This window comes from Falco cherrug, chromosome 15 (assembly GCF_023634085.1).
Source record: "Falco cherrug isolate bFalChe1 chromosome 15, bFalChe1.pri, whole genome shotgun sequence".
NCBI lineage: Eukaryota > Metazoa > Chordata > Aves > Falconiformes > Falconidae > Falco > Falco cherrug.
This window is the reverse complement of record NC_073711.1, coordinates 13365740-13642655: the sequence shown is the minus strand read 5'-3', so window position 1 is coordinate 13642655 and position 276916 is coordinate 13365740. Positions and strand designations below refer to the sequence as shown.

General features: G+C 51.0%; 13 protein-coding genes across 45 annotated transcripts; 5 read left to right on the top strand and 8 right to left on the bottom strand.

Moving 5' to 3' along the window:
- The first annotated feature begins 24442 nt into the window (after positions 1-24442).
- Positions 24443-41920, top strand: GDPD2 (glycerophosphodiester phosphodiesterase domain containing 2). Of its 2 annotated transcripts, none has more exons than XM_055727116.1 (16): positions 24443-24567; positions 33030-33178; positions 34337-34440; positions 34514-34607; positions 34851-34910; positions 35279-35377; positions 35765-35858; positions 36307-36452; positions 36937-37019; positions 37564-37714; positions 38265-38480; positions 39280-39431; positions 39803-39950; positions 40172-40254; positions 40708-40736; positions 41039-41920. In XM_055727116.1, exons 2-16 carry the CDS (start codon positions 33065-33067, stop codon positions 41089-41091), a joined length of 1626 nt encoding a protein of 541 aa, XP_055583091.1. In that variant the 5' UTR covers positions 24443-24567; positions 33030-33064; the 3' UTR covers positions 41092-41920. The 2 variants fall into 2 exon arrangements, with proteins under 2 accessions (XP_055583091.1, XP_055583090.1); XM_055727115.1 differs by lacking the exon at positions 24443-24567 and adding an exon at positions 29919-30459.
- Positions 41921-42173: 253 nt separating this feature from the next.
- On the top strand, positions 42174-121350 carry DLG3 (discs large MAGUK scaffold protein 3). Of its 14 annotated transcripts, none has more exons than XM_055727097.1 (24): positions 42174-42399; positions 44344-44475; positions 52698-52846; positions 54448-54600; positions 82445-82498; positions 90073-90123; positions 93201-93325; positions 93795-93964; positions 94323-94459; positions 94813-94957; positions 95110-95269; positions 99824-99980; positions 100396-100498; positions 106192-106306; positions 110081-110257; positions 110945-111020; positions 111631-111730; positions 114616-114657; positions 115361-115411; positions 116203-116304; positions 116485-116657; positions 117219-117328; positions 118313-118404; positions 120177-121350. In XM_055727097.1, the coding sequence occupies exons 1-24, from the start codon at positions 42384-42386 to the stop codon at positions 120281-120283; spliced, it is 2697 nt and encodes an 898-aa protein (XP_055583072.1). In that variant the 5' UTR covers positions 42174-42383; the 3' UTR covers positions 120284-121350. The 14 variants fall into 14 exon arrangements, with proteins under 14 accessions (XP_055583072.1, XP_055583073.1, XP_055583070.1 ...); XM_055727094.1 differs by lacking the exon at positions 42174-42399 and having other exon boundaries at positions 42459-44475; positions 120177-120306; positions 120397-121350; XM_055727095.1 differs by lacking the exons at positions 42174-42399; positions 111631-111730 and adding an exon at positions 113461-113506 and having other exon boundaries at positions 42456-44475.
- Positions 121351-127903: 6553 nt separating this feature from the next.
- Positions 127904-160941, bottom strand: TEX11 (testis expressed 11). 8 transcript variants are annotated; one of them, XM_055727113.1, is made up of 27 exons: positions 160806-160941; positions 160510-160718; positions 158379-158463; positions 157136-157215; positions 156592-156672; positions 156390-156509; positions 154832-154912; positions 152311-152396; positions 150780-150837; positions 149862-149957; positions 148187-148268; positions 146348-146426; positions 145488-145639; positions 144744-144829; positions 143461-143598; positions 140508-140593; positions 139822-139875; positions 139070-139110; positions 137733-137819; positions 136062-136132; positions 135380-135496; positions 134430-134502; positions 132792-132941; positions 131662-131770; positions 130538-130658; positions 129451-129615; positions 127904-128910 (listed from the first exon to the last, which is right to left on the bottom strand). In XM_055727113.1, the coding sequence occupies exons 1-27, from the start codon at positions 160939-160941 to the stop codon at positions 128821-128823; spliced, it is 2733 nt and encodes a 910-aa protein (XP_055583088.1). In that variant the 3' UTR covers positions 127904-128820. The 8 variants fall into 8 exon arrangements, 7 of the variants coding, with proteins under 7 accessions (XP_055583088.1, XP_055583082.1, XP_055583083.1 ...); XM_055727107.1 differs by having other exon boundaries at positions 127904-128434; XM_055727108.1 differs by having other exon boundaries at positions 135380-135451.
- A 171-nt stretch (positions 160942-161112) lies between these two features.
- On the top strand, positions 161113-164113 carry NCBP2 (nuclear cap binding protein subunit 2). Its single transcript, XM_055727117.1, has 4 exons — positions 161113-161247; positions 161574-161755; positions 162561-162699; positions 163361-164113. Exons 1-4 carry the CDS (start codon positions 161161-161163, stop codon positions 163457-163459), a joined length of 507 nt encoding a protein of 168 aa, XP_055583092.1. The 5' UTR covers positions 161113-161160; the 3' UTR covers positions 163460-164113.
- A 6170-nt stretch (positions 164114-170283) lies between these two features.
- LOC102052530 (serine protease 23-like) lies at positions 170284-171371 on the bottom strand. Its single transcript, XM_055727692.1, is given in 6 exon segments — positions 170284-170520; positions 170522-170598; positions 170601-170885; positions 170888-171073; positions 171076-171109; positions 171111-171371. Coding segments are annotated over 6 exon segments (1080 nt in total).
- A 3178-nt stretch (positions 171372-174549) lies between these two features.
- On the bottom strand, positions 174550-184926 carry SLC7A3 (solute carrier family 7 member 3). Of its 2 annotated transcripts, none has more exons than XM_027798540.2 (12): positions 184816-184926; positions 179711-180116; positions 179348-179506; positions 179081-179261; positions 178872-178984; positions 177752-177974; positions 177421-177560; positions 177239-177341; positions 176729-176940; positions 175897-176063; positions 175502-175610; positions 174550-175396 (listed from the first exon to the last, which is right to left on the bottom strand). In XM_027798540.2, the coding sequence occupies exons 2-12, from the start codon at positions 180078-180080 to the stop codon at positions 175335-175337; spliced, it is 1839 nt and encodes a 612-aa protein (XP_027654341.1). In that variant the 5' UTR covers positions 180081-180116; positions 184816-184926; the 3' UTR covers positions 174550-175334. The 2 variants fall into 2 exon arrangements, with proteins under 2 accessions (XP_027654341.1, XP_055583493.1); XM_055727518.1 differs by lacking the exon at positions 184816-184926 and adding an exon at positions 181996-182211.
- Positions 184927-187234: 2308 nt separating this feature from the next.
- On the bottom strand, positions 187235-191246 carry LOC114014523 (nascent polypeptide-associated complex subunit alpha, muscle-specific form-like). The gene is made up of 7 exons (XM_055727520.1): positions 190443-191246; positions 189928-190059; positions 189536-189589; positions 188747-188847; positions 187883-187955; positions 187608-187679; positions 187235-187427 (listed from the first exon to the last, which is right to left on the bottom strand). The coding sequence occupies exons 1-7, from the start codon at positions 191185-191187 to the stop codon at positions 187372-187374; spliced, it is 1233 nt and encodes a 410-aa protein (XP_055583495.1). The 5' UTR covers positions 191188-191246; the 3' UTR covers positions 187235-187371.
- Positions 191247-191438: 192 nt separating this feature from the next.
- SNX12 (sorting nexin 12) lies at positions 191439-196169 on the bottom strand. Its single transcript, XM_055727274.1, has 4 exons — positions 195945-196169; positions 194036-194131; positions 193695-193819; positions 191439-193238 (listed from the first exon to the last, which is right to left on the bottom strand). The coding sequence occupies exons 1-4, from the start codon at positions 196107-196109 to the stop codon at positions 193136-193138; spliced, it is 489 nt and encodes a 162-aa protein (XP_055583249.1). The 5' UTR covers positions 196110-196169; the 3' UTR covers positions 191439-193135.
- Positions 196170-196975: 806 nt separating this feature from the next.
- On the top strand, positions 196976-220192 carry FOXO4 (forkhead box O4). Of its 2 annotated transcripts, XR_008735208.1 has the most exons (4): positions 196976-197520; positions 207465-208706; positions 210933-211132; positions 214194-220192. XR_008735208.1 is itself a non-coding variant. In XM_055727273.1 (3 exons), exons 1-2 carry the CDS (start codon positions 197122-197124, stop codon positions 208686-208688), a joined length of 1623 nt encoding a protein of 540 aa, XP_055583248.1. In that variant the 5' UTR covers positions 196976-197121; the 3' UTR covers positions 208689-208706; positions 214194-220192. The 2 variants fall into 2 exon arrangements, 1 of the variants encoding a protein (XP_055583248.1); XM_055727273.1 differs by lacking the exon at positions 210933-211132.
- A 4040-nt stretch (positions 220193-224232) lies between these two features.
- On the bottom strand, positions 224233-232106 carry LOC102051859 (sestrin-3-like). 2 transcript variants are annotated; one of them, XM_055727202.1, is made up of 9 exons: positions 231901-232106; positions 228641-228844; positions 228248-228430; positions 227888-228124; positions 227692-227803; positions 227315-227433; positions 226706-226896; positions 226260-226404; positions 224233-225699 (listed from the first exon to the last, which is right to left on the bottom strand). In XM_055727202.1, exons 1-9 carry the CDS (start codon positions 231964-231966, stop codon positions 225610-225612), a joined length of 1347 nt encoding a protein of 448 aa, XP_055583177.1. In that variant the 5' UTR covers positions 231967-232106; the 3' UTR covers positions 224233-225609. The 2 variants fall into 2 exon arrangements, with proteins under 2 accessions (XP_055583177.1, XP_055583178.1); XM_055727203.1 differs by having other exon boundaries at positions 227330-227433.
- Positions 232107-232261: 155 nt separating this feature from the next.
- LOC114014522 (uncharacterized) lies at positions 232262-233908 on the bottom strand. The gene is given in 3 exon segments (XM_055727691.1): positions 232262-232600; positions 233259-233439; positions 233441-233908. Coding segments are annotated over 3 exon segments (813 nt in total). The 5' UTR covers positions 233889-233908; the 3' UTR covers positions 232262-232416.
- A 117-nt stretch (positions 233909-234025) lies between these two features.
- On the bottom strand, positions 234026-238996 carry IL2RG (interleukin 2 receptor subunit gamma). Its single transcript, XM_005434418.4, has 8 exons — positions 238837-238996; positions 236870-236960; positions 236446-236630; positions 236147-236289; positions 235875-236037; positions 235325-235433; positions 235169-235253; positions 234026-235065 (listed from the first exon to the last, which is right to left on the bottom strand). Exons 1-8 carry the CDS (start codon positions 238979-238981, stop codon positions 234862-234864), a joined length of 1125 nt encoding a protein of 374 aa, XP_005434475.2. The 5' UTR covers positions 238982-238996; the 3' UTR covers positions 234026-234861.
- A 634-nt stretch (positions 238997-239630) lies between these two features.
- On the top strand, positions 239631-276230 carry MED12 (mediator complex subunit 12). Of its 9 annotated transcripts, none has more exons than XM_055727201.1 (44): positions 239631-239925; positions 240300-240404; positions 241246-241437; positions 243171-243330; positions 244617-244792; positions 245081-245191; positions 245751-246005; positions 248159-248305; positions 248594-248693; positions 249134-249270; positions 250097-250231; positions 250627-250753; positions 251396-251625; positions 252052-252132; positions 253003-253176; positions 253442-253586; positions 254520-254638; positions 254789-254932; positions 255705-255868; positions 256132-256263; positions 257824-258051; positions 258249-258393; positions 258681-258801; positions 259494-259595; positions 260311-260424; positions 260693-260856; positions 263840-264019; positions 264210-264281; positions 264577-264737; positions 264829-264990; positions 265076-265187; positions 265438-265527; positions 265968-266077; positions 266555-266690; positions 266957-267118; positions 267657-268034; positions 268370-268520; positions 268723-268928; positions 269382-269462; positions 269692-269909; positions 270458-270626; positions 273373-273537; positions 273703-273784; positions 275790-276230. In XM_055727201.1, the coding sequence occupies exons 1-44, from the start codon at positions 239827-239829 to the stop codon at positions 275831-275833; spliced, it is 6486 nt and encodes a 2161-aa protein (XP_055583176.1). In that variant the 5' UTR covers positions 239631-239826; the 3' UTR covers positions 275834-276230. The 9 variants fall into 9 exon arrangements, with proteins under 9 accessions (XP_055583176.1, XP_055583175.1, XP_055583173.1 ...); XM_055727200.1 differs by having other exon boundaries at positions 273370-273537; XM_055727198.1 differs by having other exon boundaries at positions 273352-273537.
- The last annotated feature ends 686 nt before the right edge of the window (positions 276231-276916 follow it).

Genomic DNA, 276916 nt, shown 5'->3' with positions numbered 1-276916 from the left:
TACTTTGTTTATTTTTCAAAAAGCACTAAGTTTTCTGCAAGGCAGATGACAAATGAGTTTCACCTTCTTGTACACCAGCCTCACAAATGCTGACTCAAGGCAGCACTACTAACTACAGGTCTCTTGACATTTCAATTGCTTCCCAGCAGTTAAGAAGAAACCCATAGGCACCAGACACAGCTTTAAGCTGTCTTGCATAAGAACCTACATTATCAATGTCACCAAAACACCAGGTATTTATGACTGGTGACAGCTTCTGTCCCATGAACATAATTATCCAGACACAGCAGTCCAGTGCAGAATCAGTGGGATGTTAACGAGAGGTAATGACACTCACGCACAGCATAAGAGGTGGATTCTGTCCCCCAGAACCTGTGCAATTCCTCTGCACTCAGCAGAGCTCCAAGGAGCAGTGAGAAATCCCACAGCAGCTTCATATAAATAGACAGGACATCCAGAGGCAATGCAGTCTCTCAATGTGTCTGTGGAATTTCATCATTTCAACTTATACAGCACCTTCCCTGACTGAAAACCACAAGATTTCTCTTCCGGGCAAGACTTCTACTAGTTAAAACTGATGATGACTTATTTGCCCAGTTAGGAGCTCAGAATTACGCAGTCCATTTTGGGAGACTTAGATTGTATTAATACAGCATCAGGTTTTCTTACGACAAGCATTGCTTTGATTGCAAAGTGGAGTAAAGCAGGGTTAAAAACACACAGAAAATGAGTGTTTTAGTTTAAAAAAAAAAAAGCAACAGCAAAACGCACAAAAGCATGCCTATTTTTCTACTGTTCTTACAATTCAGGAGATAAGCCACAGATCCATCACATCTCACACTCGTTGCTTTGGGCAGTCATCAACTTACATTTACTTACAACTTACAATTGAGGAACTGTTGGGAGCACAACTGAATGATACACACACACAAGCCCAAAGAACAGAACACACACCAGGGCACACCCTGGCCAAGATGTCACACAGTTCATTATCCACAGGCAAAATTGTCAGAGAGACTAGGAATTTTGCATGATTTTCAATGAGCTCTCACAAGCCACATCACAAACCACACATTTTAAGCAACATTTCCATAGAAGACAAGCTTTTCCCCAGTTCCAGGTCTATATGTTGGAACCATAAAATCCTATAACAGACTATCTTTAATAATTTATGTACTAAACACATGGACTCTAACCATGGGGTGCTGCTCAACCACTCTGCTCACACAAAATCCAAGTTACTCAGAGCAGACCAACATGCACCTATAACCTCGGTTTCCATGTATGTGAAGCAGAAAGATGTAACCATAGAAGAGAAGGTATTGCAAAAAGCACAGTTACATTTCACAGAATAACCAAAAACTTTGTTGATTTTTTTCTAACCAAATAAGTTTTGCAATCCAATCCATTTTCTGAATTTAGCCAAAGGAAATAAAGGTCAAATGACATATGGTCCCACATTGCACAATCCAGATGATTGCCAAGAAGGCAAGTTCTTTTTCACAGTTCTATTTACAAACTACATATTTTTCACTTCATTTGTTGATCCTGTTTCCTTTGATACATGCAACGGTTTTAACTACTACCAGCTATGCTGAAATAGAGTTTCAATTGTGTTCCCATGAAGCTATAGGACTAAATAGAGATGCAATATATGCAAGCTTAGAGTTGAGAACCGCTGTTTTTAAGAGCCCTGTTGTACAGTATCTTAATCTATTTAAGTAATAACAACCCTCCAGTACACTGATCAAAAAGCACCACATTATGCTGCTACTGAAGCTGGTTTACTAAATCAAAGAATATCAAATAAAAGTTGGAAAAAGAACTATCCATTGCCCAAGAGGTATATCATTACTAGGAGCTATTGACAGGGTGCCATATCACAGCAGGATCTTCTACAGCACATACCTGGAAGCTCAAAGCATTAGGATCTATTCAACCAAACGAATCCAGCACTTTGTACAATGGCTTAAAGCTTCTAAAACAGCCTACCTCATACAAACCCTATGAAAATGTTCTTTCCACTTACATTTGACCAGCTAGCTCCTCTATTATACTTTGTCACAACTTTCAGGCTAATAATCACAATTCTTCCACTTACAGGTTTTTCAGATTTTCATTTACATGAGTGGCAACAAACCAAAAGAATCTATCAATTTCTACCTACTGTTCTGTTCACAAATTCTGCAATTGCAGTGCATAATTTTTATTCCCTGTTATTTCATTAATTGTTTCTACCAGATATGTATGAAGTTATTTTGCACAACAGCTGAGGAATTATAATGTTAGGCTCCCACTGCTGATTACTAATTATTTTCTGCTATTCTCAGTGAGAAAGCTAGAATCGTTAGAATGCACAAAAACACACTGTAGCTTCCAAACTGTGATTTCTTTCACACAAAATCCAGTATGAACACACTTCTATTAGAAAAATGTTAGCCACATTTGAAAACAAAACCTGGATGAAGAAAAAATGAAAGCTCATGTCGTTGGCATTGTACACAAATCCTGGCAAAGCATTTTTAGATGTTCTTAACACAAGTGTGTATCTGCCAAGAGGGGAGTGTGTAAGCTCAAGTAGTTCCAGGAGTGAAACAACATTCCTGTTAAATGAAGTATCTTTACTGATACTGCCATAGAGAAGTAAAGACCACAAACAGTAAATAAATCTCTTTTTATTCAATACAATAGAAAAGACCTCACTTGCCAGATCTTGCCAGATCTTGGGGCCCTTCAGAAGTACCTGAAAAAGCCTGCTGTCAGAAAAAAAAGCAACAACCCTTCAGGGAGAAGCAGCACTGTATTGGATAAGCACAGATATTATACATTAAGAAATTATTTTGTGTGGATGAACTGAAATTTTGAGTTAGCAAAATCTTATTTATCAATATATCACCCTTATTGCCTCTGTGTGTGTTTGAGCAGGTTTCAGGATAGTGGTCTGACTGTGAAATCAGGGAGCTGTATGAATATATGCATATATATTCAATTATTATTTTTTTAAAACAGCAGCATCTTTGAGTCTTGAAGACAGGACTGATCATTGTAATCAGAGAACCTCCATGTTTGCAGACAACAAAAACAATTCAGTAGTAAAGCAGAATCTGCAGTCTTTAAACATTTAAATGCAGATTTAGTGCAATTAATGGCCAAGAAGAAATTGAGCTATAAAATCCAGAAATTGTGTCACACATGCCCTTGAAGGGCAGGTACAACTTCATGTCATTTTATTTTTATAGAATTAAGTCACTGAATCAAAAATAAGCCTGTAAGCAGATTTAAAACATTAAAGAGTCCTTCAATAATAAATAATTCTGCTCCTAAAATCAGCAGGGCCAAAAGTAGCTGAAAGACATTCTCCTCTAAGACCGCGTAGCACATTCAGTACAGCCATGTTCTTGGTATCCAGTCTGTGCAGAAGTCACTGCTTGGACCATAGCAATGCTTTTTAGCTTTTTATATTGATTACATCCCTTCCCACTGTAAAACTCCCAGTTTTTAATTAGGAACTAAGCTAACCACAGCCTTTGCATTTGTCTTTTTGACAGAGTAACAGAGAAGCGTGTTAAGCACTGGCACCTCCTAGTCACCTTCTGCTGAATCATCAGTCCTGTGCTCCCCACCACAGCACTCTTCCAACAATCCTACTTTCCCATCAGCATGGAGGTGTCAGTCCAGCCACGGACAAAACTGAACTCAAGCACAGCAAGACACTTTAGGATTAAGCTGTTTCTCCGTTTAAACCCATGGGATCAGGCAAATGGTTTTTGTCATTAGCAGGAAGGATCCTCCACGAGGTTTGCTAGCTTGGAGATCAATCCTTTCACTTCTAAATTACTTCCTGCTTGATGTCTTCAATTACCTTTTGTTACATAAGGAAATTCAGAGATCTGGGCTAGGAGTGAGAATCTGTGTTTTCTGAAGAAGTTGTTAATTAGTAGCAAACAGGGCTAAACGGTGATTGCTGCAGAGCCAACCAGGAAATCCACAACGAAGGACACTCCCAGTCGGTGCTTATCTGTCTAAAAGCCACACACGGATGGGTGGGTAGGGGGTACCCAAAACCATTTTTAAGGAAGCATAATTTCCCTGTCCTGGCTGACATAAGCTGACATCTCCTCAACTCTCCATGCAGAAAGCTGGGTCCTTGGAGAGCACAGCTATGTGGTCAGAAGCTACTGGAGCTTTCACCCTTAACACACTGCTCTGAGAAAACGTTATTAGCCATAGCCAACCCAGAATCAGCCATTTCTAACCCAGAGTTGTTGACACTCTGTTTCCCTTTGCCTTTGTGCATGTTGAACAAATTTCTAACCAGCATAGCATACATGAAGCCTGTGAGTACTTCTTCCCTTAGATCCTGACAGTCCTTTGCTGCATGCGCTATGGCAAATGTTTTTCTCGTGATCATTTCAACATCCAAGATAAAATTTTGGGGGCAACCTCTCACTTACAGGCCAACTTCAACATCATAGCCCCGTAACAGTCAAGGACAGCATGGTTATCCCCAGGCTGCAGGAAGCACACTTTGCCAAGTCACCACGTTCCCCTTTGTCCTCACAGCCCACACAGTGCTGGTGTCAGATGAACAGAGAACACGTGAGTCTGGGGAGCATATCAGAATCCATATTTGTTCTACCAAAACTTCAAAAAGGCCATCCCACAACCTTACTGTCCCCAAAGCAACTCTTCAGCTGGTTCCAGCTGTGCTTAATGAGGGAGGAGTAACACAGCTCCAAGTAGTGTTGTTCTGTGTTGATATTTAATATTTTTTTTTTTAGGAATGAGGAAGATCTTAGCATCTCCCACGGTTGCTGTGGCCAGATGTGGTTGACAATCTTTTACTGCCTCTTTTAGTAGTAAACTGAAGCACTTGCAAGGCACTTAATTCTTCACAGTTTTTCCCCCCAGCCCCCATGAAAAATTTAGTTCAGCTCTGATCCAAAGATCAAGCAATGAGAGAGTGTTTTAGCTTACAGATTTTGTCACAGCAAAGAGCTGCAGGATTTCCGAGACCATGAGAATCAGCCCCCACTATTACAGGCATACCCGTCTTTTTGCGAACTATCCAAATACCATCTCAAAAGCAGATATGATTTGTGTCCCCATTACCTTTAGTAGAAGTCTTTTCCAGACCTTCCTGGGCTAATCTATTTTTAGGCCAATTATTAAGGTAAGAAGATTTAATCATACCTTATTTATTTCTATCCACCTGTAAATGTGGAAATGTTTCTTTTTGACTTTTTGCTTTCTCTGGTACTGAACTCCTTTATGTACCAAAGAAAGCAACTATATTCTTCATCTTTCTTCTTGCTAAGTTTTCCAGTCACTTACGAAACAAACAATCCATTATCTTGGTCATCTTTCTCTGTACCTGTTAAATTTTAGATTTTATCATCCTTGTGTATGGTGTAGTGGAAACATCTCACCTAACGGACTGCAGCTGCTTACTTGCACAGCTACTTCATGCTAAATAAAGAAACCCTGTTCTTGATAAATGCACTCTGACCTCACTGTCCTGTTCAGCATGTCACCTGGGGAATTGTCATAGGTTTAAGGGGCAGTTAAGCAGCCTGTGCTCTCTCTTTTGAAATTTCTCCCTCAGGCACATATCATGCTAAATAAAAATGGAGTTATGCACATGGCTAGTGCAAAGCACACACTCAAGTACTTTGAGGAATAAGAGCTTTAACCAATTTGTCCCTAATTCTACAACATATTTCAAGTAAGCAAAAGATCTACCCATGAAGCTTTTGCTGTGAGGTCACAGCCAATATGATTGCTGCTAACTTAACCACTGAGTAAGCATGTTCACGACCATGTTTTAATTACAAATGAAAACTGACACCAGCTCTGTCCTTGATTATAGCCTAATAAATTTGGTGAATCTTTAACTAGCAAGTTTGCCAGCTGCAATGTTGCTCCACCATATTTGCTGTCACACAGAATGCTATATTCCTACCTAACTACAGGAAATCACATGGGAATCCTTTTCTGAGCCATGCACTGGTTTAAACAAGAGTGTGAAAATGTGCCAAGTAATTCCTGCATTTTAACAAAACTGTTCAGCTGCAGGGGTCCGGCGCGCGGATGAAGTGGCAGGCAGTCATCTGCAGCTGCTTGGTTTCCCCCCCCAACCCCCAGCGGCAGGGGGTTCTGTAAATATCAGGGGCCAAATAGAGGACCCTGGAGGGCTGTATCCAGCCCGCGGGCTGTAGTTTGAGGACACCTGAGCTATTGGGTATTTCTCTCACAAAATGTTCACATAGTAAGACAATATGAAGACAGACTTCAGAGGAGTTTTAACAGAGGTATACAAGCATCCAGGTAGAATGCAAGGTGCATTTACTGTGCTATGAATTTCTTCACAAACATCAGCAAAGGCAAGATTTTCACTTTTACAGGGAACTGGACCACATTCCTAGACAACAAAAACTATTACTTGAACTGTAAGAGAGAATACTACTGAGAATTCACTGTGAGAAATGAAAAAATTCTTGCACTTCAAAACGATGGAAAAGTAGCAACATTGATCTGATGGACACAGATAAGAAAAGTCTCTTAAATCATCTCAGTTGTATAAGATCAGGTGACTTCTATTTGAAGTTTTGGCTAGCCTATTGTTTTTAATATGAGATCTGAAATGTCTTCCAAATTCCTTTCACCTCTATATTCTTAGTATGAAATTCTAGACCCAAAATAATAAAATTTTCCCTTGTAGGGAGAAAATAAGTACCCAAGCCTTTATTCAGACCTTTCTTCAATCACATATGCAGGTTACCTAAAGAATTAAGCACCCTATAAAGCAACTAAATGAAATCAAAAGGAAAAGCCACTTGTGCACAAATCAGCCAACAGAAGTTCTGTGGCTTGGAATTATGATATAGTGGTAGAATTATTAGAAAACTCACATTGTCATTCACTACACTGAATCTGAACATCCGTACAGAACTCCTCTCTATATCCTGTAATAGATGCTTTGTGCAGATTATAGGATATGCATTTTGTATTTAGTGATAAATCAGATTCTCATTTGGTGATATGGGGAGTTTTGGTTGCGACTTAGCCCTGTTACTCAGTTCACTATATATTGTGATTTTGTCTTTTTTGAAATACAGTTTGAGAAGTGTTAGTCATGAAGCTTTTCTAAGTAGACGTATAACCAAAACAAAGTGGAGCTGCAGATTCACTGCACATTTCAGGACCAGAAAGAATCAACCTAAATAACAAATACTGCTAAGAGTTATGTTTGGCTTCACCTAAACAATTAAGCTCAAAGTGGCACAGAAAGTCAAGAGGGAGGAATCAAGGAGACAGGCAGAGGAAGAAAAAGTAGAATGAACCTGAAAAATTGGGGCGGGAGGGGGGCATGTTAAAAAGAGAAAGGTAAAAGGAAGATGAAAAAGGGCACTAACTGGGCCTAGCAGAAGTACCGTAACAAAGAAGAAACTGCAAAGTGGCATTGAGAGATTTCCTATCTGTGCAGAGCCAGCCATCTCCTACTTCTTGTTTTTTCTCACAAATACTTTTTGGTTTTTTGTTCTCACAAATACGGATATATGTTGATTACTGGCACCTTAACATCCTTCAGGTTGCAAACTCTGTGCACACAAACTGAAGAGGACATGTCCACTAGCAGCTGGCCCGCTGGGTCAGAGCATTTTTCCCCAAGAGACCGATGTGAGTCATTTGTATTTTTCTTTTAATTTCCTGATTGGGCTCCACTTCTTTTAATCTTGCTTTTGTGATTTACCAGCTTTGCATGAAAAATTGTAAATGAATTAATCTTTCAGGTGATACACAGTACAAAAATCTAGAGTGAATTAATAGAATGAATTGGATCCCCAAAGAGAAAAGTGTTCCAATCTGTAATTGGCAAAACTGCTGATTATACAAGGCAGATATACCAGCTTTTGTAAGAGATTTATTCTGTTGAAACATACATTAGCCTTAGCTACAGAAAGAGAATGTTTGTTTGTCCCCACTGAATCTACCTGGAACAATGCCCAAACTCTAAGTTTTCCCTTAACTTCCCACTGAAGCCACAGATTAGCTAACTGCTCTCCTCCCTAGCCTTTGCCACTTTTAGACCCCAGTTAATGTGGGTTAGAAATGGCACACTTTTGAACACAGACTAATCAACAGAAACCTATCATCATGTAAAGACACACCTGGACTTAACTTTCTCACTTTACTCCCACATGGTGCATGACAGCAAGGTACTTAAACAGGCTCCTGGACATGGCACTGCATCTTCCACCCCAGTAAGGCACATGTCTACCACAACAACCCAACGCAGTTATTACAAAGACTCCACTTCAACTTGACTGATGTTATTTATGTTCCTTAGGAAGCTATCCTGTTCCTCACCCCACTCTGGGTTCCGCAGATGTGTAGAGTAGCTTAGGGACCCTCAAAGAAGCTAGGAAAGAATCTGCACTGCTCTGTAATATAGCAGTGCAGAGGGGCAAGGGACCAGCCAGGGCTCCAACTCCTAGCTACTCCAGCAGCTGAGAGGACAGATAGCGGTAAGGAGATTTCACAAGAACTGGCTACAGATAGATTACTGCTGGGCAATGGAGACTACCCCACTGGGGGACATAAGAGCACTCATGCCTTAAAGGACAGAAGAGGATTTTTGTTGTTCATTGGGGTTTAGCTATTTTTTTCCCCTTTTGTGTTTGCAAGAAGGATTTTTATAACCTGGTTAATAAAACTTGCTGCCTTCTGTTAGCAGGAAAGACATTGTGCACCAAATAAAGTAACTGAAAAATCTGTCCCAAGAAGTTTATGATTGTTCTTTTTCAGAACCAAGGCTTTGCTCAGTTTGCAGTTTCTCAGTCCTGTTCACCTTTCTCAACCCTCTGCAAAGACTGTGAGAATTATTTGTTTACAGACACTTCTTACAGAAATAGGTATCTGCTCAGTTTCTCTAGGTAGAAAACAAAGCAGACACACAGCAAGAAGCCACTGCTCCTCACAGAGGCAAGATCCCCTGAGACTAAAGTTTCTGCTGAGTTCATATCCAGATGGAGCTGTAAGCCAGAGGCAGGATATTGCTTAATAGGTGATGGTTGGTATTTAACCTTGTAAGCAGCATAGCTTGTTCAGTGGTGCCTGCAAGAATTTGCGGGGGAGCAGCTCTAGCCTACAGCCATGACGTACAGCATGATGTGGCAAACCAAATCTCAGGTGTCCTGGTACAGCCCAGGCATCTGAAGCATTGCTTACAGGTTACAGCAAAGCAGTTGGAAGAAGTAGAGCATAAGCTAATTACTTACAGAGGCCACAAGACAGGCCACAACTGCCCTTGCTTTGACCTCCTCCTACAGCCACCCTTCCCTCCAGTTTTTTCATTAAGTAGAATTTATACAAGTGAAAAAGCTAGAATAAAAAGTATAAAAATGGCCATCTTCCTGTACTCTCCAGGAAGAGCTGTTTCCCTACCGTACCATGTGAGCAGCCATTCCCTCAGGAATCTACACACTTGCAGCACAAAAACATGCTATGCTACACAGTTATGCTATGTTATACTCCACCATCACCAGCTTCTAGGCTCACTTTGGAAGCTCCATATTTTTCATGTGACAATGAGGTGAAATAAATTCTCATTAACAAGTATTATAGAGAAAAGAAGAAAAAGATTAGTGACAGAACTTGTTTATCCTGAGGGGTATCTTGAACCTCTGGAAAACACCTCCTAGACAATAGGAATAAATACAAATAAAATGCACACTTGAAATCCCTCCTTATCCAATCTAATAGCACACAGTAGCTCCTATTTTAGGTCCATCACTATGTTCTTGGGCTAGCTACTCCAAGTTGCATATCACCCTAGGACTAAAATAAAAACCTTCGCAATATTTCAAAATTCCCTGACAAGAAACTTAGTTTTACACAGTACTTATTTCAGACTGAATTTTCCAAAGGTGAGAACAGGTGGCCTGATGCTCAACTGTCATACAGTGCAGTACCATAGGGGACCACCCAGCCAGTGATAAAATGTTTTACAATAGCAACTAGAGTTGAGAAATGTAAAAACAGTTCCATAAAATTAATCACTGGTTGTTGGAAAAGCTGAAGAAAACATCTCCATTTGTTGTTATATGTTTCAAGACAAGAAAAAAAAATCTGGCTTGTAAATTAGCATTACAAGCACTGTGTAATTGTGTAAATTCAGCACCTTTCACCAAGTTTCCACTATTGCATAACTCAGAGCCACTGACCATCTCAGGTGGGAGCAGTCCAGTACCTAATGCAGTAACTCTTCTAGCAAGAGTAGTACATTCTTTTTACTCACTTCAGGATTTTTGAATTAGCAGTGTGATGCAGTACAAACATACGGTAACATACAAAGAAGAATAAGCAAATGCTCCCAAATCTCCTGCTAATCATAATAAAAATATCCAAGTAGCATATAGTTAGGCTTTTTTATTCAATAGTCCAGCAGCACAGTGTAAGAATGCCATTTATTCAGCAATTTACTTGAGACTCCTGCAACACCAGCATATTTGGAAACTTCTGAGACACTCCCACCAGCAATGTCTGCAGATTGTTAGTTTTACAATGGCTTAATAGAACAGAAGTTAAAAATCTACAATTGTGTCTTCTCTGCCTTGCAAATAGGGAAAAACATATTAATACTGCCCTGAATCTGGCTTCCAAGCTGCTCCCTGGCTTGCAATGGAACTGACAAAAACAAAAAAAAACCACACACAGGGTTTTTGCTGAACAATTTCAACCTAATTCAAAACATTTTGCAGAAAATGAGGTAAATTGAGCAGTAGTTTAACAACAGTCCGTAATAGCAGGTGTAAAATGTAAGGTTAAGAGGCAAATCAGCTAAAAGCCAAAAGAAGAGAATGTAACAGTGGGGATCTCAGATGGGCCTGATGTCTCTGGCAAAAAAGTACCAGCCCTGATGCTTCATTACAACCCTGACAGCAGATCCAAGGAGAAACACGTAGGGACTGCTCCTTTTACTGTTTATTACTTTTCCTCTGCTGCCTCTTTACAAGCTTTAGTACATTGCAGGTACTTTTAGCCTTTATACTGTCATCACATTAATACGGTATCTTTTACCACTACGTTCCGACCCAAGTGTAATTGAGCAACTGTTGCACTGCGTTCAGGGCTTCGCTAGTTTCAAGGTAGTTTATGTCATTAATAATCCACTAATGTCATCCTCCTCACAAAAAGTAGACCATGTGCTCCAGGAATGAGGTGTGTGTTGCAAGAAAACTTATGTATCGGTAGTTTATTATACACACTCAAGGAATAGGGATACACAAGGCATATAAGAAGATGGGAGGTATTCTTACCCTCAACACTATCATATCTATACAGAAGGCAATGCTACTTGGTGTGTAAGATACACACATATTAGGTGCATTTTAGTATGAAAGCAACTACACAGTGCTGGCAATTATCTCCACTCTAGCAGACTACATGGATGATTTTAACTACCTTTACTCACCCAAAGGGAAAGAACCCAGCTACAGAGCCCTATTCCTAGGGATATGTTTCTAGGACCATGCTACCCACAGGAACCAGGAAAGTGAAAGAGACAGCTAAGGAGAGAAATGGAGCAAAACAGGAAAAATTCAGCTAATTCCAGGCCGCATACACTTCAGCTTCCATTTCTGGCCCTGGGTCTTCACATTTCCCAGAAACAGTGCAAAATAGCTTCAGTCTTCTGCTGTCTCAGGGTAAGTTTCTACAGGAGGGTCTAGCTCCTAGGTAGTATGGATGGAGATACTCAATGGCAAAACTCTTCCATGCATATGGAAACTAAGCATGGTCATTCTATGGCTCTGGCACATGCATAAGAGGATGCACACTGCTGAGCTACACCAATACTTTCAGAGATGCTATAATGCTATAGCCAGATTGGCACTTCTGCAACATTCAGCTGGTACCCTTGTTCTGGCTCACTCCAAGTTCCCACGCTCACACCATTCTAGTGGGAGAAAAAAAGAATGACAGCCCCTGACAAGAAGAACAGTATCAAAAAGCATCACTTAATTTCAGAGTGATCATGGGAAAGGAGCACAGCACTGTGCTTTTAGCACAGCCTAGTGACTAGACTAAGATACCAAAAGGTACTGGTCTCACTGGTTTCAGCAACTAAGAAATTCACACTGTTCTTAAGTGCTTTTTTTTAAAATCCCATTAGAGAGACTTGATCTTTAGGTATTTAAACAGATTTAAAGATCACATCCTTGGTCATTTGCTGTTACATAAATCCCAGATAATGCCTGTATCCCCAGCAGTTACTTTGAGCTGTGAATTGAATCACCACCATCTGCCCACTGCAGCAGGACACTTGGCTACACCTGCTAGTAGTATCCTTCCCAAAAGCCACTCCCAGCACTGCAGTTCCCATATGGACATACTACCAGCCCTAACTTGGACTCCCAAGCAGGTCCCTGCAGTCCAGGACTCTCTGGATTGCCTTCATACTTGCTTAATTACTGAGACTTATCTCGCCTTAAGTTTTATGCATAGATAACTTTCTAATCACAGGAAAAAGGTAGCTATCAGCTTTTGGTAAAGATCACATGCTGAACCGGTGTTAAGACAACAGACTCTGGAATAGAAACATTGCCTGAGAAGGTCTCCAACACAGCTGTTCCCTACCATAAAATCTATTTCCAGTTTGGGGGTCCTTCCATTAAAATTATCCACATGGAAGGGTCTTAAGGTGCATTTACTGCCATGAATATTTTCAAAAAGTATGAGAGTTAGATCCCCAACATGATGATGATGCTTTGTTGCAGCACAAACTAGTAGGCTGCAACAAGGCTTTACCTTTGGTCAGATTCTTCTGTGTGCTGTACCTCCTTCCTCCAGAGGTCAGACCACACTGCTCCTCCTCCTCCATCTGACCCCTTCTCCCACAACCCTCAGGGCTATTTAACCACTTAGCAGGAACGAGCTACACCTGCACATTGTCCATGTCAGTCAACCCACTGCCGCTGAGGCAAGGCCACAGCTGCATGTTATCAATGCTAATCAACCCACTGCCTCCATCCCTCTACAATTCCCCCTTTTTGTTTTCAACCAAAAAGGCTGTGTCTATCATCTATTGTAGGGCCCTTGGCAGGATATGTGGAAAGGCTGTTCAGGTTGAGTTAAGAAGGCATAAAGCTACATCTGATTCAGCCTCTGCATCAGAATCACCCAGATATTCTGAATCCCCTCTCAAGGGTTCTGTGGAACAGCCAGTATCTGATGTCCTCTTGTTAATTCCAGGATCTAAAACAGGCTTAACACCTAGCTGGAAACCACCACAGCCCTGCACTGCTTCATGAGTCAAAAGAGGTTGCATCTCACAAAGTTGCTAAGAAGTGCTCCGAGTACATAGGAGTATCAAACCCAGCTAGAGGCTGACTGAAGAACCACCCATCTGAGCCTACAGCAAGTGCTCCTCTCTGTTCCGAGTCTGGCTCGGAGCTCCTACTCCCGCCTCCCTGGCCCTGGGATGTCAGCCAAATCATCTCATTTTTACACTTTTCCCCAGGAACCTGCACTTCCCTGCATGAAAGCCACTCCAGCCTTTTGGAGAGTTTCAGTCTCACCCAACTTGTGCTTCTCCAACAGCATCAGCTGGGACACACATGTAACTCTACACAGTGCTGCTTTCCACCAGGCCTGACCTGCCAGCTCCAACGGCACAACACACCCATATGCAGGGATGAGGCAGGAAGGTGTAGGAAGATTGACTTGTGTGAGGAGACTACCAAATACCTCTGCAACTACTCATAATTCTTTCAGAAAAAGCCACACCAACTGAATTCACCAGCCTATCAATCACACTGATAAAAAACATTAATTTTATATGGGATTATTTTTAATATAAAGTAGTCTATTCCCTCAGATTAATAACTGAGCAAGTATCCTCCCTAGCATGTGTAATTTTGAATGGTTTCACCCTATTAATTTCCAGGCAAGTGCAATCAATTGATAATGTAAGCAATAACACAAGCAATAATGCATGCTGCTCCCTGAAGCACAGAACTTTTGAATAAAACAAACTTCATTTCATCATTAAGAGCAAGTGTTCTTTCAAAGTCAGAAGAATCAATATAATCTGCCTTTTGGTGCTGTATGGACACCTAGGGAATAAAGTCTTAGTTCTTTAATTTCTTTAAGGCGCTGGCAGCTTTTCAAAATTACCTACACTTCCTTCTAGTTACACATGTCTGAAACTTTCTATCCATGCTTGTTTAGAGGGCTCCTATTCAAGTTGAGTAGACTGGAGTTACAACTTCCTTCAAATAAAAGCTTGAGTTACTATCCTTATTGCTCAATGATTACTTGAAAAATTAAATAACCAAGGACAAAAGTTTTGTCAAGGCTTGAGATGTTAGCACCTCCATTTGGCAGTGATAGATAGCTTGGAACCTATTATTTGTTTATGAGTATTCTATTACTGTAAGATAATCCATTATAAGTATTTCTGCTTCTTGTGGACTTCCACTGCAAGAAGCGTCATTTCTTTAGCTAGGATTATGCAAATTTGTCTCCTGCCATCTGCCAATCTCATTTGCACGTAACACATTGTATACAGAAGCATCACTAAGTATCTGTTTAAATTTCCCCAGCATGACGCTTGATTTTTATTATCAGAAACTGTTTTCATTCTGATAAGCAACAGCATACCCATATATTTCCCAGCTAAACATTTCACATTCCATTTAATATCAGACAAGTTTCTTCCAATATGTTCAAACAGATTGAAATTTTGTGTGTGGCTGTCATTGATTTTAGAGCCCTGGCCACCAAGCGCACACACAACTTCATACTCATGGAGGTGAAAAACAACCACCTAACAGATTTGAGGTGTCTGGTGCAGGATCCATGCCACACACCTCAAGAGGTAGCAAGAGAAGATTAATGCATTTACTGCCAACACAGGTTGGCAACATCACTCTTAGTCTTGGAACACCACCAGGAATGGCCTGCACTTTACAAAAAAAAAAAAGCACCTCTGCTCTCAACAATCCCATTTGCACTCCTAAGGATTCCCTTCAAGGTCTGTAAAAGGGATAGCCAGGCCCTTCTCCAAAGGGAACAGGAAAGGACAACCCTGATACTTCATTAACACAAGGCACTGAGGTAGGAAGTTAGCAATGAGCCAGAAAGAACCATCTGGGTTACCAGTACCCTGCCATTTAGGAAGCTACTCCAAATGCTTCATCCCTCTGTGACTGAATGCAACTATGTTCTTGAAATGAAAATAATCACCTGATGTAGCATTGGCAGTCAGGCTGTTACCTGCCACCTCTGCTTAGCCTCACAACAGATTTAGAGCAAGAGCCTATGGTAGGAATATTCAATTTTTGGTTGGTTTTTTTTTTTCTATTTTCTTTCCCACATACATGTACAGACACAATATGTTCGCAGAAGCCTCGCTCTTCCTGCAAGAAATTTGATTGCTGATTATAAATGGTTTCATGTGAATAAAAGACTATAATACATCTAATCAATAAGCTGAGGTCATTAACATTACAGCTAATCAACAATATAAATCAATATTACCAGTCTTTCATTGGCAGCAGTGCTATAACAGATTACACAGAAGCTCAGCATGCATTTTGAAATAACTCTAGTTATAAGCAGATGGGAGATGTGTATTGGAAGAAACAGGGTATCTCAAAAGCATAGGTATAAGAATACTGAAATGCAAGATATACCTATTAACATCCATCCAGAGATTATTTTTTAAACAGAAAGTGCAACACAACTATCCAGGCCTCACACAAAGGAAAAAAACCCCAACCAAGTCATTAGAATATTTCACAGAATTAAAGGTCATTTTAGCTTTAACTAGCTCCGTTAACATCCTAGGAGGCTCGTTCAGAATTTAACATAATACACAACACCTACATAATGCACACAGAGTAGTTAAACAGATTACTTGACTAAATCCCCCTAAACAGCTTAAAATATGTGCATTAGCCAAGAGTCTTGATCTGAGAAGTTAGTGTCCCTTGCCAAACACCCCCAACATTAAAACAGTGCCGTCTGCTGGATTCAGACTCCTCTGTGTATTTACAATTAACTTCCATTTCAGAAATGTAGGAGGAAGGAACTCCAGAAGCACAATGGTTAGGGGAGGAGGTGGTTGGATTTTTTTTTAATTTTCAGTCCTTTCATTCTCAGAGGTATTCTAGAGTAGGCAAAGAGGCAGGAATAGATTTACTCCCTCAGTTGGGGGCAATTGTATTCAAGACTGTCCCAGCATATCTTGTCCAAGCATCAAGAGATATTTGGCTGGCAATAACCAACAGAGATGAATTTCCAACAGTTTGCTTCAGTTGAAATAAAGGATTAGGATTCTAGATTTTAATAAGTGAGCTTTCAAAGCATGTTGTAAGGCATACCATAAAGAGTACATATTCAAAATAAATTGCATTGTCCATAAGTTACAATACCTAATTATTTATGACCTTTAACACCTTGAGCATGTCAATCTACAGATCATTACAGATGAGCAAGGCTCCACAGCCTTAAAGATAAATATGATCTGCAATCTCTGGTCTCTGAAATTGAGAGGAGCCCTAGCTATCTTCCCTATCTTCCTCTTAGATGGCATCTCCTACCCTTAAAGGAATCATGGCAGAAATTACCCTAATTGAAGGGAGGTATATAAAATGACCAAAGAGGTTATTTACTGACTACAGTAATTGCTAAATACTGACATTTGCAGGTACTTGAAATCCTGTAACTGATCAGCTGAATAGATTCATGTTGAGTACTAGCTTTACTCCAGGGACATTGGCAATGCAAACTAATTCCATAGTGTACGTACTCACCCCCTAGCATCCAAGAAACATCATAATCTCTCTAGCCACATCAAGAACAGCTTTCCCTGTGAGACATAATACCGTGCATGATCTAGGACGCATGGTTAACACACTGGCTCTGGAAAAGGTATTTCAGTCAAATGTTTACAAAGTTGCCTCAAATGACAAAGCTAATATTTTTTCAAAAATCTGTATATTTAAGTCTGGAACAAGATAAACACCACATGCTTTTGTAAGAATTTCAGTTCTGAAGCTCCTCCTTTGCCTTCAATCAACTATCTCAATCATTTGAATTAACCCAGTCACAGCTGACAAGGTGCTGAATCATTCACAGGTCTTCATTTCCATTTTAAGATAGATTTCATAAGCAAATATGTATAGAATATTTTTCTAATTACAATATTCCAATGTTACCCTTAACACTGAAGTCCTAGTTCCATGTTAGCCATTCCTTTACCAGTTATGTCAACAGCAACTAATCTGAACTTCAGTTTAGGGATTAGAACAAAAGAAAAGAAATCACAGTATGCAAAGCCTGAATGCCCCAACTGATACTACTGCTATGTTTGAGTTAATGGATGACTACCTTCCCCAGCCATGGGACAAAAACTTACACCATCGCTGGAAGTGTTAAAGGCCAGGTTGGATGGGCTTTGAGCAGCCTGGTCTAGCAGAAGGTGTCCCTGCCCATGGCAGGGGGGTGGAACTAGATGATCTTTAAGGTCTCTTCCAACCCAACCCTTTCTATGATTCTCTTGTACTGATGTAGCTACATTTATCAGTGCCACATGTGCCTCTGTACCACAGGATTCAGACTGTTCAGATTGACCAGTTCTGAAGCATGTCATTACTACACTGAAAGTCAGTAAAGTCCACTAAAGATGAGGTTAGCCTAAAAACTTGCTGCATCTGTTCCTGCCTAAATTGGGCTTATCACTTAATTGTTCCAAAACCTTCGACATCAGGAAAGAAAAGGTGAAGGGACAGAATCCTATTTAGCATATGAGTATTACCTGTTTAGATTAATGAGCACTACATTTTGTTTAGCTCAAAAGGAAAATAATTTATCCAGCTACATAACCACTCAACATTTCTAGCCAGAAAGCTTTCACACTGTAATGCCCCCCGCATACAAGCCAATTGGCAACACTAAAACATGAAGTAGGATTTCACCTTGTTGATAGTAGGTTCTGGGAGTATTTGAATGTTGGACTCTTTCCTGTTTTAAATATAGACACTTTCAAATCAAGGCAATAACTAGTTCGCTCACCAGATGAAACATACTTTAGCATTAAAGAGACACTAATTTTTTCTACACAGTTTGGAAAAAATTTGGATCATTTTACAGTAATTATTACCTTGGGTTGTTTTTTTTTTTATTAGGTCATGTGAGACTATTCCCTAGTAAATAACATTCCAGGCTTCCAGCATGATGTGGGAAAGTAAACAACAAGATACATGGTATTCATCAATGTAGTAGAATCAAGCCTTTTTAGATATTCTGGCATATTTTTGCTTCTTAGGCATAAAAGCTACATTAATAATTTTAGGCAGCATTATAAACTACTTCACAGGCATATCAAATGACATGTAAAAACCATATAAAAGGCTGAGAGAAGACTGTCAAGCTCCTCCTTCCATTAAACTATGCACAGAAATTTTCAGCCATACTAAGATGCCAGTGTATCAGCACAATATTTTAATGCAAAATATCTTGCAGCTTGGACTTCAGAAGTACAGGGCTGGATTCACATATCACAGGAACTTCTGCTGAGACATTTTTAGTTTGATGGAGTCCACGAGATGAAAAGCAACACTTTTAGCTTTGTTCCTTATCCAGTCAAAACCACTTTGCAAGTGGCTGGCAGTGTTTGAAAGTGTGTACTTCAGCCATGTTAAAACTCATTTCCCACAGAGGTCACTGAGAAACTAAACTAGATGTCCTCTATCAGAATAGAGAGGAGAGCAAGGAAGAGAACCCAGGAATTCTAGCTTGCAGTCCTCTATTTTTGTACCTTAGGGGTAGGACCAAACCTAGTGGCATCACCTCTGTGCATGAGCAGCTTTGTAGGGTGAGGAAAAGCTCAGGTTAAAGTCTGTGCACATTCACTTTCACTACTATCTCCTGTGTTAGTTAGTATCAGCCTAAAAAGAGTAGAATATCAACAGCTTTTGGACACTACAGATACTCTTAGCTGGGAACTATTCAGTCTAGCTCAATTTCCTACTCAACATGCTCTCCCAAAGCACAAGGGGTACAAGGAAACCTGCATATAACCAGCAAATTGACTTCAGCAAGCTGAAAATTAATGCATCATGCCAGATGGGATGGGACTGCCATTTTTTGCTTAATTCAAGCAAGTGTGCCAAATAATCCTAAAACAAAGAATACGACATGCAGAAACCAAAACATTGCTGCATAGCCCATCGTTCTGGGAAGCCCTTCAAGGTAAACTTTCTCAAGTAAATCAAGTATTTGTTGCAGAAAGGGCTTTGTTTCAAACAGTTTCTTCCTTCCCTATATATGTGTGTGTGAACACACAGGACATGAGAGATCCGGACTTAGTGGAAATTTTTTTTTTAATTACCACTTAAACACATTAGGGATACACAAAAGATGCAACTGGGACAGTTATTTTTGTGCAGTAAAGCTTCATACAGCCTAGCAGTTGTTAGAGCACTTAGTTATTTCTAATATTAGCAATAGAACTTTGCTCTTCACGACTCTTCTTGTATCTTTGGCAATTTCAGTGACAGCAAAGTTGGGGAGGTGAACTGCACAGACAGGCATTAAAGCCAAAATCGATTCATTGCTCCATAGCATATGAAAAGCTTCACTTTGAAACACTACAAATCTGCACAGATGATTTAGAGAAAATCTTTATATAGTTTTCTAAGTACACAGTAGCCTTGCTATGCCCCACTGGGAGTTCAGACACAATGCTTTCAGCTGGAATAGAGACCCGACTATCAGCTATGTGTCAAAGCAAATAACTGAATAAAGTGTGGAATTAGGACAACCAAGATCAGTTACCCAAATCAGCCTATTGACAGACAGCCTAGTCACCCAAGAATGGATTACCCACTGACTCATGGACATTGAGGTTCCTTTCTTACAGCAGCTCAGATAAGTCTAATGCTCTTATCCCTGCATATTTAGTAGAGCCTTTCTTCTGTTTACCAGTTAGCATTGTAAATTATGACGATCTTCCTTATTAAGTTATATCCTCAGTGCATACATTGATTACTGGACAGGCATTTAGCCACTTCCTTGTGACCTTGCTTTAACCTGCTAAATCTGCTGCTGTGTACAGCTAGCCATAATCTAACCAAAGAACCCAAATGTCTTCTTCCAAGAGTTCGGCAATTCCCATTTAACACTGCTATGCAAAGCTAATATCTATACCCTTTATTCCTCCTAAGTGCAGGATGCTAAGATATTTTTTTTGTTGGACAGCATAGCTATTTATGCCAGTTAAATCAATGTTAAAACTTACATACTCCAGAACGATACTCCAAGGTTCCATAATCAAATAAAAAGTAGCTTTCCCCACCAGCAGCTAGGACAGGACAATACTGCTTCCCAAAGAAATGATACATGCAGTCTGGGCAATGAGATGTTGATAAGTCCCCCTCGCTCCTCTGACCTTTTGTTGCAGTGAATTGACTGTTCCTGTGCCAGGTAGTGTTTTTTTGAAAAGCCTCTTCCACCCCTCATTTTTTAATCATTAAATACTTTGACTTGTGCTGTTACAGCAAAATCCATTCTTTCAAATAATGCTGTTGAGTTTTGGAAACATCTATTGGATTTCAACATGGGTTGAATTTCTCACCTGCTACTGTTTTTGCAAAGTCTACATTCTCAGTATTTAGAGCAGGACCAATTTGATAACAAGCTTGTAGTTAGAAAAGGTTTTATTAACAGCATTTAGCAGGCCAGATGTTGATGTCATTAGAGTTATTGAATAACTCAAAAAAATACATTTCTAGTAGCAGTAACCTCAAGTAGTATTCTTAAAGCATTTCTAGTCAGGATACTTGTAATATTTAATTAGGCATCTGAAAGTAGCTTATATATTGCAGAAATGACTGTCAAAGCAGCACAAATTAGCACATGTATTTGCACTACAACAGAGTATACAACTATAACAGGAATAAGTCAGAGGTCGCAGTTAGCACTGCTGGTCATTCTTAGCCATCTGCCTAACACTCCCCAAAGCTGGAACCGTCCAGTTCAAAACACAGCAATTCATGATCACAAAAGTGAAAGAAGATGTTAAGGAGAACCTAGCAAGCACCCCATAGCACCACAGAGCATGGGAGGGACAGTTTGGGCTACACTATAGTAGGAACCACACAGTAGTCTCTGCTACCCACAGACCAGATCACAGCTGCATCTAGTCCTGGGTTTCCAACTCTCTGGGAGGACTCTAAAGTGCCCCAAAATCTTACTGAGAGCTTTCCATAATCTTTGTCAAACCACTGATTACCAATGGTATTCAGGAGAAGAATGTCAGTGTCACACAACTCAGCCTGGACAGAAGGCCCCAGCAATATCCATCTAAGCTTTGCAGTTTTATTCCTAACATTTTTATCACACAACTAGAACTCCCACCTTCAGTTTCAGTCACTGCTGCATCCCTGGTTTGGGCTCGTTCCATTCATATTCATCCTGCAATGCATTCTCCTATATTCTCCTCACCATTTCTTTTCTTTTGCAAAAAAGTATGTTTTGTTTTCTCCCATACTAGCCTTCACTTATGGGGACTGTCTCAAACACGTGCAGTACTCACTCAGCTTCTATATAATTCTGCAGAACCTAGAAACCAAGCTTGACAGTGACAAAACAGCTAGAGTGCCAAGACAAATGTCCTTCATGCTGAGCTATGCATATTCTCAGTTCCTCATAACCATCTGTCTGTAACTGTATCTGACAAGGCAAGCAAATGCAAGTACCTGAAGCAACAATCACCTCCATCCTATAGCTATATGATGCCTAATGCAATGATGATGTACCATCTGTGACAGTAGCTCCAAGTATGACAGCTGCAAACAAAGCAGCATTTTTCATCTCAATATCCATTTCAACCACTGAAGGTCCCTCCCAGGACTTGCTCTGAAAACCTTTTTCCAGGTGTGCTTCTTTTCCTCCCAGGGCTGGAAATAAGGACTTTAGGCAACAAATCCTCCCACATCAGCATCACTCTGCAGCGATCAAGAAGGCAGAGCACCCTCTTCATAAACTTCACAAATTCTAAACCCACCATGCACTTTTAAGCCATGGACCAGCCCAGTTCTGCCAAACAAGAACAGAACCTCTTCCAAGCACTCAAGCTCCTTTTTAAAGTAAAGGTAAGTCCTGTGAATAGTTGTTAGATCTCTGTATAACTATCTTACCTAGTGATCACTTCACAGGAATGCCTAGAATTTCTTAGCATTAGTGCATGTCTGCTGCAACACAGGAGACAAGAATTACAAGTCTGTTTTCATTTCTTAGTGTAAATTACAGTCTGTTCTGGACACAGGTTCAAATTCTTAACAGCAAAAACCAAGAATAACTTCACAAAAAGCATAAGAAGAGATAAACATTTTATCATAAGCTAAGCTGTGAGGGAAAGCAATAGGCACGTCCTTTAACTGCACAAGCTAGTTAACTGCATGAGCTTTTCATTTGAGTGAAATATAAGCAAGCTGGGGAAAAAAGGACCAGGAAAAATAACAACCATCAATCAAGAGGTACAAGTGCCAAACAATGAGTAGTTGTTTGGAAATCACCCAGAAGTTCAACTCCATGCCTGGGTACAAGGTGATCTATGGTAAGCCATCAATTAACACAAACAAAAGAAAGCAGAACCAAATAGGCAAATAAGCACCTAATAGACAGACAGCTAGCCAATGTACAACTGAAAGCTAGCCATACTTCAGAAAGCTCAAAGAGCACCTTAAAGAGATATGCAAATGATAAATTAATTGTTTATAATACTCCAATCTGTTAAAGTAGCTAAGCATAAAAAATTAAGCATGAAGTTCATGATAGGTAGGCATTAAGAGTCATACCTGCCTATATATCCTACCCATCTGAATCCACCAAGTTCCAAAAAAGTACACATGTTGTTTTAATTACCACTACCTCCAAAGTTACTATTTATCTAGTCTTAGTAACATCTGAATCTGATGTTTTTACAAACTCAAAAGCAGAACAACCTTAGAAGTATGACTTCTCATTCTAGCTTTATTTCCAGTCATCGATGGAAACTTAATAGAAACAAGCTGGTGGGCTTCCAGATAACCTGGGAGCTACTAAGCTTAAACAAAAGGATCACATAATGCCTACTTAAAAATCACTTCCTAAGCAGCTAAGAATACAGCTCCAACAGAGATGGCCTATACATACATAGACTCAAGATACTACAAGTTATTTAAGCTGTTAATACATTCCCACAGTACATTCTCTTTGCTCACTGGAAAGGGCATTTAACTCTTCTAAAGATTCAAACAGGCACAAGCACTTCAAGCTGGCAGCAGAGAAACACTGATTCTGGATAATTACCTGCACAAGCTACAAGACCTAGCCCTAATTTGCCAGAACCAGTCATTTGCAGCAGGTCCCTCAAGTAGAAACCAAAGCACTGTTGTGGACGGGGATTTGGCAGCCTGGGGTTTTTACACTTTGAAGTTCCACCTTACAGCTGAGCCTCTCCACCACATTCAGAAATTCAGTTTTCCATTGTCAGAAAACTAACAAAAAATAACCAAACAGCTTTCTACTATGCTTTCTAGTAACAGAAACTCTTCATCAGAACAGGTCAGCCACTCCACACGAAAAAGCAGCAAGTGTCTCTTACAGCCTAGGCTCCAGGAAAAAAAAAGTTTCACAGGAGGCAAGACAACAGGTTATACTTACACTTTCGTAACATCAATGCAAAAAAAGCACCTTTTTTTTCCCCTCTAACCAATACATTATGTCAAGAAAAAGTTACCTTTACAACCACCTTCTGTAGTCTGGAAAGCAGACTTGCTTCCCCCCTCAAAAAAAAACAAACAACCTTTTGTCCATAAATATTGACTATGAGAAGCCACAGGCAGCTAGATACAAAGTCCCAGAGATACTGATTATATAGCAACTCTGAGAAAACATAAAATAAAAAATACAGATATAGACCACTAGCTAGAAATCCCCCACAACCCTTTGTACTAGTTAAAGGCTCAGGAAGCAGATTCAGATGCAAGTTATGAAAATAAAGCCTTTGTACATACTCACAGCAGATACCTATAACTATGAAGTAAGAAAAGAGACAGTATTAAGCTCTTTTTTAATTACTAAAACATTTTAGCTCCATTAAACAACTCAGTAGAGCCTTTAGCCAAGGATACTTATGACTCAAAAGACCTTACATCAGTAAAAAAAAATAATAAACTGTAACTGAACATGGTCAGGGAATTATACTTACAGGGAACAAAAAAACACTAAACTAATTACTCCAGACCCAAAAAATTATCTTTTCAAATAAAAACTATTCCTCAATTACTAATGCTACATACTAGCTTTACTACAACACAGCTATAAGCCCAGCCAGCTATGAACACACAGACACCACCACCCCATCAGATTACTCACTACTCCCTAGCAAGAGCCCTTTATATAAACCTACCCTTAGCACAGTGCTCTGGAGGCTGGTCCTATAAATTTGGCAATGGCAAACAGCTGTTGCTCATATTTACTGAAGAGTTTGAAACAAGAAGCTATTTCTATCTGGTAAGTGTGCAAGTTTTGGGCCTTTTTTGATGGTTGGTGGGGGGTTTTTTAGCATGTAAACTAATAGCTTGTAGTAAATGAAAAAATATGGGACTCAGATAAGTTACATCCATAGGAAGGTTGCTTTTATAGAAGTGCTTGATATAAATGAATTGTCTCCTGTAAGACAGCAGGAAAGATTCTAATAATTCTGCGAAGGTATCTGATAGTAACAGCTTGTAGGTGTTATAAAGTAGGAAAAATGTGGTAGCCCTACAAGTAAAATATAAGTGTTACTGGTTGTAGGGCATCATGATTCTCGGAAGTGTTATCTATCTTCAAATAACCGATTTGAGAGTAAGGCAGTGATACTGAAATAGATATGGAATAGGACTCTGTTTTCTCTTTAGATTTATAGAGGGGATGGAATCCCATGGCTGATAAGGTTAGCGAGGGATTGGAAGTGGTATTCCTTGAGCAAGGGCTGACTTGAACCTCTGTGTTGATACTTGAATAGAAAGCAAGTATTTACAAGTTATGTGCTTAGGAGCTTGGGCTGTATAGGTGCTTGCTATAGTTTGAGAGTCGAGCTTTCCTTTGTCATGTATTTAAGCTCATTTTTGATACAAATGCTGATTCAGAGTCTTACCCTATCTAGACTCCTGTCAGCTCCCCAGTAATACTGTAACAAAGTATGTGGTTTAGCAGTAACATCAGTGAGCAGTAAGGACTTCATGGAAGGCTTCTGAAACAATGAAAGAAAGGCAGCTTAAACAAAAAAAAAAAAAAGTCTCATAGCATATTGATCTTGCAGCTGCTTTTATATCCTGAAAGGGAGCGGAAATACTGTTCTACAGTAACTATAACTCTGAACAGAAATTAGAGATGTATTAGGAGCAAACACTCCATAACAAAGGCTTATCCCAGAGCAAAAATAATGGTGTGTCTTAAAAGCTAGTAAACAAAAGAAGGCTAAATACAAAAGTTTCCGTAGTAGAACAACGGAAGGGAGTGGAAGATAGGATGGTTATAGACCATCTATGCTTATAGACAAGGGAAGTACTTTTTTTTTTTTTTTTTCCTGGAAAAACCACAAATATTGGTCAGAAAATAACATAAACCACTGATACAGCTCAAGTATGTTTTTCAGTGTTGTATAAGTGGAACCAGCTCTGCAGGGTATCAGTGTTGTTGCATTCAGTAAGTTATGCCTACATTTTAACTTCCAGTAAAGCTAATTATCCCTGTAAAGGAAACAGGCCAACTAGAAAAACAGTTCTGCTATAATTAAATTAGTTAGCTTACTTTGTAGATTATATAAAAACCAAAAATATGTGGTTTAAGATGCAAAATTGCATGTGAGTATACCCTGTGAGTATCCCTTCTATCATAGCTTAAATGTAGCACTTAAGATTTGGCTTTAGGTTTGTTATTGTGTGGTTTCAGTTAAGCATGCAATGATAAGACAATTAGGAAACGGCAAATGATAAACATCTTCAGATTCTAAACTAGCTCAAGTTCCAAAAAGAAAAAGCTGTATCTGGACAAAAACAATTCAGTCATTGAAATCATCAATGATATATAGCACGTAAATCTTATAGGATAGATCTCTGATAGAAATATCAGAATCTGGTAACTATTTTTTTTTTTAATGAAAGCAAGATTTTCCTGTTTGAACACTTTTTTTCAGAGAGCCCCAGAAAAGTCTTCTTTGCCTTATTATCAACTTTAGATATGTCATGACACTATGTCTAAAAAATAATTTCTTAACTGTATCTATACAGTTTAATGCTTACTGAACAGATTATTTTCTGCTTTTCTACTGTGCTTTTCTAAAAGTCTGTGTTCTCCGTATGTGAAAAACTGTATCTCCATAAACCCTTGAGGGGTGTTAAGATTCCTATGAAAACAGTGGGGCTAAATGCTGCATTGGTACAGTGCCCGATCTGAGATGTGCTGTTACTATGCAGCTTGAACTCTTAACTCTTTAGCATTTGATCCTCAGAGCTCCTATCATTCATCTCAATTACAACAATGAATGATTAGCACTCCTGAAAATCAGCCCCATGCTGTTTTCAAGTATTCAGGAAATGAAAACTATAAGGACCACCCATGAAAAGTTTGGGTCAAGTGATTTGCCTCGTATCATACAAACGCAGTGGTAAGAGCTGAAATAGATACAGTTCATAGAGGTTTTTCTCATGCTGAACGATAATCTCACAATCAGCATTCCTGATCTCTTTAACTGGCCTGCTTCTGGGGGGAAAAGAATAATCTCTGATCCAAAGTTTGTTCACCACAGATTTTAATTCCTTATAAGCTTTGGGCATTTAGGAAAAGTAAACCTAACCACTGGGACCAGTGTCATGAACAACACCCTCCCTTAAGTAGGCATTTTACCTTTGGAGTAGTTCTTTCTCACAGCTTAACTTCTTAATGTGCCTGTGCAAGATAGCTTCAAATTATAGCAAGTTCTATATTGCTGCAGATTATCAGCAAGGATTTTTAGACTCATGATGGAGAGATCTTTGCCTTGGCCTATCGGTTTACGTAGGTCAGCTACTAGCTGGGCTGGAAGCACAGTCTGTGCCACTGGCTTTTAAAGTGCTGACAGCAGAGGAACAGTGATACGCTGATTTTTGTTGCTGTCCATTACAAGCTGAGAGAGTGTCAAATAATGGTTACAGAAACCTGTGTGACCTTACACTTTTATCCCACGTCGAGTCCTATGGAGGATTGCATAAAGGGAGAACATTCCCTAAAACAGTCAAAATTAAAAGCCATATTTCTTGTCAATTACAGGCGCTATAGTGAAATACAGAAGTAATTGAAACAGTGGCTTAATCTTTTTCTGAAAAGACTGGTTTGTAACCAGTTCAGCTGACAACCTAACATAAAGCCATTAAGTCACTTCCATATGTTGAAAATGCCTTCTCTGCTCCCCAAGTTAAAAATCTAGGGAGGTAACTTCAGCTGAGCTGTAGTACACCAACAGAAGTTTCCCTGCTCACTTAAGACAATTCCTTTGTGCATTTGTTTTTATAATTTTACCGGAATTCAAAAGAACAGATGAGACTGTTCACAAGTGAAGGCAGGGCACAAATCTCACATACGGCAATGCAACACTTGATGTTACGCTTGAACCGATTCAACTGTGCTGACGGGGATGTTATTTTCCATCTTCCCAACTAATTCTGGCACCCCAGAGGCCACGGTGATACAGTTGTAGAGGCAAGCTAGCTTGACAATGCGTTCTGGTTGTTAGCTTTAACTGTTCAACTGCCCTTTGGCTCCTGGAGGTCAGACAAGCACCTGAGCTGGCAGAGTGCCTAGGATGGCCCTGCTCACAGCAGTCTGATGGCCTCGGCTGTGAAGCATCCCTGCGTTCCTTCGTTCGGCTCCTGTGCGGTGACGCTCTGGCCTGTGCTCCTGTGCTGTGGCGGGCTGAGGCAGCCGGGGCCCGTTCCTTGGTGGGGCTCACCGAGCATGGAGGCGGCACAGGGCGGGTCTCCCTCACAAAGCAGCAGCTCGGTGAGCCGCTGATTCCTGTCGTGTGGACATCAGCTACGGGAAGGCCTCACAGTGCCGACAGAAGCAACCTAGATGTCCCCAAATGTCACCTCTATCAGAGTGATCGGAGCTACCTGAGGCGACAGGCAGCTCCCGGTGAGGGCTGTGCTAGCCCCCGGCCGAGGCCCACCTCCGTCGCTGGGGACCCCCAGCCCAGCCGCCCTCCGGCGCCCCCGCAGCTCCCCGGGGCCGGGCCCGCCTGAGGCGACAGCGCGGGGCGGGGCGCGGGGGCGGCGGTGGCAGCGCGGGACAAGGGCGCCCGCTGGCGGCAGCGCGCCCGCACTGACCGGGCACGGCTGCGGCGGCTGCCGCCCGCCCGACGTGCCAGCACTCAAAATGGCTTCCGCCCCTTACGGGCACCGGCCCGACGCCGCTGCCCTCGCTCAATATGGCTGCCTCCTGCCCTCACGCGGCGAGGGGGGGGCGGAAAAATGGCTGATGCTTCCCGCGGTGCTGAAGACGGGGGCTCACACGGGAATAGCGGCCCTGCCGCCGCTTCCTTCTCTGTAGCTGCCCGTGTCCGGCCAGGGCAGGACCACACAGCCTGGCCGTGAGCCGGCGGCGGGACCGTAGAGTGCGGGGTAGTGTTCCGGAGCGGCCGAGCCACAGCGCCGGCTGCAGCGCCCTCTGGTGGGCACAGGCGGCCTCTGCAGGCGGCGAGGGCTGCGCTCCTGCTTTTGGCGGGGCTCCCCTGGGGAGGGCCCGGGGCGGCCCCGGCGGCCTCGCCCCCTGCGCGGCGCCGCCGTTGTCACAGTCGGGCCTTCAGGAGAGAGGGGACCCCGCTGCCAGTGCCCGGGGGGGGTCCCTGGAGGAGCAGTCGGCCCTGCCGCTCCATCTGCCCGTGGTGGAGGGGTGCCTGTCCCACCAGCTTTGCGTTGCACCCTTAAAACCCACAGCACTTGGCTCTCCAATGCCCCCTCTTCGCATATTGCCTTGTCTCTTTATCGATGCTCAGGTTTCCCCTCCCCGCTGCCGAAGCTGTTTCTTGGCTTGAGTGGTCCTTCACCCCTCCTCAGCGCTTTGCTTGTCAATCCCTTTACAACCTGCAGCCCTCTCCCCAGCACTTCACCTGCAATGGCCGGCGGGGCTGTGCTGGGGCTGGCAGAGCTCGCAGGGTGCGGGAGGTGAGCCTTGCTGCCAGCTGCTCACGGCTGACAAAACTTGGGGTGCAGGGCTGCTTGCTTGTCCCAGGGGTGTTCCTGGTCACTGCAATGCTTTCAGTTTACTCCTTCAGGTGTGAAACAATGGGTTACATTACACAATCCCTCCTGCAGAGTTCCAGGCCCTCCACTGAATACGGCCTTACAGATGGACTTGATCAGCACGTTTTATGGAGCTGTTCAGTGATTTGTGCCAAAGCCGTTAATAACGGTGTGGCATTGGATCGGCTGTGCGGTGAGTTCTGGGGTGCCTGCCCAGCCTGGCAGTTGCTGTGCCACTGCAGGATGCCATCAAGTCCCTGTAAATCAGCTTTCTTTGCTCCTTGGCAAGTGGGAGATGACAGGGGTCCCCTGAGATCCCACGCGATGATGGAGCAAGTCGCTGACATGGGAAGGTCCGAGGACCCATCCTAAATCCTGGCTCACCGCGGGCTGCACCACTGCTGAGACCTGGAGCAGAGGGAGCAGGACAGAGCTGTGCCATGCCACAGAGAGCTGGGGCGATGGAGAGCGTTGCCTCATCCATTTCCAGGAGGTATCAGGCCCCTGTCTTAGGGCTTCCTTTCACATGCTGGTGCAGCAAAGTTCAGACGCGTTGGCTCTGAAGTGTTCCTCCTGGCTCAGGATCAGAAACTGCTTTTACCTCTGTGCTTCTGCCTTCGAAGCGTGACCCAGTGAGCCGCAGATGGTGGCCCGGGATGCATCTGTCCCAGGCATCCTCTGCAAGGAGGGGAAAATCCTCCCTTTGACAGAGGGGCTCCCACAGCCCTGGAAGCCCTGGCAACGCACGAAGCCGTGCCTCGCCTCCCGTCCCGCTCCGGGCGCTCTCCCTGGGGCCTTAGCCTGCCCGGAGCGTGGGCTGCCTGCAAACTCGCTGAGCCGCGGGGCGTGACGCCCCCCGGGCCCCTTCTGGGCTCTCCCAGCGGCCGCCAAGCGGCAGCCGCGCCGGGGTCGGTCGGTGGGGCACGAAGCCGCCGGCGGGAGCCCGCCCTGCCCGGCCCTGCCCGGCCCTGCCCGCCTCCGCGGCCTGTGCAGACCTGCGGGCGGGACCGCCAGCACACCCGGCGGGGTGGGAGCGGGGGCGGCGGCGCGGAGCGGGGCCGTGCCGCGCAGGGAGCCCGGCCCAGCGCTACCTGGCCTGCCGGCGGCCCGGCTGCGGGGACCCGAGGTCGGCGGGGAGCAGGTATTGTACCCGCTTGGCTCGCTGCCCTGCGGTGGCAGTCCGTGCCACGGGGACTCTGTCCCCTGCTGCTGGCAGTGGCGGGGGGGGGGATTGTCCCGGTCCTGCGTGCGGGTGGGGGGGCAGGACGGGGGCTGCCCTGCTGTGCCCGTGCTGTGGTGTGCGGGGACAGGGGCTCTAGGGGTGGCTGCATGGGGAGATGGGGGGGGCTGGGCCAGCCTGTGCTGCCTTTGCTGGTTTTGGGTCGCCCTGTTCTGCACGGTGACCCAGGAGCGCTGCCCTCCGTCCTGGGAGCCCAGGGGACAGGTAGCGGGGCTGGGCATCAGCTCCGGCCGGCCTGCCCGGTGGCATGTAGCCCGGGCTGGCTCGGCTCAGTGGGGACATGGGGATCTTGCTGTGCCCATGGCCACCTGGTTGTCCTGTGCCAGCACCCCTGGGGCACAAGGGGCCCTGTGGGGCTGCAGGTTCATGCTGCTGTGTCAGTGACTGTAGCGATGGGTTTGTGGACCCCTTCAAGCCACCGGTGTCTGCCACACTAGGGCTGTTTGGTGGGAGCTGAGGGAGGGCTCCTGCCAGACCCCCCTGCTCCTGCTGTGCAGCTCCCCCCTGGAGCCAGAGCAGAAGCCGAGCAGAGTCTGCTGTGTGTCCCAGAGCTGGGACCTGTGCCCCGTGCAAGGCTGTTGCACGATAGCTACTGGTCCCACCGCTGCAGTCCCGCTCGGAGCTGGGGAGCAGGGTGGCATTTTCCCTCCAGGTAGCACCGCTGGTGTAGATTTGTGGCCAGTCCTGGCAGCAGCAGCCTCTCAGAGCAGCAGAGCGCTGAACTTCAGCTGGTGCCCCGAGCTGTTCCTGCTGTACTTTGTACCCTGTGTGGGAGCCAGATGGGGAGGTGGCGGGGTTTCCCTGAGCAGCTGCTGGCACTGTTGCTCTGCCTGTGTGAGCAGTGATGAGAGGAGAGGGCAAGTCTCAGGGGATGCTGGCTGCTCCCTTGTGGAAATGGTGCCTCTGCTTCTGGTGACAGCAAGGGTGTGAGCCTACAGCCAGAGCCCCTCGGCATCAGGGAAGGAAACTCTGGTCCCACAGCTTCCTGCACTTGTGTTAAGGCTGGCGCCTTCGGTCATAGCTGCTGATCTGGTCCCTAGAAGACAGAGGGAGCAGCAGATGTGGGTACCACTGTACTCCTCGGCATCCTCTGCCTTGGGTGGCTGGACCTGCTGATGGCAGCCCCCAGAGCCTGTAGAAGCTGGCTAGGCAGTTTAGGGGTCTGGCTCTTAGGCTGGTATCTGGCTGTGCATGCCCCAGTAGCCACTGCTCTTTGTGGGTCTTGAGGAGACTCTGTACCCCAGCACTGGAAACCAACATACTGGTGGTGGTTGGGAGCAAGGTGTGTGCTGGGGTGCTGCTCTGTCACAGGGAGGGAGACCATGCTGACCTTGGCCGTAGCCAGGGCATGGCAGAGCCAGTCTGGTGTGGCTGGCTGGGGCTGGAAGGGCCTGGCCTAGCTCTGGTCCCCCTCCCCAGGGCCCAGGTTGGGATGGGGCACAGCCCTGCTAGGCACACCCTTGCCCCCAGCACTGGAGAGGATGTGGCTTGGGAGGATGTGGTCAGCTGGCTCCTGTGCCTGGCTCAGCGATTGCAATGAAATAAGTGTGGCTTAATCTGCCGGGTGATGGTGTTGCATGGAGTGCTTGGCCTGTTGGGGAGGTTGGGATGAGCAGGAGGAGCAGCTTCACAGTACGGCAAGCAGTAATAAACATGGGGTTTCTTGGGGTGGATAAAAGGAGACTTTGTTTGGGGCTCCCCGCTTCCTCCAGTCGAGCAGCAGGAATCTGGGGACCACAGCAGAGCGTTCTGGTCCTCTCCCCTTCCCAGTGCATGGGGAACCCGGTAGTAGCCCTTCAGCCAGCTTGGGTGCCTGTGACTGAAGCAGTGGGTTTCCTCCCCTAACTGCCACTCTCCTCCCTCCCTCCCATAGCACTTGGACCAAAACCCATCTATCGGCTGCTCAGCTGCAGCTCCTCCAGCACCTTTGGGGACCCCGTGCTGTATGAGCCAAGCTGGACGGCTGCCAAGATAGTGCTGCTTAGGGAGGAGGATGGGGACTTCCCAGGCTGTTGCATATACCCCTAGCTACGCAGCAGGAACCCCAGGCTGCGGCACTGGGCTACGTGATCCTTGCAGCTGGGCTGCTTCGAGGGACCCTGGGTGCAAGGTTGCATCGAGCTGGCTGGTGAGGCTGCCAGTCCTTGGAGCTCGAACACAGGCAGAGTGCTGAATGCTGGGCTGAGGAGCAGGTTCTGCTCTCTGCCAGCTCCAGGCTTGCTCTGGCTCGTTAAGTGAAGGGTCCCAGGACAGCCTGCTGAACAGGTTGGGCTGCACCGTGTGTTCCCGCTTTCCCTGGCACTGTGCCTTGCCTGGGGACGTGACCAGAAGCCCTGCTATGACCCTGGGCTCTGGGGCAGCCTCTTGCCAGGGTACTTGGACCCAGGATGCCGCAGTGCACCATCACCATGGGGCAGGGGGTGCTGTGTGTTGGGAGGTCTGTGCCAACACGCAGTGTGCATCCCCTACAGGACGCCTGATCTTTGGCCTGGGACAGCCCGGCGCTATGGCAGACCCCCCTGGTTGCTGCCGCCCCTGTGCCACCTGCCTGCTCTGCCTCTACAGCTGCCAGTGGATCACCGCCAAAAAGGAGAAGAGAAAGGGGCTGAGAACCACCAAGGTGATACCACGGGTGATGCTGAGCTGGGGCTGGCCAGCCCCTGCGTGGGAAGCTCAGTGTGGTGGCTGGGGTGGGAAGGGTCTTGGGCTGGAGGGTTCAGCCCAGACACTGGGCTGCTGACCCCTTGCCGCTGGCCCTGCTCCGCAGGACTGAGCCCCCGGAGAGCTGTGGTGCTACCTGGCACCCTCCCTGTCCAGGGACTGCCCTAGCCTGCAGTGGTGGGAGGGCAAGCTGTCTGATCCCACTGGGTGACAAAAAGGGTAGAGCAGCACGCTGGCAGCAGCGAGGCTGAGCTGTGGCTGTCCCTGCCTGGCTGAGCGTGTGGCTGTGGCAGGGCTCGCACGTGCCTGGAGCAGAGCACTGTGCTCCCTGGGGGCTGAGCGTGGCAGGCAGGTCCTGAGGCACTGAGTGCCTGGCAGGGCACGTGGGAGGCATGGCTCCTGGGCTGGGTGCTGCCCCCGCTGATGGGGTGCTGGAAGGGGGTGTCCCTGGCAATTTGTAACCTGGGAGGGGTGAGGCCCTGAGATTCTCTGAGGTCTCCAACTCCCATGGGAGTGGCTGTGCTGCTGCATGTCCCATCTTGCCTGGAATGTATGAGCTGGGCTGGGCTGCTGGGTGTCCTGCTCAGCACCTGTGGCACCCCTCACCTCCCCACATAGGCAGGGCTAGGGGCTGGAGACCCTGAAGTTGGACTTGGCTTCGGCTGGGTAGGCAGGAGCAACCTGCAAGCTCACCACTGCAATGGCAGCTCTGAGGCACAGCACCCATCGCTGCCCAAACCACAGATCACCCAGCTAGAAGGAAACAGGACCTGGCTCCCTGCCCCTTCCCATGTGCGAAGTCCTAGCCTGCTCCCAGGGGCTGCTGAACGGGAAAGGAGGCAGTCCTGCCTCAGGGGCTGTCCTCCTGCCATAGTTAGCTTTTCAGCTCGTTGTAGGAGCTGCCGGTCCAGCTTCCTGTAGCGTGGGTCCAGCCAAAAGAACCCTCCTGGGGAGCTCCGTTCCCTCCCAGCTCAGTGCCTGGATCCATGAGACCGGTGCCTGCTGTGACTCCCTGTGCACCCTGCTGCAGGCTGGGTGCTCCCCAGCAGTCCCAGCAATGTGGCCAGGGGCTAGGTGCCCTGCAGGTGTGTGCATAGCTGTCATCTCTGGCTTTCAGTGTGACTGCAGCTGGTTCCTTTTCCTCTTCTGTGTCTTCCTCTTCACACTGGTGTGGCTCTACTTCACCGTCATCATCCTCAATGACTTTCACAACTTCAATGAGTGAGTAGGATCCCGCATCCAGTCTTGGTCCCCGTGTCCCGCCTGCCCCTCTGATAGTCTCCTTTGCTGGCAGGTTCATCTTCAAGCAGAGGAAGTTGTGGCTAGACTGGTCCCTGGTCCTGCTCATAGCTACGGCCGTGCTGATCACCTATTCTGCTGTGCTGCTGGTGAGCCCTGCTGATCCTTCCTGGGCTAATGGGGGTACGGAGCTGTGCTGAGCACAGGCTGGCGCTGTGCCCTGTGCAGAGCCAGGTGGAGTCCACAGCATCTGGCCGGCTGGAGCTGTGTCAGCCTAAACATAGCCAGAGACCCTGCCTGTGTCAGTGGGTTGCAGTTCCTGTGGCTGAGTCCTTAGAGGGCTGAGGCGTGAGGTACAGCCCATCTCTGATGCCTCCTTGTTCTTCTCGCAGGTCCTTGCTTTGTGCTTGCAGCTCTGTGGCCAGCCCTTGAAGCTACACTGGCTGCACAAGGTGAGAGACTAGGGGTGCAGGGGGATGGTGCCTACTCTTGCTGTCCTTGCACCTTGGGAAGCTGCGACCAGCCTACTGGGGCTGCGTACAGCTGCTGTGACCCCACAGAGTGGCTATGCATCCTTGCTCAGCTGGGTTGCAGCTGTTAGTACCCCAGCCACACTTCTCTGGGATGGAAATATTCCCCTCGCTCAAAGCATGAGTACAGAGCTCAGCTGCAAACTCAGATGGGCAAAGTGGGGTCCTGAAGCTTGGATGGGCTCAGGAGGACGGGATGAGGACGACTCTGCTGGCCCTGCCAGGGCAGAGCCCAGCTGGCCTGCAGGGTGCTGTGTGCTCCCCTAACTGCACTGTATCCTGCCCCACAGACCCTGCTGATCTTAACTGCCCTGTTGGTGGCTGCAGCCTTCACAGGGCTGGGAATAAAGTGGGCGGAGGAGTGGAGAAGTGCACGTATCTCCCTGCAGGTGAGTCACCTCGATACCAGAGACTCCCCCGCTGTACCCAGTACCTGGCATGTGGGTATGAGCTGAAGGGCGGTGACTGGAGTTCCCAGCGTGGCTGGGTGCCGTGAGGGTTAACTCCCTGCCATTGACTTCTGCTGCCTGGCCAGGCAAGGTGCTTCTCCTGCTCTTGCAGTCCTGCCTGGAGCATCTGCAGTCAAGGTGATGAACGGGGCTGGACCAGAGCAGGGAGTTTGTTCAGTCCCCCCAGGAGCTTGTCCTTCCCTCCCTGGCGCTGTTGCTCTTCCAGCAGTACTGGCTGCAGTGGCAGATCCCTGGCATTGGAGCATGTGGATTTTTGGGACAGGGTCTGGGCTGGCGCCAGCTGACACCCTGCCTTTGCCTCCCCAGGCAACAGGTCCCTTCCTGCACATTGGAATCCTGGGGGGAATGACGCTTCTTGCCTGGCCCCTGGCCAGCTTCATCTACCGTACCCACAACACAGGTAACACCCCTCCAAGGTCTCCACCTCCCTCCTTGGCTGGTACCCTGCTTTCTGCCACCCAGCTGAGCAGCACTGGTGGCGGAGTAGTGTACAGAGAGCACTGGTGCAGTAGGAACAGGTCCCCAGTTCTCAATGTGGTAGTAAAGCCTGCGCTTGGTTGCTGCTTCTCATGCCCAGCCCTTTGTGCAGCTTCAGCCTTCACTGCTTTGCTGCTGAAGGACAGCTATGGATGGCAGACTGAGTCCTGCAGAAGTGCTGGGCTGGGGTGCAAGGACATGTAGTGGGCCAAGAATAAATTTGCAGTGTGTTCCTGAGGCTGGGCATGCAATGCCTGACCGAGGGCAACCATAACTTAATGCCAGGTGAAGCAGCCTTGGCTTATTCCTAACAGTCTGCAAAATACTGCCTCTTTACCTCACCCTTCCATCTTCTCTGTCTCTGCCTGGAGGTCTCAAGGTGTTTCTGCTGCTTGTGTACTGCGCGGTGATGATCGCACTGTATCTGGCTCCCCTGGGAATCACCTCCCCTTGCATCATGGAGGAGAGCCAGCTGCCCCCCAAGCCAGCCCTGGTTGGCCACAGAGGAGCACCCATGGTGAGTGACCAGCACCGGCGGCATCCTGGCACAGTGGTTAGGGTAGATGGAGCAGGCTGCTTTGCCTGGCTGTGCCTGGCCATGGGGCACCAGCATATCAGACTCCTGGTGCTGCAGGCCTGGGTGAGCTCTGGCCAGCCCAGTGGAGAGGGGTCTCCACATCAGCCCGGGCAGCACAGTGCTGGAGGATGGGTGAGGAGGGTGCGCATAGGAGCCGCAAGGCAGAGCTGTTTGCTGAGCGCTGCTGGAGCAGGAGCAGGTGACTCTCAGCAGAAAGCCTGGCTGCGTAGTGTGGGCTGGGGGGCAGGGACTATGCAGGCCCTGGCTGTCCTTTTCCATTCCCCCACCCTACCAGGGTCACCCCAGTCTCATTGTGGTTGCCCTAGAATCTAGCTGGGTTGCTGGGTGCAGCCAGGCAGGGTGGGTGCCTGCCTCCTGCCCCCTCCTGTCCGTGCACTCTGCACTAACACTCTTCCTTTTCCAGCTGGCCCCTGAAAACACCCTTATGTCACTGCGCAAGGCGGTGGACTGTGATGTGCAAGTCTTTGAGACAGACGTCATGGTGAGGTAAATCTGCAGCAGGGACTCGGAGGAAGGGGTCTGTGCATCCTGGGATGTCACCTCCCACATGGGACATCCTGGGAGCACTTGGGGAGGACTCATACAGCCTTCGTTTGAAGGCAGCCCTGTGCAAAGAGCTCTGCCATTCCCACCTTGCCAGTGTGGGACTGGTGCCAGCTTGCTGTTCCAATGATCTGGGAGAGGTACTGGGTTTCTGTCTTCCCATGCAGGTTGTCTTCCAGGGCGTTAGGAGCGAGGCACCATCAGGGAGGGGCACTGCTGGAACACAGACCCTGGCTCTAGTTTCTCTCATGTAATCCTGCTATGGGGGACAGCTGTTGCACTGAGCAAGGAACTGCTTGGTTCCTGGCTTGGTCTCTAGGTGCTCTTTGCTTTCCAGACACTCCCTTTTTTTGTGTAGAGGACCACAAGTAGGCATAAGGCTGGGGGTTACCCTAGCAGGGTGGCTGGGAGGGGGCAGAAATGCAAGGGCAGGGATAGGAGACAAAGAGCTTGCAACACTGGGCTTCCCTCTCTGCTCCTTTGCCAGTGCTGATGGGGTCCCATTCCTCATGCATGACGAGGAACTCACCAGGACCACCAATGTGCAGGCTGTGTTCCCCGAGAGGGCTGCCCTGAACAGCACTGCCTTCAACTGGACAGACCTCCAGCAGTTGGATGCTGGCACCTGGTTCCTAGAGGTCAGGATGCCCCAGGGGGTGGCTGATCAGGCATGGGTGCATTTGTGGGTGAAGCATGAGCCCTGCCCTGGGGAAGGCTCCCTCTGGAGCACTGGTTGTGGCAGACACCTGGACAGGGTGCAGAAGCACTTCCACACCTGCACAAATTCATTGGGTGTGGTTGTGCCCCAAGCTGGGGTTTGTTCTGACTCCTTAGCTGAATCATGAAGGAGGCTGGTTTTGTACGTTTTGTGCATTTGCTCGGAGCTGCACAGCCTGCCTGGGCTTGGAGGCAGCTGTGGCAAGGCTCTTCCCAAGAGGTGACTAACCAACTGCTGAGCTGCTCTGATTGCCCACAGGTGGTGGGTCTGCTTGAACTGTGCTGTTAGTGGGGAGAGGGGGAGAGGTGCCCTGTGGATGTGCAGCAGAAGGATCCCTGTGCTTGTCTACACTGGGGAAGAAGAGGAGAGGCCAGTGTGGGAAACTGAGAGCCAGAGACAGGCACCAGTTTGGGAGGTGGAAGCTTACAGGGAGTCTGCCTACGATGGCTAACAGTCTGTCACCCTTGCAGCGGAGGCCGTTTCCAACTGTGCAGAGTCTTTCTGCTGGCGATCGCAACCAGGTGACTAAACAGAGGATCCCATCCCTGGAACAGGCACTAGAGGCAGCCAAACAGAGCAATATCTCAATCATGTTTGACCTCCGGCCTGAGAACCACAGTGACTACCAGAGCTTCGTCAATGCCACCCTGGATGTGATCTTACAGTCAGGCATCCCACTACAGCAGGTGAGCTGGCCACCACCCCACCGCTGCCAGGCCCTCCTGTCACACCCCTGCCACCCCATATACCATGTTCCCATGTGTGATCCCTGCTGGGGAACCCTATCCGGGTGTAGGGCGCTCTAGGTGGGAGAAGTTGCCAATAATTGGGGGTTAATGCCTGCAGCTTTAGACCCCTCCAAGTAACCTGGTTCCCCAGCATTGGTCACCCTGGTGTGTAAACAGTGACTCAGTCTAGGGAGGGAACCAACAGTGCTAGCAAGAGCAAGAAAACAAACGTTCAGGCTTCACCTCCCCACGCTGTGCCACACCTCTCCCTGCAGCTCTTGGACTCGTGCTGCAACCTCCTGTGTTGCCTTTGCACTTCATCCAACCTCTGCAGCACAGGACACATGCTGCCCTAAGGGGATAAATTAGCACCCAAATCGCTTTCTCTTCTTGGCTTTTTGGGAATGTAGACACAGAAAAGACATACTCTAGTGCTGACCCAAGGTGCATTCTTGCTGCAGAGTTGGAGCCAAAAGGATGCAGTACTTGATCCGTTCAAGGACCCAGAAGGGATGCAACTGCTGCAGCCTGCTTAGGCTGCAACTGCTTTCTCCACTCAGTAGGCTCTGTTGTGTTTGCTGCTTAGCTGGGGCAAGCTCTTAGGAGACTGTCCTAGCTGAGATCCTCATGGAGGAGGGGGGCAGGAAGCAGCTGGCTGAGCAGGCCATGTGTGCCTGGACCTGCAAGGAAATACCAGAAAGAGAGCAAGCTCTCTGGAGCACCTCTCCTCTTCATGTGCTCTCTGGCTCTCGCTTAGGTCCTCTGGCTGCCGGATGGATTCAGGGAACAGGTCAAACAGCAAGCCCCAGGCATTCAGCAAGTTTACGGCCGGAAGAGACTCCAGAATGAGAAGGAGCCACTACTGCATGTTAATCTGCCCTACCAGGACATGAGCTCTGAGGAGATCAGGTGAGAGCCCTGTGCCCAAGAGCCTGGGAGCTGTGGGGCCTGGGCACTGTCCCAGCTCTGTCCCAGGGGGCCGCAGAGGTGAGGGCCAGCTGAGGCTGAGTGCTGGCGCACTGCTGGGAAAGGCAGGGGGTGTGCTACAGCCCTGCAGACAAGCGCGCCTTATCAAGCAGGGCTGGTGCAGGCGATGGAGCTGGCTGCAGTCCTCTGCCTTGCTAGTAAACCTGCCCTGGGTCTGGCTCTCCAGACACTTGCTCCACGTGGCTGCAAGTGCTGGATCACATCCCAGATATATGGTCCTCTCTGGCTGTACGCTGAGTGTGCTGGCACCCTGCTGTCTGCTGCTGGCTCTGACCACAGCTGTCCCCATGCAGGCAGTACCGCCAGGACAACATCTCTGTCAACTTGTATGTGGTGAATGAGCCCTGGCTGTTCTCTGTGCTGTGGTGCTCTGGGGTGAGCTCTGTCACCACCAACGCCTGCCAGGTGCTGAAGGAAATGAATCGCCCTATCTGGCTGCTTGTAAGTGACTGTCCTTCACCCTGTGCCCCAGGCACTTGTGTGTTCCCTTCTGCAGCAGCCCTGGGCAGCCAACTGCCTTGAGGGTGGTTTTGCTCAGTGCTCTGCTGGCATGGGAACATGTGACCCTGCAGAAGGGACTGAGGGCATGGCAGGCTGGGCTGTGCCGTGCCACCAGCATACCACCCTGGCTGGTGTTCATGGCTCATCTTGTTGCCTTGCAGCCCAGCAGCACATACCTCATGATCTGGATTGTTGTAGACTGCGCTTCCTTCCTTGTCATTCTCTGGGCTTTCGTCTTGCTGAAGTAAGTTTGGTCCCTTTCACCCTCCGATGACAGGTCTGTTGGGGGAGGCTGTAGCGTACCCTGGGCGGCTGGTACATACCCAAACCCAGCCATATCTGCTGTCACCCCACCCTGGGCTCAGCAGACAGGAGAGGACCCCCCAGGCTCTAAGTGAGACAGCAGTGTGTGGAGGCAGCTTTTATCACCAGGCTGCAGCTAAAAATCTGGCCTGACCCTTCCTTGAGGTGCTGCATGCCTTAGTTCACGTTTACTAATTTGCTCTGCACCCCAGGGCATGGTGGGCTGGGACTGAGGGACCTTGGCCCGGCTCCTCTACTAGTGCTGCAAGCACCAAGAGCAGATCCCTATGAGACTGTGCCCCCTGTGGGGCCCTGCAGACTCCAGCTGGGAGCTTGGGGGAAGGAAGAGGGAGGCCAGATGCCATGCTAACATTTCTCCTATTCCATCTCCTAGGAAATGCTCCCGGAGAAGATGGCCAGTGGGTGAGTGTGCACAGATGTGAGCTCCCCTCCCTCGGAGCAGGGCTGTACCTGCATGGTGCTCCCTGGCAGGCAGGCAGCTTTCTCCAGCTGAATGTGACAGAGCTGTTTGGGGTGGCTGGGGGAGGGAAGGGAATCCCAGCCCAGGGAGTTCCTGTCCTGCCCTTAGCAAACAGCCCTCTGGGACAGCGCTGGGGAATCCCATGTTCCCCAAGCCTCCTTAAACCTGCTTTTCAGGTTGCTCCACCTGTCACTGCCCGATGGTGGCTGCCTGCAATGACTTTTTTTCCTCTCTGTCTCCCCAGAGTCTGAGACAGATGTGCTGCTCACAAAGATCAACAGCTTGATGCAAGAGTGACCCTCCAGCCTGCATCAGCCATGGGGAGGGGCGGCCAGAGCCCTGCACAGCTCAAGTGGGCAGCACTCCTCAGGCCAGCTTCGAGGCTCCTTTCCTTTGCAGACTCCTTCCTGAGCATCCCATCTCCTGTAGCCTTCCTGGCTCCTCGTGTGGTGCACACCTGCCCCCAGCTGAAAAGACCTGGAACTGGGTTCACAGTTCCTACCGGCAGCGCGGAACTGGAGCCTTTGCAGGGGTTTCCTAGGACTAGTTCACGCCTGAGGGCTGAGTGCTTAGCCAGCGGGTGTGGGGCTAAGACCTTCAGCCCTGGAGTTTGGAGACTTAGTGGGGATTTGAGTTGCTGTTTGGTGCAGGGCAAGGGCAGCCTCTGCCTGTCAGCCGCAGATCTGCAGCCAGTGATGGGAAACCTTGTTTAAATTGCTGCTCCCCTGGGGGCTGCCTTGCCACATGGCTTGAGGGAATAGGAAAGAGGGTGCGAGGTGCAGGGGTGGCTTTTCACGAGATGGAGGGGGAGCTGAGCTCTTTGCATCCCCTATGCTGGATGCAAGTCCTGCCCCTGCTGGCCTCGTGCTTGCAGGCTGGGCTGCTGGTACCCCGTGCAGCAGTGAATGCCTGTTGCTCTGGGGGGCGAGGGGCAGGGGCTGGGGGTGGAGGGGAACAGGGGCTGGTAGGACCACAGTCACAGTCCTGCTGCTGCAAGGCTGTGGAGGGGTGCGAGGGAGGGGTGTGCGGCATCGGTCACTTGCAGCAGGGCCTTGAACGCGGAAGGGGGATTAGGTGAGTTTTACTTGTTCCTACCTATTTATGTCAATAAAGCAGCGGAGCGGTAGACAGACCCCGCGGGGGTGACTCGGCCGTGCCTGCCTGCTGCCCCTCTCCCGCTCCCCCGGCCGCGGGGCCGGCCCGGGCCGGCGGCGGTGCGCGGTGCGTCCGTGCCACCTAGCGGCAGCGCGGGGAAGCGGCGCCGGCGGCCGAGCGGCTCCGCCGGGCCGGGCCCTCCGCAGCGGGGAGGGGGGGGCGGGGGGAGGCCGAGCCGGGCGGGCCCGCGGGGTTCGCGGGGAGGGGACGGGGGGGCGCGGGCCGAGCCGCCCCGGTACCCGGCGGGCCCCCGCAGCCGCGCCCTGGGGTAGAGCGGCCGGGCGCGCTCGGTGGCGAGGCGGCGGCGGAGGCGGTGCCGGCGAGAGGCGGGCGAGGGGCGGCTCCTCGGCCGGTTCCCGCGGGGCGGGGCGGGCGGCGGCTCGGCCGCTCGCGGGCTGGTACCGACCGGAGCGGCCGCCGGCCGCGGCGGAGCGATGATCCGCCGGGAAGGTAAGGAGCGCCCTGCCCTGCCCGCAGCGCCGGGCACCGCGGCCCGCCGCGCTCAACAAGTGGCTGCCCTGCCGGTACCGGCGCCGCGATGGTGCCCGGTGCCCAGCGCTCCGGCCGGGCGGCTCCCTCCCTCCCTCGCTCCCTCCCCGCCGCGGGCGGGGCGGCCCTGCCCGGCGCACCACGGGGGCTGTGACCCGAGGACCGGGTGCCCCCCGGTTGCGCCCCCTCCCCGGGCTGCGGGGCATGACGTCGTGCCCCCGTGGCTCGGAGCGGGTGGCCGTGGGATGCTGTGCTTGCAGCACCCTCGGGTGCTGGCGGGAGGGCAGGTACGGGGGTGTCGGCCCAGCGAGGGAGCACCTCCCGTAAGCGGGACTTGCACCTTGAGGCATGGTGTGATCGGCCGTGGACACCACATGCTCTTTCTTGGGTGCTGCAAGGAGGGTGCTCCAGTCTCTGCCCTGTGCTGGAGGCGCAGCAGGTCCGTGGGTCGGGTGGTCCAGGGCCAGCCGTCTCCTACTCTAGCTGGCTGTCACCCAGGGTTGGTGGCACGGGTGGCACGCTGCTCCTTCTGTGCAGCCTGGGGTGGGGTGTTCGCACCAGGCTCACGGTCTTTGTGTCCTGGTGTGGTGGCCCAGCCCTGGTTCTCCACCTGCTTTAGCTTCTGCTGATAAGGTCAGGAATTGACCAGGCAAAGATGACTCAACCCTGCTTACGGGATGCCTGGGCAGTGTCTGCAGCCACTGTCTGATCTTGCAGAAGGAAGCCCTTAGTGATAACACAGGACTGGGGTGCCCATAAAGCCTAATAAATCTGGAGCTTGGGCAAGTCTCTGCTTTTCCTGGAGCCGGCAGGAGCCCAGCTCTGAGCAGAAGCTAGTTATGCTTTCCCAGGCTCCTTCCTCTGTTCTGCTCCCGAAAATGAGTCAGGGTGGAACGGTGACACCGGCAGAACCCCCTTCCCCTTCTGGTTGAGGAGCTGGGACAGCAGGTGGCATGCATCCTAGCAGACATAGGCCCCCTTGTTCCATGACCTGAATTCCCTGCTGAAAGCCCTGGGATGAGCAGGGTCATCCTTTCTGCATGAGTTCCTGGGTTAAGAGATGAGTCCTCAACAGTGGCGGGACAGCTTCCCCGCCTCCTCACACAGACGCTCTTTGTCTGCCGGCTGCCTGGCTGACAAAGGGAAATATTCACTGATAGGGATGGGATGGGCTCAAGGTCCACAGGAGCTTCCCACCTGCTTGAGAGATGGGTCACATCTGGGGCTGGAGCTGGACTGGCAGCCCTGGGAGTCAGCCCAGAGAAGCATGGAAGTGTCCTGGCACAGAGAGATCACAGCTCCACTATTTTATGTCCAAGGTTGTCTCACGGCTGTGGTGAGCCCAGTCTTTAACCAAAACACTGCTTCATGGCAGCCTCCAGCTCCCCTTCTGGCCAGCATCCCTCCTACCCTGACCCCAAGACATCATGTTCCTTTCCCACTGTGTCTCCTGCTGACCCAAGGCTGCTTGCTGCGTGGAGCAATTCTTACACTTCACCCTATAGAAACCCAGGTTTTGACATACACGTAGCAGAACTGTTGGCAATATCTTGGGCTAGGGGAGTGGGGCCATGCTCAGCTTTGCTGCAGCCGTCTGGCCCTGCATGGGAGACTGCAACCCACAGCCCTCTCCAACCAAGACGTGTCCAGCAGACACAACCACCTCCCATCTAGCCGCTGCCCAGCTCTCTGCCATGGTCCCTCACAGCAAGGTTAGCTCTTCCAGGTATGTGTAAAGAGGCTGCTTTTGTGGCTGTCTGACTCTTAAAAATCCAGAGCTGGAAGGCAACTTGAGTATCCAGATGAACCCTTTGCACCACTCCAAGGCTGTACTCAAGCTTTCCCTGATGATGTCTGTTCACCCTTCAGCGTTAATGCCTTGTTACTCCTGTATCATCTCTGCAGACACTGAACGAGCAGTGGAAATTCTGACCAGATACCAAAGCACCCTGCGGTCCCCAGAGGAGCAGGAGCTAAAAGCCTCCATTGGAAAAGTCTCGCACATCTTCCAAAGTGAACTCTTCCAGGCTCTGCTGGGTAAGCCCCTGCCTTGTGATCCCTGGGGCTTTGTGGTCAGTGGGCTCTCCTGGGGGGCCTGATCCTGCACAGGTGCCTGGTACTGACCAGGCATCCGTATGAACACATGGGTGTCTATAATGCCAGCAAGCTGGGCTGTCTTTCCCTCCAGGGCTTGGGCTGGAGATACTGGGGATCCAGGCTGCAGTAGCTGGGTGGTTGTGTTGTGAACAGGATTCCTCAGTAGAGCAATTGTGGACAAGGGGTAAAGCCACCTTCATCAGGCCATGCCAGATCTACCCAGCACCCGCTAAAGGATCTGCAGTGCTGCGAGCACCCTCTGCGCAGTGCAGGTGTGGGGTGTCTGCAGCCACTACTGGATTTCCAGCTTTGCTGCCGTACCAAGGGCATCCCGCAGCAGGGCCTTGCTCCTCCCTGCAGCCCTCAGCTTCATCATGACCTGTTACTTTCTCTTCTTGCTGCTGACCTGAGGGGAAACTAAATTTTTCTGTCTTTGAGAGAGAATTGATGCATACCCAGCTCCTTTTGGGGTATCCTGGTTTTTCTGGCACTTAGACCTACAAGCACTTGCGAGTAACACACTATGCAAGTGGCTCCATTTCACCCAAGAAACAGACTTGGCAGCGAGGCTCGTCTTGGGGTTGAGCACCAGAAAATGCCATTTTGAATGCATTTGAAAACACACTTTCTTTGCAAAGTATGTTTTTTCAGAAAAATTCAATGGTTTTGGACTCTGAAGTTGCTTGGCTCCATTCCCTGCCAGAGCAGACCAGATCCTGGCTGTGTGGGTTCACTTAGGGCGCTGATTTTGGAGGTAATCCCAGAGAACCATTTGCAGAAGCTGCAGTGTGCTGAGAGGGGCACGAGCTCCTGCTCAGCTCCTCTCCTTTAAGTCCTGTTTGCTGTGGTCCTCGGGGAAGTGTGCATAGCCCTGGCAGTTTCTGTTCCCAGGTCTCATGGGAGAGAAGCTTGAGTTCCTGCTGGGAGGGAAGGGAAAGCACCCCAGAAGCTCTGCACCCCAGGGGAGGACCTCGGCCTTGGAATGCAGAGGTCCATGTGTGGTCTGTGCCTCGTTCTCAGTGCATCTTGACCCAAGGCGCGCGCTCTCTCTCTCTCTTTCCAATACCAGGAAACCCTGGCATTCCCCCTCACCATCACTCTCCACTTGGCAGCTCTTGCCTTTTCCTCACACCCCTACAGCCAGGGACCCATCTCCGTGCCCTCAAGTTGCCAGCAGCTCCTCTGTGCTTCAGGTTATCCATTGAAAATGAAATACAATCATGCCCTGAGCGATTTTATTCTCTCCTTTCCTTGTTCTTGCTGTTGGAGCATCACCTGGAGGCTTTCAGCCCGAGTGCATCTTTGTGCAGGGCTCATGCTAGGACGTCTGTGCCATTGGCAGCAGAGACAGCCAGCAAGGGAGGGCTCCCTGGGGCAGTGGACTCCTCTGTTGAAGAGACCAGCATGCAGCTCCTTTCTCGCCTCTTCATTTATACAACTCTCTCTCAAGATGGACCACACTGGAGGCAGTGGTCCCCAGCAGGGCTGTGATCGCCTTGGCAAACCTGACATGAGCCCAACACCCCTGGCTGCTTTTGTGTGCTCCCCCAGCCCTCCCCAGGGCTGTGTGAAGGCAGCAAAGCAGCTTTCCCAAAGCCCGGGGCTGTTCATATTAGTGCAAAAGTGTTGCAGAGAGTGTAGCTGGAGAGAGCACATCTGCGTGCACGCCAGGCTGGCTGCAGTTTGCACGCTGGCACGCAGATGCTGCACAGACTTCCCAGCTCCCTGCTGTAAGCCGTCTGTCTTGGTGTCCTGTCAATGCTGGCACGAGGGAGTGTCACTTGATTGCTGGTGACCTTTTCAACTGGTTTAACAGGATATTAGGTCCCCGTGCCAGAGCGAGCTTTCTCTAGATGTGTTTACCTAACTAGGAATTTGCATCAATTACTTCCGCCCCCTCCTCCCCCTCCCCGGATAATGGGTTTGTGAATTCCCTGCATGGACACGTGTGATGCTGTGTCCAGCTGCGTGCTCGCTGTGCCCGTACACGGCCAGCACACACCGGGGTCACTTAGTGTCCACAGTCTGGACCCGGTGGAGCACAGTGACAGCTCTGGGAGGGTGGCAGAGCATTTCTATTTTATTTGTTTTTCACCCCCCCATTTTCTCACTGGGCTGCTGTGTCCCTGTCTGAAGTTTGCTCGGAGTCATGATGCTGGCTCAGAGTTTATCCAAGGGAAGAGGATTTGCAGGGGAGCTACTGCAGGTACACCTCCCTGCATAGAAGCTTCCATGCCATGCCAGATGCTTCTAGCTCTGGAGACGTCTCAGTCTGCAGAGGTCCCTCCTCTTGCAGTCTTTCAGCAATATGGGCCTGATTTTCCTGCTTTTTTTCAACCCCTGGGGAACACGAATGTATGAGCATGGTACATCCTTGTCCTCAGATTGCATGTTCCTACGGGTAATGGTCTCCTAAGACACGCATTGGCTGGCTCGAGTTTGAACACCAGAATGCATTATGCTGTAGTAGAGCTACCAGAAGTGCCAAACATGGAGTTTTCCAAGTTGGTGCACATGAAAAATGCCAGGGATATGGCATTTCTGTACCCTTTTTATTAAGAATAAGCTGGTTTGTGGACTCTAGAAGCCCCAGTTTGCCCAGCTCCAGGCGAGGATCTGCTGGGATGTTTGGATAAAACCTGCGTGGTGTCCAGGGCTGGATGTCTCTGTCACCATGAATGTGCCCAGTGTTGCTCTGCACATGCACAACTTTCTGCCAGACTCCTCTGAGCACAGCACAGCCCCTTAAATCCTTGTGGTCATCGTGCCAGACCCAGCTCCCTCTCCCAGGAGCTGCCCGTGCCCCGGGGCACACTGACTCTGCCAGGGTGGCTTCTGCCCCAGCAGGTGCCACAGCAGCTGGCTCGGTGCGGCACAGCGATGCGGGAGCTGCTCTGCGCTGGAATGCGCCAACCCTTGCTCCGCACAAAAGAAATTCCTTGGCTCGAAGAGGGAAAACAGGCTGTGCTGGCTCCCTCTCCCTGGCCCCTCTCCCTGCGACTGAGGCTGTGGAGCCAAGCGCATGACTTGCAGGGAAACGGCCCAGCCAAAGGGCGCTTGAGGAGCCTGGGCTGGGGGATGCTGTGGCTGTGGGGATGGGGCGACTGTGGCCCCGCTTTCCCTCTGATCCCTGGAGCCCCTCAGGGTGACGTCGGCCTCCTCTGGTGCCGCTAGGGAGGACAGGGCTCGCACGCAGAAGCAGCTCCCTGACCTTTCCTTCCTGGAGCCGGGGCTGAAAGGGGCCGTTGTGCCCTTTGCAGCGGGCAGATCTGGGCGGACAGGCAGGGTCTGTGTGCGCTCAGCCATCCCGGCTGCCAGCAGCCCAAAGGGCAGCGCTCCTCCCGAAAGCCCTCTGGGGCTCAGCTCCTCTCCTGTGCCTGAGCAGAGGCTGGCGCAGACCCCAATGAGGTCCTGTCAGCTGCTCGGGCCCCCAGCCTTCCCCTGTGGGTCCTTTTACCCCAAAAAAGGTTCCTCACAGTGCTTCTCTGGGTGCAGAACTCCAGCAGGGAGCTCGGCTCGCCAGCAGCGCTGCTAGATATGGTAGTCATGGCTTCCCTGGGTGGCTGCAGGAGCCAGGATGGAAAACTGGAGGAATCTGGAGGATTCCCAGCCCTGAAGACTCCTCCTTTTGCAAATTAGCCCATAGCCAAGGATGGAAACTCATAGCTGGATTGAAAGCTCTGCTGTGGCAGCCATAGGTGTGGATCCTCCCTACAGTAGTGGGGCCACAGCTGGGAGGCTGGTGCAAGGCTGAAGTTTCTGCTTGGGGTAAATCTGCAGTGATGCAGCTGATGACAGCGCATGTTGACATATCAGAAATATCATCTTCTGGAAGTTCGCGTGCCGGGTGTCATAAGGGCTCTGCATTGCCACTCGGATGCTGGTGCTATAGAAATATTTAATGACGTTTATTTGACATACTGACCCCAGGAGGAAATTGCTAGACAAATTCTAATCTCTGTAAATCTTGAGTTACTCTTCCTTATTAGATCTAGAGTGGATACGCTGTCACCAAACAGAAATCGAGCTGTAAGACAGAACATGCAGCATCATCTTTTGCTACCACAACGTTGTCTTACTGAGGTTTTTCAGGTAGTGCACAGGTGAGGCAGACTTGTGTGCAGCTTGTGATGCCCATAAGAAATGAAGGAAACCAGCATACATGTTAAATTATCTTTAACGCCATGTGCACGTGTGTCTTAAAATGTACTGCTGTCACAGCAGCGCCCTTGACTGCCTGAACCCAGCCCCCTGATCCTGAAATTCGTCTGGTCCCTGGTGCCAGCGGTGATTCCCTCTCCTGGCAAGCATCTAAAATGGGCTGAGGGTTTAAGAGGTGGAGAGTGGCTGCTTCAGAGGACAAGCTTCCCGCTCCACGGGAAGCAGCCAGCTTGGCTGCCCAAGGCTGTGTTCCTGCAGCAGATGGGTGACAAACAGGGACGCCAGCAGTGGTGCACCCCCACGATGGGGCTGTTCAAATCCTGTTTTCATTTTTGCAAAGTTTTGTGCATTCCAAGCATAATCCATGCAGCCAGGAGCCCCTGCTATCCTGTTATGCAATGACTATTTTTGTAACCAGAAGGAGAGATGTTTTTGCATGAAAACAAAGTCCTGTTTGTCTGGCTGTGCAATGACTGCTTGCTGTGACCTCATGTCTGATTTGGGAGGGCTGCAGGGGCTGCCAGCAGCGTGCTCAGCACCCAGGGGCTGCGGAGGGGATTCCCCAGGCACTGTGGGTGGATCTGGGGACTCCCACTCCTCCCGTCATTGCTGGCTGCCCCATGTCTGCTAGGGCACAGGACAGAGCCTGACAAAGATGCAGCACGAAGCAGCAGCTGCAAAAGTGGCATCGAAGCCAGGCAGTGGGATGGTGCTCCCTGGACTGGGGTGGCCACACAGCCTGTTGGGCTCCCCACGAGCCCAAAGCTACTCTGCTGGCAGCTGAGATTTATAGCAGCTTTTTCCCTGAAGCTGGGAGGTCACCAGGCAGCCCCTAGGAGCTGGATGATGAGGGTCAATACTGTTCCCCATCCCATCTGCAACATAGGTGTGCTGCTCTGGTGCATGGGCATGTGGTTAAGCATAGGGAGAGGGTGAGGACTTGCATCTGGGGGTGCAATCCTGCTTTGTGGAAGCATCCCTGGGAAATAACCTCGGACAATGCTCAGCACATCCCTGCTTACACTGCCCCACATTGACCTGATTTCTTTTGAAAATCTTTATAGTGTGCTTTTAATACTCCATGGTGCCTTGGTGTGGCATAGTTTCAGGTGAGAAATTGCACACTGAAGGGGCTGATGGAGCCACTTCATCCCTGAGCTCCCAGGAAGTGCTGGGAGAACGGCTACAGCCTCCTCGAGCTGAGACCCACCGCTTGCCCTTGGAGTCACTCGCAGAAGAGGGACTCTTCAGCCTCTTCTGCAATGGACGCAGATACAGAAAATGATCTCAGGTTCCTGCTGTGCTTTCCCCGCTCTGAGTGCTTATTTATGCTGCCGTGACTCTTCGACCCTGCCAGCTCTACCAGGCTTCCTGTTTCCCAGATGCTTGAAGGGATTTATTACTGTTTTATGCCTTTCGCAAGGCGTTTACCAAACTCTTTTGGCCGACCTTCTGGAGCTTTACCTTTAACCTGGCAGCATTTACCATCCTTTCTGGTTTCCTCATTTGGACACAGCCTCAGCTGATGTCTTCTTCCTTTAACAGCCTCCCTTCCCCTGCAGCCCAGCCTTGTGGTCCTCCCTTTTGCCTTTACGGTATCCTCTGGCCAGGACCTGTGCATTTGCTCTGTCTTGGTGGGTATCTCTAAATAGGCTCAGTGCCTCCCACAAATGTTTTACCCCCTTTGTTACCTCTTTCAGTTTCTTTGTTGTAGTGGGTTTGCATGGAGAGGGTTTGGTAGCGGGGGGGCTGCAGGGGCGGCTCTGTGAGAAGCTGCCAGAAGCTTCGCCCATGTCCGATGGAGCCCGTGCCAGCCGGCTCCGAGATGGACCCACCGCTGGCCCAGGCTGAGCCCAGCAGTGACGGTGGCAGCGCCTCTGGGGTAACACGGTTAAGAAGGGGGAAAAAAAAATCTGCACAACAAAATTGCAGCAGAAGAGTGAGAAGTGAGAGCAGCAGCCCTGCAGCCCCCCAGGCCAGGGCAGGAGGGGGCCGGGGGGCTCCAGGCGCTGAAGCAGAAGCTCCTGGCAGCCCGTGGGGAGCCCACCATGGGGGAGCAGACACCCCCACACACAACCTGCGGGGGGACCCCCCTGGTGCCGGGCAGTGTGAGGGGGAAGGGGCAGCAGGACAGAGTGCGATGAGCAGCCGCAGCCCCCATTCCCCATCCCTGCGCCGCTCAGGGGAGGAGGGAGAGAAATCGGGAATTAAAGTAAGCCTGGAAAGAAGGGAGGGGTGGTGGAAAAGGTGTTTCTAAGTTTTCATTTTAGTTCTCATTGTCCTACTCTGATTTGAATGGTAAGAAATTAAACTGGTTTCCCCAAGTCTGGTCTGCTTTGCTTGTGATGGTAATTGCTAAGTGATCTCCCTGCCCTTATCTCCACCCAGAGCCTCTCTTTACGATTTCTGTCCCTGTCTGGTTCAGTAGGGCAGTGACAGAACGGCTTTGGTGGGCACCTGGCATCCAGACAGGGTCAAACCACCACATTCGTAAAAAAGCTTCTGACTTTTGATGTATTCCTCTTTCTGAAACTAAACACGTCTGCACCGGGTGTATTGGCTTTTGTTGCTCCTACAGGGGTGCTGGATCTGGAGGTCCGTGTCTGACCTGGCTCTGGAGGTGAGCTAGGGGTGCTGTGGGTCAGCAGCTGCCTGACTACACAGCAGTGGGGGCTTCCTTAGGGAGAAGTGAAGCCCAGTGCAGCCGTGCTGCTCCCTACAATCCTCCACATGTGACCAGGAGAGGGTAAGATGCTCCTGGCAGGGATAGGAGAGGATGTGGGCTCCCACAGCCCCTCTGGAGCTACAACTGGGCAGCAGCTGCCATCGGGTTCCTCTGTCACCCCGTAACTGTCTCTGGAGCAGCAAGGGCTGGGATACCCCATTCTCATGCCTCTCTCCGGATTTTATTAAATCACTGTTTAGGCCTCAGCCTTCCTCCATCTCAGTGGAACTTTCTGCTCACTGTTATGTCCAGGACTGATTTCCTTCCCAAAAGCAGAACATTTAAAACGTTCAGGTCATAAATGAAAATCTGTTCCAGAGTCTTTTGGCATGTCTGCTTGGTGTATATTTCTGCCAGTGAACTAACAGTAGTGATAATCACTGGTAATGATTGTCTTGGTCTAGAGACAATTATATTTTGCTTCTTGTAGTCATTTTACGTGTAGTGAATTATTTTTACAAGTTGTACTATTTTAAAATGATTTAGTGTCTCTTCTGAGTTTCCTTTTGTTTTCATTCAAAAAAACATTCTGGAATTTATTATTAAAACAGTATGATTTACAGCAGCAGGTTCAGGTCATTGGAGCCCAGAATGGAGATACCTGGCACCTGCTTGTGGCAGTACGCAGGTAGAATTGTGCCGGGTGGGAAGAGGGAATTTACTGGGGAAGGAGCTGGAGATAACACAGCTGTAGCCGTCAGTATTAGAGCTTGTACACAGTGAGCCTACTGTCCTCATGCTGTGTGCCTTCTCTGCCTGTCCCCATGGGAGGGGAGACCCTCGATGGGCCAGGGTCGCTGGGGAGCAGCAACGGGGAGGGAAAAACCTGGCAACATCAGGGCAGGCAGGCAGGGGCTGGCTGGTACAGGAGGCTTCTCAGGGCAGAAGGGACATGGGACCACACATGGGGCTGGCACAGCCTGGAGGGGAGAGCAGGATGGGGTGGATTTCTGATTGATGTTGCTGAGCGCTGTTTGCTCTTAGTCCCCATGGAGAGTGTGGTCATTGCTCTGTGGAAATGCCCATGCCTTCCAGAGCCAGGCACCCCACTACACCTCTTGCCTTGCAGAGGGGGCACGGTGGGCAGCATGGCAAGGGTGGGGAGCCAGCAGAGCCCTGCTCCAGCCCATCACCCAGGTGCCAGCCTCTCACAGAGGGCTCAGGCTTATGATGCTCTGGAGGCAGAGCGGGTGAGCACAGATGCTGCACCCCATGCAGGATTCTGACATCGGGCTGCCTCCCCGGTCCTGTGGATGTTTCCCATGCTGTTTTGCAGATATCCATGAATTCTACGATTTCACGCTGCGCTCTGCACCCCCGCAGCCTCCCAGCCCAGGCACACATCGTGGCACAGCCAGGCAGCAGCATGCGGCCAGCGAGCCCAGCTCTGCGGTCACACTCGGAGAGCCCCAGAACCTACCTGAGGTAAGGGCTGCCCTGGCACGGTGCTGCGGGGCCAGATCCTGCACACCTTTGTGCTGAGGGGGAGGCAGGGGGGGATGGGAGGCTTCTGGCCGCTGCAGCCCAGCCAGCTCACACCCAGGGTGTTTCCATATCTCCTCTGTCATAGCTTGTCTCATTACTGAGGCAACTTCTCCGGTTCACAAGTGTTAATTGAATTACTCTTAATGCAAAGATCTTCAGCTCCAGCGCTGGTTCCTGCTCAGCTGTTGGAGCTGGATTAGTTGCTCCTGTCTGACGCTGTCTCCCACGGAGGCGTTTTGGCGCTCTGATCCAGCCACCTCGCGGGCTGCTTTTGATAAGTGAAGTAGGTTGAGTCTTTTCAAGTTTCCCTTTTCAGGATTTTCTTCCAGCTCTCAGATAACTTCTGTCTCTCTTATTTGCATTATCTTTAATTTCCAACAGCCTTTTAAAAGATAATGTACCAGGTGGGGAGGCAGGAATTGAGCAGCAGGGTCTCAGTTATCTCAAAGGCACCAAGGTAAATAAAATTGCCTCGTGCTTTTGCAGGCCCTCTTCTCACTCTCACTGCCTTGTGCCCTGTCAAGGGGATGCTGTGGGATCCCCCTGAACTGGGGATGCAGGAACATTTGTGCAAAATGCAAGAATTCAGGGATTCCTCCTTTCCGTGAAATAATCCTATCAGATAAACACCATATTTCTGCCTCACGGACTGAACTGGCTTCCCATCATATACCTGTAGGGACACCAAATCTGAGTGGCACACAGGGACGATGAAGCTGAATGATGTCTCCTAAGGAAGAACACTTTATAGGAGCTTGATGATCAGTAACAGGAGAGACAAACCTACCACAGTCAGGGCAGGAGGTAGCTGTGTCCCTCTGACTCAGGAACAGTTTTAGTCCCTTTTTTTCTTGACCCCTCTCACATTGACAGTCCCTCTAGTTAAAGGCAAACCTGCAGATCTAGTCTGTGTTTATAAGCAATTTTTTAGTGATGTTACCCCATAAGCAGTGGGAACCCCACTTCAGTTTTTGGGCTTCCCGTAGCCTTGATGCACCCCCTGGCAAGCTCTACTGGCAGCAGCCACCATTCTTTGTGGCCAGTCCAGTCCATAGGGCCCTGAGGAGATGTGACAGTCAGTAAGGACATTTACAAATCAATATGGAAACAAGTGGAGAAGCAGCTGCTGGCCTGACGCAGTGGCAGGAGGGGTGCTCCTGCTCCCTGCCCAGTGTCCTGCACGCAGGGGGGATGAGCAAAGCAGCCGATCCCAGGGCTTCCCTGCACCAAACACAGCCCAAGCCCATTGTCACCACCAAATCCCTCCTCCTTTCTCCAAAAAATGTTCTTGAGGCCTCCTATGCTGCTGAAACAGGACAGCCCAGACTCCCCTGCCCGCAAGCCCCCACTGTTGCCTGCAGTGACCCTGCTGCCCATGGGCCCAGTGCCAGGGCAGGCTGTCACAGGTGGTGGCATGCTCACCGAAGGCAGTATGAGCCCCTTGCGTGGGGGAAAGCTCATTTCGGCCCTTCCAGAAGTGATGGGGAGACATGGAGGCAGCTGGCCTGCCCCACCTGCATGAATCCCCTCTCTATTTTCAGGATCCATCCCAGGACGGTGAGCGGAGGCTTCCTGCAGGGGCTGGGGACATGCCAGGGACGCCGCCGCGGCTGGTGAGGGTGACAGCGCGGAGGACGGAGGCACCAGCCAGTGTCTGCAGCCTGGTGCTCAGCTCTCACAGCACACTGCCCCAGGTGAGCCTCCGTGCGCCCCACGCCATGTCCCACCCTGCCAGCCCAGCCAGTGGCTGGCACTGAGGGGACAGCACCGGGGCCGTGTGCCTGTAGCACTGCAGGGACGGTGCTAGGGAGGCAGTTTCCTCCCCTGGGGCTGAAAGTGTTTCCTCATGGCTACTGTGGTGATGCTCAAGCTAGAAAATCTAGCTGTCACCTGTGCCAGGGGCTGGACAACACCAAAATCATCCCCTTGCATTAGCATCTACCATGGCCCAGTGTCAGCCCTCAGGGCTTGGAGGGCAAGTGGATATGATACAGAAATAAAGAGGCTGCGTGGAGCTGGAAATCCTCCCAGCCCCATCCCTCTCACCCCCAGCACTGGCACACTCCCACATTGCAGATTTCAGTATTTTTTTCTCTGAGCTCTTAAATGGCAGGTCCATTCCTCAGCGTACCAGTAGCTTTCTGTGCTGTCTTATTTACTTGGAAACACTGTTTATTTGGATGTGCATTGTAAATCTCAGCTTCCTCCTGGTGCATTGTTTGAGCTACGCATTTGAGGGGAGTTTTAGGGGTGAGCAAATGCCAAAATGCACTTTTGGGGGGGATGAAGTGGCCAGGATGGATGGAGCTCACTGCAGATTTAAAATGATATGGAAGTGTTGTTTTCCTTGGGGTAGTTTAAAATAATGCTTGTTTGCTAAGTCAAGGTCTTCTTCCAAAATATTCTAAATACAAAAATTGCACTGCTTCTTTTCTCCTTTTTAAATGTTTCCCTTCTTATTCTGGACTGCAATAAAATGGGTAACACCCCATTTTTTTTTCCCTTGCTGTTGAATTTCTCCTTGTCCTCTTGCTACTTCTCTACATTTTCATTCACCAAATCTTTACCTGTTTTGGAAGGGCAGGGTGGTGGTTTTCTGAACACAACAGGAGGATGAGCTCGGCTGCCAGTCTCCGCTCACCAGTGGGAGGGAACCACGACCGCAGATGGGGGAGTCATAGGGCAAAACCCACGAGGGGTGAGAGCCTGATCAGTCAGGAACAGCCAGATTTTAAGGGATTTTCTTCCTAACTGTCCCAAGCTGTGGAGTGCAGCTGCTCTTGCATCCAGCCCCAAATGTCTGGCTGAGTTGGATGTCTCCTTTAGCAGCAGCCACCTAGCTTTGATTTTAAGCCTTCATGTGATGGGGAATCTGCTGTCTCCCTATCCTGGCTGGCCTGATGGTTATTTATCCTTCCCATTAAAAATCTGCACTTTACTGTTAGCCTGGATTTCTCTCGCTTTAGCTCCCAGCCCCAGGAAATTTTGCTGGCTTTGTTTGCTAGGATAAAGGACCGTGGCAATCAGAAATGTTCCCAACATGTAGGTATTTATAGATGCGTCTAAGTTCCCTCTTAACTTTCCCTTAGATAAACTAAACAGATTGGCTTCTTCACTCACTCACTGTGAGGCAGGTTGTTCCAGCCCTGAAATAATTCCTGTCATTCTTTTCTGAAGCTTTTTTTACTTTCAGCCTCCTCCTTTCTTAGCCTGTGTTGGTACGGGTCAGGAGACGGTCCTTGGTGCCAGGCACTGGTGCTTTCGGGGTCACCCATCTGTGGGGACTGCAGCTGCCAGCCTGGAGCAAGGGGTCACTGCCCGAGAGAGAGGGGGCAGTGGGGACCTGGGTGGGCAGGACAGGGCTCTAGGGGGGCTGTGCTCTGGCAGGGCTCTCATCTGCAGCCTCTTGCATCCCAGAGGATGGCCACTTCACAGCCTGGCTGCAAGCAGAGCAGGGACCTGGAGGGGAAAAAAAACTGGGATGGTAGTGTTCAGTGCTGAGCTTAGCCATGGCCACTCGGCTTTCTGTGGAGACCCAGCAAGTTTCCTGGAAACTGGGACCAAGCAGTGCTGGAGAGCTGCAGGCTCGAGCGTTGCTCCTCTGTGGCAGCCCCTGTGCTGGGATATGGGGGCCTTGACATGGTGGTAAGCCTCTTCCCCAAGATGCCATATTGATCGCTATGCACAGGCCTTGCCCCGGCAGAGCAGGAGCAATCCCAGCACTCCCCCGTGTCAGCAATCCGGACCATGACACAGGATCAGCTGTGCCTGGGGGCAGGCTGTGCGTGGTACCACAGTGTGGGCCCTTCTTTGCATCCCTCACTTCTGCTTGAAGGCACTGAGGACACCTCAGCACCTGCCCAGCATCACCTCCCATGTTGGCTGTCAACAGCCCCAGCGTGCAGGACAGCGCCGGGGCTGGATAACACCTACATATCCAGCTCCTGCCCACCTCCACAGTGACTTCTTGCTCCCCGGCCTTTGGTGCCTGCTTTTTGTCACGGGCATTTCTGAAGTGGGTTTCAGGAAAACACTTGAGATGGCAAATGGCACTTGGAAGAACTAGGGAAGGTTTTATAATAGGTGATATTTAACGCTAGGGCAGGAGGGCACCAGCTGCAGGGCGGAGCAGCTTCCCCCAGCAACCGGGGCTTTAGCTGACACCGTGCCACTGATAAAGGGCAAGATGATGAACTGGCTTGTCCTGCCTGAAGTAAGTGCAATTCTCTCATCAATCAGCATCCATCAGCGTAAATAAGTTTTCTGTTGTCCTGGCATTGTCCTCTCCCCTACCTGCAGCTCTCCCCAGTGGTGATAGCAGAGCAAAAGCCACCATAACCTGCTTTAGCCAGGAAGACACATGAGAAATAAATTGCCTCTCTGCACAAATGGTTCCAGGAACAGGAAATTTTCTGTCTGCTGGCTAGGATGTGTGCACACTCCAACTAGCCCTGCACTGTGCAAATGGCTGCTGCAACGGAAGTGGGACCGGTAAATACAGCAGCAATATGTGCTTCCTGATGGCAAGGATTAGTGGGCTGAAACCATCCCTCTATGGGAAAGTGGATGTTCAGCCTTCAACAGGGCAAAAGCAAAGGGACTCAGCCAGCTGAAATGCCCTGTTGAGGCAGTCAGAGGCACAATCCTGCCTGAGCTCTGCTGTCTGTGGGGTTATATTTGATGAATCCTCCATTTCAACCTTTCCCCAAGCCCCATGGTTGCATTAGCAGGGCTGCTCAGAGCTTGTGTGCATCTGCAGCACGAAGACCCATGAGGATGCTCCTGTGGCCAGTGCCACTCACCTGCACTCACAGGCTGGCAGGAAGGCTGCTTCTCTCAGGAAACGCTGTTCTCATCCTCCTCGTGGGGAGCAGAGAGCAGCCAGCTGTGAAGACAAATGAAAGAGGAACAATGTCGCTGATGAGGAGAAACTCCGCGTCTGCAAGGGAGCTCTGCTCTTCCCCTGCCATCCTCTCCTGCCTCCCAGTGTGGCTCTGCAGCCACTCTGACTTCATGCCTGTCATCATGCCAGTGCCGTGCCACCCCTCCCACGGTCGCCTACCCGTGCATCCCTCCTGCCTGCCAAGGGTTTCATTGCCCGATGCCAACACCACACCACAGCTCTGTCCTTGCTCAGCCCAACAGCTGACACTGAGCAATGGCAGGTCTTAACACGATGGAGAGAGCGAGTGAGACTGCTTCAGAGGACAGACATTCCGTGCATGCTCCGAAATTACCTGTGAATGGGAAACCTCACTGGTGGGGGTGCTGCCACTCCCACAGGCTGTGGATGCAAGGATGCTACTAAGCATGCCCACCTTGTGCCAGGTGCCAGCTGTGCTTTAGCCCTGCTGGGCTGAGGCCAAAAACGTCCCCTTCCCTCCTTGCATGCCAGGGAGGGGACAGCCTAGCTCTGCAGAAACACCCTGGCAGGGTGTTAGAAGCTCTCCCTGCTGCACCTGCTGCTGAAGAAGATGCATCTGTCTGCCCTATAACCCACAGCTCAAGTGCCAAAAAGGTTTGTGGAGCTCCCCAGGGGATTAGGCTGAGAAAGGCAGGCTGTGCCGCCAGCGTGGCGACCGGCTGTCTGCTTCCTCTGTCCTTCCCTCAAGTGCTTTTTCCTTTTTCCCGATTTGCCTTTGGCCAAAGAGAAGGGCGTTACCGTACTCTGTGCCTTTTCCTGGCAGGAGCAGTTCTGGGCATTCGCAGCAGGTCAGGATGAGACCAGCATGTGGCAGATGCTGTGGCTGCAGAAATGCACACTGTCATCTACCCCCTTCCCCCTGCCCTGGCTGCAGCTCTACCGCTCTTCATTTTTTCTGCAAGGTGTGTGAGAGGGGAAGCACCAAGTAGCTGTTTGCTATCGCAAGGAACATCAGGGAAATTAAGCAGGTCCCTGATGCAGGTGAATGTCTGACAATGCATGCAGCCCCCCCTGAGAAGCCCCCTGTGCTTGGTTGTACTTACCCTGCTGTCCCCACCATCCCGTGTCCTCTCCATAGGCTGGCTGGGCAGGCAGCTGAAGCCATTGCTGCAGGCCAAGCTGGCCACTGCTTTATCTCAGCTCAAGCCCAGCAGCATCAGCCCTGTGACCCCAAAATCCTGGGAAGTGGCTAATGCTCAAGCAATGGGAGCAGAGGAGCAACCATCTCCAGGAGGGGCCCCCCTCCCTATTGCATCCCCATGCATCTTTGAGAGCATGTTTAATTTTAGGGGAAGCAGAGAAGAAAAGCAGCAACCCACAGCCCAGAGGCCCCAGCTGCTGCCCTAGTGTCACTTGAGCCACTTTGTGCCTGGAGGTTACTTCAGAGCTCTGCATTCAGATGCTCTCCAGCAGTTTTGTAATGCGACATTGCAGACACAGGCTCAAAAGCTGAAGTGCTGAAGCCAAGAGGATGTCTGTCTGCAGTAACACGCTCAGACTGAACCATACCTCAGCCCTGCATAGCACAGACACCTGGCCGGGTGGTTGGCTACCTGTGTCCCAAGGATGCTGCTGCTCAAAGGGGGGTCAGCATAGGCTGTGTCAGTAAGAACTGTCACTTCAGTGGACGTTTTGGGGTTGAATGGCCTCAGCTTTACTAGAGGCTTTTGCTATTCCTGCTGCAGACATAAATAAGGAGATGCTTAGACCTCAGTTCTCTCAGCTCAATATACAGCTTCAGCAAAGGACGGAGAAGTCAGTAGAGCCACCAAGCTGTCAAACCAAAGGCTCATGCGTGGGTGACTTTCTGTCTAAAACCAGCAGCAAAAGGAAGATCCTTGGCAGACCGCAAGGCTTTTCTGGCTGTGCAGCATGGAAAACCCTTGCCAGACATAGGGCTGTTGGTCTGTCCATTCATCCAAGTCATTATCATGGTTTTGAGGTTATTTTGTGATAGTGCGAGTGCATGCTGCACTCCCCGTGCAGTGGCGGAATGGGGACAGTGAGGAGGAAGCTTTGGGGAGCATCCCACAGATGGCCATGCTCCAGAGACATCCAGATGAGCCTGGAGTCTATCCATCCTCCCACCAGACTCATGCTGCAGCTTCATTTCCCTCCATCTAGTGCATGTGTCTGCCCGTCCCCAGGGCGGTGAAGCTGCTGGGGCAACTCACACACTGAGATACACGCCGATGGTTTTCATGCATAGCTCTGAGAGCAAGAACCGAGACCATTCACAGGCATCTCAGCAAGACAGGGACTGAACAGGGGCCAGCCCCATCAGTGCCTTGACCAGGAGCTCCATGAGCTGCTGCACTGCCACCACTGGGTCTCTGTCTGCTTTGCTATCAAGTCTCCAAAATGAGCTTGGTGCAGCCTCAGTGCAACAGCTGCACAGCAGCACCCCGGTCCTTCCTTTCCTGCTTTGCCTTGTCAGGTGACAGACCACATTCCTGCTGCAATTGAAGTGGAGCATTGGAGCTCATCTCCCATCACACCAACCAGCCAAAGGCTCTGGAAGTGCACAGCCTCCATGCTCACAGCACAGGATGTGCCACCCAAACCTCCACCCATCCATGTTCCACTCCTTCTTGCAGGGGATGCTAAGGACAATTCTCCTGGGTGCGTTTCTGCAAAACAAACAGGTTCTCCTCACTGTTTTTTAAAGGAACAAACCAAGCTTGAAGGCAGAGCCTGGCAGGCCAGCTGCTTTCTATCTGGAGCGATGGAGCTGGGGTAGCGTTGCTGCATCTTAATGGCATCGGGCTGGACGGAAATCAGGATTCTGGTGGCAAAGGCAATACCGGCACTGTTATAAATAGACCAGCCACAATAACTGCTCATGAAGGTTTTTAGTCTTTAGGATTTGGAGGATTGGTATCAAGCTATGCTGAGAGATCCATTATCCACCGCACTGACAGAAGCTAGGGGAATTGCAGGGGAAGGAGGACAGTGGATGAGTGCAGGTTTGGAAATCGTCCCTCTTGTGAAACTGAGTGTGAGCCCTTTGAAAGGTGTTCTCTGCTGCATGCTGCCTCCTCTTGCTTTGCTGTGCCTGCTCTGGGGGGTTAGACCGTGCATGGCTGTCACAGTGCAAGCGTTTCAAGCTGACCTTGTGCCCTGCTGCAGGAAGCGAGGGTTGGCTCCAGGGCATCACCTGCTGGAGCCCTGCAGCCTGTGGGTACAAAGCACCTTGCAGAAGTCTCGCTGGCATTGCACCTAAAAATTATTCCAAGTGTTGAAACTCAGGCAAAGGCCACCTGCGATTCATGGCCTAGATAGCTCTCAGGGCTGGCACCACTCAGGCACACCAGCATCTGTGCCCAAAGCACTGGCATGAAGAGCATCATGCCTGGCCTGCATCACTTGCACAGCCTCACAACCAGCTTCCCACCTGCACGTGTCCAGGAAACATGGCAATGTCCTATCAGGCTGTCCCCCCTTTTAAAGGCATATTTTTAGCCCAGATCATTTCACAGCCCGTGCCACAGCAGGCTGTGGGAGGAGCTGTGGCAGAGCAAGTGAGGGGGCACTGCTTGCGATGCAGCAGGGAGACCTACCCCGGTCCTGGAGCTGGATTCATTGCTGATGCTGGGCGCAAGCTCTGCCCACTGCTTCGTGGCACGTGCCGCACCGCTAGTTGCCCTCTGTGCAGTGGCATATTTTGCATAGCTGCATCTCATGGGGTGTTTTCACGGGGTGGGGGTTTGGAAGCTGTGGAGCTCTGCTGCTGTGGAAGCACCCCCACGTTACCACTCTGGTTCAGAAGAAGAGTGTGGTGATGAAACAGTGCTCCCAGCTGCCTGCTCTCACCACACCGTGGCTGGGTGGCGGAGCTCATGGCCTGGCTGCCTTTGGGGCAGCACTCAGCCCAGCTCCTCGCCCTGGCTCCTGGGGATGCAAAGTCCCTGGGACCCGACCATCCCACGGCCAAACCAAGTCCTGAAGCCAGGGTGAGGGAAGCAGCATCCCTCAACGTCACCGGTCACCCAGGGCTTGCGTTGCTAGTGTGTCACTCGTGAGGAACACGCGTATGGGCGTGCCTGTGCCTCGGGAGTACCGCCTCACCCCACGGCTGCGACCCAGTTCGATGGTCACCTCGGAGCTGCCCAAACGGTGGCGTCTTCTCCTGGCGTGCTGGCAGCAGAGGGGACGGGCGGGTGGCGACAGGGCGCCTTTAAGAGAGGCCCGTGAGCCGGCTGCGGCCCCGCGGCACGGGCGCTGATTGACCGAGCGGGCGGCAGGCGGGCCGGGGGCGGGGCCAGCCATTCAGAAATTTCCGAGCAGCACTTTCTCCCTTAAAGGGGACAGGGCAGTGGTGGCAGGGAGAGTCGGCGCCAGCCGGGCATTCACTCCCGCCCACCGCGGATGCCTAGGGCTTCCAGAGACAGCAGCGTTCATTTTTCTCCCCGAGGTTGGGCAGGTTCCCACACCGGGAAGTGTGTCCTGGGGCAGCACAGCCCAGACGAGGCACCAGTATCCCCACAAGCTGCTGGCTGGGGGCAGTGGGAGCTGCTGAATGGGCTTTGCTCCGTCTGGAATGGGCAGATTGGAGCAGGGCTGGCCAGGTGAAAGAGAGAAAGTGTGGACCCACAGAGCTCCCCTGCTTGCCCCCCATGCAGGGTGGGAATAATCGGGGAAAGGGCATCTCTGGGTCCTGGATGTGGGGCAAGGTTCCTCTGGGCAGGTCTGTGCTGCCCAGGGCAGCCCCAGATCTGAGCAGAGAGGTGCTGAGCCCTTGCAGCACTTTCAGGGCCACATCTTGGCTCGCTTCAAGGATGGGACTGGTTCCTGCAGGGGTGACTCCCAGTAGGGAGCCCATGAGAGCCAACTCGTGGGACTTTGTGGCCCCAAGGTCATGTCAGCTTAGGCAGAGCCAGCCAGGAGACCTCTGACAGCCTTGTACAGCACAAGGGGGGTGGGGGGTGTTGCTGCTACTAAGTCTGAGTGTGTAAGCAGACCCAGGGACAGCTTGGGACTAGTGAAAGATAGGGGGAAACAGGATGTCTAGTGGGGTCACACTAGGCACAGCAGCTGGAGATCGAGGTACAGGACAAAAAAACATCAACCTATTCTCTTAAAGACATGAGACTTCGAAAAACCTCTCTCTGACTCTGGCTTAGAGCAGTGAAGTTGTGCCCCGGTTACGTTTTCAAACTTTCCCTCTGTTCCATCAGGCTGGAAATGTCCTTTTTCCTAAAGGAAATGAGGTGCACACAAGGACTGGGCACCCATAGACCACAAGACCTGGCAGTGCTGTCATGGCCGTGCCCCCCTTGCGCCCAGGGAGGTGCCGTGGGAAGGCAGCCCACAGCCAGCCCGCACTTCAGGTGTTCCAGCACAAGGCAGAGCTGCTCTGCCGGGTGATGGGGAGAGCGGCTACAGGCATTGTGAGACTGTCAGGAAATCTATAAAGGCTGCTTCCGTTGATTGCTATTAAATAGGGCCTCCAGGCTCTCCTTTACAGACAGACAGGGAGCCTGGGCTCTGCTGTAGGGACCTGCCACAGGTCTCCATCGCTCCTCTCTCCTTGCTAGCACAGCCATGGAAGACATTTAGTTGGCCATAATTTAAATTGCAGAAAGTGGCTGGTGGTGTTTATTGAAGCCCCTCACACTGCTGCTGCCAGAAGTGAGGATATAGGAACTGCGTAGTGGCACTGGGCAACATATCAGGGATCATTAATAGAATGAAAATGGTTTTGCCCTAGAGGAGAATAATTTGTTTGGCAATTGCCCTGAGAGTGCTGAGAGCTATCGGTCCCTTGGTATGCCTGGTTATTATTATCCCAGCTGCACATTTCCCAGTGTGAATCGCTGCTGGTGGCAGGTAGGAACAGTCTCAGCAGGAGGTGTTTGTTATTCTGCCCCTTCCCACTCACCCGTGACTGCGCAAACACTTCAGTGTTCACAGGATCCACGGACCCCGTTTGCCCTCTAGCTGTGCAGCCAGCTCTGCAGAGCATCTGTTCAAGTTCCATTTGACAAGCCACAGCCACAGCAAATTCCAAATCCCTGCTGGATGGGGGTCTGTGGTAGTGCTAAGGAACCAACTGATGGTCTAGAGCCAAGTTCAGTTGGTTCCTTCCCTTTGCTACTCATCTCCCTGTGGCATGCTTCCCACCCACCCCGCCACTTACCTCCTGGTGCTCCTCAGTCCCTGTTCTCAGCTGAGTAGCTGCCGACCCTGCTGCCTCCCCTGCGCTTCAGACCTTGAGTAGCTTTTTTGCAGGTGATTGTGGTCAAGAAAGGTACCTTCCTCACACAACACTGTGTCCCCCTCCTCCTCCTGCAGCACTACAAAGGTGACACCTTCCCCATCTGCACCCAGGCTTAGCGCTAGCGCGTGACTTTGGTTCCCCTGGCAGGACGCAGCTACCACTTTGGCTAAAGGCAAGGAGCAGCATGACAGCACTTATGTGACCATCATCTCTGCAAAGAGCTGCCTTCAGCCTGCCCCATCTTCTGCTCCTAGAAAGGTTTTAGGTGCAACAAACCTCCAGCTCCTGGACCCTCATACTTGCCTTCCTTTTCCCATAGGACTTCATGTGAGAGGAAGAAAGTGACGACAGGGGCTGAAATGCCGGCAATAGCAGATAAAACCTAGCTCTGTGCTGCCTTCATGCCATGTAAATAGCACTGTCTCTGCAGATTTCTGGACGCTTTGCTGAAATTAGGACCTGAAAAAAGAGCAGCTGCAAAAGCTGAACTTAAATAAGACGGGCAGGCTTCTGGTAGGAAGAGGGTAGAGGATGACAGAGCTCTTGGTTTCCTTAAAGCACTTCCCTCCATGAAGGCTCCTGGCTGGAAATCAGTTCCCAAGTCCTATAGTTCTGTTCAATGCCCATGTGGCTGGGGCAAGATGCCCACAGCTGCCTGAAGGTGCTGGGCACTGCACCTGCCCTGCCAGATCCAGGTCTGGGCACCCCAGTGCAGGTGCCTGTGCTGGTTTTGGCTCCAGTAGGGCCACTCCCAGTAGCCAAAACTGCTACTCACTGACGCAAGCTGGAGAAGTGCAGGATGTGGATGCCCCTGGCCAGCCAGCCCTGACCTCCTCTTGGGCTCATTAATGTGTCCCAAGCCCCATGCAGTGTTAGGAAGTGTTGCAAGCAGGTGGCAGCAACCAGGTGGTTTTTTCCTTTTAATTTGGGCTAGCAGGAGGCACATGGAGCTCACTACAAATGAGTAGGAATTAACCAATTCTCGTGGCAGCTAAAATGGGACATGTAGGTTTTGAGGAGGGGAGCTGCAAGTGGGCAGGGAAGAACTTCATCAGAGATACAGTGTCTGAGGTTCAAGGCCCCTCCATTTGCAGGCAGCGATGAGGCACCAACACGTAAGAGAGCCAGGGAAAGCAGCAGCAGCTTTTAGATCGTGGAGCTGTCCCTGAGTTTGCAGGCTGGCAGGCAGAGTGGGACGGAGGCAGCGATGCTGGTGCTCCGGGGCTGGCAGAGAAGGTGTTTTCCATGTGGAGATGCCTGTTGCATGCACGACTGCCCCATCTGTGGGGCTGCTGGAGACTGAGCAGGGAGAGGACCAGACACCTTCCTTGTGGAGGACGCACTCCAGTCTGCCATGGTGGGGAAAAAAAAAATAATCAAATGCTTCTCTTAATTGTTTACTCAGCTCCTTATTAAAGCATTTTTCTCTAACAAGTCTTGTCCTTTGCTTTTGCACTTCCCCCCTAAGTGAATGCCCATGTCCCTGCCTGCCCCCACCACAGGACTGAGTGAAAGGAGATGTCTGCAGCAGGGCAGGTGCAAGCAGTTGGGGTTACAAACTGCATATGCCCTTGCCCAGTGCTCTCCTCCCACCCAAGTCAGCCGCTTCCAGGCACGGGTCTCCTGCCTGATCATGGACTCAAAGATGGCTTTGGCTGGAGGCTCACAGTAGCAGAGGGGGGCTCATTGACTGGGTGGTCAGTGGGGCTCTGCACGCTGCATCGTCCTTGCGGCCAAACCATGCCATGCTGGTAGAACTGCAATGAGAGGGAGGTTTGCAGCTGGGCTGGAGCACTAATTAGTTATGGTTTTGTTACAGGTTCTGGGCACATCTTGTTAATGAAGTGACTCAGATTTCAGAGGTGCTGCAGGGTGGGGAAATGGTGGGTAGCCAAGATGGACTTCGTGTCTTTTTGCTGTCATGCAGGAGACACTGACTGACTGCCTGTTTCTGTAAGGCTTATTGCTCTGCTTTGCTGCAGCAATCCCCTACCTTAGCTTCATCCCTGCCCCGGTCCCTCCCCTCATTCCCACCTCTGCCCCCACTGCTGCAAGATGCCCTCTTTGCCTGGGTGACGTTCCCCCAGCTCCCTGGTCCACTCTGGCTGTTGGAGGAGGTAGAGCACCTCCCCAGAGCACAAGGCTCATCAGCCCAGCATCCTCCTGCAGGGCCAGCACCGTGTGCTCTGGGAGATGGCACAAGGAGCAGCAGAAAATGTGAAGATGAGCCTAATATCTTAAAGCCTGAAGTGTAAAGTTCTCTGTTCGTGCCAGCACTGCATGCTTTCCTTCCATGCACACAAACACAGGTTTTCATTGATTAAAATAACCGAACAAGCTTGCTTTGCATGCAGGCATCCAATCCTTCCTTGCCTTAGCAAGCTCCTGGGGTCTGCAGCATCCTGTAGCACTGAGCTCTGCAGGGTAGAAGTACTTTCTTACGTGCAGCCGTTCGTCTTGCTGTGTCTCTGGGTCTTTGGGTCAGCGCCACAGTGCAGCCGGGTCCCATAACAGTGATCACCATGGGAGCCCCTGGGAGCAGCAGGGTGAGGTTTACCAGCAGAGCTGTTTCCCAGGGCTCAGCAGCAGTGCTGTGCTCAGCCACTCAAGGCCAGCGTGGTGGGGACAGACTTTCTAGACTTGCTTGTCCAGGAACATTATGACTGTCTTAAGCTTGCAGCTGGGGAAATTTCAGTGTAATGTATCTGAGCCACAACACGGCTCCATGGCATTAAGCATGGATTAGCACATGATCATGGCATCTATCCTGTGACCGAGGTAACCTGAGAGCCCAGACGCAATGAAGCGCAGGCAGTGCTGGAGAGGACAGGCTCTGCACCACATGGTGGGGGCCATGGGGCTTGGGGACAACATGGATCCTAATTATGGGGTGTCTTTTGCCCCCTCCTGTTCACCCAGAAGCAACCATTTCACTTGACTGGGAGCAAACACTGCAGGAGCACCTCTGTTTGCAGTGGTCAAGTGCAGAAGTAATTTTGTATTGCAGTTTAAAGAGCTAAAAGAAACAAGGAGTGGAAACAGGCATTGTCTGTCATCATGAGCTTCCTTCTCCTGCAGCCCTGCTTGTGAGCAGAGCCATACTGCACCGGCTGCGCGAGGCCAGTAGGAAGGAGCTTATGGATCTTGTAGCCTGAGCTGTGGTGTTGAATCACCACGTCCTGTGGCTCACCTTGCAGCCCCCTCCTGCTTCTGCCTCATTCCTTTACCTGTATCCCGCAGGAGACGTATTGTGCATCTTTCATTGCTTTTCTACATATTTATGTACCATTTCTTGAAATAATTCTTAACTCGCCCTAGTGTTTATTACAACTCTTAAGCATTAGAAGGCTGGTATCAGGTTCTAATTGGTCAGATGTGGGGCTTTTGTAATGGTTTTTCTTAATGGTTTTTCTTTATGGTTTTTCTTTCTACCCTTCCAGTTTGTCTGGGTGACTCTCTAACGAACTTCTTCCAGCCTGGCACTCCTGTGCGAGAGGTGAAGGGCTGCCTGAGCTGCGCTGTGAGCAGTGCCCTTGCCCTGCCGCACCAGCAGACATTTCTGCTCTGCTTTCACCACCCCTTGAAGGCGGTAGTTGGAAGGCCCAGCAAAGGCCCTTGGGGTTCCGACACCCCCAATGCACCGTGGCTCCCTGGGCAATGGCAGCATCTCCAGGGTGCTGTGACTGGAGTGCGCAGTAACATTTCCAGCAGAGCGGGGTGAGAGCTGATGCTGGGATGCAACAGAGATGTTGCTGCCAGGCTAGTGACCATGGTTCAGGTCTGGAAAAAATATTTCATACTCCAGCATGGACCACGGCTTGAGCAATGCGAACCCGCCTTGGTGTCAACCACAGAGCCGCCAGGGCTGCCCAGCGCTGTGCTGGGGCTGGAGGAACGGAGCTGCACGAGAGCTGCCGGGTGCGTCTGGGGACGGGGAGGGGGCGAGGGCAGCCGCAGGTGATGCCCGGGGCTGCGGAGCAGCCGGGCTGTTCCCTCCGGGGCTGCCGGGGGGCAGCGGGGGCAGCGCGGGCACCCCCCGGGCCCGCTGCTCGCAGGCGGGGTTCGGACGCGCTGCCCGGCCCGGTGGGGGTACGCGGGGCCGCGGAGCGGGGCGAGCCGGGCCCCCCCACCCCCGCGCGCATCGCCGGGGCGGGGCGGGGCGCGGGGGCTCCGCGGGCGCGGATTGGCCGCCGGGGGGGGCGGGGGGAGGCGGGGGATGCCTCGCGCCGCCGCAGGTGCCGCGCTCCGCGCTCCCGAGCCGCGCCGGACCGGGCTGAGCCGCCCCATGCAGCGGAGCGGGGCGGAACCGCGGCCCCGCGCCCCGCGCCGGGAGCGGCCCCGGGACTGAGCGGCGCTGCGGGCGATGCCGCGGCGCGCCCCCGCGGAGGGCACCGCGCTGTAACACCCCCCCCGCCCCTTCCTCCTCCTCCCGCCCCCGCCCGCGGGGCCGGGGGCGCCGAGCGGGCGAGGAGGCGGCAGGCGCGCCTTGCGCGGGGCGGGGGCCGCTGCCGTCCCCCGAGCATCCCTCCCTGCCTCCCTCCCTCCCTCCCTCCCTCCGCGCCGCCTCCCTCCCTCCCTCCCTGCCGGCTCTATGGTGTGAGGGCAGCGATGCACAAGCACCACCACTGCTGCAAGTGCCCCGAGTGCTACGAGGTGACGCGGATGGCGGCCCTGCGGCGCATGGAGCCCCCCTCCTACGGCGAGTGGCAACACGAGCAGTACGGCTACGGCGGGTATGGCTCGCAGACCCTGCCCGCGCCCGGGGGGGCCGCGCCCGCCGCCCGCGGCAAGGCCAAGCTGGGGCCCCCCGCCCGCGACCCCGCCGCGCTGAAGCCGCCGCCGCCGCCGGGGAAGAGCGCGCCCAAGGTGAACGGCAGCGGCCCGGGCTGGTGGCCCGAGTGCACGTGTTCGAGCCGCGACTGGTACGAGCAGGTACGGGCCAGCCCCGGGCAGCCGCTCCCCGGCGCGGACGGGATGGGACGGGGCGGCCGGCCGGTGGGGGGGAACCCGGTAAGAGTGGCGGGGTCGCGGCAGGGTGCGGTGTCACCCCTGGGGTGGCCGGGGTCCGTGCTGGCATTGCTGGGGCTGGCGCCGGTGTTGTTGCAGTTGGTCGTCATCGTTGCTGGCGTTGGCCACCGGCATCCCTTAGGTTGCCATCGTTGTTGCCTGGGCTAGCCGCCACGGTGCTGCCCAGCCTAAGAGCGCTGCATCGGAGCAGCCTGCACGGGGCCAAGCGGGGACAGCTGGGTCTTGCTCAGCACGAGGCGGGCATCGGGTGCGATGTTTTTCGGGCACCCCACCCGAGGTTCTTGCCGCTTATGATGCCGTTGCCTGAAATCCCAGCAGCATCCCATCATACTGTGTTCAGCAAGCGTGGGGAGTGCTGCCCACCGGGCAGCCTCGTGGGCTCGCGGTGCCGCTGCCAGCGCTCCCAAACGAGCACCTGCTCTCCGTTGAGTTGTGGTTTCCTTGCTCTGCTGCTACATCCCTGCTCCCCGAGATTATTACGTAACCCTGCTCTGGTCGCTGGCGTGCTGTGTGCATTCTGCCCCATTTCACTGCCTCCATTTCTTCCCACACATGTTCATTTTAGTAGTGCTCTTCTCCAGGACCCATCCTTGGCTGTGTCTCTCTTTCTCGTCTAAATGGAGGGACCGGTCTTGTTTTGAACCCACAACCCGGCTTAGAAAATGGTTGGATCTGTTTGCAAAGCATTAAAATGGAGGCTAGACCCTGCCTGAAAAACATTTTACCCTGCTTTAGAGAAAGGGATTTCAATTTGCTGCTTCTGCTTCTTTCATTCATTATCCTCAAACCTCACATGATTTCTTATTGATCCTTCTAATTATTATTTCAAGATGCTGTAGCAGGCAGACACACAGGAATCAATGGGAATTCTCTCCTCCTTTCCCCTCGGAAAACACAACCCTCTTCTTCCCTTCCCCTGTTTTTTCTTCATTACTGTCTCAGTCTGTAGCTCTGGTTGAAATAATTAGATTCGAAGCTGATACACCCAGATGATGTTTACAGAAAGCACCCAAAAACCTAGCCACCTTCCTATCAGCCTGGTCCTGTTTTCTGTCTCTTTCTCTGCCACTCTTTGCATCGAAATCAGCCTCAGTGTTTCTCTCGCCTGCTGATTCCTGGCAAGCATTCTTCCATCTTTCCTTCGTTCTTTCCTTCCCTCCATCCACAGCAGCAAGCTCAGGGAGCTGGGTAGGTGCAGGGAATTGAAGCATGTCTGCTCCTTCCTTTCCACTCCTGCTTGCATGAAAGGTCCGGCCCAGGGTTCCTGGTAAGATGATTGCAAGCAGGCTGGGAAGGAAGTGATGCCAGCTGCATTGCTACCGTGGCAGGCTGGGCAGGGGAGCCTTTCATGTTTTTGCAGTGGTGGAAGAGAAATCATTGTCTCTTTGTGGTGCTGCCACGGAGCCCTGGGGCTTGGGCTGCTCTGAAAGTCCATGTTGGGAATCTCAGCTCAGCCTTAGCCTTTCAGAAAAAGGGGGGAAAAAAAAAAAATCAAAAGCTTGTCGTGGCATTGCAAGCAACAGAGGATGCCAGTGTGTGAGGCTACGTGAGCGTAGTGGGGTCTGCATGTAGAATATGACGTGTGTGGTATGTGCACTGCCTGTATCAGAGCAGGCTGATTGCTCCCTGGTGTGTAGCAAATGTATGCAATGAGTAAAGCTTTGCAGCAAATACCTCAGTAATGCTTCCCTTCTGATCCAAGGGTGCAAAGTGCCTGAGCTGTTTGGAATCCATGTTCTCACCAGTCCAGTGGTGGGCAGAGGGACAAAGGGTGGTAAAATGGAAACAGCTGGCCACGGCTTCTGCCCAGGCAGATGGGTTTGGCTCTGGGAGGCTGGGATATGTTGGACTCTGGGGTAGATTTGGCTGGATGCTGTGGGTGCAACGCTGGTCGTCTTTGCAGGAGCTGAGCAGGCAGCCTCTGTGTCCTCAAGAGCCTCGGCTAGAGGCAAAGCTGCCATTTTTCAGGGCTGCCCCTTTAAATGAGCTCCCTGTCCCTGGAAGCACTTCCAGCAGTAGAGGTGGGAAGGGGTGTGCGGGCCAGGAGACTTCCCCAGGAAAGCAGTGATCTGTTCACGTCCTGGGGAGCTTCACCACCTCTCATTTAAGCCTTTTTTTCTCCCTTGTTTCTTCATGCAAGCAGAGGAGAGCACGCACTGCCTGCGCGTACTGGTGCAGCCGCGTGCATGGGTACTCTGACATCGGAAACGTGCTTGGAGTTGCATATGGTCGTGTATGTTCTCTGACATCATGTGTACTCACAGACCCTGCGCGCAGCTCCGTGGCATGTGAGACATGCCCACACGTGCTGCCCAACACACAGCATGGTCCCAAATCAACCTGCATCTCCTCCCACCTCCGGTGCCCTGGCGCTTCTCTCCTCCTGCTTCTTCCCTTCTCTAGGACACAAATTAGCTTGCTCAGGCAGTGCCAGTAACTGAGATCCCCTAATCCTGAGCAGTGGGATGGAGGAAATCTCTGACTGGGTTTCTCATTTCTTTTTGCTTTGCTTTTCTTCTCCCCTCTGAGATATCTTCCATTTCCTCTCCCTTATCTGTCCATGTTCCCTGTTCATTAGTCCCCGCTCCCTGCACTTGCTGTCATTGCTGTCCTCCATTGTTCCCATTGCTGTCCCTCCAGCTGGCCCTGCACCCTCCTCATCCTCCCTCACTTGCTGGTGGGGGACTCTAGTCCTCCCCTGCCAGACTGAGGTGAGAAGAGGACTCCCGGTTTTGGGGGAGGAACGGCAGCACGATCCAGGGACGCATCCCTGATGCACAGCACCAGAAGAGCAGAGCGCTCAAACCCCTCCTCTCCCCCGCACAGTGACGCCCACGGGCTCTCAGGAGAGGAGTGCTGAGCTGCCTGGCTGTGCTGAGCCCCTTCTCCAGCGCTTGTCCCTGCGCTGAGGGTCCAGCAGCAGTCGGCACCTTTTCCTCCGGCAGGGAAATCCAGCCCTGTGGCTTAGTTCACCCCGAGGTCCCTGGTGCTGAGTATGGTGGCCAGAGCAGGGCCCTCTAATGGGACTTGCGAGGGTGTCACCAATGTTTTCGTGTGCATTTGGGGTGGCAGGGGCAGGGGCACCTCGTCTCGATGCCAGGGAAGGGGCCCAGGGCAGTGCAGCTCCCTGGCACGTGGTTGGGAAGTGCCCTCTGCTCCTGGGCTGCTTGACCAGAAATGGGATGTCCTGCTGTCTCCCCCTCCAGCAGCCCACTGCTCCCTCTTGGGGGTCCAGGAGGATGCAGAGGGGGGTTAGAGCAGCATCACAACGAGCCCCTCATCACCTGCAAGTGCCTGGAGCATGCCAGGCTTTTGTGCCCCAACCCTGGGCAGAGGTGTTTCATGGCCAGGCAGGTGGAGGAAGGGGACAGGGTCTCCCTGCCTGTCTTGGGCAGTTTGCGTTTTACTGAAGGCGGTGTTTTTCCACACACAAATACTGCTTGTTATAGTTCCTCCTATGCACTGGGGAGTTACCTGCAATAGGTGGGCACAGGGTGACATGTCTTAGCAAAAGTACCAGCCTTTGCCGAGCCTTGGGATGCTGCTTGATCTGGGGCTCCTGGCTTCTGTGGTGGTGGGGGCAGGAAGGAGCCTTGGAGAGGCCGTGGGGGTCCAGGCTGGGTTTCTGAGTCATGAGCAGGCATGGCTGGAAGGAAGGAGGGAGAGCACCGAGGGGGCAGGCGGGAAGCCAAACGCGGGTTGCTTCGTGGGAAATGGCTGAAGCCCCAGATGTTCCCTGGGGAGGTGCGAGGGAGGGTGAGAGGAACAGGGGACATGGAGGCAGTGGAGGTGGTGAGGTTGGCAGGGTGATGTTGCTATGGCTACTCCTGTGCTATTCATAGAAGAAATTAGCTAAATCTTTGCACTGAAAGGTGGAGGAGGAGAGAGGAGGAAGGCGTTCTCCACGTTTGGAGGGAAGGAGAGAAGCCAAAACAGGAAGGGGGTGAAGTTTTCCTCCTTTGCTCTGTGCCTGTGCTGTGGAGGGGCATTTGGGGGAAGCATCTCTGCCTGACCTGCCCGGTGCTGGCGGGGCATGGGAGGACATGGTCAGAGAGGAGCTGCCCCGTGGGAAATCCCCCTCCCCCCCCCCCCCTCCCCCCTGAGCATCCACACAGAGCCCTGCGTGGCAGGATGAGCTCTGTATCGTGCCAGGAGCACAGGAGACATCCTTTTAATTAAAGACAGCCAATCTGTGAAAGGTATTTTTGGCAACCTAAATGTAGATACAACTGTAGTGAAACTTGCCCTTCATGTCTGGCTCTGTTGCTGAATGCAGTGCTTTCTGTTCCTGACCCCATCCCTCTGCTTGGCCCCTGCTCTGCGGTTGCCGGTGGTCCCCCGCCCTCCCTGCACCTCCAGCATCTCTTCCAGAGTGTCCTCCCACCAGCTGGAGTCCCAGGAGGGTCTTCCCTCTCCACCACTCCTCATCACACTCCACTCCCTAGTTGTGAGAGTTTGATTCCAATCCCACAGACCTGTTTGTCACCTCCTCACTCATGATGTGTAAATCTGCATGTCTGTTCCTAATATATCTCCCTCCATCTGATTTCACCTCTCAGCTTGTTTCTTGGGCATCTCCGTCTGGTGATCCTGCTGTCATCACCCAGTTGAGTTGCTATAACCAGGCACTGAACTGCTCTCCTTCCCCCAAACGCAGCCTCACACCCGCCCTCAGCCCTTTGCCCTGCGGACCTGGAAGGCAGCTGATACTTCTGATGATCTTGACCTTCCTTTCCTGCTGCTTAGGTGGAACCAAGGCACAGTTAATGCTTTATAAGGTTATTCCTCCTCCCTGTGCGTCTCCTGGGAAAATTTACGCCTTAACACCCAGATGCCGGATGAGCTCGTTCCCCTCACCCACCCCGGAGCATCCTATGTCCTATTGTCACCCATCCCCTGGACTGGCTGAGGAGGGTCAGATGTTCTCAGTGCTCCTTCCCAAAACATACAGAGTTCATTCAGGAGCAGGCAGCTGAGGACATTTGTCTCCTTTATTCACCTGTAAGACTTTTCCTGCTTCCCTTGAGCACGAGTCCCTCAAGACAGAGGTTGTGCACTTGTACTTGCTGACCCTTCCGACACATTCCATTTTTACAGTAAGGGATAACGCTGGAATTAGAGAGGGAAGTTGAAGAACTGAGCTTAGCTGCTCTCTGGCTGGATTACCGACTGCTGTCTGCCAGCCAGCCCAGGTGCACAGGCTGCAGGCCCACGGCTGCACCCCGCTGCTGGTTTTGGGGTGTTGAGCTGCCAGAGGGACCCTGGGAGCAGCACAGGGAGAGGCATTGGAGCTGGTGTCCAAACCGGCCATAGCAGGGATTTAGCTGCCGCTGTAAAGGCAGCGTCTGAAGCCACATAGGTAGGAGAGACCCCATCAGTGCTACATGTGGAAGAGGAGGTAAGAACTGCTGAAAACAGGAGGATACAACCCTGCCACATTGCCGGAGGAGGAGGAGGAGAGTGTGTTGGTGAGGCAGCCAGGGCCAAGCACAGGCAGGTTTCAGCAGGGATGTAGCCAATGTGGAGGAGGTAGCTCCTCGTGAAGAACCTGGGGGTGGCAGGAAGACCTTCAGCCTCCACCATGGCAGCACCTGCCCTCGTCCCTGCTGGAGGGATGCTTCCCACGCCCCCATAGCTCTGCTTTCCACCTGACTTTTCCTCTATGGCTTTGCGTGTTATATGGCTGTGACCTGCCTGAGCCCAGTCCTGACCAGTGCCAGAGATTCAGTGGGGATCTGCTGCTGGCTGTCCTCAGTGTGTGCTAAAGGGAGGAGGGTCCCACAGGGAGGTGCGTGAGAGGGAAGCCCAGGGGATGGCCTTATCAGGGGTCCCGTCTGGGTACCCTGAGTGTGGAGGTAGGTGGAAGCGAAGGAGAAGCTGTTGCTGTCCCTGGAGAGCTGCTGGTTTGGATGAGCCTCTTGGTGCGTCGTATGCTGTGATGGGAGGAGAGGAACTTCCACTCCTTCCTTAGCTGCAAATGCTCATTTAGAGGGAGGAAATCATTGAGACTAATCGGGCCGTAATCAGCCACGACCATGGCTATGTGCCAGCTGCCCAGGGCGCACAGCTCCATGCAGGATGCTCTCTGAGGGCACCACGGTCCCTGGGTCCCAGGGGAGAGCAGGTCCAGTACCGGTGTGCGCTGGGGCACAAGGAGCTCAGTGTGGTTGGGGCATGGGGGCTCTGCCTGCCATCCCAGAGCCCACGCGCTGGCAGGAGGGACAATGCATCTCTGGCTCAGCTTTGCAGCTGTGATTCGGGAATGGGCGTAACCCTCCCTGTACGGTCCTGCCAGCGCTGCGGGTGCAATGGGCTGTGCTAATGCTTGCAGCTGGTTTTAACACATGCAAAGACGTGATGATACAGGGATCCCACAAGGGCCCTCATCGCCAATCCAACAATACACTATGAACATATACCAGGGACTTGGAGATGAAAACTTTTAATACAGCATTTAACAAGTTCAGAATACCTGAATTTGAAATGAAGTTCACAATTTAGTCTGCCCAAGCTCACTTGGATAGGGCTTGCTGAAGGAGTGCTCAGAGAGTGTAATTATTTTTGGGGACACGTGGTGCATCAGAGCACCCTGGACCAGACCCTAAATACCCTTTTGTCACCTTTGTATTATCTGAAATTCAGTTTGAGGCTCTGTTGGTGGATCTTGGTTTGCTTTTGTTCCACAGAAACATGTTTCTTAACATTTTGTAACTAAGTGTGTGCTGGAATTTACTGAATAGAAGAAAACAGGGTACTTGAATCCCAGGGACCAAAGAAATCCCTGTCCCTTATTCACTCTTTTTTTCTCCGCCCCCCCCCCCCCCCCCCCCCCCCGGTATGTATGTATTTTTCGGGAGTGGGGGGTGGGAAGCACTTGAGTCTTTCAGATGATAATAACTTTTCCTGTGAAAAAAGGAATTGAGGCAATTTTATTTGGTACTGTCAGGTCAGGAGGAAGCTACCGGAGCCCAGCACCTCTCCAAATTGGGTCACTTATTTTAGTGGCCTGAGCCTGGAACAGGATGTCTGACTTTCAAGTATGAACATGCTGGCCTTAATGGTTTCTAAATGGAAACTTAGACTCCACAGAGCTTCTGTTTGGGGAAGCTTTCTTCTTTCCCCGCTGAGTGAAGGCTTTTTCCAGTCTCTATTTAAGCTTACTCTTAAAAAAAAAAAAAAAAAACAACAAACAAGCACCAAAACAAAGATTAAACCCTCAGTAGCTGCTTGTGTTCACATTACGTTTTGGGCACTTCAGTGGCTCTGCCAAAGATCCTTGTGACCAGGGGCCTTTCAAGTGCTGTGTTCCCTGTTTCCGGATGGCCACGGTGCTTTGAGCCGGTGCTGAGGCACAGCCCTGGGGCAGGGGCTTTGTCACCACAACCTCGGCACCGGCTCACACCACCGAAACAGCCTGGGTCTGATGGCTCCCAGAGGCAGCCTGGAGAGGACGGCTGCTCGCCCATGGGCCACCACACCAGCTGGGAGCCAGGCGTGAGGGCATGGGCAGCAGCTGGTGTGTGGCTATCCAGGACCAACACAGGGGGTCTGGGGCACCCACCAGCTCCATAGTTGGCCCCGGCATCGTTTCCCATGTTGTTTACGCCATATTTCAAGCTGTGTAGAAGGGGTGTGTGGGGTCAGCTCAGCCTGTCACTCCCCTTCATGCAGGCACACTGTTGGGTGGTGTGTGCTCCCCTCTGCCTGAACAGTGTCAGCCAACAGGTCACTTTGCAGTGGGTAAGAAAAAATGCGGAGTTATTTTGTCCAGCCCAGTTAAAGGGAAAAGAGGCTCATTTCTGGCCATGAAATTCTTCAACCTCCAGAAGTTTCCAGCCTCTCTTTTCTTTTGCTCCCCTTCCCTGTCCCAGCCCGTGGGAGCCCTGAGCTTTACAGCTCTTGCTTGGGGCTTTGCAGCCTTCTGATGCTCCCAAGCACCCTCTGCTCTGGGCACTGTAAAGAGCCCGTGAAGGCAAAAAGAGGTGAGCACAGGATGCTATGAGGAGACCAGCCTCTGGCAGCAGCGTGGTACATCTCACCTTGAGAAGGGAAGGGAGAGCAAGGCCAAAGCATGGATTGGCATTGAGATGCAGGAAGAGCCCTACATGTTGTGGGCAAGCTGGAAGTCGGGCTCTGGTCCGGGAAGGGATGTGGCATTTAATGAGAGGTCTGTGAGGTGGCTTGCCTGGGCATGGCTGGGTGAAAGCCGAGGGGGTCTGCAGGCACGCAGGTGTCAGGGCAGGGAGCACTCCAAGCAGCCTGCAGGGAGGGTGCCAGCACCTTTCTGCTCCATGTGCCTGCCCTCCATCGGGGCAGAGCCGAGGCTTGTCACCTCCCTTGCCTTGGGCACGGGGAGCCTCAGGAGCTGGTTTGTGTCCTGCCTCAACCTCAGAAGTGCCCACGGGTTGCTGTGGAGGAACCGTGTCATCTCAGGTACTTTGGGAGGTGATGTTTTTGGCAGCTATGTGTCGGTCTCTGGGTTGGTACAGGAGACAGCCCTGGCATTGGGAAAACCGGTGTCTGTGCGAAGGGCAGGGAAGTCTGGTGAGAAGCAGATGAGCATGTCTGTGCTTATCAGGGTGAGCGGTGTATAGCACAGGCTTGCCGTGTGTGCTGCACCGGCACGACCTGGGCTCACTCCTGTGAAATTGATTCATTAGCTCAGTGCAAACCCGCTCCCCCAAGCAGTAGGACCTTGTCGGTGCCTGGGCATCCCGCTGCCGTGGTGTCCCCAAGCTGATACCTGCATGTTCACAGCTATTCTTGGCACTGTGGTGTCCTGCCACAGAGCAGCTGCTTTCATAGCTGTAAATGCACAGCTTTCTCCATGGTTTAACACCCTTTAAAAAAAAAAAAAAGAATGAAAGCAGATGGAGGCAGGCTGCAAGCAGCCCCGTGTGTCCACCCTGTTTAGGTGCTTCTGTTGGGCATCTCCCCACTTGGCGTATGCCCCTGAGAGCTTCTAAAAGAATGTAAAGACTGAATTTCACTTATCTCTAGAGCCATTTCCTTTTGAGTGTTACTGTTATACCTCAGATGGCATGAAGCAAAGGATATTAAAAGGCAGATTGACTTGGCACTCTGATCCAATTTAGGGAAGTCACAGAAAGAGATAAAAGAGTTAAGTTAGTACTTTGCTTCTCATGCACCAACCCAACATCACAAATAGTCATCCTGTCCTGTGCATCTCTCGGTACGTGACACATGGAGCATGCCAGCTTATGTGTTAAGCCTGGTATTTGTCAGCACTAGAGTCTCCTGTTTGAGTCCTGTGGCTAGTTAAAATGGAAATGGGCTTGTATGTGAGCACAATACAGTTGCCACTGGCCTAGGACAGCTACAGTGCATTTGCTTTGTCTGGAGAAGGTACGTAATTCCTGACCTCTGTGGGCTGGCCCCTGTGCTGGCTCTGTGAGTGATGTGATGCTGTTGCAAAGCTTTGGGATTTCAGCTCTGGAGAGAATATCTTGAACTTTCAGTTCAGAGTCTCCCTGTTCAGCTTCCGTGTGCCAGACCTGAGAGCAGTCCTTGGAGAGATGCCACAGGGCAAGGCTCAGCCCTCAGAAGCAAGCTGATGAACCTCCTCCATTTGCATTTAATTGCAGCTTTTCTTTTGGTTGAAAGTTTTGGAAAATCATCATGTTTTGCAATTTCTACCTTTGCCCCAGCAGCCGACAGCAATGGAAGTGGAGGTGAAGGGTGATACCTATAAACATTTGGGACTTGGCTGCCCCCAGGTGACTGTGTTAGTGCCCCTGGGTTGCTGAGGGCAGTCACCCGTCAGAAATACAGTCCAAACAGCAGCAGTCCCTCAGATGACTGCGCAGAGGTGATATCTGAAGGTGTTTCTGAAAGGCTGCATCCTGCACCTGAGGTGTGTCTGAACACTGCCAGCTGCCTTGCTGCTCCCCACACATGCTGCAGTGGAATCACTCCAGCCCAGGGAAGCTGTGGGCTGTCAGAGAGGAGACGTCCCTCCTGCTCTGTGTGCAGACCTACAGCCTCCTCATGGCTTTAGCCAAGGAGGCAGCTGCCCCCAGATGGGCTGTAGGCTCTCCCAGGGCCTCTGCAGGGAGCCAGCCCCTTGCTGGGGGCTGCATGGAGCAGGTTACTGCTCCCTGTTAGCACGTGGGCTGTGCCTGCCACCAGGACGGTGTAGTGCTTGAGTGCTGGTGCCTTGACACAGGTGAATGCAAGGTTCTGCTTTTCTCAGCCCCCGTGAGACCAGAGAGCTCTTGAATCCTGACCTTCAAACCTCATCCCCTTCACCGCTACTCCTTTTGACTCCTGTTGCTGCTCAGATTTTTCCCAACAGCTGTCCTCTGCCTCGCTGGCTTTCTGCCTCGATCAATCTCTGCATCTGTGCGGTGACCCCCCTCACTCCCCAAGGTCTTCCTTGAGTCCCACCTTCCCTGCAGCCTCCAGCCACTGAGCCCGAGGATCTGTGCAGCCCCTTACACCTCTGCCTGATGGAGGGGGTTGAAGGCACCTCCAGCTTTGCTGGGCTTTGGTGGTCCAGCTGTCATGGGGTGAGCACCATAGGACTTGGACCTCTTCTCTTTCCATTTGTAACCCACCACCCAAGCACAAACAGGGCTTGGTAAATAATAATAGTGTGATGAAGTGGTTTAGATGGAAAAGATCTGACAGCCCCTATTGAATGTGACCTGAATGCACAGTGCTGTTCCCTCTCCTCCCCGCATGCATCAACCCCCTGCTCCTTAGGGCATAAATTACTTACCGTTCCCTATAGAATTGAGGGCATGGTTAATTCACCAGCATGTTCCTGCTGCCCAGCAAAAAATGATGACGTTCTCTCCCCTCCCTTGGCTAGCAGAGGGTCGGTACATGTGCCTGCCTGAGGAGGGAGGCGGAGGCTTTTCATTTTCAGGCCCTCTGCTTATTTCTGAGTCTTGGGTCTTGTCTACTCTGCAGTAGAACAGGCAAGGTGCAAATGTTGGAATATTTGCAAGTGGAAGTCAGAGCTAATGTTCAGACACCTTTCTTGTAGTAGCTGGAATAGCTGGCCACAGGAGGCAAGAGGGGATTTCCTGGTCTGAATTCTCTTGACCATGTGTGACTTTGTTTTAAGCAGCCACTCACATTCAGCATCTCCTGGGTCTCATCTGGAGCCTGAGTGGGAAATTGTGCTCCTAGCAGTATTTTGAGATATAGAAATCACTAGTGTGGAATGGCTGCAAAGGATGCTTAGTGCGCAGTGAGCAGGCTAGACAAAATATGTCCTTAGGGCTCACCACTGTGTGAGCGAGGCAATGTGATGTGTGATTTGTGGGCTATTAGTAATTCAGCAAAGAGACTGCAGTGGGGCTCAGTGGAGGACTCGGGCTGGACCTGCAAAAGCCTCTATAACATTATCATACAGAGCACTTCTCCCTGGGAGGGATCCAAAGCATCATTTGTGGAGTTGAATTCATGTTGTAAATCATGGAGCACGTGATGGGCTACATTCACTTAGGCTGCCTCTTCTGCATCCTTCCTGGAAACCCATCTAATAAGAGCTGGCCTCTGGCACATCAAGGTTCAAATAGCCATTGTTTGTTAATTGCTGGCAGTAGAATTGCTTCTTTTTTGCCTTGAAATGTGGAATCCCTTCCTAGAATTGCACTGGGGACTAATAAAAGCCAGTGCCAGGTTTAATATATGCTATCTCACAAATTATCTGGATTAAATACAAGGACTGTGTACTGCCAGAGAGGGGATATTCCCAGCTTAACATTGCTTCTGGGCCATGGAGATCCCAAGACATTGGACCTGAAAATTGTGATTCTCTTATGTGTGTGGGAGGGGTTTGGCAGAAGCGCTTGGAAGCGGTCATATTTGCCTGAGCTAGGGAATTAATTGCCATAAAAACTATGGGTTTGTAACCAATAGTTACAGCTGCAGGAAAGATCAGAAGGCATCTGAATAAATGAAATCGATAGCTTCTGCTCCATCCATGTAAGAGCAGAACCTTTCAGGGCAAGATTTAAACCACAATCCAGTTGACCCCTAACTCTCCCACCTACAAAATGAGGAGAGTGAAAAGTTCAGAAATACAACCAACTAAAACAGGAGACAGTGGGGACTGCTGTACTGGGTTATTTGAGGAGGTTGGTCTCTGTCAGGGGTGTATAAACGCAGAAGAGGGCAATGAGGAGGTGGCATGGTTTCTGTGAAAATATCACAGGCTCACAGAGGCCGTTGGGCTGTGCAATCCAACCACCCACGTTACTGGCCAGCCAGTGGTCCCTGTTCACTGCCACACTGGCCCACACCTTGACCTGCTTGCTGCTGACCCTGACTCAGATGTTTCTGATGCCCCAAGGCAGAGGGTTCACCTCCCCTTGTAGCTCGTCTCTCAGAGCGTTTCCCCATCTCGCTCTGGCTGTTCTCCACACGAGCCTTGCAATGATGATGTGAATTCCGACTCACCCCGACCTGCCGGATTTTGCACCGCTCGCTATCGCTTGCTGGCGAGGGACCTCGGCCTTGTCCCTTCCGGAGAGTGCTGCGCGGGAAGGGGCCGCGCCGCGGGCCGCGCCTTCAGGAGGTTGCGGTGCTGGACAGCTCCGGCGGCGGGACCCCGCGGGCTCCGTCCGCCCCCGCAGCCCCCGGCGCTGCGGCTTCCCCCGCATCCCTTCCCGGGGGGCTCCCTGCCCTCCCCGGCCTCCCCCTGCCCTCTGCACCCGTGGCCCTCCTATGATGTGCAGCTCGCTAACGGGCGGAGGGCAGCCCGGGAGGAGCGGGACCCAGGAGGAGGCTTATGGGGACCCCTGCAAGAGCGGGGGGGGGGGTGTGTGTGTGGTTGGGGGGGGGGGGGATACCGAGGCTGCCGAGCAGAGGGTTTACCTCAGGGGTGATGAGGATGAGGGACTGAACGCTGCCACCTCTCCCAGGGCTTGGTGGCTCCATGCTTAGGAGGGGCGGCAGCATCTGCTGCTGGAAGGTGTGTGAAGGCTTCAGGGCTGCTCTGCTGGCAATAAATCCCTCCCTCAGAAGGACTTGCTTCCACACTCCTATTTCCTAATCCCTCAGTAATGTGGATTGCAAGTAAATTTTGGTGCTGGTGAGATTCTGGCCCGAGGCTGGGAGAGTTTCCAGGCTTCCCTGTCTCCTGCCCAGCAGCCTGGGTGGGACACACCAGGCCTGAGGAGGGGACCGATGCTCAGAGCCATGCTGTGGCCCTGCTCCTGTCCCAGGGCTGTTGGGCATCTGGAGGAGGGACAAGAGCAGAGCCCTTCCCGAATTGCTCTCTTCTGCCTGGCTTGGAGGGTCTGTGGTAGTATGGCCAGGGGAGAGGCAGTGCACCGTGAAGGGCTGGGTTCTTCGCTCAGCTCGGTGACATCCCACTTTTGTCTCCTCACAGGCCAACCCTGCTCCCATTATCGTGAACACAGACTCGCTGGAACAAGGGCTCTCTGTAAGTCTCCTGGTTTTGTTTCGCTTCCTTTGAACAAGCGGTGTGTTTCCCCTGCTTGGCAGTGCAGGAGAGGCTCCTCCAGCCCAAGGAGGCCCTGTGAGGTGGCAGAGTAGCCTGGTACCCATGCCACCTCCCCACAGCACATCCCACCCCTAAACCTCACTGGGGCTGGGTGACACTGAGCAGAGCCAAGGCTAGCAGCAAGCAATGGTGGGGACTCCAGCGCATGGACGGTGCCTTGCAGGAGGCACTCAGAGGGACATGCTGTGGGGTAATCAGGCATCAGAGGAGCAGTGGGAGCTGGGTTGTCTGTGTTCAGCATTAGCCCCCCAGCCATTTCATCAGCTTCACATGAAGGGTGGCTGTGAGGCTCTGTTGTGGCATCCCTTACCTTCCTGCACTACCTCAGCCCACTTTGGCAGCCCTGCATCCCCAGGAGGGAGGCAGGGCTCTCCAGGCACTCATGGCCATTGCAGCTGTGGGTCCTCAGGGCAGCAGGACCTATCAGATGCTGCTCCTCTCCCAGTGACGGCTGCCAGCAGCTGAGCAGTGCTTGGTGGCTGTGTTTGCAGCCACAGTGCATTTGGCACTCTTGGCGTAGTATAAAGATAATCCTCTCCAGTTTGTTGCAGAGAGGGTTTGCACGCTGCTGCATCCCTTCCCAAAACATCTGCGAATCATTCCTGCTGAGGGAATGGAGGGAGCAGGGTGGCCAGCATGGATTTCTGCAGCACTGGCTCCATGCTCATGGGATGCTCCCTTTTTTTTCACCAAAGGGAGCTCAGCTGACAGCTTGCCAGGGCTGGGTGCTTTGCACCTAGTTTTCTTCTGATGCAGCAGATTTCAGCTGCCTTCCACATTAATGAAGCAGCACCAGGTTTCAGAACTGGGGTTGGTTTGTCTTTGGAGTCATGATGGAGGGCTGCAGGTGACTTTGGTGGTTGAACCTTCCTTGTAAAGAGCTGCAGATCTCAGCCCACAGCCTGTTGGGGTCAGGGAGCATCAGAGCTGTGCTGGCCTGGTTGGCCAGGGCTATGAAAAGGAAGGGAAGCCCAGCTGAGACCTCTGCAACCCTGGCTGTATGGGTTGATTATGCCTTGGGTACTGAACCAAAGCCACCTGGCACTGGGGAGGAAGATGATGGTGCCTCTCAGTGTGATGGTCCTGGGTCCAGCAGCCATGTATGAATGTGGTGGAAGAGAGTTGCTGTCTCCAAAGGTTTCTTCCTCTGAAAGCATTGCCATGGCAGTATGTTTGTGGGGTTGGAGGTTTCTCTCAGCATGCTGGGTACCCTGGCTGCAGGGCCATGTTGCAGCCTGCCTTCTGCGCTTACCTGACTGGTGCCATTCTACAGGGAACTGGGAAAAGGGTGATGTCTCCTGGAGGGGAAGGACATACACAAAGTTGGACTGGGGCAAGTGAAGGGGTGTGCTGTGGGCAGGGCAGGAAGGTATTCCTGGGGATGTCTGCTTTCGTGTCTGTTCTGTACCCTCCCTCCCTTGGAGGAACATGCCTGCTTGCCATTGCAGCCACCAGTGCTACATCCTTTGCCAGGCTCCAGCTGTGCCTGTCCCTCCTCCCTGCCTGTGTGCCCAAGGGCAGCAAGAGGTGAGCCAGAGGCCCAAAGACAGGCTGTGTCATCTCAGACACAGCAGAAGCCCTGCAGAAGCCAGGCTGCATGGGGCCAGCGGCCACCTTCTCCCACCGCAGTGCATTCCACTTTCCTGCCCTCCTGGCTGCTCCCCCTGCTCTGTCTCATGAACTCCATATCCCTCTCACCCCCTCTCCCTCCGCCTCATTAACTCCATATCCCTGTCCATCCTTTCTTCCTGCACCTTGGTCACAGCTCCTTCTTGATGTGCTGGATGGGACCTCCCTTCCTGCAGCCCATGGACTGGGTTTGGATGGGTTTTCGGGGGTGCTCTGCACCCCTGGCCGGTACCAGCATCACTCTGGGGATGGCAGTCACCTACCCCATCCATCCAATCCCAGCAGCACGTGCCAGGGGTGGAGCTCCCCTGCGGTGGTCAAAAAGAAGGGGCAGACTGTGTCATCTGCTGGGTGGAGTGAGGACCACCATCCTCGCACCCAGGCATGTGCTGCCTGCAAGGTGCCTGGAGGAGCCTGTGCCCAGACCAGGGGAGACAGCTCACTTTAATCCCTCTCAACCTCCAGCCTGGAAACTCTTTTGCCTTCTACTTATGTCATATCAACACAGAAATGAGCCCTGCTCCATCCTTTCCTTCGCCAGGGTGCTGGGCTCCTCAGGCTCCAGAGAAAACACACCACCAGACCTCCCGTTTGGCACTGTCCCAGGTCAGCAGGAGCCACACCAGGGGCTTGCTGCAGAAGAGTACACCAAAATGGCAAATCGGGAAGCATATTTTTTACAAACCCAAAAGCTGAAGCCTGTTGGTACAGTGTGTATTTGGAAGGGTTAAAGTCACATCTTCTAGTCTTTAATTACTTAACTATTCAATGCTTTCCTTAATGATAAACAGATGGATGTAGTCTAGTTCCTTCCTGTTCTAGCTCCATTGATTGCATTGGACTAGCTGTTGGGCTGAATTTGGCCCCGGCTGTTTATCAAGAAGTCTGCTCTACATTTCAGTCTCTCTCTCTGTCCACCCACCTCCATCCACAAAAGCATGTGGCACCAGCAGCACCGTAAGGTACGAGCTGCAGCGCTGGGCCCCACTTATCACTGGGGTTCAGCTCTGCTGCCTGTGGCTTGTGCAGAGCCCAGCACCCCCAGGCTGTAAAAATTCTTATACTGTTGCCGCAGTTTTAACAGCATCCCTTGAAGGATCAGGATGGGTGCTGGGGGGGATCACCTGTGCCAGCTCCAGGTCATTGCTCGGTTTCACCCCTTGGTGTATTTTGCCCAGCAGGTCCATAGCGGGGAGATGGACCATCAGAAGCACAGTTCCTGTGGCAGATGGGGTCTCTGCTTTTCAGAGCTGCCTCTCTGAAGCTGAAACAACTTCTTTCTTGCTGCCCAGGGTGCACAGCAACTGCTGCCAGGCAGTCCTGAAGTGAGCAGGGAAGGTTGCTCCAAAGCCCTTGAGGAGTTGAAGGTTTCACAGTCTGGGTCCTTGGAGCCCCGCTTTGGTGCCTCACTGCCCAGAAGTGGGGTGCCACCACCTCCTCAGTCTCTAAAAGTCAGGTCTGAGGAAGCCAAGCGCTTCCCAGGCCTGATCCCAGCTAGCAAGTGCCACGGGAGCCCCAGGCTTTGCCACTGGTGAGTGCAGATGCAACCTCCTTGTGCAGTGCTGACTCTGCTGCCAGGGTCCCCAGTCAGAGTTGCCACTGGGTGGGGGCAGCAGAGATGGCCACCATGGTCCTGTGCCTTTGAGCAGGGAAAAACTTGCTTACAAGCCTGAAAAAAAACAGAAAAAATCAAAACTAAACTGCCCCTCACACTTTGGTCCCAAGTGCTGGTGGTGTCACATCCCACTGCCAGTTCCTCCGGACAGCGTGGCTGGGGAGCCCTCCCAGCTGTGTGCTGGGGCTCTCAGGCTTCACACCCCTTCCCTCTGCCTGAGCTCAGCAGGCTTGTCCCCATGGCCCTCTGGCAAAGGCCGACCAGAAATAAGGCATTTATTTACTTTGTGCACATGGCCAACTCTGTGGGCAATGCACACAAAAGGCTTGAGGCCAGGGGTCAGCTGGAAGCGAGTTGGTGGATCTTGGTGCTGCAGCAGGATGCATAGATGTAGGGATGTGAAGGGAGGGAGTTCTTGACCTATTTTCTCTGGGTCCCCTGCTATGTAGAGGCAAGGAGAGCTCTCCCTCACCAGTGCTGCCAGTACCCATGCCAGTGGGGAGGCGCCCATTGCACCCACTGCCCTGGCATGGGGCTGCTCTCCTTGCTGGGGGGCGTGGGGCATCACCAGGTACCCTCCGCCCCTGTGTCCGGCTGGCACTGCCGGGGGTTGACCCTCCAGCCTTCAGACTCTCTTCGCTGTGTTGGCACATGGCTGCTCCACCACCAGGTCCCACTGCCTGTCCCCATCATGTCCTAACCACAAGAATAAGGGCTAGATCCTGCTCCAAAAGTGGCTGTGGGTGTCTTTATCCTTCCTGTAGGATATCCTCTTCTTGCAGCCTGGTGGGCTATTTAGGTTGGGTTTGAGGAACCCCATCTTAGTCTTCTAAATTTGGCCTCTTTTTATTTAAAAAAAAAAAAAAAAAAACAACAACGAAAACCAAATTCTGACTCTCTAGCAAATTGCAAAGCACATTCCACGTGCGCTGGTGCGGTGTTGGCCGGCAGAGCCTGCAGACAGCTTGCAGTAGCTCTGGAAGGTGTGTGCTCTTCTGTTTATCAAATGAGTGTTAACTCTGCAGCCTTCTGTTGATGATTTAAATGTCATCATAGCTAACTCTTTCTCTCCTGCTCAAAACACGAAAGGGAAGCAAAGGCCAGCAAAGGGACCCTCTTCCTGAGCCCTCAGGTGGGCTTGCTGTGTGGGAAGGGCTTGGAAAATAATACCCTCACTCTTTTCCATGAGAAATCAGAGGGCGCTTAGGATCAGGATATGCTTGGAACAGCTGATTAGCCCCCAGCACCCCCTTCGGTTCTGCAGGCTTTACATGGGGAGACGGGAGCAGGGTGGGGTGCGCTCTCTGTGCCTGGGTGTGATGGGGCCGGGCATCTCCCCACGTAGCCCTTTACGGAGACAGCCCCGGGTGGGAGCTGGGGAGGAGTGCAGGGCACTGGAGCAGGAGAAGGGAGACAGCCGTGGCAGAGCCAGATCGCGGTGGCTCCGGTGGGTGCCGCGGGGAGGTTTTGCCGTCAGTGAGTGACTGGTATTCAGTTTTCCGATGCTGGAACGTTTGCTTTGTTGGCTCGTTCCCTTGGTTACATGGTATATATTAAGTTCTCCGTTTGGCTTCCTTATGCAATTAACTGGCGTTCTGTTGCACGGATTTTGAAAACATAATCAGAGCTAAAACTTCATGGTCAGGCCTGGCTGACCCTGGCGTGCCCAGCTGGAGCAGGCTGCTACCAGCACACGCTGCGCCGGGCGAGCGCCGACACAGCTCGCTTTCAGGGAGGGATGCAAAACACTGCTCAGCACTGGCAGCCCTGAGATTTGGGGAGTGGGGATCCCCCAAACGTACCTGCCTGGCAGCAGGGTGTCTGGCGGGGTTGCATGCTGGGGTGTCTCTGTGCCCCGGGTGCGTGCCAGCAGCAGCCGCTCGCTTGGCGGGGCTCTCGCTGCTGGCTCTCTCTGCGGCTCACAGATTGTCAAAGTTTTCTGCATGTCCCCATCCTGTAGGTATGTATGTGCTGTTCCTCTGCGGCCGTGGGTGTGCATATGGCTGGCTGTGTGGCAACTGTGTTGAATGCCAAAGCAGAGAGGACAATGTGTGTAGTAGCAAAGGGTGCCAGGAATCTGAGTTGCTGGAAAGCCCGGGAGAGGTGGTGCCGCTCCCCACGCACCGGGCTACCAACTGCGGAGACAAGATGAGCCTGGAGGCTGCGGCGAGGGAGGCTGTGAGGGCGGTGCGGGCCGGCGAGCCGGCTCCACTCAGGATTAGTCAGTAAGGTAGGATGCAAGGAGGGAAAGGCAACCCATGGCAGAGGGGGAGCCTGTGGTGAGGGAAGCAATGCCCCCCTGCCAGCGGGAGCACAGCCCAGGGCAGTGCTGTGGCAGGAGGTGGTACTGGCCACATGTCCATGTCCCTCTGAGGCTGTCGGGGATCCTGCTGTGGGTTAATCCCACCAGCCCCGGTGCTTTTCTGCAGAGGGGTTCTGTTAGGGGGTTTGTTCAAGAGCTGACCAAAGCCTTTCCTAAGGGAGCATTCTAATATTGGAGCATCTGGATGTCCTGACCTTGAATTGTGCCCTGTAATCTTCCCACGGCTGAGAGGTACCAGACACAGAGCACATCCTAGGAGGGACAACCCTCTCAGCCTGTGTTCCCTGGAGCCCCTGTCCCATCTCACCCCTCCAGACTCTCCCCAACCTCATCCTTCTTGAAGTGCGGTACCCACAACTGTGTGTGGGATTGCTTTGGCCTCACCACGGCTGAACCAGGCAGGGGATGAGGGTGCATGCATCATAGGTGTCCCAGATCCTGGCATGCAGAACTGCTCTTCCACCTGAGAACCTGATTATTCCCACCTAGAAAAACTCCTGTTTCCTCTTCCTACCTATAAATAGGGCCTCACAGCTGCATTGCTGATTTTTCTTCCACGATGTCAGGCGATGGCTTTAGCATAAATGATGTTTGCTGTCCCCTCCATCTAACGACCCAGCACCGTGGGGTTTTGGAAGACAGTTGGGCTGTGCCTCTGTGGAGGTGGATAGCAGGGAGCTGGGCAAGCAGGGGATAACTGGTGTGCTGGTGCCAGATAAGGGAACCTGTGTCCAAACAAAGGCATGGCAGCTCTGGTTTGGGATATGGAATGCATACAGAAAGTGGCTCCATACAGTCTACAAGCCATCAATTAATTCGGATGTAAAATCCACATGAGGAACCCTGCATGTTGTCCAGGGGCCACAGGCAGAGGGAGGGCTGCATGATGGGAGAGGTGTTTGCCTGCCGAGCCCTGGATCCCGTCACCTCTCCGTGCCACGCAGACCTGCCCGGGTCCCATCCCTTGTTTGCCAGAGTGACTCAAATTGTATGAGGTTGAGTCCAGTCTCCTCCAAAACTGTTGCTGTTGAGTGTGACATCTCTGGATGTTCCAATAGCCAATTGCTTTGCAAATCTTTCTAAATTTTAGACCTCGGCAGCTGTTTATGGCCTCATCCTGATGACCTAGAGTGAAACTTCCACCTTATTTTCCTGTGCATTGTTGCTTATGGAGAAAATGGAAGTTTTTGACTTGTGCATTTACCATTTCTTATTTTAGAGCTTACAGTTGCATCCCTTTTGTTTCAATCCATTGTGTTTCCCAGAGCCCTGCTTTGATACTCTGGATATGGAAGATTTTTAAGTGTGGGGATCAGTGTGGTGTACAGCATTGAGACAGGCTACACCATTTTTTTATATAAGGGCATCACTATGTTTTCCCCTCTTACTGTGCCCCACACTCACACCTCATTTCCTTTGCACCTAACTAATTTGGTAGAATAAATTATTCTGAATTCCCTGTTAACACAATCATGCTACTGAAAGATTTAAAAGATATAAGCTGCTAAAGGTGCTTATTATGTTATTACGTACAGATATTATTCTTTTTTCCTTTAAATGGACCGACCCCCTTTCTTTCCTTCCTGCAGCAGTGAATTCCCGAGGTTAATTACACGCTGCGTAACAAAGGCGTTATTTCTTTTTGTGCCTTCGGTTGTGTTCCTTTTCATGGCTGGAGAAATGAGCTGAGAGAATAAAGGCTTTGCGCTGAAGTGCATTAAAGTCAGTGGGCTTTGGCTCCTGCCCAGAAAGAAAAGCAGCGCATGGTTTAATTCCAGGGCAGGCTTGAGTGATTGCATTTAAGTTTTTTTCAGTGGTGATGGTGCAGCTTTTAGGTTGGATTCTCGATATTCAGCTATCAGAGGGGTAAAGCAAATCCCCCTGGCACCAGCACAGAGCCATAACACACTGTCTTCCTCTCCCCAGGTGAACGGCAGTGATGGGATGTTCAAATATGAGGAGATCGTCTTGGAAAGGGTAAGTGCTCTTTACTCACCCACCAGCAGCCTTTGCTGCCTCTTCCCACTCACCCTCCTACCGGTGCAACCGTCACCCCCCGAATCCCCGCGCCAGCTGATGGGGAGAGGCTGGTCTCTGCTCCCTGCTCTCGACAGGGGCTTTCAGGGGTGTTGCGCTTGCCTTCCCCACACAGCCCCCACGGCACAGGGAGAGGTGGGCTTGCTCCTCCCCACTACAGACCCCGCCAGAAGGGAGGGAGGAGGACTTCTCCCTCGCCTCCCTCATTCACACCGTCGCCCCCACAAACATGCCAGCGTGGAGCCAGCAGGGAGGTTTTGTCACTGCCTTTGATGGAAAATAGAGGTGCAGGGAACTCTGCTCATGCAGGTGTTCAGGCAGGTGCACCCCAGAGCCGGGCACAGGGGACAGAAGCCTCCCTGCCACCGGACTCCCCATTGTTCTCGGCTACACAGCCTGGGGATGCTAAGTTGTAAGGTCAGGATTTCTAGTAAACTGGACCACAATGAGGAGTTTCCGCTGGAGCATTTTCTTGTCTGATGGCAACACAGAGGTGGTGGCATGCAACACACCGGCCGTGGCTAAAATTAGCTCCCCCCACAGATGGGGTTTATCCAGGGGCAAGCTGGCACCACTCAGGGCAGGGAGGGCTTTCCTCTGGCACCCAGGGATCAGCAGGGATGAAGAGGGAGTGGGTAAAGCTGGCCCAAGGTTTGCTCCAAGAGGTGGGCACAGTCTGCCCAGCGGGGACAGCCCGGATGAGAGGCTGCCCACCACGCTCTGTGGCACGCCTGGCCTCCTCCTTGCTGCCACGCCGGGCAGCTTGGCCACGCCACGTGGCCAGCGTCGCAGGGGAAGACGCATCACTCGTTATTCTCTTCCTCCCTGCTTTTAGTCATCTCCCTCCTCCCCTTGTCTCTGCATCACAGAGGTGGGTGGACGGAAGGTTATCTGGGGCTGCCGCCTCACCCACCGCTTCCCCAGCGTGCCTGACGAAACCAGCCCAGGGGATTCTTCCTTTTTGTGCTGAGTGCTTCTTGCTCCAGGCCCGAATCGGAGGCAAAAGCCTTGTTTTCAGGGGTTCTTCAGAGCATCCTCTGTCCTCAGCCCACAGCAGGAGCAGGGAGGGAGCTGGCAGGGTTGAATGGAGAGGCAGCACTCATTGCTGCCCCCACTTCAAAGCCCCAGGCAGTGATTCCCTCTCTGCAGCGAGAAACCATGAGGGAATTTCAGTGCTTAGCAGCCAGGACCAGCATGGACCATTTCCAGGTCCTCCCTCTTCACCCGATGCCCAGTGGGATCCAGCAGCTCCATCTTCCTGCCATAGAAGCACTCTGGTTTTTGCGGGTGAGGCTGTCCCCTTCCTGGGGTGTTCAGCTCCCAGACTGTACCCCAGAATTGCTTGTCTGTCACTGTTATTAATCCTTGTCCTTGTTGTAAAGACAAGGGCAAATACAGCAGCATTTTGGGGGCAATAACTGAGGAAACTTTGTCCACAGAGGGACATGGGTTTGGGTTTACCCACCATACATGTGTTGGCAGCAGGAGCTGCCCCCATGTCTACATCAAATCCAATACCAGCTAAGAAATCCCTAGAACTCCATTTCAACGTTTATCAAAATGAAAATAAACGCCTCCTTAATCGTTTCCAGGTTTTGTAGCTAGCAGCTTCCATAGACAGGCACAACGAATGGCTGGAGACCATTTTGCACAGTCTCACCTGCCTTACTGGGGCCAGGCTGGGTCTGTAGTGACAGTAAGCAGCTTTTTTGATCTGGGAACAGGGTAATCAGAATCCAGGTTAGAGGAAGGAGAGCGGCCTCAGGCCTTTCACTGCCGAGTGCCTCCTTGTCACTGCCTGTCAAATCCCAGCCGGCAGGAGACATCCAGGAGTGCTTGTAGTGAGAGGCAATGGTGGCTCCTGGAGTCGCCATGTGCTATGTCACGGGTGGTGTAAAGTCAGAGCAGAGACCTCTGCGTCCCTGCAAGAGCTGATGCTGAGCCCAGATTGCTGAGGACAAGCACAAACCCCAGCCAGCTGCTGGTGCTAGATGATCCCGCAGAGCTTGAGCTCTGGTGTGACCCTCCTGGCCACAGGTCCCCCAGAAAGGCAGAGCTCCCCATTGCCCCATGCTGAGCACTGGGGCTGTGGGCAGCCAGGAGAGCGCTTGGCCTGAGCCTGTTTGTGTACGAGAGAGGCAGGCACAGTAGGATGTGACTAAGTGTCAGCTCTTCCGCATGAGAAAACAAGGCAACGAGCCATCTGATTTTCAAGGCAGAGCAGAAAAAGCAGGAATTGTCCACTTGCATCAAGCACGGAGCTGGAAGCAGCGCCTGTGAGTGTGTCACTAATGGGGATCCTGCAAGTGGGAGAGGCAGCGCAGGGCCATGGCTGCTTGTCCTGGGATGCTGCCGGGACGGGGCTGGAGACAGAGCATGGCCCCTGCATTCCCCCTGGGCAAACTTCAGCAGCATGAAGCTCAAGTGATGCTCCAAGCGTGTCCAGGAGGAAGAGGAGGCAGAACTGGAGACCCCACGCCATTCTGACAGCCCTCTCCACCCTAACCTGCAAATTTTGGCATCAGCACTGCTGCTCCCTGGGTTGGTTCCATGCCAGGGCTGCATCCCAGGGTGTGGGGGGCAGGGGTGGGATGCTGGTGACTGGCACAAACCCTGTTGCTCCGTGCGGGTTGCAGCATCAGTGTCTCCTCTTGTGGAGCAGCCAGCAAGGGGAGGTTTTCTCCGCCAAGGACCACCCCCTCTTCCCCCAGCTCACTGCCTGCCTCAGAGTCTCTCAGCGGAGATGCGGTGGCGAGGGAGGTCCTTGGCGGCTCCTACTCTCCCGCTCCATCTGTTTGGTGCTCCGCGCTGCTGCGCCGAGTGCCTCAGCTGATGAGCACTGGCCTCCCCTCCGGCCACGCATCCCTCTGCCCCCTGAGCCGGGTACCCTGGGGCTTGACAGATGCTGTAAGGGCTCCTGTGCCCCGGCCAGCTGCAGCTTGGGGGAAACAGCTTCAGGAGGGCCAGCAGCAAGCGGTTGCCCGCCGGGGAAAGACACGGTGTTTGATTTCCCACAGGGTAACTCCGGCCTCGGCTTTAGCATAGCAGGAGGAATCGACAACCCCCATGTTCCAGATGACCCAGGTATCTTCATCACCAAAATCATCCCCGGGGGAGCAGCAGCCATGGACGGCCGTCTGGGGTGAGTACAGGGCCAGGGGAACTGTCCCATCAGTGTCACCCAGGATCTCCCCAGGGATGTTCTAGGCAACTGCTGCCTCCCTCCCCTGCCATGGTCCCCAGCACCTCCCTCTCCCTTCCCCACAGCCAGGTCCCATCAGTGCAGGAATGCCTCCTGTCTGCTGCCTCCCCTTCTCCCCTCCTGTGCCAGGCTGTGGTTCCCATCCTTCCCTGTGTGGCTTGGGGCAGGATCCAGCCTTTCCCCTCGTCTCCCATCTCCACCAGGGTCACACCATGGGGACCAGCCCCACTGCCTCTCCCTTTGGAGAGGACCCCACTGTCACCCTGGCAGGGCAGGAACTGGCCATCCTGAGCAGCTCTCCTCCACAGAAGGGTCCGTGCAGCCAGAGGAGGGTGGTAGAGGTGTCCAGAGGAGGGTAGCATGGGCTGGCGGTTCCCCAGGGGATCTTAGAGTTACTCTGTGCCTGCAGGGTGAATGACTGTGTGCTGCGGGTGAACGACGTGGACGTCTCCGAGGTGGTGCACAGCAAAGCCGTGGAGGCCCTGAAGGAAGCGGGCCCTGTGGTGCGGCTCGTGGTGCGCCGCCGGCAGCCCCCACCAGAGACCATCATGGAGGTCAACCTGATGAAGGGCCCCAAAGGTGAACCCCTCACTCTGTCCACAGGACGAGGGTGCCCCATTGTCCTGTGGGACGGTGTGGGGTGACCCCTCGGTGTGGGATGCTGCAGGGTACAAGGCAGGAGTTGGCACCGCCATGGTACAGGAGGCTGCAGGGTGGCCCAGCAGTGCAGGATGCTATGGGGCACGGGGTGTGGGACAGCCCCACAGTGCAGTGTGCGGTGGCTGTGCTGTCCCCACACAGCAGCAGAGTGGCCCATCGCCTGCCAGGTTTGGGACAGGGTAGGAGCCCAGTGAGGCAGTGGGGCCATGGGGCCAGCCCAGGGCTCTGTCCATCTGTCCCATCTGTCCCTCACTCCTCACCTCTTTCTCCCCCTCAGGCCTGGGGTTCAGCATTGCAGGGGGCATTGGGAACCAGCACATCCCTGGGGACAACAGCATCTACATCACCAAGATCATCGAGGGAGGTGCTGCCCAGAAGGACGGGCGCCTGCAGATCGGGGACCGGCTGCTCGCGGTAAGCCCCATGCCCGCAGCCGGCTGCAGTGCAAAGCCGGGCAGCCTCCGCCATGCCTCAGTGCCAATCCTGAACCCCAGCACCCCTCCTGCCAGCAGCTCCGCGCCTCTGCCCTGGGGTCCCCACTGGGACGGTGGTCTTGGAGGGGCAGGCGCAGCACCGGCTGCAGGCAGGAGGGTCAAACCCACCGAGATGGGACCTTGCCTCTGGAGCTACTATGGCACCTACCCTGTGGGAAACTGCTCCACTCCCACAGGGCTGCATTGGCCCCCCCCTCCTGCCTGCCCTCCTGCCTGCCCTCCTGCCTGCCCTCCTGCCTGCAGCCATGTCATGCAGCCCCTTCCCTCCGGCAGGTGAATAACACGAACCTGCAGGACGTGCGGCACGAGGAGGCGGTGGCCGCCCTGAAGAACACCTCTGACATGGTGTACCTGAAAGTGGCCAAGCCCGGCAACATCCACCTCAACGACATGTACGCGCCCCCCGACTACGCCAGCAGTACGTACGCCTCTGGCCACTGGCGCAGCAGGCCAGGCACCACAGGGCTTGGGGGGACGGAGCGTGCTGGGGCGATGGGCGATGCTGGGCTGGTCTCCATGTCTGCATTGCAGATGGATTTCTGCTCCTGATGCCCTTCTCCTCCCCTGCAGCCTTCTCAGCCTTGGCTGACAACCACATAAGCCATAACTCCAGTCTGGGCTACCTGGGCAGCGTTGAGAGCAAGCCTGCCTACCCTGTCCCTCCCCAGGTGACTCCATCCCGGTACTCGCCCATCCCTCGGCATATGATCGGGGATGAGGACTTCACCAGGTGAGTACCAGGCATGAGCATCCCTAATTCTTGTTCCTTCTCCTTCCCTCTTTCCCTCGCTGCCGGCGCAGAACCTCGGCCAAAAGCCCATTTGTGGGTGCACGGTACAAAGCTTGGGGCCCCTGCACTGAGGTCCGTGCTCACCCCCACTGAGACCAGCCCTGCTGTATCGCTCCCTGGCTCACTGCATCCCCCCTTTTCCCATTCTCCCTTCTACTCCTCCCTGAGCCTTACATGTCTGCATTTCAGCTTTGTTCTTTTACTTGTTTTACAATACCTGGCATACAAGGTGTTCCCTGCCCTTACGGTGCCATCCAGCGCCAGCAGTGCCACAGGCTCCCAGGCTGTGAGCCGCCTGTCCCCGAGTCGAGCTGTGCTGGGAGTGAGGGGCCGAGGGGGGCACAGCTCTGGGTACAGGTAGGGCTTCTCCTCCCATGTTCCCTGAGTCCAGCATCCCAAACCACCTGCACCCAGATGCCATTTCACCAGCTGCCAGCTCCAGGCTTGACAGCCTCCTGCGCAGCCCTGGCATGGCCCCCTTTCCCCTGCTAGCATCATCTATGCTGCACGAGCAGGTTTGTTTCCTGAGCCCAGGAAATAAAGAGGAGCACAAAGAAGACGTTGCTCTGAGCCTAAATGCGGTGTAAAACTTCTCCAAAGCCTTGTGCTGAGGACAGGAGAGCAAGACCTGGCTGGTCCTGCTCTGCTTACCAGGGCTCACAGCTTTCCCTCTACTTGCAACAGCCTCGGGGCCAGTGCTGAGCCTGCTCTGCGTTTGGTATCCCCAGGGCCAGGGCTGTAGGGCTCAGGCTGCATTCTTAGGACTGAAACTCAGGTTAGGCTTAGTGCTGGCTCTGTGGTTAGGAGCAAGGTCACGGGCTGGTTTTGTTGTTACATTTGCAGTGGAAGGTGCAGTAGCCTCGGCTGCGATTGTCCCATTCCGCAGGGCACTGGCAGATGCCGGAGCAGGAGACCCTGACTTGCCATCCAGTGCCAGGGCCACTGTCCTCCTGGAGAGTGGCTACACTCACCTTCATCATGCGGATTTCTGGCTTCTTGGTGCTTGGCCACAGCCAGGTGCCTCTGTGTACCGTGACCTGTGCGGCACTGGCCTCCACCTGTGCCCCGTCTCTCCCCCCTGGTCTTGGCACCAACGGTGCCAGTTCAACAGCCTGTTCCTGGTGCTGCATCCTTGCTGGGTCAGGGCACTCCTGTGCCGTCAGGGCACTGAGGGATGATGCCACATGAGTCCCAGCGCTCGGAAAACAACCATCTGTCTCTCGCCAGGGACCCCGGTCTCACCAGGTTGTCCCTTCCTTCACGCGCTGATGTCCTTATTTGCGGGCCAGAGGGCAGAGCGAGCAGCCCAGCCCAGGCTGGACACGGCCCAGTGGCACTGGCACGGTGATGGCTCGGCAGGGGCTCAGCGGTGGCTTGGCAGTGGCCATGGTGCAGCACTGGCTGGTGGCCGCTAGAGGATGGTGCTGCCTTGTGGAGGGTCCCGCTGCAGACTGGCTGGTACTGCTCGGCCATAGCCCCCTGCTCCCCGACAGATCTGCGGCCAGCAGTGGGCTCAGCCCCTCCCTCATCCACCCCAGCACTGAAAACCTCATGCGCATCACCGACCCTCCCAGGACGGCTTTATTGCTGCGGATGAAGATGTTGGTTTGTGCATCACCAAGGTTGTACAGTAGGACCCATGTGGTCCAAATGCATCTTACTGGTGTGGAGAAAGGCAGTGACTCCCCTGAAAAAGCAGCTGTGTCCCAGGAGGCTTCTGCTAGCCATTCACCAGGAGAAGCAGAGGGACCTAGCCTGGATCCAGTATCAAGCCTTTTCCCTTCTCATGGGCACAAGTGCTGCTGCAGATGTGGACGTGGACGTAGTGACCCTCATGTCCTGCAGTGCTCAGGGCCAAGGAACAGAGCATCTGTTTTCCGGTGAGCTCCACCACTACAACACAGACCTGGCACAGCCCCACCGGATCCCCACAGTCACTCTGTGCTGAAGTCCCAGTGTTAACGCTGCAATGTCTGGCATGGGATCTGCCTGCAGGATCCATGTCCTGCCTCCTGGGATGAGAAAGGAAGCAGAGAGTGCACGTCATGACTGAGACTGGAGATGTACCTGTCTGGGGCTTTATTTCCTCTCCTTGGTTCCTGTAGTGTCTTTCTACCTTTCACCAAACTGTCTGATCCTCATGGGTGCTGAGGATGCTTCCCCCTGGGCTGAGTTGCAGTGGTGGTTCCTGCACTTTGCTTGAGCAGCAACAAAACACAAGAGGCAGAGCAAGTTCGTCAGCCGGTTGGAGGCCAGGTTTGCAGACCCAGAAATCTGACCTGCTTCTTCCCCTGGGAAAGCTCTAGCCCCAGCATAGCTTTGCTGCAGAGAGACTGACGGCTGCAGCCCTCCCCTGCTCCCTTGCAGCCAGGCCTGAGCCAAGCCCTGGTGGCATCCCAAGGACTTGGAGTTAAGCCTGTTTTGACCCAAATGGCATTTCCATGGTGTTTCCCTGGTGTCTTCTTGCCCTACTGCATCCCAGCCTCATGCTATGGTCCAGCTGAGTCTTGAGCCCTGCTTATCTCAGAGGCCATAGAGATAAAGCAGGTATTTTCTGAAGGTCACAAGGTAGATTCATCCTCTGCCCCATCAGAAATGCGTAGTTGGAGTTACAGCTCTGCTGTACCTCTGCGTTTGAAGGCAAGGGGCTGTGGCAATGCATGGTGTAGAGCTGCAGGCATAGGGAGCCAGGCTGCGAATTTGCCCTCACTTGGCTGCTCCCCCCAGTCAGGGCTGTGCTGCCTGTGCCTGCAGGGGCAGGAAGGAGTTAAGTCTGTAGGGTCTAGCAGAGTGAAGGCTGGATCCTTTCTGTGCTTCCATAAACCCCCGTGTGTGGGTCAGGGAAGCCTTGGGCCTTGCAGCCGGTGAGAGGCAGCCAGGCAGTGCAGGGTGGCTGTGGCATGGAGCATTCAGTGCGTTCCGCCCCTCGCACCTCCTGGCTGGTGCCACCAGCAGAGCCTGCCACACTGCAGTGTTCACTGTCAATGTCTCATCATTCATGTCCTACAGGGGACAGCCATCCCTGTCCCCTTCAAGACAGCGGTGAAGCCACAGAAGCAAGTGTGACCAAAGATAGGGGACTGGGATGCTGCTGTGCCTCGTGGGAGGCACAGGGACAGGGAGAGGAGCTGCTGGGAGAGCCAAGACAGTCAGGCTGTGCTGAGCCCGAAGTCCTGGACAGGGCAGGAGCCCACCAAGACCTTCTGGCAAGGTGTCCTGCACTTCTGTCTCCTGCTCCTATTGTTCCTTATAAGCTCATCAGGACTCCCCCACGGGGAAGGATGGGGGGGAGACTTTTCCTGGGGTGCTGGTGTGTGTCCCTGGAGGTAAATCCTGCCACCAGCATCCATGAAAGCATCAAAACCTTTCCTTATCTGCCCAGGTGACAGCAGTGATGCTCCAGCCTGTCCCAGGGGGGCTGAAAAAGATGTTTTCTTGCAAGAGCGGCCTGGGAGCACGCTGCCAGGCTGCAGGGCTTTGTGCTGTCTGCTCAGCCAAATTTTATTCCCCTGGGACCCTGCTCCACTTGTGCTGCCTGAGCCCTGTTCCTTTCTTGGCTGTTGCCGGCAGCCGGGGGGCCAGCTGGGCCAGCCCCCCTGGTGCGCCAGGGTCCCCTTAGCACAAGTCTGCCACCATTTTAGGGTCCGCTGTGGGTGTGCTCAGCCAGTGCCATGCCTGGAGCTCCAGCATCTCTCCTACTGCATCCCAGAAATCTCCCTCTGCTCCCCGGTAGGTGCAGGGTTCATCAGGCTGCTGAAGTCACCGGCCTGTCCTTGGTCCTTGCGGTACCCACCAGAGCTCCTGGGATCCAGGTGGTCACTGCAGCGGATGCACTGATCGTCCCCAGTGTCGTGTTGGCTGACAGTCACTGCCAGCCTGTGCTGGTTGTCTGGTGTCATTTATTCCTTCTTATTTTAATCCAGCACTTGAGCTGGGAGCTGCCATTATTTCCATCAGACTTGGGGTTTTTTTCCCAGATGAAAATTGACACAGGATTTTTGCAATGCCAGGCAGTTTTTCTGCCTTCGCTTGCCTATTGTTTGAGCTGCAACAAAAGGATTGTCATCATTGAAAAATTGAGGACTTCTGTTGAGCGGCGCACAGCCTGTGGCACGGGGGTGTGTGGAGTTGCAGGCACGCTTACTGTGCTGCACGGGTGCCGAGGGGCTAAATCCACCCCCGGCACGGCTGCACCATCCTCAGTGCCCAGGCTGGCGGTACCCAGTGTCACCTCGCAGTCCAATATTTCCTATGTGTGATTTCGCAGCAGATGCTCTGTCTCTGTCCGTGCTGTGTCTCATGTCGCTCGTGCAACTGCCCGCACCTCTGCCAGTTCATCCTCCTCCTTGGTGCCGAGGGCTGAGTCACACCAGGTTGCACCGGGGGTGACTCCAGCCCTGCCGGTGTGTCGGGAAGCCCGGGCACGGCCGATCCTGTCCCCAGCTTTGCTGCTGCTCACCCTAACGTCTCCCTGTCCCATGTCTGCCCTTCCAGGGAGCCCCGGAAAATTATCCTGCACAAAGGCTCCACCGGCCTGGGCTTCAACATTGTTGGAGGGGAAGATGGCGAGGGGATCTTTGTGTCCTTCATCCTGGCTGGAGGCCCTGCAGACCTCAGCGGGGAGCTGCGGAGGGGAGACCGGATCCTCTCGGTGAGTTGTGGGGGATACCCGCTGCTGCTGTACCCCTGTCCCCCGCCACCCAGCGCAGTTCAACAGGGCCCAGCCCCAGCCCTGGTGCGGAGGTGGCCTCTGGGTGCAGAGCCGCGGCCTGCCCGGGCTGTGCCCTGCGGGGGGCGTCCTGGCCGGCCGGCGGGGGTACCCCCAGTGCGGGTACCGGGAGCGGGTACCAGAGAGGCCAGTACTGGAGGTGCCGGTACTGGGGATGCCGGTACCAGGCATGGTCCTGGGGGGCACAGGGGCTGGGTGAGGAGGCAGTGAGAGTGCGGATACCGCGGGTACCGGTACGGGGGCGGGAGGAAGCGGGGCCGGGGGCCGGGGTGCGGGGCAGACCCGGTCGGACCAAGCCTCGGTCGATCCGGTTCAGCGGAGCCGCTCTCTCCGGCAGGTGAACGGCGTGAACCTCCGCAACGCTACCCACGAGCAGGCGGCGGCGGCGCTGAAGCGGGCGGGGCAGACGGTGACCATCATCGCGCAGTACCGGCCCGAAGGTACGGCACCGGCACCGGCACCGGGGCGGGGCGGGGCGTCGCATGGAGATGAAGGGGGCGGGGCGGCGGCTGGCGCGCGGGGCGGGGGACGGCCGGCGAGGCGCCGATTGGGGCGGGGCGGGGCCCGGGGGGAGGTGCGGACGCCGATTGGTCAGCGCGGCGGAGAGGGCGGGGCGGTGGCGTCCCGCCGGCGGTGCCTGCGCGGCTTTGTGTGCGGGCCGGGCGGCTCCGGGGCTGCTGCCGGGGTTGCCGCCGCCCCCCTCCGGCCTGTAGGTGAGCGGGGCTCCGCCGGCGTCGCCCGCGCCTCCCCGGCCCCGCGGCTGGCCCGGCCGCACGGGTCGGGCCGCTCCCTCCGGCTCTGGGCTCGGCGGGGGGCCTCGCCGGGAGGGGGGTGGTCTCCGGGGTGGGGGGTGTCTGTCTGCGGCATGGCGTCGCCGCGAGGCCCCGCTCCGTGGTCCCGTGGACCTTGCTGGGGGGGGGGGCGGGGGGAGCTTCGGAGAGGGGCTTGGCCCAAGGGGATGGCTCCGGGACCGCCCCTGCGACCACGGGGCCGGCGGGCGTTGGAACCGGGGCCTCGGGGCACGTCCCCTACTCCGAGCATCCCCCCGCCGCCCCGCCGGTGCCTTTCGCTGGCCCCGGCCTTTAGTTCCCTCGCAGACGTGCCGGGGGCTGGTGGTCCCGCGTGGGGCGGCCGGTCGCGGCTGCGGGGGGTGCGGGCAGCTCCCTGCCAAACCCCTCCCCGGGCCGGCGGTGCTGGGCTGAGCGGCGCCCGTGGGCCAAGGGGCAGCCCGCGGCGGGCGAGGGGCCGGGGCTGCTGCCGCGCCGTCGCCGTGTCCCCAGCAGCCCCGTGCCGCTGCCAGGATGCAGCAGTTCCCGGCCCCTGGGGAAGGTGGCCTGGGACCCACTGGTTTTCTCCCCCGGGACCTCTGGTCCTCTCCAGTGGGGCCGGCGTGCGGCCCCTCGCTCACCCTTGGCCTGGTGCCACCTCCCGGGTGGTATCGCTGGGCAGTGCCCTGCGGGTCCCTGTCCCCGCTGCCCCTCTGTCCCATGGCAGCGGCCATTGGGGCGTGGAGCCGTTAGTGCCACTCAGGGCTGTGCTGTGGGTGTGGGGTTTGTTTGGTTTGTGTGGGGTTTATTGGAGGTTTTTTGTTGTTGTTGTTTGTTTTGGGATTTTTTTTTCCCTTTCTTTCCAGGAAGCACTTAATGTTCTTGTAGTTCTGGCTCCCATCGCCACTTGAGATTTGGCAAAGATGCCAACCAAGAGTGGTTCCTGAATGTCAAACAGCACAAAATGTTTTGAAACCCCTTTAGACCTAGGCTGAAATGTTAGTGCTTTTCTTGCCGGTGGCTTTCCACGTCTGTGACGGCTCCTGGCCCGTGCGGGCAGCAGCACCTGGCACACAGGCGGCTGCTGTGAAACACAGGCTCTTGTGCCCAGGGAGCTCACCTCAGTGCTGCAGGGCTTGAAGGCCTGGGAGCCAAGGGCAGGGGTCTCCCTGGCGCGAGCCCCAGGTGCTGGTGAGACTGGGTGCCCTCGAGGGGATGCGTGCTTGGAAATGCTTGCCTTTTCTATGTGCATCGTGACTGTGGAAAGAGAGGGAAAGCTGGATCGTAAGATGCTCAAAGGAGGAGATGCTGGTGGAAAGGGGCTTTGAGAAGTTCCTCCCTGCTAGCAGAGGTTGGAGTGTGGCACCGGTCTCTTGTACGTGAGCGTGGGTAGGGCTTGCCTGTGGGGTGCTGGGTGAGTGCACGCGTGCTCTGCATCTGACCTCGCTGCGGCTCCGAGGGAGCAGAGGCTGCTTGCCCCCAGGCCTCAGGGGATGAGGAGCCCTCCCTGCAGGATCCTGCCAGTCACTAGGAGTGGAAAGAAGCAAAGACAAAACCAGGGAAGGATAGAAGGTGGTCCTGCCTTTCTTCTGAGCACCTGCGCCTGGCGCAATGCCTCTGACCACTGCTGCATGCCATCAAGGAGGAGGAGACTGCTCCCTGTGATGGTGCCTCTGAGCTGTTTGTGAGGTCCCTTCCCCTTCAGCACTTCTCCCCCGACCTTTGCCCGCCACTATCACCAACGCTTGGGTTTGGCAATTCACCCTCCTCACGCCCCACGCAACAAAGCCTTGATATTCCTAGCCTAAAAATACAAAAACTGTGACAGCATTTCTCTGAGCTGGTCACTCAAAGGGAAGCGTCAGGCCGCGCAACAACTTCTAAAAGCCTCCAAGCTTTCCCCGTGGGCACTCCTCTGCTCACCTGGGAATGTGGCACGTGCGTGCGTCCTGTGCAGGGAGGTGTCTGTAATCCCGCAGCTGGAAGGTGTGCGGGGTCAAGGTGACAGAATGCTGGGCTGGAGGGGAAGGGTGGAGCTGGGGGTAGTTCTTGCTGATGGCCAGGCTGGAGCCTGTGGCTGAGCATCGCTAGGCTCTGCTGATGGCCTGGTGGAGCCAGCTTGGCCCTGGGTGGGTGAGTTTGCGTGCTAGGGAGAGGGGGGCACGTGCATGAGGCTTTATGCATGCTCAGGGGGTGTTTTCCAATGCAGCTCCCCTCCCTATAAGCACCTTCTCCCCTTGCACTGCTTTCTGGTGCTCAGGAATCACCCCCAGACCTGCTGTCTTGTTGGCTCTGCTGGGTATGTTTGCAGGTGCAACCACTCCAGTGTGTGCCGGTGCTGGGGATCCTTGGTGCGAGCAAGATGATCTCTGCCTGATCGTAATGGTCTGTGACTTGCGTGCACTCAGGCGTGCAGGGCTGTATCCTGCTCCCAGTGCTGAGCTCAGCCTGAGGTGCAGGGTCAGGCCTAGCTCCAGGGGCACCCGCACGCTGGGATGGGAAGAGCGGTGGGAGGGTGGAGCGGTGTTTTTACTGAGCTGCTGAGTGGGAATAGCAAATGTCCTGGCACGTGGCACTCACAGCGAGAGGCGCCAGGTCACCTGTTGCATATTTTTCAGTCTTGGTAAGTGTGTACTGAACAACCTGACACCTGGGTCCCATGGGAATGCTGGGGAGGTGGGGATCAGCTGTGGCTCACCTCCCTGCTGTGCTGTGGACGGGCTTCCCAGACAGATTTTGGCTGTGCAGGAGATCTTGCAGGATGCAGAGGCAAGGTGGCTGTGAGCCAGGGTGCAAAGGCGGGAGCGCTGCTTGCTGGCGGTTATCTGCCAGTAACTGTCTTGGAGGCTGCTCCAGCACACAGATAAAGGGGGGTGGCAACTGGGAGCATCCCATGCTCACTCCCAGGGTAGCATTGCCTCCCCTGCACTGGGGAGGGTGGTGGTGGGTTTGGTTTTGGAGCTGGCTGTTCCTCCACTCTGCACCCTCCCACAGCTGGAGTATGGGTTGGTGGCTCCTTCGGAGACCCCTTCCTAAACTGGGCTGTGTTTTCTTTCTGGGGGATAAAGCCAGAGCAATCCCTGTGTCCTCCTTCGGTTTGCTGCCTCCAGTCTGGCTTGTGCTTCTTGTGCCTGCAGGCTTTTCCAGCCCCTCCAAGCAGCGTGGCTGCTCCAGCAAAACTTGGAAAGCCCGTTTCCATGGAGTGCTTTGGCTGAGGTGGGGGCATTTGAGCTCTGCCCTTGGGTTTCATGCAGTGGACACAGTTTCTGGCAGGGCGGTGGCACCCAAAGGTTGCCCTCCCAGCATCCCCGCCCTGATGCCAGTGGCGGCTGAACCTGCTTTTGCCCTTTGCTGCCTGCCCGATCCTGGGTGGTGTATCCTCCATGCTGGGCTTCTTGTGGGGAAGGATGTTGTGGGAGGGATGCGAGTCCGTGTGGCAGGGAGCAGCGGTCCTCTTAGTGCAGGGTGTGCAGAAGGTCTGTGCCCTTGGTGGGGTTTGGGATGACTTGGCTGGGGCAGGGGTTGTAGTGCCCAGCTCGGCAGCTTTCTAGGGGAAATAGCTCTTCTATATCAAAGAGCCTTTACAGAGAAGCTACCTGCTTCGGACAGGTGCTCCTCTGGGCTATAAGACCTCATGGGCATCCTGGGGCAGAAGAAGCTGCACCACAGATGCTGTGGTCCACCCCGGTGTGGGGCGAGAGGAGCAGAGCAGGATGCAGTTCACCTACCTCTGCTGGGAACTCTGTAAAACCCCGGTGCTGCTTTGGTGTCAGAATTCAATTTTCTTATATTATAAGCTTTGCCCATGCCTGGCTGCAGCTGTGTTTCCCTCTGCGAGCAGAAGGGGCAGTGGGTGCCCCTCAGCGTGTGGCAGTGGGGCTCAGTGGGGTTCTGGTGACCTCCACATCAAGCAGCCAACTCTGCCCTGTGTGTGGCACCTGTTGAGGTCCTGTAGCAGGGGAAGGGGCTTCATGTGGAGTTCCTTGGCAGTTTTTGTGTGTGTATTACCTTGTTTTTTTGGTTTTGTGGTTTTTCTTGGTTTTTTTTTTCTTCGGTCTTTAAGTAAAAATGCATCTTTGCTAGCTGGGTGCAGGAGGGGGATGCCCAGGTGGTTTCAGCTGCAGAGTGAAGGGCTGGAGAGCCAGGAAATGCCGAGCTGTAGCTGCGTAACCCCATAACCCCAGCCCCACGTGCCTCTGCACCGAGTGTCATCTCTCCCCTTCCTTGGTGAGGGGCTGGCTCTCAAACGCAGCCCGCAGTGCATTTGTTAGCAGCACATTGTTCCCGCTGCCCCTGTGCGATGCAGCAGCCTGCACAACCCCCTGCGCTGCTGGGGCTCCGCTTTGCAGTGAGCAGTTTCTTCTGCTGCTGGGGTGCTCTGGTTCACAAAAAAAGCTCCAAACAGCATCTAAACCGCTGGGTTGCGGACAAGGCTTTCTAGGCAAGTCTTGGAGCAGAGATGAGACCAGTCCGCTCTCGCTGGGATGCAGGGATGTAACTGCAGGGTGTGCCCAGGGGACGAAATCCAGGGTACCAGGTGAGAACTGGTGGGGTGCGCTGTGGCAGTGGTGGCATGGCGCTGCTGTTGCTTGCCGCCTGGCGAACCTTCCCTGCTTGGCCCTGGGTAAGCAGGGCCAGCGCCTCCACCCTCTGCTTGCCGGCGCAACCTTTGCACCCGGCTGAAGGTCTGGCTGGCACAGTGGCAGGCGCCAGGGTGGCGGTTGCTCCCTGCCTAGCGCCTGGCAGGGACGTGGCAGTGGCAGCAGCTTCTGGATGGTCCCCCAGCTCCTCCTGCGGGTCTCTGCCACTGGGATGTAGGAGCAAAAGGTGAATTCCTCCTCCTTGCTCCCCTTCCATGGATGGGAGCTGTGCTTTGTCACCCTCTTCCCCGTGCCTGCTGGGGAGAGCAGCTGTGCTGCCGGCAGAGCGGTGGGTGTGGAGACCCCCATGGCTGCAGTCATGCCTTGCTGCTCCGTCTGGTGGGTGAGGGTCTCTTGGAGAGGCTCTGCACATTTTGAACTGTTCTGTAGGTCAGCAGCTTGCTAAGCCCTGCCCAGCCATTCCCTCGCTGAGCTGCAGCTCAGTAGCAGTAGAGATGTCTGCAGCCCTTGCCCAAGCTGCCTGGGGGGACGTTGGAGTGGGCCTGGGAGCAGCCAGTGCCCTGCCAGCTCCAGGTGACCTGCCAGGGCTCCCGCAGGCTGCTGCAGCCTCTTTGGCTTCCCTTGTGTGGGGGGATGGATGGGCTCATGGGCAAGACGCCTCACGGACAGGCTGTCATTGCCTCTCCTGGCACTTACTTGCTCTGTGCTGGGGGGGCATGGCTCAGGGGCAGCTCCTGCCTGCAGTGACCAGCTCTCTCCCCACAGAGTACAGCCGCTTCGAGTCAAAGATCCACGACCTGAGAGAGCAGATGATGAACAGCAGCATGAGCTCTGGCTCCGGCTCGCTCCGGACAAGCGAGAAGAGATCTCTCTATGTCCGGTAAGGCTCACCGCCCCCCCGCCCCCCGCCTGCCCCCTTGCCCCAGGCAGCCAGAGGTGGGTGGGATGGGTATATCCCCACAGGGTGGGATGGTTCAGCCTGGTCCACGCACCTCTGTGAAAAGGTGCTTTGGAGGCCAGGGAAGCGAGTGTGGTAGATGCATCATGAAGCCCAGAGGGTGCAGCAGGGAGAGTGATACTTCTGCAGTGGTTCACTGGGGGTAGATGCTCTGTGCTCCTTTTCTGAGGGCTGCTTCGCTTTGGAAAGCGCTGGTGTCTGTACAGAGCCCTGGGCAGCTGCCAGCCAGGCCGACCTACTGGGGACCACTGGGAAACAGGGAAATGCCAGGCATCCAGTGCCACTTCTGCTCAGGGCAGCATTCAGGGTGCTCTCCTCAAACCACTCCCTGCTAACAGGCTTTTCCTTGTCTCCTCCCACCAGTCCTGTAGCAGGATCTGGCTGGAGGGAAGATGAGCTCTTTGGAGGATTATTGCTCTGAGCCCTCGATGTGCTCTTGGTCTGGAGCCAGGCACAGGGCAGGCAGGGGTTAAGCAGCCATGCAGCAATAGCTGCTGCTAGTCCTGTGTGCCAGGGCAGCCCCTGCCCCTGCCTGCCTCCTGCCCACCGAAGCACGAGTTGGGTGACAGCTAATGAGTAATTTTAACTTGGTAATTAAAATAATCCGGTAAATCCTCATCAAGCACAGCTTGTTGCAGGTGGGAGCTGGCAGGAGCAGGGGATGCTTCTTCCTTGTGGGAAGGATGACAGTGGCTGAGGGTGATGCAGCTTCAGCCTGCATCTCCCACTGCATTGTTGCTCCATGCAGAGGGGCTTCAGGCTGTTGCCAGACCTGGTGCAAGCCCAGCCTGGCCAGAAGGGAGGGAGCTGCAGCTCTGGGTTCCTGCAGTTCACACCTTCCTGTTAGGCTCTGCAGGCATCTTGCATGATTTAGGATCCCAGTGCTTCGTATTGGGGGTGTGCGAGTTGCTGGGTGCTGTGTTGAATAAACATCTTGCTAGTCCTGCCCTTGCTCCCCTGCTGTCCCATGACCACCCTCACAGGTCAAGTAGGCTCCAGCCTGGGTCCAGCTTGAGTTGAGCCTGTGAGTCTCCTGATCCGTGCCTGGAGAAGTGCTGCGTGTATCGGGGTATGCCCGTGAGCCAGAGACCTCCCTGCTGCCTTTGGGCTGCTTGTAGCATCTTACGTCTCAATGCATGCCTCCACTTGGCTTTGGTGGCCTCTGCAGCAGTGTCCCCTCATACGCACCCAGGTGGCTTCAGGTGGTCACTGGGCAGCACCTTGCTGAGCGGGTGATCCCGGAGTCGAGCTTTCTCCAGCATGGCCCTTCCCAACCCTCCCCGGTTCGGCGGCCGCACACCCCACAAATGTGCCTGCACGAGCCACCGTGTGCCTGGGCTGCGCCAGCCCTGCTGGGCGGGGTAGTTTCGAGCAGAGTTTACCCGAAACCAGCTGAGCTGCTGCGCAGCCGACAGGACATCAATTACAGGACTTGCTACCCGACTGCTTGAGTCAGCCCCGTGAGGCTGCACTGCACCCCGCGTGCCATCAGCGGGGCCAGAGCCAGGCACCCGAGCGCCTGCCGGGGCCCACCGGGGCGTGCCGGCCCTCACCGTCTGTTTTGGAGCTGCAGCTGCACAGCACGGGCAGGGGCAAAGCGGATTCATGTGCTGCCTGCGCTGCATTAGGGCAGAGTCCGCCGGGGCCGGGGCTGTGCCGCGTGGGGCCGGGTCTCAGGCGGGCACCATGCCTGGGCACCGGGAGGAGGCCGTGGGAGCCCCTGGCACTGCTCCCCTGCCCTCCAGCCAAACCATCTGCTCTCTTGGCTGCTCCCGCCGTGTGCTGTGAGCTGGCCCGGGGGCAGAACGGAGCGACCACGCTGCTGTCTGGCCCTTGCACCCTGTGCACACCGGGGAGCACCCAGCCACGGTGGGTCCTGGGTGCCGGCACGGCCGGGGACTGGTCTCTGGGAGCATCGTGCCTTGGGGAAGCAAATGTCTCGTGCATCAGATCTCGTGCATCAGCTTCGCAGGTGTCTGGCCCTTGCGCAGATCTTGCTGCGCCTGCCCTGGGATGCCCGTGGCTGCTGTGGGAGGAGGCAGGGAGCCGTGGGGCCAGCGCTGCTCTGCGAGGCAGGGTGCGGGGTGTGGGCAGGGCACCCCACAGCCCGCCTCCGTTCGGGAACCGGCCTGACCAGTTCTTGGCTCATGCTTTGCTCCGGATGGTGCTGGTATCGCAGGAGCTTGCTGGCCATGCGTAGCCTTGTATTTTGGCCAGGAGCTGCCTGTGAGGGTTGCTTACCTCCAGCAAAAGTGCCCTGTTGTGCTTTGCTGCCAGCTCCAGCGTGCCACGCTTGGGTGCAGAGGGACCAAGCACGAGAGCTGCCCCAGCCCTGAGCAAGCTGGGAAAGGGGAAGCAGCCTGGTGGCTGGATGTGCCTGGATGAATAGGGCTGCATTGGGTCTCATCCCAAAGAGCCCTCCCCGAGCCACCGGACAAACCCTCTTCTCCTCCCCATTCAAGACTGGCTGCCTTGACCCAGTCCCAAGTGACCTGAAAGGTTTCATTGCCTGGTGCTCTCCTGGCAGCACTGGAGCAGGAATCTGGCTGAAGAAATGCCTTCGCAGCTCTGCTGCTCCATGGGAAGCTGCTGCTCCACAGGGACCTGCTGCAGGGTCCCTCAGCCTTCCCACTTGCACCACGCGCTCCCCTTGGGAAACGCTGCAGTGGAAGGGGAGGTGATGAGCAGGTCAGAGGGTGTCGCTCCCGGTTGAGGGAAGCTTGTTAGTGCCAGGATTAAATCAGCAGTGAGCCGGTGTTTGTGGTGCTTGGGCTCGTGTTGGGCTAGGGGGTGAGCAGGGCCAATGTCAAAAGGAGTGAACATAGGGGTTGTGCTGGTGACCTTGGTTTGGTTTGTTGCAAAGTGGATATATCAAAGCAGACACTGTTTGAGATAAGACATCAGTAGAATGACTTGCCTGTGAACGTGAAACCACTAAGAGCAGCTTGTGGGTACAGGCTGCAGTGCTGCATGCAATGAAGTGTGTGCAGGAAGGGTTTGGGTTTAAATCTAGTTTTAAAAAATAATTAAAAAATATTTTCTGTAACTGGTTAGTTTAACATTGAAGATAATTTTAAACTAAATGAACTGTTCTCGGGGAAGGTATTCAGGAGTCTGAAAAAGATCAGTTGTGAAAGCAGAGACATACGCCCTCAGATGCGTTCCTGACTCACAGGCTCTGAACTAATGTCCCCCTGTACATAAAAAACGTGCGTGCTCCAAGCACCCCGCGGTCTCTGCCTGGGCAACCACCCACCAGCACTGGGGTCTGATGTTCCCCGTCCCACTCCTTGGCCCCACAGCCACTGGGAAGCGACGGTGGGGAGCAGCCCCCCACCGCAGCTCCCTGCTGCCCTCCCACACACTGCTGCTTTCTTGAGCCTGCGTGAGCTTCACCTGCTCCTAACCACAGCCACCTTCAATGTGTCCGGTTCGCGTGCCTCTCGCAGCTAGGGTTAAGAGTGAATGGGTTTGGTCCAGCACTGTTATTCCCACGTTGCGTGCTCCAGGGCTTGTGCTGAACCCACCAGCAAGGAGGGGCGTGCTGGTGGCTTTGGCGGGGGCCTTCCCCAAAGTTTGGGCTTAAGTCCTTTAAGGTATGAAGGTGGCAGTGCCCCAGGAGATGGGCAGTGCTGCTGCCCTCGCTGCCTGGCCCTGCTCAGGGAAGGCATTGCTCCTCTCTCTGCTCCTCTGCAGAGCCCTGTTTGACTACGACCGGACCCGGGACAGTTGCTTGCCCAGTCAGGGGCTCAGCTTCTCCTATGGGGACATCCTGCATGTCATCAACGCCTCTGATGATGAGTGGTGGCAAGCCAGGCTTGTCACACCCCACGGCGAGAGTGAGCAGATTGGGGTCATTCCCAGCAAGAAAAGGTGAGTGTCCGTCAGCAGGATACCTCCCAGAGCTCCCCAGCCTCCACGAGCCCTGCAGCCCTTGGGGGTCTGCTCAGGGTGGAATCTCCTTGTGGTCCCAGCCCACCTGCCCCTCTGTGGCCATGCAGTACGGAGGGCACTCCGGTTGCGAGCTGGGGCTGCATGCAGGTCTCCCTGGGGAGATGTTCCCCAAAGCTGGGTGAGCCTGCAGGTGAGGAGGGGAGTGCTCAGCCCCATCTGTGGTCCCTGTGGGGATGAATAGCTGGTGTCAGCCAGTCTGGGGCTTCAAGTGAGAGCCGAGTCACAGCAGTGACTGCAAGCTGCTCCTTGTGTCCTCTGACAACCTGCCCAGCTGTGTGAGCCCAGGTCCCCTGAGACTGGAAGTTGCAGGGAGCAGAGGACCAGGCTGCCACTGCTTTCGGGTCTACAGAATGAGCCCCACCTCCGTTCTCCATCCCTCCCCTCCTGGGAAGGCTGACTTGTCCCCCTTGCTGCTCCTGTAGAGGCTGGCCTTGGCCAGACCTCAGGCAGGCAGCCCTACATCTGTCCCTCTTGGGGAACAAGCTGCCCTTTGCCAACGAGGCCACCACCCAAGGGTGCATGGAGCCACCTGGGGAGCCAAGCGGGCGGTACGGAGGGCACATGCACGGGTCTAGCAGCTCTTTTTCCCCTTTAACTTCTGATCAGGGTGGAAAAGAAGGAGAGAGCGCGGTTGAAAACAGTGAAGTTCCACGCCAGGACTGGCATGATCGAGTCCAACAGGGTAAGTGCCAAGCTGGGGCTCAGCGGGGCACCCAGAGCCCATAGCCAGCAGGGGCAGGATGAGTCCCAGCAGCCAGAGCTCCCGGTGTGGGGCAGCTGGAGCATCTCAAAGCAAAGAGCAGTGTGTCTGCATCTGGTCCGGGCCCGCATCTGCTCAGCAGGAATCCTCTGTGACTGTGCAGGGGGTGAGCAGAGGAGCCTGGGATGGTGTGAAAGCGCTGGGGAAGGACCCCAGCCTGGAGTGGTGCGGGAGCAGAGCCTGTCCGGTCATGGCCTGTGGCTGGGAGCTGACTGCAGGCAGCTCATGCAGGTGAAGACAGCTGCCCTCACCCCTCGTGCGGAGCACTTAGTGAGTGGACAAGGAAGGGAGAATGGCCTGGCTACCCCTGCAGAGCTGCTGATTGCCCTGTCAGCTTCCTGGCATCCCTACCACATGTTTTTCTCCACGCTTAATTTTTTTCCTGCATTACAATTTTCATGTAATCTCCATGATTTCATTTGAGGGTAACTGCCCTGACACAGCTCCTCATTGTCTCTTCACTTTAATTTTTCCCACATGCGTTAAAAACCATTGTTTTTTCTGTCCTCCCTTCCATCTCCATGTTCTTCAGTCGATCAAAACGAAACGTAAAAAGAGTTTCCGTCTCTCTCGAAAGTTTCCATTTTACAAGAGCAAAGAGAACCTGGCCCAGGAGAGCAGCGGACAGGAACGTAAGTAGCAGCTGGCCAGAGAGGGCAAGTGTGCGACCTTCTGGTCCCCTGCCCTGCGGGGATAGGTTCGGCACGTTTCCACAGGCAGGGGTCCTGGCATCTGCCCGTGCTCGGGTCTGTGCTCCACAGTCATGCCAGCAGCTAGGAGAAACCGGAGCTTGAAACAAAAGCAACGGTTGCGGGCTGGCACTCTCTTTCTCTCTCATGTTCAATGTCTTCATCCTTTCATCCAACTTTACACCCACCTGACCCCTGCTCTCCCCCCTCTGCTGCGGGCTCTGCTCCCTCCCTCCACCTGCCAAGGGCTTCTCCCCTTCAAGCAAGGGGCTGGCCACCTCCTGCAGAGCTTCTCCTGTCCCTGTCAGGGCTAAGGGGCTGGGGGGGTCCCAGAAGAGCTCCCCATCTCCCCTAGGAGTGACTCGCAGCTCCGTGTTCCCATATGAGAGCCCTTGCCTCGGGTTAAACCCCGTGGGCACTGGGGAGCCGTGCCCTCGCTGGTGGAGGGGCTGCCTGCCTGCAACTTGGGCACATCTTCGGTAGCTGGTTGCAGACACTGGGGGGTCCCCAGCTCTCACCTGGCAGCACCGTGGGGCTCCCAGTGAAGGCAGGGCATTCAGCTTCTTGCCCCAAATCCTGACAAGGGCAGCACTGGAGAGAGTTGCTGAACCCAGCGCCACTTCCTCCCAGGTGCGAAACTGCATCCACTCCTTCAGCAGGCGTCCTCCCACCTTGGGGAAGAGGGTGTGGGCAGGCAGAGCAGTGTCTTTGCCCTGGTGCCAGCCCAGCAAGCACGTTCCCTCCCCTCCGGTAGCTCTCCTGGGCATGATGCAGAGGCAGGAGGTTGAAGCCAGGCTGCTCCCGGGGGCTGCCCACATCCCTCTGCTGCCCGTGCCAGGCTGGCGCCAGCTTCCCGTGAGCTTAGCAGCCAGCACGAGCCCCGGGCCTGTGGTGTAGAAGTCTGTGTCTGGGTATCTCTTAGTGCCTGGATGTGGCTGGGCTCCCGTCAGCTCTGTGCTGGAGCTGGGCGCTCAGTGGGGTGCTGCTGTCAGCCAGTCCTGCAGCGCAGCGGTGTACGAGACAGGGATGAGGCAGGCAATGCTCTTCAGCATCCCATGTCACAGACCCGCAGCCAGCTCCCTCCCTGTGCTCTGCTGCTCTCCATCCCAGCTTGCAGTGGGGGGGTCCTTCCCCCATGTTTCCACGGCCCGTGCAAGCACTGGGGCGCAGGCAGCTAACAAGCAGGGGTGGAAGAACGTGCCCCCCTGCCATGCGTTAGAGGACTGGCTGCGCTGTGCCTGCCCCCAGAGCGGCCAGGCTGTCCTAGGGGAGCACAGAGCCACTGCGCCCTGCCAGGGCACCCCATGGGGCATCACGGAGGAACACCTCGGCCCTGCTTGCTAGCAGCTCGGGGCTGCAACCGCTTGGTCCAGCAGGTGCTGCCGTGGCCACCCTGCCCTCCCCAGACCCAGGGTGGCCCTTGGGGGGCTCTTTGGTAGAGAGAGGGTGAGCTCGGGAGGCGGGGTCCAGCCTCACAAGGCAAGATGTTGGCAGCAGGCTGATGGTGTCAGCTCTGAAAAACATTTAACCTCACTTGCAGTTGCAGCTCTGGGCCGTTCTGCACTCCTGTCACTAATGCTGGTCTGGCTCTGTCTCCCCCGTCCCTCTGACTCCCCTCTCCTGCGCTCTCTTCTCTCCCCCTCTTCCCCCTTCTCGCTGTCTTGTGAAATCAGGACTTCCCTGGGTTAAGTGACGATTATTATGGAGCAAAGAACCTGAGTAAGTCTAATTTTGATGCACATCGTTCACTTTCCGTCGCTGGCATGCCTGGTGGTGCCTGGGGAATGGCCGGGCTCTGGTCGGGGCAGCTGCGCTTCTCTGGGTGTGGGGAAGGAGGAGCCCCGTAGGTGATGCTCTCTGCCGGGATGCGCCACATCTGGGCCACATCTGCCGGCAAGGCTGCTGGGCTTGAGGTGCCGCTGCTGCACGCGGGAGGGGACGGGGCAGTTTGCTTGGGGATGTTGGCCGTGCCCTAAGTGTGCCCAGCTGAGGGCTGCCTGCCACACCGGGGGTGAGCTGTACCTCCTCATCCTCCCCTTCCTCCTGCTCCTGGCTGGGCTGGCTGCTGGTTTAGCTCTCGGAGACTTGAAGCCACTGCCAGTGCGGGTGGGAGGTGGCCGTGACCATGACGGGTCCGTTCTGAGTGGGGCGGGTGACAGTGTTTTGAAGTGTTGCCACCTTCTTCTGGGGCACCGCGTACCCAGAGCTGTAAAACAACCATGGTGGGAGCCTCTCAGCCCTCCCAGCTGGGTGTGGGTCCCCTGCCGAGCTCTGCACCCCCAGTGACTGGTACAGAGCCCGCCTGGGGGCAGGCAGCGGCCAGCAAGCCTCGGTGGGGCAGTTGCAGCACTGGGATCAGCCTGAGCAAGCAAAGCCCCAAACTCTGTCCCATCCTGTCGCTGTCTTGTCTCTGTGAGCCCCAGCCCCAGAGGTAGGTTCCCCCATGCCAGCGTGGAGCTGTGCCCTCCCCTGCCACCTGTGTGCATGCTGCACCCGCCGCCCCCCGTGGGCACCCTGCCTCCCTCGGCCGGGGAAGCCCAGCACCTGCACGTGTCTGCCCGTGCCTGCCAGGCAGCCCCCTCCTGGCATCCCTGCCTTCTCCCAGAGTCGCCCAGCATCCCTGCGCGCTCCCCAGTTTCCCAGCAAAAGGTGAGAGATGCCGCCCTAGCCCATGCAGCGCAGGCTCATCCCAGCGGGTGCTGGGGTGCAGGTTTTTTGGGAGACTGGTGCTGCCCTGCCCTGGGTCAGTAGTGCTGGGTGACAGCCGGGGTGCCCCGTGCCTTCCCCCCGTGCTCCTTCTGAAGGGGGTCTCTCTGGTTGCTTTGCAGAGGGCGTGACATCAAACACCAGTGACAGCGAGAGCAGTTCCAGTAAGTGTGCGTCTTGCCTGCTCTCCTGCCCCTGTGCACGCGTGTGTGTTTGTCTGCGCATGTTTTGGCACTTCCGTCTTGTCTTGTCCTGGTGGAGGTTCTGTTTGGAGGCTGGTCCTTCCTGCTGGTGACGCCAGGATGCTGCAGCCAGCTGCCCCCTTGGGGCTGGGGGGAGCAGGGGCTGGGGGGCAGGAGCAAACCTGCCTGCTTCCCTGCTCTGCTCCAAGGCTGGATGGTGGGTTCCCAGTCCATGGTTGTCCCCCATCCTCTGTGCCTGCTGTGGGAAGCAGTGGCCAGAGGCCGGGTCTGTAGCATAGGTGGCTCCTGGAGCCCAAGCATGTACAAGAGCATGGGGGTCCAGCTGCAGTGAAAGCTCCCCCTCTCCCCGGCGCATCTTCTGAATATCTGCAGCACATCTGCCACCCACCCCACAGGGAGGATGGTGTGTCCCAGTGGGCCCCGAGCCTGCAGCAGCAGGGAGGGAAAGAGGAGGCTTGACCTAGACCTGGGACGTGAATAATTAACGTGGATCACGGGCTGGTAACCACATGCCCATCATGCTCCACGTAAGCTGGCAGCGTGACAGGGCAGTGTCCCCAGAGCTGCGGGAGGCTGGCGGGGGCAGGAGGCAGCCCCTCGCTGGTGCAGAGGGGCTGGAAAGCTGCTGCAAGCACTCACCTGCCTCTCCCTGGCTCTGTTGCAGAAGGACAAGAGGACACCATCCTGTCGTATGAGCCGGTGACGCGGCAAGAAAGTAAGTCCTGGCACTGAGCTGCCCTGTGCCTGCTCCAGTGTGGGTACCTGTGAGCCAAGGTGACCGGTACAACCTCCTCCCCTCCTCTGCCATACCAGTATGACACCCGGTGAACACAAGGTGTATTTCTTGTCTGTTGGGTGCAGCAGGAGAGCCGGGCGTGTACGTCACCTCACGGGGCTTTCCCTGGCCTTGATTGTCCCTTTTTAATCAACAGAGGAGGCTCGTGACCTGGTCTGCAAGACCAAGGGAGAGATCCAGAGCTAAAACTGGGCTGGGCTGTAGTCCCAAGCTGAGGACCAGGATTATCCCTCCCTACCTCAGGCCAGGTGCCTGCTGCAAAGCAACCCTCGCCTCAGCCCACAGCGTTTAATCCTGCTGGATGCTCAGTCCCTGCAGACCCTTTTGCAGGCTGAATGGTCTCAGCCTTGGTGGTCGCTCCTTGCCAAAAGCTGAATCAGATTCCTGGGCTCCTGTCACTCCCCGGGTTCTGTGGCATCCTCACCAAGCTGTCCCTGTTGTCTGGCTCCCGCCCCAAGTGAGGGAGCAGCTTTGCTGATCTGCAACCCCAGAGACCCACAGCATCTTCCCCAGGGCTGCTGAAATGGTTTGGGTAAGATGGGAAGATGATGACTGTGACCAGGAGGAGATAGGTGGAGGCACCTTTGTGTGCCCGTGTGAGCAGGAGCACCCACTGCCAGCAGGGAGAGGGTGGACTGATGCCAGCAGTGGCAGTAGGGTCAGCTGCCCACTGCGCCGGCAGGACCTCAGGCTCTGGCTCTTGTTCACAGTTCACTATGCAAGGCCGGTGATCATCCTGGGGCCGACAAAGGACCGAATTAACGATGACCTCATCTCCGAATTCCCACACAAGTTTGGTTCCTGCGTGCCCCGTAAGTCCCAGCTGGTGCTCGGTGCCCTTGCTGGAGGGTGGGGAGAGCGGTGGCTCTGCTACTTGCAGGGCTCAGCCCACGGCGTGGGGAGGGGGCCAGCAGCGTGGGTGGGGTTTCTCCCTCCCGGGAGGTTTGGTGTGCATCCCTCCTGGTTTGCTCACGATGCCTGCTCTCCTCCAGACACTACCAGGGCTCGGCGTGAGAACGAGGTGGACGGACAAGACTACCACTTCGTTGTATCCCGCGAACAGATGGAGAAAGATATCCAGGACAACAAGTTCATAGAGGCTGGGCAGTTCAATGACAATCTCTATGGGACCAGCATTCAGTCAGTGCGGGCAGTGGCGGAGAGGGTGAGTGCCGGGTGGCATTCTGGGGACCAGCATCCAGCCCGAACCTGGACGTGTCAGCAGTTCCCCTCCGCTCCCCATATTGCTAACAAAGGGCTGTAACCACATTAAACAAGCATGGCACGAGTCTCTCCTCCCTCCGGGGTCCTGCCAAGCCACGTGGCTACTTTTCTTAGCCACGTTACTCCACCTCAGTGTGGTACCTCCGTCATCCAAGCTCCACCCAAAAGCCTGGCACTGGTGGCACCAGCCTTGTGCTCAGGAGCTGGCAGGGCAGGGGTGCCCAGCTGCCCTCCTCGGAGCAGCGGCTCCGCAGGAGCGCTGGACTGTATTGATGGCTTGTAAATTGTGTCACCAGTTCAACGGTTCGGTCCCTTTGCATTGCTGCTGTCCCACCCTAAGTAGATGGGAATGTAAGGCCACTGGGAGCTGGCTTCTGTCTCGGGACTGGGTTTTCCATCTGTGCGGCTCCTTTCCTCTTGTGAGCATCCCTGTATGAACAAGCTGTTTTCTGCACAGAATAGACTGTGTGGGTAGGTCTGATCCTGATTGTCTCCTTTCTAGGGGAAACACTGCATCCTGGATGTCTCTGGCAATGCTATCAAGAGGTTGCAACAAGCACAACTTTATCCCATTGCCATTTTCATCAAACCAAAATCCATTGAAGCTCTCATGTAAGTGCAATACTGTGTTCTGTGCCTCTCCAGGGTGAGCAGCTCTGACACATCAGGGATTTGTGTGTCTGCTGCCTCTGCTTTTTAGAAAGCAGCAGAGATTGCTGCTGGTGCTGAACTTGTCGCTTGTTAAGGGTGGCTGGGCCCTTTGCTGTCTCTGTGGTGTCCGTCCACATTTAATGCCGTGGTGCATCCCAGGCTCCATGGATTGCTCTGGCTTAAAGCCCTTTGTTCACCCCAGAGAGGATTATCCATGGGAAATCTAAAAATGCTCCCAAATGTGCCTGGTATAACCTGCTCACCTGGGCCCCAAGTCCAGCCAGGCGAGCTGCTGACAGCTTGTAGTGGTGGATCGCAGCTGGATGGTTGCTGAGCCGGGACAGCCCTGGGGAGCAGAGGGGAGACCTTCCCTGTATGCCTAAGGGGGAACCTTCTGCTTGTCCTGCTGCTCCTGGCCCTGGGGAGCGCAGGCTGGGAAGGTGTGAGAGACAAGCTTGCAGCTCTTCCAAGCAGCAGCAGAGGATATTACGTGTGAGGAGATTTAGTAGCTGGAGATGGGCTCTCAGATCAGAAGAGACTCCACTGGCACTGAGGGGACTGGGAAAACCCCTTCTCAAGCCAGAAGCAGTCAAATTGCTTATTTGGGTGTTGTATGAAGGCGAGGGAACCTAGGCAAGGGGGATGGTGACAAGCTCTGGAGAAGCAGGGAGACTTCTGCGGTGGTCTTGAAAATTTGGAGGATTGTCTGGATTTGAGTCCACATTTGTGGCGAAAGGGGGGTAGCGATGGTGATGGGAAGAACTGTTGGAAGCTGAGATGAAGTGCCAAGGCAGCAGAGAGCGTATGGGGAAGGGTCCTGAGTCCTGCACAGCTTCCGTCCCTGGTGTGCGGAGGCTTCCCAGGCACCCTGGCTCCATGAGCTATTTTTACTTCTGTTCATTGCTAAGAAAAAGAGCTAAGTTGCTATTTTTTTGTACGTGGCAGGGAGATGAACCGGAGACAGACGTACGAACAGGCCAACAAGGTCTTTGACAAAGCCATGAAACTCGAGCAAGAGTTTGGAGAGTATTTTACAGGTGAGTGTCCTGAACAGGCTTGTATCTGATTTGTTTTATTTTTCTGGCTGGCAGCTGTGACCTCTCTACCAGCACTGTCTCACTGCAGGGTCATGGGAAAATGTCCAGCTTCATCAAAGCAAAAAAGAAATGGCTCTTTGCCAGCAGGGCTCTGCAAAGCGACTGCTCCAAGATCAGTGGATAAGAGTAAACCAGCTCTAGAGAAGGACATAAGTTGTCAGGCAGGATTTTCCAAGTTTGTGAGAGCTTATTGCCAACATTAATAATAATAAAAAAAGAAAAAAATCCCCAGGCAGGAGTAGTGCAGTGTAGATTCAGGGTGCTGCAAGGCTACAGGAAATAAAACTCTCTGAACATGGGCAAGGGGAGTGTTTTCAAGAAGAAAAGAGAGTCATTTTAAAGAGGAGAGAGTAAAAATTAGTGACCTAAATGGCTGAGACTGTCCTGAGTTATTACAAAACATCTCCCAGAAAAAGACTGGAAGTTTGGCTGGCTTCCTAAGTAGTCTTGGCTGAAGAGCTGGTCAGGGACTGCCTGGTGCTTTCTGCCTGCAGACGTGAGCTGCTTGTGACACAGGCATCCTTGTGCATTAAGGAATTCATGTTTCTAACGATTCATTCTGGAAAATCATGGGCAGGTGAAGAGGCAGAGAAACTGGTGTGCCATCTTTCCTGCAGTGCACTGTTTCTTCTAAAGCTGAGGAGTGATAATCCTGCCAGCCCCTGCATTACCCACCTAACAGCTACTGGGAAAAATCCCAAGCAGAATATTTTCCAAAAATGGATCTCAGCTGAGCAAATGTATGGGTACAAACAGTGTAAAAGCTTTCCCCAGACCTCCTGTCCCAGGCAGCAGTTCCAGAGCTGCCATGCGCTCTTCCAAGAAGAGCGCAATGAAAGCGCACGCCGTGGTTTTGCCAGACCCTTGGCATGCTACATCACCAGGCTTGGATGGTGAGTTTGAAGTTGACCGGGGAAAGGATCACTCTTGGCTGAAACCCATCATTGAAAGTGGGTAATGGGCAGAGAGACAGTTGCTGTAGCCAGTTTTATGCCAGAAACTTATAACGAGGGAACCAGAGGTGCTGGAGGATGGTCCTGGCTGGGCTACAGAGGCAGGCTCAATTACCAGAAAGCTTTGGCTCCCCATGCGCATCTTCCTCCTCTGATGTAGGAAGCACAGTGAAGTGCTTCGTCTTGCGTCCATGCTAAGTGACGAGACCGTCCCTGGTCTTTGGGCAAGATTTGCTGCTGGGAGCAACAGCCGTAAGCTGGCCTTTTCCAGCCCAACAGCGCTGTGATTCCCACCCCATGGCAGAGGAACACATACGAGGAGCCCTCAGCAGCCGACCGGAGGGGACGGACAAATCTGGCACTTTGGTGTATGCGCTTGGCACACACCGGCTAACCCAAGAGGCCCTCCAGCTCTCCGCGGTGGAGTAGCTGCGGTGCCGGGGCGCGGTGGTGTGACACAGTTTGCAAAGCTAATTAGCAGCCTGTTGTGGAGAGCCCGGCCAGCACTTCACACGCACGCACGAGGACCTCTGCCAGCGTGGGATCCGCTCTCACTAATCCCCTTGGATACGCTGGGTTAACCCTGTGTCACTGTGTGCCTGTTACAGCTCCTTTGACACAGGTTGTCTCGTTCGTTAGTGGTTGGCCACCCCGCAGCAGCCCCTTTGGCGCAGAGCGAAGGCTTCTCCTGTAGCTCGTGGCAGGGGAAGCACAGTGCTGCCCGATACTCAAGATCTTGCTTGTTCTCTCCTTTTCCAGCCATTGTACAAGGAGACTCTCTTGAAGAGATTTACAGCAAAATCAAACAGATCATCGAGGACCAGTCCGGGCACTACATCTGGGTCCCATCCCCAGAGAAACTCTGAAGATGTCCCCCACCTGCTTCCCTGTGAGCAGAAGATCTCCGAAGTCCCACCCCACCCAAGCCCTCTGCCCTGAGGAGGGGGGATATGAAAACTATTCCTGCCCCCTTTTTTAGATCGTCGCAAAATTGAGTTTTCTAGTCCTGTTTCTTTTGTCGGGATGAACTCATCTCATTCATCACGTGACTGTTCCCACCGTTCCTGCATGGACCTTCCTACTGCTCCATTAGAGACAGATGCGAACCCATTCAAGGTCTTTTTTTATTATTATTATTATTATAATTATTATTATTAACTAAACCAAGAATCACGATGGGAGGAGGCAGCTAAGGACTAATGTAAGAAACAAGTGAAATGTGGACTCTGAGCACATGAGCTAGTATCAGAGCTCCAGGGGCATTTTTTTTCAAGTGTGACTGTCTAGCAGCTCTGAACAGTTCAACAGAAAGGCAGCAGAAAGCATTTTATTTATCTGTATATGTAATTTATATATAATATATAGAGAGATATTATATATATATTATATATATATATGTATGTGGACTAGGAAACCTGAGGGACCTCTCTTAAAAGGTATTGTGTTACTGCAAGGATCTTTCGGTTTCTCTGTCCCAACCACTGGGCATAGGGAGCCCACTTGAGCAGGCAGAGCTCAAAACAGTACCGGGTGCTTCGGAAGTGTCTCCCTTCAGGGCCAGCGTCCCGCCAGCTGCCCCAGGTCTGTGAGGCCACACAGAGACTGGTACGCTGCCTGTGCAGAAGGGACCAGTGGTCCAGAGTAACACAGCAAGGAGCCGCAGCTGATCTGAGTGAGGCTGGGAGATAGAGACTGAGCAGGAGGCTGCAGAGCAAGAGAATGGATGATACTACACATTAAATTGCACATTGTTTTACACACCACCTTACGTGTTTGCATGAGAGGTTTCCTTTTGGTTCTATTTTTTTAAGCTGATTTTAAACCAAAACCATATTGTGTTGCTGTGTTGGCGCCTTTTTTTTTTTTTCATTATTCCATTTTTCTCTTGTTAATAATGAACTGAATGGGTATAAAATCCAGTTTTTTTAACTTATTTTTTAAGCTGGCTCTATTGTAAATAGAATCTAGATCTGCAGTGTTTAGTTAGGAAATACTCTACCAGCCACACGGAACAAAGGTACTCGCTGTCCTGTGTTGCTGTGGAAAACCTGGGACGTTGGGCTGGCCCTGTACCTGTGACCCATTCCAGCTTGTGGCAGCACACTGGCATTCCCTTCTGCGTTAGCCACTGGCAGGAAAAGCCCCCAGCTGTGCCTTGGATGGATGTTCACACTTTTCCAAATCAGTAACAATCCAAAAACTTCCTCCCTCTCTTCCCTGTTCCATGCCAAATTCCCAGCTCTGCTGCGTGCAGGTGGTGGCCTTCCCAGTAGAAGGGCTGTCCTTCCAGCACTGCAGGGACCTGGCCTGCTGCTCTGGGAGCTGGGGCTTGGCAGGTGAAGGTGCAGCCGCCTCGCCTGGTTCTGTGTCTGACATCTCTGCTTAAATCCTCTTTCTGAATTTGGGCTCTGCTTCCTCTCTCAAGGTCACCTTAGAAAATGGAACTGGGTGCCCTGTGCTGGCCAGGCTGTGGGGCAGGGGGATGCAGAGCTGCACCCATGTGCTGTGCACTAAGATTTTTCATGTGAGGCAACCGTTAATGCTGAAATGGTTGGCCCTAAGCTGAGAAATGTCTGTCTTTGGCTCCCATGCTTGAACGGAGCTCTATCATGGGAACGAGCCTTGTGTGAAATTGGGGGGGGGAACTCGCACAGTTTTTGAGCAGGAGCTATGTTGCTGCGTACTCACGTGCTATGAGTAGGTAGAAGAATGCTCCCACCTTACAAAGAACTGGCGAATGCTGTTTCTCAGCCAAGCACCAGAGCAAAGGAGGTCACCGTACACGCAGGTAAGTCTTGGCCCATTCTCCCTTCCCCAGTTTCGTAGAGATAAGTGAACGTGCGGGGTGCCGGGTCACGGTTGGCAGTGTGTCAGTGCATGGTGTGCACAGGCCATAGCGTTTCAGTGTGAACAAGAACTGCTGTAAGACTGTACACGTACTGTCTGGTGAGAAGCTGTCTCTGCTCGTCCTGCATCACAAGGAGCCCTGCAGGGACCGAGCAGCTTCCTGGGACAGAAAGCAGTGCTGCAGGAGAGATGCGGCCACTAGCGTGGTGGAGAGCAGGAAGGATTCTGCCATCATTTGGACTGACCATAAAGGAGGGAACTTTGGCAATGGATTCCTGTTCAGCATCTGGCCCCCTGCCCTGCTGGTCCTGCTCCGGCTGCTATAAATGTTGGTCCCCGGAGATGTGGAGTAAGTGAAACAAAAGTCATTAAGATGCTAGTCACGCTGTTCCTGTCTTCTTTTTTTTTTCTTCTTTTTTTCTTTTTTTTTTTTTCCTAATAGCCTGTCTCCCTCTCATCAAGTCACATGGAGAAAAAGATGATGTACTCCATGGCATAGCTGACAGTATCGAATCGATCATGACATCACTAGTTGGTTACCAGTGTTTCTTCCAAGGAGACATATATTTTTAATAAACAGAGAGTTGCAAAGAACTCTGTCTTTGAGACCTTCTTGTAGAGTCCTTCATTGTGTGCCAGACCTGGCTTTTTGGTGCTGATCTTAGCAACTATTCATATGGTCTCTCCACAGCATACTTAAGTTTTGACAGAGGTTTAAAAAAAAAAAAAAACAAACCCCACAACTAAAAACTTAGCTGGTCACTGAGAACTTGCCGAAAAGGAAATTAACAACAACAAAAAAAAAAAAAAAAGGAAGTGGGCTTACTTACAGCTGTAACTAGGCCACTGAAAAGCTCTTTTGGTTGGGTTGCTGAACACAAGTTGACTCCAGTCTGATGACTTGATGCCATAAATATATTTTGGGTCATGGCTTGAATTGTGGGGACTTTGCTTTACAAATGCAGATCAAATAATAGGGTTTATATACTGCTATGTAATTGTTCCTGTATTGGATATAAAGACAGCAAAGTAAATATGTAATCCAGCTAATATAGAGCATCTTTTCACAGTTTAACATGCTGTTTAGACATCAGAGAGAATATGAAAGAAGTTAGGAAGACAACTAGTATCTTTTTCTAGTACCTTTAAGTGCAGAGAACAAGACTGTGTGCTGGAAGACAAATGTGGTTAACGGGGTATCATTACACATTCCTGCCTGACTCTGCCTTTTCATTTAGCTGAGCTAATTGAAAGGTGAGAGGGTTTTAAAATCTGGGGTTTTTTTCCTTTCAAACTGCACACAAGGGAAGTAAAGTCAGATTTCAGGGGAAGAGGGGTGTTATACCAAGCATGGGCATGCAGTTTGCAGATGATTCACGATGCGTGAAGCTCACTGGACAAATAAAACAGCTCAGAAACTCCTTTAACTGATCAGATCAACAGTCTTGTGGTGGTTGTTGTCCATAAAATACTGGAAGAGTGAACAGTTGCTAAGCAGATCGGATGCTAGCATTGCCACTGCCAAAAATCAAACTGCTTCCTTACATAGTGATGGATTTGGAATGATAAAATTGTTGATGTAGAGCATCACAGGAACATTGTCTGTTAACGGCTGCCATGGTAGCTGCCAGGCTTCTCTGTCCAGTCCACAGGGTTTGTTCCAGTAATTCTGTATGTGCAGTATGTGGATCTGCTGCCACTCCTCCCTAGACAATCCATGGTGTGTACTGAGCTGATGTGCGATCTTGATCTGCTCTGACAGTTCCAGGGGGGAGAGGAAGAGGTTATTTATGTTCTCAAATAAATCATGCCGCTCCTGTTAAGGGGGAGGTGACCACTAGAAGAGTAACACACATGCTAGGAGAATGAGGGTGGCATGTAAGTAAAGAAGAACTTGCTCTTTTAAAACTTCTTAACGAGCAATTTTTCTGGCTAAGGACAAATTGCTGTGCCTATCAGGACCTTAGCAAAGTCCTGGACCATACAATAGCAGAGCATTATCCTGTTAATGGTCCTTTCTCATTGTGCAATGTAAGGGCAGGTTTCTTTTCTCTCCCAAGATGTCCTGCTACAGATGCTTGCAACAGGCATGAAACTAATCTGCCCTAAGACACTTCCAGAAAATTAGGCCATAAGCTGCTTGTGCTAGAGAGAAACATGTCCATGCTTCTGTCTGCAGCTCTGGTTAATTAACTGTCTTGGTCCTTGTTAAGCAGAGGAGCACAGGATCTCTGAGGCTACTGCAAGAGAGGATTTAAAGGAATTTAGTAATAGTTTTCTCAAAAATTTTCTCTCTGTTGGTCCCCAAGATGGAGGCAGGTGGACAGCTCTTAGGTATGGCTTGTCTTGCTAATGATGCTTGGCAGCAAAATTCTCAAGGACTGCTATTCTCTGCTTCCCTCAGGCTGTCACAGCAGGATTCATGGCACCAAAACATCTGCTGTGAAGCAGGTAAAAAGTCATCATCATGTTACAGATGTCTCTTTCCTTAAAGAATCCTTAGGTACCCCCTGGCCTTTAGTGTTTATTTATATCCCTCGCCTCCAAAATGAGGGTTGTGTTGTTTGACTTTAGGGGTTTTTTTAACCCTAAGGAAAAACATTAAGTTGTTTGGGTCAGTCAGTGCAGCACCTGTTAATGGCACAAGCACACACTGTGGGACAAGCAGTACTTTGTTGGGGCCGCATTTGGTTTACCACAGGGGTGATGGTGGTATTTCCTCCCCTGAGTTCCAGTGCACTACTTGACAAAAGGCTTCTGCCCAATCCTCTAATGAGCTTCAGCCCTCTTCCAATTACCTTGATTTCTGACTACTGTGATCACTTCGGTTCTAAGTGCTAGTGACCAGGTCAGCCCCTCTTCTTCCTGCCTCTCCAGAATGCTCAGTGCAGCCACAAAATTCACAGCAGCAAAGCTCTTCCCAAGCTGTGTGGTGGGAGGCAGTCCAAGGTGCACCCCAGGTGGAAAGCTGCTGGAAAGCCAGTGCTCCTACTGCAGGTGCCTCTGGTGGTGACAGGTGGCAGAAGGGGCACCAGGGCTCAGCATCTATGGCTCTGTCTTCCCTGCCCTGCCCCACTCCCACACTCTTCTCAGCAAAAACTTGTTTTTTCTGGGCAGGTCCCCTGCAGCCACGTTCCTAGTGGCTTGGCGGTAAAAATACCCTCTCCCTAGACCTGTTCTCCAAGTGGCACTGCATTTCCCTTGTGCCTCTAGACTGTTGCTGCTCCCCATACTGTTAAGAAATTATCAGATTAGAAAAAAAGACAGGGCATAAAATACAGGCTGGGGAAAGGGGGGAAATTTGTGAACTACTACTCTAGAGGATACAGTTGTGTTCTCGGAGCAAATGTCCAGCACAGCCTGTAGCTTCCCCAATGACGTGTAAATCAGAAACTACTGCTGCAATGCCACCCTCTGGAGCAACCTGCTAACATCTCAGGATGAGCACCCAGACGACTCTCTAAAGCTGAAACGATGCTGCAACAAAACTGATCAATAAAAAGAGCAGACTGGGGGAAGAATAAGCAGCACTAATTTTTTTTTTTTTTTTTCCTCCGGGTCAGCTGTTGCTGGCTTAAAAAGGCTTGTATCCCACAGTCATCCTAGCTAGGCTACTGAACTATAGAGCAACATTTAGCTTAGTAAACACTAGACCAGCCTGCATTTATACTAGCAAATTCAGTGCACAAACACCTGCAAAACAGAGTGACTACACACAAATTACCTATTAGGAATGGCCACTGGAAATCCAGCCAATTAAGGTCTGATTCAACTAGGACAGGAATTTTTTCCCTATTGGAAACCTGTGGCAAATACTAAGCCTAGACTAAAACGTACAATACAAAAAATGTACAGAGAAGAGGTGAAAAGTACTATCAGCAGATTCTGTAACTGATCTGATCTGGACTCCCTAGCAAAGTCTGTAGCATAAAAGAAATCAAATTGTGCATCTCCAAGGAAAAAATTCAAACAATTCTAGCTGTAGGCAAACCCGCATTTAATGCTTGCTGCCTTCTATGGCTGTATATAATTACCTGCTACGCTTACTAGGCAAACATGACCTTTTCATCTGGTACAGTGTGACACCTTTACCTGTTTATGTGTTTGTGCCAGTCAGAACTGAGAACAGTAATTAAAACCAGCCCAGCAGGCACCAAGGAGATACTACAGGCAGCAATGGATACCTTTGACTCTATGGCATCGTTTACAGTCCCTCCATTAATGTGATGCAGCATACATCTCCAAAACTGCGACTCCTAAAGAATTTGCTGTGGCATTTGACACCTGGCTTTTTATGGGTTCAGAGGTGTTTCTTAAACAGACAGAACATTGTGCATTAAAGATCTGAAAGCAGTGGCTCAGAGAGATTCAAATTAGACCTGGTAAACCAAGCACACTAGGTGGAGAATTTAAACAGACCCATCCTCCTATGTGTCTCACAGGAGCCATCTGCACCAGGCAGCCTGGGTGATTTGCCTGGGTACCATAAGCAGAATGCCACTGAAGTTCAGTGGAAGTGGCCTCCTCTGCTTATACAACCTCAGCCTGAAGAATAAAGGCCCTGTAGATGACCTCACAAACAAGAACACGTACATGACCTTCAGCCGAACATAATTATTTTTGCTTTCATCTTTGCATCCTGCTTATTTCCACAAAGTAACCTTGCTGTTCCTACCAATGCGTAGTTCTAGCTAGTTGAGCCTGAAGAGCAACATGACATTTCACGACAAACTAGCAGGGGCACAGCACCGGTCTCAGCTGCAGCATCCAGTATCTTGCTATCAGCAGGCACCAGATCCTATAAACTTCCCAATACTTCTCTGGTTGGCACCTTCAATATAATTCACTCCTTCGGGGAGTCCCATTTTTGCACTATTATCCAGAAGCTGCACTAACCTGTGCAGTACTGCAAAGCATCTAGCACAGTACGTTCCCACCTCATGGTGCTGCCTTCAGGGAATGACAGTGTGCAGCTGCACAACAGACATGAGGATGTGGCAGCTTTGCAAAGGGTGGGTTTTCTAGCTTCAGCTCTAGGATACAAAGTGGTGCCTGGTGCACACAAAAAGCACTAAAATCACTAATATTTGATTTACTCAAACTACGAAAAGAAGAGAGACATGGAGGTTATTGCTTAAGCATACTATATGTATTTTAAATGTTACATGCATGCAAAAAAGGTCACTTACCAACTCATCGATGTCTGGTGTCAGGTAAGGGATCTCTCAGCCTCAAGGGGTAACCTTGAGAGGCGTCCCTACTGAAGGGGAGATCACTGCCGCACAGCCAGGTGCTGTGGAGGGAGAGCTCAGGGCCCTGATGGCTGCAGACATTTATAGCGTGAAGTGACTGATTTGTAGTCAGACCTTCTGCGGTGTTAATGCAGTTTCAGCCATTTACCAGCCCAGTCTCCAGCCAAACCATTCTTTCTTTTTGGTTTGGTGCCGAGTTCTCACTGATAGCCTTACACAACAGGATTAACTTTGATTAGGCCTACTTGCTGAGCACCTGCCTGGACTAAAGTTCAGTTAGTTCAAACAGGAGGAGCACATGTGTCCCAGTAGTCCATAAAGAGCAGTACCTAGTCAAAGCTTTAGCTTTTCTGTGAGCTGTATAGTACCTGCCCTTTTTTATTCTAACTAAATTGTGGAACTGACAAACAGCTTCTGAATTCTTGTCCATACTGAAAGGGACTGAATACTAAACAATCTGATAAATACTTATGTAGCAAGGCAGCTATGGCATCCAGAGGGGATGCCTGGTCTTGGAATACTTTTATTGTTCTCCTTGTCACTTTACTAAAATCAGGTATTTAAACCAACCTGTTACACAACAGCAGACATGTCTCATGAAAAAATTAAGTATTTATTTCTAACTGTTATAATACTCCAGAGAACGAAAACTATTTCCTAGAGGAAAACAGTTACATTTATAAACACTTCCCAAAAAGTACATAACTTAATTGCCAACAAGGAGATCCTGGTCTCTTTTCCACTGCTCCTATGACCCCATGCCTTTGCAGAGCTATCAGCCTCTTTCATTCATCAGAACATGTCCAAGAATGACTGCTTCCTCCTTTTTTGTAGCTGTGGCTGTCATTATTCTTCATTTGGAAGAAACCCTTTTGCTCTGTCCAATTTGTCCAGAACCTCACTATAAAGACCAATCATCTGGAGAATATAAGCACCACAGTTGTCAACGATAGATAAAGTTGTAACATTCAATTAGATAATACAACAAACCAACAGGGAACAAAAGCAAAGGAATAGGTGGAAGTACCACCACCTTCTAAACCTAAAATTTCAGATTGATACAAAGATTCTGGCTCAGATTTACAGTGGTTTAAGAAAAAAATACTAAAATCAGTGCAACCTAACAAAGGTAGTTTTATTTATACTGACATAAAGTATAAGCTCATAGCTGAGTCTTACATCAGTGAATAAACCTATTCCCAGAATTTCAGAATGGTTGAGATTGGAAGGGCGTGATCTCAGTTCTTATTGTCTTAACAAATGTACTTAAAGTGGTATAAAAGTTGCAACCAGCTCTTGATTGCTCAGCTTGTGCATAAGAGAATGAACAATGACTGCATACACCAGCCACACTTGCACTTGTGCTGAATCAAGGTAGGAGCACCAGCTACAAACTGTAGAGAGAAGCTTAGTTGTGACAGAGTAAGAAAAAGTGTCATTGCTTTCTACAGAGATACTAGCCCTGAAATTTCTCCCTCACATGAAGCGGCTAAGCTACACCTCAAAAGATGAGCTACAATGATTTTATTCACATCAGCTTAAACCCTTTTTACAAGACATTAGATTATACTAGAAAAAAAACCAGATCATACAACAGCTGATTTAAGTAAACCGGTACAGCACCTTGACTTCAGTGAAAGAAGGCAAGGTACAAGGGTTCTCCCATGGCCACAAATAGTTTTTTTCAGTAATCCATCTACACGATCCTTCCCGTAAAAGGACGCTACATTACTCTTTCTATTGCCTATCAAATATTTTCTGGCCTCACTTTGAAAAAATGTTTTAGCATCAAGCTCTCCCAAAATACTTAGGTACCACGCTTCTCCTAAAACCCTTTAAAGATCATTTGCAGTGGTTTCTTCACCCAGATGCATATCTCAAATTCAAGCCAGACATCCGATCCCACATCCTCAAATCCATCTGCTTTCACTTACATGGCTTTCATAGCTTTTCTTCAGAGGTCCTAAGTGACTGAGGAAACGCATTCCTAATCCACACCACTGCTCAGCTTCATTATATTTACCAACAGTATACTGAAGTATTCCTGTATTCCAGGCTCTTGTCATCAACCAAAGTATCTCCATCTCTGGGTAAGCATCCTGGTGGAGCAAACAAGAAGCAGCAGCTCATCAGAAAATAGACTCTTCACTTTAAATCTGACATTAGCAAAGTTATAGATGAGAACTTCAGGGAAAGGCAGGCATGGTTGCGGACACATTCTTTTCTGGGGAAGTCAGAAACAGCGTATCTTTATGCCACCTTTACAGAAGGAGAGACATTCAAACCTGACTAAAGAAACAGCCATACAATGGAATGAAGCTATGAAACACAGTATTGGCTTCATTAGTCCTGAACAGGAATACTCCTTAACTGAGTTTTACCTAGGAAATTTTAAGTGGAAATGTCTGATTTCCTCTGTACAACTGCCTTCACTATACAGCATTATGCTTCAGCCCTGAAAGGAGCAGCAAAAATGCTTACTGAAATAAAGATTTTACTCTCCATATACCTGTCTTCACAGAAACAAGACACGTAGTGCCACAAGAATCTAGTTCTAGTTATGTGGAAAAAATAGTAACTTACTAAGTTCCCAAATACATTTAACAAAACAGAGCTGGGAAAAAAAGCAAGACTGGTATCCAAATTTTAGCTGGCTTTAAACTGATCTGGAAAAGCAATCTGCATTTAAAAAAATATATTCAGTGTAAGAATGTAGAAAGCAAGGACGAAAGATGGATGTTCTAGCTCAAGAAGATTCTAAAATAGGCACTGAAAATTTGGCCTTAAATGTCTCTAAGAAAGCCCTTACAAAATCCAAGGAAATTCGTCATTCAGTCATAAATATTCAAGAGGCATTTCTTTTGAGGTAATTTCAGTGTATCTTTTACTGAAGAAGTCTTAGGTGCTCCACATATAACACTATATAATGTTCAGTCTACTAATTAGTCTCAGTCCAATGAGAATTTTTTTAAAATGTGCTCAGCATCACTTCCCAATCTCTTGTTTTCCTGTTCAACTTACTGTGCTGCTCACTACATTCAGAGCATCTTCAAAGTAGTCCCACACCTCCTGCAGTACACAGATATCCAAGTCCGTTAATCCAGCCGGCAATGAAAGATCAATCAAACTATGTAAGCATTTGCTGAGAATCAAAACAGAGCAGAAGAGGAAACATTAAATATGTGCACAAACAGCTACTTTTTAATATCAGCAGCACACTAACTTAGGTCTCTTATGATTGTCAGACAGACATGTCCAACTTGGGGCTTACTACATTCACATCCTTATAGCAGAAACATACATTTTTCTAGTATCAGATCTCATTCTTACAAACTATTCAAAAAAAGAGCCAAAAGCAGCAAGTACTTCATTATTTTCATTGCTGGGCTCCAAAGTAACACAGAAGGAAAGACACAGTGTTTTCTAGGGTGCCACACATGACAGCCAGGAGCAAGTATCTTTTCTAACTTCACCAACAAGAACTAAGTAGGCAGCATCCTCAAGAATATCAGTAACAAATACATTTTCTCTGAAAACAGGTCTTTCTCAGTGTGAAGTGTGAAAGGCAGTATCAGCAGCTGGTTTTGCCCAGTGGTTACTGCAAGGAACTCTGAAAGGAAGCAAAAAATCCTTTATGGGATACAAGTGAGAGACAAGGACACACATCAGGTTGTTTTTTAGATTCCATAAGGTACAGCTGTTAGAGAGACAGTTAGCCAGCAAAATAAATCATACAGGTACTATGGCACCATATCACTAACTTACAACTCATGGCTTTCTTGTCAGCCCTTCGTTTCTCTTCACTTGATTGTCTTTGAAATACCTAGCTCACTACTGCAGGGCAAGATTTGAAATTAACACCTTCCTCACAAGAAACAGCCAGAAAACTTCTGGATCCAATTTTAATTTTCCTTCCTCAACAGATTCATTTATTGGAAATATGACTGTTTCAGAAAACATGCCAAGAAAACAAACTGCACTTAACACATCTGTTAGACAGTCATGCTTGGGAGGTATATTGGTTGGGCAGTGAGAAGTGGAACCTTGCACATAAGCTAAAATCCACTTTTTTCAGACTGAAGGCTTTATCCCCTGTCAGCATTTCCAGCCACAGGCTCATGGCAAAGCGATGTGATATCACTAACCTAAATTTCACAGCATCAATGCCAGTCTGCTTTCTGTGAAGGTTTAGTGCACTCTTGAGAGCTTTCTTGCACAGTACAGGATACCGAGCTGGAGATTCCATTGCTAATGCTTAAAAGCAAAAGAAAATAGAGACGAAGAAAGAAATTACTAGACCCAGGATTTTATTTCATTGGTCATTAAAATACAATGACAGCATACTGCCAGATCCCTGTGATAAACAAATGAAAAGAGATTTGCTTAATGCCTGGGCTGATCACAAGTTAGTGCTTCTCTACTACTTTCTTACTGTGCACATTGTCAGTGAGGACTGACAGTAAGGCAGAAACACAGTAGATTTCATGATTTACAAATAATCTCACTGCTGTTTACTTCTGGTGCAGTAACCCAAAAATAGGGGGTGGGGTGGGGTGGGGAAGATGTCAGGAGGGGTCTAAGGTAAGAGTTTTGTTTGTGTCCTTCAACATGAAAATCTGGATGGAAAAATTAGGTGGGAATGGGATGTCAGTATGGTGTTTCCAAGCCCTGGTGTATCTTCCCTCAAACAAGGGAGGTAAGCAGGGGTTTATGCAATCCTACAGAACCCCCTCCAAATATTTGCCGTGGTAGTTTTAAATGTTACTCATCTTCCTTGGATCCTACTCTAGATTTTCAAGGAGGCGTGACTAGAACATTGTGATGAAAGTATGGTACAATATAGAGAAGTGCTATTTACAAATTAACTACACTAAGTTGAAACTGCATTATCTACTCGAAGTCCACATCCTAAAACTTCTGTATTGGGGCATGAATCAGCTAGGATCATTCTCTGGCCTTTGCCAGTTTGGACCTTGTAAAAATTCATCTTTTCCAGACTCACAACCTACACAAATGTCTGGGAGTCTAGCAATGGAAGGATGCCACAAACTTCTGGTTCATCATCCACGTAATACAGTATTTCAAAACACGGATCTCCTAACGTTGTTGAGATCCTAAGCACTTTTGCTTCAGGACAAAATATATACGGTTAGACTCATTTTATGCATGCTGCACAATACATGATAATCCTGGTCACCCCAAATGAACAGGAAAGAGGAACAAAAGCTGTTTTTCATTACTTGAAGAACTATGAAAATACAAATGCAGTCCTTACACGCAATGATTTCTAGCGTCTTGACCTCTATTTGTGGTTGCTCCCATACTGACTCCATAAGGTCATAGAGCGTTGGATCATTCAGTTTGGATCTTGCTTCAAATTCATAAAGCAGCAACAATGTGTCTGTTGGGTCTTTAGCAAAATCTCCTAGAGAAGAGACAGAATTGCCTATATGTAATGATTCATTTTCTTAAAGTCATATGGCGTACCATAAGGTACAAATTTTGCTTCCAACAGGCAGGAAAACCATTACGGTACACAGATTTAACAGCAGAGTGAGTGGAACTCTAAAGCAGTCTTGGACAGAAACCTCAGATGTCCAAAGCACAACCCCATCGATCACCATGCCTCCCCTGAAAAAAAACAAATCTGGATTGCCTGTAATTGGCTAAATTAATGCAACCCTCCTAGGCAAAGTAATAGCTACTGGTGAAGCCATTTTACCATAGACTGGAAAAAGAGATAACTCAAGGCCACCAGCTCACAGAAGGTCAGCTTATAAAAGAATTTATCATCAGCTTCAAATTTTTCTATAGGACTTGTCCACTTTTTGGTAGAAAAGCTCTCAGGAAACCTTAAACACAGAAGAAGAGTGGGAGAACAGTAGAACTGCTAGGAAGGTGTAAACCTGTAACAAACACCAAACTATCTTTTATTGAAGTACCTACAAAGACCTTTGTTTTTACATCTAAAAGACATTCTCAGCTTCCTCCAGAGCAACAGACTTGCCCACGTGTTGGATAAGGCCTAGTGAAGAAGTGAAGGAAGCACCACGCTACCATTCTACAAACCTCTGCAGGAGAAACTCCAGTATGTCCCCATCCTGAGATATTCAACCCTTTGGGATTTAAAGGATGGAAAATTAAAAGGGAAGAAGTCTTTCTGAGTTATCTTGCCTTCAGTGCAAAAGGGCAAAGAGAATCCCAAATCCAGACCATATACCTTGTACTCTGAAATTTTATGGGGGGAAAAAAACCTCCAGCATGTAAATTTCCTGACAAAAGTTAAATACTAATGCATCTTACAATGAAAATTCCACAGTGTCCCAAACCTATAACTGAAAAGAAACCAGACCATAGGCCAGACAAAGAATGCCTAATGGAATTCTTCTACCAATATACTACCAAAAAAGTGAAGCATGCATCCCCTACGCTAACAGTCACTCTGTATCTCAACTGCTGGCTGACAGCACACCAGTCTCCAGTAATATCTGATCTAAATTGACAGGGAATAGTCAGGGAACAGAGGATGGGGTTTGGCACTTCAAAGCATGGTAGCAAAACTTTCTGTAGTCTTAAATGCCTTATATGTAAAGAGGCTAGTAAAACTATTAAACCAGTGCAAGAGCAACTCCATTGTAGAGCAAAAAGCTTGGAATTTCTTAACAGTTAAGACAGAACAGTCAATCCAGCTTCCCTCTGAAAGACTGTTCCACACTTCACAGCACCTGTACAATAAAAACCCTGCAACAACATATAAAAACCAGCAGTTGGCTTTGCCAAGTTCTCTTATCATATTGCCGTATCATAACATTCTTCAGCTGAGACAGCAATTCCATATGCCTTGTATTTTTCATGAATATAGTGATTAAGTCTAACAGTTACACATGCTAAACAGACACACTTTGTAGCTTACCTGTTAATTTGAGAACTTTCCATATCTCCTTGCATGCCTGGAGATGTTGAAGGGCCTGAGTCAAAAGTTCCATCTATTTCACAAAATTTAAGAAGTTATTTTTGTCATAGTTTTAAAAGACATATACATGTCACAACTTACAGGATCTTTACACCTAACTATAAAATAAATTAAGAATCAGCCTAATTAGTACATCATCTACACAAGTTACTGTTCTGGGGTTTTTAGAGTTTTTTTCCTCTTTTTCAAAGACCTCCACATCTCAGACAAAGCCTCTTCACACTGAACATTCCATTGGTCCGGAAAGAACCATATGGGTTCTTATGGGACATCATTTATTTTAGCTCCCAAGCATAAAATACTGCTATTGAGACTGACAAACCACTAAATCCCACAACACAAATTGCTGTGCATTGCTCTCCACAAAAGTAAGTTTCTACAATAATCGCTGTATAGCAGACTTCCGTACTTCCTCCATAACCACTGTACACTTTCCTTAATCTTATTACCACAGTAAGTAGAACACCACAAAAAAGGATGTAAGCACAAAAAAAACCTGTGAGCTTTATCACCACCATACTGGTAACTACTTTAAGCAACAGCATAAAACAAAAAATGCAGTGATCACCTGTTTGATCAACCACGTTTAGCAACAGACTCCTTACATAATATATAAGGTAGACTGAAATTCCTCTAAGAGAAGGTATTGCTATGACCCTTTGCTGATATAAATCTGTACAAATCCACTGAAATCAACTAATTTACAGAAATCCAACATTTAAAATTGTCTGGAATGTACTAGGTGCATTGATTCTAGTTAACTATGAAAGGTTCCCATGCTTATATTCTTAGTATCCTGTCCTGAGTGAAAAAAATCTGAGACTTCAAGATCAAAAGAAAAAAATGCTGCACTAATACATACAGAATCAGCTAGCAGAGAAATGCCGTACCTGTTCAGAAGGTGTTACTTGCTGTCTCCCCATTTCCAGATCAACTGCAGCTGCCATTAACAGGCATGTCCTCTGAGCAATTAGAACAGCTTTGTCAGAAGGACAAAACTGGGAAAACTGACACCAAAAATAAAAAAAGGTACTGAGAATTCTGCCCATATAAAGCAATTTGCTTGTGAACAGATGATTGCTGAGTCTCCTCTATGACACTTTCAATAATCAGTCATGAATAGTATGTATTCATCTTGTAATTTTACTTGTACAATTACACAAGATTATTTAAATATAAAGTGTAAAACAGTGTTGGAGTCCCCTCTCTACAAACACATACAAAACTGACAGTGTCAGTATAAGTTCTGCATGGAGATTAGGACTCAAGTACTTAACATGTTTGTATTCATTTTCAGATTTTTTATTTCAATTTCCAAACACCAGAATCCATTTATTTTAGAAAGTTCTCATTGAAGTCTAAGTTTCTTATGACATTTTTAAGCAACAGAATGTAAAATATGACAATAATGCTTACACTTTGTATGGCAAGTCAATCTCCTTGTGACAAGTGTTCCATTTTAAGCACATACAAGCATGTCTCCAGAGAGACACAAGGTATATGGGTGTAACTTCTAACAGAACTAGACAGATGACAATATTCCTCAGAGATACTATTAGCAAGAGTACGTACCTTGAAAGAAAGCAGAAAAAAATCTCTCATCTTGTCAGGGCAGTCCTTGAACTGTACAGCTAAGTTCCAAGCTAACAAAAGACACAAAAAAGGAGACCTAGAATAAAAATCTTCAGTATTATGAGTATGCCCATCTAATCTCTAGTAACAGGCAGTTCAGATTCTACAATACATTTTCTTAATCAAATTATCATCAACAGCTCATTTAACAACAGCAAGAAACACCGTTATTAGTGATTTGTTAAAACAGCTTATTCATGCTTGCAAATTTTTTAATTTCTTCATAACCAAATATTCATTCTACCACATACCCTAACCACAAAAGTATGAACTGGAAGAAGCATCTTCTTTTGTTAGTAAACAAAACTAGTATCTGAATAAGTGTTGAACAATATTCCCAAGACAAATAAAAAATATTTAAAAAAAAACCCAAACACAACATTTTGAAATATTCTCTGGTTCTACCCCAGCAGGGTCAAGTACATGGCAATTAAATACACAATTCTGATTAGGAGCTATCTAAAGACATTCAAACCATTTATGTATGAGAATGTGACCCAATTAAATTATTAGATTCTACAGTGACTTTGCAGATTCTAACTTTCACATTAATTTATTCCCTAGGACATGTTTTTGTAGTCTCTGAATTGTTTATTCTATGAATGAGAAAGCTTGGTAAGGTCATAGTCACCCCAGATTCCATACACACTCATGTTACTGTATTTGACTTCTGCCGCTTCTCTCCATCCTTTGTTACTCTTTATTGGAGCATGTCTACATCGTGAGGATGTGTGCACAAGCTCATCATGGCAGACATCTTCTGTTAACTGATTTCAAGTATTTTCTCTCCTGCATGCTCTGGCAGAAGCAAGAATCTGAAAAACTGGTTCAACCCATTACCCTACACTTGTATTTTCATTTATACACAGCAAATGCACTGACTCCTTTACCAAAAAAAGCATAACAAAGACTACTAAATGAGGATCCAGAGACACGCTACAGTTAATGTTTAGGACACCTCCATGGGACCTGCATTTCCCACTAGGAAACAATTTATCTATGATAATATTTGCTGTTTAGATTTCACATAGCGTAGTTCAAAGCAAACTCCAGGACTGTTTAAGGGACTGTATCTGGGTGGCAGAGGTAAGTTCATCCTGCACCAATCACACCAGTATCCACCTGAACTTCCCAATTCTTATTTTGCTTACATGATAACACGCATATTCAGGATCAACAGGAACTTTTTTTATTGTTAGCAGCAGGTTTTTTCAGACATTGAAGAAAAACATTATTCTATTTGCCTGATCTTAAATTTTACTTCTGTAACAGAGTCTTGGTAGTAAAGGGCTAACTAAGAGGAAAATGGTGAACTCTTAAGAGTAGTATCATGGACACACACAACAATTCCTGCGGTGAAAGGAATAATGTATCAGTTATCCCACCAGTCAAATAGGCCTTGTGTAAGTATTTGTCTTGATAACTGACTTAAAACATACCAGATAGTTTCAGAAGACAGAAAATGCAGCAGGATACAGCTTTAAGACTAGTCAAGGCAGTGACTGCCAAAAGTGCTGAGTTTTATAAATCTACTACACATTTAAACACTTCTTTCTTCCTTAAGGTCTGTCTAGATGGAGGGGATTCAGTTTAGCTGAGAGGGCAACCTACCAACTCTTCTAAACCAGTGAGCTTCAAAGATCCTCATGTCTCCTGTAAAACTCTCTTCTGTGAAAGACTCAGAAAGTCTCTTGTGAGCTGCAGAAAATGGGTTGTTCAAAACATAAGTAACATTTTTTGAGCAGAATAAAAACATTTCCAAGTCTAATAACTACACTACAAAACAGAAGTTTCCACAACTCCCATATGATTCCTGATGAATAGTTATTCTCACAACTTAAATCTAATATGCTTGACCAGGAAGGCTTACAAGAAACATCAAAAGGTGCCTCAAACAGCATTTTAGATAAGATACATAAGGCTACCAACAAATACTGCCTCTTCAAAGTTTACTGACACTGAAGTCTAATGCAGAGAAGCTTTACTTAATTTCACAAAAAGCTGAGGGTTTCTAGATCTAATAACACATTTGAGCCCTTTCTTCAAGGAACTTTAATTAATTTAATTCTAGTCTTCATTCTGTTCTCCTAGTTGCACTAAGAATGGCTAGTGTGGAAAAGTTCTACCATTTCATTAACTTTCTTGTCCAAGATAGGAAGAGGGGGGTAAAAAAGCCTTAGTGTAAATAAGTATTTCTTCTGATGGAGAAAAGTCCTCTGTAAAACTCCTGTACCTTTTCTAATGCAAACAAGACAATTCTTTTTCAAAGGACAGCACAACTTACAAGTGGGAACCAATTTTGACATGCCTATCCTGTCTGTCGGCAATTTGCTATTACCCATTGCAGTTTTCTAAACATTCCAGGGAAAAAAAAATAGCATTAACTTAATTTTAAAAAATGCTTCCTTTTAAACAGCTAAAACAGCAAAGACCACCACTGCCATTTAATTAATCAGTAAAAACTCAGACTGTTAATTCAATTTACAAAACCAAACTTCTTCCTTTTGTGGTAGCCCTGCTACTAAAGATACTAACTTTGTCCCTTGCCAATGGAGTCAGAGTCGGAGCCTGTCACTTGAGGCCACCCAGGCTGTGGCTTTTACCCAAGTATCTGTTGTTTGCATACATGGCCTTATGAAGGATTAAAGGGAAACTGCCTAGAAGAAACTGCCCTGTTGTCTGAGAGAAGCCCCCAAGCACAGGCTTTACTAGAAACAGTTTTTCCAATGCTAGCCTGCAAGTTTTCTGTAGCAAAAACCTGTAGCACTGAGATCCAACTTCACGACACTGTTGAATCTTCAGTTCTAATTTCCACTGATTTCAGTGGGAAGATGGGAACCTAAACTGAAATAAGGAGTCTAAACATTTGGTTACTACGGACCTGATCATATCATAACATGTTCACAGATGGAAAAACTACAGAAAATGTAAATAAAACAAAAGCATACCCAAGGTCAAGTAAGTCAGCATTGAGCTGATATCTTCATCTCTAGAATGGAGGAAAAATTAAGTTTTAGAAAATGTTTGTTTAACTGTCTTACAACAGAACACATTATTTATGTTGGAATACAACATCTCCGTAATTACGGATATAATCATTCTTCCCCTGACATCTCCAGCATTATAAACTTCTAGCATTTGAAGATGCTGAAGGAGTACTAAGGCTGCAAAAAGTTTTATTGATCTGCAGCAGTGAAGGTCGTTGCAGAAGGGCAGCAGGAGATTTTCTCAGTGGTTGGGGCTGCAGGTTAAATTTCAAACCCCACTGACACTACACTATTTACTTGACACTCAAAATCCAGCAGTACAGTTCTACTTCTGAGCCAGCATACCATTTGCAAAGTGGCTAGTCTTCAGCAAGGAAGGTCCCACTCTGTAATTCTCACTCAAAACCTCTGAAAGGTATCATATCCTAGTGTCAAAGTTAAAGAGGTTGCTTAGCTCACACTCCCCATCAAAAATACCTGACAGTCTTACGCATTAATAAAAGAGGAAGACAAAGAGCAAATATTTAAAACACAGGAAAGATGTTCCTATGTGATGTCATTAGTAAAGTTGGAATTCATCTGGGTGGACCTTTTACTAGCATAAAAACTAATCTCTTGATTACTCTGCAAGAAAATAAACCCAGCAAAAAAACCAATTACACCATTTGTACCTCAAATTCACCATAAGAAAATGGTTTTGCAAATGCACTCACTTTTTCTCTTCATTTTGTGTCATGACCTTTGACAACGTAAGACGAACCAAACATCTAAATACGAGAAAAACAAGCAATAAAGAAACAAGATTTTTTTTTTTTCCAACAGTGTATAATGTCCTCGTTTTCCAGAAAGGATCCCACTTTTCTTCCCATGCTATCAGCCTGTGGAACTCACAGAAGAATCCAAAACATCAAACTGAGAATAAGATTATACTATTTCCCACCCTATTGCCTTATTTTGTATATCACTTTGCTAAATCATGAAATAGTAAGTAAATAAATGTACTTTAACAAAGGCTTTTGGCAAATACTGGAATAAATACATCTGTCTCACAATATGTGTTTTATAAACATGATGGAATATTTCAATAAGATACCACTGTCAGATTTGTATCAGAGGATACAAACGAACAGGTATTTTCACCAAATTCATTAGTCGCTGTTGGTCATCTGTTCAAATCACAGCTTAATCATAAAATGCAAAGCAACTAACACTATTTGCTTGGGAGTCTTGGAATATCTGTAAATATTAAGAGCTCAGGCTTGAGGTACATCTGCAGCACCAAAAAGACTGCTAACTAATCTTTGATCTACTCTGTTTTCCACCTTCCTCAATATAATAAATTCTTTTTGAAAAAGGAACAAGAAAAATTTCTTCCCCTGTACATATATCAAATCCTCACTTTAAAGCTGCAAATAATTGTCGACAGTCTCGTAAACGTTCTGACAAATACTCCAAAGCTTTTATAGCCACAACTTCTTGTTCATTCTGAAAAGAAATTAAAACACATTTTGTATAAACTGCACTGCCTCCGTTACCCACAAAACAACCAACCCACCCAAAGCAACAGCATATTCCACAAGTCTATGCAGGAAAAAGAACAAAGGACCCTGCACTGAATTGCCTCAGAGTCAAGAGAAAACCATAAGGAGAGAACATACGATTCCATGCACAAAGAGCCTATGGCAAGAACAGGATCAGTACAGGCTGGCAAGGCTTTCATGCCTTACAGAGTCATGAACAAAGTCCTAAAAGGCAACCAAAAGCCTCTTCTAATTATGCCACTGTAATCAGCCAGTTCAGACACCACTCAAGTCTCCAACCAAGAAGCAAAGAGGAGGGACAAGTGACTTTTCAGTCTTTTATCACTGACTTATGTGTATTTTGTACACACATTCCCCCTCGCATGTCAAAGATCAAATCCCAGAGGCAGAAAAAGATGTAACATTTTCCTGAGGAGAATTTTACAGAAATACATCATGTCATTTCCAACATTAATAACTTGAAACCCCTTCTTTTCCTGAAGAAATATTAAAAAATACAACGTATTTATACGTGAAATGAATTTTTCGTTTGCATTACACAACACATTTGAGTGAGACCTTGGTCATAGAAGCACGACATACTTAGAAATGCATAAAATACATATAAATATTGAAAGCAGGCCAGGTTACAAAGGCTATTGCTGTCCCACTTATATCAATAAAGCAAAGTAACCACAACATTATCTGCTCTACCTCTAAAGCAATTTGGGCAACTAAACTCAGGAGGTTAGTGCCTGTATTTTCATCCACTCTCAGCTTGTCTTCATGTTGAGATAGCTTTTCTGCTAGCTTCCCCATTTCAATAACTGCTTCCACAGCTGAAATATACATAGGGAAAAATTATAATTTTTTTTTATAGAAGCAATTGGAAGGTGGAAAGTTCTACTGTTTCAACAACCTATGAAAGATTAAATATAAACTTACTTATTATTTTTTAGCATGAAAAACCAAGACAAGAAAACCTGACCCTACCAGCACTTCTCCAGAATTATGCATTTCTTCCTACAGAGGTGCCAAAAGGCTTTCCAAGCTAATCCAAGGAAACAAGGATGCCATACAAATGAAACTCTATCTCACACTCTTAATTTTGTTCTGCTAAATGTTTGTCACCAAAGACAGAAGACTTTCTCTAATACATTTTCTGGGCATGATTCCAAGCTCCCACATCTTGGCTTACGCTAAGGGTGCTGCTGCTTTTATGTTCACACTCTGCTGTGGTTCCCACTCTACATTATGTGAGCAAATTATGCTGTCATTAAAAAGATGTATAGAGAACAATTAATTGGCACAGAACTCATCAGAAAATAAGCTCTGCATGTTACTCTGTATTCTAAGTAAGTATAGACTGTATTTCTCAATTTTCATTTCTTGAGCTAAGACTATCATCAAAATATGAAATGGCAGAACTCATTATAAAGAAGGAAGAATCTACAGAGAAATGTCAATCTGTAAGTTGTCTCAGTAATTCATGTATTTTCTGGTAACTTCAGGCTCTATTTGTCCAGAGAAATGAAGAACAGCTATAATGGTTCCGTTAAGGTTCATTTAGCTCATTTAACATCATATTTGCATACAAAATATTAGAAACAGTAAGTATACAATGATTCTCACCCTGGGATGCTACTACAGCTTCTGCCCATGAGAAGATTAGAGCCTTCCTAGCCAGAGGCTCCATCCAAACAGCACCAGGTATGGCGATGGCCTCCGCATCTTACATATTGTATGCAAAAAGCATCCCACTCTGACAGTTTACATTTACAGCCTGACAGTTCAATGACTTTATAGATGCCTCTTCTAGCTACCCTCTATTGTGTCTTTCTCAAGATGAACAGGTCCAAATCTGCTTAGTATTTTCTAATATATTCAGCACTTCTGCTTCCTTGTAGTGGACCCTTTTATCTTTCAAGTTCTACCTTTATCAGTATCTTTCTCCATCACTGCAATCTTATAGACACAGAATTTAGTAAAGATGCTGTTTGGATCACACCTCTCTGCTTCTTTAACTGCCTCTTTAGCCTATTCAAAGAAGAGATTCAAGGAAATCAGTACATAACATCTTTAAATCAGTAATATAATTTGCAACAGAAGAGAGCTAAAGAGATACCAAAATGTTAACGGCTACATTGTTGATATTTATATATAATATATATGATATAATATTAAAATATATATATAATAAATATAATTACTCAAGAAGAGTGATTTAGCAACATCTTCCCTGGAAAGAAAAGTGATAAGAGTAGAAGATGGCACCAAAGGCCAACAGTAACCAGACTGAGGAAAAAGCCAGTTCCTCAAAATTAGACCTATAGAACCAGAAAGCAAGAGAAGCCCTGACAATGCTGAAAAAATAAACTCCCCGTCACTTTGAACTGCGAAGTTTAACGCCCCCAAAACAGAAAGCCTAGATAGGTAAAGCAGATGCACTTGTCTGCAGAGGTGAGGGATAACACACTGTTGTGGGAAGTTCTAGTTAAGACACATCAAACACGCTTCCCATCAGGGTTCACCTGTCTTGAAGAGAGGAGGACCTCTAACCTGAGAAGAAACCGGATACACTAAGGCATGGTCACACGGCTTGTGGATGATTTCTCCCATTAGAATGGCAGGTGATACAGAGGCCCCCATAGCAGCTAAGATGACAAACTACGTCTCTTTGCCAGATGATGCATGACAGGCAAAGACACAGCTCCCTCTCTCAAAGCAAAAGAGGTACAGTAACAAAGATGTAAATTAAGTCCCAATGACATAACTACAAAAACAAAACCAATGAAAATAAATAAGTAAATAAATATGTATACATATATATACCTTGTCAACTTGTTTCAGATGAAGATAGCAAGAAGCCATGTTCCTCTGCAGCTTAGCCAAGTTTTGATCTATCTGCCCAGGTGTGTAGAAGCTGACAGAATAACTGTACCAGTGAAGAGCTTCAGAATAGTTTTTTGCCTAAGAAATTAAAAAAAAATCCCAAAACCATCCAAATCACCTAAACTGTCTATGTTTTCCCAAATTTAATTAAAAAAAAAAGTTCATAGGAAATGAATGATTTAGATAACCAAGTATGTTCTAGTGTAACATGTCCCCCAGAAGAGCAATCATTGATCCCACAACACAGGTAACACCCATTAGCAGAACTGACGCTTTACCTATTCCTACTCTTCCCTTATTCTTATGGCCATTATAAAGACAGCACACTGGACTAGATGTGTCATTCATTTGACCCAGAAAAGGCATTCTTATGACTAAATACAGAACAGAAATATTATTTAAAAACCCCTCTCCCTCCATAATACAAAGCAACTGAAACTAAGAGAAAAAGACAAACGTGTTTATCCCATTTAGACTGTGAAACTTGATGGCACTATGCTGAAGATGGTACTCCCAACTATAGTTCCAATTTGGATAGAGAACTTATTTTAAAATTAGGAGGAAGGAAGCTGTGTCATTAGCAAAATTCATTCTTGACCTCACAGATGAGAAGTAATAAAATGGCACATGTTTTTCTTTATGTATTTAAGAAACGTGCATATGACAGAAATATAAGAGTAGAACACGAGCTCATCTTCAAATACTGAAAGAATAAGAAGGTATTTGGATTTGAATAACAGAACTTGTATATTAAGATACAATGTTGGCATCCAAAGCTACTTTATATAGGCTAAAAAGAAAATCAATATACAAATGATAAAAATTCATGCTCCTTAAAGCAACAAGTGACCATCAGAGGGTAGGAACCACAAAATAAGCAGCTCAATGTAAAGAATATTTTCAGGTTTTTGCATGCTTTCCAGCCAAAACCAGGACACCGTTCCAGGACAGAACCAAAACGATGGGCTGCACAGGTTCCTTTGCTGATCAGTTCTGACCATAACTGTTCCCCATGTACAAACCTTGAGATGAGGCTACTCGAAACTTGCTGTTGTAATGGAAAACAGCACCCAGCTGGATGAAAATAAAACTAGTGCAAACTGGAACAGGGATCTTAGTAACAGCTTGCACTCTAACCAATAACAGACATACCAAAGAGGTCAGAAAAAGCCTATCTTCATTTTCACCGACACAAATAACAACACTACTGTTTGGTTCCAGACCTCATAATGTTTGGCAGCTCTGTCCCACAAGATGATGTGCAGCTGGTTCAAGGCTTCAGGCAACAGCTGTTTCCCAGTATAATGACCTGAAAAGATACCGCAAATCATCACTTTACAAAAACTTTAAGCAGCACACTGAGAAGCACCTAAGAACTATCTGAGAAAGACTGTCCCATAGTCTACAACAAACAACACTGACACAGCAATAGTTTCAGCCAGGACCCAGAGTTTCATATCCTGCTGCTGAAAAAAAACCCACAAACCACCCAACATAAATGTGGCTCTTGAACCTAGCTTGATGCTACATATAATATGGTTTGATTTCCAGCAGATCAGACAGTCAAAAATTACTACAGCGCTGCAAGTGCAGCAGACCTGAAAAACAAACCATTATTCAGCTGCTCAAACAAGGATATGCAACCTGCTTTAATACTGACAAAAAAACCCACATTGGGCTGGATGGACAAAGTATTAACATCACAAAGAACTTCTGATAAATGTTCCTAATCAGTCACACACAGTCTACACTAAAAAGGAAGAATTGTTTAGCAAGTTAATTTAACCCTGAGCTTTATCATGACTGTCTTTCATTATGGAAATTGAAAGTTACCATGCAAAAGAAACATAAGGGAAAACAGACACAAATAAAGATGAGAATAAGCAAAAAACATGAAAATCAGAACTCAAGATTTCAGCCAACTAAATTCAGCTTTCAGTAAACAGCAGCAAAAGATGCATACAGACCTATAATAACTTCTTCAACCTTTTGCTTAGCAAGCAGCTCCCTCTTATTCTGCAACAGGAACTCGATGTGGAACAGGGTAATTTTTCCAAAGTCAGGTGAAGATTCAAATCGTTCAGGAACAGATTTCAGAAAATCAAAACCAACTGATTCCCTATTCACACAGATGCATTTTTAAGAGGCTGCATAAGAAGAGCTGTTAATTTTCCATTCTAAAGAATAACATTCACACCATACAGCATGTTTCTAATTAATGCTACTGGCACACAATCACACTGAGTGAGTCAAGGTATGAATTTACTGCAGTTCATCTTTCAGTAGTAACTTCCTATTAGCACATGCTTGTTCCACAGTATTCATAAGAGTTTACTCCTCACAATGAAAGAGTAAGAATTTACTGCAAGATAGAAGCATATACATATATAATCATGACAGAGCATTCAAGAGCGTGAGATTTCATGTCTCAATTTATTTTGCAGTAACTTGTTCAACCTTATACTGTTTTTCACAAGAATGATTCTAGGACTCCAAATTCTCATTCTGAAGATTTATTAGTTAGCATGGAAGAAAGATATCATTCAGATAATTCCAGACATACATTAAAAATACATAGGGAAAACCTTAAAATAAGGCTACAGCATTGCAAATGGCCGCTCAACATTATTTCATACCCTGTTCTGCTGCTGCCATAATCTGTATCCCCTTGCTACAGAAAAGACAGGTTCCCCCTCAAAATTGTTTACCTACCTCTGGGAGTTTTCATTTAAGATAAAGCATCATTGTACAATAGATGTTATTTGCTTACAAAAGAACAACTACAAAACCCAAATAGTGTTCACCCCACTTAGCGATGCTTTCATACCTTCCATGCTCCAGCAGCAGTTTGACAGTATTCAAATAAAAGTCTAGAGACATCTCATGATGCAGCAATTCTGAAACAGCTGAACAGAACACAAAGCAGTTGAGATTGTTTAATCAGCTTAATACACTTAACTGCTCAAATTACCATTCGCCTCTTACAGCTTCTTTGGGGAAAAAAACAAATAAACAAACAATCAATCAAACCAAAATCCCATGCCCGCAGCAAAAACCAACACCAAATCCAAACCAATACATAAGTTCTAAACAAAAGGAAGAATAAAATATGTCTATTGTGCTTTGACTTTCACTGTACAATTACTGTAGTACTACAGAGAGGTGACAGACTGATAGACCTGGAATTCAAGCCCTCTGTCTCGCATTAGTAGCACAAACTTTTGCCTCAAGCTGCTTTCCATCAGTGTCTCATCCTTATCCAGCAGGAACCATTTAAGACTGAGGTCAGTGCTCAGGCTGTGTGGTGGTATCACATTGCAATGGGAACTACTTAAACCTAATGCCTTTAACATCAGCTGTTGAATTAACTGGTACTGATAAGTAGGTATCAGTTTTAGGTCACTCAGATAAAGTTTAAAAATTGCTAGACCATGCTGGATGGTTAATATCAAGATGTATACATTTGTAGCTTGGATGAGATCAGAGAACACACAGGGACATGACTAAGAGTTGTTAAGTATTTATAAGGTAGCTGTGTACAAGTGCACAATACAAGATTTTAGTCAAATGCCTAAAACTTAGCAGGAATCTTTACTCAAAAGACAGAGAATTTGCAGCACATGGACACAACATTCTTTTCTGCCAGCCACGCAAGAAAAGACAGATACCCACTCATTAATTAACTTGCTTGAAAAACTGACTGGAGTCTTAGTGCTACTAGACATGTGCAGAGTTTTTTGATAGGTAACACTATGGCTTCACAATTCAAACTGCAAAACAGAAGCCAACTATTGCAATGTTAAGTTTTGAATACTGTCCACTTGAAAGCCGGCTGAAATTCGGAGCAATCCAAAGTGGACTTTCCATTCCTGCTAGTCTGGCAGCATTCAAACTATTTGTGAGCTCTCTGCAAGTTCCTTGTCTCATCCTACATTTATTTCTCAGAGCATTCGTTACATATCTGATGCTTTCCAACCATGAAGAGTACAAAGCCTCTCTTCCTTAAGATTACATTATTCATGGAAATAAATTTCTCCTGATGCATTACCCTTTCTACACGAAAGTTTCCCTGAAAAAACTTTCTTCTCCTCTCATGTCAACAGAAAAATCAGTTCTCTTCAAATGACAAGTTTGAGGAATAAGGAGAAAAGAGTTTATATGTCCTAGATAAACTAAACAAACTCCGTAACGCACCGACTGGCACTTGATGTCTCTTGGCTAAAATCTGCAAAGTCACACACAGAGAACAGCAGTGTTTCACAAGCCTTTCTTCTATGCTGACTGCATAAGAGACAATCCACCTTCACCCTTTCTGAGTAATCTTAGACATGCGTCTAAAATAAACCACACCTTTACATTGCTAGATTTTCACTGTCCTCAGTCTAACAAGCTTCCAAGTCTTCACCCTTCCCTATTTCCAGCATGTCTATTTAAATTCTCAATAAAGTCATGCTTAATTCAAACTTAAATCAGCACCTGGATAACTCCTCTGTGAACACTGACTACTATGTCTCATAGTCGAAAACCAAAAGGGCATTTCACTAATGAAGATTCCTCTAAAACATACGAGAAAGGGATTTTTTTTTTTCTATCTACAACTCAAGTCCATCTTCATGGATATGGAGTCATATGATCTTACTAAGAAACCTACACAGAACTGTTATACCTGAGTTGATATCTTCATCTGATGCTCCACTTTTAAGAAGAATTTTAACTTTCAAAAAAACCCCCGCTGGATGCATATTCTCCTGCACAATGAAAAACAATACGTTACTTGGACAGCTGTTTGTAGAACACGGATCCTGCGAGAGTCCAGCACATTCATAACACAGACAGATACCAGTACATCACAGACACTCCACTACATTCTTCAGTTTGATTTTAATGACTGAAGCAACAGGTAGCCAACTGGTAATATTTTCTTCTTAAATGCAATGTTCATCTTCATTATTCATTCTTACACTGCCAAAAGGCCATGAGGACAATGAAAGCAAGAGATACAAGATTCTCAATTTGATGTGGCCCATTTTCAATACTTATAAATAGAAGATGAACAATACTGAATGATACAAACATTTCCTGTTTTTCTATGTATGAACTGGCTGGCTTACTCTAGAATTAATGAGCAGAATTCAAAGTAGCTTATAATAATACAAAATTTAGCAGAGAACAACAATGGGAGCAAATGGAAATAATGAAGACTGTATACTACAGCCCTCACTAAAACACTGCACATTTCGGACTCCAGAATATTTTTTTTTCTAGTTTTCCATATCCTCACACAATATCAAAACATACATTACCAAAATGATGATAAAAACACTTTCCACCTCAAAAGCTTTTGTGAAAGTAAATACAATAAAAACTGCAAAGGGCTGAGATACTGTGGTAAGATGTTATTTGAATTATTAAAATACACTGCCTTTTATTCTGATCTCACCAGCACATGCATCATCATCTGTCTGAAAGTTTTAACAGCATGTAGAAAACCGAATCTGAGCTTTCATTTAAAACAGGATTTTATACTTAATTATACTTATTTAAGTAATTGTACTTAAAATTTGTTTTGTATGAAACAGATAATGGAAATTTTAAAATGGTCAACCAAAGACAAATACAAATTTTTCAGATTTAAGTCACTCTAGCTAACCCAAAAAGACAGAAGCACAAAATTAATCCAAGTCTTTATATAAGAAATAGAATTTGTACTAGAGCAAAAGAACTCACTGTAGTGACTGCTTAGAGATACATGAACTTTCTTCAAGTTAGCTGGTATGTGTATACAGCTCATTTTTCAGGTTCCAGAAGAAATACAACCGTGTTCGTAAAGTCCAATAGCTAAATTAATTACTTAAAATAAGACTGATGTAGCATGGCTACACAGCTTTCAAAACTGAACTCTGTTTGGTGCTTGCTCAAGTATTTGTACAGGTAACAAGTCGTGGACTCAAAATGTAGCATGGACATATCCATTATAACTCAAAGTAAGACAAAAGGTCTGGTGCATAAAAAAACAGCTGCTATAAATCTCAGGTGGACCACGCTGTAGTTTATTCTGGACAGTTTTCATGAATACACAACAGAAAAATGTTAGTCATATCATTAACAGAAGACCTCACTGTTAATAGATTTGAGGCAGGAAGACAGCTCTACATCTGCATGCAAAGAAATATTTCTCTATAAAAAAGCTGGGAACACCAAAACGTGAGTATGAAAACCAAAGCAAAGCAAACACACCTCTATCTGATGTCAAGGATAACACACAGTGATCCATATTATTATGTTGATAAATGCCTGAGTTTTGTCTATTGCTCACCACAAATACAGTAAGACGTTACTACCTGATTTGCCAAGGTTATAGCTTTCAATGCCTTGTCAAGATACAGATTGCAATCCCACTCGAAACAGACTGTAGCTAACAATCGCAGCACTTTAGCCTGGAGAGAAAAAAAAACAGGAAGTTTGAATGCCTGAAGAGCAGGGGCTGGGGCCAGGGGGAAGAGCCACAGATGAACATACATACGAATACAAAAGACTTAAAAATTAAGGTCACAAAAAATAAAAGCTCCTTGAGTCAAAAGAATGCCTGCCTGGTATCAGACATATAGAGTGACTGCTCAGTTCTGAAGTATATCCAGTGTTCAGCACTACTATTCACACAGAACATGAATCAACTACAGTTCAGAGGAGAAGCCAAGGGTAGCAAGGAAAAAGAGATCTGGAAAAAACAGAATGAAAGAAGAAACTGAAGGAACAGGAGGTACAAACTTCACTGAGAGAAAAAAAAAACAACAAAAAGATATAAATGATAATAACCTTCAAATACATAAATAATTTATATAAAGAGGAAGAGATTAAAATCTTCTCCATATCCACTGTGGGTAGCAAAAGGAGTAACAGGCTTATGAATGACAAACATCTGTCAAATGACACAGATGCAATTGATGATGCCTTGAAAGAAGAGGAGGAAAGGAAGAAGCAATGGCCTTTCAGGGTCTATCTCAGCCTTACTTTCTATAATTTAATTTCTGTAAAACATTAGATTTGAATGTGATTTAAGGGCACCCATCGGTGACTGAACTCTCAGACTGACACTCATAGCAAATGACCTTGCAACTTTGCCAAATTTCATAGCAGAGAGTCCTAAAGAGCGGGCCAAAGAAATCACTGGTCAGATTTGGCACAGCAGAAGCTGATGATACAACAGTCACACTAACAAAATCCTCCAATTTGTAAACAGCAATTTCTCTATTTCTTACCCGCATTTCCTTGCCAACAGAATACTCCATGTCCATCTTCCCAATGTCATAACTCTGACTATCAATGATAAGCGAAAGTTAGAATTAAATGGGATAACAAATTCAGACAATCTTCTGATACGTGCAACATTCCTGTTCTTTCCCACTTAACCAGTCAGAAACCACATAAATCATACAAACTAATCTCAGTACTCTCTCTGACCACAGAACAGAAAATTTTGTTTTCTTTCTACATCCTCATGTTAAAAATTGGACTCAATCACTTTCTTCAATCTGTTGCACCACCTTCTGTAACATCTTCTATTCAAGCATTTCAGTAGGCTTTATCAGTTTTAACTCTAGGGGGGTTGACGAAGCAAGTGTTCTCATTCTCACCTGACATATAATATAGTCATACACACAGGTTATACGTGACCTGGTCTCAAGATCACAGCAAATCAAGATCAGAGACAGAAACAGAACCTGGGACTCATGATTCCCCATTCTTTTTTGAAAAGTTAAATGACAGCACAAAGGACCACTCAAGAGAAAAGGCAGTGGTAATGCCACAAAACCAGATCTGACTCACAGCAAACGCTGTGAACGAAGAAGTGTTAGAAAAACAGTAACTGGGCATTTGTTCTAATCTATTCTCAGTACAGTGGAATTTTAACCCACTAGATGGAGCTGCATCTCTTTCTCCAAATAATTATTTGCACTTTGCAAAGGTTTATTTCTTCCTCAAATTTTGTCATCGGGACTTGGTATTTCATTTTCCACAAGAATAAAATACAAAGTAATCTCCAAAGCACCAGCTGTAATTAATTTTAAGTATTTCTACAAATCCTCTTTAACAACATATGTGACGATAACTATTTTGAATTTGATAAGTTGAACAGATATTGTGCATTTTTTTCTATTTAAAAGAAAAAAACCCACAATTTTTCTGAGCTAAGGCTGTGACCTTGGCACGAGAATACTCTTCCCAAGAGCCTACGTTTTTTCTTCCTTAGTAGTACCACACTACTTATTTGGATCCTACCCAAACCATCTCTATTTCTTTTTCACCTTGATGTTTGTGTCTTTCATCAGTAAAGGACTTGCTCTCAATGAACATTTCCTTTATGAGAAATTAATGTTTAATATTTAATTTTTAAAACAAATCCATTGAAAACCAATCAGAAGAATCCACCTACTCTTTTCTGAAGTTTTCAGATCCCTTCACTATCACTTATGAATGGCACAAGAACTGGGAGCAGCCTCCTCACAAAAATAATCTCTTTGGAAGAAGTGTTAGGGAGAGAATTAATGAGAACCATGGAAAGACAATTTTCATTCCAATGACAGGAAAACAGATGTGGAAAGCAGGCATAAATGTTAGGCAGCAGAGTAAGACAGTCACCAAGTATCTGCTCAGCTAATTTTGTTCACCTAAAATTTTGTATTCTCACATCTTTAATCAAACCTCTATTTTCCCTTGCTCCCACTCCCCTTCACACATATTTTTAGATCTCAAAAGTAGGCTTTTATTTCGTTTGCTTTTGCACATTACCTGAGCCAGAAGGAGCTCTGTTCATACCTCTTCCATTCATAGGTTTCCACTCCAAAATTGTAGCAGAGGATTGACAGGTAACAGGTCTGCAATAAAAGACTCCTATAACATTCTTGTAGAAACAACATTAGATCTATGACACTCCAGTCTCAAGTTATTTAGAATGCTTTTTACTTTAAAGATATATCCACCATTATCACTTCTGACCTTATACAAGCAGATATTGACCGTGACTAAAATGGAATCATAATTGTGTGGGAAAGGGAAGCATCATTAACCAGTTGAGGTGTGCAAAACAGCAGGATTCTTGACAGACAAGGTAGAATAATTCCTCAAGATACCAAACTGAAAGCACTAGAACTGTGTAAAGTAAACAACAAAAATTAAAACTTGAGAGGAAAACCTGCAATATTACAACTTGATTTTTAAAAAAGACATAAAAGTTTTACACAGTTAAGGTAAGAAGACTATACATCTTCCATGGTAGGTTTCTTCCCGGCATGTCTCTTAGAGGTTAAAAAAGGATCATCCACATACAAGTTTTAGGAGACAACTGTTTTTGAATGCCTGGTTATTCAGAGCACTATTGCTTTCTGCTGTATCAGTCAGCCCTGACAATGTCTGTTCATAACAATTTGTCTTTCCTTTGAAATTATTTGCAGCTGTCATATGTTGTCCAAAGAAGAGACAGAAAAGTCATTTTATATGCTAATATACTGCCAACACTTACAACTATTTTGCCTCTGCAGAAACTTTCTTTTCCAAGCATAAATGATGCTTCCTTCAAGTGACTACAGATTTCAAATCCTCAGGCAAGAATGAGAGAGGTAGCACAACATTTTGCTTCAAATTTATGATTTCATTACAATTCAGAGACAAAAGCACATTCAGTATGCATGAACAGAAATAATGATCACTCTCAGATGTGAAACCCTTATTTTTCATAAGTTCATTTGTGAATGATTTCTTTCCAGAACAGGAAGTTTACTGTATTGAGAGGTTTCATGCAAAGTGTTCAGCGTAATGCTGTAGGCGTACTGTGGCATGCCCCACTCATTTACCTGCATGCTTGGAAAAGAAGTATTTTAAAAGATAATTAAAATATTATTTCAGTGAATGACTGTGTTCCAGGCATCAAGTGTAACACTAAATATCCCAATAAACCTGGCACCTCTCTGAACAACAGGTGTTTGGAACAATTGTGGCAGTTCACCCTGTACGGCAAGAGTTCCCAGTTATGGTTCATAGACCACTGATGATCCACAAGCTGCAAATCCTCTCCAGCTGATCTGTGGTACCATACATGACCATAGCGCAAGCGCTCTGCAAGTGCTCTCTGGTACAGTGGGAGCCTGGAATAGTTAAGGACTGACTGCTACCTAGTAGTCCGAAAACTTAAAAGTCACCCAGCAACCAATAGCTCTTTCCTTTTTTCTCATTGTTTAAATACCACTCTTTAAACCACAAGTAAATTGTACCTCTCATGATCAGAAGCATTTTCCTTGTCTGCATCAGTGCTCCTGGTTTGTGAAGAGCATTCATCGTGAGAAGTTTAATAGAGAAGTTTAAGCAGAAAGTATGGGATTAATTTAAAATTAAATGAGGAACAGTAGTGCCAAGATCCCAGTGAGCATTTTCAACAATGCACAGTGGGAAATTCTGCTCTTATGATTCAAATCAAAGCTAGACCCCTGCAACTGACTTTGTCACTCAGATGCACTCAACAAGGCCTGCAGATCACAAAACCCAGTTTCAGTTTAAAATTTGTTGGAGTTTAATTGGTTAAAAGCCCATTCCCTGTGCCACAAAGAGAGGAACAAAATGTTTCCTAAATATTGGGAAAACATTAAAGTGAGCAAATGAAAATAGACGTGAAGTTTATTCTGATATAAACATATCAGACTTCTATCTCTGCAAACAAAGAACTAGTGTGCATATGCTAGAGTTTGTTTTCTCTAGACATTGTTCTGTGATACAAGAACTACAGAGAACACGGTTTAGTGCAATGGGAAGCCTCTATTCATAGCTTTACAGTTTCATGAAGATTATTACTGAGGGCAGTGATAGACTTGCAAATCAAAACCTTAGTAACTCAGCTCTTCTCTTGTCCCATCTGTCTCCAGACAAAAGTTTACATGGGAACAAATGAGGAAGCAATATATAAGATGCAATATGTAAAATGCAGCTGGCATGCAGCTGGCATATTCAGTTTAGAAATCTTTTTGCCTTGCTTGCTGATTTGTCTTCTCTCATTCTTTAGGAAGAGTTTTATCATTCTATTTTGAATGATGAACTATGAGAAACAAGAAAAAAAATTAAGTTTGAAGAAAAAAACCCTGCTATTTTCATACAACATTTTTAGTAAGAAAATCTCAAAAAGCAACAGAAAAAGACCACAGAAGAGATACACAGTTCACAGTACTTTTCAAAATGTTTTATGGTATATGTCATTCTTTAATATATAAAGAGGAAAGCAGATTTTCAAAGTTTGGAATGATAAAGAAGGGATGATTTCACCTACCTCTCTTGGCAATTTCATCAACATATCTTTGCAGCGCTGCATGCACATAACCGCTTTCTGAAAATCCCCTTGAGCAACTGCCTAAGAAAGCAGTAGAGCACGCCAACAAGCTGTTAGTGAGCAACTTGTCTTTAAAATTCATTAAAAGACTGATTCTCTAAAATAAGACTTTGGTTTTTCACATTCAGTAAAGCTAGGTTTGGGATTAGATATCTGTCCTTAGAGTGCTACAATAATTCTGTATATTGCTATATATTGCCAGATAATAAAGACATCCAGCAAAACACTGCAGTCCTCAGGTAGCGTGAACAGGCTAGATACATGGGACAAGTTCATTCAGATGTTAAGATGACACAACAGTTCAGCAAATCTCAAACCACTTCTTCAATAATTTAAGGTCCCCTTTTGTCTCCACGATCAAATTCAAACTTTTGGCCACTGCTTTTGTCTGTTTAGGGAGGCTCTTGAGAAATTTGGAGACAGTGCTCCCCTTCTAGATAGTGAGGTCAGTGATGCAGGCAACTATTTTTTCTCATATTTACACTTATATGTCTGTAATAGTCTGTAGCACTGATCAAGCACTCAGAAACTTCAGTCAGGCACAACCATGCCTCACAAAACTTTGAATTTCTACATTACATACTTTGAATTATTGTAATTTGTGTTGTTGATCCCCTAGAAAACCTTTGGCAGGGTTTTTTTCAGATTTTTCTCATATTGTGCTAGGTGCTTTTTTTTGTAATTATCACCATGATTCTTACCTCATTGTATGATGCCAGAGACTGAGACTTTAAAGAAAATATCAAATGTCATAGATCTCAGTATTTCCAGATCTTGTAATTTTATACTGATTCTCCCACTGTTTAAAGCCTTTGTATGTGGAAAGCAGCATATATGAGGTCGTGGAAGAGAGGGTATTAATGTATAGAAAGATCTCTGTCTGATGGCATATAATATTAATAGCTGTGACGATGTTCAAGAGTTTGTAGAGTCATGAAAGTTTTAAGTTACAGAAGACTTCGCACATGTGGCTAATAATATCTACTTGCTATATATGAACGTTGGCTATCTGCAGCCATGATGAATACTACCATAATACTTTCAATCAGCCCAGCTGCAAATACTAGTGCAGTATGATGAGTGTTCCAAAGTGACTAGTCTTGCTGTGTGCATTACATGAAAGCAGGGTGACCTGAGCTCTATACCAGCCCTATCCCCCTTCTTCAGTCAGGCACAGGCCACCTGACACGTTTATGATTCAGAAAGGCAGCTGTTTGTTTTATTATCAGCCACACTAGCCAAATCATAAAGCAACAAATCTGAACTAGAAGATATAAACACCACAGCAGAAATGACTGCGATAAATTAGGCAAATTAAAAACCATTAAATGATTGCAACACTGAATGCAAACACAAGATCTGCTATCTTACATCTAAGTGAAGGAAATGTATCCCTCAGCAAGTCTTCAATGCCAAGCATTCATACAACTAATAACTGGGTCAGAGTTTCCCTCTACAACCCCAGTGACTTATAAGGAAAACTGGGAAGAACACATACTGATTCAGCCTGATAAGAGAGTACTTTGAAGAGGTTCTTCTCCACATCAGCTTTGTGCACATGAATATCTGCTTCACCATCGCTCCCCTTAAGTAACTTCGCATACAGTTTTTCTATACTCTGGAAAACAAAGTGTAGGTATCAACCAAGGAACTTACAAATAGGTGTGTTTGTAAGAAATTACAACTGGAAAAGAACTTACATTCATGGCAATCTCTAGAAATTCATCAGCAAGATCTGCTTTTCCGATATCTATCCACCCTTTCCCAGTTTTCATAGACATCTGAAGGAGAAAACAGGTGGCTTTGTGAAAATATAGTCACTTTCAAGAAAAGCAATGTTAGCTCTCTTTGATGTACATATCTAATATAGGAGAGGGGTATATCAGGTCTTCGATTCCTGACATGCGCCTCACATGACTGAATCAAGTCCTTAACACTTAGATGCAGCACAAGGCTTATGGTGCCCTACCAGAAAATAAAATAAGATACTAAAATAAATGAATAGGCTGCTCATACAACATTTTACCATATGACAAAGATGGGATGCTAGCTGCACTGTTCAGAAATTCCTAACTGCACTGGCTCAGCAAGGTGTCCCCTGTGTTTATAAAGGCCCCCTTCAATATACATATTCCCCAGAACTACAGGTATATTTCACTGCCTTTGTAAAGCAACCACAATGGGGTTTTAAGGTTTCCCTTGGTGATCAACTGTACTTCATTACTCACCCACCATTAGCCTTACCAAAATCTGTCTTCGAATAGTTGCCTCTGGAGGATCGCTGCCTTCACAAAAGCACACCAGTCTGCAAGCAACAAACCGTACTGCAAGAAAACAGTGCATTTTTTTTTTGAAAGTCAAGCCCTGCCATATCTGAAAGATTGCTTGCCATTTTAAATTACAAGAGAGAAAAATTTGAAAGCTTCGGGAGTCAAAGCAGTCTGATTTTTAGCCAAGCTGCTTAAAATTGCTTTTTAGGCAGTAAGAAAAAAAATATATTCTCATCAAAACACCTATTAAACACTTTAAGTTAAATACATGGTATTCAAAGACTTAATTACATTGTATGTGCTTACAGTAACATGTCTTCAGAGCCTCAAAACAGCCTTCAGCAAAATAGGGAAATGAAGTTTAATAATCTTGACATTTCCAAAGTAAAAAGCAAAAATATTTTCAGGCCTTCCTTATACATCAGGGATGGAAAAGACACCACTTAATGTATTTAAAATAGCCTCTCCCTGGCCCTTCAGCTGTGATACAAGATCTGAGAACATTACGCTCTACAATTACTACTTATTTTGTGTAAACTTAACCTTCTCCCTGTACCTGATATAATTTATATGATGCAGATTATACATAATTTTGACTATAATCCCTCAAGACAAAAATGTGGGCCAGATACTGCAGTCCTGCAGGACCACATAAAGACCAGGTTGAGGGAAAAGACCAAAAGCTCACTTCTGCTTTCCCCTGGCCCTGCTCCTGGCTCCAAGCAAACCCACCAGCTGTATACCCAGCTAAAACAGGGAAGTAAAAAGAGGATTTTGAGTTTTTCTGTATGTAAACATTGATGGGACAGTTCTATTAAAGAAACATTCTCACTTGATATAAATTAAGATATAGACAACTGTCTAAAATTTACATTTGTGTTATTTCCATACATTTTTAATTAAAACCATAGCATAAGAAGGCAAATTACAGCTTTCTTTGGTTACATCACCTTTTTACTGATGCTCTGGCATGGAAAAGGGGGCGGGGGTCGACTGTCTACGCCAATTCTGTGTCTCAACGAGATCACCATTACACTAGGGTGCTCCTTACTGAACTGTTTATAGAAGAACAGCTGTATATTTTCCTCTGTCTACACCCTATAGCTGCAAAGATCCAAACAAATCTACAGCACTACATATATGCCTGTCAGCAAAATTTTTCCTTTTCATGCTACAGCACACAAACACATTTAAGAAGGTATAGAACACATACATACATTTAGCTCTTTGCTCATCATTGACAATGCAACCCATGTGTTTGGTCACAGTCCAGTTCCACAGGTTTATTGCACTCTCTTCAACCTGAGTAGGAGAATTCCATCAGATTTAACTTTGTCCTGGATTTGTGTCAATATTGAAATTTGCTACTGGAAAAGGAACCTTCTCTCATGGGGATCACAGTAATGATCTGTCTGGATGTTTGCACAACTTCCTTTTACATTGGAGTCAGGGTGTGGGTTTTCCAAAAAACTGTTAACATGATCCCACAGGGAGATTTGGGATAGTGACCTGAAAACAAGCACACTGAATGGACTAGCATTTCTTCAGCTAAAAGTATGCATCATTCTTTTCTACAGATTCATCATTTCAGAAGATATATTCAGTCTTATAAAAGACTATTTCATATCTTCTAAAGACATGAAAGCACTTCCAAGACAAAGCAAGGTAAGAGAACATGACTGTAAATCCAGGGCTGACAAGACCTGGAACTAAAAAAACTTAATTAATCATATGACCAATAGCACATATGTTACATCATCCATCATTGCCTTCAGCTGCAGTGTGAAATTATGCATAACAGTGAATTCTGTAAGTGAAGTGGTGGATTATAGAAACTTTCAAATATGTTCCTAAACAAATCCCATTAATCTGTCATATTACTGCAATGTCCTAACCTATGTTTCTATCAAGTCCTTTCCCAAACTTATCAAAACATGACCTCACTTCATCGCAGATGGACAGGGTTTCTCACAGATACAAAATCTGTGCAACAGCACATCATCATGTCCAAAACACAACTGACTCACTGGCAGCTTTCAGAATACATCACATACATCTTAAACAGGTGCTGAAGAATTTGAAGGAATTGGAAAAGAGCTGTAAGAATTGTTTCAGGTTTGAAAATATATCTATACCAACGCTTCACCTTTTTTGCCTATCAAGAAGAAAACTAAGTAGCTTGAATTACTTTAAATACCTACCTACATCAGGAAACTTCTGATGTTAACAAAGAAAGCACAAGGGCTACTGTATATATACTATGGTTAAAAAGATGATGCAGTTCTATCTAAAGACAAGAAGCTTCTTTAACAACCCACCTTGAAGGGTTGCACTTCCCATCACTTCAAATCCTAGTTTCCAGGATAGATCTTGCCTACAAATATACTCTTGCCTAAGTAGGAGACATTTCACAGGCCCTTTTATTGGACATCAGATTACAAATTAATGATTTCTTTAAAAATAATTTAGCCCAACTTATCCAGGAAGAATTGAAGGATACCAGTTTCATGCTCCTGTATTTCTCTACAGACTGAGCATACTTTCCGCCATGGACACTTGCAAGCCTATCTTGCTTCTTGTCACAAATTTAGGACTTTCAGAATCAGTCTTCCTTAGATGATAATCACTATGAGTTAAATCTCTCTTCAAAATACAAACTGTGGAGGAAAAGGTTGGCCTGTATCTCAACTGGGCCTGTTTTTACGCCAGATGCATATATTACCCATCAGACTTCTTTTTGAAAGGCTTTTTAAAGCAGACATTTATTACAAGTACTGCTCTAGAAGAAATACAGAAGGAAAAAACTCCTAAAATTAGAAACATTACAAACAACCCCCTAGTTCACTTTTATAACATATGAAAACGAGTACTTCTCACGCTGATATTATGTACTGGGTTTATCAGGCAAAGGACATGCTTCCTTGTTTTCTTCTTCCTCAAATATCTGCAATCCTTATCAGAATCCGTGTACAAGATGAGGAATGACCTCTTATCTGGCCCTGTACCCAACTCTTAATGCATCAGCACTCCATGCTTACATTTTTATGTGAAATTACGATTAGAGGCTACTTGAAAATTGAAATAATAAAAACCGTTAACATTACTAAGCCACCAGTAAATTTTCCCATTATGATGCACTTTTATACTTCGGATCATCCTTTCGCATCGACTTTTTAAACGTAACATTTCCCACTTTATTTTGGAATTTCATGCTATGGGGTTAAAAGATGAAAAGCTAAACTGTTTTGTCTACGTCTCCATAGCGCTGCAGTTACAGGTTCAGCTCCACCGCAGCTGATGGGCAGCGGGACCCCCGCCCGCAGAACAGCGCCAGCCGCAGCCACCAACCTGGGCCAACGGCGCCGCCTGGGGCGCAGAAGCGGAAAGCCCCGCTGCCTCCGGCGGGCCCGAGAGGGGCACCGGGCCGGCGGAGCGGGGCTCTGCCCCAGCCGCGCCCCCATCCCCCTCAGAGATGCTCCCCGCCGCCTGGAACAGCTCCTCGGTGAGGGCAGCGATGCGGGACGGGGCCTCCTCCCTCAGCAGCTCCTGCACCAGCCCTGTAACACAGGAGAGGGGAGAGAGTGATAACAGCCACCCCCAGAAACTTATCGGGAAGGCGGCCCTCGCCCCACGGCAGGCGGTACCTCGCACCGCCTCCCGCCGTGCCCCCGCCATGGCGGCCGCCGCCCCGCGCGCGCCCCGTGAGGCGACCTGAGAGGAGGCGGTGCGCGCGCCGCGCATGCGTGCTTCCAGGCCCGCACGCGCGCCGCCGCGGAGCATGCCGGGCCCTACGGCACGGCCGCGCCGAACCCAGCGCTCCCGGTGACACCGCGCGCCGATTGGCCGTCCGGAGCTACCGCCCCGCCTACCGCTCCCGAGCGACAGGCGCCGGGGCCAATCGGACAGCGCGGCGGATCGGCCTCCCCGCTGGCCGTGCGGTGGGCGCCGCGGCCGTTCTGGAAGGATCCCGGGAGCAGGGCCCGGGCGGGCGCAGGCGATATGTCGGGGCTGCTCCACACGACGCTGAGCGGGCTTAACAGCGACTCGTACTGCGAGATCAGCCAGTACCGCGACCAGCACTTCCGGGTGCGCCCGGCGGCCGGGCCTGAGGCGTGGGGGTAGGGGCGGCGGGGCCCGGGCGGGAGCGGGGCCCGGGCGGGAGCGGGGCCCGGGCGGGAGCGGGGCCCGGGCGGGAGCGGGGCCCGGGCGGGAGCGGGGCCCGGGCGGGAGCGGGGCCCGGGCGGGAGCGGGGCCCGGGCGGGAGCGCCGTTGCTGGGCCAAGGCCGTGCGAGCAGCCCGCGAACGGGAGGGCACCGCGTCTGCGGGGCGGCGGCAGGTGCCCGCCGGGGCCTGGCGGCAGAAGTGGGGCGGCAGGCGTGCTCACCCCGCTGCGTGCTCCCCTCTGCCCTCAGGGTAGCAGGCAGCTGCAGGAGAAATCCCTGAAAATTTCCTCTACGCTCTATGTTGGAAACCTGTCCTTCTATACCACCGAGGAGCAGATCCAGGAGCTCTTCTCCAAGTGTGGAGATGTCAAGAGGATTGTCATGGGGCTGGACAAGATCAAGAAAACTCCCTGTGGTTTCTGCTTTGTCGAGTATCCTTTCTGGTGCCCTGTTACCCTCGGGTCCTGGGTGGTTGCCACCTTTAGTTCCTCTTTGTGCAGCAAGGTTAGCTGAGGAGGAGGGACAGTCAGTTGCTTTCTACCAGGCACTTCCCTCCCACCCTTGCTATTTCACCACTGCTTTAACTGAGACAGCAGTGCCATAGGCAGAGAGTGCTACCACTGCTGTATTTCCTGGAGGTGGCAAAGAGCTCCTTTAATTTGTTACTTTCGTTAATGATTTTAGGGCCAAAATCAGAACTGTTACAGTCATCATTCTGAGGTCTTGTATGGCCAGAGCATGGTCACTTTCTTACCTTAACTTTACACCTGAATGAGGCAGCAGAATAAGCCATGGCGGTATTCCCAAGTACAGGGTACACGCTTGTACAAGTTGTACCATGAGCTGTCTTTGCAAAGCTCTTGCGAGGCCTCTCCCTCTTGTTCAAATTCAGTCAAGTTTCAAATAGTACAAAAAGACGTATTACAGCTTTCTTGCCGTTAGCAAGGCTTTAACATGTTTTGTTTCATCTACGTGTGGAATAAGTGCTCCAAAACTACTTCTTGTCTGTGCAGGTACTAACATTAATCCTTTCAGTTTAGAATCCTTTCTGGGTGGGAGCTGGTTTTAGCTTTGATTTATATGAGCACAGTTTCTGATCCCATAGAGGAGAGCAGAAAGAATAGAAAAGGCTGGAAGGCAGGGTTTTTCTGCTTCTCAAATGGAATAGTTGTCTTTTTTTATTTTCCTTGTACCCAACAAAATATCACACTTAGTTCTCCTTATAGTATGCTTCAGATACTACACAAGAGCAGATGCTGAGCACGCAATGCGATTTATCAATGGCACACGACTAGATGACCGCATCATTCGAACTGACTGGGATGCAGGGTTTAAGGAGGGGCGACAGTATGGAAGAGGAAAGACTGGAGGACAGGTGAAGACAATACCACTTCATACCTTGAATTTGATCCCCCTAAGACTCTGTACTGCTTTGCTAGTTTTGTCTTATGCAGACCAATGTGTAAACTGTAAAGACCTGATAATGAGCTTTAGTCACTCCCAGGTTGTTTTGGCGACTGATGCCTGGTTAAAAAGCTAGAAATAGAACTTAAGGCCACATATCCCACCATGTAAGCAGAATGTTCCCTAATCCAAGCTAGTACTCTTAAAGAGATGCCGAGTTTGAATGGAGGGGGACAGCAAAGCTGCTAGGCCAATCTTACAAAGCAGCACTTTGCCCCAGTGCGAAGGTGAGGTTCCTTTGCAGATTTCCAGGGTGGAGGGGAGGAAATGTTTGGGAAGCCAAGCCTGGCAGTTCAGAAAGCTGGACTACAAAGCTGAATGAAAATAGTTTGGGGTCTTACTTGCTTCTTGTCTAAAAAGACCTCAGCCATCAGCTATATGCTAATTTGTCATTTTCACTACCGTTACCACCTTTTTGGGGGATTATTTGAAGAGATTTCAAATGAATCTAAGTTGTTCTAACCTGAATTCCAGTTCCCCAGCAACTGAGCAAGGAGAGGGTGATGATTCTGAAGTCTAGCAGGAGTCAGGCAGTGCAGGGTACTAACATCTGTGTTACTGTTCTGCCTCAGGTGCGAGATGAGTACCGGACAGACTACGATGTGGGAAGAGGTGGCTTTGGCAAGATCATTCAGATGCAGAAGGCAAATCATCAGCCTGCAATCTATTAATTGCCTCGTGGGTCCTAGCTCGTAGAGGGCTTTGTCCTTCCAGAGCTAGCCCTGCTCTTGCATTTTGGATTGGGGTAGGGAGTGATATCCAAGTTCCAGCAAAAGGTGACCCTCCTTAGACTGTGGATATACATGTATTCATTCCCCCTTCCTTCTGGGCTAGAGATGATGTTCTGTGTTGATACAGGGCAACAAGGGAAAAAAAAAAATGGACAGCTCTGCAGGATTCTGGGTAAGAAGAAATGCAGCATGTCACACACACCTTGTGCTATGACACAGCTAAGCAGGTGGCGTCCTCCAAGCTGTGACTGCAGCCATGTTTGCTCTCAAATGGAACTTCTTAAAAACATACCACCATCGGAGCCATCCAGGTGTCTGGGCACCTTATGGGGATGCACAAGATGATTCAGGTTTCTAATTTACAACCTCATCAGCTTCCAAAGCAGTATCGCTGTTTGGATGAGAGAAGTGGAACAAGGTCTTATCATCCTTGGAGGTGCTTGTCTGCACATCTAGCCCTTGGGTTGGTGAGGGCCTGCAGAGCATTTCTCTTAATGATGCCCCCAGTGCTGCCTGGCTTTTTCAGATCCTCACTGTTCAGCGTGATTTTGTTAAAAGTTTCTTTTAATTTTTTAAATAAACAGTTGTATTGGGTCTGGCTGAGATGGAGTTAATTTTCCCCCTAACAGCCCTCATAGTGCTGTGCTTTGTTTTCGTAGTTAGAGGTGTTGATAAACACCAGCGTTTTGGTTAGTGTTGAACAATGCTCACAGCATCAAGGCTGTCTCCAGTGTTTCCCCCTGCCTCACTCAGTAGGCTGGAGGTGGGCAAGATCTTGGGTGGGGACAGAGCCAGGACAGCTGGCCCAAACTGACCAAAGGGATATTGCCATATGACCTCTGCTCAATAATAAAAACTAAGGGAAAGGTGGCAGGGGTTTGGGATGGGGAGGTGTATTCGTTACTACAATATTTGTATTTTGTCTACACCTACTGAAGCTCTGCTTCTCAGCAGCTCAACATTGCCTGCCAATGGGAAATAGAGAATAAATCGTTTGGTTTTCTTTGCTTCCACGCACAACCTTGCTTTTACTTTATTAAACTGCCTTTATCTTGACCCATGAGCTCTTTTCCATCTTATTTTCTCCCCCACTGTCCTGCTGAGGAGGGGAGTGCTAGAGTGGCTTGGTGGGCACCTGGCATCCAGCCAGGGTCAACCCACTGCAGTCCTTTTTCATGTTCAACATGGGGCCTGAGACTGGCAGTTTTGTATTAAGCGTGCTATAGCAGTAGTTGTTACTCAGTAGTAAGCTTCCACATGGGTCATGGAGTTTGTTGGCTGCACTGCTTGTCTTTATTTTGCTGAGCCTGGGCTTTGCCCTGGCATTAATGGCCTTGCTGTGCTGGGGGAGCTGTCTTGTGGAAAGGGTGAGGGAATGCATCTCCTTCTTCCTACCCGGTCTGGGTGGGTTTACGATGCAGGTTCCTGAGGTCCTTGTTCACCCTTGCATGAGCTGTTTAATGCAACTAATTAACGCTGTTGACATATTATGGGTTTTGTGGAATGTGGTGTCATCCTGCTGTAGGAGAAGACAACTTTTGGGTGAGGCGATGCTGAAGCATGCCCTGAGGCGGCTGGTCCCTGGGTGGCAGGGGTCCCTGGGTGGCAGGGTGCATGGAAAGACTTGGGTAGGTGCCTGGGGTGGTTATCACCTCCCGTAGCCTGGGACTTTACACCCGAGCAGGCAAACTGATGTGCCGCTGGATAGAAGGGTGCCTTGCCTACCAGTAAAAACCAGCAGCTTCTAGCACTGCTGGGGCTTGGCCTATGCCTGCCGAGCTGCAGTTCGGTACTGTCAGAGGACTGTGATTAAGGCAGGGACCCACACCACCTCTGAGAACACCTTGACTAAGGCTGGGATGCAAACTACACCTGAGGGCATGATGGTAGAGATAGGGATCCAGACCACATCTGAGGACACCATCGTTGAGGTGGGGACCCAAACAACAACAACTACAGTAATTGTCCCCGTAGTGAAAAAGAAACGGACAAGGAGGTCAGTGGGTCCATATCACCAATGAGTAAGAGAGGAGGAAGAAGAGGAAGGGTTTAATCAAGAAGCTGGTCCTTTGGCAAAGAAATTAAAGGAAGGAGTGAGGGAATTCAGGTAAGAAATAGGAACCTACCTGGTCTCTGTCTCTGACCTCATCAGAACTTTGAGACATGTGGAAGGAGTACAGTCGCCAGCCGGGTGAGTGGATTGCTGCCTGGCGGCTCCGATGCTGGGGCAATGGGGCTGACGGTCAGCAAATGGAATGCAGGGAAGCCCAGCAGCTTCCTGAGAAAGCTTTCCTTCAGAAAGACTGAGGTCACCTCCATTGCTCCTGGTGAGGGGACTTCTGGCCTGGCATTGCAAGGGTCAGACAGTGAATACTCTGACCAGGAACAGGAACAGAGGGTCCCTGCCTTCGGCCAGGGGGATGAAAGGGGTGACTGGGTATACTGGGCTGTGTGGATTCGATGGCCTGAGATTGAGAGAGGAATTGGAAAAGAAGCAGCAATTTGCAGTCTCTGGAGGTAGGCTCCTCTCGAGTTTGAGTGCAAGATACCCATTCAAGGAAAGTCTTGTGAACTCCTCAGGGAAGTGGACTACCACAGCTAAAGGTATCCAGTAGCTGAGAGAATTGGCAGTGCTGGAAGTCATCTACAGTGACCTAGACAGTGATGAGATCTCCAAAGATCCAGAGGATGGCCTGTGCACACAGGCCATGAATCAAAGTGATACTCTTAACAGCTTGGCAGCGATGTATTGTCCAGATATGGATACACCAGCTGTGGAGAGAGTGTCTTCTGGGCTCCAAAACTTTGAAGAAAGTTTCTGTCCCTCTTGACCCCTACAGGCCAGCACCTTGGCTGTCAGGGGCACCCCAAGAGGTCAGTCCCCTCCTGCCCGGGTCAGGGGAAAGGGAGCACCAGGCACATGCCATGAGCTGCACTCTGGTTCTTCCTGTGTGACAAGGGGGAGGACAATGGGGAGTGGGATGGTGAACCCACCTTCAAGCTGGAAGCCCGTGTATGCAAACTGGGAGGGAAGGCAGTTGTTACAAAGGGGCCACGCAAGGAGCCTGTCAGCTTTGTTGCTGTAGAGACACAAGAAGGCAATCAGCGATCTCCCAGACATAGAAAGACTGAGGTCACCTCCATTGCCCCTGGTGAGGGGACTTCTGGCCTGGCATTGCAAGGGTCAGACAGTGAATACTCTGACCAGGAACAGGAACAGAGGGTCCCTGCCTTTGGCCAGGAGGAGGAAAGGGGTGACTGGGTATGCTGGGCTGTGTGGATTCGATGGCCTGGCACATCAGACCCACAGAAGTATAAGGCTGTGGTAGACGCTGGTGCACGGTGTACGCTGGTGCCATCAGGGTGCAGAGGCACAGAACCCATGCGGATCTCTGGAGTGGCGGGGTGCCAAGAATTGTCTGTATCAGAGGCTGCAGTGAGCTTAACAGGGGTCAGGTGGGAAAAGCACCCCATTGCGACCAGCCCAGAGGTCCCTTGTATTCTTGGCATGACTGCCTCAGGAGAGGGTACTTCAGGGACCCAAGAGGTACCAGTGGGCTTTTGGTGTAGCCACTGTGAACACCGAGAAGATCAAACAGCGATCTACCCTGCCTGGCCTCTTGGAAGATCCCTTCATGGTGGGATTGCTGCGAGTTGAAGAACAGCGGGTGCCAGATGCCACCGGGACGGTGCACTGGTCACAGTATCACACGAGCTGTGACTTCCTGGCTCCCATCCATGAGCTGATTCATCAACTGGAGAGCCAAGGAATGATCAGCAAGACTCACTCACCCTTTAACAGTCCCACATGGCCAGTGCAAAAGTCTGACGAAGGGTGGAGGTTAGCAGTAGGCTATCGTGGCCTGAACGAACTCACACCACCACCGAGTGCTGCTGAACTGGACAAGTTAGAGCTCCAACAGGAACTGGAGTCAAAGGCAGCCAAGCAGTATGCTACAGTTGACAATGCCAATGCATTTTTTTCAGTTCCTTTGGCAGCAGAATGCAGGCCACAGTTTGCTTTCACACGGAGGGGTGTCCAAGACACCTGGAACAAACTGTCCCAGGGGTGGAAGCACAGCCCTACCATTTATCATGGACTAGTCCAAACTACACTGGAAAAGAGTGATGCCCTGAACATCTAAAATACATTGATGACATCACCGTGTGGGGCAACAAGGCAGAAGAAGTGTTTGAGAAGGGAAAAGAGTAATCAGATTCTTCTGAAAGCTGGTTTCACTGTAAAAAGAAGTAAGGAAATAGAGAATAAATCTTTTGCTTTTCTTTGCTTCCACATGTGACCTTGCTTTTGCTTTATTAAACTGCCTTTATCTTGACCCACAAGTTCCTATTTCCATCTTATTTTCTCCCCCACTGTCCTGCTGAGGAGAGGAGTAATAGAGCAGCTTGGTGGACACCTGGTGTCCAGCCAAGGTCAACCCACTACAACAGTGAGTCCTGCACTTGGTGCAGTTTGTGTATCAAAACCATTTGCTCTGTGACATGAACTGGGGGGGGGGGGGGGGGGGGGGGGGGCGAGATCTCCTGTTGGTATCTTAAAGCTGCTGTCACTTGCAAACACAAAGATGGACACTAAAACGTGGCACAAGTTTTGCTGTGTTTCTCTTGGCTTTTTTCTTGGTGGGGGCTTTTCCTCCTCTTTGTTTTGCAATAGCTGATGGCTGATGTCAGAAGAAAGTTGCTTATAAAAGTGTATGGCTGCTCTGAATAAAACAAGTCCCTATGTTTCACATCAGCAGGTTCTAGGAGAACTTTCCCTATCCTGTCACCTGTTTCACGGTCACAGTGTGTAAAGCAAAACAAAGGCTCAGTGTGCACTTCAGAGAGAAAGGAACCAGGAACTCCCTTCCCTGCATTGATGAGAGGTTTTCCTCCCATTTTGAGAAGAGCACAGCTAATACTCTCTAATCTGTTCTTAGGGTCCAAACAAGGGACCAAAGGAGATGAAAACCCTTTCTGATCAGTCCCCAAGAACATCTCAGCTAGGGCAAGTAATTCCATTGAACAAGTTAAATTCTGTCTGTAAATTAGGTTTGTATTATGTAAATAATAGCAGCTGCTCCCTGCCCAGTAATGTGTAATCATGATTTTTCATGCATTATCTCATCCAAGATAGAAACTGTTGCACACCCATCTGCAGACCAGGCATACAATTTGAATTACTCTAACACTCACATTACCCCAATGTCTCCATAACTGAGCAGGAGAGGCTGTTACTAGTTTGTTAAAATGTCTCCTACCTGTTTGTTTTGCAAGTCAGGTTGCTGTGCCTGCACAATTGTCACAGGTCTTGAAGGAGCTGCATGTTTAGTCTTCAGCAGGTTTAAGCAATGACAGCACCAGAGAAGCCCGTGATGTGAGCTGCTCCTGAGATGCAGTGACAAGGAGCAAGACATTGACTTAAGAGCAAAAAGTACAAGCAGTCATTTGTCTAGCCTGGCAAAGCAGTGTCAGTGTGAGGTCCCTTGTGGAGAATGTGAATTACAGAGGGAATAATTGCCTGGGCAAACACAGCAGGGAAACAGGAAAAGTTATGGAAGATGAGGAGAGGTATCAGCCATGATACTCTAGGATTAGTAAAGGAATCTCATGTGTATGGAGTAGGGAAACACAAGGCAAGCTTTCAGTCTGCTCCTGGAAGAGCCTGGTGTGGCCTGTTAGACACATCAGTCCTATGTATGTGACAGAACATGCAGAAATCTGTTCAGTCAGGTGCCTATGACTGCAGAAGGCATTAGCCCATATTTTTGCAAGATACTGTGATTTCAGTTCTACAGAGATCTCCCTGTTCCACTCCAGTCTGAAGGAAGAGTGTCTCCTTCAGCCAGTCCCAAACCAGGGCTAGCAATCTATGCACCATTCCTCTTTCAACAAAACATTTGCAAAGAGATTTGTGCTGACTTTTATTCAAATACATGTATTTGCCTAAAAGAATCCACCTCAAATACTACAGCTGCAGTAAATGTCAGGATCCCTTCCTTCTACAGCAATCCCAGACAGAACCAAAGAGAGATGAGAAAGTTTACAAGTCAGTAGGTGCTCCCAGATCTTGGCCCGTGCTGCCACGTGTAGGTACCCACGTGGCACCGTGCTGCATCCATCGGAAGAGGTGTCCTTGCCAAGAGTGTTGCCAAGCATAGCGGCTGCCAAGGTCCTGGAGCAGCCCCTCCTGCCCTGGCTGAGCTCCTGACCGTGGCACACTCTGTGCCCAGAAGGCTCAGGCTCCAGGGCTGCCTTTCAGATGCCTTTCATCAGCACACAAAGGTCCTGTTAGGAGAGGTAACCCTTTGTCCTCATATTGCTGGGGCAGAGCCAAGCTTGGCTGTGCAGCCAACAGACTGAGAAGAGATGAGACCCAAGAGAGCCCAGGCACAGCTTAGCAGCAGGCTGCCTCTCCAAGCCACGAGCAGTTAACACACTGGAAGCAGAGGCAGGCCACTTTCCCTAGCCAACAGCCAAGCTCTTTCTGTGAAGAACTCTGATGCTGAGTCCATGCCAGCACCAACCAAAGGAGCCTAAACCACCCTTCAGGCTTCCTGGGGAATCAGGACTTGGACTCCAGTGAGTTTCTGCTGGATCCCTTGTGATCTGTGGAGACCTTTTTCCTTCACCATAGAGAACAAAGTGCAGCAGTTTTGCCAGAAAGTTATGTTCCTTCTCAAGCTCCTTGGCCGTGCTCTCACTCAGGAGCACCACATTCAAAGCCATCTGCACTGGAGAGGGGAAGAGGCAAGCTGTGGTTCTCATTCAGTGTGACAGCTTTTGAAGTCCCCTCTGAGCCAGTAGCAAATCTGAGCAAACTTTAGAGTGGTCAGGCAAATGGCAAGATTATAGTCGTGGTGCTCCACAGCTACTTCCAGCCACTGGTGCCCTGAGGAAACCCTGATCACCTTCCTCTCCCATTTGTGCCATATGGGATCCCACACTTTGCCATAGACCCCAGAGGCAGACACACCAGGCCCGGCATCACCGTGCTGGGTCGATGAGCTGGACCATTTCACCCTCCACCCCACAGAAGCAGCAGACCAGCTCGCCCAGCCCATCACTGTCAAACCCGAGAAATCAATCTTCTTCCCAGCTGCCTCCTCCACTGCCAGAGCTGCAATTAGCTTCATGTGCAGGTGCTGGTGTGGTCTGCACAGCTTCAAAAGGGTACAGATGTTGTCCATGCTGACCAAGTTGGAGCCCCGGAACCAGCCCATGGGCACCCACATGCACTGTACACAAGCCCAGCGCATCACCAGCCTTCTCGTCCTGTCGCTAGTGCCCTGCATTGGTGTCAGGAAACCCACCTTGATCTTCTTGGCCCGCTTCACGTAGCCTTTGCTGTTGTGAATGCAGTGGGGACAAGGTGCTCAGACACCTGCATGCACGTGCAGCCCATGGAGATCTTAACAGTGGCAGAGGAGGGGTAGTTCATCATCCCACTGATGGAAAACCGCCTGTCTGTGCCATAAATCTGGTACTTGCATTGCGCACACTGTCTCCGCTGTCTCCTCTCCACGCCACTTGCCCGGGAACTCACTTCCACCATGTGAGGGTGCAGGTGCCATTGGGGTACAGTCTCATAAGCATAAGAGAGGTACTCCTGGAAGTCCTGAGGGACCAAGGCAGCCTCCTGATGGGTGCAGGCATGATCACAGCATGTTGCCAGCTCCAGGACAGGCTGTGACAAGAACTGCACTTTGGCTAGTTGCAGCGTGGATGGGGGAACAAAAGCAGCAACCAGATCACCAGATGCAGCACTGGGAAGAAAGGCGAGTAAGAGAAGAGCAACCACCTGGCAGCAAGTCATCATGCCAGACCTGCAAAGGCAAAGTGAGGAGAGCATTAAGCCTGCATGATTAGAGAGCCGGCCACCTGCCGCGGCTCAGGGCTGGGAGGATTATCGTGCCAGCTACTGGGTCTTGCATGCTTAAGCTCTTACCACAGAAAGCAGAAGGGTTGGGACCTGCCTGGAGCCAGGTGAGTAAGGTGTGATAGGAATCTCACCCAGCACTGGCTTTGATCTCCTGGAGCCCTTCTGGAAGCGAGGCCCAGCAGGCACCCCAGCACTGCAGAAATATCACGACCTGAGGAGTTTGCTCTGTCACACCAGTAACCCTGTCTTCCCCAGGGCAGATTCCCTGGATTCCAGGGTTCAGGCGCTGCTGATGGATGCATCCCACCCAGCAGCCCACTGGTCACCTGCAGGAAGGAGGATCTGAAGGGTACCTGCTTGCTGGTCTTACAGGGAAGAAGGTGCATTAGCTCCTCAGGTTGAAGTATTTGGTGTCCCAGAGCAGTGTGGACCAGCCAGCCTATTTTAACTCCCAAATATATCATTGTACCCCATTTAAAATTTAATTTGCTGCTACATCTCTAGTGCCAGGGACACCCTGTTGTGGCAGGGGAGCAGTGCAGGGCTCAGGATCCAAAGTGCCAGCTCTCCTTCCAATGGCTCAGTGGCACAGCACCCCTCCATCCTGCCCCAAGCCTATGTACCCACATAGGCTCCTCTCAGCAGCCCCCCAGGAGGTTCTTCCTCAGCAAGCAGCTGATGTGCAGTGAGCTGCCTTGATGCCTCCGCTGGGAAAGCCCTGTGTCCCCCAAAGGCAGCCAGGGTCTGCACTGGACACGTGGCAGTGCATGCGGTTATTAAAGTATGAAAGCCACAGGGGATGGGTTGGAGCCAGGTGGGGAGGGAGGCAGAGACCCACCAGCTCTTGGCACCCCCTGCACCCTGAGCCACCAGTGCTGCATCCCCAGCATGGCCCACGGCCAGACTATGTCACCGTCAGACGGTGGCCACAGGCAGGTCTCCTCTGCAATGCTTCCCCATCTGCCTGCCCCCTCAGCATGGCTTGGACCAAACACAGCTGGAGCCAACAACCCTCCAGCTCCCCTTTAAATCCAGGGGGGATGGCAACGGGGAGATCATAAACCACGACCTGGCTATAGCTCCCAGGGGGACCTTCCTGAGTGCCTGCCTGGCACTACAGCCAGCAAGATAGCACAGAAACAGGAGCCTGCTCTGCCTCTCCTGCCCATGCACCAGCCCGTGCTTGTGCCCAGTCTGCCTGGCACCCATGCATCGGCAGAGGCACAGGCAGGGGAGCAGCTTTGGGCTTGTTTGGTTCCCTCCAGGGCTCTGCCAGCCGCTCTGTGGGGGCTGGAGCCAACCTGTCGAGGCCCACGGCCAGGCAGCAGACGGGAACACAGCCTGTGCTGCAAATCTGGGTGGTAACTCCCCGCTGACAGGGCAAACGGCAGGCAGCTGTGTGCAGGGCTGGGGACCAGACATCTCAGCAGCAAAGCCAGGCTCTGCTTTTTGCTGCATTTTCTCAGTTTTTAGAATTTTCCCCCTTCCAGACCGGCACAGGAGGGGAAAGCTCACCCTACAGCCCCCAATGCCCGACAGCCTTCACCCAATCCCTGTCTGCACAAGGAGCATCTCAGCAGGCCACATGCAGGCTGGTATGGTGGCAGTTCTGGACAACACGCTGGGGCTCCACTGGGCTTTACTCACCCACCAACTGATGTGCGGAGGTGTACAGCACCAGCGGGGCCTGGGAAAGGCAGGGTTGCTGCCCAGCAGAGGATGCAGTGCCACCCCCGGCAGCTCTGCCAGTGCCGATGGAGTGGAAGGAGGTGGCAGGCAGAGGGAGGCAGGGTCCCCCCAAGAGTGGGCTCCCAGGGCTGGGGTGACCCCTCCAGGCAGGCAGCCAAGAGCAGGGTGCCCAGCACAGGGCCTGTGCCCTGGGATAGGGCTGCTGTGCTCCTGCCAGCACCTGTGCCTGTGGTGGGATGGCACCAACGCACCGCACCGGCACAGGCTGGCAGCTGCCAGATAGCTGCTTCCCTGCCAGGCTGCTGTGGTGGGAGCTGCCCAGAGCTTCCAGTACCCAGCTCCATGTGCAGAGCTCTGCCAGTCCCAATGGGTGCCTGGGATGGGATGCCAGTGCTCAGTGGGATGGCCTGGAGCCAGGTACAGACACGCCTGCGGGCACAGACCCACGTGTGGCCACAGGCATGGATGTGCACCCACGCATGTGGACAGGGGCACAGACAGAGGCACGGGGGGCCGCAGCAGTGCTGAGCCAGAGGGTGAGGGCTGCAGCCACATCGTGGGCCCGTTGCCCGCTAGGCTTGGGCGACAGCACCTGAACCCGTGTGCGTGGGTGCTGGGGGTCTGCCGGCTCAGGGCTCAGCAGGGCCCCATGTGCTGCCCCTGGCCGAAGGTACCCCTGAGGTGGGGTGGTGAGACCCAGCACAGCACACTGAGGCACTGGCATGACCAGGAGAGAGCTGGAAGAACCAGCGAGGAGCCAGTGCCAGGAGTCAGCTGTGCCTGAGGGCTGGAGCCTGAGGCTCTGGCAGGTACCCCCGGCAGGGCTCACAGTTCCAGCCCGGGGGCCAAGCAGAGCTGATGGCATGAGGCCTTTGCTGCTGACCATGCAGTGACCCTGTTCCACTGCCAGTAAACAGGGAGAGATACCAAACCCACACAAGATACATCTGCCCTAAATTAGTTTATTTTGTAAAATAATGTCAGGGCTGATTTAGACCAGACCAGAGTCTGGGAAATCATGATCTCACATGGATGCAGCCCAGCTTCTGGCTGTGCTTCCTCTGCAGGCCATTACTGGAGCCTCCAGGAAATATTTCCAAGGTCTTTATTGCAGCCACTGCCCTGGTGACACACTCCCACGCAGCACAGAGCCTGCAGGGGGGACCGTGGCAGGCTGGAGTCCTGCCCACAGGTGCCAGAAAGGTACCAGCAGTGCTGGGTTGAGCTGGCCTGGAGCACTGCTCCACAGTCCCTGGCTCACTGTCCCAGCGGACAGCGTGAGGGCTGGTGGCTCCAAGCAGCAGGTTTCAGGCAGGGAGCTCCCCCAGCACAGCCAGCTGTGGCCAAGCCCTGCTCTGTGCTGGCACCAGCTTGGCACCCAGCCCAGTAACACGTGGGGTCCTGCCCAGGGGTCTGTCACCACGGGGCGTTAACATGAGATACAGCCGGACCGTAGCCAGACACTTAAAAAATATTTATTTTAATAGGTATAAAAGTTGACATTAAACCACCAATTATACAAAGATACACGAGGTTGGACACTGGTACAGCTACACTATGGACATCTTCACAGACACCCGAGCTGGAAGCTCACACCAAGCAGCATGGCCAGGGCAGTACGGGGCTCAGTGTGGGATGCAGATCCCAGCACAGGGGGTTTTGTCCAGCTGAGCCCCGTGCTGCTGCGGAGTACCGGACTGTTGGCAGCACGAGAACAAGATGCTCCCAGCTTTGTCACACAGCTCCAGCCGTGGCTGTCATGTACGCACCCCGTGCTTGGAAAGCATGGAGAGGAGGTGTGACCACAGCCACATGACAAGGACAAATGGAATGAATACAGCTGCATCATCACATGGGGCCTGTTGTGCGCAGGGAAAGCAGCATTTCCAACAGCAGCTTCCATAGCAGGAGGGCCATACCAGTCGATGGGGCTGAGGGGATGGCAGAGACCAGCCCCGTGCCACAAACGCTCCCACGTGGCCCGGGGACTCATCTTGTGACCTCTGGTCTGTGAAGGTAAAGGGCAGCGCACAACCTGGCTCCGCAGTCCTGACTCTGGAGCTCGCTCCCCATGGGAGAGGGAATGGATATACCATGTAGATCATGACTGTATCATGTAGTTCCTGACCGGGAACACTGGCAGAGGTCCATGGAGTGCTGGTGCCTGATCCCTCAGACCGCAGTAGCCCCAGGGCTGAGGTCCAGTCCAGGGTGGTGCAGAGGCTTTTCTACTGTGGCACAGGGTTACTCTGCATTTTTCCCTTCCACACTGTTCCGAATCCCGTAGCCGAAGTAAATCATAAAACCTGCAGGACAGTTTCCACAATGAAATGTGTGGCAGCAGGCTGCCAGTGTAACAGCCCCCCAGGGGAGACCCTGCAGCACCACACTCTCCTCTGCAGAACACCTACCGAGGGCCATCCAGATGGCAAACCGCACCCAGGTGCCGGCACTCAGCTGTACCATCAACAGGATGTTAATGAAGATGCTGAAGATTGGCAGGAGCGGGAGGAAAGGTACCTGGTGAGGGACAAGAGGTGCTGTGTCAGCTGTAGTGGTTCCTTGAGGCACCCGGCTGGGTTCAAAGGTCCTCATGACTACAGAGGGACCCCCACCCCTGCCACAGCCCAGAGAGCACCCAGGCCCTTCCATGGTGGGACTGCACCTTGGAGAGCTGTGTCTTGGGACCCTGGGCTCTCCTGATGGCGACTGCCTGGCAGTGAGCCCTGGCAGATCCTGCAATGGCCCAGACCCTGCCAGGAGCCTGTGGGGCCACAGACGCCAAGCTGCCGGGGGCTGCACTCACTTTGAAGTTCAACTGCGCGTTGCTCTGCGGCTGCCTCCAAACGATGATGGTGGGAATGAGCAGAGCCACGATGAGCAGCACCAGGGCCACAATGCAGCCCACACTGCCGCTCTTCAATGCAGACACCTTGAGGGTCAGGACCACGCAGATGACCATGATCAGTGTGGCTGCAAAAGAGGGGGCAGTCAGGGAGCTGCATGGCATGTGGTGTCCCTGGGACCCTGAGCCTCACCAGCGGCTGGGCTGAGGCACCCATTCCTCTCAGTTAGGTATGGGTGCAGCACATGCTGTCTCCAACACCCACCCCAAAGCCTCAGAAAAGCACTTTGCCAGGGGAACTCGCCAGCCTGGCAAGCCGAGGGAAGCCTGCACTTGGCTGGGCTCAAACCCAGCTCTGATGTTTACCCAGACCTGGCTAAGCTGCCCCGTTCTAGCTGCACAATCAAGCCATTGATGGACGGATCAAATCTTGCCCGAGTGCTCTCAGGGGGCTGGAGACCACCCTTGCTGGGTGGCCAGCGCGGGCCACGCTTGTCAACAGGGAGCTCCCATGACCACCTGCCCATGCCTGGCTTAGCACCCACGTCCTCCATCAGACATCGTGCGGCTCAGACCCCACCTGTGCCCTGCGCTTGGCACCCTGCTCAGGGCAGAGGAGGCCCAGTGCCTGCTGGCACTGCCAACAGCAGCTGGCAGCCTATGCTGCCCGGCCCCTCTCTGCTGCCCAGCATGCCCACCATCCCTTCCCAGCTCTGCGGAGATGCGCAAAAATGCTCTGGCCCTCTGGCCCCCAACAGGAGGGGACATCGGCCACCGGCTCCCGCTCACTCACCAATGACTGAGACACAAACGTAGACAATGCGCCCTGAGAGTGCAGTGGGGGTGTCTGTGGGTGGGTTGAAGAGTGTCACCAGGGACAGCGTCTCTTTCTGCTGGGCATTGGTGGTGGTGACAGTTGGGTTCATGATCACCCTCTCCTCCTCATTCCCATTCAGCTCCAGCAGTTCCATGGCCTTTGGAGAGTTCAACTGCCCAGACTGGTACCTGAGCAGATGGGACAAGCTGCAGTGAGGCCAGGGAACCTCCCAGCCCATGAGGACAGTGGACAGCACCTTCATACCCCTCCCATTCCCCCAGCCCCATGTGCTGCTCTGGCCCCTGCAACAGCCACTCCATGGATCTGCCCAGAGACATCACACAGGCTCTTGTGAGCAGGCTCCATCCCGAGGGCTCGATGCTTCCCCAAACTGCATCCCCCCGGGAAAAAGCTGTGGCCACAAGCCCCAGGCTCAGTGCAAGGCACATCCACCCCAGGCACTGCCACACAAGAGAAGGCACCCACCGGAGGATGAGCACACACACTGCCACCAGGGAGTAGGCCAGCAGCGTGCCAACCGACATGAGGTCCACCAGGTCCTTCAGGTCAAACAGGAAGGCCATCATCGCTGCAACAAGGACATGCAGCATGAGCGTGGCTCCAAACCATTGTGAGGCCAAGTGCGAGGCAGTGGCCAGGAGCCTTACCTGCAAGAAGCCCAGAGGTGATGGTGGCTAACAGAGGGGTCTTCGTGCGGCTGTTGATGTTGGAGAGGAACTTGAAAAGCAGCCCGTCCTCTGCCATCGCATAGATCACACGGGGCATGGGGAACATGGAGCCCAGCAAGCTGCCGCGGGGAGAGATGGTTCAGGGCCCACCAGGCAAACTGCCCATACCCACCAGCCAGATGGGGATGGGACCAGCCCTGTGCCAGCAGCAGGACAGCAGCCAGACAGGGCAAACCCCTAGCCCAGCCGGGATGAGTGCTGCTGGTCCCCATGCCATGCCAGGCAGCGCCGGAGATGGAGCCAGTCCTACCTGGTGGAAAGGGCACAGAGTGAGCCGACGGCAACGGCGTAGCGCGCAGGCTCCCAGCCCACCACCTTGAAAGCCTCAGGCAGGGGGCTCTCCTTGTTCAGGAGGAAGTAGGGCACCATGAGTGTCAGGGCCGCGGAGACCCCGAAATAAGCCACAAAGCAGATGAGGAGGGACACAATGATGCCAATGGGGATCGAGCGCTGTGGGTTCCTGGCTTCCTCCCCTGTGCAGAGACAAAAGACAACATCCACCCCTGCTCTACACACAGCACAGGGCAGCTGGCCCTGTGGGATGAGCCACAGCAAGGACTTTCCATGGCAGCATGGGGCTGGGCGGCAGCAGCAGGCAAGGGCTGTTGGAGAGGAGGGGTTCCCAGCCATGCTGCTGCACTGGCAGAGGCTTCAGCACTGCCAAGAGCAGAGGCACAAGGCTGCAGCCCCAACTTCCAGGCATGTGGCTGCCCAGGGCTTGCAGCCTCCCAGTTGTGCTGGCCCTCTGCCCCCGCCAGCAGCTCCCGTTCCCTGCAGATCGCACTGAATGCAGATCCTCTGTCTGCATCAGCACAGCAACACAGCCACCCTCTGCCCCCGGCTGTTGCAAAGGCATGCTCTCCAGCTGCACCGCACTCCCTGGCAAGGGGCTTGGCGGCCAGTGGCCAGCGTAGGAGGGAAGGAGGAGGCTGCTGGGCAGCCCCTGGGGCCAGGGAGGCACAGGCAGGGAGGTCAGGCAGAACAGCCTGTACCAGCCACCCACTAAGTAGATTCCTGGGGGAATGAGAGGAAATTAAGAGGGCTCCCTGTGCTCCACAGAGCAGCAGTTCTGCATGAACTCAAGTCATTTAGAAAAATGTTGCTTGAAGCTAGGAAATAACCAGGAGGCAATAGCAATTCCCAGCACTATCACAGCCTGGAGTCGTCAGTAAAAAGGCTCCCTGCTGCCCCGGGAGCATCTCTGCTCCCACCACATGGTGTGGGGAGCCCCTTTGCCTGGGGAAGGGCAGGCTGTGAGCCCTTCTGTTCTGGCCCAGCTGGGGACAGAACCACCATGGGGAAACCTCCCAGGAGTGGTGGGATGGGCATTCGTGGGGAAATGCCCACGCCGCCATTGCCCAAGGCCGTACCTGTGGTGGCAATGCAGTCAAAGCCCACGAAGGCATAGAAACAAGTGGCAGCGCCAGTCAGGATCCCTTCCAGTCCAAAGGGGACAAAGCCACCAGAGCCAAAGGCCTTTTTCCTGGAAAGGAGGGAGGAGGGCAGCTGCCATGGAGTGCATGGACAGCAGGGCCAGTGCCAGCCCTGTGCTAGACCCTGGCCTGCTTGCTCTCCTCACATAGTATCATTCGTCGGCTCCAAGTACGAGAGGTTGCTGTAGTCCTCTTCTGAAAGCTGCCAGTTTCTGACGTCTCCCTTCACAAAGCCAGCAATGATGACAAAGCCCAGCACCACCAGGTTCACCGCCGTGAAAATTTTGTTCACAAGGGCAGATTCACTGACGCCAAAGGCCAGCAGTGCTGCAGGGATGGAAGAGATGAGTGGGGACCCACTGGGCTCCCATGCCACCACCCACAGTCACACAGAGCTGCTCCTACACACTCACCAGTGAGCAACACAATCAGGATCAGGGCAAAGAAGTCCAGGCGCTCGGCCAGCAGCCCTGGAAGGTGCAGTGTGGTCTTGTTCATGAAGAAGGTAGAGATGTGGTTGCCAATGATGTTGTCAAATGCCGCACTCCAGGCTCGAGCCACGCTGGCCGTACCTGGTTGATGGCAAACCTGTCCATCAGTCCAAGCCCAGGGTAAAGCAGCACTGGCCACCCTCAACCCAGCACCCACCTCCCTGATGATGCCACCTCACACCCTGCTTCCACAGCACCAAAGGCTGCCTCCATGAGCCCCTCACAGCCAGTGCGGTGCTGAAAGGAGCCCAGGCACACATGCCAACACCCTGCCTGGTCCCGTACCTATCACATAGGAGAGGATGAGGTTCCAGCCGGTTGTGAAAGCCCAGATTTCACCAACAGTGACATAGCTGTAGAGGTAGGCAGAGCCGGTCTTGGGAACGCGGGCTCCAAACTCTGCATAGCAGAGTCCAGCCAGTACCGATGAGAGAGCAGCCACCAGGAAGCAGAGGACAATGGAGGGACCAGCTGTCTCCTTGGCCACCTCCCCAGCCAGCACGTACACACCGGCCCCAAGCGTGCTGCCCACCCCCAGAGCTATGAGGTCCAGTGTGGAGAGGCAGCGAGCAAAACGTGTGTCCTCAGAGCTCAGATCCACCATGCGCCGGCGGATCAGCTTCTTCCCAATACTGGTCATTTTTCTCCCAAGCATCTTCTCGCGTGGGTGGTGCTCAGCTGCTCAAAACCCCTGCAAGAGAAGGGACTGTAGGAGCGTAAGCCCACACCACAGGGAGCAGAGCTGGCAGCAATGCCCACAGGAGCTGTGCCTGCTCCTGACTGACCCAGCAGCACCAAGCCCCTGCCACACTGGTGGGGCAGAGCCTGTGGTAGCTCCCTCCAAGGCACTGCGGGACTGCACGTACCCCACCTGCGCAGCCCCTGTGTCAGGAGAGTGCACCAGGGATGAACCCAGCAGGTTCATGATAGGAAACAGGGTCATTGCATGAGCCCCGCGTGGTCCCCTCCACCGCGCCCCCAGGCACACCCCAGAGCTTGCACAGTCTCCCAGCAACTCCCCACTGATTTGGCAGCCTAGAGATACCTCAGCCCAAACTTGACTGCTGGCACATCCCTCTGGCCTGGTGTGTGGGCATGCACAGCAGCGATGGCAGGGAGACAAAGCATTCCTCCAGTGGAGGATTTGGCAGGCTGGGCTGACTCACTGGGATACGGCCATTCCTCCTCCCTTGCTCCCAGCATCTGTACCTCACCTCGGCAGGGAGGCTAAACACGCAGCACAGGCCCCTGGAGCACATCCCTCGTGTGCTGATGGCGCTTGCCCAGCAGCCCACATGCTCCGCAGGCTGCAGTTGGCTCTAAATGTGTGACACCCCCATTCCCCTTGCTCACAGCAGCTGCCCATCCCAAAAAAGTTCTGGGAGATGAGCACCCTGTGGAGCAGGCAGCTGGCACAGAGCGAGAGGAGCTGCAAGGAAATCGGCTCCCAGTGCCCATGGCTGGCTCCCCCTGCCCAGCACAGGACTGCCTGCCCACCAGCGCCTTCCCTGCACCAGCTGCTCCCTTAACTGGGAAGTGAAAGACGCTCCAGGCCAGGCAGCTGGGGCAGCACCAACATCACCCTGTATGGGTCAGCGTAAGTACACCCGGGGGTAACTGTGGTGTTTTTCCACTGAGGGGATTACCAGGGTTGCTAGTGGCAGCCACCGGCTTGGCTGCTTCCCCATAACCAGCAAATCAGGCCCGTTTCAGGAGAAACCTCCCCATGAGCTGGCACAGGCCGTGTTCAGCCTTGGCCAAAGGTGCCACCCCAGCGTGGGACTGCCTCTGGGCCAGGCTGCAAGGCAACAAGTGCCCCAGCACTGGTACCCTCGCCAGCCACTGCCCTGACAGCTCCGGCTGCCTTTCCCAGGGCTGTTCGATGGCTCCAGGGATTTCTGACACCCGACACAAGCTCTGCAAAAACTGCAAGCCCGGGGCTGGCAGCAGAAACGCACTCGGCCCTTATTCTCAGAGCAGCGCAGAGAAAAACGTGGTCGGCGCCGAGCACGAGGATGTGGGTTAGCGCCCCCCAGCCCCCGCGGGCCCCGCCGCGCCGGGACTGGCCGTGCCCGGCGGAAGGCACGCACTAAGCACCCAGACCCCCGCCGAGGGCAGGGTGGGCTGGCCCCAGGCCGGAGAGGTGTCTCGCAGAAAGCCACGCTGCCACCCGGGATGGACAGCACGCAGCGAGCTACGGGCGGGGCAGAGGAAAAACAACGTGTCGAGCGACAGCTCCCGCCGGCGGCAGCCTCCCGCCGCATCCCCGTGCCCCCCGCATCCCGCCGCGGCTCGGGGCAGGTGCCGGGGGCCGTCAGCCCCCTCTCGGGACCCTCGCCCCAGCCCCCGCGGGAGCATCTCCAGCTCCGGGGAGCTACCCAGCCAGGCTCCGTGTGGCCGAGGAGCCCGGCGCTGTCCCGGGGACGGCGGGAGCGGGACGGGGCACCGCGGCGCGGCACGTCCCGGCCGCCACCCGCACCGGCCCCACGCGGGGGCGGCGGCTGATGCAAGCGCAGCACCGGTTGCGCCAGACCGCGCCCGGCCCGGCGGCGGTGCCCGCCGCGACTCACCGGCGGCTCGGCTGGATCCGGTGCGGTCCCGGTCAGGTCAGGTCAGGTCAGTTCAGCACCGCTCCGCTCGCACCGGGACTGCCGCCGCCGCTGCCGCCGCCGCGGGTGATGAAGAGCTGCCCGGCCCCGCCCGCCGGATGCCGGAGCGCACCGCCCCCACCTCCAGCGAAGCGCCGTGAACGGGCACCGGTGGCTGGACGCGCCCGGGCGGCTCCTCCCGCTCCCCGCGCCCCGGAGGAAGCGACGGGCGAGCGGGGCAGCCCGTCACCTCCCAGTGCCACCCCTGCCCACTGCCCCGCGCCGTGCCGCTCCCCAGGTGACAGATTTAAAAAAATATAAATTCAAGTTATAAATGGCACCGGGGGGTGGGGCGGGCACAGACACCCCTCCCCCGGACCCCCAGCATCGGGGGGCGGGGCAACGTTACCGCGGGCGGCAATGCCGAGCCCAGGGCAAGGACCATGCGGCCGGCGGCATCCGCCGTGCTCCCCCCAGCAAAGGCCACGGGGGAGGCGGCTGAGGGTCCCCTGAGCCCAGAGGTGCCGGGAGGGCAAAGCCTGCCCCGGGACGGGGAGCAGCGGGGCGGCCGGCCCTGCCACAGGGAGCCCGAGGCACGGAGGGGGGCTCTGCCCCCACCCGCATGTGCTCTGCAGGCAGCGAGCGCCGGCCAGCGCCCACGCTGCTCTGCTACAGTCTCCTCAACTCCGGGAGCAACAGGCAGCTCTAAGTGATGGGAAACACCAGGTTCCGGAGAGCTGTTTGGAGCCGGGCCGGCAGGCAGGAGCCAGCACCTTTCTGCACACGCAATCCGGCCTTCGCAAGTCACCAGCACCCATTCAAACGGGCAGCGATTCAAGCCTGCCCCCCGCCCCCCCCCCCCGCAGCAACCTGGAAGCGCAGCTGGCAGGCAGTGACGTAGGCTCCCCTCCCGCTCTCAGCCCTTGCGAATGAACCATGACGCAGCAACACCCCTTCCCCTCCCTGCCCCCACGCTCCCCACTGGGAAACGGTGAGCTCTCAGGAATCCCCCACAGCCTTGCTCATCGCGCCCAGATGCTCCCAGCCCCGCCGCTGAGGGTGCTGCTGGGCAGGACCCGCAGCACTGCGGGCGCAGCAGGGCTCCATGGGGTGACATCCCAGCCCAGCCAACCAGAGGCTGGGTACCCAGAGCAGCGGGGGCGGGAATAACATCAAGATTTGCCTTTTCCTGGAAACCCTCTCGCGACAGCAGCTCTCAGGAGGCAATTTTGGCGGGGAGGAGTACTGGGGCAGCAACTGTGGCTCCAGCTCCCTGACCTCACACGCAGCTCCACATCCATCTTCCCAGTGCCCCATCCTCACCGCCCAGTCTACCACTCTCCCCCCTACCCAGTTCAGGGCCCTGATCCAGCAGCACAGGCCAAGGGCCTGGAGCAGGCAGAAGCATGGAGCAAGCCGCATCTTGACAGGAACGGCGGGAAAGCAGACAGCAGCAAGGCATGCATAGCCAGCACCAAGGAGGGTAGGAGGTGGCTCCAGCCTGGAAAGGGGGCCAAAAGCCCTGCAGAAGCAGATGTAAATCAGTTCTTGGAGCCCCATCACCTTTTATGACTGCAGCACAGAATATCTCAAGTTGGAAGGGACCCATAAGTATCACTGAGTCCAACTCCCTGCTCCTTGCAGGACTACCTAAAGCTAAAACATATGACTAAAGAGTGTTGTCCAGATGCTCCTTGAACTCTGACAGGCTTGGTGCCATGACCCCTTCCCTGGGAGCCTGTTCCTGTGCTGACCACCCTCTCAGTAAAGAACCTTTTCCTAAGAAAAGAGACCAGCACGTCTCCCCCCGCTGCCCCCCTTGAGGAAGTTGCAGGCTGCGATGAGGTCACCCCTCAGCCTTCTCTTTTCCCAGTTGAACAAACCAAGTGACCTCAGCCGATCCTCCTAAGTCATGCCCTCAAGGCGTCTCCCCATCTTCACCACCCTCCTCTGGACACACTCTAACAGTCCGATGTCCTTCTCGTGGTGGGGTGCCCCAAACCGCACGCAGTGCTCCAGGTGGGGCTGCACCAGCGCGGAGCAGAGAGGAGCAATCCCCTCCCTCGCCTGGCTGTGCCGCGCTCGATGCACCCCAGGACACAGCTGCTGCCAAGGGATGCTGGCGACTCATATTCAACTTGCCACCAACCCAGACCCCAGATCTCTTCCCACAGGGCTGCTCTCCAGCCTCTCGCCCCCCAGTTTGTGTGTATAACCAGGATTACCCTGTCCCAGGTGGAGAATCCGCCTCTTGCTCTTGTTAGATTTCACACAGTTGGTGATTGTCCAGCTCTGGTCTACCCAGGTCTCTCTGTAAGGCCTCTCTATCCTCCAGGGAGTCCGCAGCTCCTCCTAGTTTAGTATCGTTGGCAAAATTACATTTGATTCCTGCATCCAGATCATTTATAAAAACATTAAAGAGCACTGGCCCTAAAACTGAGCCCTGGGGAACCCCACTGGTGACTGGCCACCAACCTGATGTGACCCCATTTACTATAACCCTTTGAGCCTGACCCATGAGCCCACTGCCCACCCAGCATATTATGGACCTGCTGAGTGGTGTGCCGGACAGTTTATCCAGGATACCATGAGAGATGGTGTCAAAAGCTCAGCTAAATCCTAAATCCACCCCATCTACTGGCTTCCCTTGGTCAACCAGATAGGTGACTCTGCCATAAAAAGAAATTAAGCTGGTTAAGCAGGACTTTCCCCTTGTTTATCTGTGCTGTCTCTGACCAATGACTGCACTGTCTCTCAAGTGTTTTTCAGTAACTTCCAGAATAACCTTCTCCATAATCTTACCAAACACTGAAGTGAAACTGACAGGCCTCAGGGTCTTCTTACCCCTCTTGAAAACTGGGACAACATCCACCAGCTTCAAGTTGACTTGGCCCTCTCCAGACTCCCAGGACCACTGAAAAATAATGAAGAGGCCCCACAATGACATCAGCCAGCCCCTTCAGCACCCTAGGCCCCACGGATTTATGTGAATCCAGCTGGAGCAGCAAGTCTCAAACAAGTTCGGGGGCAGCTGCGAGTTTATCATCCCCTCAGCCATGGTCTTCCAACACAGGGCTCCAGAGGTCCCAGGGCCCATCCTTGGTGTTGAAGACAGAGGTGAAGCAGGCATTAAGTGCTCCTGCTTTCCCTACATCCCTGTTCATCAGGTGACTGACCTTGTCAAGCAATGGACCAAAGATACCTCTGATTCTCCTTTTGATATTAACGTATTTTTCAAAGCCCTTTTATTGTTCTTCAGGGTGCTGGCCAGCCTGAATTCTAGTAAAGCTTTGGCCACACTGATTTTCTTCCTACAGTGGTAGACAGCATCTCTGTAGTCCTCCTATGTTGCCTGTCCTTGCTTCCACACACTTTCCTTTTCCACCTAAGTCCTAGAAGATCCCTGCTCAGCCAAGCCAGTCTTCTGTTTCGCTTTCTTGACTTCTGACTTTGGGATTGCCTGCTCCCATGTCTTAAGAGATGGTTCTTAAAAAATGACCAGCATTCATGGACCCAAATACTTCAAAAGCAGATTCCCAGGGGACCTTACTAACTAGCTCTTTCAGCAGCCTGAAGTCTGCTCTCCCAATACTCAGGGTCAAAGTGTTGCTGGAGTTTTTCTCCCATCACCAACGATTTGAAAACTCAACTATTTCATGATCACTGTGACTAAGACAGCCACCAGTCACTGCTTCACCCACAAGTATCTCTGTTTACAAACAACCAGTCTAGCAGGGCACTCTTCCTAGTCAGCTCCCTCAGTACCTGCACCAAGAAGGTATTTTCAACACGCACGTACAGGAACCGCCGCTGCTCACTGTGCTAGAGCACTTTGCTGCAGATGATGCCAGCGCTGCAGCTGCTCGCCTCCGTGGCCAAGTGCCAAGCAGAGGTGGGAGGCAGTGGATGGAGCATCCCTGTGCAGCAGCCGTCCCTGTGCACGGTCAAGGGCAGCTGCCCCAGGAAGGGGTGTGGGCTGCCTGCAGCACTCTGGAGCAGCCAGGAACACCAGCCAGAGAAAACGGGGGAGCGGGAGCAGGCCAGCCTTCCTGGCCCAGCCTCAGGGTGCTGCCAACACCAGATAGCAGGACTCTCTAGGGCCTCACACAGATGTGAGGCAGCATGATAAGGTGCCTGCATGAACCTGTCACAGAAAGGCAGCAGGGCAGGGCTTTCCAGTGCTGGCAGGCACAAACAGTCAGGGACTGAGTCCCACGTGCTGCTTTCCCACCACCTGCTCCCAGACACTGACACATGCCACCAGCTAATAAAATAGCAAATATCAGTGCCATGGTTTAACCCCAGTCAGCAACTAATCCCCACGCAGCCACTCACTCACTCCCCCCACAGTGGGATGGGGGAGAGGATCGGAAGAGTAAAAGCAAGAAAACTCGTGGGTTCAGATAAATACAGTTTAATAGGTATAGCAAAAGCCATGCGTGCAATCAAAGTAAAACAAGGAATTCATTCACTGCTTTCCATCGGCAGGCAGGTGTTCAGCCATCCCCAGGAAAGCAGGGCTCCATCACGTGTAACAGTTACTTGGGAAGACAAACGCCGTAATGCCCAGTACCCCCTCCTTCCTTCTTCTTCCCCCAGCTTATATACTCAACATGATGTCATATGGTACGGAATATCCCTTTGGCTAGTTCAGGTCAGCTGTCCTGGCTGTGTCCCCTCCCAGTTTCCCGTGCCTCTCTAGCCCTCACACTGGCAGGGCCCAAGAAACTGAAAAGTCCTTGACTTAGTATAAACATTACCCTGCAACAACCAAAACCATCAACATTGTTCTCACACCAAATCCAAAACACAGCACTGCACCAGCTACTGAGAAGAAAATCAACTCCACCCCAGCTGAAACCAGGACAGTCAGCTAACAGCTGCAGAAGCCTGACATGCCATCAGCCAGCACTGCCTCTTCCCACATCCAACATGAAGGTAGTTTAAGGCAGAAACCTACTCGTACAGCTGCTTGCCACCACCACACATCCAAGCATCTCATCTGGAAGCACCAGGTTTGTCCAGAAAGGCTTCCCCAGAGCCTTGCTGTGCTTCTACCCACCACCACCCACCTCCTGCACCCAACAGACCTCAAGCCTTTGGCTGAACAGAACCAGCCACAGCTGTACACAGACCTGCTCTTTCTGCCCAGTCCTTTGGAGAACAGCATCAGCAGGCAGCACTAGGCACTGGCCCTATCCCAGCAGACAACAAGCATCACTGAGAAAAGACACCTTTATTTTAAATAGAATGAATTAAAAAACTCAATTCATTCAAGAGCTCTACATACATCACTGGCTCAGCAGCTCAGGCAGCTGGACAACTGGCTGTTTCAAGTCTGTCCCCATGTGCCAGCTGTCAGTCTCTCCCTGAGTCACCACACTCCTCCACTGCTGCGTCTTCCAGACAGATTCCTGGGAAGCAATGGCAGCATCAAAGCACTGCTGTTCGCAACACTCAGCACCTGCCTCATGGGAAAGGCCACGAGCTGTGTCCCTTCCACCTGGCAGCCCTCATTTGTACCAGCAAGGGATCACCAGAGCATTCCTGCAACCTGCCCAGGGGCAAAGGCTCACCCCAGGAAAGGAACATACCCGCTGCTCTGAGCTGAGCCTGCAAGGAGGAGATCGTCCGGCAATAGGCTTCACACTGGGCAGTCTTGTCAGCTGTAGGCAAACAGGTGTGTGCTCAGCCTGTCCTAAACACCTCACCCTCACACCTTCTTGGGCAGTAGGGGATCCTGCTCTACACCCAAACAAGCCATCCCCAACCCCACAATGCTGCAGGCCCTGGGCTCCAGTTAGAAGTGCAGGGGTGTCGTCTGGATTGTGGGTGTCCCACAGCCCCCAAAACAGCCAGTCCGACGTACCAAGCTCACCCTTCACTTGTTCCAACTCATTCTTTACACGCTTCAGCTCCTGGGACAGCTGATCACCTGCAGACTGGCAAGAGCAGGGTGTAAGTGTGATGGTGGGGGCGGTCACCCCCACGCAGTGGCCCACAGCCCAGCCCTTCCTGTGGAGGAGCATCTCTGCAGGCAGCACACATACACCAGCGGTTCTTGGGCTTGGGGAGCCCTGCTCAGCCCCCTCAGCACGTCAGAGCAGGGCATCATTTTGACATTCACCTCTGCTTCACAAGCCTGGAACTGTTGAAGCACAACCCATCCAACACCCTAAGCCTAGCACCCATGGGACCACTGCCAGGGAGCGTTCATTGTAGCAGTGGTGCCTGGCAAAGGAGCCACTGTTCGCTTGTAGGCAAGCAACTGCCAATGTCCAATGTCCAACTGCCAAGGATCCTTTGGCAGGCTACTGCTTCACAGTGAAGAGCCCTAAAAATGCTGGCAAATGCACAAACATATTTTACAGGTAGGAGACTTCACAGCATGGAATCTCACCTTGCTGCAGGCTCTGCTCACCCCATCTTGGGGACATGTCCAACATGTCAGGAAGTATAAAAGTGACACCACAAGACACTGGGGGTGTGCACCTTTCAAAAACCCCTTAAAAAAGATGAACTGGACAGAAGCCTGCAGTCCCCTGAGCACCGGAGAGGTGGTAAACCATGCAGCAAAAGCACAAGGTCTTGTGTAAACCCCAGGGAAAGGCTAAAACAGCTCAGGTGCCAGCCTAGAAACTGACAGCCCCAGGTCCCATCACCTCCCACCTCTGGCATAACTGCCCATCAGCTGAATGGTGTTCTGCAGTGCCAGGACACAGCTGTCTCTTACCTGCTCAGCAGGGACTGCATCTCCACACCCTGGGGTCGGGCCAGGGGCCAATTCACTGAATAAAGAGGACTCCACACACACCCACGTCTGGTCAACCTTACCTATAAAGAGAAGTGTTGCCACCAGAAGCATAACTGCCATCCCCGGCCTCTCTTCAACCAAGCTACAGAGCTGCTCCAGACCAGGGGCAGAACCTGTCCAAGGCAGCCAGAGGTCTTCAAGCCCCTCCAACCCAATGCTGCTGGCCTAGCCTGTACGGGTGCTGCTGGGAGAAGGTGCTTCTGCATGGCCTAGCTCACAGCGACTCTGGGCTCCCGCTTGGAGTCTGCTCGCACAGGGAAGGCAGACAGCTGCACTGGGCAGGGCAGGGCTGTCCCAGCAGAGTGGGGATGGCTTCGTCTTCCTCTGCAGGGCCCAGGACTGCAGGCTGCCCAGCTGCAGTCCTTGGGGAAGGCATCACAGACTGGAGCACCCCGAGGTGCTCAGCAAGGGCCCTGCTGGGGAGTGGCTCTGTCCAACAAGCAGCTGCCCATGTTTCCCTATTCTCACCCCAACACAAGGTGAGACTCCACCAGAGCCCAACACAGAAAAGTAGACTCCCCTCACTGCGGCACACTCAGAGGACACTTGGTTTTCAGCAGGCCTTTGGCAGTCAGGAAAGCTCCAGAGGGGCCCCTCTCTACAGGGGAGCAAGCTCCAGCTCCCCACTCCTGTGTGGGACCACACCTCCACACTGCTCACCTGCTCCCAAGACAGTTCAAACTGCAACCAGCCATTATTTGCTCTCACCGTTTTCCTCCAGCTCTTGGGTCCTATTGCATATGAGCTCCTGGGTAGTTGATCCTGGAGTCCAGGAAATAAAAGCCAAGAGCATCAACCCCTGCTCAGAGAGTGCCCGGACAACATGTGCTGACAAGGGCTGCTCCCTGTCCTACAGATGTCCCACAGCACCAGATCCATTCTGGCTCTCTGCTGGGTGCCAGGGAAAGGGACTTCACCTAGCCTTACAGCTCCACATCACATTTCCCCTCCTCCTCTAAGCCCGAGCACATGCTGCTCCCCTCCCAACCTTTCCCCGTGATCAGCCTTAACTCTGCAGCCAACACCCAGATGTTCTCCCCAGGGCAGCAGCTCCAGGCTCCCACAACACCAGAGCCTCTGGGGCTTCTGCCCAGACTCACCCTTATCAAGGCAAGAGCACTTGGGGGAAGCCTCTTTTCCCAGTGTCCGCAGTCGGGCATGAGAAGCCACAGTAGGAATTGCTGTAGCGAGCCTCTGGGAGGGCTGTCTGCGACCCTCAACCTTGACAGCAGCTATAGCGGACAAACATCAGGACAGAGGCTGCTACCCCGAAGCTGCCACACCGCACAGCTCCTAGGGGCTCAGCCAGGCTGCTCATCCCCGGCCCACGAGCACCAGCACCCTGACAACTCTGTAAGACCACGGGGTGAGGGCTCCAAGCCGACAGGTTGCCAGCCCGCCTTGGTGGGAGGCCTGGCAGTACTAATTAGCACAGCACCTGGGGCACGAGCACATCTCCCAGGCTCCTACCTGCGCCGCTTCCAGGGACTCCCCACTCCCCACGCTCCGTCCCCATCTCACGCCGCAGCCCAGGCCTTCCCCCTTCTCCCTGCAGCATCAACCCCCCTCCCCAGCTTCCCACTCCGTGCCAGACCACTGGCAGGGGCAGAATTACTTTCCGTGTCCGCGGCACAGCGGGCGGCTTTGGGAAGGGCGGCTCGCTGCGCCAGCTGCGAGGCCCAGCCGGGACACCGAAGCCTGGACTTGGCAGCCGACGCCAGCTTCGGCCTGGTACCTGCAGGAGAGAGGGGGGCGCAGCGCGGGGCAGCGGCCGCCCGGGGCAGCCGCCCGCGGCCCGGCTCACCCGAGGGCTGGGGGAGCCGCGTTTCCGGGGCACCGAGCCCCTTGCCGGCCTTCGGGAGCTCCAGAGCTAGAGAGCCCCGGGAGACCGAGACCCTCGCGCCGCCGCGGCCCTGGGAGCGGGCGGGGGGGCGGCCGGCGGGGCGCGGCGCGCAGGGGGACTGCCCGGCCCCGCGCCGTGCTGCTCTGCGGGGCCGGGCCGGGCCGGGCCTGGGCTGCGGGAGGCACGGCGGCTCCTCGCAGGCCGCCCCGGCCTCACTGGCATCCGCGCTCGGGGCGCTGGCCGGGGCCCCCTCATCGAGGGGCGGCGAGGCGCGCAGCGGCGTAGAGGTGGCGGGCGCGGCGGCACCGAGCCCCAGGACGCTGGCCTCCCCCGGGCTCTGCGAAGGCTCTGCCGCGACGGTGGCGCCCACGAGCAGGCGGGTGGCGATGGCGCGGCATTCCTCCTCGAAGAAGCTATAGTACAGCGGCGAGTGCGGGCCGCCTACGTTCCGCAGCAGGTCAGGGCAGCTCGGCGAGCCGCTGCCCGCCGGCGGCACCAGTTCCTCTGACCGCCGCATCCCGCCCGGGCGCCGCCGCGCAGCGGCCCCTGCCTCCCGAGAGGGCCATCCGCCACCACGCAGCGCCCCCTGCTGACGAGGAGGGCCATCCACACACCTCCCGCCGCCGCCGGCTGAGGCCCTTCCCGCCGTCGCGCAGCGCCGCCTGCCGACGGGGAGGGCACCTGCCGCCGCCGCGCAGCGCCCGCCAGACCACGCCCCCTCCCGGTGCCTTCCCCGCCCCGGTAGCCCCCCCAGGACGAGGCAGAGACTTGGCTTCACAGTGGTTTAATGCGAACGGAACCGGGACGTTACACTGGACAGGGTGGAGACAGCTGGGTGGATGGCAGCCCCACGGCAGAACAAGCAGGAGGAAGGGGCCACCCCAAGCAGGGGCCGGCAGCGGTGGGGGGATGCGGGCTGAGCCCTGCTGCGGGCACGGCCGCCTCCACCGGCACCAACCCCCACGCTGCCCCACGGCCCTTCCCGAGCCGAGCCGGTCCCCGGAGCAGTTCCCTCCCGGTTTCAGCAACTTCCCCTCTTCCCCGAGAGCCACCTCTCGCCCAGCAGCACCAGTTCCTCACCAAACACCCAGGAGACTTCAAGGAGACCTTGGGGGACACGCTTGGCAGGAACAGGAGGGCAGCCACTGTAGGCCTATGCTCCAGGAAAGGCTCAACCATGCCACCACAAAGTGACCAAGCACTTATAAACGAGCCGGCCTCGACCAAAGGAGCCCTGGAGCTGAGACCCAACCTTGCTTGTCACAGCTGTGGCAGCTGGAGGAGCCTCCAACAGACAGTTCTGCTGCAGCAAATCACAGCCTAGCAGCCCTCCTCAAGCTCTGAATGCTTTCCTGACCAGTCTTGCGTCCTCACGTCCACAAAAATAACTGCCTAGCTCACTGCAGAACAGGGGAGAACACACAAAAAGCCACTGTTACTTCTCCTGCTTCGTAAGCAAATGTCTAACCCAGGCCTGACCAGCCATTCTCTGCCGTCCCTTTCTGGAGAGGTGACCCCACCCCAGGCCCCTCCTGTGGCAGCCATCACGGCCACACGTCACAACAGCCCCCACTAGCCCTCTCCTGCTCCTCCTCAGCCAGACCCACGTCCTCCCCTCTGCAGCTGGGGCACAGGATAAGGTCACCGCAACTTAGCTGAGCAGGGCGCTGCTGGAAACACCACCACAGCAGCCCATGGCAGAGCAAGCTGTGGCATTTTTTAAACCCCAGACCAAGGCATCACAGCACACGCTGCTATAACCTAGGCCACCCCAGCTTCCACTCTCCAAACTGCCCACACAGAGCATCATGAGAGCACACGTCATGGAAACCCCTCAAGCTGCCAGCAGCACATTAGAAAGGAGGGGGATTAACACGAATACACCAAACGGGTCTGTAATGCAGGAGGCTGAGAGCAGGGGTAGAGTAGGTCTTGGGTCTCAGCACTTCCAGACAGTGAAGAATGAGGGTTTCATGCAGGGTGAATGGGGTGGACGAGAAACCAACACACCCAGGCACCTACTCACTGTTTTGGATAAACCTTACTAAAACGCTAATACCCGATGCGATCACTGACCAACATGACAACTGCTATTCTTCAGAGTCTCGTGCAGAGATGCTTGGGGCTGCACGGACAGGGGAGTGAAGGTCATCTCATACCTTCCTGTACAGGGAGAGAGGCAGCTCCTACACCATAACGCCATAAGCAAGTTCCCGCTCCACACCTATTCACACGTGCCCCTAGGTGCAGGACAACAAGCTCACTTGCATAAATCTTCATACCTTTAGGCCAAGACCACAGCCCAGTAGAACAAGCTGCTGCCAGTTACAAAAGAGGAAAATACTGAACAAACTGGGAGGTTCAAGAGAGGAAAAGCTGGTTCAGAGAAGACAGATTTAGTGTAAAAATAAATGTCATTTTTGCAGGAGGGAGGGTGGAATGGAGGAAGACAGTGCCAGGTGCTCCTACTGACGCACTTTCCCTGGGACGTAATTCCTATCAATAGTCTCCTCTTGCAGGAACATATGTAAGCAGCGCTCGTTCTGTGCCAGCGGGTGTCCAGCAATTCTGGAAGAAAAATCAGATGCAGAGGTTAGCACAGCCACCACCGAGACCCCCACACCTGCACTCTCCATAGGCAGTAAGGCAGACCTCTCCTCACTAACAGGCAGCCAGTTCCAAGTACACCTGCGCTGGGCTCAGGCCAAGGTGATGAGATCAGCGTGCAACAGGGCCAGCAAGAGGTGCTTGAGCACAGGGCGCTCCCTCCTGCAACCAACGCTACCCTGTCAGTGGGTCTCTGCAGCACAGCTATTCTGCCAGTATTTGATTCACTCTCAGAAGAGAGGGCTGAACACAACCCACACTCAAGGCAGGACTTGCTTCAAGAACCACGGCGTCATTACCTGGCTGCAGGCACCATCCTTTAGCAAGGCACCTCTGTGCAGCAGATCAAGACTCCTTCCCACAGCCCTCTTCTACTGGCAGCAGCCAGAAAGGCAGCACATAGGACACCAAACTTACTTGTTAATAAACTGTTCTAGTCCCTGTCTCCGCTCCTCAATGAAGGACTCCTCAAAGATGCCTTCATCTCCTCGGAAAGGAAGCTGTCGTTTCAAAGCTTTTCCAGGCAGCGGTGGCACTACAATCTGAAAGCAGAGAATTGCCCTGTCAGCAGAATGGCCAACTGCAAGCAGATACCCTTGGCCATTTGACACTCGTCTCCAACCCTGTTATGTGGATAGAGATCAAGCCCCAACAGCTGCCCACCACCACAGCCTCTCTTACGGACAGCTCAAGATTATCGCTACAACTATTCCCACATGTCCTGGTTTCAGGAATATGCAGGTAGAGCCAGGCCTCACCTTGCTGTCTCGTTCCAGCTCATTCTTCAGCCATTCAAAGTCACTGTATCGTCTCCTCACACAAGATTCCTTCAGTTTGAAGATTGGGAGGTTTGTCTGTAATGAAGGAGAAGTAGTTAATTTGCAGGTTGCTTTGGAAGCCAGATAGTATTTCAACATGTAGCTGAAACCTGAAGCTGTGTTTAGAAAACCAAGCCCCCTGAGAAGGAGGCATCATGAGAACACCCAGTTTCTTTATTCAGGACAGAGCACAAGTACTGAAGCCCTTCAGAATCAAGCAAGCACTTGCCAGGCTACTCTGAGCCAGCCATTCCCTCCTCCTCAAGTGACTATTTCAGGAACACACCCCCTCCCAGGGGCATGTGCTGGAACAAGGGCTCACAATACAGAGAAGGCTGATCCCCCCCCCCCCCCCCAAGTTCACTCCATTTGGAAGGGATCTACAAGATAGCTTCATAGTAGCCTGCAAAGCAAAAGAACCTCCAACACGACACCAGTGTTTCCAAGGAAGAACTAAGGGAGGAAATGTTGTCCCAGCAACTGTTCAAGGCCAGACCTTGTGCTACAATATTCTCTCAGAACATATCACGTACCCTAACAGGTGAGCAGCTTTTTCATATCTGGCTTGTGCCACCGGAGGAATGTGCAGCAATTCCCCAACCTCCACCCCTGCCACTAAAGACTCACAGCTACAGTAACGTCACCTTTACCCTATCCATGCAGCCTGAAACATTGAAGGAATTGAGGTAGCAAAACCTTCTGACAAGCAGCACCCAGATGAACACAAGTATCGCTGCAACATGTTTTAACTATATTCTTATGAGATCTGCAAAATAAAACCAGCTGCTTTCAAAGCATCTCTGCAAGAGCTAGTTTCAGTGGGACTAAGAGGTTCTCATTGCCACCTGCCAGGCACTCTTTGGCAGGCTGATGGAAACCGAGCATCAGAATAGAAAAAAACTAACACCCAATTCTTCTGAAATGCAGTGGAGACTTAACAGCTAAATCATGCTATGAACAGACGTCAATGCTAGCACATATGCTAAAGGTTGCTTGGTTCAGGGGAAGCATAGTTTTACTGCCTTCAGCTATCAGACACAGAGCTATGAAGAGGTCCCCCATTTGGCTTGGTTAAGGCCCAGTGAAGAGAACCTTGCAAGAAGTGTTCAGCCTGCTACGTGCACTCCCAGATCACAGCGATCAAGCTGACTCAGGAGGAGTAGCTAGACTGCACTGTGATCAGGTCCCAAGATACTGCTGGCTAGCTTTCCTCCCCTGCTCCAGATAAGGAGCTGCATGCAGCCATGCCCTGCTCAGCAACCACCCAACAGTGCCCAAGTGCCAGGCCTGGAGCTCTAGCGAGGGGACAGGAGCAGGAGCCTGCTGAGGCAGCACCTTTCTCGTCCTTGCGCATACCAGCTCTCGCTGGATGCCGAAGGGTCCCGGCAACCCCCCCCACCTGCGAGCACTCTGACCTTGAGCCCTGGCCAGCTGGAAAGCCACGGGCAAGCTGCCAGCCCCAGCCCAGCCCTGCCCGGTTTCCAACGCCGGGGCTCACGCCCTCCGTTCCCCACCATCGCAGACGAAAACAGCCCCTGCCTGGCTACCTCGAGCCCCAGGAGCTGTGCCCGGGCAGCGCGGGGCCTCCCTGGCCGGGCTCCCTACACATTCACCGCAGCTCCTTGTCCCGGCCGCGCAGGCCACGCTCAGCCACGGCGACGAGACCACCCGCCCCTCCCTCGGCCGCCCTCCCCCAGCCACCCCGGCACCGCGCACCAAGCGCCGCTGTCCCTCCCCGGGCCGTACACCCGGCCACCGGGCAGCCCAGCCCCGACCGGACCCACACGGGGCCCCGCGGCCTGCCCCGCCCCGCCCGCCCCGGGCCCCGCAGGCCCCACGGGGGCCGCACCCGCATCCGGAGCTCGTAGCTGGTGTATCTGGCGCGGCCCATGCCCACGGTCTGCGGGTTGAAGATGTCGATCTCGAGGAAGTTGCTGGGCGGCCCGTACGCGTCCGTCAGGTCCTGCGGCTTGGCGTTCAGGCGCCGGGTGTCCGCCACCGCCGCCTCCGACATGATGGTGCCGCCACCGCCCCGCCCGGCCCGGCCCGCCCGCTGCCGCAGCCCGCCCCGCCCCGCGCACGACGCGACGGCGCTCGCCTGCCGCCTGCATAATACGGCGGGTATCCAGGGTTCGGGGCCGCTAAGCAGCTGCCCCGCCCGCGCCCGCCAGCGCCGCCGCCCGGCCGCTGCCTGAATAAGCGGAGCGGGTATTCAGGGCGTGGGGCACGCCACGGCGCAGCCCCGGAACCTGCACGCCGGGCTCCCTGTCGACGCTGCCCCGCGTCACCTGGGCCGCGCCAGCCGGGCACCCGCGGGGCGGCGCGCAGCCCGAGTCCGGGTTGGCTGCGCTGGGCGCTCGAGCTGGGAGCCGAGCCGCTGGGACTCAAAACGTACATAGGGACTGAGCCATACAGCGCCCTGGGCGGGGCCAGCTCCGGGCGCTGCACGGCGCGCCGGAACCTGGTTGTCGCGGTTCCGACGAGCGGACCGGCACCGGGACGCGGGGCGCGTTACACCTCGTGCTGGGCATGTCCCAGAAGCGGGCTCCTGTCCGCGGCGGGACGGCGCGAGGGAGCGGCGGTCCCGGAGCCGCAGGCCCCAGAGCGCTAGGGGGCGCGCTCCCGCGCGGACGGAGAAGCGACTGGGGATGGGGACGCACCGGGCTCGCAGACCGGCGCAGCGGGTTATGTAAGCGCGGCCGCCGCAGTGCCCGCTGGGAGTTGTAGTCGCGCCAGGGCGCCGCCTGCCACGCGCTGCCGGCGGAGGCCGCGGCCCGCCCCGCGGCGCGGGGGCCGCTGGGCACTGCAGTCCGCGCGCGGGGCCGGGCCGCGCGCCGCCGCCTGGCCGGGACTGCGGCTCCCGGCGTGCCCCACGCGCGCAGGCGCAGGGCGCGGCGCTGCTCCCTGGTAAACAGAGCGGCGCGGCGGCGGCGGGGCCTGGGTCTCACAAAGGGGCGGTGGGCCGGGCCGATGCGCCGTGCCGGAGCGACTCAGACCCGGTGGCGGCGGCGCTGAGGCGGGCGCCCATGGCGGAGGCGGGCGGCGCCGCGGTGGCGCCGGACATCGACCCTGACTTCGAGCCACAGAGCCGGCCGCGCTCCTGTACCTGGCCCCTGCCGCGGCCCGAGCTACCGGCGGCGCCGGCGGAGGCGGGCGGCGCGGCGGGCGCGGCGGAGGAGGGTGCGGGCGGCGCGGCGGCAGGGCCCGGGCGGGCCGAGGGGGCGCGGGCGGGCGGCGCGGCGGCGCGGAAGGGCGGCTCCCGGCGCAACGCCTGGGGCAACCAGTCCTATGCGGAGCTTATCAGCCAGGCCATCGAGAGCGCCCCCGAGAAGCGGCTCACGCTGGCGCAGATCTACGAGTGGATGGTCCGCTCCGTCCCCTACTTCAAGGACAAGGGCGACAGCAACAGTTCTGCTGGCTGGAAGGTGCGCGGCGAGCCGGGACGGGGCGGGAGGGACGGGCCTGGCCTCTGCCGGGGCGGGCGGGGGGCGGCTGTTCGGGGCGCCTGCCCGCCGCCAAGCCGGTACCGGTGCAGCCCCGCCGCCAGCCCCACGCTCACCTGTCGCTGTTCGTCCCTGGCCGGGCGGCCCCGCTGCCAGCGCGTGGGCCGCGGCCCTGCCCGCCGCGCTCGGCTGGCGCGGTGTGCCCGGCCGGGAGCGGGGCAGGGGCTGCGCGGGCCCTGCCCAGGCCCCGGCTCGGTGCGGCGGGAGCGGGGAGGAGTGGGCTTGGGGCGGGGGTGGGTGGTGGTGTCATGGGGCTGGGCGGTTACGGCGGGGCCCTGCGGGGCTGGCTCTTGCACCCTTTGGGCTCGGAAAGGTTTCCGGGAGAGGAGCGAGCGGCGGTGTAAGGGCTGTAGCTAAGCGTCTGTGCAAGGCAGAGCGTCAGCTGGAAGGGTTTTTAATACGGGGTCGTTGTTCTTTTTCGCTGGACTGTGCTAAAGCTCAATCGAAATAACAGTTTCGTAGCAGGCGTTCTTGACTTCTAAGAGGTTCTCTTGAAAAAGGGTCCCAGGTGGTGCTAGTGCTGGGTACCTCTGCAGGAGTTGGGAAAAGGGAAAGCGATATGCTGCTCCAGAGTCTTGGTGGTGGCTTCTCCTCTCGCCCTGGAAATAGACACGTGCCAAGCTCTGTGGCAAGAGCTAAACTCTTGTTTCCGTGCTCTGCAGGTGGCAGCCTGCTGTTCCCCTTCTCTACAGTCAGATGAACTCCAGCAAAGAGAAAGGGACATGTGAGTGCTGCCTTGCAAAATAGTACCTGGGGCTGTCCTGATGTGTTGCAGTGGATGCTACAGTGACAAGAGTCTAAAGAGTGTGACCTGTTGCTCTCCTTGCAGACTGGAATTACGCTTAATGCCACGCTCTTGTTTGCAGTGGAGCTCTCCATTTGCGGTGTTGGTTAGCAGTTCGTCCGTGCTGCAGTTCTCTGGCAGCTCGAGCCAGTGTGGTTTGGGGTTTCTGTGATTCCAGCCACAGTTCCTCTGCCTTTGTGACTGAGCAGTAAGTCAGCACAGAGTTAATTTAAAAAAAAAAAAAATAATAGCTTTTTCTGGTAGGTTAGCTTTCAGCTGGCTCAGCTCTCTGAAGTGGCACACCATGTGGTTGCATGAGAGTGGATGTTTGCTTGAGAGGGGGTAGGAGTGCGGTGAGAGGGACACAGCTGTCACAGCTTAGGCTGGCACGGGTTGATAGAAAACTTTTCACCTTTCCCACTTATCTGGCTTATGGACAGTTAGTTCCCTGAGAGTGCATATAGTCTGACTAAAATTGACTGGTTTTTTTTTTCCTCCTTTGTCATTTGAATCCTCCTTACTAAGTTTTGATTTGGGAGAGTATTTGGGTGCATTTTCTTTCTGTTCAGAAGACTTAATGATCTTGCTGGAAGATAGTTCTTGCTTCCTCAGGCTAGGTATGTTGTCCTTGTCCTAGGTATGTTGCTGCTGCTGTCTAGTCATGTTATTTTGCAGACAATCTATGGAAATTGTGCATTTTCTCTTCAGGGATGTGTCTGTATCTCTTTGGCAGTAGTGCCTTAGACTAAAGTTCACTGTGGCTTCCAAAATGCATCCCTGGATATCGTGGGGAAGGTGGAAGAATATAGTGAAGTGTCCTTCACTACATGTAATAGGACCATCAGTCTTTGGTTTTACCCTGTGCTGTAATCATGTATCTCTTTTGGGACACGTACAGTTGGATTTAACTTGCAGAAAGGCAGAGATGAGAATTTGTGCACATACAAGGGTTGCTTGAGGTGCTTGCTCAGAGGCTGTTGCTGTAGCTGTTCTGTGATGACTTTTCAGTGTGAAATTCGTTTGTACTTTTTCAGCCTGGGAATGGACTAACTCAGGCTGGCTTTAGTACAGGGAGAGAACAGAATCTTTCTGCCAGGAAAGATGAGGGACAGCAGAACAACAGCAGCTGTGGTGGGAATCAGCCTGCCGTTATGATTAAAGCAGTTTAAAACCCTTGATTCTAACCAGCAAACAGAAAACCATGGTATAAATACAGTTGAAACTGTTTAAATGCTAGGGGAAACTCATTAAAACTTGTTTTCATTTTTAACAAATATTACCAGCGTTTGGATTGCTATGTAGGAAGTAGGCAGTTAATCTTACGTGGTCAGGAGAGGTAAAAGGGGCTGTGGTATATTCCCTTTGCTCAGTTTTCTTTCCTGCTCGCTCTCTCAAATCCTGTTGGCAGGGCTTGGCAGGATGCGTGCCCTATCACGTGTGACCACAGAGCTCTGACTTCTAGTCTTGCCTTATGTTAACACACATAGATTTGCAAGAGGTTTTGTTTGTTTTACTTTAGTCTATTTGCATCAAGGTGCATTAGATGAAGGGAGGTTAGACATTTACAGTTTTAAAGATGTGGAATCAATCAAATCAGTTTGATTTTGTAGATGTAGTGGAAATTTTACAGGTGCATGTTTTATATTTAAGACAAATGGAATAAGCAAAACATGTTTCTGCAGTTGAGGAATGGACCTGCCTGTTTTTGTTGGTTTTTTTTCACTGTTCCTTGTTATTTTTAGAGCTGTGTAGCTCTGCTTGCTTCTTTTTTTTAATTTGTAAAGTAAAATAAAAACTTCTTGAGTTGTCTTAGCTTTGTTTTCTCAGGTTTTAACAGCACGAGTTTGAATAAAGGAAAATAATGTGGAACTGCTGCTAAATGCTGATGTAGCATTTTGATGCCTGTTAAGGTACAACAGCTCCTAGAGTTCTAGTATTTGGGCAGAACTGTACTGATAATGTCCTATTTGAATGTAGTGTAGTTCTGACAGAGAATTCTAAATGGGGAAATTAAAATAAATGTGTCTTTAAAAACATTTTATTAAAATTACTTTAGTTAATATAAACCCCATAAACTCATTGTTGCTTCATAATTACTTTACGGCTGTCCTACTATACAATTGGGGGAAATACAGCTGTTACAGACTGCCAGGGTGTGGTGTAACCTCTGTGAATTCCGGAAGAATCTGTGTTTTCGAGGAAGGTGGTGTTTGCTGTTCTTGAACTGCTTCAAGCAATTTGTAAAGGACAGATTTGCTGGGTGTGCAGTCTGTCCTTTCCTTGCAATAATTCAGCCAAAGCCAAGAATTAACCAGCCTGAAAGGCAGAAGTGTCCTTCAAGGGGTGTGTCATAGGGCTCCTTTGTAATCCTCCCCTTGGTGCTTTGCAAGCTGCTCAGTGAATAAGAGGATAAATTCCTTCTGGCTTTGAGATTACTTGGGGGAGGAGGGTGTTGAGGTTTTTGAATAAACTAGAAGTGCATAAACCCCGCTGAAGCAGTTTGCACTGGTGGTTGCACTTCTCACATCTACGAGTAAGTTTGACACGTGAGGAGCAAGGTTAAGAACTAGTCTTTTTCAGTGAAACATTGTGTATCCTCCCAAAGCTGTTGTCTTTCCCTTTGTAGGAACAGAATGAACTTTAAACCCATCTTTTTCACCTTCCAAAGGCACTTCACTAAAGCAAAAATCAGGTGTTTCCTATGCGTGCAATGTAAAGGAAAGAATAAATGATTCCACAGTATCACATTAGGTACAGGAGGCTGAAGTCACACCTCTGCGTTCTGGTACTCTGCATTCACTTTGATTCACATGTGTATATGTATATACACAAGCATACGTGCAACAACTCAAGTAGCTCTATTATGAATTTAAAATTACCAAGCACTCTGCTTGTCTGAAACCGAAGGTGTCATCCCTCTAGAAACTCAGGTAGCTCTTAATCTTCATTATATAGCGGGCAGCATTTTACTTTAAACACTTCTATTCCACACTTGTGTTACATCCATATTGCCCATAGTTGATACTGACTGTTGACCAGATTAGGAGACCTGGCTGAGGGCTCTTAGGTGCTTCCTTGCCTGTACCCTGCAATTCAGTTTGTGATGACAGACTTCACTGCCCTGCAGTGCCATAGTGCTGGTTCTGAAGGTCCCTGGGCTCCCCCAGGGCTTAGGGTGTCTGACCTTCTGGCAGGCCTCGTGCAGAGCTCCCTCAGGTTGGAGCAGCTGCTCATCCTGTGTCCCTCTGAAGCCCCTCCATGAAAGAGTAATAAGCCAGCAGACAAAGGCAAACCTGTCCATCTTCTGGACTATATCTTCTGTGCTGCAGCTGGTAGGTTCTGCCAGGTTATCTTCACACCTTGCAAATAAATTCCAGTTCAGTGGATACGAAAGTATGTGAATGCTTGTTTTGGTAAAGATGAAAAGTTTATTGTTTCTTGGCATGTTGACTACTGGACTCTTGCCATTACCTTGTATGCCCCCAAATGCCTTCATGTGGCGTTAGCGATGTGCTTAGTCCTGGCAGTGGGGAGATGTTCTCTGTCCCAGCTGCTGACAGCCTTGCTGGGTTTTCTTAAAGCAGGAGGGGGAAATAACAAACAGAAGCTGAATGATGGTTGTTCAGAGGCTATAGTGAAGAGTCTAGTGTGGAAACTTGAGGAGCATGGATGCTTTTGTCCATCGGTCTTTCTTTGAATAGAATATTTTACCTTTTAATTCTATTAGTCCTTTAAATGGTGGCTGGCCTAAGTGAGGGCTTGGCGAAGAGGGAGGGAAGGAGCTGGGCATGGCAGGGTGTTGATGATGGGAGGATGGTGAAGCGCTGGATGTGAAACATGAGGCCGTGGCAGTGCACAGAAGCAGGACAATGGTGTGCGTGTGGGGTCACCGTGTGTCCTGTTTCTCAGGTGGGATAAAACTGTGACAAGTGGTCAGCTATGGTGAGGGCCTACCATGGCAACGTAGCAGCATATACTTAGCCCTCACTAAAGTGATGTTAACAGCCCCTTCTCCCAAAGAAGGTATAATGCCTTGAATTAATTTTCATTTGAAATCTTAGAGTGTAGCTGTCCCCCTCAGAAGTGGGGGAGAGATTATCTTTTGGCAAAAGTCTGTCTGCCCTGTGCAATGCCAGTAAAAGTACCTGAAGATTTTTGCTGTTACTCTTTCCAGCTCCCTGCCAGTTTGTTCTGGAAAGCTGCTTTGCTGAAAGATTATTCCTTGCAGCATGGCTTAGTTTTCCCGGCAGTCCTCAGAGAAAGCTGCTCCTGGGCTGCTGGTATTACTTGTTCCAACAAGTTTCTTCTGCTCTATCTAATCCTGATCAGCTTTTGTTGTATATGCCTGCCTGTCTTGGTAAACTTGCAAATCGCCTCAGTCTTTGCTTTTTAGAGAGCTAGGACTTTCTTCTGGGCTGCCATTGAAAGATTACAGAAAGGAAAATGTTCTTCCTAAGATACAGCTCCCCATCTGCCAAGCTTGACGTCTGTGCTCACGTGTGCCTTCTGGAAGGGGATTGCTGGGGGAATGTTTCAGCTCCCTGGCTCTGGAGGAGCTGTTTACTTGCTGGAGCGTAACTTTGCAAAATCTCTGCAATGATGATTTTTTTTTTTTTTTTTTTTTTCCCTGAAGCCTTTGGAGCCAAGTGGCTGGGTGAGTGCTGAGACAGGCACTGACAAATGCAGCAGGTGGGGCATTCTCCCCTTGCAGCCTCCCAAGAATGCCATGGCAAATGATAATTCCGCACAATTATAGGCCTGGCTTTGGAACATGGCCCTGTGCTGGGATGTGACCATGTTCTTTGTATGCCTCCGAGGCAAAGTATATTACAAGCAGCTGCAGTGATTGCATAGCTTTTTTTTCCTCCCAGTCGCTCATTCTTGAGAGAGACTTTTTTGTGAAGAAATCTGGTGCCTTTGTGGTTTGTAGTAGCAACTTGATGTTTTCCAGAAGAATGGCTTTGGCACTAGGGAGCAGTGATTGAAAATCCAGGCAAATATGGGCAAGCACAGAATTTCCAAGGATAGCTACTCTTTCTTAGGTCTTTCTCAGCATGACTTGTGCTTGGCCTTGAGCACTCTGCTAGCACAGTCCATGCACCACTGCTGCATGGACGAGTTCTTCTGGGCAGGGCACAAAAGCCTCCTTCTGCTCTTGTCACATCAGTGCTTAGAGGAAAGTACACTGCAGGAGGGTGAACTTAAGCTTGTTTTTAGTGTGAGGAGCCTTAACATCTGAACAAACCAACCAACCTGAGTAAAACTTCAGTTTCATGGTAGATAAGCTCAGCCTTACCTACAAAGCCATATAGTCCCCTGGGAAGGCTGTCACTGGCATTCTGTCTTCTGTATGACCCACTTGTGCATTTTCCATAGAATCTTGCTGTCTATGGCGGTTGTCCAGAAGGCTGCCCAGGTAGGTGACTGCTTGGTTGTGCGGCCAGTTCCCATGGCTAATTCCCCATTCTGAGACTGAGGCACTGTTCGGTGCTGGGCAGCGTGCACAGCAGCCCTGATGCTGGTGGGGCAGGCCTGGCACAATGGTGAGGAATGTTCCTATCCTTTAAATAGGGCTAGGAGATTTTATCAAAGAAGGTGGGTTTATTGTTGTGGTAACTGAGATTTAGGAAATAGTTTTTGTGTGCTGGTAGCCACACTTCTGTGGCAGGCCCATACATCCTAGCTTGTACATGCAGTGGTTGGAACCTAGTGAATGGTCCACCCTTCAGTGTACAATAAATGTTTCTAACCAAATTTTAATTTTTTGTATAATATCTGTGATGATTTTCAGAATGATTTTGTCTGAATGTGGTTTACAGGAATCATCTTTGATCTGTGATGGGTACAGACACACAGACTGGCATTGTTTTCACTATAATACTTAATATATAGCCGTAAGAACTTCTGTAAGGTAGCTGAATAAACAGCAATAACCACCCCTAACTAATTGTTCAAGAGGTCCTTAAGAATTTGAAGGATTCCTGCCTGTACCTCTTCCTTCACGTCATGCTTCCTTATGGTCGAAGATGTTCCAGAGTCAAGACCTTGTGTGGTTTGCAGGTGCTCAGACCAGCTGGGATGCTCCTGCACTGCTGAGGTTGAGCATCTAAAAAGTTTGTCATCTATATGTTTCTGGTTTGAGTTGCTTACCATCAAGAAAGGAAATACGTCAGGGTTGCCTGGGTGACTGAAGTCTGTCATTTCCTTTCCTGTCAGGTTTGACCTGGAGTTCTGTGATTATTTTAGCATAACTCATTTGTCCCTCACTTTCTCAATGAGATTTGAGGGTGCCCTCCATATGTTAGGTATATTAAATCATTCTAGCAGATGCATTCTTGTGCTGGGGAGCGTGTGGTATGCAAGTGTGAATCTCTTGTGCCGTCTTACAGCACCCAGGCTGGTAGGTGTGTTGGTTCAGTTGTATTTTGGGACTCTCTGGACTTGAGTCTCCCATATGCAGGCAAGCTCAGTCATGCTTGTGGGTTATAGTTGTGCATGCTGCAGTGGTGAGCTGCCTTGCAAAGTCTGCAGGAGAGGTGCTAATAATCACTAGAGAAGTGATAACTTGGGTATTGCAGTTCTGACAGCAGTTAACCCTAATGTAAAACGTGTTCCGAGTTTTTTCCTCTGCCTCCAACCACACATGCTGTTCTCTTCCTTAGTTTTCAGTGCTTGACCCCCACAGTGAGGTAGTTCAAAAAGCAGGCAGAGATAAGAGAGGCAGGAACAGTAATTTTAAGGGAAGGATGAGGCTGCTTTTTGGTTGGGTTAGCTCTCTGAACTAGCTCATAGGGTCATAGGTGCTTGTGTTATGAGAGGAGAGGAGGAGAGTTTGAAGATGAGGAAGGAAGGAGTGGTACAGCAATTATCTGTTTCTACAGCTATTAGCTGTTATGTCATTTTAGCAGTAACATGTAAAAGGACTTTGAGACTCTTTCATAAAAGGTACCAGGCTTCACTTATCTGTGTTCATGTGAATCCTAGTCTTATTCCAAGATGTCTTATTTCAAGCTGCTTTTCAGCGAAAAAAACCTAGAAAACTAGTTACTAAAATTGTCACTTATGATACGCAAAGTGGTGCTAATTTTCTTGAGGTTTCAGTGTTGCTGAAATGCTTGCACCCATGCAGTGTGCTTTTGTTGGCACAGGAATTAAAACCTATAGCCGTACATGAGAAAAAAACAGAATATAGTTTGTTGTGAAATTTTGAAATCCTGAGCCTATTGGTTTAAAGTTCCATTTTACGAAGTGGAGCTAAATATGGATGGTTATGAGACTCCAAAAGTGCACTGTGTGTGCAAGTTACTGGGCCACGCCTGATGGGACTGGGTGTCATCATAAGTTCACAGATTATTTTTAGGAGAATAAATGCAGAATTAGTGACAACCTAGTGGTTCTTATTGCTGTAGCAGTATGCATTTGAAAGCATGCACATTGGGAAAAGGGGAGGGGGATTCTTTGGAAATGAAAGCAACAGTCTTTTGGGAGACAGGGTACCAGTCTAAATTACAATTCAAGACAAGATGCCAAGCAGGAGTGTTGTATAGCTATTACTGTGAGCGACTCAAATAATAAAACTATGTAAGAGCATTGACTGACACATGTTCCGTCAGGCCCTGGTTCCGCAGTAACCCTTGGGGTGCTTTCCAAGTAAGAGCATATGTATTCTTTGATGCCAATCACAACAAACAGCCAGTCTTCTCCAAGTCCTTAACGGCCAGAGGTTAAAATGAAAGCTATCACAGAATAAGTCTTGCATCTCCTTCCCTCTGCATGAAAACTTTCCACTTTGCCTGTATTGTTTATCTGCATCTGCTTTGTTCTAGGATAGTACTTTTGGTGAGGTGGCCAAAATTAGCATGATGAGGACTTGTCTGAGAGGAAAAGGGTGGGGAGAGGGAAAGCAGCAGGCAGGAAAGAACTGTGTTCAGAGGTGGTGGGAAAGGATGATAAAAGCACAGTTAACTTGGTTCCGAATTAGGAGAGTACGCATGAAGGCTGAAGGCTGCAGTATACCTTTTAGTTTATATGAAAAAGATGTTGCTCTTGGACCTCTGTTATGCTAGCAGCGTAGCACATTTTAATGATGGCTAATTTGACCATCTGAACAAATTAAATGCAAATATGAAACAAATGCATGACACAGGTCTCAAGGGGAGTTCATGGAGGATCTGCTCAAACAGTGAGATTATTACTTGCTAATTCTAAAATACTGGGGACTTTTATCAGTTGCAGGATGAAAATTCAGTTTGGTGGTGTTACATATATGTTAGCTTGCAATTTCCAGCAAAGCTAAACCAAAATAAGGGACTTGGGAGAGGCAAGGAATGCGTGCCTTGCCAAATGGAAAGATGGGAGAGGCTAAAACTGGCATGTACTGTGTGGGAGTGTACTATCTGCTGAACATCTTACCCCATTAGAAATGTACACAGAGGAAAGTGTACTGCCTCCTTGCAAAGCGAGGCTGGCAGGTTCCAGGATAACTAGGACTCTTGTTCCACAAAGTTTCTCTCATTTCTCTGGTGTTAGGATAAAGATGGTAATAGGTGTACTGAATTAGAAGTGTTTTCTTACTTCCCTTTACCCAGTCTATTTGATTCACTGCTGTGCTGTGCTTGAATCTATCTGAAAGCTAGCCATATAAAAATTAAAACTTCAGCCAGGCTTATGCTGGCTAATAGGATTGGCAGAAGGATGGGAAGCAGCGTTAGCTCAGATTCAGTTAGGCTCATGTTGAAGTTGCAAGCTGTGTTTGGGAATGTGCTTACTTGCTTTGTAGTATACTTAGTTTTCGCAGATTCTGTATGGCCCTGAAAAGCGCTTCTGTGTTAGTATTCAGCTAGTTGGAAGCCGCTAGTTGTCAATGGTAGTTTCACCCTTGGTGCTGCAGTGGGACATGGCACTGCTTGCCAGTGCTGTCAAGCATGTTTGAGCAGAAATAGCAGATTTTTATGGGTAGGTCTTTGTTACATCTTTTTTTCTCTGGATATTGTCTGAATGTGTTCATGCTTGTGAAGTTTCTAGGTGGGAAGTGTGTCAACTGTCAGGTCCTCATATCTTGGTTTTGGCTTGTTTTTTCCAGAACTCTATTAGACATAACCTGTCCCTGCACAGCAAGTTTATTAAAGTCCATAATGAAGCTACAGGGAAGAGCTCTTGGTGGATGCTCAATCCTGAGGGTGGTAAAAGTGGAAAAGCACCAAGAAGAAGAGCTGCCTCCATGGACAACAGCAGCAAACTTGCAAAAGTCAGAAGTAAAGCATCCAAAAAGAAGCCTCCTCTCCAGTCTGCTCCAGAATCTACTGCTGACAGTCCTGGCTCCCAATTCCCTAAGTGGCCTGGGAGCCCATCCTCAAGAAGCAATGAGGACTCTGACATGTGGAACACCTTCCGGCCTCGAACCAGTTCAAATGCAAGCACCATTAGTGCCAGGCTTTCTCCTATCTTGACAGAGCAGGATGACCTTCACGATGAAGAGCTGCTTCCTTCTCTGGTATACTCCAGTGCATCCAGCAATGTTCCACCAACTGTGACTGAGGAGCTTGAACTCATCGATGGGTTAAATTTGATGTCTCCCAGCTCATCTGTGTTACCTACCCAGCAGTCTGCCTCGAGTGGTCAGATCCAGAGAGATTCCAGCTTTTCCTTGAGGAGCCCAAGTGCAGCTGGTCAGACCACTACTTTTGGCAATTCCCTGTTTAACCCTGTTGATATCTCGCTGCAAAGTTCGGTCAGCCATTTCTCTGCCCCTCAGACCTTGGAAGCCCTTCTGACACCCAGCTCTCCGCCTCCGAGGGATGTTATGATGACTCAGGTCGATCCAGTTCTCCCTCAGTCTGGTAACAGGATGAGCAGCCGAACTCTTCTGCTTCTAGGTGGACAAGCTGCCCAGAGTAAGATGAGCTCAGGCAATCCACGAGGAAAGCCTACAGAGCGGCAGGCAGAACCAGTCAGTGCCAGTGTTTTGCCATCAACGCTTCCCATAGTAACATCTCCTCAAAACACTGCCAGCATCACCAGTTTGAAGGCTCCCGTTTCTGCAACAACTACCCAGTCAGTCCAGCTGGGCAGTCCACTGCTTCTTTCTTCTGCGAGCCCTGCTCCCTTGGGATTGAACCAGGACAGGCTGCCCACTGACCTGGACATTGACATGTACATGGAGAACCTCGAATGTGATATGGATTACATAATCAACAGTGAACTCATGGATGGAGAAGGACTGGACTTTAATTTTGAACCCATTTTGTCTACTCCCAGCTATCCCAGCACCTCACAGGCCTCCAACCATACCTGGGTACCAAGTTAACTTCAGGAGCACAAAAAGGTAGGGGCAGTTATGTAAAATGGTACAGCTCTATAGTGGGAACAGCCCTGTCTGGGATGGTTCCTGTGCCCAACTCTGCAGCAGTTACAAGATACCTCTTTGGAAGCACAGGTGGTGTTTCAGTAAAAAGCTTCTGGGAGAGCCACATTCCCTTTTTAGAAGGAGAAAAAGCTGTGTAAAGGTAGGTAGATTTAACTTACTGGGTAGTAAACTCCTCTATGGAGTAAAGCAGTAACCTGAATGAAACTCTTGTTGTCTCTTGTTACCAAAGATGACTGTGTTGCAGGGCGTTAATCTCTGCCATGCAGTGTCTGTGGCTCTGAAGCTGACATGTAAGCGTATGCTCTTCCATAAAGACATGATCCTATATATACAGGATGGTTGGGCTGAGCCGAGCACACACTGTGTTTCTGTTCAGGTTATTACCCTTGCAAAATTTTTCAGTATGTGTAGTTGCAAAGTGTGTCTGTGTCATGACTGCCTGCTTTGCCTGCAGCAGGACACAATCACTCTGTTACCAGACCTTTTGCCCTCTCCTTATCTGGGATAGTGCCTGTAAAGTCTGGTAAGTTGGCTCATCAGCATTTACTGAATTGCCGATGTACCCATTATTGGAATGAGAATGGGAAGGGGAGTTTGCAGTGTGGAGGGAGATGGAAGGAGGAGGGATGTGTTGGTGCTATCCCATTCACAGCAAAGCTGCTTCTTCAGTGATCTTTCATATTTGCACAAAAATTTCTGAAGTCAGCTTGGCAGATAGTGTATATGAGAACAAGAGTTAAAAATGACTTATTCTGAGGGTGTGACACCCTGATTTGAAGTGCTAAAGAGCTGAGGCAGTTGAAGAATTAGAGAAATGGAGCTGAAGGTGTACTTCACACTTGGAGCTCAATTAGCTAATAGAAAATGGTCGGGTTTTTTATGGACTGGAGCATAGGCTGGATGTTGGTTGAAAAGTAGGAAGCCTTGCCAAGAATATTTCCTGTTTAGGAGGTAGATGTGGCACTTGTTAGTGTTGCAAATGCAATGCCTAATACTGGCCAGCTGAGCCGGCAGAAATAAGGGCAAAATGAAGATACTGCTTCGGCTGTGGGAAGCCCTTGAGCTTCAAAATGATGGAGATTGAAATTATCATGTACTTGACCTTAATACTCTTTCCTAGGCACCTGAGTAACCTGGAGGTGGTTTGGACTAGGTGACCTTTGGAGGCCCATTTCAGCCTAATTTTTCTGGTGATCTCTGTTGCTGTTCATGCTGGAGACCACATACTAAGTTAAATATTTTCCTGCACTGTCCCAATATAGCCATTCTAGACAAGTGTCTTGGGTCTAGACGATGTGAAATGCTGTCCTTTGAGCCAGTGGTACTTAAACCCAGTGAACGTTATTGATCCACCACTATATACTGACATTTGAAACACAATTTAACTCCTTTTATTCCAAGTCCCACCACACTGCTTAGGATTTCATTTATTAGTAATGTTCTATCCCTACTTAACAGATCTAACTTCACTGTAGCAAGAAGGAGGAACAATCAAGCTTTTCTGTTCTGTTACAGGGCTTTTTATAGTCTGGTGCATTTGTTAACTGTGCTTTTACTGAGTTACTAAGTGTATGTCTTAAATTGAATATCCTGACTTCAGGTGGAATATGGCAACTCAGTTTTGATTTCAGAGACAAATTTGGTTGACAAAACATTGGCATCCTTCAACCCGTGTTAGGACTGTCTGCAAGTTAGTGACAGAGGCTGTGGCCTTTTGAGCAGTGTTGCCACTAGATATTGCTCTGAGCTTTTGTGGTTGGTTTGTTTTTTTTATTTTTCATGCCATGCTAGGGCAGGCCATCATATTTGGGGAATACATTGACTTTGTAGGGTTGAAGTGTTTTGCACAGGGGTGTTTTCAAAACATAGGCAAACCGTCCTGCAGTCCTGGATGCATTAATTATCTGAGTTGGATAGGCAAGACCTCTGTCCACAGAATACCAGGCATACTGTTTTTTGAGGGTGAAGCAGAGAAGCTGAAGGAATGTTTATCCGAGGGTAAGGTCTAGTACTGCTGAAGATGTGGCTATAATCAAACACTTAGGAGGGAGAACATGAGCTCTTAAGAGCATGGTTGTGTTCCTGTCCCATATTATTCCATACTTAGCATGTGGATTGCTTAATCAAAACAGGGGAGCTATCTGATGTTTAACACCCTGGATTTGCTTTATTCCATGCGTGAAGTTGAAGTGATACTTTCTGGGAAATACGCTGGACACGTGCTCACCAAGAAAGGAGCGAGATCTGGAGCAAGCTCTGAACGGGTATCCTGTTTCAGCAGAAAGTGTAGCTCCTACATGCCTTCCCAGTGAACAATTCTTACCAGCAGTACTGCATTTGGAGAAGTAACGCCCCATTCAGCGTGCTTTGTGTCGAGCCTTTTAGTATGTCCTTAGATTGTTTGCTTTTTCTGAGCTTTGCAAAGCTTTTCAGTTTTGCCTGTATCCTGGAATCCATGGAAGGGGATCAAGGGGCACTTTTTCCCAAAGGAGAGCAAGTATTGTGTAAAATGCTGCCAAGACAGAGGTGGGTCAGGTTTCTAAGAAAGGGGGAACAGGGTGTATATGGAGAGAAATAGGAGGGTTCCTGGAGGCCAGGAAGGACCCTGGGAAAAGAAGGCAGAATGTTTTCACAAATTTACAAATTCCAAAACCACGTGAGCTGCAGACATCAGTGTCTGTGACGAGGTCAAGATTGTGTCATCTCTCCCTTCTCTGAATCTGTTACTGCAGTGAGTTCTCAGGGGTCCCTCCTTGGAAATCACTGTGCAGGGAAAGCATGGCTGTCACTGTATATATTGTTCCAGTGTGCCAGGCTTTTTTCCTTTCACATCCTTCCTATGAATGTGGTTTTTTGTTTTTTTTAATTCACATTGGCAAAAGCTACTTTAATTGATTGCTAGCCTAAAGCTGTCCTGGGTAGTTACTGTGGGTTTAACCTGTAGCTTTTGGGGTCAGTTACAGGTATAACACTGAGCAAAAACTGCTCATCAATAAATGCCAGTAATTACACTCAGCAACTTGAACAGCCAGAACGAAACTGAAGCTGAAGAGATACTTTTTGTAGGCAAGAGAAGATCTTTAGGAATAAGTACGTAGTCTCTCTGTAGCACTTGGGAAGATACAAGCTAGTTGATGTTAGCCATGGTGCTCAAAGCTGACATGACTTCACCCCTTCTTGCAAGTTAAATGCTGAAGAGCTTGTCCACGGCTTCACCAGGAGTCTGTTTGAACCCTGTGTGTCTTTGCTAGGAGATTAGAGATCAAACATTGAAACTTTGCCTTGCCCAGCAGTGATGCAACACCCACTAACCTAGTTATTTAGCCACAGAGGAAGAAAGTCAGCGTGTGAATACTTTCCTTGACCAGGAAAAATATAAATTCTACAATTTCTGCTGCTGTTGTCTGGTAGCTACAGCTCAGTTGTAAACCTGCCATTCACTGGTTAAGGCACTGGTTGTGCAAGCCATACAGTGACTTCCAGGAGCCTTAGCGAGCCAGGTCATGGAAGAAGGGTAGCCACAGCTAGAATTAGACTGTGGCATGCAGGTGCTCAATCACAGGCAACCACTCTTGCCTTCAGCACTTAAATCAAGTGTCCTCCATTCCAGTCATGGGAAGTGTGGGTGGCCACCCGGCTGTCTCTGAGCAGCTCAGGGTCTTGGGGCTTGTTCATCCACCTCTGTTACGTATTTCTGCAAGCCAGTAGGAGGAATACATGGGAATAGAATTGCCTCTTTTGTACAGTGGTACAGTTTGTGCCTCATTGACAAGTGTAAAGTCCATCCACTCTTTTGGTGGACATTAGTTAATGATCTTTAGTCGTTCAGTTAGACTCCCTATAGCTTTATACCTTGGAGAACTCTATCCCTTGCCCAGCTTGGTGTGAAGTCATGGTTTTCTTGCTGTGCTCTATCTAGTTCCCTTTGTTCCAAATGCTGTATTTTGTCTACCAGATCATTAATAAATAAATAAAACCCTCATCAGCTTGCAGTTTCCCAAAGTAGTATGTTGCTCTGGCTTCTGTTTAAAGTTCCTGTCTTGTCTCGTTTAGGGCTCATTCACTCTTGGTGCCTCTTTCCCTTTCTGCGAATTTGTTTCATGCTCACTATTGCTGAATGCAACTGATGGGATGCCCCTCATTTATCTCACTATTCTGCTTTCTAAAGTGAATCACAGACCTGCAATAGAGGTTTTATGTCAGTGTCCTAAGTCTGTTTAGACCTATTCAAAGGCTTGTTTGAGTGAGTTGTGGCAATGTCCTGTTTTCAGCTGGGGTAGAGTTAATTTTCTTCCTAGCAGCTGGTGCAGTGCTGTGTTTTAGATTTAGTATGAGAATAGTGTTGATAGCACACTGATGGTTTCAGTTATAGCTAAGCAGTGTTTATGCGAAGTTAAGGACTCTTCAGTTTCTCATCCCCTAACAGCGAGAAGGCTGGAGGGGTACAAGAAGCTGGGAGGGGGCACAGCCAGGAATGCTGACCCAAACTGGCCAAAGGGATATCCTGTACCATAGGATGTCATGCTTGGTATACAAACTGGGGGGAGTTGGCCGGGGGTGAGGGGAATCACTGCTTGGTGACTGGCTGGGCATCAGTCACTGGGTAGTGAGCAACTGTATTGTGCATCACTTGTTTGTTTTGTGCAGGGTTTTGGGGTTTGTCTTGGTTTGGGTTTTTTCTTGAGTTTTATTTCTCTTTTTGTTATCCATCTTCTCACTGCTATTATTATTGTTATAATAATTTACTTTATTTCAATTATTAAATTGTTCTTATCTTGACTCATGGGGTTTACCTTTTTTCTGATTCTCTTCGCCATCCCACTGGAGGCGGGAGGGAGGTAAGCGAGCAGCTGTGTGGTACTTAGTTGCTGGCTGGGGTTAAACCACGACAGGCAGCTTGGTTGAGGTGAGGCAGAAGACCTGAAAAGGGATCTTTAGACTTGCAGGGGAATGAGATATCTAGAAATGCTTAATTATTCATGGGTAGATACAGGATTTCTTTTAGTGGGTGAGCATAAGCAGTTTAAGTGTACGATCTCTAAAAATCCCTTTTTTAGCCTTTTCCCTGTCAATTGATAGTTGTAGTTTCTTAAAGTGAAGAGTAATTTTCCTCTTCCATGCTGCTTTCCTGCAATAACCAAGTCCTTCTATAAATCTCTTTATCTTGCAGTGCCCTGGGTCTTTCAGCTTACAGAAGTGCTTACTTTTGACCTTTGTGCTTCTGTTTTGTCTTTGTGTCTCAATTATATTCTGAAGCTTGGAGCTGAGCAGTTGCATCCTCCACTTGACTTTCCATTGATCAAGGTCTCTTGTGATCTGTTTGTTCCTTGCTGAAAGTTGGCATCCTTTGAGCAGCAGAGGCTGATTGATAGTAATTTCCTTATGTGTCGAGGATTCCTGCTGAAGCTGAGATCTAACCATTCACTCTATTTTTCTTCTTCCTAGTGTCCTTCAGGTTTTGAACATCGGGTTCTGACTTCACTTCCCACCCCTGGCAGAGAAAAGAATGAAGCATGTTGGATTCGGTTTCCCTGCACACCACACCTTGGGCAGAAGGGGTTGCCCGCCTGGGAAGAAGGGACAACCTGCATCTGGCTGCAACAGGAAGAGTTTAAAAATAATAATCCTGTTACGTGCCATGGCTCTTCCTACAAACCTGACCCCACCTTGGGCCATCTGGAGAAACCCTGGTCTGTACCTGTCCAAAGAGGAGCCCTGGTAAAAACCTCGGCCAGAAGACTCTGTGCCAGGCAATAGCGTTTTCCCATGTGAGGAGCTGGGTTTGCTGGAGGAATCTCTCAACAGCTATTCTCTCTCTGCTATGGCAGAGAGTCTCCCGTGCCTCGGACTGGCTCTGCGCTCACTTGGCTTGCCCTCGAGGGCAAAGTAGTTGGCCATTTTGATTAAACCACCAGATGTGCATTTGGTATCCCACGGACTCGCAGAGGAATTGGAAGGAGCTTGTTGGTGGAAGCCCTGTGGGAAAAGGGTGTGCTGTTTCAGGGGGTTGGTTTCAGTGTGCCCATCTTGGGAGCACCCGTTGTTGTTCTGCAGGGAGGGGTGGTGACTGCAGTGTAGAAGGCTTCCTCTTGTCCACCTGAGTGGAACAGGAGGACATGGAGTTTTTCGCTGTGCCAACTGAGCCCCATTGAATCAGAAGCATGTTTCAAGAAGTCTCTATGCTGTTCTCAGCACTTTCCTGATACACCAGGCTGCTGTAAAATAAGCACAGATGCTAATAGCTGTTTCTGGGACATAAAAACATCATTTTGGGTTTGTTTCTGATCTGTCTTGCTACAGCAGAGAAATGGAAAGCCTGGGTGTGGCCTTAACAGAGCCCTGGATGCTTTTCAGAAGGGCATTTTCTATAGATGAAATATTTTTTTACTAATCTGGGAACTTTCTACAGTGAATATGAAGCCAATGTTAAGTGTGTCCCCATCAGGTGTTTTAGGCATCTCTCCCTCTGAGAAGGTACCAGTGACAGACTTCTTTTTTCAGAGCTGTATTAAGAACAAACGCATTTGATATTTGATGTGTGTGACTGAGGGGAAAGAATTGGCAGGTCCCTGTGGTTTCAAACCACCTTGGGGAAGAGTTGTACACTATTGTAATCTATATGTAAAAGTAGCTGCAAATTACATAGAAGCTTTTCTAAACCTTTTTAAATATATATATTATATATTTTAATTGAAAATGAGATTATTGGATTAAAAAACCCGCATTTGCTGCATCTGTCCCCTTGATACCAGATAACACTACAGTATGGGAGGGGACAGGCCTAAGGCATTTTGGGTCAAGAAGCTGAAAATGTCATTGGAAAAGTGGGAAGGGCACCACAATGTAACTGGGGAATGGCTGCTCTCCCCAGAACAGGCAGAAGGTGCCTGCGTGGCATGGCATTCAGCCACAGCTATGCAGAAAGCTTCTCTTTCCTCAGCTGGGCACTCCCACCAAGCCTAGAGCACAATGTTAAAGAATGCTAATCATTAACAACGTGCTCATTCTCAGCTAATCCCTTAAGTAGCTGGACTGCAGCTGATACATAGGACAGATTCCCACATCTGCTGAGAAGATGGTGTGGACTACATCATGCTAGATATGCTGACACTCTGGTAACCCTTATGGACAACAGTCTGTTGTATTTGATAGCTTGCTTTTTGGTTTCCAAAGGTTTTTGTTTTCCTCCTGAAGCTTCTGCTACTTCTGTGGAACTTGAAACCTGTAGGCACACCCTTGGGGGATATGCCTGGGGTCCTGCCCTGTCTTTTTGTTCTTGCAGGCCAGAAGCTAGGAGTCAAGAGGTTAGTTCAGAGCATTAGCTGGCATGTTCCTGTTACGTTTTTGGTGTTTACAGTGGCAGGGTCTGTGGGAGACATGGTGCTTTCATAGTGTTCTGGTAGGCTTGGTCTGGCAGAAAGCCTCTCCAATGCTTTCTGAAGGTGGCATGGCTTCTGTTCAGAAGGTTTTTGTCATGCAGTGGAATGAGCCATACTGTTATACCACCTTGTCTGCTCTGTTTTCATGGGTGGGTTGACCATGGCTGGACCCCAGGTGCCCACCAAGCCACTCTATAACTCCCCTCCTCAGCAGAAGAGGGAGGAGAATGTAAGGTGGAAAAAATAAACTTGTGGGTCAAGGTAAAGACAGTTTAATGAAGCAAGAGCAAAAGGTGTGTGTGCAGAAGTGAAGGAGAACAAAAGGTGTTATTCTTTACTTCCCATCAGCAGGCCATGTTTGGCCACTTCCTGGGGAGCAGGGCTTCAGTATGTGTAGCGGTTGCTCCAGGAGACAAATATCGTGAATAACAAATGCCACCACATACACACCCCTCCTCCTTTCTCTTAGCTTTTACATCTGAGCCGACATTCTATGGTATGAAATTTCCCTTTGGTCAGTTTGGGTCAGCTGTCCTGGCTATGTCTCCTCCCAAGATCTTGCCCACCCCCAGCCGTGATGCTGTGGGAGTGCTGCTCAGCAGCAGCCAAAGCACTGCTGTGTTACCAGCACCTCTCCAGCCACCAATACAAAGCACAGCACTGAAGGCTGCTATGGGACTCAGCCAGACCCAGTACAACCACCTCGTCTGCTCTGTTTTAATGGGTTTAATTTCATTTTCATTTGAGTGGAGATTGGAACAGGAGTGGTTTGTCTGGTTACCTGCCACAAGGAATCATCAGCAGTTTTATCTTTTCAAAGGCTTTGGTGGCAGACCATGCTATAGTTAGATAACCTTTGCTTTGAAGATTGCCTTCATGGCAGAGACCTCATGGTGACAAGTTTCAAATTTACCCATAATCTGCATGTCTGGCCATACTTCATTGTAACAAACAAATAAAAAGGCAGATCCAAAGCTGGGATCCCAGGTCTTGCAGGCTTGAATTGTGGATGCACATTCTCACTGCAGTTAGCTCATTACACAAATGGATAGATAACCTTTCCACAAACACCTGATGGCATGTGTTGCACATAAGAATCAGCTGTTCAGGGCTTCAGCTAATGGATCTGGAGGGATTTGTGTTATTTGGCAGATAATAGGCCATCTTGTCGGCTTGGGCTCTGAGGGGAAATGAATCCTGTGATTTTCAGAGCAAGTTGACTGGCTACCTGTACTTCATAGCCATGGATCAAAGGACAAGACATCAGTACGTGTGGTCATGCTCTGTGTGAATCTCTAGCTCATTTTGCATGAAAACAGACCCCAAATCAATAGGAAGGACAACATGAGTAACCAGCGCTTCAGACCTGCAGATCCACGATGAGCTGTTTCTGGCTGGATTGGTCTGTGGGGAAGAAGTGCTGTCTTCATACTGTTGCAAGGTGTCCTCTAGGTGTGACAGCACTAGGGACCTGATCTGATCTCTGACTGCAGAGAGGCTGGCCCCGAACACTTGAGTAGTGCCCTGGGAGGTCTGACATGCTCTCGGCTAGTACATGCCCTCAACCTCTTCCAGCTGAAGGAGCTGCAGCCCAAGTACACCAAGGCTCATCGTGGCTGGTGCCCTACAACGTGAGTTCATAAGACACTCTGTCCTTTCATCAAGGAATAGACAACCTATCTTTTTTTTTTTTTCTTTTATACTCCCAGGCCAGACTCCTGGGGAGTCAGCTGTCCTGGGGGCAGCACTGGAGACGGGAGCATCTCTGGCTGGAGTCCTGCTGTACGAGCGCACTGACAGTGATGTCTCTGTCTTGCAGTGGTCCACGCAGGTGCTTACTGTCTCCTCAGCACAACAGGAGCAGACAGTGGCTGGAGAAGCCTGAGAGCACGCTAGTGATGAGGATGGTGTTCAGAGGACTAACAGTGCTCAGGAGTGCTCGGTAAACCATGAATGTAATGTTGCAGGCTCAGGCAGGCACTTGCCTTCTTGTTTGTATGTGTAGCAGGATAGCTTGGATCATGGGCATGGAGGGCTGGGGTGCAGAGAATTCAGGAGTTCTCCAGTCCCTTCACAGATAACTTCTTTTTTGTAAACCTTGAGCTTTTCTAGCCTGGGATATTTCCTTATAGGACACAGGAGACTTTTGAAGTTCCTAAACTGCTGCTTGCTGAAAGGCTGTACCTGGCAGAGGGTCGCCCAATATTTGTCCAGTGTTTTGTATTCTTGCCCAAAGCATTTGCTACTGACTGCTGCTGGATTCAGGGTAGTGTCTTGTTGAATCTTTGTTCTGCTTTAGCACTGCGGGCCCCATACTTGTGGGCTAGTTTTTGCTCTAATGAAGGATTGGGCTGGGATTTTGAGAGTAGCTGTGAGCTGGGTGGGGAGGGAGGGGGCCGGTGACATGGGGAGTGATGCTTCTGGATAAGTGTCTATTGGGAGTGGGCAGGGCACTCTTGGCGTGAAGCCGTATGTTGCGTTGTGTTTTCCTTGTCCTTGCTGAGCTCGGGTAACAACTTTCTTCGTCTCCAGAGGATTAAATGCCATCTTTCACAGCATGAAGCCACCATGCAGCACGGGGCGCAAAGGATTCAGGTTAACTAGGTCCATGGAGCGTAGTAGGAGGCAGACTTGTTGATTTTGTTTACACCTGGGTTTAGCAGATTGCTTGAGCCTTTTTTATAACTTAAGCATACTTTACTACCAGCTTCCTATGAGAGCTTGGAGTACTGAAAGCTTCTTAGAGCCTTTAATTTTCCTCGGTGTGTCTAAAAAACATGTCATCCCCTACCCTGTGCTGCTTTAAAAACAACAGTCAAATCATCCTGGTAAGTGAGAGAAATGAAAGCAGTGGGAGAGTTCCAGAGCCTGGGTGTATTCATAAATGAGGCTCATACTAGAAGCAAGTAGTACTAATCAGCTTTTCCAAAGGAAATGCCTAGAAAGCTTTTATGTAGATCATAATTTTTAAATTTTCTTACTTAGTTGCTTATTTATAGCCACACTCAAATGCTTCAGGGCTAGCCTTGCTCCAGGAATGAGAAACCTGTGTCTGGTGCCAGGGGTCGGAGTGCCTTGAGCGTGGTGTCCTGGACTGTCACCAAAATAATGTGCAAGTTTGTACCCATTGTAAAAAAAAAAAAAGGGGGGGGGGGCAGGGCAAAAACAAAAGAACCCCAAAACCCTACACAACAAATCAATCAACTCTGGGACATAAGCATGAACAGAGATAGCTTAGGGTTTGCCTCACCTGCATGTCTAATGAAAAACGTGTTGTAATTAGTGTGGGAAAAGCAAGCAAGAGATGAGTCTTGAAACCTGAAAGATCTGCCCATGTGAAAGCTCGGTAGCCTGTGGTAACCCATCACCACAGTTGCTTGCCCTGCAAGAAAGGGATCCCCACTCTTCAGTAGCCTTAATTTCTCTCCTCACGCTCTGGATGTGTCTGTAGTCAATGGAAAACAATCTGATGGAATCAAAATTGCATCTAATGTTGTGGGGTAAAGCAGGGAGATGAGGCAGCAGAAGCTGAAGGTGAAAGGGCTGATAGTGTTGCATTTATGGTTCTGTGGCTAAGGCAGCATTACGGTGTGTGGTAGAAGGGGATGTTCGCAGCTGGTGCCGTGGTGCTCTGTGTGGTGCTACCCTGTGGTGCTCCCCAAGGTGCCTTGAGAGGTTTGGCTACATAGAAGACAGGTCACTTCTCCTGAAAGGAGCCTTTTTCATGAGGCAATGGGGATGGTTCTGTGAAATGATGCTTCCAGCACAGTGGAGTGTTCACCTGGTGTGATCCCAGGAAGGGTTTCTGCATTGCTAGCACAGATGTCCGCTGCACACAGGGCAGGCACCACTAGCTGACATAGTTTCCACCCCATCCCCTCTGCACTCTTTCACCCATTTCTCACAATACATTTTTTACATAATAAATCTCTGCTTTTGTTTGCTCTCTGTAGCAGTGTAACTTCTGAATCATTACAGGCTCTTTGTTACCATCTGTGCTAGCAAGACTGTAGAATGTGCTAGACTAGGGGAGAATGTTTGACAAATAAAAACCTGTAATCCTCTGCTCTGTGTCTCATGCGGTTTGTTCTGTTTCACTGGTGAGGACCAGTTATTTTTTCCTGGCCCTTGGCTTCTTTCCTCCCTCCTCCTCACCTATTAGGGCCACCCCTTGGCCAAATACCCCTTAGCTGGCCAGAGGTGGAAGGGTTGCGGTGTGACAGCCCTGAAAGTGTCCAGTATGCTCTGCAGTATGTAGAGCCCCTTGTTACAACTTGCTGGCAGACTCTTCATTTTATGTAGCTACATTAATCTTTTGAGTGTCAGCAACTCTACCAGTTATCTCTAGGAATAGAGATGGATTTGCTGCTACTCTATTCTTTCAGCCACCCCATCCACAAGCAGATGCTGACACTTAATTAGGACAGATGAGCATGTGAGTGAGCTTTTATCCTTGCTTGCATACCCTAAATCCTCCATTAGAAAAGGTTACTACAGCTGAGGAACATTTTTTTTTTTTTTTTATATTAGAAGATAATGGCTTGGAGCTGCCCATCAAAGGTGATACGAATGTCAGAGTGGAAGCCTGGTCATTCCTTGGGACTGCTCAGAGGTATGCAAGTGGGTAAGAGGCCTCCGGGCAGGAGGCAGCTTCAGCTAGGTACCTTAAGGTACCTTGACATAAGGCAAGTAGGAATGCAGGTACAGTCTGAGCCAGTGAAGCAGCTTGTGAGGAACATCATGGAGCCCTTAAAACAGTGTGGCATTCCAGCTGGTCTTGTCTTCTCACAGCTGGGATGAGGCTGAAAATGTGCTGTTGCCCTCTGCCCTCCTGGTGCTCTGTGTACCGCAGCTCAGGAGAGGTCTTGCAGAAGATGAGATCGGTTCTGTGCCTTGGTCACATTGCTTTGGAGTGGGGATGGGTAAGGAGGTCAGAGAGAAAAAAGGGAAGTACAGAGCATGGATTCCCCTGGCCTGGTTAGACACACAGACAGCAAGTTGAGAAAGTCTCGTTCATGAAATTGTGTGGTGTGTACGGCCAGAAAACTTGCATTCAAAGCCTTCAATATTCAGTAATACTCCATCAGTTCTGATGGAACTACTATTTTTCAATGGTATTCTTTAAAACAGTTAATGCAAAAAAAACTCTGGAAAGGATCTTAGGGTTCCTGCTTCATGATTTAAGCCAATCTCCAAAAATGGGGGATTAGGAGGAGACCCTTAAGGGACCTGTCTGTCCTTCACCTGTTCCTCGGGCCCTTAGGGCTTCCTGCAAGCACATAACGGTAGGTGCTGTTGGAGGAACAGTATGCCAAGGGTGGATTTGGCTGCTGTTGATCAGATCAGAGTGGATGCCTTCAAAACCTGACATAGAACAGGGGGCCACGCATTTCTCCCAGTAGCTGTTAACACTTTGTATGCTGATTTGAGCATTATCCTGTGACGCTTAAGCATTGCCAAGGAGAGCAAAGTGCAGAATAGATGCCAGGCTTGGATGCTTTGGCTCAGAGTTGCTTTTGATGCGTGTGATGGTCTGCAGTAGTGACCAGTCACAGTCCTGCTGTGTTCTGTCCTAACAGCTACGTGGGTTCAGTGCACCTTGTTTGTAGTATGTCGGCCTTTCTTGCTGTCTTGGGAGACCTCCTAGCTCTCCAAAGCTTTCACCATAAGCGTTTTGGCCTATGGAGTAGTTGCCTGCTGAGCAGTAGTACCTGAAGCCAGTGCGAAAACTTCACCACCTTTTCTGCTTGGTTTCTGGCCAGAGACCTGCTTTGCCCCAGGTGCTTGCTGGCTGAGGAACACTTCTGTGCCACCAGAGATGGGACCATGTGTGAGAGCACAGCGGGGCGCTCTGTTGCCTTACGTCGTGTGGCTGTTGTGGTGGAGTGGCTGGTGTGGGGGGAAGGCAGACTGGGCAGTCGGGAGATGGTGGGGTGCATGCTGCTGGCTCCAGAGCTGTCCTGGCAGGACAATCTGTCCCCAGCTCCCATGTACGGGTTTTTTTCCACCCTCTGCTGCTATGGTAAGACCAGCAGGCGTAGGCCTGATTTTTAATGGGTGGGTTGTAGGAGCTGTGATGGGAACCATTGCTGCAGTGCAGCTTGCTGGTTTCTGCAGGCTGGGGCACACTGTTCCTCCCACCATGAAGCTTGGGGATGGCTCAACTGTTACAAAAGCAGTCCTGGCTGTGCCTGCCAGCATGCCTTTCTGCTACAGGCTGTTGCAAGAAACTCACTGACTGTTTTGAACATGTGCCTGCATCCTCCCCTGAGTAATTCCAGGTAAGGTCACAGTAACCTGGCTCCCGCATGGGTGTGCTGGACATCCGGAGGGTTCCTACGGAGAGGTACCCCAGGCTCTGGCAGCTCTCCTGCTTCCAGCCTCCAGAGCAATAGCGAGGAATATCCCAGTCTGAGCAGATGAAGGGAGCAGGGGACACCAGGCAGGGTCCCAAGCATTGAAGCTGCCAGATGTATGGCGTGCCACGTGGCTTAGAGTCATCTGCTTACTGCAGTGGCGTACTGCCTGCACTGCCCTTCCTGGGAAGCCTCAAAGCCTGGACCTTGAGTGCAAGAGCTTCACAGCCTGGCTGGGCACAGGAGAAGAGCAGAGGGGCTTGATAAGATGAAGGACCAGCTCATGGGTTTCAAAAGCTAAGCTGTAGTTACTGGCGTGGGTGTAGAACTGCCCTGAAGTGTCTGGTCAACAGGCTCTTACAGGCTCGTCTAGTGACACAATCCCCCATACTTGAGTTACCTGCTACAAGACCTACTTGGGACAAGATAGTAACTTTGCTGGCTCTGCGGGAATGGGAGTAGGTGGTTGCTTCATCTCTTGCTTTCCAGCTCTGAGGTCATGTGGGGATGTTTTCTTCTTGTGGGGGAGCTGAGGCTGACAGTTTCCCCTGGCCTTGCCAGCTGCTATGCTGCTTTCTGGTTAGGGTTGACAGCCCATGGAGCGCTCCATCTAGCTGCTGCGACCAGTGCTTGTTCTGCCAGCACAGCAAGCGGCAGCTGCCCTGGCCCCTGCAAGGCCAGCTCTTGGTGCATAAACAGAGATGGAGGGAAAAAGGGAACCTGTTTCATGGCTCCTGAGGGTGGAAAACCCTCTGCCCTCAGCTAGTGCCGTGCTGTTGCAGCCTTCCCTTCGCCTAGCAGGTGGTGAGGATGTCGCTGGGAGCCAGCCCCGGGCGGCGCGGGGCTGCGGATGTGCTGCTTGCACGGGGAGAGGCAAGCCCTGCGGAGAACAGGCTGCTCAGATCATCCCAGCCCTGCAGGGAACAGAGCTGCTTTCACAGGGGAAAGGCTGGCAAAAGGACTGGCAGGCAGCTGGGCTGCTACGGTTAATTGGAGTGCTGCACCTGACGGTGAGCAGGACACCCAGCTGCTCCGGTCTGTGCCCAGCCTTTGCTGGGGCTAAATGGTGGTACAGCAGTGCCTCTCCCACTACTCTCAAGCCAAGCCTGGTGGCAGCTGTCCCAGCACCAGTCATTCGGGCACTGGTGCCGCTGTCCTGGCACCGGTACTGACTTAGCCAGTACTGCCCAGCACCTGTTGTCCTGGCATTTTACTGCCTGGTCACCAGCTTGGCCCAGTACAAGCTGGTCCAGCCCCAGTGCAGGCTCCCCCAGCCTGTGCTGCAGGCTGGGAAAAGAGCTGGTCCTGGGTTTTGGCATTGCTCACTGAGTGAGTGCAAACAAAATGCTTCTTCCTTAGCTGCAGAAGCAGCACCCACACCTCACCCACCTGTGGCCAGGTACCTGGCAGGGGAAAGGCCTCCAGCACCCTCCTTGCTGGAGCACCACAGCCCCTTGAAAACCTTCTTTCTCCCTCTTCCTGTTGAACATGCAACACTGTGGGCGTTACTCATCTGAGTAGGGGAAGAGGATGTAGCTGAGCTGAACAGGACAGGTCCAGCCTTAGTAACCAGCTGCTGGCCCTGGACCAGAGTTGTCAGCCCAGGACCCTGCCATGGCTGGGAACGTTGGGTTTCCTGGAGCTGGAGCCATGCTGGGGCTGCAGTCAGCCAGGCACCACTGTCCTGCCTTCAGAGCAGCTGTGTAAGTTTGGATCCCTTCCCAACATCTGGCAGAAATAAAGCATGCATCCATGTCAAACGTAATATATTTATAGCAAAAATAGGCTTTTTCTGTAGCTTCCATACACAAGGTTTTCTCCCCGTACATTTACGCAGTAAACAGGTCAACTGAAGCAGCGTGCACTGGGCTGACTCAACAGCTGCTCTTGCTTCAGGCTCCCACTTATCACAGGTGGCCTCATTCCCCTTTTGTGGCTGCTCTGGATCCTGTACTGGATCCCTCGTACCTCCCCAGCCAGGGGCTGCGGCATGGGCTGGGAGCAGCCCTAGGATGGGGGGACCAGTGGTGCATGCTCCTGCCCACCAGGCAGAGGGCAAGGCTGGTGCGTGGGCTGTCCCTGTTCAGAATGGGGACAGCCCAGGGAGTCCCCCCAGCCCAAGATCAAGAGGCTTCCTGTAGCTCACCTGCACTGACCACAGGCTCCTCCACCATGCTGTTAAGCAGCAAGTGACCGGACACAGGACCTTAGCCCTCTCGTGGTGGCAAGAAGATAAGATACAAGCCACGTTAACTCAGGAAGCCTCCCTTGTTCCTCCTGCCCCTTCAGTTTATGGGAGGCAGAGGAGAGGCTTCGGGGCAAGCTCCCTGAGGACTGCCCAAAGTCACCTGCGAAAACCTCCAGAGCCTGAACACTGCCAGAGACCTCCTCGCCCTGCTGTCAGAGAAGGCAGAGCACTAGGGCACCCTGCCAGCAAGAACTTCACAGTTTGGAGTTCACCTGGGTCATCTCTTGTCCAGCCCAGAGGGGTTTGGCACATAGATCTAAAAGGGCAGGACGTGTAGGCAGCCAAGTGCATCCCCTCCTCGTCCCAGGCTGGGGAAGGGCCCTCGCTGGCAACCCACCCCCCTCCCTGCCTGGCCACGCAACTCAGGACATTGCAACGCACCCGCAAGCTGCCCGCAGGATGCATCAGCCCAGCGAGGCCAGGCACCGCGGGGCGGCTGGCGAGCAGGGCAGCTGGCGCAGCCAGGGAAGGAAGCCAGCTCTCCCCTCTGCCCTCCCCGCAGCGGCCGAGACCCCGGCAGCACCCGGGTGAGGAGCTCCTGCTCGGGGGGGGGGGGGGAGCATCCCTCTAAACTGGCCCCGGTCCCCTCCCCCCTCCCTCTCCCTCCGCATCTTTGGCAGTCCTCCTTGGACATGTTCAAGTCTCCAGCATCACACCGACATCTCAGCAGCACGGACTTGCCTCACAGTTTGGTAATTGCACGTAACGGGGCCACTCAGCGAGCCCCACAAGGCGGGGGGAGGGGGGAAAAAGGAACAAGACAGTCAAGTAAACTAAATTGAGTAATCCCTCGCTGTCCATCCCAGCATGACAGGTCACACACAAGTCCAGGGAGAGAGGCTGCTGCCCGGCCCTGCCGCAGCACAGCTCCCCACCGTTTAGGAGATCATGTACTGGGTGATGGCTTGCAATGCATACAGCAGCTCTGCCTGCATTCGGGCTTCCAGGATGAGCAGGTTCACGTGAACCTAAGGGAGAAGTAAGAGAGGTTCAGGCAGCTGCAGTGTGCTGTGGGCAGCAGTGCAAGCAAGTGCTCACCCAGGCTAGCGAGTCTTTTAGCATGGGACAAAAGATCACCAATGTTTCCAGCGCAGGGCAGCTGCCCCTTCTCCCTGCTCCCAGTCCTGCGGGCTGTGGCTGCCTCCCACAGCCACGTGCTGGGGAGTCCCCAGAGCACTTGGCACCAGCACGCTGGGCTGGCACCACACAGTCCCTGCCACCCACAGCAGCTTCTCCTGAGAGTTACAGCTGGACCCAGAGCTCACCTGGAGGCACTCACCGATGAGGTAACGGCCTTGGAGATCCCAGCACTGCCGATGGCCCCTGTGCTCATCACACTGCAGGCAGCCCCATGCCACACTAAGCCCAGCTCCTTACAAACAGCCAGTTTCCAGTCCCCGCCCCCAGCCTTGGACTGGTTTGGTGGCTCAAAGGTTTCCTATGCACCCCCTGAAGCACCCCAGCCTGTAGCTCCTGCCCATTCCCAGCCCCACTGCAGCCTGTCAGGGCCAGGGGCCAGCTGTCCCACCTTTTCACTGTGCTTGAACTGCTTCCAGAACCTGTCAAACATTTCTGGGTTTGTCTTCTCAGGGTAGCAGGTTACAGTTTTAATGTAAACTTTGAGCATTCGCTCCAGGAGCTGATTCACTTCTGCGTAGTCGTAGTCATCGTACCTGCGGGGACAACAAGGACGAGTCACCGGCAGCATCTTGCCTGTAGTCTGCCCAGGACATGGCGCAGGGGCAGGGGTACACCTGGCAGTGGCCACCAGGCACCAAAGTGCCGTCCCCAAAGCACCCTGCCCTGGCCAGAGAAGCTGAGTACCTCTTCCCTGCCTGGCCCAACATCCAGGCAGGCGTTTCACCTCTGTCTCTTTTCCAAGCCCATCTACAAGACAGCCCGAGTGCCCTACCCTCCCCTCCCACCTGGGTCAGCTCAGTTTTCTCCTCTGGACCATGAGGATGGTTTCCCTACCTAATGCCAAACATGCAGTGGATGTAGTTCCAGATGCCCCGCTTGAAGACGGAGGGTTCACAGCCCTGCCGCTTGGCCATGGCGCTGCTTTGCAGACCATCCACCATCCGAAACTTCTCATCCAAGAGATGCCCGATGTCAGAGTAGAGCCGGTTGACCAGTGAGAAGCCATGGTCTTCCCAGGAGTAATCCTGTTGGCACAGCAAGAGGCTTTCGCAACTGCAAAAAGGAGCCCAGGGCATGTTCCTAGGAAGAAGGTCTGGAGACCTCAGGACACAGCAGAACTCGCTCTAGGGGTGGCTCTGCCACAAACCACAACATCCCTCACCAGGCAGCTTCTGAGCGATTTTAACCCTTGCCTCCATGAGGGTAATGTGAAGAAATTAGCAGCCCCTGGGGACAGAAGTCACCAGTCACTTCCCTCTCCCCAACCCTAGTGGGGCAGCTCCCCTCTCTCAGAGCTTCGCTTCGCTGCTCAGGCATTTTGCAAAAGCAGCTGCGCCACATCCCAGCTGCACGGGCACCCCCACAACCGTCCACTCCCCACCAGGAGCAGAGAGGAGAGGTGGCAGCCCGGGCTGCTGCCTGCCGAGAGAGCAGGAACCTCACCTGGACTCTGAATACCTGCGTCTGATCCTCGTCGCGCCGAGCAAAGTCCTGGTATCCAAAGTCAGGGTCCTGCATGTAGCATGCAAGGTTGGTGGCACCGGTGACTTCCCCGTCGGTATCTGCGAGAGGGGAGAGCCCCACAGATGGGTCGGAGTGATGCTCAGCTGCCCTGTTCCCAGCCGCAGCAAGCATCCAAAGCTGGGCCTTGCTGTGTGTCTTTGGGAAGTGCCACTGCCTTCTTCCCCCGTGCCAGCATCCCAGGAGCCCCTCTCCGAACGATACATCATGGAAAATGTAAGGATGGACATGGGGGAGCAACCCAGGGATGCCATATGAATTCCCACCTTGCACACCCACCTCCGCTCCTTGCCCCTCACCTTCCTCTCGGTCCTGCTGCAGCATCCTCGTCTCCTCCCTCCCCTCGGTCTCCACATGGATCCGCTGCATGCGTTCCCGGAGCGAATCCAGCTCCATGCAGGAGTCCAGGGACTGCACAGACACAGGCTCAGGGGTGAGCGCAGTGGTCCCAGCTGTGTCCCACATCCCCCTGTGGACCCACCCTCAGGGGCTCACCCGCTTGCGGTTGATGCGCAGCAGCTCCTGGCTGTAGCCGTTGCCCGCGGTGGTGTCACAGAAGCACTGGTTCCCGGGTGACAAGGGCTTCATTGAGCCTCGGCCCCCCGGCCCTTCATCCTGCTCGCAGCCACAGCCGAAGACAAAGCTGGCAAGTGCATGGCAATGTGCCAGGAGGACGACGGCGTGCACAAGCTCTGCCAGTGACCAGCTCCACTCGCTGATTTTCAGCAGCTTCTGCAGGACATGGACAGACCAGTGATGCCATGCAAGCAGGTGGCCAGGGTGCTGGCAACCCCTGGGGATGCTGCTGTCCTCAGCACCACCCTGGTCTCTGGCTGGTAGCCCCCTCCCCAATACCTCAATGTGCTCCTTGGTGATGAGCCACGGCCGGTGTGCCAGGATCTTGTTGATCTCATTGAGGTTGCGGAGTTTGGGGGGGATGAAGTCGAGGCCGCGCAGCCACTGGGGATCACCCCCTGCCCGCAGGAACTGCAGCACATGCAGGTTCACCAGGTACCGGCACTGGTGCCGGGCAGCAGCCTGCAAAAGCAGCACGTCAGCATCCCCTGCACTGGTGACACAGGTGTCCTGGGACCCCACACCCACCTCTCGCCCAGCCTCCAGGACATCAGGGTTTTGGCCCCTGCAGAGAAGCCCACAGCACAGGCTGGATGCTGGGGCGAGAGCAGGGAGCCCCATGGGGCTGAGCAGAGCTCCCCATTCCCTCCAGCAGCTCCCAGTGGGGCTCACCATGATGGCGATGTAGTGCCGGCAGTCGAAGGGCAGCGGGCCGTCCATGTGCATCAGGTAGTGCTGAGTCTTGAGGAAGCTGTCGAGGTACTGCGGGTGGTAACCCATCTGCTGGGTCACTGCCTCCAGCCGCCCCCGGCTCGCCAGCACCTTCACAAAGAGGAACTGAGGGCGCTCGGGGTCACTGCCAGACATCTTCACTACCTGTGGGGAACATGCTTTGCTTAGCTCTCCCCAGAGCAGCCCCTGCTGCAGCATCCCACCGCAGCCAAGCCCAGGCTTTGCAAAGGGCTGGAATCCCCTCTCCTGGTTTGGTGCTCCCAGAGGGACACCACCAGGTCAGAAGCCACCACAGAGGGCTCGGGCTGGGGAGCTGGGCAGAGCTCAGAGCTCAGCAGGGTCACTGCTAGTGGGAGGACAGGCTACAAGAAACACAGGTTGGTCTCTGCCTCGGAGAGGGCACTGCCTGGTGGGCAGAAGCAAAGGGCAAACTAGGAGGGATGCTTCCTTGCAGCCTTAGGGGCAAATGCAAGGCTGGAGCAGGAGAAACATGACAGACAAAAGACCTCCCCAGAATGGACCAACCCATCAGCCTCAATGCCAGGCCCCTGCACCACCAGCACCCAGCCCACCCATCTAGCAGTGGGACAGGGGGAGAGCCGTTGAGCCAACTGAGCTGATGCTGGGCTCCTGCTGCAGCAGGCCATGGGACAAGCAATGTCCTGCCACCTGCCACACATTTGGGAGCACATGGAGGGGCGCAGAAGTCTCCCCACGTGCTGCTCAAGGAGACAGTGTGGGAGCAGGTTCCACAGCACACGGGTGCGTGGCACAGCTGACACTGAGTGCGCCCACCAGTGAAAACACAGACAGGCAACGCAGCAAGGGGTGTCCATACACCTCCAGCGGCGCCTGCCCCAGCCCTGCACTGGGGCCCCAGTCAAGCACAGCCCCAAGCCATGCCACCCCAGTCTCTCCTAAGAGGGTGGTCGGAGCTGAGGGCAGGGATGTACAAAAGGTGCCCAGGCAGCTGCTGAGTCCCAACGGCCCCGTTGCCACACCTCATACCCAACAGCGGGTCTGCACCTGCAGCCCACCTGCACCAAGGCTTGGGCGCAGCTGGTGCTAACCCTTATCACACAGAAAGTCTCGGCTCCTGCGCAGGAGCCCAGGCAGTGCCCTCGGATGCAGAGGGTGCACATCCCATCCTGAGCTCTAACCAAAATCTCCCCTGGGAGCAACTGGCCACACTGACACTGCTGTCGTCTTCCTCCCACCTGTTTCTCTGGTGCAGTTACCCGAAGGCTGGTGACTGGGGCACAGTGACCACAGTGGCACAACAGCAAACCCGGAACACATCTGCAAACCAGCCCCTGCTCCACCATGACCCTGGGTTGTCACCACTTGCCAGGACACACACACAGCCCTCGGAGCCCTGACCAGGAGCCCTGATGCCCTGTGCCTTGCCTGCAGCTATCTCACTAATCAGAGCCACATCAGGCCTTGACTTCTACAGCAACTCAGTGTGCTGCCATAAAGCAACCCAGAAGGTCGGAGCAGCACCGCACCGGCAGGGATGGCAAAGCCACGGGGACAGAGCAGAGCACACCAGGGTGAGAGGGACAGAGAGGGGGCTGAGCTGCGAAGCAGCACGGAGCAGTTGCACCCACAGAGGCAGCAGAGGAAGCAGCTCAGGCTATTTTCTGCTGTCCTGCACTTCTGAAAAACACACCATCAGTCAGGGTCAAGAGATTTACTTGATGCCATTTGGAGCTTCCTCTTCACTTTTGGCCAAAGTGGTCCAAAAAAGACCCCGAAGCCCAAATTAAAGTGGGGAGGGATGAAGAACACCAGCTTCTCTGTCCCACAGGAGAAGGTGCAAACCAGAAGTGACCTGCAAAAGTACCCCCAAAGTCCCTGTGCTCAGGGAACGAGCTGCCCCGAGGACACCCACAGGCTACAGCCACTGGTCTTCCCCTTCTGGTGGGCAGAGGTGGAGGAGCCGGGGGGCCCTTCGGCTCCCCTGGCGAAGGTAGTTCCCAGCGAGGAGCTGTGTGACTAGCCCATGGCTCAGCCTCTGGGGCCACCAGCTCTCTTTGTTCTGCTTGTCCAGGTGATGATGGAGCAAGCAACCAGGCAGACATAGCTTGGGAGGATGAAAGGCAGGTCCCCGGTCCCCCGGCTAGGCTCTCCTGCCTGCTCCCCACGGCACCAGCTCAGCCCAGGGTCTCTCCTGCTGGCACCACCAGCCGCATCTCCCCGAGCCTTGCTTACCCAGCCTCTTGCATCGCCCCCAGAGTCACCTTCCTCACCCACCCTAGCCATAACCCTCCTCCTCCTCCCCCCCTATGCCCACTTGCAGCCCTGGGTGGTGGGAGCATCACCCCCTCCTACAGCCTCTCTCCCGGGGAGGGGGGGGCTTTCGTGTGTTCAAGCCCCCTGAACCCCAAAAGGTACCCCGAACCCATACCCACCGCCAGCCTCACCCCCTCCCTTGCCGGGCAGGTGCTGCCGGGGGAACGATGCCCGGCGCTGCCCGGGCAGCCAATCGCCGGGCAGCACTTTGCATGTAAAGCAGGCAGGAGGCTGGGGGAGCCCAGCCGGTCCTGCACCCTGCGACCGGGAACAAGCCCGGGCAGCGCCGGGAGCCGCGGGAGAGGGGCTGGGAGACCCCGCCTCGCCCCGCGACCGGCCGGGCAAGACTCTGCAGTGTGAGCCCCGCCAGCCCCCGGGGCTCCAACCCCCCCCGGGGCGAGACCGCGGCTCCGCCGGTACCGGTGACTCCGCCGGTGATGCTCGCCGGGGCCGCGGCCGCGGCGGGGCACTTCTCACCCGATCCCCCGCCCCGTTTCTCGAGGGGACAGCGGAAGTGCTAGTGCCCGCGGCAGGAGTCCCTACAGCGGTACCGGGCCCGGTGCCGGCAGCCGGTAACCGGAGCCCCATTGTGCGGGCGGCGGCGGCGGCAGCGCCCCCGGTGCGCGGCGCGGGCAATGCAGGCGGAGAGAGAAAAACAAGTTTGATTGGCAGTGATGGAGGCACGGCGCCTCCCGCATCCCGCACAAAGGGAACGGGGACGGCGCCGCTGCACCGGCACCAGTGCCGGTACCGGGACGCCGGCCACCGCATCGGGAGAGCGCGGCCCTGCGCACCGCCGGCGGGAATACCCCCGCCTGCTATTGTCGCAGCCGACCCGGTGGCGGTGAGCAGGGCCGGACCCGGTGCTCCGGTACGGGCTCCGGTGGCGGCGGGGCGGGTCCTACCTGCCCCGGCAGCCGCTGGCACCGGCTTCCTCGAGGGTGCTCCACGCTCTGAGGACACACGATCATGGTGAGCCCGCGCCGCGCCGTGCCGTGCAACGCCGTGCCGTGCAGTGCCGGTGACCGGCGCCGGTCCTGCCCGCCCCGTCCTGCCCGCCGGCAACGCTGAGCCGGGCACCGCGGCAGCCCGAGCTGCGGGGGGGCGTGTCCGCGGCTCCGCCTCCGCCAATCACTGCTGCGAGGGGGCGTGGCCTCATTTAACACGCCCCAGCCTGCCGCGAAGGGGCGGGAGCCCAGCGCACCACGTGGCCGGGGGTGAAAAGTTACCCGTCCGTCAAGCTCGTAGGCCCCGCCCACCTGGGGCAGGGGGCGGGGCCGAACCTGCCCGCCACGGGGTGGCGCTGTGGGGCCGGGGGCGGCTGGCTGTCCCCTTGTCGCCGTCCTCGTCCCCTCCCGTGGCTGTCGCCCCTCAGCCGGGCCCTGCCTGGCCCCATCGATGGCCCCAGCCCTTACAGAGCCTCAGCACCGCCTGCCCCACCGGCCCAGCACTGGCCGTGCTCTGGAGGGTGAAGCCACCTTGGGCCGGGTCCCCTCTGTCCCCACTCTGCCTGAGCCTCGCCCTGACACCTTCCTCGGCACCGCGAGGCAGCATGCTGGGGGCTGCGGCGGGAGGCTGAGGGGCTGCGGGGACAACAAGGCACAAGGATGTGGTCATGGGGATGGTGGGATGGAGCTTGGGGGGTGAAGGACAGGGCAGCGGGCCGTGAGGCTGAAGGCGTGTGGGGATGGCAGGCAGTGGGACAGGGAAGTGGGTCATAAGGGTCCTGGCACCTGGCACAGAAGGGCAGGGGGTGTGGGGGTGGCAGACATGGGGGTGGGGCAGCTCCTGCCGTGAGCCACGGGGCTGTGAGATGCTGGATGCTGCAGGGGTGGGAAGGTCCCCTGGGCAGGGCAGGCCTGTGGCTGACAGTGTCCCCCTGTCCCCAGGGCAGAGGTGGCCTCGGTGAAGGTGGGCAAGGCAATGCTGGCCAACCTTGGGGGCCACCAGCAGCCCCTTACCACCACCCCTTGGCCTTGCACCATGCAGGGCGTTGTCTCCCTGTCAGGCACCCCACTCCTCTGACACCTCTGGGCACCTCTGCTTCCTGAACAAGCACTGGCCCTGCAGCAGCTGCAGGGCCTGGGCCACCAGAGGTGGGGCCACAAACTCCGTGGCAGTCCCTGGCCCCAGTGCCAGGCCCCCACACCTGTGCCCGCCCACCCAGCTGCTCCACATCCCTGTCCCCTTGCCCACCTGTCAGCACTGGGCCAGGGTGCTCCAGCAGGGGTGTGAAGGACCAGCACAGTGTGCCCCTCCTCACTCCTGCCCCACCACTCCATGCACTGGCAGGACTCCCAGGGGCTGGGGGCTCCACTTGCCTGAGCACCTACCAGGCACCCCAAACGCCACCCTGCACACACAGTAGGTGGCACGCGCCTGGAGGAACCCACTAGCCTTCTTACCCAGGCTGGTCACCTGGAACAGCACCTCGGGTGTGGGGATGATGACATCTGGAAAAGCCAGGGAGCAGGGGTGTGGGCTGCCAGCATGGCAAGCTGAGGACTCCCCACCTCACCACTGCGTCCATGTCACAGGGAGCCTGTGTGGCATCCCACCGGAGATGGGACAAAGCACCGGTGCTGCTGCCAAGGCTGGGTGGGGGGGAGCTGCAGCCCTGCAGCCAGGGCTCACTGGTGTCAAGGACCTCCACCATCCTTCTCGGGTAGGAGAGCAGCCACAGGATGGTGCAGTTGGTGTTGGCCAGGAAGTTCTGGTCATCTGCAGAGAGCGGTGGTGGCTGAGAGCAGCAGCTGGCCCTGGCAGCGGCCGCACAGCCCAGAAGCTGAGCCCACTGCCTGGTGAGGCCATGGTGTGTCTCCCCCGTGCCCAGGCAGCACGCACCCGGATGGCCAGGAGGGGACTCAGCCCCATCCTTGAAGTAGCTGAACATGCTGCTGCTGTGAGCCCAGGACCATGGGAGTGGGACGGTGGGGCTGGACCCTGCCTCACAGCTTTTGCGAGGTCAGAGGTGAGTGGGGGCTCTGCTGGTGGTACCCCTAGACCCTGCAAGAAAAGCCTGGCCAAGCCCCCAGTGCAGCAGAGTTTTATTGCAGCAGCAAACCTGAAGCACAGGCGAAGGAGAGGCGAGGCGTGACAGTTGGGCTCACCTGGTGCCCCGGGGCAGCAGCCCTCAAGGCCAGGGGTGACATGGTGGCTTGGCCCCTCTGACCCTTCGTGCTCCTCAGCCCTGGCGTCCCCATCAGTTAGCCAGTGGCTCCTGCCTGCTTGGTCACAGCTGCCCCCTCGCCTGCCCCCTCGCTGGGGTACATCCCTGGGTGTGCTTGCAGGCACTTCGGAGCAGGGAGGGTGGCTCGGCAAGCCCCCAGCAGGTCCAACACACTCAGTGTGGCGGCCCACAGGAGAGCAGTGTGGGAGCCCATCAGCCCTCCCACGGCTCTGCTTCACCGCAGCAACCCCGTGAGGGATCCTGCATGCAGGAGGGCTCATGGTGAGATGTCACTCTGCTCTCCTGGACAACCCCAAGGACAGGGCAGGTGCTGGCACACTGTGCAGTGCAGCCAATGCATCACACAGAGCACCCAGTGGAAAAAACAGTGCACCCAGGGGACTACCCACTGCCCCCGATGCACTGCCTCCTGCACCCATTGCGCTGCCCCGCGCACGGAGTGCAGTGGGCAGTGCACCCAGCACACTGCGCTCACCTGGCGCCCTGCAAGTGCACCCAGCACCCTGCAGTGCAGTACAGCTGCTGTGTCATGGGGGTCCAAGTGCGGCCGTGGCAGGGAGCAGGGCTGGGTGTCCCAGGCATTTGGTGGAGACAGGGTGGGAGCAAGAAGCGAGGCATGTAAGGTGGTGAGGTTTCAGGCAGCGGTGGTGCAGAGCATGTGGGGTGCAGGAGTGCATCACACTCCCGTGTAGCTGTTCTTGTAGGGGCTATGCTCATGGGGGGTGGCCACAGCCCCTGACGTCACTGGTGGTGGGTGTTTGCTGCTTTCCCAGAGGGGCTCGTAGCTCTCCTTGGGGGGCAGCTCACTCACATAGCAGATGTTCTCGCTGTAGTTGGGCTTGAAGCTCTCCAAGATATCTTTGGGGACTCCAGCCCATTCCTCCAGAGGGCAAAGCAGGGTGAGAGGAGCCACCACCCAGCCCAGTCCCAACCCTGCAGGGCAGGGGGTGAGCCCAGGGCAGGGCTGCCCACAGCCGCCTTACCTGGAAGTTGCCATTGTGGGTGATGAAGAGCTCATCGAAGTTCTTACTAGGATTGGGGATTCGGGGCATGAGGATGACCCACACCCTGCGCATAAGAGACATGTCAGAGGGGAAAGGCCCCAGTGCTGCTGCCCCACACCAGCCCCCCATGCTCACCTTTCCATGCGCACCAGTAGGATGACAAGGACCAACAAGATCAGGCAGGAGGCAATGGGGATCAGAACCGTATGGATCCAGGACCAGTGTAGCTGGTCCTCCGCCATGCCTGGAAAGAGCCGGGGTGACATGGACCCCTGACCAGTGCACCATGCCAGTGGCCCTTTGTGGGTGGCCATGGGAGCTCGGCATCATCCATGGCAGGGCTCAGCTGGGACTGGAGGATGGAGAAGGGGCCTGTCCTCAAGCCATGTCACTTTGTCACCACAGCTGGCTGGTGACCCTGTCCTGGACCAGCCCCGCCAGAGCAGCTCTCCAGAGCTAAGAAACACTGGCAAAAGCCAGCAGGTCCTGCTGGCAGTGCGTGTTTGCCTTGCAGAAGTGCAAAGGACACAAGGGCTGCTGCCATTGCCTGTGCCCCAGGCACCTGGATGGGTCTCCCCTCTACAGCCGCTGCCTTGGGCCAGTTTTCCGCTTGCTGGCCACCCCTTGCCTGCTGAGCCCCACCATGCCCCAGCCTGTCCCATCCACCACAGCCCACAGGACCTACCCTTGCTGGTGGAGTTGCTGCCCCAGACCACAGGGATGCTCCACTCACTCCAGAGCTTGGTGTTGCCGCAGTAACTGTTGATCTTGCTACGCACATAGAAGGTGTAGTACTTCTCGTAGTCCACACTGGGGAAGGAGAAGATGTCTCCTTTCACGCGGTGCTCCTGCAGAGAGACATGGGCCGTGTGATGAGGGCCAGCACTGCCATGGAGGCTGGCGCACAGCTTGTCCCTGGACACAACCACTGGGGTGCTGCATCCAGGGGACTCTCACCGTCCAGCTGGTGTCCTTGTTGCTCTTGTACTTGACAGCGTGCTCCAGGCACTGGGCTTTGGGGTACAGGGAGGTCCAGCTCAGCTGCAGCTGGTTGCTGCTCATGTTGCGGATTGTCAGGTTGACAGGTGCCTCCGGTTTCACTGCAAGGCACAGGTGATGCCCAGTGAGTGCTGTCCCCCATGCCCTGGTGGCCCTGCTGCCACCTGGGGTGTGATGGAGCAGCCCTAGGGACTGACAGCCCTGCTCCTGCCCCACAGCAGCTCCACAGAGAATGGGTGCCCTGCACCACTCCATACCCAGGTCCTGCAGGTCCATGCGCTCACTTCGGATCTCCAGGGTCCTGCCGCCAAGGCTAGCATTGACAAGGACACGGAAAGGCTGGAACTGGATGATCTCACTCTGGTTGAAGTAGCAGCCAACATTGATGTCCTGGTCCTGCAGGTAGTGCTTGCACTCTACCACAGGGGACCTGTTCTCGTACCTGTGCAGCAGCAGGTTACTGGGGCTCTCCAAGACCCCGCACACCCCAAACCTGCCCCAGGAGCCCTCTCCCCAGAACATCCCTTCCTGCTTGCCCCAGAGACAGAGCCTCCCCCATGCTGAGCTCAGGGAAGAGGAGCAGGCCGATGCTGAGACAGCAATGCTGGCAAGAGCCTCCCGTGCAGGGACCCACTGCTGGACACCCTGCTGTGGGACTGGCTGTAGGGAAGAGGCACCTACCAGTAGTAGAGGGAGTAGTTGGCCGTTAGCGTCTCTCTGCTCCCCCACGTGCAGGTCATGTAGTCCTCATTGAAGAGGACACACTCCACTCCTGCAAGAGACAGACACAGGCATTGTGGTGGTAGGCAGCTGCACCAGGGCCCACGGATGGGCTACACAACACGTGCCAGGAGTCCCTGCACACCCCTGTCAGCTTTCCTTCATGTGAGCCAAACAAGCCCAGCTCTTCCTGGTGGAGCTGCAATGCAGCCTGCCTGCAATGCCAGTCTCCCTCCGCCCCGTTCACACACGCTGTGTCAGTGATGCCTGGGCTGCTGGCAGCCCCACGTCTTCCTCCAAAGGACTGCCAGCCAAGCAGCTGTCTGTCCTGCACCCATACCGTTAGCTCCTCTTACTCCAGATGTGCTGTTTTGCCCTGGTTCCTCCATGTGATCCCCTTAGTCACCCTGTGGCTTCTGTTTGCAGCTCATGGCATTGTGGGACAGGACAGAAACCCCTCCCTGCCAACCCATTTTGCTTATCCCATAAGAAAACTGGGGATTTTCCAGGATTTTTGCCTGATAGACATCCTGGCTAAATTCACCTTGCTGTTACCCTTCTGGGTGCTTGCAGGTGCCCATGTGTCCCCGCGGCTGGGTGATGGGTGCTATGCTGGGCTGTGCTTCCCACTGCAGAGCTCCTCCACCACAGGGCCAGGGGCTGAGCCCAGAGGGTTGATCTCTGCAGGAAACACTGCCAAGCCCCCGGAGGCTGAGCAGCTGCTCCAGGTGCCCATGCTGGCTCCTCTTCCCCCTCCTTCCGCTGTGCTGTGCCAACCCTGATCCTGCCCACACAGTCAGAGGCCACATCCTGGGCTGGCTGGGGGCTGCAGGACCACCGGGGTGGTGCTGGTCCCTGCATCAGTTATCACACGGCCGTGGGCATGGCTCGCTGTGCGACAAACATCTCCGATGGACCAAGATGCCACACAGAGCCCTGGCAAGTGCCAAACCAGCTGCTGGCAGATAACAGCTGCCCTGGAGGCTCCCAGAAAATGGAATTTTTCCCCCTAAAAATCAGACAATGGGACACCTGGTCCCTTCTGAAGTCTAAATGCATCAGCTAGTGCTGCAGAGGCAGGAAAAAGCCAGAGCCAGGCTTTCCTGGCTTGTAGTGTAACAAGATGGAGTGAGCAGGTGCTGTGCTTGAACTGTTTCTGCATGCGAAAATGGAGAGCACCTTCCCAGCAGCCCAGGAAGTCCAGGGATACAGAAGGGCTGCATTTCCATGGAAAGCTGGTATTTTACTGACAGCCAACCAAGAAGTGGATCTTTTCTTGGAAAACAACGGCTGGGGTGAGGGTGCTGGGTGGAAAGAGTATCCGCTGTGCCCTGTCCCATCCCCTGCTTGCGCACGGCACTGCTGACGTGACTGGGATGGAAAGTACAGCTGGTGCAGCTCTGATGCGCAGGGCTGATAGGATCTGTGCATCGCATCCTGCTGCTGCCCCCCGCCCTGGCCCGCCATGGGGGACCCCCGTGGCCAGGGTCCCTCCTGGCAGCACTACCTGCTAGGCTGGCAGCCTCAGGGCCAGCAGAGCTGTGGGGCTGGGAGCTGTGGGGCCAGTACAGCCATCAGGCCAGGAGCCATCGGGCCAGGAGAGCTGCAGGGCTGATAGCCATGGGGGTGGTGGTGCCAGTGATGCTCTAGCGCCGGGGTGGGAGTAGGGGCACCCAACGGGGTTTCCTGACACAGCCCAGCTCTCCCAGAAGCCCCACTGCAAGGGGCCATGTAGTTGCTGGGGGTCCTGGGGTCCACTGGGGGGTCACGGGGTCTCCGGTGCATGCCCCAATGGCTCGCCAGCCCACTGCAGCCCCACGTCCTGTGCTCCTCACCCGCCACCACTGTGGAGCGACATCCCCCGGCCTCACCAGCCACAGGGCACTGTGGGCCTCTTGCCCTCCCCCAGGGCCCACGTGCCCCCTTACCTGGGGGGCTGCGGGCAGCAGCAAGGTAGGGCCCCAGCCTGGAGAGGAGGAGGAGGATGGGCACGACGAAGGTGCCGGGACCTGCCATGGCGGGGTGAGCCGTGGGACGCGTGCAAACAGCCTTAGCGCGCAGCCCACTGCGCATGGCTGCCGGCTTCCGCACCCACGCCGCTTCCTGCCCCGCAGCACCCGCCACCGAGGGACCCACCTACGGCTGCGCCCAGCGAGGTCCCACGGCCCACCCCAGCAGGGCCCCACAGCTCGTCCCACCGGGCCCCACCATCCTTCCTGCCCAGGCCCCATGGCTAACCACTCTGGGGCCCACCGCCTGCCTCACCCGGGCCCACCCCCACAGGGCTGCCCCCCAGCAGCAGGCCCAGCGTGGGGCTCCCAACCCACGGCCCAACCACGGGTGTCCTGGGCTGGGTCCCTGAGAACTGGGCAGGACTGGGCATCACTGGGGCAGCGCCAAGGGCAGCTGAGGGGTCACAAAGGGCCTCACGGGGGCAGTGACGGGAGGTGATTGTGAAGGTTAACGACAGGGGGGATGGCCAGGGCACAGCAGTGGGGGTATGGCCGGGGGGATGGTGGCCGTGGGGCGCACGGGGCGGTATCAGGGGCAGCGGAGGGGGGCGCTGCGGGCCCCCAAGGCTAATGACGAAGCTAGCCGGCGGTGGGGGGCGGTCGTGTGACCTCAGCCCAGCGCAGCTCCTCCGCCAGGGGGCGCCACCCGCCCCTCGGGCCGCCCCGTCCATCTTCGACACTTTCCGCCTCCGCTCGTTTCAGACTCGGGCCCTCCCCGGCGGCACTCGGGATTCTTCGGTGTTCCTCGGCCAGGCTTCGGGACGCTCCGGCTCCCCTCGGCGACGCCCGTGACAGCGGCGCGGCGGTCGGGCCTCTCCGGCAACGCTCGGGCGGCCCCGGCGCAGGGCGCAGGCGCGGGCGGCCCTTGTTGTGGCCCGGCCGCCCCTGTCCGCCGGCTGGCCCGGGATGGCGGCCTTCGGCGTCCTCAGCTACGAGCACCGCCCGCTCAAGCGCCCGCGCCTCGGCCCGCCCGACGTCTACCCGCAGGACCCCAAGCAGAAGGAGGTGCGGGGGCCGAGTGTGTGGGGGCACCTGGGGTGCGGGGCCGCTGTGCCGGGGCTGGCCCTGAGGAGGGCCCGGGGGTGCGCTGGGAGCCCCCGGGGGGCCTGGCGTGGGGGTGGGGAGCCCTGCGCCCCGCGGCGGCTGGGTGAGGGGGCTGGCTCTCCCCAGGACCCTGGGCTGGGGGGCGCTGGCCGAGGGACCCGCGGCTCCTGTGTCCCAGGACCCGCCTGGGCGCTGCCTGGCACCGAGGGCCTGGGGGAGGCCGGCTGGGGCCCGCCGGGCCGCGCCGTGCTCTGGCCCCGCGCTGGCCAAGCGCCTGGCAGGGTCAGGGGCTGCGGGCGTGTAGCCGGGCCCTGTTGATCGTCCTTCCCCTGCAGGATGAGCTGACTGCTCTGAACGTCAAGCAAGGCTTCAATAACCAGCCAGCGGTCTCTGGGGATGAGCATGGCAGTGCCAAAAATGTTAATTTCAACCCAGCGAAGGTGAGAGGCGTCGGGATGGTGTGGGGGTTTGGCAAGGCCTGATGTCTGTACGAGCAGGCTGCCGGGTCCAGGGGCAGTACTGGGTCTCATTCCTTTGCTGTGTACGGAACTCTTCCCTTTAGGATGGGTGTTTTAGGACCTAACCCTCTGTCCTTGTAGAATCAAAGTTCATCATACTTTTGGAACTGTGTCCTACCCCTGAGAGAGCAGTTTCTTGTCTTGCTCTGTACATCTTAGCGGCAGGTTTGTTATCTGCAGTCTGTGTTAAACCAGCATCTAAAACTCCCTGTATTCCATGAATAAAGCAGAAGACTAGGATACCAGAAGCAGGAAACTACTTCTTATTGGTTTGGTTACATCATGGTCGTGGTAGAAGAGAAGTCAGATTTCTTGAAATATCTGGCAGTTTAAACATGGGTCATAACAGGCTTCAACGCCATTTTTCCAGTCTCTAAAATCAAGATGTTAACTTCCTGGCCTCCCTGGCAAGAGGACTAGTAATGACCTGGGATGGAAGGCAATCAATAAGCACAGTATGTTTGTTTTCCTTGGCCGATGTCTGAGAAGCCTTCTGTCTGTTCTGACAAGTATTTATACAGAGTTATGTCTGTCTCAACTTGAGTCCCTGCTTGGCTATTGTTTATGTTGACTAGAAGCATTCCTCTTTCCAAGTATAACAAAGGAAATTATTGGCAGGTTTTTTTGTGTCTCAAAAGTTGATACTGATGAGACTTCTGGTAGGAATGATGAGTGAGATTTTAAGCACATAGAATAGATCTTTGACCTGTGAAATGTAATTCAACTTTTTTTTTTTCTTTTTTTTCTTTTTTTTTTTTTCTAGATCAGTTCAAATTTTAGCAGTATTATTGCAGAAAAGCTGCGGTGTAATACACTGCCCGACACTGGAAGACGGAAGCCCCAGGTGAATCAGAAGGATAACTTCTGGCTGGTGACAGCACGTTCTCAGAGTGCCATAAACAACTGGTTCACAGATCTGGCTGGAACTAAGCCCCTCACTCATCTTGCTAAGAAGGTATGTTACAGCAGAGGCTGCCTGGCAGGGCAGAGCATTTAGGCTATGCTTGTTTCTGAAGTGTTTGTATAATAGAATGTTTTTACTATTGGGAGAAGTTTATTCTCTCTACATCTTTTGAAGCTTTCAGCTTGAAGAACTTACCCAGGATATGTAGTGCACTGGCTATAGTTGTCAAAGAACTGGTCCCTCATCTGTTGTTTGGAGTTTGTGTTCAGCTTTGTCTTTTGGCTTGTATGATACGACTGATTTATTTTGAGTTTTGGATGTTTCTCAGAAGAGCTGCCACTGTTGCCTTTGGTCTGTTATTTTAGATTTAGGACCATTTGTATTGTGGAGGGTTTTTCAAGTTCTCAAAAGTCATAGTGAGAATTACTGGAGATAATCCTAGACTTCTGTTTCAGTGACTCATGTTTCTGGTTTTAAGGTGAGAAGAGTATGTGTATTACAGCTTGGTCTCAGCCAGGCTACAGCATTTCTGTGCCCTGGGGTCTAGAGCTAGATATTTCTCTGGTAGCACTGAATTCTACAGATTATCAAAGAAGAAAGAAAGGTCTTACTCTGCCGTATTATGAGGCCTCATAGCAAGGGGAGCTGACTCTCTGTCAGGGTGGGCTTATAAACAAGAACTCGTGAATCTAACATGCATTGTGGAAAAACAGAGCGCTCGGGTGCGAAACGTTAACAGAACACATAGTTTAGAAGCTGGAGTTTGTCTGCTCCTTGGTGTTCTGAGTCACTCTTGGGGAGGAAAAGAAAGTAGTAAGATTTTCCTAGAATCTGTCTCTATAAACTTAGTCCTTGTGTCCTTCTTTGCATATTGGCTGTCGAGTTTCTTGAGGTCAGTGTGAAAGCTTGTACCTTTCAAGGTCTTCCCCAGTTTTCTGCAATGAGTTCCATCAGTTTTCATGGACAGAGACATGAAAGCAGAGACTGTTGGTAGCCAAGTAGCCTGTGTCTTTGAGGCATCAGAGAATAAGTGGGAAGAATGTAAGAAACAGCAAGTAAGTGATTGAACTCTTTGTACTTCACGGACTTTGAGATACCTACTAAATGGACCTGTCCTCTGTGAACACATGCATGCTTTTGCTCTCCGTAGTATCCTGCAGAAGTGAGGCCTGCAGCTGTACTTTTCCCTGTGATGTGTTGTTATTGCTTCCTGGTTATATATGTGCAGTCTGGTGATTTCACTGGTATCCTCCCATGTTGTATCTTGAATTTTGAATCTCGGATTAATGAATTCCTTCCTACTATGGTACTTGGTTCCCTGTTTCTCACAGTCTTCTGTTGGCTACTCATGGTATTTGAAGAATTTTGTAACCACTCTTTTGTTCATAAAATGAAGAGTCTGATCTTCAGTCTGTATAGTAGATACTCGGTGTTTCTGACTCAGTTCTTAGTGTTTACTTTTTGTAGTTGTTTATATCCTCTCTGGAGGATGTCCTCAAAGCTGTTCACAGGATTCAGGGTGTGGATTTACAGCGATGTGTAATGATGTTTTCTGTCTTTTAATTTGTTTTGTCTCTGTTTATACGGAAATGCAGTTCTGGTACTTGTTGCTTTCTGACCAGAGGTGAATTCTCGCAGTAGGTTTTTTGAGATACAGAACAACAGAGTACCTTTTCCCTTTTTACCTTTTTCACACCTTGCAGCACCTACAGCATGTGCAGTTGCTTTGGAATAATTCCCATGTAAGTCCTTGGTTGCAATTTTCCCTCTCAATTCTGTTACAGGTGCCCATCTTTAGCAAGAAGGAAGAGGTCTTTGGTTATTTGGCAAAATACACTGTTCCAGTAATGAGAGCAGCCTGGCTCATCAAAATGACTTGTGCCTATTATGCTGCCATCACAGAAACCAAGGTGAAAAAGCGTCATGTCATTGATCCCTTCATTGGTAAGCACTTTGTTTGGAGCACTGGTTTTGTTCATCTCAGATGTTTCCTTCTCAGCCTGCTCTTGAATAATAAGAGGTAGCCTGGAAATCCGTATGAACTTGTTTCCTGCTGATGAGTCCTAGTGCTCTGATGTGCATAACTGTCTAAAACAACAGGGCCCACCTGTAAGAGTATGCTGTTGAATAATAAGTCTTAACAGCTGCAAGTACTTCCTGAGAACCTACCTCTTCTTTCTCCCTGCTAAGTTCTGTTATGCTCCTCTGCTGTATAACCTGTTTTTTCCTTACTCTACAAAGACTGCAAACATTATAATTTAGTGTTGACTGATTAGCTGCTTCATAAGTGAGTAAGTGCATTTCCTAGAGAATTCAGGTATGGTACTCACTGTTTGTTTTGAATTTCATTAAGCCTTACTGGATCCCATATCTAACGTCATTTGCATCCTGGCCTGCTCAGATTACTGTGGTCTAGGAGAGCTCCCTTGGCTGTGTTCTGGTTTGTGTGGCTGTGACTACAGGCCCTGACCACAGTCCTTTGAAAAGCAGTATTAGCTGCTGAAGTCCATCGATATTTTTTTTTCCCTCCTTGTTTATCTTTGGTATAAAAATTACACAGGCTTCTTAGCTCTGTTTCTGGAGGTTGATTTGTTTGTTAGATATGTTTATTCCATTTACTATCCTGTTCCTTTGGGTATTTGTCCTACTGCTGACCCTTGACCTACTGCTATAAGTGTTGTTTATTTCACGTTCTTGCGTATTTTGTCCTTGTTTTGCCATCTGCATTGTCCCGGCAGAGTGTAATTGTGCTGTCACTTTGTGTATGGAGATTGTCTCTTATGCAGTTAGTTTTTTTAAAAAACAATTATTTTAAAAAATCGTTGATCATGGCTTTACACTGAAATCTGAAAAAGAAAAAGAACAAAGTGCAGAGTTGAAGTGTTTCCAGTATTTCTGCTGTCTGTCAGATTACTGAGAATGTGAAACCAGGCTGGCCTAGCGCTGCTCCCTGCTAGAAAGCCTCTTCTTCTCTGCCTGCTGATTCTCAACAGCTGCAATTGAGGAATCTTCCCAACTTTTCTTGTACAAAGTTAACCTGCCCCCCAAACACAGATTTTCCCCATTGTTCTCCATTCCTGTGGATGCCTCTTCCTCCCTGCCACCTCCAGGCCACAAGCAAAGCTAATGCTGTGGTACTTACTTTTCTTTCTTTGTCTGTGCACCAGCCTGGTTCTTTCCTGCTTCTGTTTACCACAGCACTTGTTGCTAACCTGTTTCTTCTTCTTCAGAATGGACACAGATCATCACCAAATACCTGTCAGAGCAGCTGCAGAAAATTGCGGAGTTCTATAGACAGCTCCCAGGGCAAGGCTGTGGTTCACCCCCTGGGCCAGTGCCCCAAGAGGTGGAACAAGCTTTGAAGCAGTGGGACTACAATGAGAAACTAGCTATGTTCATGTTCCAGGTGAGGAAATGGAGGGGGCTACTGGGTGGGTTTGTAGCAGAGGAGGGCTAGAGGAAATGGATGCAAAGTGATGTGTATTTTTGCAGAATGTTCACTTTCTGTGAATAGACCATTAGGGCTGGATGCAGTTTTAAGCTTAGTAGTAGAACAGGGGTAGTACAGAACTGTGCGAACTTCTAGAGTTATTTCCACTGTTGGAAAGCAAGCAGCTGCTGCTGCTGTTCTGCCTTTCCTTAGTGGATGCTGCTTCAGCTTTTGTGCATTTGCTTTGCCTTTATCTGTGTGCAGGACGGCATGCTGGACCGGCATGAATTCCTGACGTGGGTCCTTGAGTGCTTTGAGAAGATACGGTCAGGAGAAGATGAATTTCTGAAAATGCTGCTGCCCCTGCTGTTGCGGGTGAGAAATGTGTACCCAGCTTGCTTCAGGAGAGTGCTGACTTACCCTGTTGTCAGTCCCCTTCCTGTTGCCTAAGGGATGGTGAGCTATTTTGTGCTGAGAACACTAGGGAGCGTCCCTCTGAGCATCATTCTTAGGTTGTGCAAGGAGACCTTTTTAGTCCTGTTCTTTTCTGGTTTTTTCTCCTTTACCCTGTTTCGGTGCATGACTTGGTAATCCCTGCCCATGTATAGCTGTGATAGCTGGATTCTTTGTGCACCACTGCATGGAAATTGCTTTTCTTTCTTTCTGGTGCAGCAGATCCTAGGCAGACCTTTTAAGCCCTGGGAAGTCTGGGTGTGGGTACATTTTGATACATGGAATCCGTGCTGTAGAGCATTGAAAGGGTTCTTCTGATGCTTAGTGGCCAGTGGGTGATCAATGATGCTAAGGAGCTCTCTGTAAAAACGGACTGTATCTACCAGGCAGTGCCACACAGTATACTGCTTTGGGAGGGTCAGGGGTGGGTTTTTTTGTCGCTTGTAATGAGGATGTTTTTCCCCGTCCCTCTTCCCTGCAGTACTCTGGAGAGTTTGTGCAATCTGCATACCTGTCCAGACGTCTGGCCTACTTCTGCACCCGCAGGCTTGCTATGCAGCTGGATGGTGCTGGTGGGCACCCACCCCACATCCTGTCTGGCCAGACAGGGAATGCTCTTCCTTCAACTCCCACCCCTCAGCCAGCTGCAGGGAATCCTCCTCCCAGCCCTTTCAGTGACTTACTGCTGTGCCCTCAGCACCGGCCAGTGGTATATGGGCTTAGCTGCATCCTCCAGGTAAGTTTGAGTAGTGACTGGTGATAGTTGGATCAACAGGGACAGTTTGTTGTATGCTATCACAGAAAAAATCATTACAGTTTGAGTCAGCAACTTCCTGAGTACAGAAATATCAAACCATGATTGTCAAAGGGTAGGTCTTTGATGATGTGTTGCACAGCTGTTGTACCAGACATCAGTGCTCTAGCAGTGCCCTTGACTGGCTTGCATAAGAAAAATAGGTTGGAATAGAGCCTTTGATCCATTCACAGGTGCCTCAGATGGCTGGGAAAGCTTTGCAGAATAGGGGATGAGAAAGAAAGGGTTATTTCATCTTGTGTATGTCAATAACAGGCTGTCATCTAGGAAAGGAAATGATGCCAAAAATGAGAGTAATTTTGAGCTCTTAAAAGCAAACAGCGCCTCGTCAGAAAAACGCACCCCCACAAAACAAAAAACACCCCAACAAACCAAACAACCAGCACACAAAAAAACAACCCCTCCCACTTCTTTATGGAAGAACTTTAATGGTTTAGGCAGACCACTCAGGAGCAGCAGCAGGCTATGAAAAGGTACGACTCTCAACTCATAATCTTTATACTTGGAATTGATTAAACCTTACCTTGCGGTAAAAAGGGCAAGGTTCCTGAAGCTGTATTGGTAGATGTTTGAAGGGCAAATGCTGTTGTGTCACTGTGGGACTTGGTGCATACCGTCCTTTGTCAGAGGGAGATAGAGGAGTTCTGTTCAGTGTGTGTGTTCATGGTTGTGTTTTTGTCCTTCGAGAGGAGAGTGACTAGGTCAGGTGGGTCCCTGCAGGAGGAGTGGAGTTTGCTCCTTGCAGGGGAGGAAAGGAGCGCATTAAAGCAGAGGAGATTCCAGAGAGTGCGGGATGGAGTATGAGGTGAGGAGGAAGGCAAGCACAGAGCTTGGGAACCTGCAACTCAACAAAGAAACTTGAGATCAAGGAGCCCTGACAGGATCAAGAAACAGCCAGCCAGCTCTCATGTTTGAAAGAGAGAAAATTCCTGGAGTACAGCTGGCTAGAAGTAACAATCTGCCTGCAAGGACCAGAGAGCAATGCAGGAGTTATAAATAACCCCTTTATATTCCCATTACGTCTGTCTTGGTCACTTTCACTTTTAAAAGTTTAGTTTGGTTTGTTTTCTAGTTTCTGTGTGATAAAACATGTCTTTCTAAATATAAAAATCCTGCGTTTGGGGAGTTTACTTTAGGGAAAATATGAGTATATACACCTCAAAGATTTGGCTGATTTGGGGTTTGAACACAACCTTCTTAAAAAGGTCAGATTGGTTAATAATGATCTGATCTTGTTTAGTGTGTCTCAGAAGAGCATTTCTGATCTGCAGATAGTAGATAAGGCTAAGGCAGAGTAAGATCTAGTGGTTGGAAGTTGCAGCTGGGTAAAGTCAGGCTGGAAACAGATGCATTTTTGTGTATGTAATTAACCTTTGCTCACATGTTCTCAAGACAGGATGGATGCTTTGGTTTGATGTTTATAACAGCCTTGGTTGCACATCTTAACATGCAGCTTCTTGTGAGCTGGAAGCTGTAGGAGCATATCCTAGGAACCGTTCAGTAAAGTTTTTGTCTGTGTTTGTGTGGGTGTGTGTACAAGATCATAAAAGAATGAAAATGCATATATAATAGTATTGTTATTATAATCATTACTGTAATCATACTTGTAATTATTAATATAGTATAATGCGTTTGGGTCTGTTGACTTGTATTTCTTCTCACACCTCACTCTTGATGAGGGCTGTAGGTCACTGATGTAAATGCTGCTTCTGGACCACGAGGGTTGAATTTTATGTTGGTGGTGTGAGTTGTACAAAACAAGTTCTGTTTAGAAGCAGCAAGGAGCTCTGCAGCAACGTGTTACTGCTTTTGGATAGCATGGAACTCTGGTCTTGGCTTCCTGAGCATACCTAGGGCAAGAAACTCAGTGCGGCAAGAATACTAGTTTACTTCTTTCTACTGTAGTATAGTCTTTAGCACAAAGACCCTTTCAGAGCTTGGAACAAAAAAACCCCAAACAGTAAATACGTGTACAGGACGATGAATGCCCGGGCAGTAGGATAAAGTAGTGGTTATTTCTGTAGAAAGTGATCTAACTTAATTGTTTTGACCTTGTTTTGCTCCATCTGTTGCAGAGTATAATTTTGTGTTGCCCAAGTGCCCTTGTGTGGCATTACTCATTGACTGACAGCAGGATAAAGACCGGCTCTCCACTGGACCACCTGCCTATAGCCCCATCCAACTTGCCCATGCCAGGAGGGAATTCAGCCTTTACACAGCAGGTGAGCAGCTTTCAAAAAAGGCAGCTCTTGTTGTCCAGGATAATAGCTGTATCTTAACTCTTTCAGGATTTTCTTTTCATGTTGTGTGATAAGCTGAACTGGAGCTTGGAGTCTCGCTCCCAAGGCTTTAACTGCTCCTGTTTTGCTATAAGCAAGACTGGTGTCCTGGAAGATAGGCGAAGTCTAATCTTCAGTAGATTTACTGTCATGCTCTTTGTTTTCTGATAATTTTGTACACAGGACTTTTAAGGCATGGTTTTGTATGTTTACACAATCCATTACTTTTAGGTACGGGCAAAGCTGCGTGAAATTGAGCAGCAGATAAAGGAACGTGGTCAGGCTGTGGAGGTTCGCTGGTCATTTGACAAGTGCCAGGAAACCACAGCAGGTAACTTGCTGTAGGTTAAAATTTTTCTCCCTGTTTCATGTGTTACCCTGAGAAAGTTCCTGTCTGCCTGTTTTGTTTTTTCCTATTTGATGACATTGGTGTTTTACTGTCAGCAGTTAAAAAAAACCACAAATAGTTTCTTGCCAGTGCAAAATCTTGCGTGGGTCTGTTTCCCAGGGGGAGCTTCTGTTACTGGAAGCTGGAAACATATACAAGAGTATAGTTCTCTGGTACATGTGCCATGTGCTGATGCTTTCCCCTTATGTCTGCTGTTGGCCACTGTGAGAGTCAGGATACAAAGCTAGGTGGACCCTTGCCTGACCGGTGCAGCTTTCCTTAGGCAGTCTCCTGAGCAATGAGCTCACACAGACTTTTGCTACAGAGTCCATTGTACCGGTCTCCAAATACGCATTTTTCTTCTCTTCTCTGTTCTCTTCTAGGTTTCACTATCGGCCGTGTCTTGCACACTTTAGAAGTTCTGGACAGTCACAGCTTTGAAAGATCTGACTTCAGCAACTCTTTGGATTCCTTGTATAACAGGATATTTGGGCTGGGTCCAACCAAAGACAGTCATGAGGTGCTTTGGGATGTTGGTGCTGGGCCCTGGTCTTGGATGTGGCTATATTCTTGTTTATATTCCACTGTTATTGTCCTGTGTTTGCCGAGAGCTAATTAGGTAGTGGCCTTTGGCCAAGAGATGTGTTCTCCATTAAAAAGGATTTCGTGCAGCCTTAAGTTAGGGAGGTACTAAACTGAGAATGGGGGGTCTGCTCTAGAAAGTCTATGCTAACAAATACATATAAGCTTGAGGGAATCCACGCAGCTGACTGAGGAGAGTCTTCTGATGGAAGACATGAGTCCAGATGGCGGATCGATGATAAAGACATGCTATGTGTCTGAGAGAAGTAAATGCTAGTCTTGTCAAATTCTGGGCTGGTAGCTGTTTCCTTGGAGTCTGGGAGCTCACAGTTCAAGTTCCTCTTAGCCTACTTGATATGTAGGACCATGGTGCAGCCAGTACTGCATTGGTTCCCGGAAGTGAGCTGCAGGACTGGCAGTTTGCATACTTTGTATAATTCTGTTGAGAAGCTGGTTTTCGCTCTGTGCTAAGATTAGCATTCCATAGATGTGCTGCTGGAAGAGAGATGATTTTCTGAAGCAAAGCCAGACTGGAGATTTGTTAAGGGCTGTGGATCACCTCATGTTGCAAAGTGGAGTCAAAGCAGAGAGAAGGCAGGAAGGCTCTAGTTTGATATCTGTCCTCTATGTTAGGAAGAGGGGAATATAGCAGTCTTCGGGCTGTGCTCTACTAGAAGTAGACTCGCTTATATGCAAATGGAGGCTTTAGGGCTGCTCACCTCTTCAGTTTGGCTCAGGTTCTCACTGTAGGGCTTATATCTCAGCAGATCTCCCCCGATGATGATGCAGTGGTGGCCTTACTGTGCGAATGGGCTGTCAGTTATAAACGTTCTGGACGCCACAGGGCTATGGTTGTGGCCAAACTCTTGGAGAAGCGTCAAGCAGAGATAGAGGCTGAGGTAAGTCCTTATTCCTGGAAGGCTAGCAGCAGGAAAGGAGAGCAGAGGTTACCTAAGTCAGTTATCTAACTATTACACTGAAAGGCAAAGGCTGATCAACACAATGCCTCTGAACGCTAGTGCTGTTAATTGTGGCATTTGCTCCATCTAATCCAAAGTAGGTCATAAATGAGCCTGTGGGATGGTGTGCATCCCATTTCTTGGGTACGTTTGAAGACAAGTGATGGCAGTGTGGAAGTACTGGCATACTTGGAGACTGTGAAGTAGCTTACAGAAACCTGTGGGGGGACTTTCCTGTAAATGCAAGATAGAAAAAGTCTCTTGAAGACACTTGTGGGTCTTACAGATAGTTTCTCCTCTATGACAGCAGTTGGTACTTTTTTCTGTTTCTACAGAGATGTGGGGACTCTGAAGTTGTGGATGAGAAGGGCTCCATCTCCTCAGGCTCTCTCTCAGCAGCCAGCGCTCCTGTCTTTCAGGATGTCCTTATGCAGTTCCTTGACACTCAAGCTCCTATGCTAAGTATGTAATAAGAACTTGTGGTCTCCCAGTTTCTAGCTTTCCCTCTCCTGCAAACTTTGGATTTGTATGCTATTCTCTTGTGGTAGGTCTTGAATGTACCTGAATTCTCTCTCTGGCTTCCTTGCGATCCACAGCGTACCTTGGAGAGGGAAGGGAAGCAGCCTGGAAGGCCAGATGACAGAAAGATAATGCAGAAGCACTTCTGTTAACAGAGTGTTAGCCAAGAATAAATGAGTATAGCCTGACAGGGAATTAATTCAGGCTGAGAACTTTTAAAAGTTTTTCAGATTTAACTAGTAAGTGACAAAGGTCTGGAACAGTCTTTCAGTGGAAGTACTGTGAACAGATTAAGGGGGACAGGATCCAACTCTGAGTGATGTAGGCAACTGTTTGTGCACCTGGGAATGGTACTTCCAGGCTATGCCTCTGGTTTGTGCGACTAACTGGAGAACGTTTGACTTAATTACCACCTGTTGAAACTGAGCTTTCTGCTTTTAGTCCCTGCTGTAATCTCAGAACTGTGTATCAGTCACTACGTTTAAATCTCTGGAAACACTTTCTCTAGCCCTAGGTTAGGTGGCTGGTGTTGCTCATGGTGTTGCAGGAGAACTCTTGACAGCCCTGACTGTTTTGTCCTTTCAGCTGATCCTGGGAAGGAAAATGAGAAGGTGGAGTTCTTTAACCTGGTGCTGCTGTTCTGTGAGCTAATCCGGCATGATGTCTTCTCTCACAACATCTACATGTGCACGCTCATCTCCCGGGGTGATCTTGCCATGGATTCTCATGGGCCTCGCCCGCCCTCACCCTTCGATGATCCTGCTGAAGAGCACGACAGGAAGGAGACAGAGGGAAACAGTGGCATCAAACTAGAGGTGAGAGCACAAGCACCATGGCCACCTTGTACATGTCCCCTTGTTGTGCTTGTCCGTTTTTACCAGCTTTGCAGCCTCCTTGCTATTACCTGCTGGAGGATATACCAGCAACTCATGCTTCTCCTTCCCCCAACCTATTTCCTTAGCTTTTCAGTTTTAAAAGTAGAAGTCTTAGAGTGGCTTAGAATGTAAAGGGGTAGACAGGAAAATCTTGCACTGCTCGGGGCAGAGCAGCGTATCATGAGGTGCTGTGTGAGGCCCGTCCTTGATGTTTGCAGTGTATTAGGCTTCAACTTGCCAGGTATCGTGGGTGTGTTGACATATTGCTGTCACTGTCCAACAAGGACATCGAGTGCTGTAGTAAATAAATACTCTCTTGCTCCCTGGTGCATCACTGAGATGCAAAGCTGCTCTGTTTGTTCCCAGGACACAGGTCTTTCTGAAACCATGGACATTGACCACAACTCCAACATGCTCTTTGATGACATGGAGAAGACAGACTTTTCGGTATGTTCCTGCATTTTTCTGCTGGCTACTCAGTACATAGGTCAATATGTTGCAGTGGGACCGGGGACAGTGTGTGCTTTGCTTTTGTACGCGTACTCCCTCCACTGCTGTAGCGCCAGTAAGCTGGAAGTGGCTGGGTTGTAAGGCAGCTGACACTGTAAAAAGGCCCATATAACCTACTGATGCAGGTTGGGAGTCCATCAGAGTAGAGTGAGTCCCAGTCATTCTTGGGATCTCTTAGGCTCTAGCCACTGCCAGCCCAGTGTTTGGGCAGGATAGGAAGTGGACTGCTTGGATGACTATGATAGCACCAGGAGATTGGGAGTGACTTACTGTCAGCCAGGGTTTTCTTGGTCACCTGGGAGAAGACTCTGCTATCCTCGTGTGTGTGGCTGCCAGTACTTTTTCAGTTTTACAGTTCTTCATATTTGTGTGCGTAGTTCGTGGTTGCACAACACTCTAAAGCACTTGATAATAAAAGTAACTTGGGGTGGTTGAAAAGTCCCTGAGTACCTACATTCCTCCAGCCATTTCTGGCCTTTCAAAGTACATGTTAGGCAGGTGTGATGTGCAGAGCTATGAGGCTTTCCCAGGATCCTTGCTTGTTCTGTGGATGTTGTTGTTCCCAAAATTCTAAGTTGTGGTTATTTATTTCCTATTGTTTTTAACTCTCTATACAACATGGACTGGAAGCAGATATGGGAACACTTCGCACATTGCCTTGGTCATTGCCTTAAGAACAGGATGCTTCTCCAACCCTCCCTCTTCCTGCTTGTTTTTAGGCCTGAGCAGATAAACCTTCCTTCAGCATCTTCACTGTTGCATGACCGTATTTCCTAACTACCTTTTGTTATTCTTGTATCTCCCTAGATGTTTTCTCCTCCAATGCATTGTGAATCTAAAGCCAGCCCTTCCCCTGAGAAACCAGATCCTGAAAAGGAAGCAAAGCCTTTGCTGAAGGATAAATCTGTGGAAGGAATGTTAGCATCCCTGTATGACCAGCCTCGGCACATCCAGTATGCAACACACTTTCCTATTCCTCAGGTATGAGATCTGCTCACCTGTTGTTGCCCTGTGCGCTGGTCATGAGGCTGCTGTGTTTCCCTGCAGTACAGCTGTGGGTGGGTAAGGAGCAGTCATGCTTTCCTTCACTGCTGCAGGAAGTGATCTGCGTAAGATGTCTCCTTGCTTACTCCCAGAACAACTTCTGAGATGAAGCTTTCCTTTTCTTTTAAGAGATCCAGATGTGAAACAAAATTAAAGCATTCAGCCTCATAGTTGCTAATGCAGTTGTCTTTTGGTTCCCTAGGAGGAGTCATGCAGCCACGAGTGTAACCAACGGTTGGTAGTTCTTTTTGGGGTTGGAAAACAACGGGACGATGCTCGGCATACGATCAAGAAAATAACCAAAGACATTCTAAAAGTCTTAAATAGAAAGAGCACTGCAGAGACAGGTTAGTAGAGCTTGAGCCACTCTTTTCTGAAGTAGGAGCATCATTCCAGTTGGCTGGCTCCTTTGGAGTCTCACAGTGAAAGGATTATAGAAAATCTACAGTGCCTGGTAAGCTGTATCAGTCACCGAGAGTCTGGAATGGTGCTCTGTTCCCAAACATACTAACCAGCAACTAAGACGACCAGTTTCCTGCTGACAGTATCTGTTTAATTGAACTTTTCTTCAGAAGAGGATTACATCATACCAGGTTCCGAGTGAGACCCTGGCCAAAACTTTGGCTTTTCAGATTTTATTTGCTTTAGCTCTTGCATTTAGATCCTTGCACAAGAAACAAAGAGGACTTTGCCTATGCATATTTGTTAAAGATCTTGATTAAATGGAGCACGCCATCATGCTTGGGGCACGTGCTAAATGCATAGTATAGGAAATTTGGATAGCTGTGTAAAATCAGTAGGAAGCCTCTGCGTTCCATCAGCTGAGAATCTGGCTACAATTTTTTTTCTCTCTTACTCCGATTCCTGAAAGGCAACTTGCAATGTGGTAGAAAGATGATTCTTTAAAAGGTGGGGTGCTCTGACAAATTTTGAGGCTGGACATCTCCAGTCTAGGACATCTGTTCTCATCAGTGAATCAGTGTACCTCTACATTGAGAGAAAAAATATTTTCTCCATCCAAAGAGTACCTTCACTTAGGATAAACCAGGTGTTAACCCTGCTGTCATTCTCGGGTTAGGAATTCCTTCCTCAGCAGTTTATTGTTTTGATTTCAAGATGGTCCTTATCAGCTTAAGATGTGGGACTCGGGCTTTTTGGCTATGCTGCATGGCAGGGGCTGGTCTTGCTGAGGGACTGACAGTGCTGATGACTGATGTTTAGTCTTCCTCTGATGGGGAACATAGCCTAATACCGTTTGCTGACCTTTCCAACTTTGGTAGGTGGAGAGGAAGGTCAGAAGAGGAAAAAGAGCAAGCCAGAAGCATTCCCAACAGCTGAAGATATATTTGCAAAGTTCCAGCACCTTTCTCACTTTGATCAGCACCAAGTCACATCTCAGGTATGACCCTTTCAAAACTGCTGTCCTTCTTGAGCCCTGACTGTGTCCCTTTGCATTACTGAGAGCAGCTTCCTGGAGGGAAAGGGAGATGGGCCTGCTGGGGGACTTCTGCAAGGGGAGATAGTACTGTGTGTCATCTTGCCCTTGCAGGTATCTCGCAATGTCTTGGAACAGATCACCAGCTTTGCCTTGGGAATGTCATACCACTTGCCTCTGGTACAGCACGTGCAGTTCATATTTGACTTGATGGAGTATTCACTCAATATCAGTGGTCTTATCGACTTTGCCATCCAGGTAAGCACATTGTGCTCAAATGGTTCCTGGGAGGGGTTCATCAGCCTGAAAGGCAGCAGATCTGTGCTGTGATAGTTGAGCTGCTCCTGGGATCATTGGTGACCCTCTAACCTGTGTTATGGAGGTGATCAGATTATGTGGTTGTTGCAGTGCTCCTGGGCTGCAGCTGTAGGTAGTCTTACATGTTCTGTTGTGAGGATTATTCTTCCAGCAATTTCAAGGTTGTCTCCAAAGGACTTGCATTGCATCTCTGTCCCTGGCTGCAGCAAGGCCTTGTTCTGAGTGAGAAGGGGATCATCTGTCTCTGGCAGCTCTCCCACCTTGCTCCCCTGGAAGGATCCTTGGCACATGGCAGTGCAGGCTGCCTTCTGGATCCTGCTAAAATCCTGTTGCTGTTTCTGCAGCCTGTGCCAGGTGTCTCTTGAAGGCTTGCTACGGTTGCTGATGGAATTGAGGCTGTTAACCTTAAAAAGGGAGCTGAGTTAGATTTATACAGGACAGAATTACCGAACAAGCTGTCTGCTACTACCCGTGGCAATATCCCAGTCACTCTCTGATACCCAAGCACTGACAGCCCCTTGTACTGCCTGAGTGAGACATTGTGCCTAAGTTTGGGGTGCCAACTGTTCCAGGGGTACATCTCTAGGCAGAAAGTGCCTGCCAGTCCCTTTCCTGGCAGGTCCTATAGGCTGTGAGTGTGGTGTGCCTGCTCCATTTCTGACCATACCTTACCCCTGTGGCTGTTGAAGGGTTTTTCTGTCATTGGGTGCAGTTGCTGAATGAACTGAGCGTGGTGGAGGCAGAACTGCTGTTGAAATCCTCCGACCTTGTTGGCAGCTACACCACCAGCTTGTGCCTGTGCATCGTGGCTGTGCTGCGGCACTACCACTCCTGCCTTATATTGAACCAGGACCAGATGGCTCAGGTCTTTGAAGGGTAAGGCAATCTTCACCTCCCTGTGTGGAATGAAGCAGCGTATCTTCTGGGGGCTTGTAAGGGGCAGGGATGTATCTATATCCTTCCTAAAAGGCAGCAACTTTGTGCCTGAGAGTTCAGCTCACAGAATTTATGGGGGACAGGATATGTTACTTAGCGCACGCTGTTGCTGTGAGCTCAGGAAGATATCTGTGTAATGAAATTATTCCTTCAGATTTTCTTTTTGTGTTGCTGCAGCATTTTTTTTTTTTGTCTCTGTGCAGTCTGTGTGGGGTGGTGAAACATGGCATGAACCGCTCGGATGGGTCCTCAGCGGAGCGCTGTATCCTGGCCTATCTCTATGACCTGTATACATCCTGCAGTCACCTCAAAAGTAAATTTGGGGAGCTCTTCAGGTGAGGCTGAGGCAGGTGGGGTGCGGTGGGTACTGACTAGTATAGCACCTTTAGCTTAAGCTTTTGCTTGTGGTCTTGTTTGATGTGATTGTCCCTGATACCGTCTCAGCGGAGGACTGAAGCCTTGGGAGTAGTGCCTGTTTTACAGGCAGTAATGACCCAGTGTGTAATCTTTACTCTTAGACCGTCACGGTTTTGGTAAATTGCCTTTGGTAGTCCTCTGCACATCCACGTGTCTGTTCTTACCCCATTCCTAGAGGATAGAAGTAGAGAGATCTGTTCCCACCAAACTCTGATGACTGAGCACTTCATCCTGAAGGTTGTGCTCTGCTTATGCTCAGCACCCTAATAATCCTTGGGCTGGTTCTGAACCTGCACTGTTTGGTTCTGGGTTTGTTCCTGTGCTACTTTGCAGTCCTTGTGCTTGTTCTGCCCCTGTTGGCTCTTCAGGTTCTGCTCTGCTGGTGTTGCCCCCCAGGCTCTGTCCTGTGGGCTTACTTTACTCTGTGGTCTTCTGCTCTTTGCAGTTCTTCACTTGGGAACTGTCCCCCTCACCAGCTCCCTGTGGATCTCCTCCCTTAGCAGCTCAGAGATGGAGTCCACAGATCTCTCTGGCTTTTTGCTTACATGATCCTGTGAACGGGTAATTCTCCTGACAGCCCTGTTTCCCAGTACAGTGCTTCACTTTGTCTTCTCTCACAGCCCCTGCTCCCTATCAGTGTTTCCTGTGCAGGCATGCCATAGGAACATCTAACTCTCCGTGTAACCCCCTGTTGAGGGGCTCTGAGAGTGGCTTGTGCCTTGATGTCAGTTAGCTAAGCTTCTGGCTGCTGAGAGCCTTTGAAGTCTCTCTCTGGACTGAATCGAGAGGAACAGGGCGTGCTGTGGTCACAGGTGCATTGGAGTTCTTTGAGGGAGTCACTACACATATGGAAATGAGAAACCTGATATTAGACTAACTGAATTCCTAAAAGCTGTTCAGCAAGGCTTTGAAGTAAATGGCCACAGATAAAAGGGAATATCCTGTAGCAGGCAAACAATAGGTTAGAGATGGAGACAAGGAGTGAGAAGGAGTTTGTATTTTGAGGGTGATCCCTCCCTGAGGAGTCTCATAGGATTCGGCTAGTGCTCGTGCTGTTCTGTATATTGGAAGTTGTATGAGTGGTGATAGCAAAACTTTTCATATAACTGTTATTCAGCATGTAACAATAGAAGTTGGCTGCAGGTTGTTGTAGTAGGGCACAGTGATAGTGACGAGTACTAAACTGGCAGATTAAGTTTAGTGTTGTTAATCATAAAATAATACTCACAGGATTGTCCTTGTTCCCTTCTAAACTTTTCGTAGTGGTGGATATATGCTACCTGGATAACTTCCAGGTGCTTCCCCAGCAAAGAACCAGCTTCACTCTTTTGGAAGAGACTTTGTTGGTACACAGTGATCTTGAGTTTCCACGTTCATGCTGAGGGAGGGCTTGTCTTGCGCAGGATTGCTTTGCTTGTCAGAGTTCAGTGGAATCTTAGGTTTTTGTGTTCCTAATCTCTCCTTCCTGTCCTGTTTAGTGACTTCTGCTCCAAGGTGAAGAACACAATCTACTGCAATGTTGAGCCATCTGACTCCAATATGCTATGGGAACCAGAGTTCATGATTGATACTATTGAAAATCCATCTGCACATAACTTTACATACACCAACCTGGGAAAGAGCCTCAATGAAAACCCAGCCAACCGTTACAGTTTTGTCTGTAATGCACTTATGCATGTATGTGTGGGACACCACGATCCAGACAGGTGAGAAGCAGAACTTTCATGGCTCTACTGAGATAGTAAAATTTTCAGGTGAGGGTAAGAAAGCCAGTAGCCATTCCTTGGCTGTCTTGGGGTGTGAGGAAGGAGCCAAGGCTGGGATCCCTTAGAGAATCATTCACCTGATGGCATGCATTAGTAGCAAAGTTGACCCTCTGCTTTTTTCGTTATTTATTTAACAGGGTGAACGACATTGCTATCCTGTGTGCTGAGCTAACTGGCTACTGCAAGTCTCTAAGCGCCGAGTGGCTGGGTGTGCTCAAAGCTTTGTGCTGTTCCTCCAATAATGGGACCTGTGGCTTCAATGACCTCCTCTGCAATGTTGATGCAAGTGCAAACATTCAAAAGGGGAAAAGGAATTGAAGCAGGAGTGGAGGGATCCCTTGGGAGAAGGCAGAAATGAACAAGGGATGGAGGCTTTGTCTTCTGAGGACAGGGGAAAGGCTTTGAATACCAGGGCTACCTTTTGGTGTTTGCAGCCTGGGCTGATCATGGACATTGACCTGGGGTTATGGGCCCTTCTACCCCCCAGCTCCTAGGCAAGCTGAGGAATTGCTGACAGAGGGAATGAGGCAGAGGCTGTTGTGATCACTGGCTGATCTCCTCTCTTCCAGGTCAGTGACTTATCTTTCCATGATTCCTTGGCCACCTTTGTTGCCATTCTCATTGCCCGGCAGTGCTTGCTGCTGGAGGACCTGATTCGCTGTGCTGCTATCCCCTCACTCCTCAATGCTGGTAAGTGCATCCCTGCAGAAAGCTGGTCTTAGTCTCAGTTCTAGCCCAAAGGCCTGTGCTTAATGGATACTTTGTGAACCCATAGTTGTGCAACATGCCTCCAATACTTCTTTTATGGTATTGATGGTATCAATCTTTTAAGAATTGAACTTTTTGCTTTGGAGAGTTTCTGGCCTTTTGGTTTCTATCAAAAACTGGTTGTGTGAAGGTATTTCAGTGTCTTACTCTCTGGAGCTGAAATGAGTATGGAGTTATTATCAGCCATGCTGTCTGACCAGTGTCCTCAGCTTTGAACTCCAGCAGTCCGCCTCTCACTGCTGATATGGTTCAGCTCACACTTTGGCTAGAGCGGCCAGCTGACCAGTTGGGCCTACGGTGCCTGGTTCACTCTGCCTTTACTCTCTCACCAGCCTTCCTAGCTGTGCTCTGGGGATTGCAGCATCCAGACTCTGACAGGGTGAAGCTGGGAAGACAGAGCAAGCAGAATGTAGTGCATTTCATTGGGGATAATACTGATGGATTTGCTCACTTGCATGTTAATTGCTGCACATGCTCTATATTTGTAAATACAATAAGGCTGCTGCAGCTTCTCAACTGGTTGCTCCAGGGCAGTGTACTGTGAATAGCTTTTGGATTGAGAGTCAGCTGTCTCAGTGCTTAAGAAATCTCAGCTGACTGTTTTCTTTACATAGCCTGCAGTGAACAGGACTCAGAACCGGGAGCACGTCTGACCTGCCGGATTTTACTCCATCTGTTTAAGACTCCACAGCTGAACCCATGCCAGCAAGATGGCAGTAAGTGAATGGAAGTAGAGCCTTTATTGTGAAAGTACTGAGGCTCTTGCACCCTAAGAAAAGAGATACTGGACCCTATGACTAGAGTCATGACCTGCTTGCTCTGAATAAAGCAGGCAAGGCCTGATACACTGCTTTCTGCAGAGGACAAAGAACAATATCCTTCCATTTATTTCACTCCATGGTAGCCCCGCAAGTTGGGGAGGAGGCCCTTGGAGGCAGGAAGCCAGCCAGTAGAGGTGGCCTTGCTGTCACTAAGCCATTAGAGTAATGATCACTTCTTTTTTTTTATGTCTTGAGCTTTGTATAGCCTCTTAACATGGTGCCAAAAGCTGCTATTTTACAGCGCTCCCTTTTTGTCTGATGATGGAAACAGTCCAGGAAGCTCTGTTCTTGGCTCCTCATAAGTATCCTGATAGCTCAAATCTCTAATCCCAGCCTGTGTTCTAGGTTAGGGTCCTGTTGGAGCTTGGAGTTCATGACACAGGCACTGCGCCCCATTTTGATTTCATGGTTCAGTTGTCACAGCATGATTGGCACTGTGCTTTGTGAAACTTAATTAAATTGACTCCATGTTACAGTTTGGAAAAGGACTAGCCTCAGGATTCTCTGAGCTGGATTCTACGGTACTAGCTGTCACATAATTCAGGCATCTCTGGAGCCTGCGCCTTTCTCTCTTACTGGATATTGCCCTTCCCCATTGTCCTCTTTGCAGACAAACCCACGGTGGGAATCCGCTCTTCCTGTGACCGTCACTTACTGGCAGCTTCCCAAAATCGTATTGTGGATGGAGCGGTCTTTGCAGTGCTGAAGGCTGTCTTTGTTCTGGGTGCGTACCTGTGTTAGCCTGAACCTGTAAGAATGTTTTTAGTGGGGTGGGAGAAAGGCACTGTATTGCATGTGTTGGCTGTACCGATGGCCAGGGATCTGTTTTGGTGGATATGTTGCTTGTCTGAAGCCCTTTGATTCAGCTGTAAATAAGCTTTGTATCTCTTAGCTGCAGGAGAGATCATGGCAGAGAGAGTTTATGAACGCTCAGGATGTTTTGCTTTAGGTTTAGCATTGGTGATTAAGTGACAGTTGTGCTTTTCTCATAGGAGATGCAGAACTGAAAGGCTCTGGCTTTTCCCACCCTGGAGGTGTTGACGATCTCATGGATGATGAGCTGGGCACCAGGAAGGCCGGTAGTCGGGTAGTAACTGTAGAAACGGCTAGTTTGGATATTTATGCCAAGTATGTGCTGAGGAGTATATGTCAACAGGTGAGTCTGTCCCATCTCTAGGTTTGTCCTTATTCCCCCTGCAGACAGATATATCCCAGATGACTTTCGGCAGGTTGGGTTTGGCAGGTATTTCTTCAAAACATCAGTCAAGAAACCTGTGATGATTCTGCTGCCTGATGGTGCTAAGAATTGCTCACCGTGACAAAAAAATAGACACACAAACAGTTGTCAAGAATTAGGTGTCGCAGTATGCAGGGACTGCACGTCCCCTTTGCTTTGGCGACAGCACGGGGCTCATGTCCAAGGAGGGGAGTGCTGGGAGTGGTTTGCTGAGATGTGTGCTGGAGGCAGAGAAGATAAGCGCAAGAAAGACAGTTTGTTGAAGTGATAAATGGTGCCTTTCAGAATGCAGCTTAAGTGTTGCTTGCAGCTAGGCTGTTAATGTATCCCTGGGCTTTGCAGTGCCCTGTTTACTTAATTAAAGGAACAACAACAAAAATCTTTTGCTTAGCCTAATGTGATAGCACCAGTATTTCTGTTCCTTTGTAAAAAACTGACATTTGGGGAACTGAAACCTGGCTAATAAGGTACTTAGTTGCAAAGTGAAGTGGCTGTTAGCACTACTGTATGAAAGCGGGTGTTGAAGGGTGTTCTTGGCCTCAGTTGCAAATTCATCCTGTCAGCAGGAAAGATATAGAGCTACAATTTGAAACCTGTAGTCCATATTGCAATTTGAAACCTGCAGTCCATATTATTAATGTGTAAACACAACACATCAGTGCTGTGCTGTCTTCATGCTTTGTGATGCTGTGGTTTAGCAGTTGGCTTGCTATATAGTAATGTTACCAGCCTATGAAAGAAGAATTGGAGTCACCTATTTATAAGCATAAATTCAACATACTTAGTGTTACTGAAACCTGACTGTAACATTGATAGAGGTAGATAATTCCCTTGCTGGTCCCAGTCTGTGTAGAAAGGACTCGCAGCAGGTGGAAAGTGTGTGTGTGTGTGTGTGTGTATACAGGAGGGAGTAGCAGTGTCAGGTATCACTATTTGTACCAATTGTTGGCAGCACTGGCTATATAGGAGTGAGTATTCCAGCAGATAACAGTGAGTACCACCAAGTCGTGCCAGAGCTCCTGCAGGATTCCTGCAGCTGTAAAGAGCTGTAAAATGACGTGTTTAATATTAACACCTCCAGTGTGAGCAATGGATGCTGCAGAACTTGGACTATTAATTCTGAATGCCTGTAGAATGCCTTCATAACCGTAGACTGTGATGTTGCATCTCATATTCAGGTGCATAGTTTATAATAGATTTCATCATGACAGGGTGGGGAAAAGGAGCAGACTACAGAATTAAGTTCAAGCTTTGTTTCTTGGGTGCGTATGATTATGACATAATTGCTGGTCTGACCTTTAGCCTGTTTAAATTAATAAATGTAATTGTGACTGGCCTTTTGAAAAGGTTAATTTCATAGAGCTGTGCTAAACCACAGTGGGAACCAAGAGGGAGGACTGAGTCAAAGTTGCTAACTTGAATCTGGTGATTGGGGTGGTAGAGTTGTCCATTGTGCTTGGAAAATATGCTCATAGTGCTCTCCTGGGAAGAGACAGATGAGAGACTCTGTTTCAGTAGTATGAAGCCTGTGGAGGTGGTTGTTTTGTAAAGACACATTGCAGGGATTAAGAGAGGTTAGAAGTCCCTCAAGGTTGAAGATGATAGTTTACTTCATACTTATTTGTGAGATTATATCCATAAAGTGGATCAGAGATGACATCTGAATTCTTGGAGGAAGCTGAGCAAGTGGCAAAAAGGGTCTTCCCGAGGATGTGCATATTATGTATGCAAGGAAGAGAAGTTTGATGTAGCAACACTGAAGGGGAGAAATGCAATAGGCATTGGAGAATTCGCCAGGTCATGTGTGTTGGGAAAGTGGAAACTTCATCTAGGATGAAGGTGAAGATCTAGGCTGTGGTTTCACAAGGATTTCAAACCAGAGATTTAGCTTTCCCAATCTTTGTGCTTTACCTAGTGCTTGAAGTGCTGCTGAGAGGGACTGTTCCCAGCTTTCTAGGCTTAGCACCAGCACCTGTGCTTCATGAACTGGATTCTCATCTCTTCTCTGATTGTCACTTCTCAGTGGAAGAGCTCTCTGATCAGGCTTGCTCTGCAGCTGCAGCAGTGCTTATACAACAGTCCTTTGTAGATTTTAATTTCATGAATTTGCCTGATTTTCAATATGGAAAAATCCTGCAGTAACGAATGCTGCAAGTTAACTGTAAATTGCGTGAAGTACTGCCTACCTCATGTTTGTTTTGGAAACTGCTGCCTTTATTATTGTACGCTTAGGTACCACCAGCTGAAATTGAGAGTCTGACTCTTTTTTTTTTTTTTTTTTTTTTTTCTGTCTACCTTCTCATGATTTGTGACTTTAAGTGGCTTGCATCCAGTCAGTTGTTTACCCTTCCAGTCTTTGAGAATTAAAGTCATTGGTTTTTACTAAGGATGGCAGTGTGTTTTCCATCACTATTTAAGAATTAAGGGGTGTGCTTTTCTCTAAGACATGTTCTAGTTTAGCCTTAGCTGCAGCCTTGAATTATTTAATTTAGGACAGCTCCAGGGCTTTGTTGTGCAGGAAATAGACCAAATAATTTTCAGTGATCCCTTCTGATCTTTTGAGCCCAAGTGGCAGTCTTGATGAAGCCTGGGCATGGCAGTGACTATGTACTGTTAAATCATACCAATATTTTATCAAAAGAAATAGCAGCTACTGTGTTTCACTGCTGCTGACTTGTCGAAGTTGATGTTTCCTCTGCTGCGATTGCTGTGCTGTGCCTGACACATGCTGAATCAGGATAGTACAGTTCATGAAGAGAAATTATTATCAGGCATAACTGTGCACTAATCAGGTTTTTATGAGATTTACGTGTTCCTTTCATCTCTCTGAGATCGAAAGCAGGGGCACTGGTCTGGAATCAGACATCAGTTTCACTGCGCTGACTCTGCCTTCATCTTGCAGGAGTGGGTAGGTGAGCGATGCCTGAAGTCCCTCTGCGAAGACAGCAATGACTTGCAGGATCCTGTCCTGAGCAGCACTCAAGCCCAGAGGCTGATGCAGCTGATTTGCTATCCACACCGGCTGCTGGACAATGAGGAAGGAGAAAATCCTCAGCGGCAGAGGATCAAACGCATCTTACAGGTGCAGGCTCCTGGCAGAACCTGGCAGAGTGTCCTAGTAATTGCCTAATGTAGCATTAGAGTAGGGTTGTCCAAAATGCAGCCCTCTGAGGGATCTGACACTCACTAGCAATGGGAGCTGAGGGTGTGGGTTGACATAGTTGGAACAGAAATAAGGACTCATATGAAGTATGCATGTGTGTGTGTTGCAGAATCTGGACCAGTGGACCATGAGGCAGTCCTCGCTGGAGCTGCAGCTCATGATTAAGCAGACAGCAAACAACGTGAGTTTCTGCTCAGAGGGACCATACAGGGATGTGTGTTGCCAGTGTTGGAAGTGGCTGCTTGTGAGGTGGTGGGAGGTGGCCTGGCAGAAGTGGGAATAGAAAGAAAGTAAATGAAGAGGGAGCCAGCCCTGTGAGAGACACGCATGAGAAGGATGCAATGAGCGTGAGACCCAAAAAGCAGCAGCCACAGGAAAGCTGGCAAACTGGGTTTGTACTGAGTTGTGTTGAAATGTGCAGTCCCTGTCGGTTCTCTCGGAGAAGGACTTGGCTGTCTTTTCTTCCCTATCACCAGGAGATGAACTCCTTGTTAGAAAATATAGCCAAGGCCACCATTGAAGTATTCCAGCAGTCAGCAGAGACCAGCTCTGCTAGCTCTGCTGGCAATGGAGTCAACAGTATCAGTGGCTCAGCAAGTGCTACACCTGCCAGCAACAAATCCAAACCCATCCTCAGGTAGGTGTAGTCCTGGCATGCAGCTGCCACGTAGATGAGTTGGAATCATAGGCTGGATTGCAAACTGCTTTTTTCTGCTGTGTTGTCACAGCTCCCTGGAGAGATCAGGAGTGTGGCTGGTGGCCCCTCTGATTGCCAAGCTTCCAACATCAGTTCAGGGCCACGTGCTGAAAGCTGCTGGAGAAGAACTAGAGAAAGGACAACACCTGGGGTCATCGTCCCGCAAAGAGCGGGACCGCCAGAAGCAGAAGAGGTGAGTCCTGAGGAAAGGGCAGGCAATGCTTGCTGTGCTGATCCCCCAGCCTGGCTGTGTAGCTCCACCTTTGTTCTCTCTGCAGCATGTCCCTCCTGAGCCAGCAGCCATTTCTGTCGCTGGTGCTAACATGCTTGAAAGGACAGGATGAGCAGCGGGAAGGCCTCCTCACCTCTCTGTACAGTCAGGTGCAGCAGGTAGGTGTCTTGCTTCTCACCTCACTTTCCTTAAGGGCTTGCTCCTCCAGCAGGCAGGCTGTTGGGCACATCCTTGGGGATGTCGTCTGCCTGATTATATGCTCAGTAAGGAAAAGATCTTATCCTGGTTAATATAGGGTGCTTGAGCTGACCATCTCTGAGTCACTGGACAGCAGGCAGTACCAGCTGCTCTATAAACTGAATTCAGTGTACAGCTTGTGAGGTCTGTCCTGTCTTCTAAATTTCTTAGATTGTTACCAATTGGCGGGAAGATCAGTACCAAGATGACTGCAAAGCCAAGCAGCTGATGCATGAGGCCCTGAAACTACGGCTGAATTTGGTGAGCAGTTGCAGAAAAAAAGAGTTTAACCATCTGGGGTGAGGAGTTGTCTGCCTTTTTTCCTTTTTTTGGAACATGCACACACTGGAGGGACTGTGTATGTTCCGAGGCAAGGAAGTAGGAGAGGCATTTGTGCTGCTTCTAGGCCTTGAGTCCTGAGTGGGATAGGGTGCATGAAAAAACTCCCTTGCTCTGTTTTACCTGGATGAAATCCATAGCCTTGGTCTCTGTTTTGGAGATGTGCCTTCCCATTTCAATGCTTTTGCAGTCCACAGCACTACTACTTGCACCTGAGGTTTGTCCTGCTGACTGCAGTGTCCTTCAGCTCTCAGTAGGAGTTGCTGTAGCACAGCTGTTGCTCTGGTTTAGGTTCCCTTCTCGCTTTTAAATCTTAGGTTTCTTCATGGTGTCCTTGTGACTAAACTACATTTCTCTGCCAGGTGGGGGGAATGTTTGACACAGTTCAACGCAGTACACAGCAGACAACTGAGTGGGCTGTGCTTCTCCTGGACATCATCAGCAGTGGCACCGTGGACATGCAGTCAAACAAGTAACTTTCTGGCTGACTTCTGATCCATACACTTCCCAAGGGAGGCAGTCATTAACATGGCCCCTTTTCTCATGTGAGCTAGCTGTCTCTAGATGATCTGTCAGAAGTACTGTGACAGCCAAAAGAGGCTACACACAACTTAGGTCCTAGTATCCAAGTGCGCTCTGGTATATCCAGAGCAAACTTGACTTTCCAGATACAGAGAGATAAGCAGGGGAGAGTTGAATCTGGACCTGCTTTTTGAAGAAGCTGAATGGGTAGACAGGAGGCCAGTTTTAACCTGTGATGCTGTACTTGTCTCAGGTGTGAACACCCCATGGTGTATAAGCAAAAGGAGGATTAGTGTGGGATGTTAGTCTGAAGAGCACTTAGCACTTCTGACTTGTAGGCAGTCTAATAATGTTTGGTGTTACTATGATGGCAGAGGGTTTATATCTGCTTCTCAGGTGACTTTGACCTTTCCGCTTTCACCAACAGTGAGCTCTTCACCACAGTGTTGGACATGCTGAGTGTTCTCATCAATGGCACCCTGGCTGCTGATATGTCCAGCATTTCTCAGGGCAGCATGGAGGAGAACAAGCGGGCATACATGAATCTTGTCAAGAAACTCAGGGTGAGGGACACCAGGTCTCTGGGGACCAGTATGTGCTGTGTTGTGGTTGTCCAACTATGCAGATTTACCTGTATCTAATGAATGGTACTTGGCCTGTTGCTGCTGTTTAGATGAAACGGTGATGGTGTCCCTGACAGCTCTGTAGAGCTGAAGGGTGCAAAGGTGAGAGGTAATTCAGGGGTGGAGGCTGGCAGCAGAAGAGGCACAGGTGGACTTTGGATGATTTTTCCTGAGCGATTCTTCAAGTCTTTATTCCAATTGTGCAGAAAGAGCTGGGGGACCGGCAGTCTGACAGCCTGGAGAAGGTGCGACAGCTACTGCCGCTTCCCAAGCAGACCCGAGATGTCATCACCTGTGAACCTCAGGGATCCCTCATTGACACCAAAGGCAATAAAATAGCTGGATTTGACTCCATCTTCAAGAAGGAGGTAAGTGAAGCTCTTTTGTCTGCATCACAGCTCCTGAGTGCAGGTGTCACCTTGTCCTCTGATACCTTGAGTCTGTACAGCTTGGGAGGCATCTGTATGCAGTGCCTTGTTGCCTGCTGAGCTTGAAGTGACTGGCTGCACACAGACAAGCTGGCACATAACCGTGTCCTAAAAGGGCAAAGCTGCGTGTTAATGCTCGGCGATACATGCTGCTGTGGCCTGAGAAGTTACTTAAACTTTAGTTTTGTACTTACGGCTATGTAAGACATAAAGAGAAACCCATAATCCCTGTGATGTGAGTTACTGGGCAGTGCCAGTGTGCAGAAGACTGGCAGAGATAGGATGAAGGAAATGGGCAGTTTTTTATGAAAACCTTTAGAAATCGCTGCTTTGCCATGTGGAAGAGCAGGGACGACTAGTAAGGGCTCAGGCTGTTTGCTGGGACATGTGGGGTGGAGCCTGAAGAAAGCATAGTTTCCTGTACCCTTGTAGGAGAATCAACAGGGACTTAGAGGTTCTTATCTCTCTTGCTTTAAAGGGTCTGCAAGTCTCTACAAAGCAGAAGATTTCCCCTTGGGATCTGTTTGAGGGCTTAAAGCACTCAGCTCCCCTCTCCTGGGGATGGTTTGGGACAGTCCGAGTGGATCGCAAGGTGTCTAGATTTGAGGAGCAGCAGAGGCTTCTTCTGTACCACACACACTTGAAACCCAAGCCCCGCAGTTACTACCTGGAGCCGTTGCCACTGCCCCCTGAAGAGGAAGAGCCTCCTACACCTGTGGCTTTAGAGCCAGAGAAGAAAGCTGCGGAACCAGCCAAGGCTGATAAAACAAGCTCCAACCCTGCCACCTCTACTGAGGAACGCAAGAAGAAACAGAGCAAAACCAAGAAACGTAACCAATCTGCCAGCAAAACTGAGGTAATTGACTGCCCAACAGCTATGGACTTCCTGTGTCCACCCCTCCTAGTCACAGAGCACTCCCCTGAGGCTTCCTGAGGAGCCTGAGAGCGGTGTAATGGTGAAGATGGGATGTGCTTCCTCTAAGCTGGGTGTGCCGGAGTTCTCTCCTGCTTTCCCTAGCCTGGGGCAGGGCAAACATTTTCTTAATCCCTGGTGGGGAGGGAAATAGGCTGCCCAGCTCAGACAACATCCTAGGCTTCCTCCTGCGGACTTTGCAGCCCTTTCATACTCCTCATCCATTCATGAATTCCCAGTGCACATTAATCTTTCTTGTTCCTTCTTTGTCTTTGCAGGATTTTGTGTTGGGTCCTAGCCGAGGGGTTTCGTACGGAGTTGGTATGCCTACAGATCTCTTGCATCACCAGTCAGGAAGCACTATGTCGAGGCTGGCTTATGGGCAATCACCAGTGGGTCTCTACGCTCAGAATCAGCCTCTTCCAGCAGGTGGGTGCACAGGAGAGGTGGGCATATCGCACCTCTTTGGGAACCTCTTGTAAGAACGTCTTCTGTGAGATCGTCCTACACAGGTTCTTACGCTTCCCCATTTGCCTGTCGTGTGTCTAGATACAGTGATGAGCGGTCCTTCTGGACTACAAGGCTCAGCAATAGCACGTGACTAGTGAGACTGTTTCTCTTCCTCTTGCAGGTGGCCCTCGTCTGGATACATCCTACAGGCCTGTACGCATGCCACTGGGGAAACTTGTTCAGAGTCGTCCTCCCTATAGTGGTGTGCTGCCTCCGGGGATGGGGAGCATGATGGGCATTGACCCCTCTTACAAGCCAGCAGTATACAGACAGCAGCCTCCAGTGTCCCAGGGACAGATACTGAGGCAGCAGCTTCAAGCAAAGTTGGTAAGTCAGCGCTGTGCTCCTGCTGTTGCTGGACCCCACAGTACAGCAAGCCTAAGCTGTCTGCTGGGGCTGGGGCTGTCCCTTCTAGTCAGAACTCTCCAACCCTGTCCCTATTTCTCCTCTGTCCTTCTGGTGCAGCGCTGTGTTTGCCACCTGCTTTGTGGGCCCGTATCACTTAACACTTGGCGGAGGCTGTCAGTGAAGTGAACTGGGGCATCTCTGGCTGTTGGGCAGTGGGAGGTGCACATCCTGGCTGTGGGATAGTAGGGATGTTGGTGGCCTCTGTGTCCCAACTTGGGGTGAGGCAGAAGTCGTTAGCGTCTGCATGCTGTGCAGCAGCCTCATAGGTTTAGCAGTGAAGCTACTTGCCTGGTTTGGGAGCTGCTGAGAAGAAAGCAGCAGTGTTCTGCTCTTTGGAGATGTTGAAAAAAGTGTTTCTCTGTTGCCTTCCAGCAAGGCCAAGGCATAATGGGACAGCAGCCTGTGCGCCAGATGGCTCCAACCCCATCCTACGGAGGACTGCAGCCCTCCCAGGTAACTGGCAGTGACTGCAGGTGAGACTGGAATCTGACTCCAGCACTCGTCAGCATCTTCATTTCTGCTGCTAAATCCGGAAATCTCTTGGCTTTTCTCACTCCTGATTTACTGGGCAGCAGAGATGAGCAGCCTTGTGACAGTATTTACAGGAGGCTGCTGTCCTGTGTTCCAAGTTCTCTTTTGTACCTTACCTCATGACTGATAAAAGCTTTTTGTTTCATTTCAGGGTTACACACCTTACGTCTCCCACATAGGCCTTCAGCAGCACCCTTCCCAGTCAGGCACGATGGTACCTCCTACCTATTCTGGCCAGCCCTATCAGAATTCCCACCCGAGCTCTAATCCTGCCCTGGTGGATCCTGTTAGGCAGATGCAGCAGAGACCAAGTGGCTACGTACACCAGCAGGCCCCTGGCTACGGGCACAGCTTGAGTAACACACAGAGGTACCTCCCACCCTACTGGATGTTACAAGCTGTGTTTCTTGAACCCACTCTGCTCAGACAACCCTAACAGCAATCTGTGCTCTGTGCTGTGTGAGTCCTTCACACCCTTGGGGGAACATCTTTATTCAGCTTTCAGTCCTAGGAAGATACAGACAGAATGAAATTCAGAGATGCTAGTTGCAGGCAGAAGACAGTGTTACCAGCCAGAGAAAGATGGAATTGGGAAGTGTGACAAAAATTACCTTGGAAAGTTGTAGTTTTGGTTTTAAATCTAACCAGCAAATCACTATCAAAGGGCTAGATCTGGGATTCCCACTGCTCCTGAGCAGGCATAAATCTAGCAGGGAAGCCGTGCAGAACGGTGGACCAAGGACTGTTACTTAGGGCTTCTGGAAAAACAGGTTGGATGAAACCCTTGAGAGGCCCTGGTGTCTGCAGAGGCAGCATGGATTGCAAGGCGCTGTTAGGGCTGTCTTGGTGATGCAGAAGTTTGGTTTGGATTGGCCCATGAATCCTGTACTCCATGAGTCTGTCCTTTTCTCTTGCAGGTTTCCTCACCAGTCAATACAGCAGGCCCCCATGATGAGTGGGATGAACCATTTGGGTCCACAAGGAGTCCCCTCGGGAATTCGACCCAGCCAGATACTGCCTGACCAGCAGCAGCAGCAGTACCTGAGGCAACAGCAGCAGCAGCAGCAGCAGCAGCAGATGCTGAGGGTGAGTGGTTGCTGACAGGAGGAAGGCTGCTGAAGCAGGCTTGCCCAGTGCTGCTTATACCTCTGCGTCAGCAACAGCAATGCTTTGCTCTGCCCCTCTGTGTCAGGAAGGGTGTCAGCTCTGTTGGGGGCTGTCTCTAATGATTTGCTAGGTGGCCCTCCCTTCCTTAGAGCTGGCCACTCCTGATGGAGACACCTGCTGTGCTGCCTTTTGCCAGTCACCCAGCATGAGCTAAAGGGAGTTTAGGAGCAGTAGAGGTTTGTTTAGTCTTCCGTGGCCTGCATCACACCTCTTCCTGCTCCAGCTGAGCCTGTAAGATTGTGCAGAAAGCTGTCTGTCTTAGAAGTGTCGCAGGAGCTAGAAACAAAATGAAAATCCCCATGCCCACACAGGAGCAAGTAGAGTTGTTCCTTACAAGATCCTTTTTAGGGGAATATCTGCATTTTCACATAATGAAAATAAGCATTGGTTGCAGTTTCAATGGCAGCAAATCTGATGTGACTCAGTCCATGTACTTCACATCTAACAGTGGATGGTGAAAAACTGATCCAAAGTAAGCTGTTAGACCCAACTCTCTAGTTTTGAAGTTCACAGATGTGTGTTAACAGACAAGAGTATTCCATGGATTTGCATTATGGTCTTGTCAATATTAAATACTTATATACAAATATGAATACATTTCTTGGAGTTACAGAAATGTATTGAATTGACAAAGAAACACAGAAATAGTTTGGGTTACTTGGTGAATTGCATACCTTATGACAAGACTAGAATATGGGGAGACTTTACATGGCATGGAGTGCTGAGGCTTTGTGATCTGAGAGGGGCCGGAGTGAGACGGCGATTCTTGCAGAGAGCTGTGGTCAGCACTATTTGAGAATTGCTGCCTCGCGTTGGACAAGAGGCTGCCTGTAGCACGGTCAGCAACTTTTAGTCCTTTTGATGAGTAGCACCCCCTGACTATTCACTTGGTTTCTTTTAACATTCTCCATCACTCATATTTAGAAAAGGAACTTGCCTCAGACAAATTGCTAGCACTTCTCCTAGCTCAGTAGCTTCATGTGTACCTCCAGCTTTTAGCTGACAGTGCTGGGTTGCTTAAAAAAAAAACCAAAAAACTGGAGTGCCCAAAATCTCCCTTATTACTGTGACTCCTGCTGCATTATTGGAGGCATACCAGATGCAGAACAGACTCCTGGTGCTTGAGTTGACTGTCGTGATGCAGTGGCTTGTAGAAAGGACGGGTGGCCTTTTGGTTTGTCTTCCATGGGTTGGTAGTCAGCTGTTGCAAGAACGTAAGACATGAAATCAGGAGGGGTATCCTGGCTCATTTAGTCAGCCATCTGCTTTCTTATATACCCAGGTCATGCCATCCATTTCAAGAACTTAAGTGGCCAAACTGGTTTGAGGTGGAAGTTAGGAGGCCATTCTAGAAAGTCACTCCCTTTTGAGTAGAATCCTTGATCTAAGCCTCAGTGTGTTTGTGACTGGTTCCTGTATCCAGTTACTATTGTCCACTCTGTCCTGTTGTTTACTGGTTCTCTTTTTCTCTGATGTTTACCCAGTGAATCCCTAGGGAGCTCTTGCATCTTCCATAGGTCAGGTTTTTCTAACCTCCTCTCATAAGATACTGTCCCTTTTCCTGATTGTATTTTTGTCTGTTTTCTGAGTCTCTTCAAGGTTTGAACTGTGCTCTTTTGAGCCAGTGGTTGGCACTGTACCTAGAGTCACCATGTTGGTTTTTTTATGATAGCGTTAGTAGTTTTCTATTTCTGGTAGAAATCCTTTTATTGATGTAGAGAGCTCAAAATTAAATTGGCAGATGGGAGAAATGTCTGAAAATTAGGAGAAACGAAAAAACCTTGAGATTTGTGGGTACATTCTGACTCCAAACATGCTGAATATTCTTCTCACCATAACTAGTTCTGTCAACATCTAGGCTGGAACACTGCATCCAGTTTTATCTGTATCCTTTTACTGAAGTGCAACACCAGCTGGCACAAGTGCGGAGAGGGGCAGCAAGATAGAGCAAAGAGTTGGGGAATGTGACTGAGAAGGAAAGGCTGAAATAGCTGGGCATTGAGTTAGAGAGGCAGAGATAACAGGAGAGAGAAGTCTCTAGGTTTTTTGTCTTCAAAAAAAGCCAAAAAAGTCTGTTCTTGTCCCTTGGCTGTAGCACAAGAGATGGACTTAAATCATGATTTATGAGATTCAGGGTAGAGATTAGGGAAAACTTGAGTCGTAGGAGTAACTGACCTGGTGTGGATTGCTTAGGGAGGTTATAGGAGGTCTGTTGCTACCTGTGGAAGAATTTTGAGAACAGGGCAGGCAAATACTCAGCGAAGTCAGTATTGCTGTGCTTAACCAGGAGGTGCGAGATGAACGAGCCAACCTCTTGAGGTAGCTCTTTGGTTGTTTTCTATTCTTGTATCTTGTTTGCTGCTAGTTGTTCCCCAGCTGACCAGTAGACTTGTAGTTCTCTTCCTGCCGTTGATACCTCATCTTGCAGAAGAACTTTGTTACTGTCCCTGCCATTTCTCAGCCCGGGGCAGGGTCCTGGTGAAATGTGGGTACTTTAGGCGCCTGTAAGGAAAATGGTGTAAGATGGTATGTCACTGCATGGAGCATCCTTCCTCCTTTAGTCCTTCCTGTGCTCGGTTGCTGTCTGCATTGCCCAGGCAGTTCCCTGATGGTCCCTTCTCTTTTGTTTTCACAACAGCAGCAGCAACAACAACAACAACAGCAGCAGCAGCAGCAACAGCAGCAGCAGCAACAGCAGCAGCAGCAGCAGCAGCAGCCGCAGCCACCACAGCCACAGCAGCAACCCCAGGTCTCCACAGTGCCTCAGCCACAGGCGCAGGGCCAGCCCCCAGGGCTGGGGATGCAGGCTCTTCCCCCGCAGCAGCCCATTGTGAGTGTTCCCTTGGAGGCAGAGGGACACCATAGTCCAGCACAAATCCAACGGTGTTCCACCTGCATCCCCCTCTTCTCCCTCCCCTGTGCTTCCCAGAGCTTGTGTGAATGCAGAGATGGCCAGCCAGGTGGTGTGGCTATAACTATGTTTCTCTCTTTGCAGTTCCAGCGCCAGGGCCTTCAACAAACACAGCAGCAGCAGCAAACAGCTGCTCTGGTTCGACAGCTTCAACAGCAGCTTTCCAGTAAGCCTTAGTGTTCTTGATCTTGTCCCTAGTCTCCTCCCTGCCGTTTTCTATTGCAGGTACCCTGGTGTAGAGAAGCAAGGCCAAGCCAGACTGTCTGTCTGAGGCCATAAATGATGCTGGCAGGGAGGTGGCATCAGGGCTTGGAGCTCCTGGCTCAAGGGGGCACAGCAGCAGGGCAGGCAGTGCTTGCTGAAGACAGCTTCCTGCCGCTGTCTGCCGAGGAACAAGGGAGCTGAGCCTTTGTAGGAGCTACCATGTAGCTCTCCCAAAAGGATCCAGTCTGCAGCTTTGAAGTATTCAGAAGTATTTCCTATGCTGCAGATGACTTCTGAGGGGCACAGGGAGGCTGTACTCCTGGGGCACTCGGTGGATGACCCAGAGATACTGTGTTCGTGTTGTGATCAGGACAAGACTTCTTGGAGGCAGGGAGGGTGCTCTGGGAAGTGTTGCTGCACACTTGCTATGTTTGCGGTGTTTGGTGGGCTTCCGTAGCTGCTGTCACAGACAGAGTAATGGCATAGGTGGTGTTCAGTCTGGCACTGCATTCTTATAATCGCATTGAAGTACTGGCTGGGTGATCTAGAAACAGAACCCAATGTCTGTGCTGTTCCCTTCTGAATGGCCTGCTGTTTTACTGACACCTCACTGGCTTTCCTGCCATAAAAATGGCAGACATGCTATGAAAATGCCCAGAAATGGACAGCACAGGGTTTTTTGCAGTGCGTTAAGTGTGAGACTGTGCTAGATGTAATGATGTGTGGAATGGAGGCTTGGAAATTGTGCTTATGCTTGTTCCCTGATGGAAAATTTTTGGTCCTTGTGACCAAAAAAAAATCTCCCCAAACCAGAAGTTTTAATGTGCTAAGTTTCCCACTGGCCTGATTCACAAACCACAAGTCTGTGCAAGGATCCCAGCCAGGACATTCAAGTATAGGAAGACCTCATATAAGAATCTGAATATAGCAGAATAGCCATATTTTTGTATCCTGTCTGTACAGCAAATGGAGCTGTTTTATATGGAACAGATGCGTGGGTCCAATGCAGCCATGTATCCGTGCTCCCTCATTGGGTTTGCATCAATTCCACCAGGAGCCATCTGGAGTTCTTATTTGTAGTGTCTGGGATGGAGTAGAAAGCAGGACATAAACCAAGAACAGCCTGTGGGAGGGGGACAAGAATACTTGGGGCCCATGAGTGGCTATGTTAGGAGGCTCCAGGGTATCCCTGAATGTGCTGTTGTCCAGCAGAGTTGAGAAGGAGAGAGGCTGGCTGGGTTACACTGGTCTCCTTTTACTTAATCTGACAGGGTCAAACATACTGATGGGATTTCAGGAAAAAAAAACCTACAGAATTTTATTAATGGGACAATACCAAAGTATACTGTGAGCAGTGTACATCACAAAACATTCCCAGCAGTTTGGAAGTTCATGAGGTTTTTGAATATAACTTTACCATGTTTCCTGCCCTTGTTGTACCGTACAAAAGTCCTTTGGGAATATCCTTCCTTTGTACCGAAATACTGACAGGAGCCAGGATAGTTGTCTCCCACTAACTGGTTTCTGGGTGTGCCTCGGGATGAATGTTTGACACTAGCTGTCTAAGCAGTGTGCGTGGCTGCAGGTGTTGTGCGATCTGATAGGGCTGGTTTTCTTTCAGAATCAGAAATAATTCATCCATAAACATCCTCCCAGCTAGCTGCCACCTTTCAGGGCTTTGTTATGGTGCACCAATTCCACCACGAGGGATGGAAAGATCTCTGCAGAAGCTTCAGGATCAGGACTGGCACGTATATGTCTCTTCCTCAAAGAATGTGGGGTCCTGGCTGTGCTGCTGCCTGAAGGCTCAGACAAATGAGCAGAGCAGGGAGTGCCATAAAGGTTATATTTTTCTTCTCACAGCCTGCGACACGCTCCTCATACTGTGCTGGTGATGTGGGGAGAGGGATCTCTTTTTTTTCTGAACCAGACTTTGTGACTGTCTAACTCTGTCTTGACCTCAACAGATACACAGACACAGCAGAACAACAACCCATTCGGACGCTACTGACCTATGGCACTTCAGCCTGGTCCAGGAGGGAGACATCACTGTGGACTGGATACAGCCTCTTCAGCCTGACCCACAAACTGGGGCTGCCCCCAACTTCTGTCCTTGGGCCTGTGCCCCCCGTACTGCTGCTGCCTATCTCACAGGGAGATGCCAGGAGGATGGTTTTATTGTACAGAGAAAGTGTTTTTACTATCAGATTTCTACAAACGTTTATGCAGATCCCTTGTGGCTGACAGTCTCCCTTTCCCACTTTGGTTTCAGTTTTTACTCTGTTTTTAGTATTTTTGTTAAAATAATGATTAAGACAATGTAAAATTTTGTACTTTATTTATACCAGATGAAACCCTGTACTGCAGACATTCTCGGATGAATACAGAGAGCTTACTTTGCAAAAGGAGTTGTATTCAGAGCCTGCCTTTCCTCCTCAGTACTCCTCCCAGTATAGCCCAGCATCACCTCTACACATGGTCTTTATCTCTTTCTCAGTAGAACTAGCGTCTGAATTTTCAGCTTTCGTGAGTGGCTGAACATTTTGGTTTGGAAAAGAAAGCCCTTCTTCCCTCTTTATTTCACAAGCTGATGTTCACATGCTTGCAAGGGCTTGTGCAAGCTTTGTAGGATTTGTATGTTGATTAAGAGCTTTACTAGTAGTCTGGCATGTTCTGCCAGGACAGAGGTATAAAGCAAAGGGGGAGTTCCATTGCAAGGTAGTTCAGAGCCCCAACAAGCCTGGCTTCCCAGCCACAGCAGTTACTGAGGTGCTCAAGCTAGTACCTCTGCAGCCTCGGAGGAGCTGCAGATGGAGTGCACTCACAACACTACTCATCGCAGCATGGTTTTGCTGATAAGCACCAAGGCTTCTCTGCTGGCTTCTTCCTGACAGCCACGGTGCTTTCTCTGGACGGGTAACATGCTGCATTCTCAACTTTTGACCTGGCTAATGCAGCCTGCTGGCATGGAGTCTCGTCTCTGTCTGTAGCAGGCTGCTTTAGCTTAGTGTCCTCCGTTCTTGCTGTCTGTTGAACCTGGAAACCACCATCACTAGCACCTTTCTTCTCTCTTCTGCTGTTCCTTAGCAGTGTG

What these genes read in the sequence shown, in the direction of transcription:
- GDPD2 (XM_055727116.1), top strand. Translation starts at nt 33,065, where the DNA reads ATGGCAGACCCCCCTGGTTGCTGCCGCCCCTGTGCCACCTGCCTGCTC. An exon ending in CCTATTCTGCTGTGCTGCTG is followed by an intron (nt 34,608 to 34,850) that starts GTGAGCCCTGCT and finishes TTCTTCTCGCAG; the next exon opens with GTCCTTGCTTTGTGCTTGCA. An exon ending in AGCTACACTGGCTGCACAAG is followed by an intron (nt 34,911 to 35,278) that starts GTGAGAGACTAG and finishes CCTGCCCCACAG; the next exon opens with ACCCTGCTGATCTTAACTGC.
- NCBP2 (XM_055727117.1), top strand. Translation starts at nt 161,161, where the DNA reads ATGTCGGGGCTGCTCCACACGACGCTGAGCGGGCTTAACAGCGACTCG. An exon ending in TGTGGTTTCTGCTTTGTCGA is followed by an intron (nt 161,756 to 162,560) that starts GTATCCTTTCTG and finishes AGTATGCTTCAG; the next exon opens with ATACTACACAAGAGCAGATG. An exon ending in GAGGAAAGACTGGAGGACAG is followed by an intron (nt 162,700 to 163,360) that starts GTGAAGACAATA and finishes GTTCTGCCTCAG; the next exon opens with GTGCGAGATGAGTACCGGAC.
- SLC7A3 (XM_027798540.2), bottom strand. Translation starts at nt 180,080, where the DNA reads ATGCTTGGGAGAAAAATGACCAGTATTGGGAAGAAGCTGATCCGCCGG. An exon ending in CATCCTCTCCTATGTGATAG is followed by an intron (nt 179,507 to 179,710) that starts GTACGGGACCAG and finishes GCCATCAACCAG; the next exon opens with GTACGGCCAGCGTGGCTCGA. An exon ending in GAGCCGACGAATGATACTAT is followed by an intron (nt 178,985 to 179,080) that starts GTGAGGAGAGCA and finishes CCTCCTTTCCAG; the next exon opens with GAAAAAGGCCTTTGGCTCTG.
- LOC114014523 (XM_055727520.1), bottom strand. Translation starts at nt 191,187, where the DNA reads ATGCGGCGGTCAGAGGAACTGGTGCCGCCGGCGGGCAGCGGCTCGCCG. An exon ending in CTGTGCCGCGGACACGGAAA is followed by an intron (nt 190,060 to 190,442) that starts GTAATTCTGCCC and finishes TGTCCGCTATAG; the next exon opens with CTGCTGTCAAGGTTGAGGGT. An exon ending in ACAAGTGAAGGGTGAGCTTG is followed by an intron (nt 187,680 to 187,882) that starts GTACGTCGGACT and finishes GTTTGCCTACAG; the next exon opens with CTGACAAGACTGCCCAGTGT.
- FOXO4 (XM_055727273.1), top strand. Translation starts at nt 197,122, where the DNA reads ATGGCGGAGGCGGGCGGCGCCGCGGTGGCGCCGGACATCGACCCTGAC. An exon ending in ACAGTTCTGCTGGCTGGAAG is followed by an intron (nt 197,521 to 207,464) that starts GTGCGCGGCGAG and finishes TGTTTTTTCCAG; the next exon opens with AACTCTATTAGACATAACCT.
- MED12 (XM_055727192.1), top strand. Translation starts at nt 239,827, where the DNA reads ATGGCGGCCTTCGGCGTCCTCAGCTACGAGCACCGCCCGCTCAAGCGC. An exon ending in AGGACCCCAAGCAGAAGGAG is followed by an intron (nt 239,926 to 240,299) that starts GTGCGGGGGCCG and finishes CTTCCCCTGCAG; the next exon opens with GATGAGCTGACTGCTCTGAA. An exon ending in CACACTTTCCTATTCCTCAG is followed by an intron (nt 253,177 to 253,441) that starts GTATGAGATCTG and finishes TTGGTTCCCTAG; the next exon opens with GAGGAGTCATGCAGCCACGA.
- DLG3 (XM_055727094.1), top strand. Translation starts at nt 44,241, where the DNA reads ATGAACCCTTTGCACCACTCCAAGGCTGTACTCAAGCTTTCCCTGATG. An exon ending in ACTCTTCCAGGCTCTGCTGG is followed by an intron (nt 44,476 to 52,697) that starts GTAAGCCCCTGC and finishes GCTGTTTTGCAG; the next exon opens with ATATCCATGAATTCTACGAT. An exon ending in AAATCCATTGAAGCTCTCAT is followed by an intron (nt 117,329 to 118,312) that starts GTAAGTGCAATA and finishes TGTACGTGGCAG; the next exon opens with GGAGATGAACCGGAGACAGA.
- SNX12 (XM_055727274.1), bottom strand. Translation starts at nt 196,109, where the DNA reads ATGTCGGAGGCGGCGGTGGCGGACACCCGGCGCCTGAACGCCAAGCCG. An exon ending in GCTACGAGCTCCGGATGCGG is followed by an intron (nt 194,132 to 195,944) that starts GTGCGGCCCCCG and finishes CCTTCATTACAG; the next exon opens with ACAAACCTCCCAATCTTCAA. An exon ending in AGCTGGAACGAGACAGCAAG is followed by an intron (nt 193,820 to 194,035) that starts GTGAGGCCTGGC and finishes CTCTGCTTTCAG; the next exon opens with ATTGTAGTGCCACCGCTGCC.
- IL2RG (XM_005434418.4), bottom strand. Translation starts at nt 238,981, where the DNA reads ATGCGCAGTGGGCTGCGCGCTAAGGCTGTTTGCACGCGTCCCACGGCT. An exon ending in ACAAGGACACCAGCTGGACG is followed by an intron (nt 236,038 to 236,146) that starts GTGAGAGTCCCC and finishes GTCTCTCTGCAG; the next exon opens with GAGCACCGCGTGAAAGGAGA. An exon ending in CAGCAACTCCACCAGCAAGG is followed by an intron (nt 235,434 to 235,874) that starts GTAGGTCCTGTG and finishes GGCTCTTTCCAG; the next exon opens with GCATGGCGGAGGACCAGCTA.
- LOC102051859 (XM_055727202.1), bottom strand. Translation starts at nt 231,966, where the DNA reads ATGATCGTGTGTCCTCAGAGCGTGGAGCACCCTCGAGGAAGCCGGTGC. An exon ending in TCACCAAGGAGCACATTGAG is followed by an intron (nt 228,125 to 228,247) that starts GTATTGGGGAGG and finishes CATGTCCTGCAG; the next exon opens with AAGCTGCTGAAAATCAGCGA. An exon ending in AGTTCAAGCACAGTGAAAAG is followed by an intron (nt 225,700 to 226,259) that starts GTGGGACAGCTG and finishes CTTCTCCCTTAG; the next exon opens with GTTCACGTGAACCTGCTCAT.
- TEX11 (XM_055727113.1), bottom strand. Translation starts at nt 160,941, where the DNA reads ATGCTCCGCGGCGGCGCGCGTGCGGGCCTGGAAGCACGCATGCGCGGC. An exon ending in ACGGCGGGAGGCGGTGCGAG is followed by an intron (nt 160,719 to 160,805) that starts GTACCGCCTGCC and finishes CCTGTGTTACAG; the next exon opens with GGCTGGTGCAGGAGCTGCTG. An exon ending in TCTCTTATCAGGCTGAATCA is followed by an intron (nt 154,913 to 156,389) that starts GTATGTGTTCTT and finishes CTGCTTTCTTAG; the next exon opens with GCAGTTGCTCAAGGGGATTT.